The sequence below is a fragment of the Argopecten irradians genome, chromosome 9 (assembly GCF_041381155.1).
Source record: "Argopecten irradians isolate NY chromosome 9, Ai_NY, whole genome shotgun sequence".
Taxonomy (NCBI): domain Eukaryota; kingdom Metazoa; phylum Mollusca; class Bivalvia; order Pectinida; family Pectinidae; genus Argopecten; species Argopecten irradians.
Window position 1 is genome coordinate 20,781,048 of NC_091142.1, and position 240,821 is coordinate 21,021,868.

Consider the following 240,821-nt stretch of genomic DNA (forward strand, 5'->3'; position numbering starts at 1 on the left):
TGTTCCTGTCTGTCTTCATCGTTACAAGAGTTAGTCGGTTAGTTACAGCAAAACGGAAGTTGAAATGTCAAACCGCTGTGTAAACAGTGCGTTATAAGTAAGGAGCCGGGTCGCCGGACTCCGGAATATTTGTGACGTCACAGAAGGGACGGTCTACTTGGAACTTGGACCTCGAAGCGGTCCATGAAACAAATATCGATACACTACTCAACTTTATCCTTCGATAGAACCACCAGAAAGAGACTTTAATCCTTATATTTACAGTCTTAACTATTATTTTCATAGCTCAAAATTTACCCTTTATAGTGTTTATGGCATTTATAAGACTAAAATTGAATTATATCGTTTGGTTCCGACAGGCATTTGGAACAGCCACTCGAAGTGACGGAAATTCCCCGCCAATTTATCAATGAACATACAAATAAAATGAGTTACGTCTGATGAAGCATATATCTGGGGTTTTACCGGTATGAAACTATAAATCGTTTTATTTATCTGTTGTTAAAAACACCATGGTGCAAAGCACTTAGGTTTAATCTTTTACTTCGTATGATTACACACGCTTACACAATTCATAACGTGGCAGGATATTTAACGTAGTTGTGACGCGGCTTCCGATTCAAACCGCCTGTGTCAAGGAGGTGTGACAAACAGAGAGTTTGTTCAATTTTTGTGATCACTTGAGTTCTACTGAATCAGTTCACGTTTGAATTACTTGAATATACGAGTGTTTTACACAGTTCCATGTCATTATTTCCGGAATTTGGAGGATTTTAAAATGTATCGGACATCGTTTCGAGGAACATGTACAAACACAGGTAGGCCCACTAAGTACTGTACTGTAAACGTTTACCGCTCTCAAAATGTTAGCTTATATTTATATTGTTGTTTCAAACACTTCAATAAATATTAGAGATATCTATTACAAGTATTGTAAAGCTACAATTGTAGGATTCCGTTTCATTGATATTTCGAAACACCCAAACGTACATTGTGTATGTAAGGCCTACTCTCGCCGATTCACAGTAGATAACGTACAGGCGAACAAAAATGCATTATCGTGCTAGGTCGTTTTGGTTAAACTTATGCAACTCAAAGACTGATGTTGTCCTGACATATCTTCTCCATTTGCGTACAACCAAAGATGATAAAAATACAAATAGAATGTAGATCTACATGTTGTAGCGAACAACAGACTCACCGACACCACAATATGTAAACATTGCGACGTCATTGGAATGTGCAAATTTATCGTACGCACGGAAGCATTGCATAAAGAGGTACGGTAGTAACATAAACAATGTAGCTTTTCTACATTTTGTATTTACACACGTACATGTATATATGTGTTCAAACCTATTTTGATACATGTACATGTTCATCGAACGTACGTTCGGTACTGAAAACACCAAAAGTTTCTGAATTGGACCATCATAAATTCATCCGCGCGGCTCCAAATTGCGCGTGATATACTCAATTTATCGAGAAATAAAGTTGAGTAGCCTTTGGTTGAAATCAACGGGTTTATACTATCAATTCACCACTGACTGTAAATATTGTAGTATAAATACAGGATTTACCCAGGTCTTTTAAAAAGACAACATATACCTTCATACCTGTATTTTTATCTGTGGTATTTCAACTGTATACTTACCGACTGCAAAATATATTTAAAATATTGACTACGATCTCCTAAGAGATAATATATTTCAAAATTTATTTATTTTTCCGGTTTGTTTTAAAAGCATTCAACAAAATGACGTAGAGACCCGATAACCAAATTTATTTATATACACATATTATTGCGCACAAAGGGCTGCAATTAGGACAAAAACAGGACCATTGGTCTTTTCCCCTCATTTTGGACATTATAAATTGAAATAATTATTACATTACAATAATATAAAATAGTGTTGGTTTTGGTGTTTGGTTTGTTTTTAAAGATCTTCTTTTTATTTGGAAGAAAATTTATTATATTCCGGTATTATCAAAACGGTTGACTTGTAAATAAATAGCGCTAATAATGATGTGAAGAAATAAAAACTACTAAAATAATGATTATTGTTAAATAAAAAAAAAATATATAAAAACATACTTCAATTTTTGTCAGAGGTCAAATTGTCAGACATTTAAACACCATTTCGAGGTCACAATCCTTTGAATATTTTATAAAAAATACATCCGTATTAAGGTATCTGATAGTGCCTTGTTACTTAACTACGGTAGTATAAATAAATAACATACATTAACGAATACGAGATCGATAGCTGGACCAGATCAAAACGAATTTACCGTAGATTAGACCACACATTATTCGATTATTTTGACGTTAAAAAACATCAAGAGATGACATCACAATCACCGGAAGGAGGGATTTAAAATAAGATTGCCATGGAATGTTCCATATAAGCACCACTGAGATGGCAGCCACCTTTCAAAAGTCGTGCAGCGAGCACGTCAATCTCACTTGCCTAGTGGACCCGTATTACGCACTGATATGTAATGTAAGATGGGTTTTTTAGTCTGCGGGATCGCACTCTCACCTCCATCCTACTGCTGAAGGGTTCGTTTCCAGGGGCTTCAAATCCTAATATAGATTGCATGATGGAATGTTCCAGTATGGTCACCATCGAGATGGCAAGTTACCTCAAAAGTCGTGCACGAAGCATGTTCTTCCCACTCGCCAGAGGGAACCGTATACGGCTTTGATAAATGTATGGAAAGACCGGGGGTATAATTGAAACAGGAACCGTACCAGGTTTCCGACGACTGGATGTTACAGGGCTCGTTTTCCCTAGTTAGTATTATGCTTCAACGATGAACTATATTAAGTGTCAAATTCTATATTTGTTTACTTCTTAAATGGTTTCACAAGATAGAAAATGGTAAAACATAAATGTGAGAGCGCAAATTGAAAGATTCGGTATCAGTAAAATGAATTAGTATCGACAGTATAAAACCTCCTCAGAAGAGATAATGCTACAGATCCCAGAGAGTCTGAGCTTATAAAACATATTTACTTGTAAAAACTCTGGAACAAATTGTAGATTATCCCGAATAATATCAACAAGACAGTAATACATTTAATTAATTCTTCCTGATGCATCCGTCCGAAAACCAGGTGACAACTTGAAATAACGAATAAACCTGTCTTCATTTTACTTCTTTTTTTAATACCCGGCCAAGAATAAAGTTAACATGTTTTTCGTTTATTCGTTTTAGGCAAAACAACGAAATCGTAACTATCTCATCTTAACTTTAGCATATTGACTGTGTGCTCTGACAGTATTTAAATTCCGGTTTGACTACACTCTTCTTTCTTCACGTGAATTTTGAGTTCTTCAAAAGGTGATACGTGTCAAATTGTTACCAGCTCTGGAGGGCCAGAACCGATGCTTGATGTAATAAAAAAGAAAGAAGTACTGAAAGCAAAAAAACAATTGGATTACTCCAAATGATATGGTATCCCATGTGATCTAACCAAGAGTTATTTTCGAAAAAAGAAACCCAATTAGCAACGAAGTTTCTTATAGATTTAGACATCGACATCAGAAATGACCGTTTGCTTTTATCAGGTTTTAATTCGAACGGATGTGTAACAACAGCTATGGCTAATATCATCTTTTAATCTAGTACTACTGGCCTCGATTTTTCTCAAATTAAGCGTAAACCGGACATCGATCTCTCTTACCCACCTGCATTGTAAGTCCCGAGGATATCAACATGTACCAATTAGTATACCATACTACATTTTCTCCTTCGCCAAGTTCACATTTCTATGTAACCTCTACCAAGCGAGCAGTTAGCATTGATTATAACAATGAACTTCCGCAGCGAGCTTATTTGACGTCCATTATCATGAGTGACGTCTCATATCACAATTGTACTCGCCAGCGATCACAGAAGACGGCTGTTCAAAATGGCTGTTCCCTTCAGACATAACGAATAATTCTTTCATTATGGGGATGCAAACATCCTTGGGATTTTATTTAATCATACAATTGCAACAAAATGTAAAAACATTAGCGCATTCGAACGCACTTTACAGTTGGCATTCTATTAGCCGCGCGTATGAATGCAACGAGTGCACAGGGTAAACTCCAACATCGAATGACGCTAGCCATCTTTCTCCAGTTATATGGGCATTTCATATGGCTATGAATGTCAACTGAAAGTGAAGTTACAAATGCTTATAAGATTGCTGCGCATATGTAAAAAAACTATCATGAGGGAAAAAAAACTGAAAAAATGGAATGTACAAGTATGTAAAAAGGGGTTTCTCTGAATGAAGAGCCCATACCTACCGAGGATGAAATATACATGAAACAAATCATTAAATGAATACTTATTTTTTCCTAAAAAAGCGATAACAACACATCTGTTGCAAATAGGTCCAAGTGCGCTTACCCCCTTCTCAATCAACGAGTACATATTTGTATTATAAACTATAAACTAAAAAAGTAGTATACTTGAATGATGAAATTTTCAGTACATCTAAGTCTGCGTGACATGTTTCTAGATTGATATGATACGTTTTGCGTGACGGAAAACCAATATAAAATAAATTGATGATCTAGCGATGCTACCTCCTGACTCCAAAATACGTCTACGTTGGTAATCCTTATCTTTGTCATCACACCTGTTATATACTTAAATCATCTTTTGTATCAAGCTGTATGAGATTACCGATCCTTTTCCTCTATTTGAATATATACAGCACTAATCTTTTGTGTCCATAAACACAAATTTACCGTGTGTAGTGACATTTAAGTACGTGCAAATTGCGTCCACAGATTACTATTAACTTATCAAATAAGAATTCGAAACAAAAAATAATATACAGCAACGGTTTCTGATGATATGCCACTATTGTGTTTGTTACACCCATCACTGGGAATGACTAGGTCTGCTGTCGACGTTACAGAAGGTAATCTAACATCAATGCGCCTCGGATAGCTTGTTCTTCGCGACTAAACACTCTCTACTTTCTGTAATAGGTTGGTAACAATTTCGCGGCTGTTGATAGTTTATCCCGCGACCTACGTTCAGGAACTTTAATTTTCGAGGTTTTTAGTGCGTAGCAAATTAAAAACTGCAATTTAACTGTGATGCATTTTTGCGCTGGTGAGTTATGCAACGACTTTCGAAAAAAAACAATCAAATCTAACGCAATCAGGTATTTAAATTTCCTTTCCTCTCGACGTTTGGTTTTATAAATTCACGAGGACAATTACAGCGTGAAATGCAAAATTAAAATTTTACAATACAGTATTGTTTCTACTGCGCCCCCTACAGACAGTAGGTCGGCAAAAGCACATTTACGTGTATTATGCAATCTATTGGAGCTTCTCGGTATGCGTGTTGATACATTGTTCGAGCCTTTTCGTGGTGCCAAAGTTAACACGTGGATATCTTTTAAGGTCCGTTCCCAGGTCGCAATATAAAAACAAGATTTGTTAAGGGAAGTAATGTTTCCCTGTCGAATTTGAAGTAGTTAGTTTATCAATATTTTAGTCAGTCTTTAGTAAGTCCGCGAAGTTTATTTGGAAGGATTAGAAAATCTCCACTGAGTCTAGGGTAACAATATACTTTTATAATATGTAGCCAGCAGATGTGTCCACTATTTAGTGTATATTCACTTCCCTGTTAAAATCCATACCCTGCTTGATCAATCATCTACATTACCCTATAAAAAAGATGCTGATGGCGATAGATTCCTCGTTGAATGTGAATAATAAGAAATTGAACAAGATTGATAAAGCTGACGTACGCCTTCTGTATAGTATAAGAAGGCCATGCTATGTGCTACATCATTCTTCTTTTAATAATATTTTAATCTGTGTTTTTAAAGGTTTTTTTTTTAAGTCCTGTGGTCTGTAGAGTTGCTATTCGTGGAATTGCTTGTAATGTGGTGATGAATGATTGACTGGACGATTATATATATCAGCATATGTGCAATTACTTTAAACAAAATTTTATAACATGACCTTGCTATACTACATTCGTCTTTTACTCGTATATGATTTCAAATTATACTAAGTGTTTATGAATAATGTGTGTATAAGCGTAAAAAAGCAAGACATTTAATATTTCAAGAACTTACATATGAATAATGATATGATAACAGCATAACCATGAACAAGCCCCAGAGTGTATCAAATCTTAGCAATACATTGTTACATTGCTCTAAGAAAATGTGTACATGTACTATTAATAAAGTAGAAATAAATATTCTATAATTAATCATAGGTTGAGTTTGATATTTAAAAGTATTAAGTCAGCATGTTTTAATGGCGACGTTTCATGTCATGTTCAGATTTAACAAATATAAAATACGGTCATAAGATGCATACACTCAAATAAAACTATAATGAATAAATACTGATGTATAGACAACGATGCCATTAACCAGAAACATATGCCAATAACATTTATTCATACATTAAATTGTTGAAAGAAGTAAATGTTTACCAAAAGCAATTGTTTGATATAAAAATAGTTAATGCTTATAACGTGTTGACTGCAAAAGTTTTAGGTTTATAATGCATAAAAGCCATACTCGAAACATCAATAGTCTACTTTACCTTATTGTATAAATCAATTCAGGATCCGACCCGTTATTAAGTTTTCACAAGGTCACACCTGAAGCAGTGGATAAAATACTGGCAAATCATTAGACCTTTAGATATATTCCAGTTGAAATTAATACAGTAGTTTTAATCAAGATAGAATATATAAAACATTAATTATAATTGCCGTCCCCGAAAACAAAAATGAAAACGGAACTATAGTCTCTACTATGGGGATGAAATGTCACTGATTAGGCGCATGCAACCAAGACGAGCAAATCGATTCGATCCACAATATATTTAATGTAGATTAATGTAGCACAAAATATATACACACGATTAAATAACCAAGTTATGTGTTCAAATTGGAGAATCATCGTTTTATGCTCTGTCGTGCAGGTGGAGCATACTTTAATGAAATTGTAATATTAAATTTTTGTGTGGTCTGCAAGAGATGATAATGATCATTATCGCAAAAAAGCCTTAGGCGTTTTTCAGCAGTGACTTTGCATGCATGCAGGTAACCACTTCAATAAGAGGTATTATAGTTGATTTGGTTTTTTCACAGATATAACCGTGCATGATATATATGGGTACTGAAGATAGTCTATGAATAATAAAGATTAATTGCCCAACAATATCGTGTGAGTTCGAACAGCGAGACTGTGTCATCAAGCTCTGTTGTCTCATCTTCAACAAGAGATAGATCCATGGTCCTCTGACTGTGACTAAGACCAATGCTTAGCAGCATCAATATTCCTGTAATTGCATAATTGCACAACTTATCGGGCCTTGCGGGTATGGTATTGATTGTGGACGTCATCGCGTTTGCGAGCGTAACGTTTAAAACACAATATAGGCTTGGAAAATACAATATTACATCATGAGATTTTGTACATGATTATTTGACAATAGATTGTATCAGGTAAAATGCCTGTTGATTCAGAGCTGGAATGATGTATTGGGCTTAATAGGTAAATAGCTTAATGTCCTATATGAAGGGTCTGGATACAAATAACCAAATGCAATAGTCATTGCATATTATAAGTAATTTGATTAGTTGTCAGAGACTAATGCTAGACATCATATCATCAGCCAGGCTTTGACCCAATTGAATGCTAAAGGATAGTCAAAGATCTGGTCCAAACCTCTGTATAACAAGAAGCTTTGCAGCGATCCATTGTCAGTAGTATGTATTATCGATACGGTCACGGAGACAGACACTACTCATATTTCGGACCCATTGAAACTCTAAGAATGTTCCATTTAAATTCGTAGTGGACTAACGGCTTTTCATGTGTCAACTCTGATACAATAACAGAAATATAGACGTTTATACCGTCTAAGCAATTAACTGTAGTCCAACTTGATGTATCATTACATGTATCATACTGAATTTCCATGTTTGCTTAAACTTATGTTTCTGGATCTATTTTAAAAGGAATCAAATTTGTACCTGGAGTTTGATTTTTTGTATGACCGCTATCAATAAGGCAAAACGAAGTATTCGAAAACGTCATACTTTTTCGTGAGAAAACGACTAAAATTGCGCTCATATCAAAGATGGGGGACCGACGTCCACAATGATTACCTACCTTAAGGAGAGCTTACTACTCAGTTATATGCAAAGAAGGAAATTATATATTTTTTTGAAACATAAAACTACAACCTTAATATTTAACTTGCAATAAAGAGCTAGGTTCCTATTATTAAAAAAAACTGCGTTGCAGTAGGAACTCCAACTCAGTGGGCCTATTGTAATATTGTAGTGGCTGAACAGGATGCCATGACTAATAAGATATTTAATCAACAAACGATATACATTCAGATATGTGTTAGGATATAATTTACTTATTAACTGGTTAGAAGCAGGAAAACAACTTATATTGAAACGAATTTAATTATAATCAGTTCATTTTAGAGTCGTCTTCACTAAGTGTGTACTTTGACTTTGCCTCGAACTGGATCAGATTGTAAATTAAATGATTAAATGATTAATTAAAAGATATTAACCAGCGAAACATGGCGCTAACATCAAACTAATACATGGTTTAATACATACACAAAGGACATGGCGTGGTCCTTTTAGAAGACAAGTCTAAATATAAGAAGTCATCGTAAACAGCCTGGTGAACATATAGGTTAGTGCTAGTAATGTGTATGGAATGAGGAAGGAAATAAGTTACAAGACACACCCCGTTAATATATTTACGTCTTTTAGGCTTTTATAATCCATAACCTGGTAATGTGAAATAATGGAATTAATCACAAACGGAAGAGAGATTCCAGGTAATAGACAACGTTAACATAAAATTAGTCTCCATCACTGATAAAGATTACAATCTATTAGGTAAGTACGCGCTTTCAATATACATATATAAACCATTTATCAAACAGTCTTTTCCAAGCCAATATTCATTTATTTTATTTCTTGCCGTAACATATTTTACTTTCTCAGTTCGTCTTTCATTAATACTAAATGTTCTGTTTACTACAAAGACTAGATGAAGCAGTGTTTACTCACACTAACCAACCCTGTCGGTAATTATAAATTAATCATGTTACTTACCTTCCATCATCTACACACATATGACATTCCAATGACCAGGACTTGGATTAATGGAGGCAAATATCAATTAAAATCTGTAGGCACTTACATCGAAAATATTATTAGATATTAACTATCCAGCTACGTGAGGTGGTGTTTTAACATTAGACATTAAACTATACAGTTATGTGAGGTGGTGTTTTAACATTAGACATTAAACTATACAGTTATGTGAGGTGGTGTTTTAACATTAGACATTAAACTATACAGTTATGTGAGGTGGTGTTTTAACATTAGACATTAAACTATACAGTTATGTGAGGTGGTGTTTTAACATTAGACATTAAACTATACAGTTATGTGAGGTGGTGTTTTAACATTAGACATTAAACTATACAGTGATGTGAGGTGGTGTTTTAACATTAGACATTAAACTATACAGTGATGTGAGGTGGTGTTTTAACATTAGACATTAAACTATACAGTGTTGTGAGGTGGTGTTTTAACATTAGACATTAAACTATACAGTTATGTGAGGTGGTGTTTTAACATTAGACATTAAACTATACAGTGATGTGAGGTGGTGTTTTAACATTAGACATTAAACTATCCAGTTATGTGAGGTGGTGTTTTAACATTAGACATTAAACTATACAGTGTTGTGAGGTGGTGTTTTAACATTAGACATTAAACTATACAGTGATGTGAGGTGGTGTTTTAACATTAGACATTAAACTATACAGTGATGTGAGGTGGTGTTTTAACATTAGACATTAAACTATACAGTGTTGTGAGGTGGTGTTTTAACATTAGACATTAAACTATCCAGTTATGTGAGGTGGTGTTTTAACATTAGACATTAAACTATACAGTGATGTGAGGTGGTGTTTTAACATTAGACATTAAACTATACAGTTATGTGAGGTGGTGTTTTAACATTAGACATTAAACTATACAGTGTTGTGAGGTGGTGTTTTAACATTAGACATTAAACTATCCAGTTATGCGAGGTGGTGTTTTAACATAAGACCATTACACTAAATATACAGTGATGTAAGTTGGTGTTTTAACTTTAGACATTAAACTATACAGTTATGTGAGGTGGTATTTTAACATTAGACATTAAGAATGTAGTCTCGTGTGTAAGGGGAGATAGATCATTATTTTTTCATACAGACGCTTGAGTTTATGACAGTGCCCCAAGCTCTTTCAAGCATTTTGAATGACCTGACGATTTGATTAATAGGTGCCCCCTTTTCTGAGTTTGAATTTATGAATAAACTATTTTATTAGTTTAAAAAATAACAACAAAAATAATCCTATCAATCTTAAATTTAGCTTATTTTCTGGTAAATATAATATTAATTAAAATTGTTAATGATTTTAAAACTAAAAAGTATTGACATCTAGGCTATATTAGTAACAGAAAAATTCTGCAGTGATTGATAGAATATTAAAATTATACATTTAGGGGAGATAACTCTATTGTGAATGGTCTTTTTGTGTTTTAAAAAATTAACTGAAGGTTTTTTGGGTGCTTTTAAAATGTCTATCTTGAATTGTGGTTATTTGAATTTTCTTGAAACATTGACTATAAAGTGTTGTGAGGTGGTAGTCTGTTATTACATTAAAATTGAACATCAAATTATTTATTTTCAGTTTGGTGAGGTGGTGTTTTTACTTGCGTTTTTTACATTTCCTCCAAAAAATTGATACAAATATTTTATGACGAGAAGTGGTTTTTTCAAAAAAGGTATTTATAAATTATTAAACTATACATATGTTGTGAGAACATGTGTTTGTTTATTTTAGACATTAAACTATACAGTGACCTAGTGAGATTTTTTACACTAATGAATAAACTAAGTGCATGTCATGTGGCAGAATCTACTCAAAAATGGCAAATTTGAATATAATTTATTTAGAAAAAATGGATGGTTTCAATTTCTTCGAAACTTTGACAGAAGATGCATAAACAACATAGGTGGTGTTTTACTTCATAAAAACAATATGAAAAATATTTAACTATACAGTGAAAATTTTGGGGAATGGTGAGACTACAACCTTAAACTATACAGTTATGTGAGGTGGTGTTTTAACATAAGACATTAAACTATACAGTGATGATTGTGAGGTGCTGTTTTTTAACATTAGAAATTAACTATACATTTAAATGAGTGGTATTTTAAAATTAGACATTAAACTATACAGTTGTGTGAGGTGGTGTTTTAACATTAGACATTAAACTATACAGTGTATGTGAGGTGGTGTTTTTTAACATTAGACATTAAACTATACAGTGATGTGAGGTGGTGTTTTAACATTAGACATTAAAAATATATGTGAGGTGGTGTTTTAAACACATTGGTGTTTTTAACATTATACATTAAGTGTGTGTGAGGTGTTTTTTAACATTAGACATTAAACTATATACAGTTTGAAGTTTTAACATTAGACATTAAACTATATTGAGGTGGTTTTAACATTATTACATTAAACTATACAGTTTTAACTTTTTTACATTAGACATTTAAAACTATGCATATGTATGTGAGGTGGTGTTTTAAAAAACATAGACATTAAACTATACAATTTGTGAGGTGGTGTTTTTTTTAACATTATATTAAACTATAACAGTTATTTGAGTGGTGTTTTTAAACTTTATGTAGACATTAAAGATTGTTATAGTGTGGTGTTGTTTAACATTAGACATTAACTATACAGTTTGTGAGGTGTGAGGTTTAAACTATGTTTGAGGTGGTACAACATTAGACATTAAACTATAATAACAGGTGGTGAACATTAGACATACGCAATATTTTTAAAAACAACTATACAGTGATGTGGGTCTTTTAACATTATGTAGACATTAAACTATGAATTTTTAAACTATACAGTGATGTGAGGTGGTGTTTTAACATTAGACATTAAACTATTATATAAATAACAGTTATTGTTAGATATGTACAGTGGTGTGTGAGACATGTTATTCTGAACGACATTAAACTATACAGGTGGTGTTTTAAATGATACGCATGAGTGATGTGAGGTTTTTTAATACTAGACAGTTTCAGGATACATTTAAGTGAGGTGGTGTTTTAAATTAACATTAAACATGGTGTTTTAACATAAAATATACATGTCTGCTTTACTCTATGAAACAGTGGTGTAAAATATAACATTAGACATTAAACTATACAGTGATGTGAGGTGGTGTTTTAATATATTAGACATTAAACTATACAGTGATGTGAGGTGGTGTTGTTTTATAAATTAGACATTGAAACTAACAGTGATTTCAAGAGTTGTTTTTAAAGTCAAAATAAAGGTGGTGTTTTAAACTATAGGATTAAGTGATGTGAGGTGGTTTTTAACATTAGACATTAAACTATACAGTGTATGAGGTGGTGTTTTAACATTAACATGTAGACATTAACATTAAACTATGAGTTGTGAGGTGGTGTTTTAAACCATTAAACATTAAATACAGTTATGTGAGGTGGTGTTTTAAACATTAGACATTATATTACATTGTCAGTGTTGAGGTGGTGTTTTTTTAACATTGTGAGGTGGTGTTTTAACATTAGACATTAAATTTATAATGTTTGATGTAGGTGGTGTTTTAAACATTAGACATTAAACTATACAGTGATTGTGAGGTGGTGTTTTAACATTATGATTCACAAAATGTACAGTGTGTGAGGTGGTGTTTTAACATTGATTCACAAAATGTACAGTGATTGTGAGGTGGTGTTTTTAACATTATGACATTATTAGACATTAAACTATACAGTGATGTGAGGTGGTGTTTTTTAGACATTAAAACTATACAGTTAGTGATGTCACAATGTTAACGTAAATTAAATCCTAAAAATGAAGCCTTCTCTCTATGAACCTGTATCATTTTGCAAATTTCCAACCATCCGTTTCAAAGTAAAAATAAAAATAAAATAAAATAGCAATTAACCAAACACTATATGAAAAGCACAAAGAGTAAAACAATAGACGTAAGTAAATTTCAATTCTAATAATAGTATTCGTGGTATTTAACAATTTCACGGAGTGGACGTGCTGATGTTACTTAGTCACACCTTATAATGAATTGTGCCCTTCTGACACCACTGTGCTCACGTTTCAAAATACGTGTAAGTAACTTTGTGATTGACGATGTAAATATTGAAAACTTGCACCATGCACGGCTTGATTTTTAGATGTATTTATACACCATTGTTAAAGCCAAATCCAGCCACGCCTTAAAAAGATCGTATACGTCTACCTTAAATAAATTCGTAATGAACACATGTGTAGACGCCATGACGTAAATACTTGCATACAATTGATACCACATGCACTCAATATTAGTTAACTAAATGGTAAAACCTTTTACTAAACTAGATATCGTTTGGATGCCTATTCGTGTATGTCACTTCTTGGCCACCGTACTTTACAGGTGACTTTGGTAACACTTTAACATAACTGATTTGACAGAAATAATGTAGGCATATCATTAGGTTGTACTGGGATTTAGTGATTTGTTGTGTAACTTGTAAAGGCTGACAAAATATGCAAAAATTCTACGCTTCAGATATAAATATATAATCCAGCAGATAATACACATATTTCCGTGGTCAAATTACCACCATATAATCACGGAAATAATGTTGAAGAAATAACACCAACGTTTGATTAAGGCATGGCCATACAATTGAAAACCGCGCTAATTCGCACGGTACTGTAGGACATTCCACTGGGAATGTTTTTTTTCAACAAGTGAAAACTGTCTACATATACATTAATGTATATCAAATATCTAAAATTATTAGATAAGTTAATAAACTAAAGCAATAAAGTGAAAATAAGATGATATCTCTGATATGCAATTTCTACTATTTTTTCTTGTTTTATTTAGGAATTTTGTGCAATAAAAATATTCATTAAAGTCTTCAGGCAAAATAATTTGCAGGTAAGATAAGAATTACTTACCACAATTATCAAAATAGGGCATGTGAAAAATTGTCATTTTTATAATACAATTAATATCATAAAACGAAGCGAATAGAAAAACTATTTTTATATAACCATGCTACGATATAGATATATTCTTTGGGATCAGATTGATCTATTTAGGGGTATTTGCTTTTTTGGAGGGTTTCTTAACATCTCAATTTTGTTTGATGACCCTGCTATATTTTTATTTGTTTACAGAAACCTAAAAGTGATTTCATATAAATATGAAAGCATGTTTCATTTGAATATATTCTTCGTTTATACTTTTGTAATGGTAAGAACATATCACAGGTGGTATTTGATAGTATGTAGTAAAGTTAGCATGATAAACGTAGTCGCAATATCTCGTATTATTTTCGAAATTTTATGAATTCTTGTCCAATCATTTACCTTTACAACGTGTATAATTTAAAACACTTATAAGTTATTGTACATTTACTACATTTACATGTATATAAGTATTTAATATCAATTACGATCTATTCTGTTCAAATTACATGTTGAGTATTATACCAGGGGATTAAACAAACACATACAGTTATTTCATGAAAGCCATCCATTGCAACCAATTAGGATTAGAGTATAAAGGGAAATGAACGAAGTAAGGCAAGGATCAGAGTCAGTATTAATTAGAATATGTTTTAGCTCATTGCACATTCACGTTGATTTTCAGGTAAATATTGAATAACTGCAATCAAGAAGCTGCTGAGTGGTATTTAACATACACATTTATTATTCATCACCACCCGTGTTAGATACACTAAACTGAACATAACGATATTTTTTCTTACTATTGTCACGATGTACTTTAAAACTATCCCAAACATAATATAAGCCACAAAATACCGACTTATTACATGACGTTTGTCGTATTTAACACATGCAATTTTTTTTATTTTTTTTTATTTTTCAGGTAAATAGAGAAGTTGCTGTTGTATAGTGAGAGTGACGTGCCTAGGAGATTATGGAGCATCTGCGCAGGCGTGCACACTCTAGAAATGCGCACTCTAAGAATGAGGTAGGAATCAATTGTGGTTTATAAGAATAGTAAGAGAAAAGACATTTTAACATATCGGTTTGGTTGCTGTTTTGAATTGCATTGTTTGCACCGTTAAATAGTGTGTATGATTTTGAATACCGTCCCGATGAAAGGAACAAATTTAATAAAGGTGAACACATTTAATACAGGTAAACACATTTGATACAGGTAAACACATTTAATACAGGTGAACACATTTAATACAGGTAAACACATTTAATACAGGTGAACACATTTAATACAGGTGAACACATTTAATACAGGTGAACACATCTAATACAGGTGAACACGTCTAATACAGATGAACACACTTAATACAGGTGAACACATTTAATTCAGGTGAACACATTTAATACAGGTGAACACACTTAATACAGGTGAACACACTTAATACAGGTGAACACACTTAATACAGGTGAACACATTTAATACAGGTGAACACATTTAATACAGGTGAACACATTTAATACAGGTGAACACATTTAATACAGGTGAACACATTTAATACAGGTGAACACATCTAGTACAGGTGAACACATTTTATACAGGTGAACACATTAGATACAGGTGAGCACACTTAATACAGGTGAACACACTTAATACAGGTGAACACATTTAATACAGGTGAACACATTTAATACAGGTGAACACATTTAATACAGGTGAACATACTTAATACAGGTGAACACATTTAATACAGGTGAACACACTTAATACAGGTGAACACATCTAATACAGGTGAACACATTTAATAAAGGTGAACACATTTAATACAGGTGAACACGTCTAATACAGGTGAACACATTTAATACGGATGAGCACATTTAATACAGGTAAACACATATAATACAGGTGAACACATTTAATACAGGTGAACACACTTAATACAGGTGAACACATTTACGTGTATTGCAATCTATTGGAGCTTCTCGGGTGCGTTGGTACATTGCGAGCCTTTTCGTGGTGCCACGTGGATATGCTAAGGTCGTTCCAGGTCGCAATAAAAACAAGATTTGTTAAGGGAAGTAATGTTTCCTGTCGAATTTGGTAGTTAGTTTTCAATATTTTAGTCAGGTTAGTAAGTCCGCGAAGTTTATTTGGAAGGATAAGAAAATCCACTGTCAAGGTAATATACTTTTTAATATGTAGCAGAATGTTCTACTATAGTGTATGTTTCCCTGTTAAAATCCTTACCTGCTGATCAATCATTACATTACCCTATAAAAGATGTGATGGCGATAGATTCCTCGTTGAATGTGAATAATAAGAACTTGAACAAGATTGATAAAGCTGACGTCGCCTTCTGTAGTATAAGAAGTCCATGCTATGTTTCATTCTTCTTTTGATAATATTTTCATGTGTTTTAAAGGTTTGTTGGTTTTTTGAAGTCCTGTGGTCTGTAGAGTTGCTATTCGTGGAATGATTTGTAATGTGGTGATGAATGATGACTGACGATTATATATATCAGCATATGTGCAATTACTTTAAACAAAATTTTATAACATGACCTTGCTATACTACATTCGTCTTTTACTCGTATATGATTTCAAATTATACTAGGTGTTTATGAATAATGTGTGTATAAGCGTAAAAAATAGAGCAAGCTATTTAATATTTCAAGAACTTACATATGAATAATGATATAATAACAGCATAACCATGAACAAGCCCCAGAGTGTATCAAATCTTAGCAATACATTGTTACATTTGCTCTAAGAAAATGTGTAAATATACTATTAATAAAGTAGAAATAAATATTCTATAATTAATCATATGCATATATACGGTAGTGTGTAGATACAATATAACATAATACTTGTCAATTTTCAGTTATAATTGTATATGACGCAATATAATCAACTGGGTAATTTGACCTTGGGTATAGTTTTTAACATCTACATAGCAATGACCAATATACTTTAAGGCAAACGGTAGTTGATAAACCATGTAGAAAACTTGACCAATTATAAAGAAATTGATTAGTGCACGATTGCAAATGCATTATGAATGATATTTAAAAATAAACCAATCAGTAAAATATTTGAAAACTATAAAAAAATAGTAATAGTACATGTGCTCAGAGTTAAAGGAATATGTAATGCCGATAGTTGTTTAATCATCTTTCAAATATCCAATAGAGTTATTGTTCAAAATGTTTACATATCTTGATTTTGCCAAATAACGGATGATAATCGTAAGCATAGAAATTCAAGTAATTATTACATATATAACGATGAAGAAAACAAGAATGTCCCAAGGGATCAAATGCTGCTTAGAATAATGTAGAACAATGTTATTTTAACCAATTTTCAAACTCAACTAATAAAAGGTTTGATTATTTGTTTAAAATTGTGATATATCCTATTTCTACCAGTACATCAACATAGGTATTTTGAGTTTGATATTTAAAAGTGTCAAGTCAGCATGTTTTAATGGCGACGTTCATATCATGTCAAATTTAACAAAATATAAATTATGGTCCTGTGGTCTATAGAGTTGCTATTCTTGGAATGATTTGTAATCTGGTGATGAATGATGACTGACGATTATAAGTATCAGCATATGTGCAATTAATCTAAATAAAATTTTATAACATTACCTTGCTATACTACATTCGCCATTTACTCGTATATGATTTCAAATTATACTAAGTGTTTATGAATAATGTGTGTATAAGCGTAAAAAAGCAAGATATTTAATATTTCAAGAACTTACATATGAATAATGATATAATAACAGCATAACCATGAACAAGCCCCAGAGTGTATCAAATCTTAGCAATACATTGTTACATTGCTCTAAGAAAATGTGTACATGTACTATTAATAAAGTAGAAATAAATATTCTATAATTAATCATAGGTTGAGTTTCATATTTAAAAGTATTAAGTCAGCATGTTTTAATGGCGACGTTCATATCATGTCAGATTTAACAAAATATAAAATACGGTCATAAGATGCATACACTCAATAAAACTATATGTTAAATACTGATATAGACAACTGCCATTAACCAGAAACATATCAATAACATTTATTCATACATTAAATTGTTGAAAGAAGTAAATGTTACCAAAGCTTGGTTGATATAAAAAAGTTATGCTTATACGTGTTGACCAAAATGTTTGGTTATATGCATAAAAGCCATACTCGAAACATCATAGGCTACTTTCTTTATTGTTATATTCATCCCCGGTCTATTTCAAGGTCAACCTGAAGCTGTGGATAAAATACTGGCAAATCATAGACCTTTAGATATTTCCTTTGAAAAAATACAGTATTTTAATTCAAGATAAATATATAAAAATTATTTAATTGCGTCCCGAAAACAAAAATGAAAACGGAACTATATCCTATATGGGATGAAGCACTGATTGCGCATGCACCAAAAGTAAAATCGATCATCTCATATTTTTTGTGTTAATTAGACAAATATATACACGATTAAATACCAGTTATTGTTCAAATGGAGAATATCGTTTATGCTCTGTCGGCGGTGGAGCATCTTTAATGAAATGTAATATTAAATTTTTGTGTGGCTGCAAGAGATGATAATGATCATTATCGCAAAAACTTAGCGTTTTTCAGTGCTTTGCATGCAGGTAACACTTCAATAAGAGGTATTAGTTGATGTGTTTTTCACAGAATAACCTGCATGATATATATGGTCTGAAATAGTCTAGAATATAAAGATTAATTGCCAACAATATCGGTGAGTTCGAACAGCGACTGTGTCATCAGCTCTTTGTCTCTCTTCAAAAAGAGATATCCATTCCCTGACTGTGACTAAGACAATGCTTAGCAGCATCAATATTCTGTAATTGCATATTGCACAATTATCTGCCCTTGCGGGTAGGTATTGATTGTGACGTCATGCGTTTGCGAGCGTAACGTTTAACACAATATACTTGGATAATAAATATTACATCATAATATTGTACATGTGTATTTGTAATAAATGTATCGGGTAAAATACCTTTGTATCAGCTGGAATGTGTATTGGGCTTAATAGGCATAAGCTTAATGTCCTAATGGAAGGGTCTGGATACAATAACTAAATCAAAGTCATTGCTATTATAAGTATTTGATAGTTGTCAGAGACTTAAGCTAGACATCATATCATCAGCCAGGCTTTGACCAATGAATGCTAAGGGTAGTCAAAGATTTGGCCAAACCTCGGTATAAAAAGAGGTGCATAATCTGTTATCAGTAGTAGTAGAAGCGATATGGTCACGGGCAGACACTACTCATATTCGACCATTGAAACCTAAAATGTTTAATTTTATTTCGAGTGACTAACGCTTTCGTGTCAACACTGATACATAAAGAAATATGATGTTTACGCTATGAATAAACTGTAGTCCAACTTGATGTACATACATGTATAACTGATTTCCATGTTGCTTAATTATGTTTGTATATATTTAAAGAGGAATCGAATTTGAACCTGGGTTGGATTTTTATATAACGCATAAATAAGGCATACGAAGTGTCACAAACGTCATACTTATTCGTAGAAAACGACATAAATTGCGCTCTCAAAATGACGACGTCACAATGGATACCTACCTGCAAGGGAGCTTACTCTGTTATATGCAAAGAAGGAATATATATATTTTTTGAAACATAAAAACACACCTTAATATTTACTGCAATAGAGAGCTAGGTTCCTATTATTACAAAACTGTGTGCAGTAGACTCTCACTCAGTGGCCCTATTGTATACTGTATGGCTGACAATCCATGTCTATAAGATTTAATCAATAAACGTATACACAAGATTGTTTGGGATATAATTACTTATTAACTGGTTATAACAGGAATACAACTTATATTGAAAACCATTTTTTTAATCAGTTCATTTAAGCGGTCTTCACAGTGTTCTTGGACTTTCCCGAACATATCAGATTGTAAATTAAATGTAAGATATTTACCAGCGAAACATGGCGCTAACGATCAAACTATACATGGTTTAATTCACAAAGGTGTGTCCTTTAGACGACAAGTCTAAATATAGAAGTCATCGTAAACTGTCTGGTGAATATATAGGTTAGTGCTAGTAATGTGTATGGAATGAGGAAGGAAATTAAGTTACAAGACACCCGTTAATATATTTACGTCTTTTAGGCTTTCATGTTCCATAACCTGGTAATGTGAAATAATGGAATTAATCACAAACGGAAGAGAGATTCCAGGTAATAGACAACGTTAACATAAAGTAGTCTCCTCACTGATAAAGATTACAATCTATTAGGTAAGTACGCGCTTTCAATATACATATCTAAGTCATTTATCAAACAGTCTTTTCCAAGTCAACCTTCATGTTTTATATCTTGCCGTAACATATTTTACTTTCTCAATTCGTCTTTCATTAATACTAAATGTTCTGTTTACTACAAAGACTAGATAAAGCAGTGTTTACTCACACTAACAACCCTGGCGATAATTATACATTAATTATATTACTTACCTTCCAACATCTACACACATATGACATTCCAATGACCAGGCCTTGGATTAATGGAGGCAAATATCAATTAAAATCTGTAGACACTTACATAGAAAATATTATTAGATATTAACTGTCCAGCTATGTGAGGTGGTGTTTTAACATTAGACATTAAACTATACAGTGTTGTGAGGTGGTGTTTTAACATTAGACATTAAACTATACAGTTATGTGAGGTGGTGTTTTAACATTAGACATTAAACTATACAGTTTTGTGAGGTGGTGTTTTAACATTCAACATTAAACTATACAGTTATGTGAGGTGGTGTTTTAACATTAGACATTAAACTATACAGTGTTGTGAGGTGGTGTTTTAACATTCAACATTAAACTTTACAGTTAAGTGAGGTGGTGTTTTAACATTAGACATTAAACTATACAGTTATGTGAGGTGGTATTTTAACATTAAACAATTAAACTATACAGTTATGTGAGGTGGTGTTTTAAAATTATACATTAAACTATACAGTTATGTGAGGTGGTGTTTTAACATTAGACATCAAACTATACAGTTATGTGAGGTGGTGTTTTAACATTAGACATTAAACCATACAGTGTTGTGAGGTGGTGCTTTAACATGATACATTGCACTATACAGTTATGCGAGGTGGTGTTTTAACATTAGACATTAAACTATAGAGTGATGTGAGGTGGTGTTTTAACATTATACATTACACTATACAGTTATGCGAGGTGGTGTTTTAACATTAGACATTAAACTATACAGTGATGTGAGGTGGTGTTTTAACATTAGACATTGAACTATACAGTGATGTGAGGTGGTGTTTTAACAATATACATTACACTATACAGTGATGTGAGGTGGTATTTTAACATGATACATTAAACTATACAGTGTTGTGAGGTGGTGTTTTAACATTAGACAGTAAACTACACAGTGTTGTAAGGTGATGCTTTAACATTAGACATTAAACTATAAGCGTTGTGAGGTGGTGTTTTAACAGTATACATTACACTATACAATGATGTGAGGTGGTGTTTTAACATTAGACATTAAACTATACAGTTATGTGATGTGTTGTTTTAACATGATACATTAAACTATACAGTGTTGTGAGACGGTTTTAACATAACATTAACTATACAGTGATGTGAGGTGGTGTTTTAACAACATAACTATACAGTTGTGAGTGTGTTTTAACATATACATTAAACTATAAGTGTGAGGAGGTTATGTTTTAACATTAGACATTAAACTATACAGTGATGTGAGGTGGTGTTTTAACATTAGACATTAAACTATACAGTGTTGTGAGGTGGTGTTTTAACATTAGACATTAAACTATACAGTGTTGTGAGGTGGTGTTTTAACATTATACATTAAACTATACAGTGATGTGAGGTGGTGTTTTAACATTAGACATTAAACTATACAGTGATGTGAGGTGGTGTTTTAACATTAGACATTAAACTATACAGTGTTGTGAGGTGGTGTTTTAACATTAGACATTAAACTATACAGTTATGTGAGGTGGTGTTTTAACATTAGACATTAAACTATACAGTGTTGTGAGGTGGTGTTTTAACATTAGACATTAAACTATACAGTGTTGTGAGGTGGTGTTTTAACATTAGACATTAAACTATACAGTGATGTGAGGTGGTGTTTTAACATTAGACATTAAACTATACAGTGTTGTGAGGTGGTGTTTTAACATTAGACATTAAACTATACAGTGTTGTGAGGTGGTGTTTTAACATTAAACATTAAACTATACAGTGTTGTGAGGTGGTGTTTTAACATTAGACATTAAACTATACAGTGTTGTGAGGTGGTGTTTTAACATTAGACATTAAACTATACAGTGATGTGAGGTGGTGTTTTAACATTAGACATTAAACTATACAGTTTTGTGAGGTGGTGTTTTAACATTAGACATCAAACTTTACAGTGATGTGAGGTGGTGTTTTTTAACATTAGACATTATAAACTATACAGTTTTGTGAGGTGGTGTTTTAACATTAAATTTAAACTATACAGTGTTGTGAGGTGGTGTTTTAACATTAGACATTAAACTATACAGTGTTGTGAGGTGGTGTTTTAACATTAGACATTAAACTATACAGTGTTGTGAGGTGGTGTTTTAACATTAGACATTAAACTATACAGTGTTGTGAGGTGGTGTTTTAACATTAGACATTAAAACTATACAGTGTTGTGAGGTGGTGTTTTAACATTAGACATTAAACTATACAGTGTTGTGAGGTGGTGTTTTAACATTAAACATTAAACTATACAGTGTTGTGAGGTTGTGTTTTATCATTAGACATTGAATTATACAGTGTTGTGAGATGGTGTTTTAACATTATACATTAAACAAAACAATGATGTGAGGTGGTGTTTTAACAATAAACATTACACTATACAGTTTTGTGAGGTTGTGTTTTAACATTAGACATTGAATCATACAGTGTTGTGAGATGGTGTTTTAACATTATACATTAAACTACACAGTGATGTGAGGTGGTGTTTTAACATAAGACATTAAAGTATACAGTCTTGTGAGGTGGTGTTTCAACATTAGGCATTAATTTATACCGTGATGTGATGTGGTGTTTTAACATTAAACATTAAACCATACAGTGTTGTGAGGTGGTGTTTCAACATTAAACATTAAACTATACAGTGTTGTGAGGTTGTGTTTTAACATTAGACATTAAACTATACAGTGTTGTGAGGTTGTGTTTTAACATTAGACATTAAACTATACAGTGTTGTGAGGTTGTGTTTTAACATTAGACATTGAATTATACAGTGTTGTGAGGTGGTGTTTTAACATTATACATTAAACTATACAGTGTTGTGAGGCGGTGTTTTAACATCATACATTGAATTATACAGTATTGTGAGGTGGTGTTTTTAACATTAGACATTAAACGATACAGTGATGTGAGGTGGTGTTTTAACATTAGACGTTAAAGTATACAGTGTTGTGTGAGGGTGTTTTAATATTAGGCATTGATTTATACAGTGATGTGAGGTGGTGTTTTAACATGATACATTAAACTATACAATGTTGTGAAGCGGTATTTTACATTAGACATTAAATTATACAGTTATGTGAGGTGGTGTTTTAACATTAGACATTAAACTATACAATGATGTGAGATGGTGTTTTAACATTATACATTAAACTAAACAGTGATGTGAGGTGGTGTTTTAACATTAGACATTAAACTATACAGTGTTGTGAGGTTGTGTTTTAACATTAGACATTAAACTATACAGTTGTGTGAGGTGGTGTTTTAACATTTTACATTAAACTAAACAGTGATGTGAGGTTGTGTTTTAACATTAGACATTAAAGTATACAGCGTTGTGTGAGGGTGTTTTAATATTAGGCATTGATTTATACAGTGATGTGAGGTGGTGTTTTAACATGATACATTAAACTATACAATGTTGTGAAGCGGTATTTTACATTAGACATTAAACTATAGAGTGTTTTGAGGTGGTGTTTTTCCATTAGACATTAATTTATACAGTGTTTTGAGGCGGTGTTTTACATTAAACATTAAATAATACAGTTATGTGAGATGGTGTTTTAACATTATACATTAAACTATACAGTGTTTTGAGGTGTGTTTTTACATTAGACATTAAACTATACAGTGTTGTGAGGTTGTGTTTTAACATTAGACAATAAACTATACAGTGTTGTGAGGTTGTGTTTTAACATTAAACATTGAATTATACAGTGTTGTGAGATGGTGTTTTAACATTAAACATTAAACTATACAGTGTTGTGAGGTGGTGTTTAAACATTAAACATTAAACTATACAGTGTTGTGAGGTTGTGTTTTAACATTATACATTGAATTATACAGTATTGTGAGGTTGTGTTTTAACATTATACATTAAACTAAACAGTGATGTGAGCTGGTGTTTTAACATTAGACATTAAACTATACAGTGTTGTTAACATTATACATTACACTATACAGTGATGTGAGGTGGTGTTTTAACATTAGACATTAAACTATACCGTGTTTTGAGGTGGTATTTTTACATTAGACATTAAACTATAAGTGATGTGAGGTGGTGTTTTAACATTAGACATTAAACTATACAGTGTTGTGAGGCGGTGTTTTAACATTAGATATTAAACTATACAGTGTTGTGAGAGGGCGTTTTACTATTAGGCATTCATTTATACAGTGATGTGAGGTGGTGTTTTAACATAACACATCAAACTACACAGTTATGTGAGAGGGTGCTTTAACATTAGACATTAAACTACACAGTGATGTTGGTGGTGTCTTAACATGAGATATTAAGCTATAGGGTGTTGTGAGGTGGTGTTTTAGCATTAGACATTAAACTATCAAGTAATGTGAGTTGGTGTTTTAACATAAGACATTAATTAAACTGTTTTGTGAGGTGGTGTTTTAATATTTGGCATTAAACTAAATTGTGATATTAATGTGTTTTTTGATTTGTAATAAATAATCAATACTGATATTGGGACAAATTCGTGTAAATGTCCGGTAAAACCATTACCATATACATATATTGTGTCAGATTTTTTGTGTTAATATCGTTTTGACCTACATTTAATACACATTGCCGTCAGTTTAACTATGCAATGGTAAATCGTTTGCCACTTACGATAGATATCATCACGGTCCAGTGGTATTTACTGCATGTGTATTTTAAAAAGAAACCTAGACAGAATAATATGCATACATCGACACACTGGGTTGTAGTATTCATCGAACATGTTCAGTTTACTATGATCAAAACAGAGAATAAAATTGATTTAGCCTTTGTCTTCACAATTATGATTCACAAAATGTCAACAACAATGTTAACGTAAATTAAATCCTAAAAATGAAGCCTTCTCTCTATGAACCTGTATCATTTTGCAAATTCCAACCATCCGTTGCAAAGTAAAAATAATAAAAAAATAAAATAGCAATTAACCAAACACTATATGAAAAGCACAAAGAGTAAAACAATAGACGTAAGTAAATTTCAATTCCAATAATAGTATCCGTTGTATTTAACACTTTCACGGAGTTGGACGTGCTGATGTTACTTAGTCACACCTTATAATGAATTGTGCCCTTCTGACACCACTGTGCTCACATTTCAAAATACGTGTAAGTAACTTTGTGATTGACGATGTAAATATTGAAAACTTGCACCATGCACGGCTTGATTTTTAGATGTATTTATACACCATTGTTAAAGCCAAATCCAGCCACGCCTTAAAAAGATCGTATACGTCTACCTTAAATAAATTCGTAATGAACACATGTGTAGACGCCATGACGTAAATACTTGCATACAATTGATACCACATGCACTCAATATTAGTTAACTAAACGGTAAAACCTTTTACTAAACTAGATATCGTTTGGATGCCTATTCGTGTATGTCACTTCTTGGCCACCGTACTTTACAGGTGACTTTGGTAACACTTTAACATAACTGATTTGACAGAAATAATGTAGGCATATCATTAGGTTGTACTGGGATTTAGTGATTTGTTGTGTAACTTGTAAAGGCTGACAAAATATGCAAAAATTCTACGCTTCAGATATAAATATATAATCCAGCAGATAATACACATATTTCCGTGGTCAAATTACCACCATATAATCACGGAAATAATGTTGAAGAAATAACACCAACGTTTGATTAAGGCATGGCCATACAATTGAAAACCGCGCTAATTCGCACGGTACTGTAGGACATTCCACTGGGAATGTTTTTTTCAACAAGTGAAAACTGTCTACATATACATTAATGTATATCAAATATCTAAAATTATTAGATAAGTTAATAAACTAAAGCAATAAAGTGAAAATAAGATGATATCTCTGATATGCAATTTCTACTATTTTTCTTGTTTTATTTAGGAATTTTGTGCAATAAAAATATTCATTAAAGTCTTCAGGCAAAATAATTTGCAGGTAAGATAAGAATTACTTACCACAATTATCAAAATAGGGCATGTGAAAAATTGTCATTTTTATAATACAATTAATATCATAAAACGAAGCGAATAGAAAAACTATTTTATATAACCATGCTACGATATAGATATATTCTTTGGGATCAGATTGATCTATTTAGGGGTATTTGCTTTTTTGGAGGGTTTCTTAACATCTCAATTTTGTTTGATGACCCTGCTATATTTTTATTTGTTTACAGAAACCTAAAAGTGATTTTATATAATTATGAAAGCATGTTTCATTTGAATATATCCTTCGTTTATACTTGTGTAATGGTAAGAACATATCACAGGTGGTATTTGATAGTATGTAGTAAAGTTAGCATGATAAACGTAGTCGCAATATCTCGTATTATTTTCGAAATTTTATGAATTCTTGTCCAATCATTTACCTTTACAACGTGTATAATTTAAAACACTTATAAGTTATTGTACATTTACTACATTTACATGTATATAAGTATTTATTATCAATTACGATCTATTCTGTTCAAATTACATGTTGAGTATTATACCAGGGGATTAAACAAACACATACAGTTATTTCATGAAAGCCATCCATTGCAACCAATTAGGATTAGAGTATAAAGGGAAATGAACGAAGTAAGGCAAGGATCAGAGTCAGTATTAATTAGAATATGTTTTAGCTCATTGCACATTCACGTTGATTTTCAGGTAAATATTGAATAACTGCAATCAAGAAGCTGCTGAGTGGTATTTAACATACACATTTATTATTCATCACCACCCGTGTTAGATACACTAAACTGAACATAACGATATTTCTTTTCTTACTATTGTCACGATTTACTTTAAAACTCTCCCTATAACAATATAAGGCACAACCTACCAACCTATTACATAACGTTTGTCGTATTCAATACGTGAAATTGTTTTTTTATTTTGCAGGTAAATAGAGGAGTTGCTGTTGTATACTGAGAGTGACATGCCTAGGAGATTATGGAGCATCTGCGCAGGCGTGCACACTCTAGAAATGCGCACTCTAAGAATGAGGTAGAAATCAATTGTGGTTTATAAGAATAGTAAGAGAAAAGACGTTTATCATTTTAACATATCGGTTTGGTTGCTGTTTTGAATTGCATTGTTTGACCGGTAAGAAGTGTGTATGATTTTGAATACCGTCCCGATGAAAGGAACACATTTAATACAGGTGAACACATTTAATACAGGTGAACACATTTAATACAGGTGAACACATTTAATACAGGTGAACACATTTAATACAGGTGAACACATTTAATACAGGTGAACACATTTAATACAGGTGAACACATTTAATACAGGTGAACACATTTAATACAGGTGTACACATTTAATACAGGTGAACACATTTATTACAGGTGAACACATTTATTACAGTTGAACACATTTAATACAGGTGAACACATTTAGTACAGGTGAATACATTTAGTACAGGTGAGCACATTTAATACAGGTGAACACATTTAATACAGGTGAACACATTTAATACAGGTGAACACATTTAATACAGGTGAACACATTTAATACAGGTGAACACACTTAATACAGGTGAACACATCTAATACAGGTGAACACATTTAATAAGAAGACATATGCCTCCTTGACGTAAACATGCATGCATTTAGTTCAATAACGAGTAATTGATTGTTCGTTTCAAAAAGACGCTCATTATATAGGAATACATGGGATAGTCATTCATAATTTAACTGGTTTGGTATTAATATATGTTTTATGTACTTCAGATTTTTGAATATCAATGAGTAGATATTTGCGTAATATGAACATGTCACTACCCCTTTTTGCGAATATTGACAAATAATACTGATCTTGCTTTCTTGAATATGATTTAATTGTTGTAGAAACAAGTCAAACAACTCGAGGTTATTGGATATTGAATTTATTTAAAACTCGTACTTACTGTGTTTTTAAAGTTATACAAAACACAACACGCGCTAAAGATCGTGCCTTTTGTAACGTTTAAAGAATAACGCACTCATGTGAAATTTCATATCTGATGTATTTATTTGTTACAGGTCTCAAACAAATGATCAGAAGTTTTGCTGTTCGTCTTTGTGAAATAGACAAACGATGGAACAGTACAAAGTAAGTTGGATTTTATATCTTTCTAATTCTAAAATTTGGATTACTGCCTTATTTGTGTATATGTATTTATTTACCAATGGAATACCTGTCTGCAATGTAATTGAATTTTACCGCTGGTGATATGATGAATAGCATCGTAAAGGCAATAATTGCCCAGACGTCATAAAATGATACAACATTGTATGTGGATAAAGTTTTCAGAAGAAAAAAAACTGAGGTCAGTTAAACCATAGTCTGTATTTGGTGTAGCCTAAACGATAAATTGTATATATCAATTTATTTCAAATATTTATAAGAATGATTATTATATAATTTTAAGCATGTGATATTTCAGAAAATTGTGTTTTAAAGTTAAAGTTTAAAAGGGGATATGCTAATTATTGTATTGTATATTCCTTTGATTGTACCTATTTTCACTCAGAATTGGATATTAGTCTTTTGACATCTTGGTATTTGTTTATGTATAATATCAATTATACAAAAATAATTAAGTGTACGTGTAACACTTGCCAATACTAGTGAGAATTTCTCTTTACCTCGATCGGTTGAACATCAGACTAGTAATCCCGACGTTCCAATCCCTTCAAACCTTCAATCTGTTACAAATTAGCGCCCATGCAGGGACTCAGGAATGAGACTATATGGTAAAGGTAAATGAATTGTTGTGACCCCTTGGAAGCAATGGTGATGAGTCTATTCCGGGGAAGGGTGTATGTTACCCTGGTTAATACTAACCGCGATATATCTTTGACTAGAGGGAAAAACTCCATTGGTTGAGCGTCAGACTTACTAATCCAAGAGTCCCGATCACAACTGCGATCCCTGGCGGATGCAGTGATTAAATCAGTATACAAAACCCTGCACCCTGTTATACATATTTATCCCATAACATTGTTGCCCTACAACATTGGAAAATCATAGCTGTTGAGCATCGTTTATGTTTTCACACACCTATTTTTAAAAAAAACAACGGCGACTCTTATTGGTCAGATTCAACATTCTTGATTCCGACTAGCGTTCAACTTAGCTCTTATCTTCAAACCGAATTTAATTTAATTTGCAATGATAACAGGCAGTTGTGTATTAACAACATAATATTGAAAAAATATGACAAAACGAGTTTGAGAAACATGATTAACAACTACAGCACCTGTTGAGTAACTTCTAATTAAATGTCATATATTGGTTGATATATATATATATATTTTTTCTTCGAAGAGACAAGGGAGAAATCCTTATTTAATAATTATATCCTCCTTAAATATAAATAAAGGCCAATATAAATTATACCTTTCAAAAAGAGGTAATAAAAACTTTAAAAACATCAAGTAAAATGTTGGCAAAATTAGACGTGGCACATCGGCTGATCTGAATATCTGTCTATCGACTATAGATGGTACCTATCAAATACATTGTTGACAAGTATTAGCTAGTTCCGCCTTGTTTACACTTATTCAATATCTTTGGTTTGAAGATTAATGGCAAACTTGCGAATGCTGCAGAAAGAGGCGACAAAGAGGAAGTTATCGCTTGTTTACGGGACGGAGCAGACCCTAACGAGGTATGAGTTAAAAAACGATATATATATATATTAATATGCCGGGAACGTACACACCACTGATCCATGGAAAATAGAGATAAACAGATTTTAATATTTGCATGAGAGGTTTTTTTTCGTTCATATGTCATGAAATCATATATTTCTATTCAATATTTAATTTTACGTTGGAAATATATTTTGCTTCAAAGGTTATTTAAGTTCAGTCGATTTTACTGAAATTATATCAAACGGATGTATTTAGGTTTTTATCTCCGTTGCTTTGCCACTTAAAACTATCTAAGCTCAATGCGAATGCAGTTTTGATATCAATTATTTGTGTATGGGCCTGCGGCATAATCCCAAATAAGTACCATTTATCCAAACATTATAGACGCTTTAAAAAGGAACCAATAATGTACAAAAATGTTGATTGCGGTGGAAAAGTAAAATTAAATTAAATATGTCTTGTTATAAAGCTTTCAGATTTTTAAATTTACATAGGATTGTTTTTCGTTCACATGTCATGAAATCATATATTTCTTCGATTCGACATTCCATTTCACGTGGAGATATATTTTGCATGAGAAGTTATTTAAGTCCAGTATATTTTACTGATATTATATCAAACAAATGTATTCAGTTCTATATTTCCATTGCATGGTCATTGGAAAATATCTAAGCTTAATGCAAATATGTTTTGATATCAATCATTTGCGAATAGGTGTGGCTTAATCCCAAAACAAGAACCATGTATCCAAAGGTTATCGACGCTTTGGAAAAATAACCAATAATGAAGGAATAAACAAAAAACAAATGTTGGTATGGAAATGTATATTACAGATGTCTTGCTGAATGTTATATAGGGGGTGGTTTCTTTATTTAATGCCACTTCAATAGGCCCAGTGGTTCACTTACATAATTGATACCAAATCCATTTAGTTAAAATAAACTAGCATCTAGCATATAAATATCGCAAAAAATTAACAAAATATATTATGTAAAGAGCAACATAAGATGTGCACATGCATACAGTCGAATCTGTACTAACGGCCATCTGAATTAAGCGACCCTCTGCTATAAACGACCACTTTAATTCCTCTCAAGCGTTTTCACTATATATTCTAACTCTATTAAACGACCATCTCTCTGTATAAGAATGAGGCAACGGCACAAATAACATACATTTACATATTTAAGCTAGTCTGCACAGAGCATATTCAGTTCATTTCTGATTTTAAAAGTTCAAATGGACTATTTGAAAAACACTGCCACCACTATGGTTAAAATGTGCCTATTCTCTATTTGAAATACCACACTTCCGTATTAATGGCATGCAATGCTTTATAATTTAGAAGTTTTGGTTTGTTTAGGCCATAATTAAGATGTCCCTCTGGGTTGATGGTGTATATAAACTATAAGCGCACCGAGTCGCTCCAGGAGTTATCCAGGAATTTCATCCAGGCGGGTAGTGACACGGGATGTAAACATACTGCTTAGGACTCTTTCGCCTTGATAAAATTCATTTTCTTGTCAAACTACTTCTGCCGCATTGCCCAATAAGTGTTTCAGAGATTCCATCGATGTGATTGGCCTCTTCTTTGGATGACATATAAGCAGATGCTACTGTGGTCTTCATCGTTGATGGGATTCGATTTTCTGTCTTAATACTTCTGTCGCAATTCTCCAGCAATTTCATCGACGGAGGTTTTTGGTCATTTCTGTATATGGCATATAACCATTGATCTACATATGCATGGACATGTAGGCCTAATTACTTGTATAAGCTCTTAGACGTACAAATGTAGCTATGACAGGGGTTTAGTAACTCTCATATTGAATTAAGGCATCGTAATATCTGCAGCATTTATTTTAATCTCTTTTAGAGTACCTTATGATATCTCAATAACATATATAACAATGTTTTATGTATGATAAATAGAGGATCTTAATCAGACTTACATTTTTTATTAGGATTTATTAGGACAATTGATGGATGCAGGCTGGAAGCCTCTATATCTATATCAACAATATACATGTACATTCATAAAATAAGTACATAAATAAATTCCAGTATATCAATGGCTATGATCCTACAAGATAGACGATCGACTATTGGATTTTAAAACAAATATTTTTCCAGTGTGTATCTAACATTACTTCAAAGTTGTATACAGTATCTGCATCTATACAAATGTAATATGTTGCGGCAAATTATTCCATATGTCTACTATTCTGTTACTGAAGAAGAAATTCTTTCTTAATTCTAAATTGCAAACGTTTCTTGAAAATTTTCTCAGAGTGAACTCTCGTTCTGCCTTGTAATGTCCATTTGGGAAAAAAAGTTCTCAGTTACTCTATGATCCACTATATGTTTTTTAAAAATATTTTAAAAACATTTATAATGTCCCCTCTAGTTCTCCGATGTTGTAAAGTTGGAAAAGATTAGTCTTTCTAAGCGTTCCTCGTATGTTAGGTTTTTTGAGTCCCAGGAATAATGTTTTGATGCCCTTTCTCTGGACATGAGTGTAACTATGAACAACTCGATGCGACAAGTGGCCCATATCCAAAGAGGTTAAAGGAGATTTAATATTATTTAATTTTAACAAGCCCATGAGTTGTATTAAGATTCAGATTTTATCAGATCAGTTACAAAGTCTGTTTATGGAAATCTAGATAGAACTTATCAACTTTCCCATTTTTCAAAGAGAGTGGGTTGGAGAAAATCAAGCTTGGATATGACATCTTTTCTTTAAAAACAGAGGTCACATGATGTGACATCATTTTTTGATTTATGACGTAATTTATTTTAGTTCCTTTGATTGGTTGGTACTCTATAGTGACTACCTTTTATAATTTAACCAGGTGTCGTTTGTGGATTATTTTTTGGGCATTGCGGAACGGGCCAGGTGGGTAGTTTATGTGAATTAAATATACATTTGTGCCTAGTATATTATTAACATGATCAAACTACTGTATAATATATTATAAGAAATCGAGCAAAATGCCAATGTCTACATCCTTATCCTTCTGTGATTTCTAGCTAGTGGTTGTCATTTTAAATTGTTCCATTTACAATTTATATTGAATAAATATACTTTCTAGTGCTATTGTTACTTAGACATGACAAATTGCCCAAGCTAGAAGAATCCAGAGTACATGTTGAAAAGACAATGTGACATCTCAAATACTTTCACATTTTGAAGGAGCTGTACCCTTTTAAAGTAAGCCAATTTTGGACCAAACTAATTGTAAATTGCGGTGCAATACGTTTGTGCAATCATGAGACAAGCAATTCATGGAAAAAATAAAAAAAAAAAAATCACTCAATTGTAATAAATTTGTCATTTTATTCACTTATTTTGTATAAAAAGTAGTGTGCTTTATTGCTTATTTGTAACAGCATACACTAAATGTTTAAATAAATGCTATTGAAAAAGGTAATGATCTATCAAATCCAATGAGTATATCCCTGTTTGGGTGTATTATAAATATCATGGTCATATGACGGTAATATTCAGATTTCTCAGAAATAATTGATTTATTGTTAACTTATTAATGCGATTTTATGATGCAATGAAACCTCTTTTGAATGCATACGTTTCAATGAGTGTGGACATTTTATCTCAATCACTTTCTTTCTGTGTCATTTACATGAGGAAATCCCATATACACTGTAACCAATATATGGAAAGTTCACATCAGATATAGACCCTTTTCCTCTATATGCACTATTTTTAATAGACCTACATGATTTTATATACAGGTCCTGAAGAACTAGATACTTTTTTCCTTCTTTCCCATTGAAATGCAGAGACACCTGTTTCATACTTTGCTATGATAGATTCCAGCAATGATTGAGGACAGTGATGACAATCTATTGCTTCACAAATCTTGTGGAAGTTAAAAGCTGTCAGTCGGCCATATTGCATCATCTTTCAGACTTAATTTCCAGACTTCCCACAGGGGCTGGTCTCGATATCCTCAACAATTTTTGGTGCATAATTTCCAAGATTCTCTATCAATTGTTCTAAGGTTGAATTAAAATCTCACTCATGTTCTTAATCTGATTGTCAATTGAATAGGCAAGACATGAAGTGGTCTAATTCCTCTGTGACTGTTCAAATGATTCATCCATATTCTCATACAATATATCCATTTTCTGAGTGTCTGGATGCAGCTGAAATATGAATAAAATAACTTGATTTTAGGCTGTCCTTCTAGATCTGTACATTCACTACTTAACACATTTTCATACAAACATTTTTTGTAGGAACAACACTTACTGCAATACAGTAAGGAATAGCTAGTTTTACATTACATATATAAATTATCTATAAGAGCACTTTAATTTCCATGAAACAACATGTTAGTAGATTTATAGATTTGATCATGTGATTCCTTCACAGTTGGGTTTTATTAGTTTGACACCCTATTACCGGGGGTAATAACCAAGGTCATGTAACGACATGTCAGGTTTATTTGTGGAGGAAAGCCACTGATAAGTGGTCAGTTCCTACCAATTGCTCCACATGGGATTCTAGCTTGCAAACCAGAGGTAGAGGGCTTGTAGTAGTATGTCGAGACATAAACCACTCGACCACTGCACCCAACCCCCCTCCTCCCCATTGATAATGAAAAGATTTCATATAAGGTTACCAAATCTTTTGGTTTGATTGATTAATCCAAACCTTAGTAAAACAAATATTGAAAAATTAGCAACTTCTTTCTTAGCATTTACTATTAGCATAAAAAAATACAATTTGAGATCCTGCATATACCGCCATTGTACCTGTTTCAATTTCGCAGTGAAGTTTTTATGTCCAAAGATTCTCTGTCACAGGCAAGACATGGATCGTAGGTGTCCAAAGTATTCTTTCTCACCCCATGATGATCAGATCATTCAATACAGCTAGAATACCTGTAAAGTATGATAAATATAAGTTCAGCACATACCTTATGCATACATTTTCTACAGGTTTATGGTTTTTTTTAGTTCCAAATGCATCTGTTATGCATTTTCTTATATTGAAAAAAACAAGAAAATTTATAGTACATGTACTAGTTAGTACAGTAGTAATGCAATGTAATCCATTTCAGCTACATGTATATACTTGTTGTAAATTTGTATGTGTACTTTCAACCTATGACCTATATAAAAAAATCTTGTGAAAATGAAGTTTGGTTACTAAAGATGCTTCATCGCCGACAGAGCATAAATAATTATTACCATTTGGACAAAAATTTCAGATTAAATGTGTATTTATATTACATCTAACTAACACAAAAATAAATATATACCAATAATTTATTTTGCTATTGTTGTCTGCACAATCAATACCTAATTCCATATGACTATACCACCACACCTCCCAACTGGGAAAAGTTATACAACAAAAGGGGCTGCAATAGAGGCTCCAGCCTGGTTTCAAAAGTCATCCTGAGGAAATTATTATGTTTGAGGAGCTTTTCTCCAAGCTGATAATTTAATAAACATATATTTTGACTTTGCAAATGATTTCTTAAACATATACTTTATTAATGTTTATAAAACGACATGATTGTTTTTATCAGATAATCGAAATATTTTTTTATTTTGGTCTACATTTTTACTAACCTGTCAATAAAAATGCAGTTGGCTGACATGACCTCTCCCGTGGATTTCTTTATGGAAAACCATAAATGGCAATACTGGCCAGTTCATGAAGATCTGATATCGCCTTAGCCAGAAACATTATACAAATGTTGCCAGTATATGTTGAAGATCAAATTTTTAGCATGCCGGCCGTCAACAAATAATCGGCAGACCTCACAACTCCTATATGCTCCGAGTCTCATTTTAAACGGTAAGCTTAGTCAAGATCGAGATGTAAAATCTAGATCTAGCCTAATGTCATAATACATCGGGTGATTTCACTGCCTCACACAGTTCAATAAGCTCAACTTTTTAAAAATTGAACGTAGAGATCCCTAACTGAAAGGTACATTGTTGTAAAGCTTAAATATATTAAGTCATTGCTCGCTGCCATTTGTAAACAAAGTAATTCCGGAAGTGTCTGGTGTCTGGTGTTGGCGATTATAAAGGCGAAAACCAAACCGGAGAGTCCGATTCCGTCATGACGGAAAATGGACTATTGTAAAGTGATTTCTGCCGGTATGTTTCCAATGTAAACATATTTAAGGCATAAAAACAACAATTTTACAGTACAAAATTTCTGTGTTATAACTAACGTTTATAAGTCATCTGAAGCCATTTGAATGATTTTTTACAGCTTTATTCATCAAACCTTATGGTTTTTAATAAATTAATGATGAAAAAATAGCATGTCAAAAATTATCGCCCAGTTACGGCACATATAACTTTAACTGTAAGATATCATTAAAAACTTTCTGTCAATTTCCTTATTACCCAACTTGCGGTTATAAGCGTGTTGGTAGGTTATTAAAATCGTCGTGGTTAACATTCGTTCTGAAGGAACGATAACTCTGTTATCGCACCTTACGTCTCTCATTTCATACGATAAGAAATAGGCCCTAACTACTGTTTTATTAGATGGTGCATGAATATATTTCCCGTTTTGAGGAAAATACATGGAAGTCTCTGATTCAGTTGATCAAATACTATCTTACGAAAAAGCACATGTAAGCTAGTGTCAACAAGAGCAATACATCTGTGATATAAAAACTAAACATGTAGATGTAGGCATAGACTAATTATTTTTCATGTCTACAGTAATCAGCTGAACGTAGATCGAGGGATTCAGAATAAGAGATTTTTTTCTTAGGCGTACACTTGCCGTACATGTTAAATTGAGGATCCAAAAATCTGTTTTAGTTTTGTTAGGATAATAATATATATCTACATATATTAGATATATGCAGATATCTCCTCATAAACATAGAAAGGACATACAGTTGTGTATGATGACATCGATTTTTATCGACATTGTTGTGATCAAGTTGAAGTTTTCAACTTCGATCGTACGTATACGCTTTTCGTCGTTACAATTTTGGCGCCAAATTCAATTTTCTGCTTGAATATCTGCCTCAAACGACTATTGAAGCTAAGACATCTTGACGATGGAAGATAGATTTTGATAAAATATTTTTTCCGCTAAAACAATATAAAATCATGGTTTGTCTAAAGAGTAATTGAAGTGGAATCTTTACATTTTTCAGATACTATATCCAGGCAAAATAGTGGCTTATTTGTGCCATTTCTTAGCTTTGTATACAGTAGCATCAAATCGGTAACATCGTCACATAAAATTAACAGGTTATAACAATTTATATTATCAGACTATTAAACTTTATAATATTGAATATATAAGATGTTCTTTATAATAATATTACCGCTCGATTTCGGTCTATTAATATAATTGTGAAAAAACTCCATTTTTTAGGGGGTAGGGGTATAGAAAGGCTATTTTACTCAAAAATTCCGCGGCCTATTTTTTTATATTCTTTCATCATAATCCAAACAACTGTCTAATTATGTGGACAAAAAATAAAAAAAATTAAACGACACAATTTTTTTTTGAAAATTAGGTATTTAAGTTGAAATTCAAAATGCAAAAATTGGCCCTTTTTAGGCCTCACTTACACGCACTCGTGTGAAAAAATCACAATTAATGTATTTTTAAGAGTAAAACCAACATTGAGGTCATTGATAGCTATATAAACTTACATATTAAAGATAAAAAAAATATTGTTGTTTGTAATATTTAGTCAATTACCAAGCTTTGAAAATATGTTTGTAAAATTGTATTTTGAGAAAAAACAGACGGTAGAGTAGGGTTATTGAGAGAACAATATTTCCAAAACCACACGGTCAAATTTCAAATAAAGGCCTTTATAAACAGTTTATCAACCAATCTTTCAGTGAGCAAATTTTAAAGAAAATTTTTAGGCCTAACTGTATCAAACCACCTTAATACATGTAACTTCGCTACGCGATGCTTTAACCTGGTGACTAAACTTATAACACGATGACACAATAGTATAACCGGGTCACTCAATGCAATAACATGGTTACACAATGCTATAACCTGTTGACACGATGCTATAACATGGTGACGTGATATTAAAATGGTGACACGATGTTATAATATGGTGACATGATGTGATAACATGGTGACACGATGCTACATGTATGATATGGTGATATTATTAATGTAATTTAAGGATGTATTCTTCTGAGGTTTCAGTCCCGTTGAGGTCTCGTTTCGACAAAGATCAAAGAAGTTATGAGATTTTCAAATATAATTTATCAATATCTGTAGTAAGTTGTCAGATGCAAATTTTGTCAAAAAATTACATTTTTTATTTTCAGTAGATTTTTTTTATACAGGGATTTTAAGAAATGGCCCATTTGGCGGCCATTTTGAAATTGTGTCTTTTTCCTCTTTGAGTAGAGCCATTTATATTACATAGTTTAACCATTTTTTACTGAAATTGTTTTTACTTAAATCATCACTGCACCAGCATTTTTTAGCTGTATCGAGCTAATTTTTGCTGTTAATCTTTACTAGGTTCGTGGTTATTAAAATATTGAGCATTATTGCGTGAAGTGATACGCTTTGGCACTTTTTACATTTAATGGTAATTTGAGCACTTTTATTTTTTCTCTAAAATACTGAAAAAAATAACACATATTCAAATGGGGCAAGAAAGTAAGGCACACTGACCCCCCATTTTCTGCCTAATTTAGAAAGAACAACCTATTTCCTATTGATATGCAAAATATTAACGAAAGTTTAATACCACAACTGTTTCTATAAAGGGTTAAATTTGGCAAAAATGGCTGAAAATGGTGTATTTTGTAGCTCAAAATTAAGGGGTAGGGGTAGCATATGTTGTTATTCTGAGAAAAAATATGAGTCTTAAAAACTTGTATATTTTTAAAGAAGACTACAGGAAAATAATTCTTCAAACATCCATACCTATCAAGCATCTCATTAAGAAATTACGGCTTTAAACTCTTGTGTATATGGTCAAAATGGCAAAAATCCAAAAAAATCTAAGATTTTGTTAACTTGGTATCTATGAGTGACAATAGCTCAAAAACAAGCACACCGACATATGTTTTTTTCTTCCATTTTCTTGTATGGTATGAACTCCTATTTCCAAAAATCTATATGAGAAAAAAAGTTTAATACTAGAAAATTTTGACTTCTCAGAGGTGTACATCCTTAATATGATTTAATAGTAACAAAAATCTTAAACAGTCAAACTGACCATGTTTAAGGGTATTTTGAAAAAGGCTGGAGGAAATGGAAGCCTTTATTTAATAATATATATATCATTTTTTTGATATTATACATTTACCCTAACTTTACACTTAATATATTATTACAGTAACTTAGATTTTCTCTTATTTTCGTTCTTGTTGTATATCATACCACTGACTGTTGTATAAATATTGTTATGTAGTTGATTTGCGAATTTATGATTAAGTGTGTGTGTATTGCAATATGTGACTTTCAAAATCAAATTAGCTTCATAGTGTTTTAAAATGAATCAATATGATTATACTCACATAACTAATTCATGCATTCTTTTAATCGTTCATAGGCGCTTCAGTCAACACAAAAAAGCAGTTTTCAACATCACCTGAAATTAGTAAGTACACATTTTGTTACGATAAAGGATGGATTTGCATATTGGTGTTGTTTGTATTGATATGTACATTTTTAGAAATCGTAGTTAAAAAGCAATAATTAAAGATGGATGGAAATCAATGCATTTATGAGAACGCTTGGCACAAGATGATAAAATATAGGAAACTTTATTCCAAAATTCCGAATTCCGTTTGCTATTATAATGGTAACGTTATCACTGCAAACAAATTGGAAAAGAGTGATCTGAAGTTCTAAATGCATACGGGTTGATGATGTAAGATGTCTGTGAAACAAAATTTCGGAATTCAGGTTCACTAAATACGCTTGTGAGTTAAATAGTTATAGTATGAAAGGTCGTAATTCATTCATATGTTGATAGATTTGAATTAATAAGTTTTACTGTGCTATAACTATAAGGAAATAAATATTTTATCATGTTAACTTAAAACGCTTTAAAGTTGACAACCAATCAGAAACGTTGTAATATAGGCACATAGGAAACCGGTGCTTTTGCCATTCCCACATCGTCGGAAACTCACAACCACCTGATATCAATATCTTGAAGTGGCTGATGTGTTACCGACGATGCGTCATTCCGGCATTATTTTTGTGCACCCAAAAAAGAAAAAAAAACTGTATGAGAAGGGAAGAAATTGGCTACACTAAAGTCACCTTTTAATTTTGGCAATTTGCAACAATGTGTATGTGGTTAGAATTGTGTTCTAGATATTTTTGGTTTTGTTTTTCGAATTCTTATAATATATTGGCATCATCATTCTTTAGATACTAACAAAACCATTATGGGATTCTTCAGAAACAATGAATTGATGACATGGGTATAAGGTTACAGTCATTGAGAATAGTGAAACAAGTACATTTGTAGTTTAAAGCCTATCAGTTATTTCGGAATGCCACGGAATGCTTGTTTGATTTCTTTGAGTCAATTTAGACCAACCAGGATAATCTCCGTATCTGAATGGGTGAAAATGGTTGCGAATTATAATGGAATGCATGTCGATAGTGTGATTTTATATCAATTATTGTCTAGGACTATCGTTATTAAAGAGATATTATTTGATATTCAACCAGGGTGTGGCGATATTACGTCATATGGGCCTCGGCAAAGGCCCTTTTTGTTACCTTTTATTTTTAAATAAGATATGATAACTATTTCAAAGTTTGCTCTGTGGTAAAAAATAATAGAAATGCATGGATAATGGCTAGACTATATCTTTCAGAAGAACTCAATGTCGGGTTATTGTGACGTGACAATTGCAAAAGAAAAATTAAGCGCCAATCAATGTATGGAATATCGTCCTCGACTTGAGAATGAAAATAGTTGAAAAGCAGAATATAGACCCTATATAAGCTGTTGATAAGAGTTTCACAGCCGAGTTCTCCATTAGATTTTCCGTCATTTCGGACTCTTTATTTTTCCAAATATCTTCCACCTAAAAGAAAAAAAATGTTTTCTTCTTTCTAAAACCGACATGATAAATGTAGATCAATAAGTTGAATTTGGCAGTATCGCAATTATTTATTCGTTTTCCTTTGTCTTACCAAAATAAAAGATTGCTTCGAAATACTGTAGAAAATAAGAATAAAAAGTCAACAAGTTATTATTTCATATGATCACTCTTAATAAGAACAAAACTTCGCGCATGAAATCGAAGCTTTGTTCCGGAAACATGTACTTAAGCAAAAGTACATATTGTGATTAATGAACTGCATGCATGGATGGCTATTTTTTCGTATTTCCTGTTTAACCTGTTCCGGTTTGTGCGTTACTCCGGTACTCTTCTCCGCAGTAAATACTTTTAACTAATGCAAATGCATTAACAGGAGTGATCAAACTTTTCTTTTAAAAAATGATACTTCTGAAAAGTAAAAGCTATGGAGGGCAGTCAAAATACCCACCTAGCGAAAAATAAGCACAAGGAATCATGACGTCACATCACGTCAATAAATTTCGCGAAATCATAGGATTCGCATACGAAGCGCTAAGGCCTGGCCATGGACACATAAATCAACATTAAAATCCTAATCTTTGCTATCTATTTAAATTATCAGTTGTATTATGCAAGACAATTATTATATCATAAACTACTATAGGTCTACTTAAAAGTTTAAATTTTATTTGTAAATTATGTATTGAAAAAGAAAAGATATGAAACAAGTAGAGCTTTGCTTTTTATATGCCTGCTCATATTGTTTTCCTATAATTTTGTAAAGTTGAAGTAAACAACACAAATATTAAATTAGTATCGGTACTCGGACTGATGATACATTTAAAATAAAAAATGTGAAAATTCGGTTTTCCATCAAGCACAAGGAATACGGATTCGAAATGGAATGTAGGAAAAAAATAGTCTTATCTACGATGAGAAAAGATTAAATTAAAACTACAACTGAAATGTTTTCTTTTCTGACAGGTTTTACTTTACGACACAATATTAAACAATATTGGTAAGTATATTTACTTTATTTTGGTTGTTAGTGTTTTCCTGTTTTATTATGCCTCTTAAATGATAATGGTCATTTAATGACCGCTTTATGAATGTACTGGGGGATACTAGATTCACATTGTCTGTGTATCTGTCTGGTTTAAGGTTGTAATTCATTTACTGTATGTATAGTTTATACTTTTTGAGCCACTTCTTCAAATAATAAAATTGACGATTTCGTTGAAAAATAGTTGACAATCACTATCAGCATGGCATTGCAAGGGGAACGTCACAAATGACTTTCAACGTGCCCAAGTAAATAAACATATAGTTCTGAAATCTAGATTTTAGATTAGATTGCAGTTATATGTATGTGCCCGCAAACGTTTGAGATACAGATATGCGAAATGCTTTAAATAATAGAAAAGTAATAATATTGAAGAAGGAAGATAAAGATAGAAAGAGAAAATGTGAAAAAAAACAATTTCGAAAAAGACGTTAGTTCTACGCGCCGGTGCCTCTTATAACCCGTGCACGTTGACAGTTAGGCAACTTCCGGTGAACGTTGTGCTTGTTTTCCAGTACATCTCGTTTTTTTCCCTTGATCACTGTTTACTGCCATGGGAATAACAACAATTCGAATTTTAGATTCAAAGTATTATTATTTGTTGTCTTTATTTTACATAACTAAAAAATGAAAATAAAAAATATCTAAAAAAGCATAAACCCCCAGTCTCTGATGGCATTTTTCCTAAAACTGTGAAGAAGCTAAGTTCTTCTCTTAAATTACCTCTGATGTTGTTTTTTTAATAGACATTGTAATCTGGTAAAATACCTATACGCTGGGAACAAAGAAATGTGAATGCTATTTGCAAAGAAAATGGCTCAACTAATATCAAATTATAGACCAATGCCAATCACATCTTGTTTCAGTAAAATCATAGAAAAAAAACTAATTTGTTTTTTAAATAATTATACAACATTTAAATTGAAAACAATGTTATTACTAAACACCAGTCTGGATTTACACCGAATATTTCTTATGTTTTTTCTCTATATCAATGTTATCATCAATAATATATCCACTAATACACTGTACTAAGCTTTTCGCTGATGACACTTCTGTATACGTAATTATTTATAATAAATCTGCACAGGCTGCACAATCCCTCAACTCTGATCTTAATAACATAAATGGGCAACTACTTGGGACATAAAATTCAACCCAAATAAAATAAAATTTATCATATTCTGTAGAAAACAAAACACACATCATCCCTTGTTAATCCTTTCAAAATAGCCAAATCACAGACACATCTCCACATCAACACTTAGGACTTAATATTCAAGACGACATGGAAACAACACATACAGAACAATAATTAATAAAGCTTACAATAAACAAAATATCCTACGCCATATCAAATCTAAAATAAACAGAAAATAATTAGACAAAGTCTAAGAAGGTTATATATTCCAATATTAAAATATGCAGATATTATTTGTGATAATTGTTCACAACAGGCAAACGATCGTCTTGAATTCTGTGCAATTAGGGCAGCTAGGGTAATAACAGGTCTTCGTTCTGGGGTATCAAATGACAAACTATACAACGCATTAGGATGGGAAACACTAATGTTAAAAAGACACAAACACAAACAGATCATGATGTACAACATTATTCATGGAAAAACACCTGAATACTTACGACATACCTTAAATCCTCTGAATAATAATCAAAATTTCAAGTTTTACCCACTGTTAGACAAACAAGAATTTTGATAGTTTTTTCTGAAATGTGTCGCAACATTAACACTTCTAATTCCTAACTAATGTTAAAACCTTTAAAAACAATTAAGTACAGATTTTGTCTCTGATAGTGAATCATTATCAATTTTCAAATCAGAAGGTTTCAGAAGAGCAAATATTATTTTATGTCAACTTCGAAACTCCTGTAGTAACTTAAACATGGATTTTTACCATGATCATCTTACTAACAGACCAGCTTGTACTTGCTCTGCTGAAAATGAAACAGTATTTCATTACCTCCTGGAATGCACCATGTAGTTCTTTATGGTGTAGCTCACATTAACGCACATAATTGCTTTCACATTATTCGTGTATTTCATTATTACCCCTTGTTGGCCACTGTATAAAGCATAACAACACCGACGACATTTGCTAAGAATACGAACATTTGATAAAAACACTGCTATATTTGGACGAATAAATCACATATTTCATGTACAAATTTTAACATATTTAACTCTATATTAAAATTAACATTTTCATTAATTTCTTGCAGCTTAGGCCGTATTACAAATATTGTTTTTCATTTTATCTTAACCGATATAAAAGGTGTCGGATATCTTTTGAATATAGTATGCAATGCCAAACAGGTGACATATATTGAGAAAAAACAAAAATGTGAAAATGAAAAACTATTTTTTTAATAGTGTATTCAAAAACAGCGAAGTGCACATATTTCCAACTTGCTATAAAATTGACATGCTATGAAAATCATAAAACACTGTGAATCATTATTAAAACGAGACCTGATATATTTGAACACAGAATTTATAAATAATCATCCAGACTAGTCAGGACTATCAATGAGTAGATATATATATTATTTTCGTTTCGAAATACTGCCATCGATTTATGTCATCAGTACAAGTAACCATTCTCAAACTGAATAATTTTTTCGATAAACAAATGATAAAAATAATAAAAAAAATTCCATTAAGGTAGTTCCATACTTTTGGCATTGTTCATGCAGATTTTAAATCTGTAAAGAAAAATATGTGTTCTTGAACCATTTCCAATTTTTGAGATATTTGATATATGGGATATATCATCCGTGCAAATCTGCTCACCGAATATAGAAAAAATCATAAAATTATGTTTTCTGTAATATTAAGGTAAATGTAGTTTCAGTCCTGTTGTTTTTGTCCTAAATTTCGAGCGATAAAACAAAATAAAACAAGAGGCCCATGGGCCTTAACGGTCATCTAACTATTGGCACAATACAACATAGTCGTTTAAAGATTTTAAGACATTTTGACACCTGTGATCTTGAATAAGGATCAATGTCATTTTTTTAAACAAATATGGTAGCCCTTCATCCCAGCATGTCACAGGCCCAATATCAGGTCTCTAGGCCTCTTATTTATTCACAAACAGTTATTTCAAGATTTCAGCCTATTTGACCCTGTGAACTTGGATGAAGGTCAAGGTTATTCAATTGAACACACTTGGTAGCTCTTCATCCCAGCATGTCCCAGGCCCAATATCAGGACTCGTATGCATAAAAAATCTAAGAATTTTCTTAAATTTGTACTTAAGTAAATTTTCAATACACTTAGTTAAGCAAGATGCTTAATTTCTGTTGCATAAATATTCTAAGCATTATGCTTAGCTGTTTTTTGCTAAGCATATTGCAAAAATCTTAGATGGCTCGTTGTCAATGGCGAGACATCATGTTTCCCGTACTTTTTGTTTACAAACAATACCACGCGGACAAAACACGTGCGCGATCGTCGTCTGCTTGTCTAGCTTCTCTGAAAAAATGGCAACGAATAGTGTTGAGACACCAAGCAAAAAGCGGAAACCAAACTGGACGGCAGACAAATGCTTGCAGCTAACAAAACTTGTTGAAGAGAAGAAGAATGTTATCAGGGCCAAGTTTGGTGCGGGGGTTACGACCCAGAGGAAAAGGGAAGCATGGCAGCGCATAACAGATGCCATCAACGCCAGTTCTACTGTCAGACGAAGCGTAGAGGAGGTAGAAAAAAAATGGCACAACCTCCATATGAAGGGGAAGGCAGAGTTGTCTGACCACCGCAGACAGGCAGTGATGACAGGTAATTACTCGTAGTTCGATCATGATCATTACAGTTGTAGGCATAAGCATCATTACGTTGAATTACGTTGAATTAGGCCCCTATAGCAGACGACTCGCCTTGATCTGTGATCTGTTGTGCGACAGTCATGACTGGTTAATGCAGTTTAATAACAATTTCATTTCTACTTACTTTACTTTGAGTGTAAAATCACAACAGATCGTCAAAATCTCTGTAAGCCTAGTTCTCAACATCTCGATGGCCGGTGCAATGTTTGCTGTGTCGGGTTGTCGTTCTTTGAATTGGAATGCTCGATTTACTTTGTCATCTCTATTACGGTACTATTGCAATATATAAGTTTCCGACAACTGAATCGAAGTTCCAAATGAATACTACATAACCTGATCATGATTTATAGTAATATTTCAACTATAGACAGTAGTTTGCACTTGTTTTGTATTATGTTTTGGCGAGAAACGATGACATACAGACGTAATTTATATATTGCAAACAGATCGGAAACAGTAAATCGAATACGCCTAACATCCATAAATAGTATTAGTACCGCCCAATTATGAATATTGATAAGTTAAGACCAACCCTCCTACCAATACTGTCCAATAGTATCTTCAACAGTCAATTATATATAAACACAACGACCACTCTTATTTGTAATCAAAAACAGAGTTTCCCATATTTGATTACAGACATCTTCATTTATTGTCATTATACATGTAGATATTTAGATCTATACATGAACAATACAGATTATGATAAGCTGTTTTCAAAATCATCTGTACATAACATTATTTTCATTAAGGCTAAGCTTACATCTATTTACTATTGTTAATACAGATTGAGATATACAAGCTTACATGCATTGTCTTATAATTACAAATACATGTATCTGTAGTTTTAAGATAAATATTTGTGTTGTTTAAGGAATTAAGATATTTGTATTTTGAAAATGTTGATAAATTAATTTCATTAATTAAATTGCAGATCTATACATGTATCTGTAATTTAATTTTAATATCTATAATTTCATTCAGGTATATACTTTTTTTTTAAATTCAGACATATGTAAATGAGATACCTATACATATGAGATACACAGTGATACATATACATATGAGATACAGATAGATACAGATACATATGAGATACAGATATATGTGAGATACAGACATATGTTAATACAGAAACTGGATATAAAAATTCCAACTGGCTTTTTATAATATGTCTTATTTTCTATAAATCTATTTATTTTCTTCTTGCAGTAAACCTGTTTTTTCCCAATGGATTATTGCCTGATTATGTCACACTTATAAAATGCCTTGCATATACACAATTGTGTACTTTCTTGATAAAAAATGAAATACAGCTATATAGTAAAACAAAAAGGCCACAGATTCTTTTTCATGTAAATATATTATACAATTACATTTTCTGTACTTACATTCTGATTTCAGTCAAAATTAATATTGATAAATGGAATTATAAATGGTAAATAAACAACCTTAATTAAATGCATACATGTACTCAATTTCAGGTGGTGGTCAATCTTCTATGCCCCAGATCAGTCCAATTGCTGAGGCTGTGGGCAATGTAATTGGCCTGGATAATGTGTCCATTTGTGGCATTGATGGGGCAGTGGACACATCAATGATGATGCTTCTAAACACTGACCCAGTCTTTCCATCAATCTCAAGGTATTTTATGACAGATTATAGGGCTAGTTGAAAATGTACATGCAAATTACTAGTTCATATCAAGTACAAAATATTTGGATCTATCTTTCCAACTCACATATTTGTAAAGGAATTATGGTATTCATTCTGCAAAAGGAAGCTTCAAATATAGCCAAAAATTGAGTTTTGGTGCATTTATTGTAACTTCAAAAGTAAAAAAAATATCAATGTACATGTATATGTCTATGTACATGTTTCAATGAACATGTATGTATGAAATTTCAAATTTCATGTTTTTTTATTTATTTTTTATCATTAATATTTGTTATCATCTATGAATTTATGGCATATATTATCATGAAATGATGTACTACATGTATTGTCAGTTAGCTTTAATCCTTTAAATTGTCTTTATAACAGACCCCCATGCAGCACCATAACACCAGAGATCATGCCTTCATGTGCAGCTACCATATTGCCATCATGCACAGTAGCTTCACCCTAGAATCAGATGACACCACTGCAGGGATCCAGCAACTCAGGAAGCAGAAGCTGCAGATGGAGATAGAAAATTTGAAATTACAAAACAAACTTCTCACTTGAAAATCAAAAGGATAAATGATAATGAATGTTAATTAAAACTCAAATAATAAATTAATGAAATCTATTGCTTGAATGTTTTTTTTTATTTTAATGCTTGTACATTATGTACACAACTCTACAAATATCATCAGCTGATTTTAAAAAAAAATATTAAGTACCCGGTAGATAAAAAAAAAAAACCTGGTCAGTTGAAAAAAATAAATAAGTAAAAATCAAATAATATTGAGCTTACATCAGAAGTGATTACAGACAATATGGGTTCTGTAGGCTCTGCCATCAACAGGGTCCTCTTGGATACTTTTAGCATCACCCTCACAGTTACCATCATCTCCATCTTCATCATCACCATTATCAAGCTGTGGCATGTTCAACAATTTAGCAATGTTATGTAGAATGCCACAAGCTGTGATTAATTTGCAAACTCTCTCTGGTCTCAATCTTATCTCTCCATGCAGCACGTGGAACCTTCTCTTCCATTGCCCAATATCTCTTTCCACAATACACCTGGTAGTTTTGTGTGCACTACAAATGTGAACCATTTGTTTTGATTAAATGTTTTTATTGTAAAATAAATCCTGAATTAAAGCTTGAATTGATTTGCAAAGTCATGTCAGTTTAATGTATACACTGTATACAGTGTGCACTTTATAGATATGTAGCAATATAGGTAAATATATCAATAAAATTCAATATTATAGTTCAATTCTGCTAAAATGTGCATCAGAACCACCAACTCTCAATTCATTTCATATCATTTAAATATAAGGTTGAAATTTCTATTTTACCAAATTATTGAATTATGATTATAAGTCAGTTGACATCTGATCATTTAAGGATACATGTTGTGTATAATATATCTTAAAAGCATAAAAACAAATAAAAATGTCAGCTACAAGTACATGTACAGTGTATACACATTCACAATGTACATGTATACAACTATATGTGCATATTTATATCAAAATTAATCTGAAACTATTTCAAACCTTTGCTTGATTTCTTAGATAACATGGTATGAGGTAGGCTAAAGACACCTACAAAATGATAATGTTTATTAATAATGTGACTTGATTTTTTTTACTGGAAAAAGACTGTTAATTTTAATCTGCCCACTCATAAATCAATTAAATTTATTATGAAACATATTAGATAAATGTACTAACAGATATTCTTTTTGAAATGATCAAGCACAACATTAAATTTCATGATCAAATTAATTAACAAAATGTGCAATAATTATATACAAAATGTATATATATGCAATATTAAAAATATGGTAATCTAAATTAAACATGTATTGTGATGTGGTGAAACACACCCTATACATGCATATGGTGTCTGTTATTTTTATAAAAACTTGAAATATTTAGACATGATGAAGTTCTCTATTTTCTATTGGGTTTTTTTCAACTATGATGTTCAAATATTAGATTATCCCATTCTGAACCCCTCATATTATACAACTAGAGTTAGTTCCCTTTTCGAAAACTCTCCAATGCAATAATAACAGTAGCGCGAGTGACCGGAGAAGATTGTCAATAAAGGTAGACACAATTTTAGGAACATTTACCTGTTGTACCGAGTCTGTTGTCCGGGTAGTGGGTTGAGGTAGGGTGTCAAGAGCCAGTTTTTACAAGGATACCCGCTATCGCCAAGTAAGTGACATTTTACCGGCACCATTCTCGCCTCAAATATCCTTGCGAGACCACTTTCACGAAGGATTCTCGCGTCGTGTGCTGACCCTGGCCATCTCGCAACTAGGTCTAAAATACGGGAATTTGCATCTACCACAATCTGTACATTGATGGAATGGAAGTTTTTTCTGTTTACAAATTCTGGCTCGTTGATACTGGGGCTTAAAATACGTATATGTGTACCGTCAATTGCTCAAATAACCCCCGGAAACCTCGCAACTGCATAAAAATCTGCTTGATGTTTCCTCACAGCCTCAGCAGAAATAGGGAATGAAATGAACTTGGAAACGACTTCCTGGCGGTTTAAAGCATTTGTCACTCTCTGGATAACCCGGGATACGGTTGACTGGTCAACATTGAAATTATCGCCACTGCAGAGTTGCATTTTCCCTGTAGCATAGAATCTCAGTGCTATTAACACCTGCAAATGTGAGGGTAGGCTGTGATTCCGTCCTGTGGCGGGGGCAATATAATCTTTGACAATATCGTTAATAAAAAGGATCCCCTCCCTGTCAAACCTGAACCTTTGATAAAGTTCAAACCCGTCATAGTTTTGAAGTGGATCCAACCTGTCTCTGAAAATTCTTTCTCTTCTCAATGCCCTTACAAACTGTTGAGGTGGATTATTCTGTCCATTAGCAGCGGCCATTTTGGAAAGATAAGCATCTTGCTTAACGATTTGAGACAGGTAAGGTGGTAAATGGTTAATGTTAAGAATATTCTTAAGTGTTAAGAAAAATCATGCAAGCCACTTAACAAGATAAGCAATATACTTAGCACAAAAATCAATATGCTTAGCGGAATTTTTAACTTAAGCATATTCTTAACCATTTAAGATTTTTTATGCATACGAGTCCAGGTCTCTAGGGCTCCTAGTTATTGTCAAGAAGTCGTTTAAAGATTTTGACCTATTTGACCCCTGTGACATTGAATGACAGTCAAGGTCATTAAATTGAACAAACTTAATAGCCCTTCATTTTAGCATGTTGCAGGCCCAATATGAGTATCCTGGGCCTTTCAGTTCTTGAGAAGAAATCATTAAAATATTTTAGCCTATTTGACCCCTGTGACCTTAAGTGAAGGTCAAGCTCATTCATTTGAGCAAACTTTGTAGCCTTTCATCTCAGCATGTCACGAGCCCAAAATCAGGTCTTTAGGCCTCTTATTTATTCATAAGAAGTTGTTTAAAAGATTTTAGCCTATTTGACCCCTTTTTCAATGGAGGTCAAGGTCATTCATTTGAACAAACTTCGTAGCCCTTCATCTCAGCATGTCACATGCCCAATATCGGTACCCTAGGCCTTCTGCTTCTTGAGAAGAAGTCGTTTAAAGATTTTAGCCTAATTGACCCCTGTGACCTTAAATGAAGGTCAAACTCATTGATTTGAACAAACTTATTAGCCCGTCATCCCGTCATGCCACAGGCCCAATATCAGTACCCTGGGCCTATTAGTTATTCACAAGAAGTTGTTTAAAGGATTTTAGCCTATTTGACCCCTGTGACCTTAAATGAAGGTCACGGTCATTCATTTGAAGAAACTTGGTAGCCCTTCATCCCAGCATGCCACAGGCCCAATATCAGTACCCTGGGCCTTTTTGTTCTTGAGAAGAAGTTGTTTAAAGATTTTAGCCTATTTGACCCCTGTGACCTTGAATTGAAGGTCAAGGTCATTCATTTGAACAGACTGGGTAGCCCTTCATCCCAGGAACCTACAGGCCAAATATTTGTACCCTGGACCTTTCGGTATGAACCCTGGACCTTTAGGTTATTGAAAGTCGTTTGAATGAAAAATATACGGACGGCGCACGGCGGACGCGCACGGCGACGGATGCTGCATGATGACAATAGGTCATCCTGACCCTTTGGGTCAGATGACCTAAAAAACTGTTGCATATTTACAAATGCTAACTAGCTTCCTTTATTTCCCATGACCCATGAGTAATTTTCATGTTTTGCCATATTTCCCCCCCCCTAAAAAATCAATGAATAGGCAAAAAAAAAAAAAATGGAAAACATTGTCAATTTCAAAATATTTATATATGATATACACAAGGTAATATTTCCTCTTTCAAATTTTCACAATTGTGTACCCTTGTAGTTTGTAACTTACAACGCTACCCCCATTTCATCCAGTGCTACGATGATATTTGACTAATTTCTGAAAACCATGTCGCAAAACAATTTCACATCAATTCATATGTTTTTGTGATATAATATCTGGTTTATGTCCGTATGCGATTTTTTTAAGAATTCGGTTCAGATGGGTCGCCTCTTATCATTTATTGCGACGAACTTTACTTCCGGTGTTTGAAAATCCATTCCCATTTACGACAGAGACCGCACTATCTTTGTGCACCCAAAAAAGAAAAAAAAACTGTATGAGAAGGGAAGAAATTGGCTACACTAAAGTCACCTTTTAATTTTGGCAATTTGCAACAATGTGTATGTGGTTAGAATTGTGTTCTAGATATTTTTGGTTTTGTTTTTCGAATTCTTATAATATATTGGCATCATCATTCTTTAGATACTAACAAAACCATTATGGGATTCTTCAGAAACAATGAATTGATGACATGGGTATAAGGTTACAGTCATTGAGAATAGTGAAACAAGTACATTTGTAGTTTAAAGCCTATCAGTTATTTCGGAATGCCACGGAATGCTTGTTTGATTTCTTTGAGTCAATTTAGACCAACCAGGATAATCTCCGTATCTGAATGGGTGAAAATGGTTGCGAATAATAATGGAATGCATGTCGATAGTGTGATTTTTATATCAATTATTGTCTTGGACTATCGTTATTAAAGAGATATTATTTGATATTCAACCAGGGTGTGGCGATATTACGTCATATGGGCCTCGGCAAAGGCCCTTTTTGTTACCTTTTATTTTTAAATAAGATATGATAACTATTTCAAAGTTTGCTCTGTGGTAAAAAATAATAGAAATGCATGGATAATGGCTAGACTATATCTTTCAGAAGAACTCAATGTCGGGTTATTGTGACGTGACAATTGCAAATGAAAAATTAAGCGCCAATCAATGTATGGAATATCGTCCTCGACTTGAGAATGAAAATAGTTGAAAAGGAGAATAGTTGAAAAAGCAGAGTATAGAGCCTATATAAACTGTTGATAAGAGTTTCACAGCCGAGTTCTTCATTAGATTTTCCGTCATCCCGGACAGGAATATTTTTTAACAATTTTGCAATTGTAAGATTTTTTTACCATTTATTTTCATTGTTTACTTTGGAAAATTCAATAAAGATCAGCACTCTTTATTTTTCCAAAGGTCTTACACTTAAAAGAAAAAAACGTGTTCTTATTTCTAAAACCGACATGATAAATGTAGATCAATAAGTTGAATTTGGCAGTATCGCAATTATTTATTCGTTTTCCTTTGTCTTACCAAAATAAAAGATTGCTTCGAAATACCATAGAAAATAAAAATAAAAAAGCCAACAAGTTATTATTTCATCTGATCAATCTTAATAAGAACAAAACCTCGCTTACTAAAATCCGTTTTGTTCCGGAAACATGTACTTAAGCAAAAGTACATACTGAGATCAATGAACTGCATGCATGGATGGCTATTTTTTCGTATTTCCGGTTTAACCTGTTCCGGTTTGTGCGTTACTCCGGTACTGTTCTCCGCTTAGTAAATACTTTTAACTAATGCAAATGCATTAACAGGAGTGATCAAACTTTTCTTTTAAATAATAATACTTCTGAAAAGTAAAAGCTATGGAGAGCAGTCAAAATACCCACCAAGCGAACATGAGCACGAGGAATCATGACGTCACATCACGTCAATCAATTTCACGAAATCATAGGATTCGCATACGAAGCACCCAAGGCCTGGCCATGGACACATAAAGCAACGTCCGAATCCTAATCTTTGCTATCTATTTTAAATATCAAGTTGTATTATGCAAGACAATTATTATATCATATACTACTATAGGTCTACTTAAAAGTTTAAATTTTATTTGTAAATTATGTATTAAAAAAGAAAAGATATGAAACAAGTAGAGCTTTGCTTTTTATATGCCTGCTCATATTGTTTTCCTATAATTTTGTAAAGTTGAAGTAAACAACACAAATATTAAATTAGTATCGGTACTCGGACTGATGATACATTTAAAATAAAAAATGTGAAAATTCGGTTTTCCATCAAGCACAAGGAATACGGATTCGAAATGGAATGTAGGAAAAAAATAGTCTTATCTACGATGAGAAAAGATTAAATTAAAACTACAACTGAAATGTTTTCTTTTCTGACAGGTTTTCTTTACAACCAATATAAACAATATTGGTAAGTATATTTACTTTATTTTGGTTGTTAGTGTTTTCCTGTTTTATTATGCCCTTAAATGATAATGGTCATTTAATGACCGCTTTATGAATGTACTGGGGGATACTAGATTCACATTGTCTGTGTATCTGTCTGGTTTAAGGTTGTAATTCATTTACTGTATGTATAGTTTATACTTTTTGAGCCACTTCTTCAAATAATAAAATTGACGATTTCGTTGAAAAATAGTTGACAATCACTATACAGCATGGCATTGCAAGGGGAACGTCACAAATGACTTTCAACGTGCCCAAGTAAATAAACATATAGTTCTGAAATCTAGATTTTAGATTAGATTGCAGTTATATGTATGTGCCCGCAAACGTTTGAGATACAGATATGCGAAATGCTTTAAATAATAGAAAAGTAATAATATTGAAGAAGGAAGATCAAGATAGAAAGAGAAAATGTGAAAAAAAACAATTTCGAAAAAGACGTTAGTTCTACGCGCCGGTGCCTCTTATAACCCGTGCACGTTGACAGTTAGGCAACTTCCGGTGAACGTTGTGCTTGTTTTCCAGTACATCTCGTTTTTTTTCCCTTGATCACTGTTTACTGCCATGGGAATAACAACAATTCGAATTTTAGATTCAAAGTATTATTATTTGTTGTCTTTATTTTACATAACTAAAAAATGAAAATAAAAAATATCTAAAAAAGCATAAACCCCCAGTCTCTGATGCATTTTTCCTAAAACTGTGAAGAAGCTAAGTTCTTCTCTTAAATTACCTCTGATTAGACATTGTAATCTGGTAAAATACCTATAAGCTGGGAACAAAGAAATGTTAATGCTATTTGCAAAGAAAATGGCTCAACAAATATCAAATTATAGACCAATGCCAATCACATCTTGTTTCAGTAAAATCATAGAAAAAAAACTAATTGTTTTTAAATAATTATACAACATTTAAATTGAAAACAATATTATTACTAAACACCAGTCTGGATTTACACCCGAATAATTCTTCTGTTTTTTCTCTATATCAATGTTATCATCAATAATATATCCACTAATACACTGTACTAAGCTTTTCGCTGATGACACTTCTGTATACGTAATTATTTATAATAAATCTGCACAGGCTGCACAATCCCTCAACTCTGATCTTAATAACGTGAATGGGCAACTACTTGGGACATAAAATTCAACCCAAATAAAATAAAATTTATCATATTCTGTAGAAAACAAAACACACATCATCCCTTGTTATCCTTTCAAAATAGCCAAATCACAGACACATCTCCACATCAACACTTAGGACTTATTATTCAAGACGACATGGAAACAACACATACAGAACAATAATTAATAAAGCTTACAATAAACAAAATATCCTACGCCATATCCAATCTAAAATAAACAGAAAATCATTAGTCAAATATAAGAAGGTTATATATTCCAATATTAAAATATGCAGATATTATTTGTGATAATTGTTCACAACAGGCAAACGATCGTCTTGAATCTGTGCAATTAGGGCAGCTAGGGTAATAACAGGTCTTCGTTCTGGGGTATCAAATGACAAACTATACAACGCATTAGGATGGGAAACACTAATGTTAAAAAGACACAAACACAAACAGATCATGATGTACAACATTATGCATGGAAAAACACCTGAATACTTACGACATATCTTAAATCCTCTGATTAATAATCAAAATTTCAAGTTTTACCCCTTAGACAAACAAGAATTTTGATAGTTTTTTCCTGAAATGTGTCGCAACATTAACACTTCTAATTCCTAACTAATGTTAAAACCTTTAAAAACAATTAAATACAGATTTTGTCTCTGATAGTGAATCATTATCAATTTTCAAATCAGAAGGTTTCAGAAGAGCAAATATTATTTTATGTCAACTTCGAAACTCCTGTAGTAACTTAAACATGGATTTTTACCATGATCATCTTACTAACAGTCCAGCTTGTACTTGCTCTGCTGAAAATGAAACAGTATTTCATTACCTCCTGGAATGCACCATGTAGTTCTTTATGGTGTAGCTCACATTACGCACATAATTGCTTTCACATTATTCGTGTATTTCATTATTACCCCTTGTTGGCCACTGTATAAAGCATAAGCATAACACCGACGACATTTGCTAAAGAATACGAACATTTGATAAAAACACTGCTATATTTGGACGAATAAATCACATATTTCATGTACAAATTTTAACATATTTAACTCTATATTAAAATTAACATTTTCATTAATTTCTTGCAGCTTAGGCCGTATTACAAATTATTGTTTTTCATTTTATCTTAACCGATATAAAAGGGTGTCGGATATCTTTTGAATATAGTATGCAATGCCAACAGGTGACATATATTGAGAAAAAACAAAAATGTGAAAATGAAAAAACTATTTTTTTAATAATGTATTCAAAAACAGCGAAGTGCACATATTTCCAACTTGCTATAAAATTGACATGCTATGAAAATCATAAAACACTGTGAATCATTATTAAAACGAGACCTGATATATTTGAACACAGAATTTATAAATAATCATCCAGACTAGTCAGGACTATCAATGAGTAGATATATATATTATTTTCGTTTCGAAATACTGCCATCGATTTATGTCATCAGTACAAGTAACCATTCTCAAACTGAATAATTTTTTCGATAAACAAATGATAAAAATAAAAAAAAAAATCCATTAACTTAAGGTAGTTCCATACTTTTGGCATTGTTCATGCAGATTTTAAATCTGTAAAGAAAAATATGTGTTCTTGAACCATTTCAAATTTTTGAGATATTTGATATATGGGATATATCATCCGTGCAAATCTGCTCACCGAATATAGAAAAAATCATAAAATTATGTTTTCTGTAATATTAAGGTAAATTTAGTTTCAGTCCTGTTGTTTTTGTCCTAAATTTCGAGCGATAAAACAAAAAAAAAAAAAAAACAAGAGGCCCATGGGCCTTAACGGTCATCTGACTATTGGCACAATACAACATAGTCGTTTAAAGATTTTAAGACATTTTGACACCTGTGATCTTGAATAAGGATCAATGTCATTTTTTTAAACAAATATGGTAGCCCTTCATCCCAGCATGTCACAGGCCCAATATCAGGTCTCTAGGGCTCTTATTTATTCACAAAAAAATATTTCAAGATTTTAGCCTATTTGACCCCTGTGATCTTGGATGAAGGTCAAGGTCATTCATTTGAACAAACTTGGTAGCTCTTCATCCCAGCATGTCCCAGGCCCAATATCAGGACTCGTATGCATAAAAAATCTAAGAATTTTCTTAAGTTTGTACTTAAGTAAATTTTCAATACACTTAGTTAAGCAAGATGCTTAATTTCTGTTGCATAAATATTCTAAGCATTATGCTTAGCTGTTTTTTGCTAAGCATATTGCAAAAATCTTAGATGGCTCGTTGTCAATGGCGAGACATCATGTTTCCCGTACTTTTTGTTTACAAATAATATCACGCGGACAAACACGTGCGCGATCGTCGCCTGCTTGACTAGCTTCTCTGAAAAAAATGGCAACGAATAGTGTTGAGACACCAAGCAAAAAGCGGAAACCAAACTGGACGGCAGACGAATGCTTGCAGCTAACAAAACTTGTTGAAGAGAAGAAGGATGTTATCAGGGCCAAGTTTGGTGCGGGGGTTACGACCCAGAGGAAAAGGGAAGCATGGCAGCGCATAACAGATGCCATCAACGCCAGTTCTACTGTCAGACGAAGCGTAGAGGAGGTAGAAAAAAAATGGCACAACCTCCATATGAAGGGGAAGGCAGAGTTGTCTGACCACCGCAGACAGGCAGTGATGACAGGTAATTACTCGTAGTTCGATCATGATCATTACAGTTGTAGGCATAAGCATCATTACGTTGAATTAGGCCCCTATATAGCAGACGACTCGCCTTGATCTGTGATCTGTTGTGCGACAGTCATGACTGGTTAATGCAGTTTAATAACAATTTCATTTCTACTTACTTTACTTTGAGTGTAAAATCACAACAGATCGTCAAATCTCTGTTAGCCTAATTCTCAACATCTCGATGGGCGGTGCAATGTTTGCTGTGTCGGGTTGTCGTTCTTTGAATTGGAATGCTCGATTTACTTTGTCATCTCTATTACGGTACTATTGCAATATATAAGTTTCCGACAACTGAATGAAGTTCCATATGAATACTACATAACCTGATCATGATTTATAGTAATAATTCAACTATAGACAGTAGCTAAGTTTGCACTTGTTTTGTATTATGTTTTGGCGAGAAACGATGACATACAGACGTAATTTATATATTGCAAACAGGTCGGAAACAGTAAATCGAATACGCCTAACATCCATAAATAGTATTAGTACCGCCCAATTATGAATATTGATAAGTTAAGACCAACCCTCCTACCAATACTGTCCAATAGTATCTTCAACAGTCAATTATATATAAACACAACGACCACTCTTATTTATAATCAAAAACAGAGTTTCCCATATTTGATTACAGACATCTTCATTTATTGTCATTATACATGTAGATATTTAGATCTATAAATGAACAATACAGATTATGATAAGCTGTTTTTAAAATCATCTGTACTACATAACATTATTTTCATTAAGGCTTAGCTTACATCTATTTACTATTGTTAATACAGATTGAGATATACAAGCTTACATGCATTGTCTTATAATTACAAATACATGTATCTGTAGTTTTAAGATAAATATTTTTGTTGTTTAAGGAATTAAGATATTTGTATTTTGAAAATGTTGATAAATTAATTTCATTAATTAAATTGCAGATCTATACAATCATGTATCTGTAATTTAATTTTGATATCTATAATTTCATTCAGGTATATACTTTTTTTTTAAATGCAGACATATGTAAATGAGATACCTATACATATGAGATACACAGTGATACATATACATATGAGATACAGATAGATACAGATACATATGAGATACAGATATATGTGAGATACAGACATATGTTAATACAGAAACTGAATATAAAAACTCCAACTGGCTTTTCATAATATGTCTTATTTTCTGTAAATCTATTTATTTTCTTCTTGCAATAAACCTGTTTTTTTCCCAATGGATTATTGCCTGATTATGTCACACTAATAAAATGCCTTGCATATACACAATTGTGTACTTTGTTGATAAAAAATGAAATACAGCTGTATAGTAAAAGAAAAAAAGGCCACAGATTCTTTTTCATGTAAATATATTATACAATTACATTTTCTGTACTTATATTCTGATTTCAGTCAAAATTAATATTGATAAATGGAATTATAAATGGTAAATAAACAACCTTAAATGCATACATGTACTCAATTTCAGGTGGTGGTCCATCTTCTATGCCCCAGATCAGTCCAATTGCTGAGGCTGTGGGCAATGTAATTGGCCTGGATAATGTGTCCATTTGTGGCATTGATGGGGCAGTGGACACATCAATGATGATGCTTCTAAACACTGACCCAGTCTTTCCATCAATCTCAAGGTATTTTATGACAGATTATAGGGCTAGTTGAAAATGTACATGCAAATTACTAGTTCATATCAAGTACAAAATATTTGGATCTATCTTTCCAACTCACATATTTGTAAAGGAATTATGGTATTCATTCTGCAAAAGGAAGCTTCAAATATAGCCAAAAATTAAGTTTTGGTGCATTTATTGTAACTTCAAAAGTAAAAAAAATATCAATGTACATGTATATGTCTATGTACATGTTTCAATGAACATGTATGTATGAAATTTCAAATTTCATGTTTTTTATTATTTTTATCATTAATATTTGTTATCATTTATGAATTTATGGCATATATTATCATGAAATGATGTACTACATGTATTGTCAGTTAGCTTTAATCCTTTAAATTGTCTTTATAACAGACCCCCATGCAGCACCATAACAACAGAGATCATGCCTTCATGTGCAGCTACCATCTTGCCATCATGCACAGTAGCTTCACCCCTACAATCAGATGACAGCACTGCAGGGATCCAGCAACTCAGGAAGCAGAAGCTGCAGCTGGAGATAGAAAATTTGAAATTACAAAACAAACTTCTCACTTTGAAAATCAAAAGGATAAATGATAATGAATGTTAATTAAAACTCAAATAATAAATTAATGAAATCTATTGCTTGAGTGTTATTTTGATATAATGCTTGTACATTATGTACATAACTCTGCAAATATCATCAGCTGATTTTTAAAAAATAATGATAAAGTACCCGGTAGATTAAAAAAACCCTGGTCAGTTGAAAAAAATAAATAAGTAAAAATCAAATAATATTGAGCTTACATCAAAAGTGATTACAGACAATATGGGTTCTGTAGGCTCTGCCATCAACAGGGTCCTCTTGGATACTATTAGCATCACCCTCACAGTTACCATCATCTCCATCTTCATCATCACCATTATCAAGCTGTGGCATGTTCAACAATTTAGCAATGTTATGTAGAATGCCACAAGCTGTGATTAATTTGCAGACTCTCTCTGGTCTCAATCTTATCTCTCCATGCAGCACGTGGAACCTTCTCTTCCATTGCCCAATAGCTCTTTCCACAATACACCTGGTAGTTTTGTGTGCACTACAAAAGTGAACCATTTGTTTTGATTAAATGTTTTTATTGTAAAATAAATCCTCAATTAAAGCTTGAATTGATTTGCAAAGTCATGTCAGTTTAATACACTGTATACAGTGTGCACTTCATAGATATATAGCAATTTAGGTAAATATATCAATAAAATTCAATATTATAGTTCAATTCTGCTAAAATGTGCATCAGAACCACCAATTCTCAATTCATTTCATATCATTTAAATATAAGGTTGAAATTTCTATTTTACCAAATTATTGAATTATGATTATAAGTCAGTTGACATCTGATCATTTAAGGATACATGTTGTGTATAATATATCTTAAAAGCATAAAAACAAATAAAAATGTCAGCTACATGTACATGTACAGTGTATACACATTCACAATGTACATGTATACAACTATATGTGCATATTTATATCAAAATTAATCTGAAACTATTTTAAACCTTTGCTTGATTTCTTAGATAACATGGTATGAGGTAGGCTAAAGACACCTACAAAATGATAATGTTTATTAATAATGTGACTTGATTTTTTTTACTGGAAAAAGACTGTTAATTTTAATCTGCCCACTCATAAATCAATTAAATTTATTATGAAACATATTAGATCAATGTACTAACAGATATTCTTTTTGAAATGATCAAGCACAACATTAAATTTCATGATCAAATTAATTAACAAAATGTGCAATAATTATATACAAAATGTATATATATATGCAATATTAAAAATATGGTAATCTAAATTAAACATGTATTGTGATGTGGTGAAACACACCCTATACATGCATATGGTGTCTGTTATTTTTATAAATACTTGAAATATTTAGACATGATGAAGTTCTCTATTTTCTATTGTTTTTTTCAACTATGATGTTCAAATATTGGGATTATCCCATTCTGAAACCCCTCATATTTACAACTAGAGTTAGTTCCCTTTTCGAAAACTCTCCAATGCAAATAATAACAGTAGCGCGAGTGACCGCGAAGATTGTCAATAAAGGGTAACACAATTTTAGGAACATATACCTGTTGTACCGAGTCCACTGTTGTCCGTTAGTGGGTTTTGAGGTAGGGTGTCAAGAGCCAGTTTTTTACAAGGATTACCCAGCGCTATCGCCGCCAAGTAAGTGACATTTTACCGGCTCCATTCTCGCCTCAAATAATGCGAGACCACTTTTACGAAGGATTTCTCGCGTCGTGTGGTGACCCTGGCCATCTCGCAACTGGGTCTAAAATACGGGAATTTGCATCTACACAAATCTGTACATTGATGGAATGGAAGTTTTTTCTGTTTACAAATCTGGCTTGTTGATACTGGGGCGTAAAATAATACGTATATGTGTGCCGTCAATTGCTCCAATAACCCCCGGGAACCTCGCAACTGCGATAACAATCTGCTTTGATGTTTTCCTCACAGCCTCAGCAGAAAAATAGGGGAATGAAATGAACTTGGAAACGACTTCCTGGCGGTTTAAAGCATTTGTCTCACTCTCTGGATAATCGGGATAAACGGTTGACTGGTCAACATTGAAATTATCGCCACTGCAGAGTTGCATTTTTCCCTGTAGCATAGAATCTCAGTGCTATTAACACCTGAAATAATGTGAATGGTAGGCTGTGTGATTCCGTCCTGTGGCGGGGGCATATAATCTTTGACAATATCGTTAATAAAAAGGATCCCCTCCCTGTCAATCCTGAATCTTTGATAAAGTTCAAACCCGTCCATAGTTTTGAAGTGGATCCAACCATGTCCCTGAACATTCTTTCTCTTCTCAATGTCCTTACAAACTGTTGTAGGTGGATTATTCTGTCCATTAGCAGCGGTCATTTTGGAAAGATAAGCATCTTGCTTAACGATTTGAGACAGGTAAGGGGTGGTTGTTTAATGTTAAGAATATTCTTAAGTGTTAAGAAAAATCATGCAAGCCACTTAACAAGATAAGCAATATAAAAATATCAATATGCTTAGCGGAATTTTGTAACTTAAGCATATTCTTAACCATTTAAGATTTTTTATGCATACGAGTCCAGGTCTCTAGGGCTCCTAGTTAGGGTCAAGAAGTCGTTTAAAGATTTTGACCTATTTGACCCCTGTGACATTGAATGACAGTCAAGGTCATTAAATTGAACAAACTTATTATAGCCCTTCATTTTAGCATGTTGCTGGCCCAATATGAGTATCCTGGGCCTTTCAGTTCTTGAGAAGAAATCATTAAAATATTTTAGCCTATTTGACCCCTGTGACCTTAAGTGTGAAGGACTCAAGCTCATTCATTTCAGCAAACTTTGTAGCCTTTCATCTCAGCATGTCACGAGCCCAAAATCAGGTTTTTAGGCCTCTTATTTATTCATAAGAAGTTGTTTAAAAAGATTTTAGCCTATTTGACCCCTTTGACCTTCAATGGAGGTCAAGGTCATTCATTTGAACAAACCTAGTAGCCCTTCATCTCAGCATGTCACATGCCCAATATCGGTTCCCTAGGCCTTCTGCTTCTTGAGAAGAAGTCGTTTAAAGATTTTAGCCTAATTGACCCCTGTGACCTTAAATGAAGGTCAAACTCATTCATTTGAACAAACTTATTAGCCCGTCATCCTGTCATGCCACAGGCCCAATATCAGTACCCATGGGCCTCTTAGTTATTCACAATAAGTTGTTTAAAAGGATTTTAGGCCTATTTGACCCTGTGACCTTAAATGAAGGTCACGGTCATTCATTTGAAGAAACTTGGTAGCCCTTCATTCCCAGAATGCCACAGGCCCAATATCAGTACCCTGGGCCTTTTTTGTTCTTGAGAAGAAGGTTGTTTAAAGATTTTAGCCTATTTGACCCCTGTGACCTTGAATTAAGGTCTAGGTCATTCATTTGAAGAAGCTTGATAGCCCTTCATCCCCGCATTCCACAGGCCCAATATTTGTACCCTGGACCTTTTCGGTTATTGAGAAGAAATTGTTTAAAGATTTTAGCCTATTTGACCCTTGTGACCTTGAATGAAGGTCAAGGTCATTGATTTGAACAAACTGGGTAGCCCCTTCATCCCAGGAACCTACAGGCCAAATATTAGTACCCTGGACCTTTCGGTTATTGAGAAGTCGTTTGAATGAAAAATATACGTACGGCGCACGGGCGACAGATGGTGCATGATGACAATAGGTCATCCTGACCCTTTGGGTCAGATGACCTAAAAACTGTTGCATATTTACAAATGCTAAAACTAGCTTCCTTTATTTCCCATGACCCATGAGTAATTTTCATGTATTGCCATATTTTTCCCCCTAAAAAATCAATGAATAGGCAAAAAAAAAAAAAGAAAAAATGGGAAAACATTGTCAATTTCAAAATATTTATATATAATATACCCAAGGTAATATTTCCTCTTTCAAATGTTCACAATTGTGTAACGCTTGTAGTTTGTAACTTACAACGCTACCCCCCCATTTCATCCAGTGCTAAGATGATATTTGACTAATTTCTGAAAACCATGTCGCAAAAAAATTTCACATCAATTTATATGTTTTTGTGATATAATATCTGGTTTATGTCCCGTATGCGATTTTTTTAGAATTCGGTTCAGCTGGGTCGCCTCTTTATCATTTATTGCGACGAACTTTACTTCCGGTGTTTGAAAATCCATTCCTATTTACGACAGAGGACCGCACTATATTTGTGCACTCAAAACAACTGTATGAGAAAGGAAGAAATTGGCTACACTAAAGTCACCTTTTGATTTTGGCAATTTGCAACAACATGTATGTGGTTAGAAATTGTGTTCTATATATTTTTGGTTTTGTTTTTTTCGAATTCTTATAATATATTGGCATCATCATTCTTTAAATACTAACTAAACCATTATTGGATTCTTCAGAAACAATGAATAGATGACATGGATATAAGGTTACAGTCATTGAGAATAGTGAAACAAGTAGTTTAAAGCCCATCAGTTATTTCGGAATGCCTTGGAATGCTTTGTTTGATTTCTTTGAGTAAATATAGACCAACCAGGATAATCTCCGTATTTGAATGGGTGAAAAGGGTTGCGAATGATAATTAGAATGCATGTAGATAGTGTGATTTTTTATGTCAATTATTGTCTTGGACTATCGTTATTAAAGAGATATCATTTGATATTCAACCAGGGCGTGGCGATATTGCGTGATATGGGCCTCGGCAAAGGCCCTTTTTGTTACCTTTTATTTTTAAATTAAATGCTCTATGGTAAATAATAATAGAAATGCATGGATAATGGCTAGACTATATCTTTCAAGAAGAACTCAATGTCGGGTTATTGTGACGAGACAATTGCAAAATAAACATTAAGCGCCAATCAATGTATGGAATATCGTTCTCGACTTCACAGTGTATTAGCCAATGAGAATAGTTTGAAAAAAGCAATATAGAGCCTATATAAACTGTTGATATAGAGTTTCACAGCCGAGTTCTTCATTAGATTTTCTGTCATCCCCGGACAGGAATATTTTTTAACAATTTTGCAATTGTAAGATTTTTTTACCATTTATTTTCATTGTTTACTTTGAAAATTCAATAAAGATCAGCACTATTTATTTTTCCAAAGGTCTTACACTTAAAAGAAAAAACGTTTTCTTATTTCTAAAACCGACATGATAAATGTAGATCAATAAGTTTGAATATAGCAGTATTGCAATTATTTATTCGTTTTTCCTTTGTCTTACCAAAATAAAAGATTGCTTCGAAATACCATAGAAAATAAAAATAAAAAAAGCCAACAAGTTATTATTTCATCTGATCAATCTTAATAAGAACAAAACCTCGCTTACTAAAATCCGTTTTGTTCCGGAAACATGTACTTAAGCAAAAGTACATTACTGAGATCAATGAACTGCATGCATGGATGGCTATTTTTGTCGTATTTCCGGTTTAACCTGTTTCGGTTTGTGCGTTACTCCGGTACTGTTCTTCTCGCAGTAAATACTTTTTAACTAATGCAAATGCATTAACAGGAGTTGATCAAACTTTTCTTTTAAATAATAATACTTCTGAAAAGTAAACGCTATGGAGGGGCAGTCAAAATACCCACCAAGCGAAAATAAGCACAAGGAATCATGACGTCAAATCACGTCAATAAATTTCGCGAAATCATAGAATTCGCATACGAAGCGCCTAAGGCCTGGCCATGGACACATAAATCAACATTCAAATCCTAATCTTTGCTATCTATTTAAATTATCAGTTGTATTATGCAAGACAATTATTATATCATATACTATCTATAGGTCTACTTAAAAGTTTAAATTTTATTTGTAAATTATGTATTGAAAAAAGAAAATATATGAAACAAGTAGAGCTTTGCTTTTTATATGCCTGCTCATATTGTTTTCCTATAATTTTGTAAAGTTGAAGTAAATAAACACAAATACTAAATTAGTATCGGTACTCGGACTGATGATACATTTAAAATAAAAAATGTGAAAATTCAGTTTTTCCATCAAGCACAAGGAATACGGATTCGAAATGGAATGTAGGAAAAAAATAGTCTTATCTACGATGAGAAAAGATTAAATTAAAACTACAACTGAAATGTTTTTCTTTTCTGACAGGTTTACTTTACGACACAATATTAAACAATATTGGTAAGTATATTTACTTTATTTTGGTTGTTAGTGTTTTCCTGTTTTATTATGCCTCTTAAATGATAATGGTCATTTAATGACCGCTTTATGAATGTACTGGGGGATACTAGATTCACATTGTCTGTGTATCTGTCTGGTTTAAGGTTGTAATTCATTTACTGTATGTATAGTTTATATACTTTTTTGAGCCACTTCTTCAAATAATAAAATTGACGATTTCGTTGAAAAATAGTTGACAATCACTATTCAGCATGGCATTGCAAGGGGAACGTCACAAATGACTTTCAACGTGCCCAAAGTAAATAAACATATAGTTCTGAAATCTAGATTTTAGATTAGATTGCAGTTATATGTATGTGCCCGCAAACGTTTGAGATACAGATATGCGAAAATGCTTTAAATAATAGATAAGTAATAATATTGAAGAAGGAAGATAAAGATAGAAAGAGAAAATGTGAAAAAAAAAACAATTTCGAAAAAGACGTTAGTTCTACGCGCCGGTGCCTCTTATAACCCGTGCACGTTGACAGTTAGGCAACTTCCGGTGAACGTTGTGCTTGTTTTCCAGTACATTCTCGTTTTTTTTCCCTTGATCACTGTTTACTGCCATGGGAATAACAACAATTCGAATTTTAGATTCAAAGTATTATTATTGTTGTCTTTATTTTACATAACTAAAAAATGAAAATAAAAAATATCTAAAAAAGCATAAACCCCCAGTCTCTGATGGCATTTTTCCTAAAACTGTGAAGAAGCTAAGTTCTTCTCTTAAATTACCTCTGATGTTGTTTTTTTAATACGACATTGTAATCTGGTAAAATACCTATACGCTGGGAACAAAGAAATGTGAATGCTATTTGCAAAGAAAATGGCTCAACTAATATCAAATTATAGACCAATGCCAATCACATCTTGTTTCAGTAAAAATCATAAAAAAAAACTAATTATTTTTAAATAATTATACAACATTTAAATTGAAAACAATGTTATTACTAAACACCAGTCTGGATTTACACCGAATATTTCTTATGTTTTTTTTTCTCTATATCAATGTTATCATCAATAATATATCCACTAATACACTGTACTAAGCTTTTCGCTGATGACACTTCTGTATACGTAATTATTTATAATAAATCTGCACAGGCTGCACAATCCCTCAACTCTGATCTTAATAACATAAATGGGCAACTACTTGGGACATAAAAATTCAACCCAAATAAAATAAAATTTATCATATTCTGTAGAAAACAAAACACACATCATCCCTTGTTATACCTTTCAAAATAGCCAAATCACAGACACATCTCCACATCAACACTTAGGACTTAATATTCAAGACGACATGGAAACAACACATACAGAACAATAATTAATAAAGCTTACAATAAACAAAATATCCTACGCCATATCAAATCTAAAATAAACAGAAAATCATTAGACAAAGTCTAAGAAGGTTATATATTCCAATATTAAAATATGCAGATATTATTTGTGATAATTGTTCACAACAGGCAAACGATCGTCTTGAATCTGTGCAATTAGAAGCAGCTAGGGTAATAACAGGTCTTCGTTCTGGGGTATCAAATGACAAACTATACAACGCATTAGGATGGGAAACACGAATGTTAAAAAGACACAAACACAAACAGATCATGATGTACAACATTATGCATGGAAAAAACACCTGAAATACTTACGACATACCTTAAATCCTCTGAATAATAATCAAAATTTCAAGTTTTAACCCTGTTAGACAAACAAGAATTTTGATAGTTTATTCATGAAATGTGTCGCAACATTAACACTTCTAATTCCTAACTAATGTTAAAACCTTTAAAAAACAATTAAGTACAGATTTTGTCTCTGATAGTGAATCATTATCAATTTTCAAATTCAGAAGGTTTCAGAAGAGCAAATATTATTTTATGTCAACTTCGAAACTCCTGTAGTAACTTAAACATGGATTTTTTACCATGATCATCTTACTAACAGACCAGCTTGTACTTGCTCTGCTGAAAATGAAACAGTATTTCATTACCTCCTGGAATGCACCATGTAGTTCTTTATGGTGTAGCTCACATAACGCACATAATTGCTTTCACATTATTCGTGTATTTCATTATTGTCCCTTGTTGGCCACTGTATAAAGCATAACAACACCGACGACATTTGAAAAGAATACGAACATTTGATAAAAACACTGCTATATTTGGACGAATAAATCACATATTTCGTGTACAAATTTTAACATATTTTAACTCTATATTAAAATTAACATTTTCATTAATTTCTTGCAGTTTAGGCCGTATTACAAAATATTGTTTTTCATTTTTATCTTAACCGATATAAAAGGGGTCGGATATCTTTTGAATATAGTATGCAATGCAAACAGGTGACATATATTGAGAAAAAACAAAAATGTGAAAATGAAAAACTATTTTTTTCATAGTGTATTCAAAAACAGCGAAGTGCACATATTTCCAACTTGCTATAAAATTGACATGCTATGAAAATCATAAAACACTGTGAATCATTATTAAAACGAGACCTGATATATTTGAACACAGAATTTATTAAATAATCATCCAGACTAGTCAGGACTATCAATGAGTAGATATATATATTATTTTCGTTTCGAAATACTGCCATCGATTTATGTCATCAGTACAAGTAACCATTCTCAAACTGAATAATTTTTTTCGATAAACAAATGATAAAAATAGATAAAAAAAAATCCATTAAGGTAGTTCCATACTTTTGGCATTGTTCATGCAGATTTTAAATCTGTAAAGAAAAATATGTGTTCTTGAACCATTTCAAATTTTTGAGATATTTGATATATGGGATATATCATCCGTGCAAATCTGCTCACCGAATATAGAAAAAATCATAAAATTATGTTTTCTGTATTATTAAGGTAAATTTAGTTTCAGTCCTGTTGTTTTTGTCCTAAATTTCGAGCGATAAAACAAAATAAAACAAGAGGTCCATTGGGCCTTAACGGTCATCTGACTATTGGCACAATACAACATAGTCGTTTAAAGATTTTAAGACATTTTGACACCTGTGATCTTGAATAATGATCAATGTCATTTTTTTAAAAACAAATACGGTATAGCCCTTCATCCCAGCATGTCACAAGGCCCAATATCAGGTCTCTAGGCCTCTTATTTATTCACAAAAAAATATTTCAAGATTTTAGCCTATTTGACCCATGTGATCTTGGATGAAGGTCAAGGTCATTCATTTGAACAAACTTGGTAAGCTCTTCACTCCCAGCATGTCCCAGGCCCCAATATCAGGACTCGTATGCATAAAAAATCTAAGAATTTTCTTAAGTTTGTACTTAAGTAAATTTTCAATACACTTAGTTAAGCAAGATGCTTAATTTCTGTTGCATAAATATTCTAAGCATTATGCTTAGCTGTTTTTTGCTAAGCATATTGCAAAAATCTTAGATGGCTCGTTGTCAATGGCGAGACATCATGTTTCCTGTACTTTTTGTTTACAAACAATACCACGCGGACAAAACACAGTGCGCGATCGTCGTCTGCTTGTCTAGCTTCTCTGAAAAAAATGGCAACGAACAGGGTTGAGACACCAAGCAAAAAGCGGAAACCAAACTGGACGGCAGACGAATGCTTGCAGCTAACAAAACTTGTTGAAGAGAAGAAGGATGTTATCAGGGCCAAGTTTGGTGCGGGGGTTACGACCCAGAGGAAAAGGGAAGCATGGCAGCGCATAACAGATGCCATCAACGCCAGTTCTACTGTCAGACGAAGCGTAGAGGAGGTAGAAAAAAAAAATGGCACAACCTCCATATGAAGGGGAAGGCAGAGTTGTCTGACCACCGCAGACAGGCAGTGATAACAGGTATTACTCGTAGTTCGATCATGATCATTACAGTTGTAGGCATAAGCATCATTACGTTGAATTAGGCCCCTATATAGCAGACGACTCGCCTTGATCTGTGAGCTGTTGTGCGACAGTCATGACTGGTTAATACAGTTTAATAACAATTTCATTTCCACTTACTTTACTTTGAGTGTAAAATCACAACAGATCGTCAAAATCTCTGTTAGCCTAATTCTCAACATCTCGATGGCCGGTGCAATGTTTGCTGTGTCGGGTTGTCGTTCTTTGAATTGGAATGCTCGATTTACTTTGTCATCTCTATTACGGTACTATTGCATTGTATAAGTTTCCGACAACAACTGAATCAAAGTTTCATATGAATACTACATAACCTGATCATGATTTATAGTAATATTTCAACTATAGACAGTAGCTAACTTTGCACTTGTTTTGTATTATGTTTTGGTGAGAAAACGATGACATACAGACGTAATTTATATATTGCAAACAGGTCGGAAACAATAAATCGAATACGCCTAACATCCATAAATAGTATTAGTACCGCCCAATTATGAATATATGATAAGTTAAGACCAACCCTCCTACCAATACTGTCCAATAGTATCTTCAACAGTCAATTATATATAAACACAACGACCACTCTTATTTATAATCAAAAACAGAGTTGAGTCCCCATTAATTTGATTACAGACATCTTCATTTATAGTCAAATATACATGTAGATATTTAGAATCTATAAATGAACTATACAGATTATGATAAGACTGTCATCAAAATCATCTATACATAATATTATTTTCATTAAGGCTAAGAAGCTTACATCTATTTACTGTTGTTAATACAGATTGAGATATACAAGCTTACATGCATTGTCTCTATATTTACAAATAACATGTATCTGTAGTTTTAAGATAAATATTTGTGTTGTTTAAGGAATAAAGATATTTGTATTTTGAAACAATGTTGATAAAATTAATTTCATATATCTAAATTGCAGATCTAATACATGTTATCTGTAATTTAATTTTGATATCTAGTAATTTTCATTCAGGTATATACTTTTTTGTTGTTAAATGCATGACATATGTAAATGAGATACCTATATATATGAGATACACAGTCGATACATATACATATGAGATACAGATATATATGAGATACAGATATATGTGAGAAACAGACATATGCTAATACAGAAACTGGATATAAAAATTTCAACTGGCTTTTTTATAATATATCTTATTTTCTATAAATCTATTTATTTTCTTCTTGCAGTAAACCTGTTTTTTTCCCAATGGATTATTGCCTAATTATGTCGCACTAATAAAATGCATTGCATATACACAATTGTGTACTTTCTTGATAAAAAATGAAATACAGCTGTATAGTAAAACAAAAAGGCCACAGATTCTTTTTCATGTAAATATATTATACAATTACATTTTCTGTACTTATATTCTGATTTCAGTCAAAATTAATATTGATGAATGGAATTATAAATGGTAAATAAACAACCTTAAATGCATACTTGTACTCAATTTCAGGTGGTGGGCCATCTTCTATGCCCCAGATCAGTCCAATTGCTGAGGCTGTGGGCAATGCAATTGGCCTGGATAATGTGTCCATTTGTGGCATTGATGGGGCAGTGGACACATCAATGATGATGCTTCTAAACACTGACCCAGTCTTTCCATCAATCTCAAGGTATTTTATGACAGATTATAGGGCTAGTTGAAAATGTACATGCAAATTACTAGTTCATATCAAGTACAAAATATTTGGATCTATCTTTCCAACTCACATATTTGTAAAGGAATTATTGTATTCATTCTGCAAAAGGAAGCTTCAAATATAGCCAAAAATTAAGTTTTGGTGCATCTATTGTAACTTCAAAAGTGAAAAAAAATATCAATGTACATGTATATGTCTATGTACATGTTTCAATTAACATGTATGTATGGAATTTCAAATTTCATGTTTTTTATTATTTTTATCATTAGTATTTGATATCATCTATGAATTTATGGCATATATTATCATGAAATTGTCAGTTAGCTTTAATCATTTGAATTTGTCTTTATAACAGACCCCAATGCAGCACCATAACACCAGAGATCATGCCTTCATGTACAGCTACCATCTTGCCATCATGCACAGTAGCTTCACCCCTAGACTCAGATGACAGCACTGCAGGGATCCAGCAACTCAGGAAGCAGAAGCTGCAGATGGGGATAGAAAATTTGTAATTACAAAACAAACTTCTCACTTTGAAAATCAAAAGGATAAATGATAATGAATGTTAATTAAAACTCAAATAATAAATTATGAAATATATTGCTTGAATGTTTTTTTTTATTTCAATGCTTGTACATTATGTACATAACTCTACAAATATCATCAGCTGATTTAAAAAAAATGATAAAGTACCCGGTAGATAAAAAAAAAAACCTGGTCAGTTGAAAAAAATAAATAAGTAAAAATCAAATAATATTGAGCTTACATCAGAAATGATTACAGACAATATGGGTTCTGTAGGCTCTGCCATCAACAGGGTCCTCTTGGATACTATTAGCATCACCCTCACATTTACCATCATCTCCATCTTCATCATCATTATCAAGCTGTGGCATGTTTCAACAATTTAGCAATGTTATGTAGAATGCCACAAGCTGTGATTAATTTGCAGATTCTCTCTGGTCTCAATCTTATCTCTCCATGCAGCACGTGGAACCTTCTCTTCCATTGCCCAATAGCTCTTTCCACAATACACCTGGTAGTTTTGTGTGCACTACAAAAGTGAACCATTTGTTTTGATTAAATGTTTTTATTGTAAAATAAATCCTCAATTAAAGCTTGAATTGATTTGCAAAGTCATGTCAGTTTAATGTATACACTGTATACAGTGTGCACTTCATAGATATATAGCAATATAGGTAAATATATCAATAAAATTCAATATTATAGTTCAATTTCTGCTAAAATGTGCTTCAGAACCACCAATTCTCAATTCATTTCATATCATTTAAATATAAGGTTGAAATTTCTATTTTACCAAATTATTGAATTATGAGTATAAGTCAGTTGACATCTGATCATTTAAGGATACATGTTGTGTATAATATATCCTAAAAGCATAAAAACAAATAAAAATGTCAGCTACGTGTACATGTACAGTATATACACATTCACAATGTACATGTATACAACTATATGTGCATATTTATATCAAAATTAATCTGAAACTATTTTAAACCTTTGCTTGATTTCTTAGATAACATGGTATGAGGTAGGCTAAAGACACCTACAAAATGATAATGTTTATTAAAAATGTGACTTGATTTTTTTTACTGGAAAAAGACTGTTAATTTTAATCTGCCCACTCATGAATCAATTAAATTCATTATCAAACATATTAGATAAATGTATTAACAGATATTCTTTTTTGAAATGATCGAGCACAACATTAAAATTCATTATCAAATTAATTAACAAAATGTGCAATAATTATATACTAAATGTGTATATATGTAATATTGAAAATATGGTAATCTAATTAAACATGTACTGTGACGTGGTGAAACACACCCTATTCATGCATCTGGTGTCTGTTATTTTTATAAAAAACTTGAAAATATTTAGACATGATGAAGTTCTCTATTTTCTATTGTTTTTTTTTCAACTATGATGTTCAAATATTGGATTATCCCATTCTGAACCCCTCATATTATACAACTAGAGTTAGTTCCCTTTTCGACAACTCTCCAATGCAATAATAACAGTAGCGCGAGTGACCGGAGAAGATTGTCAATAAAGGTGGACACAATTTTAGGAACATTTACTTGTTGTACCGAGTCTGTTGTCCGGTTAGTGGGTTGAGGTAGGGTGTCAAGAGCCAGTTTTTACAAGGATACCCGCTATCGCCAAGTAAGTGACATTTTACCTGCACCATTCTCGCCTCAAATATCCTTGCGAGACCACTTTCACGAAGGATTCTCGCGTCGTGTGCTGACCCTGGCCATCTCGCAACTAGGTCTAAAATACGGGAATTTGCATCTACCACAATCTGTACATTGATGGAATGGAAGTTTTATCTGTTTACAAGTTCTGGCTCGTTTATACTCGGGCGTAAAATACGTATATGTGTGCCGTCAATTGCTCCAATAACCCCCGGAAACCTCGCAACTGCATAAAAAACTGCTTGATGTTTCCTCACAGCCTAAGCAGAAATAGGGAATGAAATGAACTTGGAAGCGACTTCCTGACGGTTTAAAGCATTTGTCACTCTCTGCATAACTCGGGATACTGTTGACTGGTCAATATTGAAATTATCGTCACTGCAGAGTTGCATTTTCCCTGTAGCATAGAATCTCAGTGCTATTTACACCTGCAAATGTGAGGGTAGGCTGTGATTCCGTCCTGTGGCGGGGGCAATATAATCTTTGACAATATCGTTAATAAAAAGGATCCCCTCCCTGTCAAACCTGAATCTTTGATAAAGTTCAAACCCGTCATAGTTTTGAAGTGGATCCAACCTGTCCCTGAAAATTCTTACTCTTCTCAATGCCCTTACAAACTGTTGAGGTGGATTATTCTGTCCATTAGCAGCGGTCATTTTGGTAAGATAAGCATCTTGCTTAACGATTTGAGACAGTAAGGTGGTTGTTTAATGTTAAGAATATTCTTAAGTGTTAAGAAAAATCATGCAAGCCACTTAACAAGATAAGCAATATACTTAGCACAAAAAAACAATATGCTTAGCGGAATTTTTAACTTAAGCATATTCTTAACCATTTAAGATTTTTTATGCATACGAGTCCAGGTCTCTAGGGCTCCTAGATATTGTCAAGATGTCGTTTAAAGATTTTGACCTATTTGACCCCTGTGACATTGAATGACAGTCAAGGTCATTAAATTGAACAAACTTAATAGCCCTTCATTTCAGCATGTTGCAGGCCCCAATATGAGTATCCCGGGCCTTTCAGTTCTTGAGAAGAAACCATTAAAATATTTTAGCCTATTTGACCTCTGTGACCTTGAATGAAGGTCAAAGTCATTCATTTGAACAAACTTGGTAGCCCTTCATTCCGGTATGCTACATGTCAAATATCAATACCCTGGGCATCTTGGTTCTTGAGAAGACGCTTAAAGATTTCAGCCTATTTGACCCTGTGACGTTAAGTGAAGGTCAAGCTCATTCATTTGAGCAAACTTTGTAGCCTTTCATCTCAGCATGTCACGAGCCCAAAATCAGGTCTCTAGGCCTCTTATTTATTCATAAGAAGTCGTTTAAAGATTTTAGCCTAATTGACCCCTGTGACCTTAAATGAAGGTCAAACTCATTCATTTGAACAAACTTATTAGCCCGTCATCCCATCATGCCACAGGCCCAATATCAGTACCCTGGGCCTCTTAATTATTCACAAGAAGTTGTTTAAAGGATTTTAGCCTATTTAACCCCTGTGACCTTAAATGAAGGTCACGGTCATTCATTTGAAGAAACATGGTAGCCCTTCATCCCAGCATGCCACATGCCCAATATCAGTACCCTGGGCCTTTTTGTTCTTGAGAAGAAGTTGTTTAAAGATTTCAGCCTATTTGACCCCTGTGACCTTGAATGAAGGTCAAGGTAATTGATTTGAACAAACTGGGTAGCCCTTCATCCCAGGAACCTACAGGCCAAATATTAGTACCCTGGACCTTTCGGTTATTGATAAGTCCTTTGAATGAAAAATATACGGACGGCGCACGGCGGACGGCGCACGGCGACGGATGGTGCATGATGACAATAGGTCATCCTGACCCTTTGGGTCAGATGACCTAAAAACTGTTGCATATTTACAAATCCAACTATCTTCCTTTATTTCCCATGACCCATGAGTAATTCTCATGTTTTGCCATATTTTGCCCCTAAAAATCAATGAATAGGCAAAAAGAAAAAATGGAAAACATTGTCAATTTCAAAATATTATATATATAATATACCCAAGGTAATGTATTTCTCTTTCAAATTTTCACAATTGTGTACGCTTGTAGTTTGTAACTTACAACGCTACCCCCATTTCATCCAGTGCTAAGATGATATTTGACTAATTTCTGAAAACCATGTCACAAAAAAATTCACATCAATTCATATGTTTTTGTGATATAATATCTAGTTCATGTCCGTATGCGGTCTTTTTTAGAATTCGGTTCAGATGGGTCGCCTCTTATCATTTTTTGCGACGAACTTTACTTCCGGTGTTTGAAAATCCTTTCCCATTTACGACAGAGACCGCGAAAACCTTAGAGATATCATCTAATTTCATTTATTACTTTTATTTGATTAATTCAATGTTTTTAAACATTCGATATATATTTAAACAATTATCATCTATTGAGAAATATCCAAGTGAAATGTCGTAGCGTATTGGAAACCATTGTGAAAACATGTGAGTATATTTTATAGCATTCCCTGTAAATGGTGATGACGTGTTCTTAAATTTGATAGGTCCAACTAATACAAGTGATACAGAACGAGATTTTAAGCACACACTAAAAATGAAGCATGTACTCACAGTTACGCATTGAGAAGTATTGTTTAAACGGGGCCAAGTATACAATGTAAATCACACTCTGCAGTGTTTTGAATATTATAGCATATATTTGTAAAAAATATCGAAATGAATGCGCACGTACGGTTGTGCTTTTTCTAGTTTTGTTTTTGACTTTTGTAACAACGTGTTTTTCAGAAAAATCCAATCAATTCTTCGATCGCTTCATGTTTTATGTTCAGATGCAACAAAGGCAACAAGGTAATGATTTTGTCCTTTTTTGCCATTTTATGAATTCAACACACACACACACACACCGTATTGTTTCACCATATTTTGTATATCAACGATTTTTTCGTCAAAGTAGCGGCATGATTACAAAGCTGATGTAATTGTATTTGTTTGTGTCATTATAACAGTATATATATATTAGAAGAACTAATTGAAGGTAATTAGACACTACACAAGAAATACAATGTGATCACATTCTTGTCTTTAAATTTGTGGTATTATAAACGTCATTACGTAAAACTGGTGCGATATGTTTGACACCATACGATACTTAATGACAGAACGTATATTCAAACGAAATGCATTAAGTCTTTCACTTTTTTGCATGTTATGTAATCGTATCTTAATTACACTCCAACATTTGTATGAAAATGTGGATAAAATAAACAAGATATTTGTTAAAAATATCAAAATAGAGATGTAGTGTCAGCCCTTTTCGTATTATTCTTGAGACTAGTAATAACAAGATTTATATTTCGGTGAACTAAATGAATGTAATCAAACATGGTAAACGATATATTTTAATATTTAGTCCTTTTGCCTTTTCCTTAGATGTGTTTTACACGTCACTTTGTAAGCTCGTGCATGTATTGTAATACTAACAACAGTTTAACCGTTACAGAAGTTTTGACTTCATACATCATTTAGTTACTTTTGAATATGAAACTTAATTTAGTTAAAATTTGTTATCAGAATCTCCATATGAAGTGTGACAAGTCCTCTACATTTTATGTTTTATTCAATAGTATGTTCAACATCAATAATATTTTCAAGTCCAAAGTTTTGTGAAAGTCTCGAAATAATTGCAGTATATGTTGCAATAGTCTTTAGCATCGTTTTTCGTTTATGATAATTTGATATGATATACATTGTAGTGGAACTACGGGAACGTTGCCAAAATCTGGAAACGAAACTAGGTACGTCTTTCATCTTTTTTTCTATTTTGAACTGGTACATATAGCGCCAGTACGCAAACCTTTGGAAATACATGAATAGTGCTAATATCTTAAGCTTTTACAAGAGTTTTAACATTACACCTTAGTTTGTGATGGAATGTCATTATAAATTGCAAACAAAATACAAGAGTCTTCCACTTTTTCCCCAAGGTCGTATTGTTTTATAATAGCAGGTTATCTTTGTAGTGTGTTTTGGCATCGTACATAGTTTTTGATAATTTGATATGATATGCATTGCAGATAGACTACAGGAATATTGTCAGAATCTACAAACAGAACGAGGTACCTTTTTCCTATTTTGTGTCTCTTGGTTAATCAACAAAAACCTCACATCGTCGTATCCCCGGCATATTTGGTATATGATGTATATACAATAGTTGCAAAATCGATACAGTGGACAATATTTCAGCTCTTTCAAGAACAATTTCTTTAAGTATCCAAGGAAACGCGTACATATATTTTTTTTTGTCGTAAACGAGTTGTAAACATATCGTATGTACAGTATATAGAGTATATCGTAGGGTTCGGGGTTATTTTCGCTAACTCGTATCCGCGAATTCATAACATCAACGGATTATTTTGAATTTCTTAACTGTTATGCAAAAATGCTAACATAGTATATTAAACCCCCGTAAATATGTTCTGTTAAAGAACTGCAAAATATCCACCCAATACTTTGGGTTGGCAATTTTTTGATAAGTTGTTGTATATTCGAGAAGAATTAAATGGAGGTAATCTACACACACACAAAATACTATACACTACACTACACACAAAATACTACACACTACACACACATAAAATACTACACACTTCACTACACACAAAATGCGATAAATGTTTCCTATTTTTATCTTTTATTAATTGTTTATTAAACGCCTGTACGTAAAGTAGTGGAAAATTTGAACGGGGATATATGTAGCATTTCAACGGTTACAATGCGTTTTACGTCAATCATTATTTTATGTAGGGACGTCATCATAATTGCAAACAAAATACGATTTGTCTTCTGCATTTTGCGTTTTCTTGATATACATATGATATACATTGAAGATGGACTACATAAACTTTATCAAATTTCGATTTTTTTTAGTTAAATATTGTATATCAGTAATACAATTGTTGAAATATTGATATATCGACAATATTTCAACTCTTTCAACAATGATTACTACATGCATACGTATTTAACAAAATGCATGCATACTATTTCTTATCACAATTTGTATGCCAACGAATGATTTGTTGAATTTTCGGAATAGCTGCAAAACTTCAGCAGTTCTCGCATATAATGTAAACACATTTAATAGCGCGCAATGAAATGTACACGTAAATGGGAACAAGAGGCCCAGAGGGCCTGTATCCTTCACCTGTTTTTTAATGCCAAATGATGTTATGAAAATAAGATCATTGTTTCTTTTCTGAAGGAAAAAAAATATAAATCTCTTTCCCCTATTTGACCTCCTCTTTCTACTGCAGGGGTCGAGATGTATAAATATTCTGTTCCCCTTCCCCCAAAGATGTTTCCGGTCAGATTTGAAGGTTGCAATTCGTGTGTGACTCTATTACAAGTAGCGATTTAAAATATTTACCTCTATTTCCTATATTGGGCCCCGCCCCACCTGCCCGGGAGGATCAAACCAAACTATTTTAAAACTCTGTTTCTGTTCCACAAGGATGTGTCTGGCCAACTTTGGTTACGATCCATGCAGAACTCTATGAGTAGAATTGAATTAAATTATTTACTTCTATTTTATTATTACCAGCCTTTCCTTGTCCTTGGTTGGTGAAAGGGCTGGTGTTTGGTTGTCAGAGTCTAATCTATACAAAATCTGATCCCCTTCTTCGGCGATGTTTCATGCCATATTTGGTTGTAATCTAGAACTCAATGACTAGCAGCGATATACAATATTTACCTCTATTTACTCCTATTAGCCCCCCCCCCCTCCTTTCCCAGAGGGATCAAAGCCGAAATATATACAAACTCTGTTTTAAAATCTCGGTTTTATTCGTTCCAATCCCAACTGAGAAGCCCAATATTGTCATAATATATTAAGCGAGAATGCTTAGTGAGGCTTGTGACGCGTCCGTGACTTAATCAAAGGTAGAGGCACTGTTGCATGACGAGTTAAAACAATCAAATGTAAAGGTTATTTCCGTGGAACGTAAACCTAGTTACCAAAACAAACCTGGCATCATCTTGTCCACTATCAGTAGTGAATATGAAAGACAATTTGTCCTCGATGCAAAGGCTATGCTTGGTTAATCAGTGTGATTCAGTGACGTATTTATTGAAAAAAAATAACCTGAGCGTATAACTAAAGCCAATGCATGTATTCTACTTCGCGAAACCAGTACCCTACATGGCATCGATTTGACAGAAGCGTGAGTTCAGAAATTACGCTACAACGTTTACAGCCCGAAATAATCATCGTTCACTAAGTAACGTAAACAACTCCAAACAAGATCATAGTAAATACCGCGGTTCAAGGTCAACTGACTACGACAACCATTCAGCTTATGAATACAGCACGTCATCTGAAACTCGTTGTTCCATTGGACATAATGACCGACCGTGTGATAATACTAGCCGTAGTGATAGGTCAGAATATCGAGGCTGTTGCACCAATGGCTACACACATCACGAACAGCATGTGTACGACAAACACTCGCATCACAACAAACACGGGCAAATGCGCAAACAGGACAGGTACGAGTTGGCGATAGCCGGCGGGGAGTACCGAGGCACACACAATAGGATTCACTCCGAGTTTGTTATTGGAATATCGGCGGATGGTCCCCACGAGATAATTGACAATAAAACGTTTTGTGAATCTGTCCTTTAGTATGTATTCATCTTAGAATTCAGACCCGTTGAAGTCTCGTTTCGACATAGATCAAAGAAATTATGATATTTTCAAATAAAAATATATTTTTTGTTAAAAAATAAACATTTTTAATTCCGAGTGTATTTCTTTTATATGAGAATTTAAAGAAATAGCCCATTTGGCTGCCATTTTGAAAATGTGCCTTTTTTCGCTTTGAGTAGAGCCAAAGTTTGTTCTCTTTCACCCAAGAGCATATCTAGTTGTTCTAGTTTTTTTGTGCCGCTAGGGAAAATGCAAGAATAAAAAAATAACAAATTTTAGAGTATGTACGTTGCTTTACAAAACTATATCACTTATTGCTGTGTTATTAGGGTACCTATGGTCAGTTTTGAATTTAAAGTCAACTAGGGCAAATGTCAACTTTTTAGAAAAATCTTATTGGCTACATTAGAGACTTTGAAAAGCTCCCTTGACACATATTATTATAATGATATATAATTGCAGCCCCTTTGTGCCTTTTCAAAAAGGACAATATAGATAAAAATGTCATTTAAAATTAGTATGCAGCTTGACTTTTAACACTGGTAAAGCTAAAAGAAATCTGAGCGTGGGCGGATTTTGGAACCCCACCTTAGCACAGTAAAATTTTAGCGGATACGCGAAAAGCTATAAAGTTATGATTGATTAGCGCGGATATAGATTAGCGTAATGCGGTTGTTCAATACCGGAAATACCCTTTTACACGATAATTGTATTTTTTTTATTTTGTCTTTTTTTAATTGTGTTTGAAACGCTAGTGCATTATGTACGTAAAACTTCACAAGAGTTTTGATATCATGATCACCTAGTTCATGAACGGACATGATCGGAATTACAAACGGAATACTTTCGCTATTGTTTTGCTTTGGGTTTTTTTGTTTTGTTTTTCGTTTTCTTTTTTTGTAATAGCAGTATGTAGTTCAAATATTTTTACATCATATTTGATTGGTGCTAATTTGATATGATATCATTGTGGATAAGTTCAATGTAAGGGACGTTGTCGTAATTACTCTTTTTGTCTTTTTAGCAATTGTCATTTCAAACGCCTGTTAGTTAATCTAATAGCACCAAATATTCAACGGAATACGATTAATTTTCCATGTTTGCGTTTTGCTGTATCGTATTTTATGATAGCAGTGTGTTTGTTTGTTTGATAAATTAACGTCTTATTAACAGCTATGGTCATGTAAGGACGGCCTCCCATGTATGCAGTGCGCTGTGTGTACATTGTATGTAGTGCGAGGTGCTTGTTTTGGGAGACTGCGATATGTTCGTGTTGTGTCTTCTTGTACAGTGGAATTGTTGCCCTTTTTATAGTGCTATATCACTGAAGCATGCTGAAGAAGACACCAAGCAACACACACCTCCCGGTAACATTATACTGACAACGGGTGAACCAGTCGTCCCACTCCCTGTATGCTGAACGCTAAGCAGGAGTAGAAACTACCACATTTATAAACTTTGGTGTGTCTCAGCCAGGGGACTGAGTCCAGATCCTACCTCACAGTGGCGAGCGCTCGACTGAAGGTCAAAAGTGAGGTGGTGTCAAGGGAGACGTTAGGACGAATTGAGTCAGTTAAAAAGAAAAGAAAAGATAAGATACTAAATTTAGTCGCCTTTTACGATCGTGCAATAGCGGCAGCAGGCACAACTCTAACGCTCTCTTGTTTATTCAACATTATACCTTTTACTGCGTATTGTGTATATGAAATTTAAGATAGACTTATTGCAATATCGATATAATGGTCATATATCTGGAAGTGTGTTGGCATAAGTATTTGACTTCTGAATATTGTACTGTTTTAGAGGAACAACAGGAACGTCATCAAATACTACAAAAGAAATATGGTAAGTTTGCATTCATGTTTAATCCTATTTTAACGCCTCTTATGTCTCATTGCGAACAGAACACATATCTGTGAAAATATCAAAAATAATAGTATGTAGTACGTCTTACAAGGGAAATGGATATTTAATTTGATATAAATTGCATATAAGGTACATGAACGTTGTGTAATTGTACAAACGGAACGAGGTAAGTGTATACGTGTTTTATCTTTTCGCTGTTTATTTAAAGGTATTTTGTGAATATTGAAATAGTGAAAAAATGTTCAATATACTTTATGATTGACTACTTGACATGATATACATTGTAGATAAGCTAGAGGAACGCTATCAAAATCTGCGAACGGAACGAGGTATTTGTTTGTTCAACGGCAATACAATACCTTTTCCTGTCGCATTTTGTATATGAGGATAGACTTGTTGCGATATCGAAATAAAGGTCATATATCTGCAAGATTGTTGGTATTAGTGTTTGACTTCTGAATATTTTACTGTTTTAGATGAAGAACATGAACGCCGTCAAAAACTACAAAAGAAATATGGTAAGTTTGTATTAATGTTAAATCCTTTTTAGCGCCTCATATGTCGCATTGCGAACAGAACACATATCAGTGAAAATATCAAAAATAATAGTATGTAGTACGTCTTACAAGGGAAAATGGATATTTAATTTGATATAAATTGCATATAAGGCACATGACGTTGTGTAATTGTACAAACGGAACGAGGTAAGTGTATACGTGTTTTATCGTTTCGCTGTTTATTTAAAGGTATTTTGTGAATATTGAAATAGTGAAAAAATGTTCAATATACTTTATGATTGACTATACTTGACATGATATACATTGTAGATAAGCTAGAGGAACGCTATCAAAATCTGCGAACGGAACGAGGTATTTGTTTGTTCAACGGCAATACAATACCTTTTCCTGTCGCATTTTGTATATGAAAGATAGACTTGTTGCGATATGGAAATAAAGGCCATATATCTGCAAGAGTGTTGGCATTAGTGTTTGACTTCTGAAATTTTTACTGTTTTAGATGAAGAACATGAACGCCGTCAAGAACTACAAAAGAAATATGGTAAGTTTGTATTAATGTTAAGTCCTTTTTAACGCCTCATATGTCGCATTGCGAACAGAACACATATCTGTGAAAATATCAAAAATAATAGTATGTAGTACGTCTTACAAGGGAAAATGGATATTTAATTTGATATAAATTGCATATAAAGGCAAATGGACGTTGTGTAATTGTACAAACGGAACGAGGTAAGTGTATACGTGTTTTATCGTTTCGCTGTTTATTTATAGGTATTTTGTGAATATTGAAATAGTGAAAATATGTTCAATATGCTTTATGATTGACTATTTGACATGATATACATTGTAGATAAGCTAGATGAACGCTATCAAAATCTGCGAACGGAACGAGGTATTTGTTTGTTCAACGGCAATATAATACCTTTTCCTGTCGCATTTTGTATATGAAAGATAGACTTGTTGCGATATGGAAATAAAGGCCATATATCTGCAAGAGTGTTGGCATTAGTGTTTGACTTCTGAATATTTTACTGTTTAAGATGAAGAACATGAAAGCCGTCAAGAACTACAAAAGAAATATGGTAAGTTTGTATTAATGTTAAGTCCTTTTTTAACGCCTCATATGTCGCATTGCGAACAGAACACATATCTGTGAAAATATCAAAAATAATAGTATGTAGTACGTCTAACAAGGGAAAATGGATATTTAATTTGATATAAATTGCATATAAGACACATGAACGTTGTGTAATTGTACAAACGGAACGAGGTAAGTGTATACGTGTTTTATCGTTTCGCTGTTTATTTATAGGTATTTTGTGAATATTGAAATAGTGAAAATATGTTCAATATGCTTTATGATTGACTATTTGACATGATATACATTGTAGATATGCTAGAGGAACGCTATCAAAATCTGCGAACGGAACGAGGTATTTGTTTGTTCAACGGCAACACAATACCTTTTCCTGTCGCATTTTGTATATGAAAGATAGACTTGTTGCGATATCGAAATAAAGGTCATATATCTGCAAGTGTTGGCATTAGTGTTTGACTTCTGAATATTTTACTGTTTAAGATGAAGAACATGAACGCCGTCAAGAACTACAAAAGAAATATGGTAAGTTTGTATTAATGTTAAGTCCTTTTTTAACGCCTCATATGTCGCATTGCGAACAGAACACATATCAGTGAAAATATCAAAAATAATAGTATGTAGTACGTCTAACAAGGGAAAATGGATATTTAATTTGATATAAATTGCATATAAGACACATGAACGTTGTGTAATTGTACAAACGGAACGAGGTAAGTGTATACGTGTTTTATCGTTTCGCTGTTTATTTATAGGTATTTTGTGAATATTGAAATAGTGAAAATATGTTCAATATGCTTTATGATTGACTATTTGACATGATATACATTGTAGATAAGCTAGAGGAACGCTATCAAAATCTGCGAACGGAACGAAGTATTTGTTTGTTCAACGGCAATACAATACCTTTTCCTGTCGCATTTTGTATATGAAAGATAGACTTGTTGCGATATGGAAATAAAGGCCATATATCTGCAAGAGTGTTGGCATTAGTGTTTGACTTCTGAATATTTTACTGTTTAAGATTAAGAACATGAACGCCGTCAAGAACTACAAAAGAAATATGGTAAGTTTGTATTAATGTTAAGTCCTTTTTAACGCCTCATATGTCGCATTGCGAACAGAACACATATCTGTGAAAATATCAAAAATAATAGTATGTAGTACGTCTTACAAGGGAAAATGGATATTTATTTTGATATAAATTGCATATAAAGGCACATGGACGTTGTGTAATTGTACAAACGGAATTAGGTAAGTGTATACGTGTTTTATCGTTTCGCTGTTTATTTATAGGTATTTTGTGAATATTGAAATAGTGAAAATATGTTCAATATGCTTTATGATTGACTATTTGACATGATATACATTGTAGATAAGCTAGAGGAACGTTGTCAAAATCTGCAAAGGGAACGAGGTATGTGTCTCTTGTTTGTTCAACGGCAATACAATACCTTTTCCTGTCGCATTTTGTATATGAGGATAGACTTGTTGCGATATCGAAATAAAGGTCATATATCTGCAAGATTGTTGGTATTAGTGTTTGACTTCTGAATATTTTACTGTTTTAGATGAAGAACATGAACGCCGTCAAAAACTACAAAAGAAATATGGTAAGTTTGTATTAATGTTAAATCCTTTTTAGCGCCTCATATGTCGCATTGCGAACAGAACACATATCAGTGAAAATATCAAAAATAATAGTATGTAGTACGTCTAACAAGGGAAAATGGATATTTAATTTGATATAAATTGCATATAAGACACATGAACGTTGTGTAATTGTACAAACGGAACGAGGTAAGTGTATACGTGTTTTATCTTTTCGCTGTTTATTTATAGGTATTTTGTGAATATTGAAATAGTGAAAATATGTTCAATATGCTTTATGATTGACTATTTGACATGATATACATTGTAGATATGCTAGAGGAACGCTATCAAAATCTGCGAACGGAACGAGGTATTTGTTTGTTCAACGGCAACACAATACCTTTTCCTGTCGCATTTTGTATATGAAAGATAGACTTGTTGCGATATGGAAATAAAGGTCATATATCTGCAAGATTGTTGGCATTAGTGTTTGACTTCTGAATATTTTACTGTTTTAGATGAAGAACATGAACGCCGTCAAAAACTACAAAAGAAATATGGTAAGTTTGTATTAATGTTAAATCCTTTTTAACGCCTCTTATGTCGCATTGCGAACAGAACACATATCTGTGAAAATATCAAAAATAATAGTATGTAGTACGTCTTACAAGGGAAATGGATATTTAATTTGATATAAATTGCATATAAGGTACATGAACGTTGTGTAATTGTACAAACGGAACGAGGTAAGTGTATACGTGTTTTATCTTTTCGCTGTTTATTTATAGGTATTTTGTGAATATTGCAATAGTGAAAATAATTTCAATATGCTTTATTAATGACTGTTTGACATGAAATACATTGTAGATAAGCTAGAGGAACGTTGTCAAAATCTGCGAACGGAACGAGGTATGTATCTCTTGTTTGTTCAACGGCAATACAATACCTTTTCCTGTCGCATTTTGTATATGAAAGATAGACTTGTTGCGATATCGAAATAATGGTCATATATCTGCAAGAGTGTTGGCATTAGTGTTTGACTTCTGAATATTTTACTGTTTTAGATGAAGAACAGGAACGCCGTCAAAAACTGCAAAAGAAATATGGTAAGTTTGTATTAATGTTAAATCCTTTTTAACGCCTTTTATGTCACATTTCGAAAACAGAACAAAAAATTTTATGAATATTTATGCGTATTAGATGTTCAAGAAACTAATTATAATACATATTACAATTGTAAAGAGTGTAATATTCTGTTTTGGTTTTAGATATTCTAAAAAGAAAATTACAAAACACCGGGGAAATAAAAGGTATGTTTTTCTCTAGAGTTGCATCATTACATGTGTTGTTGTCGAACTAAATATAACTCTTCTCATCATTCATCTAACATGAAATATTTTAATTATTACCAACATCTTTCACCATAATGAGTACATTAAATAAAGTGTTCGTCCGTATCTTAGCCATTCTGTATTTCTGTCTTGCATTCGTTACTGTAAATGTCGACCACGTACAAATGTATAGACATATCATAGGTTCTTGAGACCTTCGTTGCTTCCAGGTGTCATCCGTGCAACTTACATTTATTGGAATATTCAGATTAGATTGTTGTATTCGTGTTCACCACTGAAATTTGGATTTTCAATCATTATTGGGCAACAATCACGTTCGGAAATGTGTTAAGGATTGCAGGTAACACACATTTTCTCTCTATCGTAACAAAAGCAGATTATCTCAGAACATATTCCAGACTAAAGCAACCTATTAAAAACAGGTACACATTTTTTAATATTTTTGTGAGTACCGTAAACGCGTTTATTTACTACTCCTATGACTAGAGTTTTACTCATGTTATTTGTTTTTTTTTTTATATTTGTATATCAAATATTCCACCTAATATTTAGTAACGTTACCCGTGTAATACATTTTAATATGCCACTAGTGTAATATTCGTTGTCTGCACTGGCTTGGAATTCCTATGTAAGAACGTATGAACTGTAATCCTACATAAAACCTGGGCTGAATGACACTAGGGAATATCTACAAATTTTCATATGAGGTATTTCAAAGTAATAATGACACAGCTAAGTTTCATCTTTTAAGAATTTCCCCTGGGAAACTTATGGCAATACATGTATAAAATATAATTATACATTTAGATATACTATAAATATATATATATATTCGCTTACTGATAACATACCAATGATTAGCATTATGGCATACATATTCATTAGATAACTGGACCGAACATTCATTGCTTATCGAATTATTTAACTCGTTTAATAAATGCCATATTACTGTATAGCTTTGCTATAACGTATCCGATGGAACCAAGGGAAATATTTCGTCAGCTCTGATAATTAATTAAAGTCATAAGCTTAATAAACACCGAATCAATGTACTAACTAATTAAGCTTACTCGCTAATTCCAAAATTGTAATTGGCAGATTTTCCATTACTGACAATTCATTATATCCTTTTTTCTTGTATTCGATTTTCTATCAATCGATTCGCCCCTTTTTTACCCAAAATCTCCTTTTTGTGCTATATCTAGCACCTTCAGAAGAAAGAAAGAAAAACGGAAAATATGTTATTGAATAAGTATTGACTTGACGGGACAAAGAAATCACCCCCCCCCCCATAAAAAATATTTCGCTATGAGGAACATGTGTTATACGTTTTAAATTTACTTTGTGATAAGCAGAAATTCGTACCACGCAGGTTCGTTTTAAGAAAGTTTTACTGACACTGTACATATTCACTCGTGTAAGATAAAACAAAGGTGTACGATCTCTTTTGCTTAGAAGAGAGAGGAGGTCAAAACAATGAAGAATCAACAGATGAAGACACCAGGAGTGATCCAGGTATGGACCATCTTGATATATCCTCTTTTTTACATAATGAAAATATTTTCTGGGGGGACATTTGTATCATTATCAACTCGATATATTACATTATATAGAAAAAACGCTAGTACAGTAACCATAAAATACATGCAATGAAATGGAAAATGATCATTATAATGAAATGAAATATAAACAATTTTTCGTGTTATCGAAGACTTTTGTATCATGAGAATTTCCTCTAAAAACAAGGAAACTTGCGCTAAAATATTGACATTATTGTAATATTATGTGATATTAATATTGCGTTCTTAGAATGTATCCAAATTATATTAAGAAACGATAAGTTGAATTGTCCAAGCATATCCCTGTAACTAATGGCAGTGGCGTTTAGTGTGTAATAGGTTTTAAACAAGATGTAGTCATCAATTTGGAATACTTTGTATTTATCCGGTTTGATGTACACTAGCATGCCAACTGATCCATACCATTTTTGGTTTCTTAGCATCTACGCAGTTTTGTATCAAAATTATATTTAGCATGCTGATGTAATTTACTGAAATTAAAACCAAAATTCAAATACCTTCTGTAGCAATGTTCGTGTTGTACATGTGAATGTCTGTTATTTTGGCAGAATTTCATAAAAAAATGTCTTATTAAACCCCCTCCTATTTCATATTCTAAACAATATACTTTAAATAGAAGTCACAATGTATATTCCGAACACGTATTTTCTCCCATACTTCACAGGAATATCCCGTGGTTGCTAGGGAAAGATATCTCTATTTTACACATGGGGCGTAAGACAGCTCATACGCACTAGATAATAACATGATAATAACATGCATGCGACGTGACTGCGGCGCGCATTGTATATGACGTCATCAATTTTGACGTTCCTTCGATAATGGCGATATGATAAAGCTGGAAACCAAGTGAAATTTCAATATTTTTCTACTAAGTATGGGAGAAAAAGAATCAAACATGATATAGTGAAAAAATTTGAAATAGTGAAAGATTTTGGCCGTCAACCCTCGGCAAACCTCGGGTTGACCGGCCATAATCTTTCACTCGGGTTGAGTTATCCCTGTACACTTCACAGGCCCATGTAAGATTCTATTAATCTTTATTTCAAATAATCCACACCTTATAAATATAATATTTACAAGTTTACTCCAGTAAGTATCTAGTAGATAGAAAACGGGAAAAACGTATTTAGTTGTTGACAAATACGATTTTGTATACTTTTTACTTCTCGTTACAAATTTGTTTGCAGAAAGACAAAAAAAAAGAAAAAAATCACGTAAATTATTATTCTACTGGATACATAATTTATGTTTATCAATCAACAATTGACTGATTTATTTTATTAGATGGATCTGATATCAACACAGAAACAAACTACGACGAAACACCAACAAAGGACGTTATTATCACTTCGTCTGATCACACGACGAAAGTTTCCAGTAGGTTTTAATAATTCACATGCATATTACATTGTAAATAAATACTATGTCATATATTAATAATTTGATTTGGTCAATACGATGCTATACTGACTGTATTTCATACAGAAGAGCTGTGGCGTTCGCTTTAACACCATATTAACAGCGTATTGTAAAATTGTATGCTATTCAGAAGATCTCATGGGTTTGTAAATTTCAGTTCCGAAAATTGATGAAATATTAAACAAGCAGGTGAAAGTGACCTAGTTAAGCAATTGTGCTATTTTAGTATAAAAACTTTGATAATTTTGCTGAATACTTCGATTTTTATACCAATATCAGTAACTATAAAGCCATGATATTGCATCAGAATTAAATGTCACAACGATAGATTAAGTAGATTAGATTTAAATAGAATACCAGCTATGTGGTTAAGAGCATCTGAAAGTTGTATCACATAGATAAAATTCAGAAATATGGATAAATGTGCAATAATCGTCATTCTCACGAACGAAGATGAGTTTTTAAGATGTTACCATTAAACAGAATTTACCAGCGTTTTGAGAATCGCAATATTTACAATGCACTAGTTTTAACGTTTCATATACAAATAAGAGCTCAAAAATGTTTTTAAATATGCATAAGGCATGGAAACAAAAACTTTAACACTGCGTAAAATATCATGTTTATAATGCACCATACACGCTTGTCTGTTCATTTTAATGTTTTCTACAACTTAATTAATCAAAATTTTCAATTGATTGACGATGAAAACGTAACATGTCAGACGTCTTTTCATGATATACCAATACATCTTAAACATTTATTTTTGAAATTTCCGGCATATTTTGAACAGTATGCAAATGTGAAACAAAGTTATCGTTCATTCGTAGTAATCACGTGGCGTCATATATGACTGTGATTTTCGTTATCGTAAACGAATTGCATTTCCATTTGCTTCGTGTTTGTTAAACAAAAATAAGTGAAAATTTGAATTTGGATTTTGATGCAGGAAAAAAGTCAAGGTATAAAAAAGGTAAAAAACGTAAGTATATATTAGTTAAGATAATATAAACAGTCGAGATGTTTTATGTTATGAAATCTGTCTAGTTAAAATTAAAACATCCAATATTTAAATTCAACCACATATTATATGGAAATAACCTCAGGAAACCCACATTTTCAACTTCAATTAAGCATAGCAGTCAATCTTTGTTGATGCAATCAATAAGGATCTTATTATAATGTTGAAATGCAAAGCATATTTTTCTGGTTATGACAGCGATATCTTCATTTGTTGGGTTATATTTGTTTAGAAAGTTAAAGCGTATGCATATCTTAAATTCGAATTATTTCAAAACTTTGAAATGCATTTGTATTAGTGTTGCCTGTTATAGAATTATACGACTTGCCTGAATTCATACATGTATGTCTGCTTTCCTTTAAAGATGCTCCACCGCTGACAAATGGTATTTTTTCACTATAAAAAACAGGAGCAGACGATTGAGTATTTTTGTTCAGTTACAAAAGTTACGTACTTTACACCATTAACACATTTGAAAAGTTTGAGCTTCTAATTTTACTTCAAGGTAAAGATATGAAAAATAATTAATTGCATCCCGAAAAAATTCCGTGGCATTATATCTTATATGGAATGAAGTACTGATTGCGCATGCACCAAAGGCAAAATAAATTATTTTATATTAGTTTTTGTGTTAATTAGACAGATATATACACGATTACACACCAATTATTGTTCAAATGATGAATATCATTTATGCTCTGTCGGCGATGGAGCATCTTTAAGGTCACTGGGATATAATATCATAAACTATATTTACATTTCCTCAAGTACTTAATACTAAGTGTTATATTGTGTCTGTAGAATGCGTAAACAGAGATGTATTAAATAGTCTAAGGATATTGAACGTCACACAACTGTCAATATACTAAACATTTAGAAACGTGCGTTTTCAGACAAAACGGAATATAGTTTTCACATAATATTATGTTCCTTCCGACTCCATATAGGCAAGGGCGACGGAACTAAAAGGTGGAATCGAAATAGATACTTTAAATTTATGTTAAGAACCAATATGGTTTTCGATATAAAATCTAGCTTTGTTGTCTGGCTTATTTGTTGTATTTTGTTCGTTTAAAGGTAGACAACAACGAAATGAGAATAATGCACAGCAAGGAGGCTATCCAGGTAGGGAATTTATGAATTATAAAACGCGTACATATATTAGTGCTTGAGGTTATTAGAAAAGAAAATATCATGATACAAGTCCGTTAAGATAATATTTCCGGACTGAAAAGGATGCTGAAAATAATGAAAATTGTAATAAGCCAGTATTATGAAGATTTGTTAAAGCTCCATCGATCTAACTCGAAACATAAAATAAAGAAATAAATATTCTGTTTCATTCCAAATAAAAATTGATGCCAAAGCATAGGGCAAGAGAAACAGAACATAATATAGCACGCACTTTAAAAGCAATGACACCTCAATTTTCAATTGAAGGAAGACAACATCGACATCAGAATGCTAAAGATCGAAGAGGCTATCCAGGTAGGAAACAATTAATTAATCATAAACTGTCGATAGATATAAAATGCATATATCAAAATGAACGCTACCCTTTCTTAACTGATTTTTAACATTGTGACATATCACTGACCCCTGAATTTATGTACACACATAAGTAATAACGAACGATTTGTTCTACTGAACAGGAGCTTGAAGAAATGACTAAAGTAGGAGAATATCAGAGTAATCATATCGACTTACTAACTAGCGCGATTAAGGTTCATTATAAAGACAATATCAGTGGTTATAAAATAAGGTGCAGAATGGAAAATTATGAGGATAATAGAAACCTCTTCTAAGTATTTTTTTGAATTCGAAAACAAACTAACTTAAGGCAAAAGAAAAGTTGCGGCACAGAATAAAACAAACGACAGTAATTATAAAGAAGGAATGTCTGCTATATTAGATGAGCAAACATAATTTTATAAAAAGTTATTTTCTTCTGAGGGTTGGGAAAGAGATGCAGCAAAATCTCTTCTAGAAAACGTCAATGCTAGAATAACAAATTTCCATGCGAAGATGGTATTATATCATAATTTTATCAACATTACTGGTACCTAATAAAAGGGGAATTCTTCGAAGTTTTAACAGAAGTATTTGCTTCAAATACTTTATCTGAATCTCAGTCTAAAAGTATGCTTACTTTATTAAATAAAAAAAAGAGAATGACAACGTATTCAAAATTGGAGACCACTAATTGTACTTAACGTCGATTATAAAATTATTGCAAAGGGTCTGGCTAATAGAATAAAACCTTATTGAAAAATATTATTCATTCGGATATAAAAAGGTTTCGTTCCTGGTCGAAACATTTCAGATGTTAACAGACGTATCCAAGACGTTTTTGAAAATATGGATTTCAGAAGGAGCCATTATTTTCATACATCAATCTAAAGCTTTTGATAGAGTAGAATGGCCATTGGTTAACAGATGCCTAGAACACTTTGGCGCAAATATAAAAATAGGATAACAAAGCTTTTAAAAGATTCAAAGACATGCAGTAAAACGAACGGGTATGTAAGTAAATATTTACCGATATCAAAATCAGAAAGGCAAGATTGTCCAATTGCTCCGATTTTATACATCCTACAATCTGAGCTTGCTCTATAAGACAACACGAAAATATTGAAGGTATGAAATTTCCGAATAAAAAAGAAGCTACTAGTAACACGCTTGGAGACGACACTTAATTCTTCGTAAGTGACAAACATTTGATTGTAGAAATATCAAATATCTTAGATAAAACAACAATTATAAATTCAGGTAGATGGAAGCATAAAGATCCATTATATACAAATATATCCTGGTAGAAAATTTGTGTGAAAACACTAGGATTCCATCATGGATACATCATCGATGAAAATTTGCTATGGAAAAAAAATAAAAAATTTGGTTATGCTTGAGGTTTGGAAAAGTAGAATTTTAATAATATATGGTAAGAGTTTGGTAATCAAGTCTTTAGTAATATCACTTCTAGGTTATGGAATAAAAGCACGTGATATCCTAGAAGGTTATATTAAAGATATCGATTCATTAATATGGGAATGTGTATGGAATGGAAAAAAGGATTTAGTCAATAGGAAGATGTCATAAAAACTTGGGGAATGGAAATTGTTAGAGAATTCATCTTCAGTAGGCAAATACAAAAACTGTATACAATTTTGCAAAGTGATATCGACATATGGAATGAAATTAATAATTACGGGTTAAGCTATATTGATGAAAAATGTAGAGTTAACTATTTTCTATGTAAATTATCAGACATACGCCCTATTGACACATCGAAAATTTCACTTTTCTACAGAAATCTTATTGAAGCATGGGCAAATTAAAAAAAAACCCACACAACTCTCAACAAAAACAAATTACTATAACAGCCATTTTTTTGGAAATATTTCATCCAATATAATAACGCAGCCACATACTTTCCTTCTTTTTTTAAAAACAATATTTTAACAATACAAGATTTACGGGATGAACGCAGGAATAATTTAAAAGATGATTATGAAATATATAACATGATAACTGATTAAAGAAACTGTATCATTGAAATAGCAAAGTTTAAGATCGCATTTCCGTTACAATGGTTGAATATTCTTAAATAAATTGATGCGATAGATTTTGTTTACCGTTGTATAGACGCCAATCTTAATATTAAAGGGAAAGATAACAAACTGATATGAAACAAAAGTCTGAAACTAAAAATAATAACGAGTAAAAGAAATTCTGATGCAGATCCATTCTGTAAATTAAAATGGGAATTTCAAAAAAAATATAATTGGGAATTAATATGTAAAAATATAAAAAAATGCCGTTACAACAAATCAAATATAACCACAGAAAAAAGAAAATTGTATCAATTAATCATGTTTTGATCATTTTAGGTAAACTCAGATAAAGGATTTAAGCATTAAGGAATGAGCTACAGAACGCGAGGATGAATTCAGAATGAAAGAGATTTTATAAATGAGTATGAATGATTCACAGAATGAATATATCAATGAACAATATCAAGAATGAAAAAAAAATAAGTGAACGAGGTTAAAGAGAAAATTAATGTTGAATGAGAGCCCTCTTGCAAGAGGACAATTATGATGGAATGCTAAATCAAGGTTCCTAGCCCTGGCAGTCATCTATGCTTATCATGTCTGGAGAATTTTTTCGTTTAAAAAAAACCCGATTTGTTCTACTGATAGACATTCAGTTAACTATCCGATTATTCCGTTATACATTATGGAGTTATCTGCCTTGCAATGGGACGTTATCGACTGTGGCATTTTTGTCAATAAAATTCAAGTCGTTGTCTGAAATTTTGTGAATGACAGATATTTATGTAATGTGGAAAGGCGGAAATCATTGTTTTTCCTGTAGATTACGACAATAAAAGGTGGTGTTCAAGCTAATGTTAAAAATCCCATAGAAACTGCCCACCGCCCAACTTCCATTAAACTTTGCATATCGAAAGTACTACTAGTTGCCCCTTTAAAATAAGACTACTTTTTCCTTTTGTGAATTTAAAAAGGCCGAACTGGTCTGAAATGTTTGTGTTCATTTTAAATAAAACTACCTTCACACATATGTCAAAATAGGTCATCTTTTGTTACATATTCTACATTTCTATTCATAAATAATTTGAGTAGATTAAAGACTTTAAATCTCCGTCATTTTTGAACGAAAAAAAATGTTTTGATAATTATTTTAACAAAAAATAAAAACTTTTGGGAAAACTGGAAAACGAAATATTGCTCTTCGTCATCTCGTTTCACCCCATTAAAGGAGGTGTCCACAATTTTGCCTTGCATTAAAAATACTCTAACGACATTCTCTGTCTATGTGTAAATAAGTTTTAAAATTAGAAAATTAAACAACATTTTTATTGGATTTAATTATAGCGAGTGCAGGTAGCAGCAGAGCTCTGTTTTGTTAACATACATAGCAAAACATTTCCAGTTTAAGATTCCAGAGTCCAATTTAAGTGAACATTAGTGTATAGTAATACTTTTGGATGTAAGATATAATGGTACCAGTTTCGAAAGTATTGGTTGCCATGGTAACAAAATGGAAGCCTCTGATTGACTGAAATTTAAATAATGTCAGATTGGAGTGATAATTGATACAAAGGGGCTTTGGGTTATGCTGAATATTATGGTATCACTTTCAAAAAGATTGGTTGCCATGGCAACAAAATGGAGGCCCCTGATTTGTTGAAATTTAGTTATTGTCAGATTAAGGTGAAAAATTGTATATAGGGATTTTTAAGTATGCTGAATAAGACAGGAATACTTTTGATTTCAAGTAACAAAATGAGCGACTCAGGTTTACAAGTTTACATATTTTAGATATAAGTGAAAATTGATACATATAGGTTATGAGGTATGCCGAATACGATAGTAACAGTTTTGAAATACTTTGTTGTCATGGTAACAAAATAAAGGACCCTGATTGGTAAAGATTTAGATTGTAGCCTTTTTGATGTTTGTATTCTTTTTAGTTGAAACTTATTTTATTTCAAATGTAATTCGGTTTAAAAAAGAAACCATTTGTTTCACTCAAAGCATATCTTTATATTTAAGTAATTCTATCACTATTTGCTATTGTATTATGGTAACTATGTTCAATTATAAAACAGTCACCTAGGACAAATGTGCTTTTTTCAGAAAATCTTCTCTTCCTGCATTTCAGCCTTTGAAGTTACATATTCCCGGATTTCAATATTTTTGAAAACGAATCTGCTATAAGATTATACATATGGCAAGTTTTTAAAATGATTTAAAAGTGTGGATGTCACAAAATTGATAACATGCGAGATATCTGGTGCAAACTCAATACCCTTAATTTTTATTCTGTCAAAAAATTGATATATTATGCTTGAAAACTCCGTAAATATTAGTAAATATCATTATAATTGGTACGAAAGAAAGAATGAAGTATCTTTGATTAACAAAAATAGTAGAAAACACAATTGTTCAAAAGTTGGCCACAAGGGCTTCCCTTGACACATACATAGAGTATTGTTAGAAAACATCATTTCAGGCCCTTTATGCCTTTTCTAAAAAGGCAAAATAGACAAAACATACATGCAGAATTAAAAAAAATGGGACATGTTTTGCAACCCCACCTTTGTGTGTGATCAGAAAGACGCAATGACTAACTGTGGCGTAATTATCTTCTACAGATGGCATTTTTTAATCTGTAGACAATGAAAAGTACATCATTATTTCTTAACATCATCTGGAAACAGATCAAATTTTTCACAAAGGTGAGCGGTATTCCAAAAGGCCGTAATACGTCGAGTTATTCCTCTCACAGGCCATTGTATAAATTTACTGCATACTTCCAACCTATTGCAAAGGAAAAGTGTGGCCAATAAATTTATTGCTACCACAGTTGGGTCCACACATGATCCCCTTTCATGGCCAATCAGAATTATTACGTGACCATGAAAGGGGCTGGACATGCAGTGTGTGCAGTCAACCATGGTACAGTAACAAATGCTGTAAGAGGGGAGATATTCATTACTCGATCACCTTATTCTAGGTGATTAGGTCAATCAATAAACCAAGTAACCAATGCTGACAAGATTTTAAAAAAAGACAACACAATAAAGATATCACATTTATTTAAATAAATATAATAAGCTTCAAATAAGTAATATTTCTATTAATGATTATCAGACAATAGCTGAATAGCAACTTCAAAGTATTTCCCCATTTGATACTTCTTTTTCTTCGAATCGTTGAATAAAGCTTGTTAATAATCAAATGGTTTCATACTGTACATATCCTTTAAAAATATTTGGTGCAAGTTTTTATTTCTCCATATAGCAAATTCATTGTGCTCCTTCCGATGGATAATGACAAACTGATGTATTAACATTGACCCGAAATCCCTAGTACCGAAAAGTACTCAAAAGCATTATTAAAAGGTACAGGTAAATTAAACAGAGAAAAATAGGAGAGTCACAGGTATAGGATTGGACGGATGAATAGTTTCAATCAACCTGTCTTTTTCTCCGGATTACGAAGCATGCAGTAAGTCAGTTATTGCATGATTTCTCGCTTCGCTCGAGTGTAATAAATCCCTTATTACTTGAAAGCCATGCAATAACATTTACTGGGTGTTGGATAAACTTATTGATATTACACTAGTGGAATAACACCTTTCGGTCTTTTGACTGGTTGAAATTTTAATTTTTGGCCGAACTACTTTCTTCTTATTGTCATGCGCAATTTGTTAACGTCATCGATCATGAAACGACGTCATGTTATTGCACTCCGATCGCAGCTTGCAGAACAAACCGCTCTTGTAACGGCTTTGTGATGACGTCCTAATCTTTCATGTTTTCCCATTCGAACTATAAACTATCGCGTCAAAATCCATAATGGTCTCTTGTTTAGCAGTATACCTTGTTCTACGGGGACCGTGTGGGTAATAACGGTATAATTAAAGCATCAAGACTGGACTAACTTGGTTACAATTGGATGATTATTTTGGCGGGAAGTAGATATAACTTTACCGTGAAGATGTCGGGATGTAGTTCGACAACGATTAGAATCTAGATTCAATTAAAAAGACGTGAAGAAGGTATACATGGAACAGTTGTTCATAATCACAATGATTTGATATTAAAGGCCTAATACCTTGCCGAAACGGTATTTAATTTTTAAAATGAGAATGTAAAACGAGATCGATAATTTTATAGAGTCGCAAAAGTTATCACCATACCATTATCATCACCTTCAGAACAATTCAAATTAAACATTGATTTTCATATCGCGGGTCATCTTATGGTTCCCCCGTTGTCCCAAATACCGCGCGGTAGTTGATTATCGCCGCACAAGAAGGCAAAACAGCGAAACTTAACCAAACTATTATCATATATTACGCAGGATATCTTATAACCTCATTTTAAGCCATCGATATATATCGTCGTATGTTATTGATGATTTTTAGAAACCTTTAAATTTGGTCCGGAAAGGTATTGGACCTTTAATACATTCTCTGAACAATTAAGATTTTTGAATATTAATGAGTTCATATTTGCTTATGATGATATCACTACAGCTTATTTGCATATGTCTGCAAATAACGTTATCTTATTTTGGCCTTCTTGTAGATGATTTCACTGTGGTAGAAATATGTCATCCAACTCAGGGTTATTGGATATGGAATTTATTTTGCAGGTGTTACAAAATACTTTAGCAAGTGTATTTTGTAACTTTTAAAGAAAAAAACTCATTCGTTTAAAATAGATTCAATAATCAACAACTACTCGTTGTGTAACCTCTGTATTTACAACTTTAAATAAAAAAAAAAAAAAAAACAAAAAAAAAAAGATATTTTCAGTTTTAAACTTTTTCGTACCCGGGGCCGTCTTTCAAACATCTCACTATTAGACATAACGCCGACTTAAGTCGGCGAGACAAAGCCTAGTGAAGACAATGTTGGCGATTAACTAATAACTAACCTATCATTGAGAATATTCGACATATGGTCATATTTTTATTCTTAAATAACAAAATCACAAAACGAAGACGATTCATGTGTGTACTAGACGTAAACCACATTTGGACCGTAAAACCTACTTCAGCTGCTCCAAATGATCAATTTCAACACAAAAATCACCTCATTGATAAGCCTCTTGTTGCTATTAAGATCATTGTTAATTTCCCTTGGTCCCGTTTTGATAATCAGGTTTCACTGTGTTTCATGATGAATACCTATAAAATTGCCTCATTACTACAGATGGATCTGCAAGCGACAAAGAAACAAAACCTGAAGAAGATGTATCATTTAAGGCCGGAGATATCCCTCCACCCAATTATATTAGTAAGTATGTGTTTATGTATGGCTATGTTTATATAAAAAAGTCGCGAGATATTTGCTACAAGGCAATCTAGGCTAGGGGTTGTTTTTCCATCTCTACGTTACCCGGGAAAAGTGCAGCATTAACCGAATATTCTTGAACATACAGAACAGGGTATGAAGAATAATTAAACCAATAATTAAATTAAGTCGATAAAATCCCCTCTGTGGAATATTCTCATATGCCATATTTGTGGTCCTCGGTAAAGTTTTTTATGGTGGAGGACTTAATAAAAAAATTACAATGGAAAGACTAGGTTGATAATAAAACAATTAAAAAATGTCGTGCAAATTGACAAAGGGTGATTTTTTCATGCATGCAGATGTAGCCCTTGGCCTCGATGGCACACCTCTTTCCGCGTCATGGGCCCCGATGGTCCTTATTATGCTGCAGCTTGTTCCATGCAATACTATGACCCTGCTGGAAAAAAAAACTATTTTGTAGTATATTACTGCAGTTCATTCCGCAAGGTCTTCAGAGCCAGTCAGACAGTTCTTGCATATTGAGAAGCAAGCGACATCAAGTTTCATGTGTTTAACGGCCTGGCAATAAAGATTATGTTCTAATGTTATAATCCGTTCGCCTTTCGGTGAAATACATGTCTGGTCACGCATGGTTATTGTTTGCAATATTATAAACTGTCATTAGCTCTGCTTTTTGTATTCATATTTAATACAACAAATAGTCATCTTTATATTTTTTTGTTAATTTATAGGGAAACAACCCGGAAAGTTGAAAGATAAAACGCAAAGAAGCTTTCCTTGTAAGACAATTAACACCAATTTGAGTATTGTTGACCTGTTCATTAACAATATTATTTTATTTTCAAAAGTGAGTTTATATCAAATTTTGGTTATCTCATGGCTTAAAACCTTCTCATTTTCAACATGTGAGTTAGCTTTCAATAATTTTATCGAACATCCTATAGTGGGGGAGGAGAAAAAGGTTCCTATGTACCCCTCTGGCATTTTTTTCGAGACATGTTGTTTAGGACCGGTATGGTATCTAGTTTCATTTATGCTTGTTGCCATTGACAGTTAATGTCCCATGGGGTCATCCATATGACAGGCGTCTTGGATTTCAGTTATCAAAGATGGCCGAAATCACACATTTGCATACACTCGCAAATATTTAATAAATTATTCAGCTTTCTTAACTGAAAGAAGTAAATGATTTAATTTTTATCACAAGAAAAACAAATTGATTGACTGTTACAGTCATTACAAATTGAACTAACCCTTGTGTAAACATATGTGTTCAATTCAAAGATAGATCGCATGAGTCATGTAAGAAAAAAAAGATAGGAACACCACCGTCCTCCGCAAAAAGAATATGTAAACAAAAAATGAATACTTTAATACTCCATATATTCTGACGAAATTGCAACTAGACTGTGATTAGTTAAAACAACTGGAAAACATAGATTTATCATAAATGTACGGTTCGTGCCAAAACGGGAAGTACAATTTATTCTCCTTGGATTTTCGGAAATATCTCCCGTGAAAATAGGTGTGTCATTATGATGCCTGATCACATACAGTTAAATAACAAATAAATATAATGTCTACTGAGGAGGAAGTCACAGACTGAACCGCAACAACCGTACCCAAAGCAAACGGTCAATCAGAATAGGAGGCAGGCACCGGAGGCAAAAGTCAGTGAAAATAGGCTGACCACACCAAAAGGCAGCAGACATGACGTCCTGGAACGAGAACCAATGAGGAAGAGCCAAAAAAGTCGCATAGGTTCTAACCTCATGAGTCCTCACCTTGCATTTCGCCCGCAATTGATCATTAGACTGCTCATAATCATTCCTGATCACATAACCAACTAGACTTGGACTGAGAGGAGAAGTTCTGTTGGCCCTATTTAATAAACAAGACTAGTCGAGATCGAGTATTTATCGGCCTCCCCCTAGTTTTTATCAAGTTAAACCCTAAATACCCGATAGGGACAAAGCAACCTATTATTCTTCTCAGACTCAATAGAGAGTGTCAACGTAGGAATCCTATAGGGAACGGGCGAATAACAAAAATACAGAATCAATGGGTATAGCAACTGGCCCAACGTAGGCACGAAATGTGAACAAATGAATATCACTACTCCCACGGCCTTAGACAAGAACAATAAGAAAGACAGTATTAAATGCTAAAAAGTTAACGGAGTCCGACCCAAAAGGCTCATAAGCCCTCTCTGTGATCCTGACGCACGCACTGGATTCCACTGTGGAGCTAACTACCGTACCGTAGGCCTGTCAAGACCAACCCTTTAATCAAAGGTAGACAAAGAGGTTGGAGAACATACCTCTGGTTTTCACTGAAAAGACAGTACACTGACAGTAGCTGTGTGATAGCCGCCTGCAATAGCACCATCAGCAAGATTCTGTTTCATTAACAAATAGAGACGGAATTCCGCAATCAGCTGCACAGAGGCCTTGAACAGAACAATCTTACCGTCAATACACCAATCACAGAAGATATTCCAGCGTGACTTAAAGACGACAGAAGATGAAGACCTGATTGATCGGAGGCGATGTGAGCTGACAAGTCTGAAATCTGTCTGAGCGAGGCCTCCTGAGATAGCTTTCGCGCGTGCAGGTGAATGATCGCGGTACGTGAATGCACCGAGGCTGGTGCAGGAGATTGGTTCTGGATGGGATAACCACTGTCGCGCTTTACAAAGGAGGGAACAATGATGATCCCGAAACTTCTGTAGAACCCTGACTACCAGGTTGAATGGAGGGAATGTATAAGCGTGCATCTCCTCCCTCTGGAAGGTGCTTTACTAAGATAGTAAACTGCGTTTCTTAACAAAGAAGGAAAATACGGGTGACTAGGGCACAAAGGACGTGAAACCTTGTCCCCACTGTCTCTCTAGATACTGTAGAGTTGTCTGTATTTACCTTGGAATGCAGAATCTTCTGAAAAGCCTGCAGAGCCAACAGAACAGTCCTCATCTACACCATGCTAATGTGCTCGGATACCAATCTCCCGACTGGCAATGGTGTCGAGGTAAGCCCTCAAGCTGTCATCCGGTCATGGTCATGGTTGGAGCTGGCTTGCACAACGGAAACCCTGGAGATCATTGCCTTTTACAGTCCACTACCGTGCAAAGTCATTAACTGAATGGTTGAGAGGAAGCCACGCCTCCCATTCCCTGCTGGCAGGGACCCAGTTTGCGAGGAGGGACATCTAACAAGGTCTGATGTGAAGTCTCCCACGGGAAGGGGGGGGGCAAATCTGCCAGGAAGTTGAGATAAAGATATTTGAGTAAACCCAATGACAACTTGCAGCAGATTGACAAAAACTTAGAGAGCAGTAGTGAGCCCGAAAGGATTTAGTTTGTGGTAATGATCTGTGCAAAGCTATCATGTCTTCATGAGAAAACATTCAAAGAGAATATTTTTAAATTGGTGGTTCTTTTCGTTCTGGCACGAGCCGATCATTTATGAAAAATATCCTATTTTTTTAGTTGTTAACTGAAAGGAATCACGTTCTAGTTGTAACTCTGAACTGTCTGAATCACATATTAAGCATGTGAACTCGCCTTCGAATGTTTACTGGATATTATAATAATCATTGAAAATTTATCCTTTTATAATTTTATAATGTTAAGACAAGAGTCAGTTCAATTCAGAATAACTGTTACAATGTGTTTTGCCAGAGTATACGGAGCTTTAATTAATTAAATAATCTATTTATTTTTTTGCATTTTCTTTTTTTTCGGTGGGATATTTCCTTTTCCCACCCATTCATGCGATCTATCTTTTCGTAGTACACATATGTTTACACAAGGGTTGTTTCAATTCGAAATGACTGTTAGAAGATGTTTTGTCATCCATTTTTTTTCTTGTGATGAAAATTATGACATTTATTGATCTTTTCAGTGAAAAAAGTTAAACATTTCATAATTGTCCCGCAAATGAACAACATGTGTTTAGTTTTAAAAACTGAAATCCAAGATGGTCGCCATATGGCCCCATGCGGAATTAGCTGTCAATGGCAACAAGCATAAAAGGAAACTATAAATCATTCCGGTCCTGAAAAACATATTTAAAAAGAACTGTCAGAGGGGTACATGGTTTCCTATTTTTCCTCCCCCACTATTAAGTGTTTAAACAAACTCATGATATATCGTCATTTTAAAAATTATTTATCGCCGTAGCAGATCGCTCGTATATTTCGAATGGGAATAATTTGCGTATCATATGCTACCCGATAACATTTGTTTCTTTTGGTGATGAAATGACGTCAAACGATGTCGTCATTTCAGCGAGAAGATTACATTGCATCACCACTAGAGATACTAGTCCCGCATAATTGTTATCGGGTATTACATGGTACGTGAATCATCTGCTACCAACGAAGTATTACATACTATGTAAAGACTTGTCGACCTGTTCAAATACTACAATGAAATTATGTTTAATCCATGAAATAATACTTTTTACTGCCTATATAAGCGCATTTATATATTGGAACGAATACTAAATGTAATAGTTCATGATCCCATAAGAATTACAAATTTCCGAATATTGATCAACATTATTGCAGATATGAATATACTAAATGTATTAAGAGAAATCTAGAAATCTTTGCATACGTCTATAATCAATTTACCAGTTATTAGTGTAAGATGATATTAGAGTAGAAAACAAACATATGATAAGAACAGTATTCAATATATACTACCCAACGATAAAAAGTTTTCTAATATTCTATAACGAATTCATTTTTCACCTCCACATTACTTTGTTTCTACATCTGATGTTACCATGTAGAAATTGCGAAAAAAGACAAAAAACTAGTAGTAAAAATTCGTTTACATAAGCTAGTTATGAGCAGTCAGTGATTACGATATCATTCTCCAGTATCTATCACTGGAAGACCATAAAGGCCTATTCTTTTCAAAAATTGCCCTAATTTTCAAAATAGGCCTAATATTGATAGAAAATCATCTAATAATCAGAATAAGTCTAATTCTGAGCAAACTGGTCTAAATATAACCACCATGATACTAGTTTCCATAACCCCGGTCTAATATTACAACAGCGGTCTAATTTTCAGTGACCGGGTTTAGTATTCAGTGATGGGTCTAATTTTCAGTGACCGGTCTAATGTTGGTGACCACAGTCTAATATTCCAGCGGTGGTCTAATTTTAAATGACCTTGTCTAATTTTCAGTGATTGGTCTTATTTTCAGTGACCGGTCTAATTTTGGTGACCACAGTCTAATATTGCAGCGGTGGTCTATTTTTCAGTGGCGGGTCTAATTTTGATGACCCAAGCCTAATTTTATAGTTGTGGTCTAATTTTCATTTACGAGTCTAATTTTCAGCGACTGGGTCAAATTGTGATGACCTCAGTCTAATATTACAGCAATAATCAAATTTAAGCGACTGGGTCGCATTTTGATGACCTCAGTCTAATTCTATAGTGGTGGTCAAATATTCAGCGATCGGGACTAATGTTGGTGACATCAGTCAAATATTATAGAGACGGTCTATCTAGCCGAGTCAAATATTGAAAGACCACGTACTAGATCTGTCTAATTATTCAAAGGAAGTCACTAAAATTTTCATATCTTGTGTCTTAAAGTTTCTCTACTAGTTTGAATTTTGACACCAATTTCTCAAAAAAAATCGCTGATTATCTATGTCTTAAATATAATTGATGGCCGAATTACAACGACCTTATCTAAACTTACCGTCACTAGCTACATTTTTAGCATTATTACATCGTGCACATGTCTTGCAAATTATAACCAATTCCAAATAAGATAGTTTGTGGTCGATAACTAAATTGTTATGACTTACGTATTCATAAGACCGGTCTTGTGTACATATAGTGTATCGTCTCTAATGTAGCTTACGATCGCTTTATAGCTATACCTATATACTTCCAAGAATTCATGTTTACAAGAAGAACTTAATCGGTTTCTCAACATGCGTTTCATACTCATTGTGTAATGAAGATGACCTTTATTTTAAGCTAAATGTATGCAAGCCTCATCCGCTGACAACACTATTCAGCCTCCCGCTGTGATAGATAGATTTACCTGTGTCCGGCCGGATAACTGGTCATTGGAAGCAAGGACGAATAAATCCTTGCCGAACGATTATCCAAAAGCCGTCAGTAAGATCTGTATCTGGCGTTTAAGGTATACGTAATGTTGTTCATTAATACAATTCTTGCAATATTCCGGACGAATTTACGTTGCCACGTGCCAAAAATTGTCCAAATATAATCACTATACAGCTTAACACGTATGTGTTGTCATAGCTTTGGATTATCACTCGAAGCAAGATTTCTAATTTTGAAAATCATGCCTGTTCTGTTTTACACAAAATTGTTTAATATCAATACTAAGGACGCTACTAAAATCATGTCATCACTCAGTACATGGTAGGCATATGGTCAAGGAAATAAAAATCTCCTGAATCCGTCAATGAAACTAGGTCTAAATCAAAGTCTTCAAATTGTTAACTTCTGCACTTAGTCAAATGTATTACGCCTTGTACGTATACTAGACTCGTGAAAAGAATATCGCGGACTACACACAAGTGCAAAAGTTGACACACGTGAAGATCGGTGCTATTTTTAGACGGCAGACGTACAATGTACATGCAAACAGTTGAAGATCAGGATCAAGGACGTATATATACTTATAAATCCTTGTCAGGATTTTAAAAACAAGTGTTGCTGCGTCAAGCCGTCAACTACGGCTAATATAATCGTACAATCAAGCATTTACACAATACACGTTGTTTTAAAATTTAATCCATGCAGTGTTGCATAGCCTAACGCTTGATTCAGTCGACCTGTCTTGATCAGATTCGGTAGGCAGTAAGCTTAACAGGCATACGAAAAACAATCATAATAAGCAACAGCAACCTCAAATATTAGATAGCTTTCAGCATCAGTCCGAACGGTTCAAACTGGATACACAAGAGACACAACTTTACCATGCACATTCTTTCTACCAGATGGCGCTAAACGTATAGCATTCCTTTGTGCGGTTAAACGCCCCAAACAGCACCCATTTCCACAATACACGCAATCCCAAACAAATATTTGGATATCATTGCAAGACGTTTTATAAATTTAAGTAATTATATAATAAAATGAACAGAATTTTCATAAATACGATCAATTATTTGTGAATGGTCCACTCGTCGATCCAATCGGTCAGAATAGCTTTGAAGGCGGCCCACTATTCCCGAAATCTAGTAGTTATAAAAATTATGCCAAAAGATCGATCACGCCACGATATATCAGCATGCAAAATTTCAGCAAATCCGTACCTACCGTTTCCTTATTACCCAAATCGCGGTTATAAGCGTGTTGGTAGGTTAAATTAACCGTGTAAACATTTCGTTCATGAACGATAAGAACGATAACTCCGTTATCGTTCTTTTCTCTTCATTCAATACAAACGAAACGAGAAATGTGCTTCCTCTTTTTAGCTGTTTATTAATTGGTATTATAAAAGCTCTTAACAGAATAATTACTTTATGTATTCAATGAAACGCTTACACTAACAAGGTACTTTCGTCGCATTTTGTATATTTGTAAACATATCGATCCTTCTTGCATCATACTGTAGATAGGGTACATTTTTGCTGTATTAACGAATCCAAAACACCAACTGATTATTTTGAATTTCTGTTAACGATGCTCCACCGCTAACAAATTGTTTCACTATCAAAAACAGGAGCAGACGATTTAGTATTTTTCTTAAGTTACAAAACTTTCTTACTTAACACAGTTACCACCATTAAAAATTTGTGCTTCTAAATTTACTTCAAGATCAAAAAATATTTGACAATTAATTGCGTGTCAAAATAGTTATGTGGCCGAACGTACTATATGGAACGTAGTACTGATTGCGCATGTACCAAAAAAACAATTAATGTTTTCTGTCTAAATTAGACATATATAGACGATTAAACACCAATTATTATTCGTTTATGATCTGTTATGTCGGCAGTGGATAATCTTAAAGGAAACCACGAAATATGCCCCCCCCCCCCCCCCGTGAATCTATTTTAACACTGTTGTCAGTATTTTGTAATTTAATCGGGGTAAGAAAACAAATGTTTGCAAAGTGTTTAAATTCCCGTAGAGAATTCTTACGAAATTCGGCAAACAATATAGTTATCATATCCATGTAAAAAGTGACATGAATGCTTCTAATTATTTTTTAGACTATTTGATTTTCTTTCGCATTTTACATTTTCTTGTTTCATACTTTATAACAGGAGAATATTTATCGAGTGTTTTGGCATCATAAATCAGGTTGATAAATAATCATGTGATATGATATACATTGTAGATGGACTAGAGGAAAGTTGTAATAAGCTACGAACGGAACGAGGTATGTATCTATTTTTTTAATTTTTTTTTGTCTTTTGATTGTTCAACGAAAATCTCAAATCTTCTTTTTCCGTTTTGTGACGTATTTTATATGAGTGATACAATTGTTGAAATATCGATATAGCGACAATAGTTCAACTCTTTCAACAATGATAACTATGCGAATTCAACAAAATACATACACACTCTTTCTTCGTCATATGTTTATGTCAACGAATCATTTGTTGAAATATCGAAATAGTGGCATAATTTCAGCCATTCTCGCATGTACTGTATGTGTACTCATTTACGCGCAGTTACATTTTAGCGCAAATGCGAAAAACCAATTAATGATTTGTCGATAATCCGCCATGCTGTTTTAGTTTCTACTTCCCACGCACGCGCACATTACTGATTACGGACGGTAACTAATGTACTTTGGGTGAGACCTGAAAGAATAGTTCTGAAGTTTTTCATATATTAATTCAATTTCTTTTAAAATTTGCAATTGAGAAAAAGTATTATTATATGTAATAAGTTGCATAACGCTTGACTTCTGTTGTCAACGGTGATATCTTATGTTATAGACCCTTTAAAGAATAGAAACATGAATTTTACATTACAGAAGGTCTTTGGTTAAACTAACGTTTAAAAGGCATCAAATGTGTTTGTCTGATCATTTGAATGATTCTTACAACTCAATTAATCAAACTTTGTTTTTTAAGATATAATAACTGATTAAGAACAATTAACAGTTATGGTACTGATAAGAGGAAACACGATCGTGTTTTTCTCTTTTTGTCTTCTTGGAATTCTGTTTTACTCGTCAGTACGTAAATATATGATAATGTTGTAGAAATGAAGATATCCTTAACCTACACAAGAGTTTTGACATTTTACCTTCATTGAGTGTATGAACGAATGTGATCAGAAATTGCAAACAGTTTTTTGTGTAATCTTGTCGAGCGCCACATTCGCTTCATGATGACTTGATTTTTTATACATCGTAGATGAGCTATATGAACGTTGTCTAGATATAAAAAAAAATGAAGGAAGGTACGTGCTTACTCTTTTTGCCGTTTATTAATTGATATTTTAAACGCCAGTGCGTAAAAGTCTTGAAATATTGAAAGATTGACAATATTTTAAGCCTGTACAAGAGTTTAAACATCAGACCTTAGTTTGTTATGAAATGTCAAAATAAATTGCAAACGGAATGCGATAAGTCTTCCACTTTTTGTTGTTTCGTGTTTCACAATAGCAGTAAACCTTTAAAGCGTTTTTTTAAACCATTGTTTGTTTGTTATTATGTTGTATGATATACATTACAAATGGACTACAAAAACATTGTCAAAATCTAAAAACGGAACGAGGTATATGTTTTTTTCTCTTTGATTATCTCTTGTTTGTTCAACGGAAATCTCTAAGCTTCCGATTCCCGTCACATTTTATTTACACATGTTTCAGTGATACAAATGTTAAAATATCGATTTAGTGGCAATATTCCAGCGCTTCCAACACTGATTACTTAACAAAACGCATACACACTATTTCGTTGCTGTATTTGTATATCAATGAATCCTTTCTTAAATTATCGAAATAGTGGCATTATATCAGCAATTCACGGATATACTGGTAAACGTACTAATTTAAGTGCATAACACTTTTGAATTATTGTTTTAAACGCCAGTACTTTAGAATATTGTTATTTTTTTAATCTTGAAGTAAATCTGGAAATATTGAAATGGTGACAATATTTGAAACCTTCAGAGTTTTGACACAATACCTTAGTTTTCTGCAGGGACTTGATCTTTTTCGTATTTTTTTCATATGTTATGATAGCAGCATATCGTTTAAGCGTTTATGGTTGACAGATATTTGATTTCATATACATTGTAGATGGACAACAGGAAAGTTGTAAAAATCTCCAAACGGAACGAGGTTCATGTCTCTTGATTTTTCAACGACAATATCTTACTTTTTCCTGTCACATTTTGTATATAAGCAACATTTGTTGCAATATCGAAATAATGGTAATATTTATGCAAGAGTATTGGCATTAGTGTTTGACGTCTGAAGATTTTATTGTTGTATTGGACACTGCGATCAGAACATAGCTCTGTGAAAATATAAAAAAATAATGGCATGTTCCTGTAACATTAAAATAACACCATATTTCATTACCTTATAATTCATTCATTGTTGTAATGAACATTTGTCCCGAATCTCTACTTTTCGTAGTGATCTTCCCATTCAAGAGAATAAACAAATGACGTCAGCGTGTATATTTGGCTGACACACCGGCTGTAAAGATTCATAGAAAGTCTGAAACCAAATCTGGAAAAAAGACATATTGTCTATAGTTGATAGAAAATAACTAGTTAGCATCATTAACTAGATTACACCCGTGCTATTTCATGAATGAAGACATCTACCTTAATTCAGGGTGTTTCAAAACAGTTATTTTGCCCTATGTCCTATATGGAATATAGTACTGTTTGCGCATGTACCAAAATAGAAATAACAGTTTTGTAATATTTTCTGTCTAAATTAGACATATATACACGATTAAACACCAATTATCATTCGTTTATAATATGTTATGTCGGCAGTGGAGAATCTTAAAGGAAACCGCGAAATATGCGCCCCGTGAATTTATTTAAACACTGATGTCAGTATTTTGTATTTTTTTCGGGGTATGAAAACAATTGTTTGCAAAGTGTTTGAATTCCCGTAGAGAATTCTTACGAAATTCGGCAACTAATATAGTTATCATATCCATGTAAAAAGTGACATCAATGCTTCTTATTATTTTTTAGACTATTTGATTTTCCTCCGCATTTTACATTTTCTTGTTTCATACTTTATAACAGGAGAATATTTATTGAGTGTTTTGGCATCATGAATCAGGTTGATAAATGATCATGTGATATGATATACATTGTAGATGGACTAGAGGAAAGTTGTAATAAGCTACGAACGGAACGAGGTATGTATCAATTTTTTTTTTTTTTTTTTTTTTTTGTGTTTTGATTGTTCAACGAAAATCTTAAATCTTCTAATTCCGTTTTGTGACGTATTTTATATGAGTGATACAATTGTTGAAATATCGATATAGCGACAATAGTTTAACTCTTTTAACAACGATTACTATGCGCATTCAACAAAATACATACACACTCTTTCTTCGTCATATGTTTATGTCAACGAATCATTTGTTGAAATATCGAAATAGTGGCATAATTTCAGCCATTCTCGCATGCATTGTAGGTGTACTCATTTACGCGCAGTTACATTTTAGCGAAAATGCGAAAAAAACTAAATAATGATTTGTCGATAATCCGCCATGTTGTTTTAGTTTCTACTTCCCACGCACGCGCACATTACTGATTACGGACGGTAATTAATGTACTCTAGGAGAGACCTGAAAGATTAGTTCTGAAGTTTTTCATATATTATTTCAATTTCTTTTAAAATTTGCAATTGAGAGAAAGTTGTATTATATATAATAAGTTGCATAACGCTAGACTTCTGTTTTCAACGGTGATATCTTATGTTATAGACCCTCTAAGGAATAGAAACATGAATTTTACATTACAGAAGTTCTTTGGTTAAATTAACGTTTAAAATGCATCAAATCTGTTTGTTTGATCATTTGAATGATTCTTACAACTCAATTCATCAAACTTTGTTTTTTAAGATAGAATAACTGATTAAGAACAATTAACAGTTATGGTACTGATAAGAGGAAACACGATCGTGTTTTTCTCTTTTTGTCTTCTTGGAATTCTGTTTTAATCGTCAGTACGTAAATATATGATAATGTTGTAGAAATGAAGATATTCTTAACCTACACAAGAGTTTTGACATTATACCTTCAATGAGTGTATGAACGGATGTGATCAGAAATTGCAAACAGTTTTTGTGTTATCTTGTCGAGTGTTTTGGCATCACATTCGCTTTATGATGACTTGATTTTTATACATCGTAGATGAGCTATATGAACGTTGTGTAGACATAAAAAATGAAGGAAGGTACGTGCCTACTCTGTTTGCCGTTTATTAATTGATATTTTAAACGCCAGTTCGTAAAAGTCTTGAAATATTGAAAGATTGACAATATTTTAAGTCTGTACAAGAGTTTAAACATCAGATCTTAGTTTGTGATGAAATGTCAAAATAAATTGCAAACGGAATGCGATAAGTCTTCCACTTTTTGTTGTTTCGTGTTTCACAATAGCAGTATACCTTTAAAGCGTTTTTTTAAACCATTGTTTGTTTGTTATTATGTTGTATGATATACATTACAAATGGACTACAAAAACATTGTCAAAATCTAAAAAACGGAACGAGGTATATGTTTTTTCTCTTTAAATTGATTATCTCTTGTTTGTTCAACGGAAATCTCTAAGCTTCCGATTCCCGTCACATTTTATATACACATGTTTCAGTGATACAATTGTTAAAATATCGATTTAGTGGCAATATTCCAGCGCTTCCAACACTGATTACATAACAAAACGCATACACACTATTTCGTTTGCTGTATTTGTATATCAATGAATCCTTTCTTAAATTATCGAAATAGTGGCATTATATCAGCAATTCACGGATATACTGGTAAACGTACTAATTTAAGTGCATAACACTTTTGAATTATTGTTTTAAACGCCCGCCAGTACTTTAGAATATTGTTATTTTTTTAATCTTGAAGTAAATCTGGAAATATTGAAATGGTGACAATATTTGAAACCTTCAGAGTTTTGACACAATACCTTAGTTTTTTGCAGGGACTTGATCTTTTTCGTATTTTTTTCATATGTTATGATAGCAGCATATCGTTTAAGCGTTTACGGTTGACAGATATTTGATTTCATATACATTGTAGATGGACAACAGGAAAGTTGTAAAAATCTCAAAACGGAACGAGGTTCATGTCTCTTGATTTTTCAACGACAATATCTTACTTTTTCCTGTCACATTTTGTATATAAGCAACATTTGTTGCAATATCGAAATAATGGTAATATTTATGCAAGAGTATTGGCATTAGTGTTTGACGTCTGAAGATTTTATTGTTGTATTGGACACTGCGATCAGAACATAGCTCTGTGAAAATAGAGAAAATAAAAAAATAATGGCATGTTCCTGTAACATTTAAATAACACCATATTTCATTACCTTATAATTCATTCATTGTTGTAATGAACATTTGTCCCGAATCTCTACTTTTCGTAGTGATCTTCCCATTCAAGAGAATAAACAAATGACGTCAGCGTGTATATTTGGCTGACACACCGGCTGTAAAGATTCATAGAAAGTCTGAAACCAAATCTGGAAAAAAGATATATAGTAATAGTGGATAGAAAATAACTAGTTAGCATCATTAACTAGATTACACCCGTGCGTCTTGTCAATATTTTAAAAGATTATTATAATACTCAGAAATATAAAGCTTACAGCCAAGGAGAAAGAGCAAAAATTAAATTTGAGAAAGACTGGAAAAAATGGGAAAAAATAGCTAAACTTTAATCTTTTATACGTACACCTCACCTTGAAATATTCGAAATATGATTATCATAGATGTATACAACTTTTTTTTTTTTTTTTTTTTTTTTTTTTTTTTCTGATATATTTAGATTTTTTTTGTTCTTTGTTTCTAATTTTTTTTTTTCCATTATTATCATTTTTTGCCGATATAACTTTTTATTTCTTCGATCTTCACTTACTGTACGTGCCACTCTAAAATACCATCTCTCTGTCTATCCCTCCCCTTTATCTATCTTTTTTTCTCTATCTCACTATCTTTCTTTCCTTTCTCTTTGTTTCTCTTTTATGTTGTTTTTTTTGTTTTTCGTCTCACTGTGTGTAAATTTGATAGTATAAGGTGTATGTGTGTGTATGCGATGAATGAAAGTGTCCTCGTTTGTCATGTCAAATGTGTTACAAAATTTGAAAAAAAAATAAAAAAATTACAAAAAAAATAGATTACACCCGTGCTATTTTATGAATGAAGACATATAACTAAATTCAGGGTGTTCCAAAACAGTTATTTTGTCCTATGTCCTATATGGAATATAGTACTGTTTGTGCATGTACCAAAATAGAAATAACAGTTTTGTAATATTTTCTGTCTAAATTAGACATATATATACACGATTAAACACCAATTATCATTCGTTTATAATATGTTATGTCGGCAGTGGAGAATCTTAAAGGAAACCGCGAAATATGCGCCCCGTGAAATTTATTTAAACACTGATGTCAGTATTTTGTATTTTTTTCGGGGTATGAAAACAATTGTTTGCAAAGTGTTTGAATTCCCGTAGAGAATTCTTACGAAAATTCGGCAACTAATATAGTTATCATATCCATGTAAAAAGTGACATCAATGCTTCTTATTATTTTTTAGACTATTTGATTTTCCTCCGCATTTTACATGTTCTTGTTTTATACTTTATAACAGGAGAATATTTATTGAGTGTTTTGGCATCATGAATCAGGTTGATAAATGATCATATGATATGATATACATTGTAGATGGACTAGAGGAAAGTTGTAATAAGCTACGAACGGAACGAGGTATGTATCAATTTGTTTCTATTTTTTTTTTTGTGTTTTGATTGTTCAACGAAAATCTTAAATCTTCTAATTCCGTTTTGTGACGTATTTTATATGAGTGATACAATTGTTGAAATATCGATATAGCGACAATAGTTTAACTCTTTTAACAACGATTACTATGCGCATTCAACAAAATACATACACACTCTTTCTTCGTCATATGTTTATGTCAACGAATCATTTGTTGAAATATCGAAATAGTGGCATAATTTCAGCCATTCTCGCATGTACTGTATGTGTACTCATTTACGCGCAGTTACATTTTATCGCAAATGCGAAAAACCAATTAATGATTTGTCGATAATCCGCCATGTTGTTTTAGTTTCTACTTCCCACGCACGCGCACATTACTGATTACGGACGGTAATTAATGTACTCTAGGAGAGACCTGAAAGATTAGTTCTGAAGTTTTTCATATATTATTTCAATTTCTTTTAAAATTTGCAATTGAGAGAAAGTTGTATTATATATAATAAGTTGCATAACGCTTGACTTCTGTTTTCAACGGTGATATCTTATGTTATAGACCCTCTAAGGAATAGAAACATGAATTTTACATTACAGAAGTTCTTTGTTTAAATTAATGTTTAAAATGCATCAAATCTGTTTGTTTGATCATTTGAATGATTTCTTACAACTCAATTCATCAAACTTTGTTTTTTTTAAGATATAATAACTGATTAAGAACAATTAACAGTTATGGTACTGATAAGAGGAAACACGATCGTGTTTTTCTCTTTTTGTCTTCTTGGAATTCTGTTTTAATCGTCAGTACGTAAATATATGATAATGTTGTAGAAATGAAGATATTCTTAACCTACACAAGAGTTTTGACATTATACCTTCAATGAGTGTATGAACGGATGTGATCAGAAATTGCAAACAGTTTTTGTGTTATCTTGTCGAGTGTTTTGGCATCATATTCGCTTCAAGATGACTTGATTTGTTATACATCGTAGATGAGCTATATGAGCGTTGTGTAGATATTAAAAATGGAGGAAGGTACGTGCCTACTCTTTTTGCCGTTTTTTAATTGATATTTTAAACGCCAGTGCGTAAAAGTCTTGAAATATTGAAAGATTGACAATATTTTAAGTCTGTACAAGAGTTTTAAACATCAGATCTTAGTTTGTGATGAAATGTCAAAATAAATTGCAAACGGAATGCGATAAGTCTTCCACTTTTTGCTGTTTCGTGTTTCACAATAGCAGTATACCTTTAAAGCGTTTTTTTAAACCATTGTTTGTTTGTTATTATGTTGTATGATATACATTACAAATGGACTACAAAAACATTGTCAAAATCTAAAAACGGAACGGAATTATCTCTTGTTTGTTCAACGGAAATCTCTGAGCTTCCGATTCCCGTTACAATTTATATACACATGTTTCAGTGATACAAATGTTAAAATATCGATTTAGTGGCAATATTCCAGCGCTTCCAACACTGATTACTTAACAAAACGCATACACACTATTTCGTTACTGTATTTGGATATCAATGAATCCTTTCTTAAATTATCGAAATAGTGGCATTATATCAGCAATTCACGGATATACTGGTAAACGTACTAATTTAAGTGCATAACACTTTTGAATTATTGTTTTAAACGCCAGTACTTTAGAATATTCTTATTTTTTTTAATCTTGAAGTAAATCTGGAAATATTGAAATGGTGACAATATTTAAAAACCTTCAGAGTTTTGACACAATACCTTAGTTTTCTGCAGGGACTTGATCTTTTTTGTATTTCTTTTCATATGCTATGATGGCAGCATATCGTTTAAGCGTTTATGGTTGACAGATATTTGATTTCATATACATTGTAGATGGACTACAGGAAAGTTGTCAAAATCCACAAGCGGAACGAGGTTCATGTCTCTTGATTTTTCAACGACAATATCTTACTTTTTCATATCACATTTTGTATATAAGCAACATTTGTTGCAATATCGAAATAATGGTAATATTTATGCAAGAGTAATTGGCATTAGTGTTTGACTTCTGAAGAATTTTATTGTTGTATTGGACACTGCGATCAGAACATAGCTCTGTGAAAATATAAAAAAATAATGGCATGATCCTGTAACATTACAATAACACCGTATCTCATTACCTTATAATTCATTCATTGTTGTAATGAACATTTGTCCCGAATCTCTACTTTTCGTAGTGATCTTCCCATTCAAGAGAATAAACAAATGAAGTCAGCGTGCATATTTGGCTGACACACCGGCTGTAAAGATTCATAGAAAGTCTGAAACCAAGTCTGGAAAAAAGATCTATTTCTATAGTTCATAGATAATAACTAGTTAGCATCATTAACTAGATTACACCCGTGCTATTTTATGAATGAAGACATATAACTAAATTCAGGGTGTTCCACAACAGTTATTTTGCCCTATGTACTATATGGAATATAGTACTGTTTGCGCATGTAACAAAATAGAAATAACAGTTTTGTAATATATTCTGTCTTAATTAGACATATATACACGATTAAACACCAATTATTATTCGTTTATAATATGTTATGTCGGCAGTTTTTCGGGGTATGAAAACAATTGTTTGCAAAGTGTTTGAATTCCCGTAAAGAATTCTTACGAAATTCGGCAACTAATATAGTTATTATATCCATGTAAAAAGTGACATCAATGCTTCTTATTAATTTTTAGACTATTTGATTTTCTTTCGCATTTTACATTTTCTTGTTTCATACTTTATAACAGGAGACTATTTATTGAGTGTTTTGGCATCATGAATCAGGTTGATAAATGATCATGTGATATGATATACATTGTAGATGGACTAGAGGAAAGTTGTAATAAGCTACGAATGGAACGAGGTATGTATCTATTTTTTTTATATTTTTTTTTGTCTTTTGATTGTTCAACGAAAATCTCAAATCTTCTTTTTTCGTTTTGTGACGTATTTTATATGAGTGAAACAATTGTTGAAATATCGATATAGCGAAAATAGTTCAACTCGTTTAACAATGATTACTATGCGAATTTAACAAAATACATACACAATCTTTCTTTGTCATATGTTTATGTCAACGAATCATTTGTTGAAATATCGAAATAGTGGCATAATTTCAGCCATTGTCGCATGTACCGTATGTGTACTCATTTACGCGCAGTTACATTTTAGCGCAAATGCGAAAAAAATGAAATAATGATTTGTCGATAATCCGCCATGTTGTTTTAGTTTCTACTTCCACGCACGCACGCGCACATTACTGTTTAAAGACGGTAATTGATGTAATTTGGGTGAGACCTAAAAGTTTGTTCTGAAGTTTTTCATATATTATTTCAATTTCTCTTAAAATTTGCAATCGAGAGAAAGTTGTATTATATGTAATAAGTTGCATAACGCTTGACTTCTGTTTTCAACGGTGATATCTTATGTTAAATTGTATAGACCCTTTAAGGAATAGAAACATGATTTTTACATTACAGAAGTTCTTTGGTTAAACTAACGTTTAAAAGGCATCAAATCTGTTTGATCATTTGAATGATTCTTACAACTCAATTCATCAAACTTTGTTTTTGAGATATAATAACTGATTAAGAAGAATTAACAGTTATGGTACTGATAAGAGGAAACACGATAATATACATTGTAGATGGACTAGAGGAAAGTTGTAATAAGCTACGAACGGAAAGAGGTATGTATCTTTTTTTTTCATATAATAACAAAACAAAAACACCCGTCCTATTTGATGAATGAAGACATATAACTAAATTCAGGATGTACTGTTTATTGGAATTACAAAGCAAAATCCCTAAATTAAAAAAAAATAATGCTGAAGTCAATCTTAAATAGTTTAATTTGTACATTAGACAGACTACATGAAAGGCATTAGATATTACGGAAGGAATACGGTGTGTTTGCTTGATTAAATCAACGACAGGGTAATGTAAGGACGGCATCCCATGTATGCGGTGTGCTACGTATGAAGTACGAGGTGCATATTTGTGAGAATGCGGTATTGGAATTGCATCAATACATGTGTCTTGTCGAACTAAATTTATATTTTCATTACCACTCTTCTAACATGAAATCTTTTACGTATGATCAACATCTTTCACCAAAACGAGTATAGGAACTAAAGTGTATGTGCCTGTCCGTCTGTCCGTCAGTATATGAGTCTTGCAGTCGTTACCGTTAATGTTGACTAAAACATGACATACTTGAGACCAACGTTACTTCCAGGTGTCAAATTACTTTGATTTGAATCTTCAGATTCCATTGTTCTATTGGTGTTCTTTCTCTAAAATCTGTAATTTCAATGCTAATTGGTCAAAGGATATATCATGAGATCAATTGATTATAATTTACGTTTGGAAAGTGTTTATTAATATCATAATAAGTTTTGGGAAACATGTTTCAATGTTTTAATTTTTGCTCATCAAGGATCATAAAAATTGTTAAGACTTGTTTCATAAGATATATTATGACATGAACCGTCGATTAAGATCATGTATATCATACATACATATATCAGCAGGCTGATAACATACCAACGACTAGAATTATGACATAATATTTATTATATAAGTGGCCCGAAGGTTAAGGGCATTTAAGCAATAAACTGTGACCAGATCGGACATACAGTTGATATGAAGCCCATCCAGAAGGAAGATGAATCGAATGACTTTCCATCCTTTTTTGTTACAGTTTTCATTTTAAAGCATGGCTACATCTTACACATTCAAAAAGAAAAAACAACTATCCATGAAACCTGTTATGGAGTAAATATTATCTTGACGGCATCGTATTAAAAGATGATTCTCTATAAGGGAGTTCGATATACGTTTTGAATTTACTTCGTAATAAGCAGAAATTCGTACACCGCAGGTTCGTCTTAGAAAAAAAGTTTACTGTACATATTTACTCATGTAAGACAAAACAAAGGTATATGATCTCTTTTGTTTATCAGAGAGAGGAGCTCAACACAATGAAGATTCAACAGAAACAGACGCCAGGAGTGATCCAGGTATGGATAATCTTAGTTTATCTTTATTCCGAAATGAAAATAATATCTTCTGAAAGGAAGTTTGTATCAATTTCAACTCCATATATTACTGTAGCATTATATGAAAAAATACAAAGCTATTATAACTATAAAAATGATAAAATGAAAAATGACACAACAATAATGAAATACAATATAAACATATTATCTTGATATCCAATACTAGCTTATCATGAGAATTTCCTTTTAAAACAAGGAAACATACGCTTAAATATTGACATTATTGTAATATAACATGATATTTATGTTTCGTTCTTCGAAAATGTCCAAGTATATTAAGAAATAAAAAGTTGAAATGTCCAATTATATCCCTGTAACTAATGGCAGTGGCGTTTATTGATGCAAAAGGGTGAAAATTCACTTTGAAAGAAAATTTCGGATTTTCGGGAATTCTGCTATAAATTCTTGGGTGTTAATGAGTTAAACAAGATGTAGTTATCACTTTGGAATCCTTTGTATTTATCCGGGTTGATGTACACAAGCATACCACCTGATTCCTCCCGTTTATGGTTTCTTAGCATCTATGCGGTTTTGTATCAGAATGATATTTAGCATGGATGCTGATATAATGTACTGAAAATAAAACCAAACCTTCATTATCTGATGTAGCAATGTCAATGTTGTAGATTGTCTGCTATTTAGGCAGAATTATCTTATGCTTGTCTCCATAACCCGCCTCCGATTCTACAGTTTAAACAATATACAACCAAGGTTGCAAAATTTATTCAGAACACTTTTGATCTTTATTTTTTAAAATTCAAACTTTTTTAATATATTTACAAGTTCAATCAAGTAAGAAAAATGTTTTAGAAAACGAACTTAACGCATTTTGTCGTTGACAATTACGGTTTTATATAAATCATACGTAGTTTCTCATTAAAAAGTTGCTTGCAGAACGAAGGAAAATAATTATATGATAAGACTGATATAGAATATTCTACAGCGGGAATCAATATCCTACTTGATATGTAATTTATAAATATCATTTAACAGTTGTCCGACTTATTTTACCAGATGGATCTGATATCGATAAAATAACAAGCTATGAAGAAACATTAACAAAGATTGCTCGTATTCCTTCGTCTGATCACACGACGGAAGTTCGGGGTAAGTTTAATGATATCACTGAATAATTGACATGCATAATATATTTTATATAAATATTACATTCATTAAAGGATGGCAGTGCCCAGTGTCACCCCGTGGATACCACCGCGGCAAAGCCGATGAAGACATTGATATTCTGAGGGGTGAAACTAGGCACTATCACCCTCTTATGCAGGTAGTGTTTATTTTACCTCGAGGGATAATTCTGCCTTCTGATTGGTCGAGAGATATTTGGCATTTCACAGTATCACACGGCAGTTAGCATTAGAATAATAGGAGACGATAGACACATCCGTATCAACCGACTAACAAAGGGTAATGTGTATATTTGACAGTACAAAATATTAACCGTCCGAAAAAGATGCGCACTTGTTTCTGTTTTTCGACGCCATGTTTGTTTTTTGAAGAGACGCTTCAAAATGTATCCCAAGCTATTAATAAATAGTTTTGACAAATTAGGCTGTTTATCAATATATATATATATATTTTAATTAAGTACGGAGCTTTCCGTTTACACCTTTTCGCTTAACGTCCAAGCGTTATATGTAGGTTTTTATGAATCCCGTCGGTGATTAGGTGCACGGAAGACATGCGATCACAAGCGTCTTCGTGACGCTACTAATGTTGTAAACAGACGACGTGACGATACCAAAATTAATTGAGATTTGCAAAAACGTCAAGATGTTAACAAACATAGGCGACAAGACAACAAAAATATGTCACTGAATGCTTTTTGTGAGTATTCGTTTTACAACGTAATGGTAATAAGCTAATATGGTACATTTTATTTTACTGCCGACGGTGAGTTTTTACTAAAATAAATGATACCTTTCAACAAGTTTGGAAAACTAGTCTAAACTTTTAGTAATAATGAAATAAATACTACGTGCATTAGAGGGTGAAAATGCCTAGTGTCACCCTTCGGAATTAATCTTAAAGGTATATGTAAATCTCTATAAACTTTGGTTTCGTCCGGTCGGCTGTTTCCGACGGTATAACAAAAACCAACATACAGCGTTTGGATGGTAAACGAAAAGGTGTTAACGGAAACCTTCGGATTTAATTTGAAAAAAAAATAATGATAAACAGACTAATTTGGCAAAACTATTAATAAAAAGCTTCAGACAAGATTCCGAAACGTTGCTTAAAAACAAAGATGGCGTCGAAAAAGAAAACAGTGCGCATCACCGGTTGCTAGTGGGTTGCTACGAACGTGTCTATTGCCTTCTATTGTTTTAATTAAAACTGCCGTGTTACAGTGTGAAATGCCAAATATCTCTTCACCAATTAGAATGCAGGATTTCACTTGGGGTATAATAAAACCAAATGCTATGGCTTATATCAAACTTTTATTATGTTAATATGGTACTTTACTGGCCAGGTAATATCTACGATAAAGCTATGTCGTAACACCATATTAATCTCAACAACGACTTATAATAGTTCCGGCAAAATAGAAATTGAGGGATAATGATTTCAGATATCTTACTGAAATATTGATGTTATCTTTCCCCATTTAAATAACATAAAACTGCGTAGAATCTTATTTCGTTAGAACAATGAGAAAAATGAGATCAAACTAGGAGTCAACATAATGATTATTATATTAGATGGACTACTACAAAATGTAAAATTCACAAACCGAGATCATTTAAGATTTGTCAGTATCGAGTTGATACCCAAAAGAGGGTATCACTTTGGGCCTTGTTACGGCCACTTATTGATAAGCAAACTATTTGAAGATACTTTAAGGTCAACTGCACATCGTATGCTATTCTGAACTTTTCATTTCTGGGCTCATACTAAAAGCAGAAAAGGGCAGAAGGGTAAATGCTGTGTAATTAAAGGAGTTGTTATTTTCTATACAAAAGCCCGGATAGGCGACCCTACTTTAGCTCCCGTTATATGTGTAAGTATAAGACCCATATATTGTTTTAGTATACAGTAGAGTCCAGTCATTACAAATTCACTCCGGATAACGTTAGAGACGTGTATCACAAAAGGTTCGATCTCTAGGATATAGCGGACGTACATATACTAATCAAATAACTCAACGAGATAAATAATGGTGCAAAGAACTATTTATCATTTGATTTCCGTGTTTTCCAATTCAATGAAGCCATTGTATAAATGTTATTTATTACACACATATAATATACTTTATTGTGACTGGTTGTTTCTGATGAATGGTATCTTTTTCTACGCGAGGAAATAACCTTATTTGTTTTTACTACAAATGAACTAAGAAACTTTGGATCGAGCGACGACAATACACTTATCTGTAGATTCATAACGGTGTATAAAATCAGTATTAATTATGGAGTCAATTTTGAACATAACAGCTCGAAATCTGAGACGTCCCGGAAAAGTCACAATATAAAATGTCGCTTGTGTAGTCATTTATGCCTTACAAAATTGATAGATTTCATCATTTTCCATTGCATTAAATTCCCCGTTTTATTAAGTAATCATTTAAATGTAAAAGTTTGATAATGGAATGCATGATTGAATGGTTAATATTTTTATATATGCTTGATATCGCGTTATTACAGCGCATTGGAACTTGACTCACTTCTGATGTTTAGTTATACGGCCGATTCGAAACTGGTCGATTTATTATTTGTTAAACTCCAAACGGTAAGGAACAAAGACAAATATCAGTCATATTATAAGCAGAATATATCATTCGTTTCCCTTCATATGAGGTTGATGACACTCGTTTCGAATTTTTCATTTTTGTTCGTATAAAGCTCCTCGGGACAGCCCTTTTTATACCGTCCATCATTCTTGCATTCCAAAATGGCCATCGATTGGTCGGAGTATGGACTTAATACCACATTTATGTGATATCGTTGCTGCAACAACCAACCTACATATGTATACACTAAATTGAACTTTTACATCCGGACTGACAAGGCTCTTTCGTCACGGTATTCCTACGAAATTAGGTTAAAGATAAATAAATCGGTCAAATACCATAACAAATTAAACTGATAGAAATCCATTTTATCACTGCTGTATCGCATAAATATTTTTTTAAATGTGCATATCTATATGAAAGAAATACTTTATCAAATTGATAATATATCAATACATCTATAACATTAATTTGCCATCCTGGCATGTTAGGAACAGTCATCAAATGTAAAACAAAAGTATCGTTTATTCGTGGTAGTCACGTGTGATCATATATGACCGTGTTGCTTTTCTTTATTGTAAGCGAATAACATTTACGTTTGTTTTCTTCGTGTTAGTAAGAAAAACGTAGCAATATGTATCATTTATGGATTTTGTTGTAGGAAAAAGGCCAAGGTATGAAAAAGGTAAAAATGATAAATGATATTTACGTATAATATCTTCATAATTAATTATAATCAGTAGTTCTGTTTCATGGTTTGCTTTCTGTCTAGTTGTCTTACAATTCAATGACACGCATGGTAATGACCTCAGAAGACCCACATTATGAATGTAAACATTAATCAAAAGTGCCTGATATAAATGCACATATATATATGTTGTGTTATGTATATGTATCACCTCTGTATGCAAACAAATCTCATTAAAGGAATCTCGAATGTTAAACAGCGAAGATGCTATCCTGGTAGGAAACATTTAATAACTGTCCATGAATAACTGATGTATATATTGTTATGAACTCTAACCTTTTTTAACTGAGTTTTAACATTACAATATATCACTGACCCTGACTATATGTACACAGCTAATAACGAACGATTTGTTCTACTGATAGACATTCAGTTAACTATCCCATTGTTAGTTTATACATTATGGAGTTATCTCCCTTGCGATGGGATTTTTATCGACTGTGACATCATTTTTGTGAATAACATTCAAGTCGTTGTCTGAAATTTTGTGACATTACACTTACTTTAAACATCAAAGCTAATACCTATCTGCAATGACAGATATTTATCTAATATGGAATGACGGAAATCATCGTTATTCCTTAGATAACGACAGAGACAATGAAATTAAACATGATTCACAGTAAGGAAATTCGTTGTATGTTTTGAATTAATTTTGTAATAAGCAGAAATCACACAGGTTCGTCTTAAGAAGAAAGTTTCCTGTACATATCCTCTCATGTACGATAAATAAAAGGTGTATGATCTCTTTTGTTTATAAGGAAGAGGAGGTCAATACAATGAAGAATCAACAGACAAGGTCAACAGGTGTGATCCAGGTATGAGTAATCTTAAGTTATCCTCTTTATATCCGAAATTAAAATAATATTTTCTGAAGGGAAGTTTGTGTCAATATTAACTCGATATATTGCATTAATATATAGAAAAAATGCAACGCTAGTACAATAACCATAAAATAATAAAATGGAAACAGAGACTTACAATGAAATAAAATATCACATTTTTTTCTTGATATCCAATATTTTGTATCGTAAGAATTTCCTCAAAAAACACGGAAACATAAGCTAAAATATTCACATTATTTCAAAATAATGTGCTTTTTTTTAATGTGTTTTTAGAATTTATCCAAGTATATTAAGAAATAAAAAGTTGAAATGTCCAATGATATCTCTGTAACTAATGGCAGTGGCGTTTAGTGTGTAATAGGTTTTAAACAAGGTGTAGTTATCACTTTGGACTCCTTTGTATTTATCCGATTTGATGTACACTAGCATGCCAACTGATCCATGCCGTTTTTGGTTTCTTAGCATATATGCAATTTTTTATCAAAATTATATTTAGCATGCTGATGTAATTTACTGAAAATAAAGCCAAAATTCAAATACCTTCTGTACAGCAATGTTCATGTTGTACATGTTAATGTCTGTTATTTTGGCAGAATTCAATTGTCTTTATTAAACCGCCTCCTATTTTATATTCTAAACAATATACTTCAAATAGAAGTCACAATGTATATTCCGAACACGTATTTAATAACGTGACGTCATCAATACATGCGTCGTAACTGCGACGCGCATTGTAGATGACGTCATCAATTGTTACGTTCCATCGGTAATGGTGAGATGAAAAAAACTGGAAACCAAGTGGAATTTCATTATTTGTTCTACTTAGTAATGGGAGAAAAAAATCAAACATAATGTAACAGGGTGCAGGATTTACAATAAATTGAATACCTGCCTCTGCCAGGGATCGAACTCGGTACCTCTGGATTACTAGTCTGACGCTCAACCGATCGAGCTAAAGAGAAGTTCTCTTTAGCCGAGCGATATATTGCGTCCAGTATTGACCAGGGTTACATACTACCCTTCCAGGAATCAACTCGTCCTCGAGTTTCCAGGGGTCACAACGATTCCTTCGCAGGTATCGTAAAGTATCATTCCCGAGTCCCTACATGGGCGCCAATGTAAAAGGGTACAGGATTTACAATAAATTTAATACCTGCCTCTGCCAGGGATCGAACTCGGTACCTCTGGATTACTTGTCTGACGCTCAACCGATCGAGCTAAAGAGAAGTTCTCTCTAGTGAAAAAATTTGAAATCATGAAAGATTTTTACCGTCAACCCTCGGCAAGCCTTGGGTTGACCGGCCATAATCTTTCACTCGGGTTGAGATATCCCTATATACTCCACACACCCATGTATGATTCTATTAATCTTTATTTCAAATAACCCAAGCCTTATAAATATAAATATTTACAAGATTACTCAGTAAGAAAATTAGGATAGAAAACCGGAAAAAACGCATTTAGTTGTTGAAAATTATGGTTTTGTATACTTCATTCTTCTCGTTACAAAGTTGTTTGCAGAAAGAAAAAAAAATGGGAAACAACGGGAATCATTAGCCTACTTGATACATAATTTATGTTTATCAATCAATAGTTGACTGATTTATTTTATCAGATGGATCTGATATCAACACAGAAACAAACTACGAAGAAACACCAAATGACGTTATTATAAGTTCGTCTGATCACACGACGAAAGCTTGCGGTAGGTTTTAATAATTCACATGCATATTATATTACACAATAAATACTATGTCATATATTAATACTTTGATTTTGGTCAATATGATGCTATACTGACTGTTATTCATACAGAAGGGCTATGTCGTGGATTTGTGAATTTCAGTTCCGACAATTGATGAAATATTAAATCACATAGATGAAATTCATAAATATGGATATATGTGCCATAATTCTTCATTCTCACGAACGAACATTAGCTTTTAAGATATTACCATCAAACAAAAGTTACCAGCGTTTTGAGATTTGCAATATTTACAATGCACTAGTTTTAATGTTTCATATACAAATAAGAACTCAACAAAGTTTTTAAAACATGCATAAGGCATGAAAACAAAAACTTAAACAGTGCGTAAAATATCATATTTATAATGCACCATACACGCTTGTCTGTTCATTTGATTGTTTTCTACAACTTAATTAATCAAAACTTATAAATTTTCAATTGATTAACGATGAAAACATAACATGTCAAAAGTCTTTTCATACATGTAATATACCAATACATCTTAAACATTTATTTTTGAAATTTCCGGCATGTTTGGAAAAGTATGCAAATGTAAAGCAAAGTTATCGTTCATTCGTAGTAATCACGTGGCGTCATATATGAAATTGATTTTCGTTATCGTAAACGAATTGCATTTCCATTTGCTTCGTGTTTGTAAACAAAAATAAGTAAAAATTTTAATTTTGATTTTGATGCAGGAAAAAAGCCAAGGTATACAAAATGTAAAAAACGTAAGTAGTATATACTTAATATATATTAGTTAAAATAATTTAAACAGTCGAGATGTTTTATGTTATGTAGTCTGTCTAGTTAAAATTAACACATCCACTATTTAAATTCATCCACATATTATATGGAAATAACCTTAGAAAATCCACATTTTGAATGTAAACTTCAATTAAGCATGGCAGTTCATTTTTGTTGACACAATCAAAAGGATCTTAATATAATAATTAAATGCATAGTATTTTTCTTTCTTTCTGGTTATTACATCGATATCTTCATGTGTTGGGTTCTATTTGTTTAGAAAGTTAATGCGTATGCATATCTTAAATTCGAATTATTTGCACGAATTCAAACTACATTTGTATGTCTGCTTTTCTTTAAGGTCACTGGGATATAATATCATAAACTGTATTTACAATTTCTTAAGTACTAAATACTGAGTAATATATTGTGTCTGTAGAATGCGTAAACGGAGATGTATCAAATAGTCTAAGGACATTGAACGTCACACAACTGTCAATATCCTTAACATTTAGAAACGTGCGTTTCAAGGCAACACGGAATATAGTTTTCACATAATTATTAGGTTCCTTCTGACTCCATATAGGCAAGGGCGACAGAACTAAAAGTTGGAATCGAAACAGATACTTTAAATTCATGTTAAGAACCAATATGGTTTTCGATATGACATCTAGCTTTGTTGAATGACGTATTTTTGCATTTTAATCGTTTAAAGGTAGACAACAACGAAATGTGAATAATGCACAGCAAGGAGGCTATCCAGGTAGGGAATTTATGAATTATAAAACGCATTCATGTATTAGTGCTTGAGGTTATTAGAAAAGAAAATATCATGATTACAAGTCCGTTAAGATAATATTTCAGGACTTAAAAGAATGCTGATTTAAATATAATGAAAATTGTAAGAAATCAGTGTTATGAGGATTTGTTGTCGATCTAACTCGAAACAACATGTAATAAAGATATAAATATTCTGTTTCATTCCAAATAAAAATTGATACAAAAGCATATAGGCAAGAGAAACAGAAACACAATATAGCAAAGAGATACACGCACACTTTAAAAGCTATGACACCTCAAAAAATTGTCCTTTTCTTTTCGTTTTAATTAAAGAAAGACAACATCGACATCAGACGTCGATTATAAAATTATTGCAAAGGGTCTGGTTAATTGAATAAAACCTTATTTAAAAATATTATTCATTCGGATAAAAAAGGTTTCGTTCCTGGTCGAAATATTTCATATGTTAACAGACTTATCCAAGTCGTTTTTGAAAATATGGATTTTAGAAGGAGCCATTATTTTCATAGATCTATCTAAAGCTTTCGATAGAGTAGAATGGTCATTGGTTAACATATGCCTAGAACAATTTAATTTTGGCGCAAAATATAAAAATTGGATAACAATGCTTTTAAAAGATTCAAAGACATGCATTAAAACGAACGGGTATGTAAGTAAATATTCACCGATATCAAAATCAGCAAGGCAAGATTGTCCAATTGCTCCGATTTTATACATCCTAAAAGCTGAGCTTGCTTTATAAGACGAAACGAAAATATTAAAGATATGGCACTTCCGAATAAAACAGAAGCTACTAGTAACATGCTTGCAGACGACACACAATTCTTCGTAAGGGACAAACATTTGATTGTAGAAATATTAAATATCTTAGATAAAACAACAATTATAAATTTAGGTAGATGGAAGCATTGATACGTCATCGATGAAAATTTGATATGAAAAGAAAAAATAACAAAAAAAATTCGTCATGCTTGGAGGTTCGGAAAAGTATGTGGTGAGAGTTTGGTAATAAAGTCTTTAGTAATGTCACTTATAGGTTATGAAATAGAAGCACGTGATATCCTACAAGGTTCTATTAAAGAAATCGATTCATTAATATGTGAATGTGTAATGGAATGGAAAAAAGGATTAAGTCAATAGGAAGAAGTCATCAAAACAGTTCGATGATTTGGGAATGGAAATTGTTAGAGAATTCATCTTCAGTAGGCAAAGACAAATACAGTGGAACTCGGTTATTACGAACTCGAAGGGACCGAGATAAAACTTTGAGTTATCCGAGTGTTCGAATTAAACGAGTTATCATGTCTACTGACGATATATTTACTTGGTATATCTATACTAGTTCCATTTCTTTAAATGATGTGAAAAAGAGAGATGTCAAAATCGCCGATGGTAGTTGCAAAATTAAAACAATAAAACCGAGATATGTATTTTGAAATAATGTTCTACAGCAGATTTATGAAAAAGAAAATCGGCATTTTCGGCGAACTCCGTGTCCAAAAAATCTCATTTCGAGTTATAAGAACATTTTATGTACGATTTTTGTCATTCGGACCCAAAATTTACTTCGTATTATCCGATTTCTTCGAGTTTTCCGAATTAGAGTTATCCTAGTTCTTTAAACAAACATAAAGAGGGATTCGGCCGGGACCGGCAAAGTATTTCGTATTAAGCCGAGTTGTCGAATTATCCGAGTTCGTATCAACCATGTTTCACTGTACTGTACAAAAGTTTGCAAAGTGATATTGACACATGGAATCCAATCAATAAATACTGGTTAAGCTATATGGATGGAAAATGTAGAGTTAACTATTTTCTATGTAAAAAATATCAGACATACGCCCTATTGACACATAAAAAATTCCACTTTTCTACAGAAATCTTATTGAAGCATGGGCAAATTTCCTAAAACAAGCCACATAACTCGCAACAAAAACAAAATACTACAACAGCCAAATTTTGGAATTATTTTCAACCAATACAATAAAGCAGCCATATACTTTTTTATTCTTTTCTCAAAAACAATATTTATACAATACGAGATTTATGGGATGAACGCAGAAATAATTTTAAAGATGATTTTGAAATATTTAATATGATAATTGATAAAAGATGAAATATTGATAAAATTGTATCATTGAAATAGCAAAGTTTAAGATTGCATTTCCGATACAATGGTTGAATATTCTAAAAGAAATTGATGCGATAGATTTTGTTTACCTTAGTGTAGACGTCAATCTTAACATTATAGGGAAAGATAACAAACCGATAGCATACAAAAGGCTGAAACTAAAGATAATAACGTGTAAAAGAAATTCTGATGCAGATCCATTCTGTAAATTAAAATTGGAATTTCAAAAAAGTATAATTGGGAATTAGTATGGAAAAAATATACAAAATGCCATTACAATAAATCAAATAAAAACACAGAAAAAGAAAATTGTATCAATAAATTATGTTCAGAATATTTTAGGTAAACTCAGATAAAGGATTTAAGCATTGAGGAATGAGCTACAGAACGCGAGGATGAATTCAGAATGAAATGAATTTAATAAATGAGTATGAATGAATCACAAAATGAATATATCAATGAACAATATCAAGAATGAGAAAAAATAAGTGAACGATTGGAAGGTTAGAGAGAAAATTAATGTTGAATGAGAGCCATCTTGCAAGAGGACAATTATGATGGAATGCTGAATCAAGGTTCCTAACCCTGGCAGTCATCTACGCTTATCATGTCTGGAGAATTTTTGTGTTTAAAAAAACACGATTTGTTCTACTGATAGACATTCAGTTAACTATCCGATTATTCCGTTATACATTATGGAGTTATCTTCCTTACAGTGGGACGTTACCGACTGTGGCATTTTTTTGTCAATAAAATTCAAGTCGTTGTCTGAAATTTTGTAACATTACACTTACAGTAAACTTCAAATATAATGACAGACATTTAATATGTACATGTAATATTATTGTAATGTGGAAAGCCGGAAATCATTGTTATTCCTTTAGATTACGACAATAAAAGGTGGTGTTTCAATAATGTTAAAAATCCTTTAGAAACTGCCCACCATCCAATTTCCATTGCATATCGAAAGTACTACTAGTTGCCCCTTTAAAATAAGACTACTTTTTGCTTTTATGATTTTAAAAAGGCGCAAATGGCCTGAAAGGTTTGTGTTCATTTTAAATAAAACTACCGTCACAAATATGTCCAAATAGGTCATCCTTTGTTAAATATTCTACATTTTTTATTCAAAAATCATTTGAGTAGATTATAGACTTTACATCTCAGTCATTTCTGAACGGAAAATTTTATTTTAATAAATATTTTAACAACAAAAATAAAGGAAAACGAAATATTGCTCTTCGTCATCTCATTTCACCATATTAAAGAAGGTGTCCACAATTTCGCCCTGCATTAAACATACTCTCACGACATTCTCTGTCTATGTGTCAATAAGTTTCAAAATTAAAATAAAAAAAAGAAAATATTGGATTTAATTATAGCGTGTGCAGGGAGCAACAGAGCTCTGTTTTGTTAACATACCTAGCTAATCATTTCCAGTTTAAGATTCCAGAGTCCAATTTAAGTGAAAATTAGTGTATACAAATGTAGTAATACTTTTGGATGTTAAATGCAATGGTACCAGTTTCGAAAGTATTGGTTGCCATGGTAACAAAATGGAGTCCTCTGATTGACTGAAATTTAGATAATGTCAGATAGAAGTGATAATTGATATAAAGGGGCTTTGAGGTATGCTGAATATTATGGTATCACTTTCAAAAAGATTGGTTGCCATGGTAACAAAATGGAGGCCCCTGATTTGTTGAAATTTAGATAATGTCAGATAGAAGTGATAATTGATATAAAGGGGCTTTGAGGTATGCTGAATATTATTGTATCACTTTCAAAAAGATTGGTTGCCATGGTAACAAAATGGAGGCCCCTGATTTGTTGAAATTTAGATATTGTCAGATTAAAGTGAAAATTTGTATATAGGGATTATCAAGTATGCTGAATAACAAAGGAATTCTTTCGAAATGTTTGATTTTCAGGGTAACAAAATGAGCGACTCTGGTTGAAGTTTGCATATTTTAGATATAAGTGAAAATTGGTACATATAAATTATGAGGTATGCCGAATACGGTAGTAACAGTTTTGAAATACTTTGTTGTCATGGTAACAAAATAATGGACCCTGATTGGTAAAAATTGAGATTGTAGCTTTTGTGGTGTTGATATTTTTTTAGTTGAAAATCAAATGTAATTCTTTAATCTACATAAATTAAATTTCAAATCATTTTTATCTACCTAAGATGAAAGGATAATCTTATTTTTTTCTTTTGAAATTGATTTACTAACGAAAATGCATTTCCTTCCGATTATTATTTGATTTCTGATATCAAAAAAGAAACCATTTGTTTCACTCAAAGCATATCTTTATATTTACGTAGTTCTATCACTATTTGCTGTTGTATTATGGTAACTATGGTCAATTATAAATTAACAGTCACCTAGGACACATTTGCTTTTTTTTAGAAAATCCTCTCTCCCTACATTTCAGCTTTTGAAGTCCTTTTCCCGGATTTCAAATTTTTTGAAAAATAATCTGCTATAAGATTATACATATGGCATGTTTCTTTTTAAAAATGATTTAAAAGTGTGCACAAAATTGATAACATGCGAGATATTTGGTGCAAACTTAATACCCTTAATTTTTATTCTGTCAAGAATTTGACATATTTCGCTATATATAAAGCACGATTTGTAGTGAAAATAATTAGTAAATATCATTATAATTGGTAGAAAATAAAGAATGAAGTATCTTTGATTACCAAAAATAAGAAAGAAAATTGTTCAAAAGGTGGCCACTAGGGGTTCCCTTGACACATACATGGAGTATTTTTGACAACATTTTTTCAAGCCCTTTCAAGCAAAATAAAAAAGTACATATAAAGTAGTAATGTACCTAGACCTAAAACACTGCAAAATTTGAAAAATGGGACATGTTTTGCAACCCCACGTTGTGTGTGATAAGTTCCCTTTTTAGAAAGACGCGACGATTATCTGTGGCGTCATTATCTTCTACAGATGGTATGTTTTAATCTGTAGACAATGAAAAGTACATAATAATTTCTTAACATAATCTGTCTGGGAACAGAACATTTTTTTCACAAAGGTGGGCGGTATTCCAAAAGGCCGTAATACGTCGAGTTATTCCACTATCAGGCCATTGATTGTGTAAGTGTACTGGGTGTTGGATAAATTTATTGATATTACACTAGTAGAATAACACCTTTTGGTCTTTTGACTGTTTGAAATTTTAATTTTTACCCCAACTACTCTCTTCTTATTGTCATGCGCAATTTGTTAAAGTTATCGATCATGGAACAAACCGCTCTTGAAGCGACTGTTTGATGACGTCCTAATCTCTCTTATTTTCCCATTCATGGCGGGAAGTAGATATCACTTTGCCGTGAAGATGTCGGGATGTAGTTCGACAATGATTAGAATCTAGATTCAATTAAAAAGACGTTCGGTGGGTGAGTAGGCATACATGTAACAGTTGTTTATAATCAAAATAATTTGATATTAAAGGCCAAATACCTCGCCGAAACGGTATTTAATTTTAAAAATGGGAATGTAAAACGAGATCGATAATTTTATAGAGAATCGCAAAAGTTATCACCATACCATTATCGTCACCTTAATTTTCATATCGCGAGTCATCTAATAGTTCCCCCGTTGTCCCAATTACCGCGCGGTAGTTGATTATCACCGCACCAGAAGGCAAAACAGCGAAATTAAACCCAACTGTTATCATATATTACGCAGGATAGCTTGCATAAGTTTCAAGTTATAACCTCATCTTAAGCCATCGATATATATCTTCTTATGTTATTAATCATTTTAATTTTTGATATTAATGGATTGTAATGGAACCTTTAATACACTCTCTGAGCAATTAAGATTTTTGAATATTAATAACTCCTATTTGCTTATAATGATATCACTACACCTTATTTGCATATGTCGGCAAATAACGTAATCTTTTAATTAGTTTGTCCGTCAAGTAGATGATTTCACTGGGGTAGAAATATGTCACCCAACTCAGGGTTATTGGATATAAAATTTATTTTACAGGAGTGAGTTATTTTTTTTTAAAGTTACAAAAGACACGAGCTTCAGCAAGTGTCTTTTGTAACTTTTAAAGAAAAAACTCATTCGTTTAAAATAGATTCAATAATCAACAACTACTCGATGTGTAACCTCTATATCTACAACGGTGTGAAATACGGCGTTAAGTGAAAGAACTTTAAGTAAAAAAAAAAAATACCTTACTAAAGATATTTTCAGTTTTAAAAGTTTTCGTACCCGGGACCGTCTTTCAAACATCTCACTAAAAGACATAACGCCGACTAAGTCGGCGAGACAAAGCCTAGTAAAAGTAATGTTGGCGATTAACTTGTAACTAACATATCATAGATAATACACGACATATGGTGTTTTATATGACTGAGAGTTTTGCCGTTTTCTGATTGGTCTTGACCGCTCCGACAGGTCTTGACAAAATGCATTGCCAACCTAAGACTGATGAACACCTGTTCAGAGGTTAACATTGTAAATCCGGTAACCTGGCTATAAATAGACACAGGAAATTCCCTGTCTCTTCCACATTTTTGACCAATTAAAATAGAGCATTGCCGATCATCGGGCAATAGCCAAATCCAACATGGCAGATAACTGTTAGGAAGGGTTAGAAAAGATCTTTTAACACATTTAAATGTTACTATATTGTTCGAAAGTTTATATTGTGAAGAAGTACAGCAGAAGAATTAAAAGTACCTAATGAGGATACTTGGAGGAAGATTTTCATGACATTTTGTTTGATTTGAGTAGTCATTGCGCTGTCCTCGTTTCAAAATTGTTCAAAGTAGAAAAAAACTTGTATCATTGTATCGTTTCATATAACAAAACTATTATTGATTTTGTAGGTTAACACCTTTGTTAAACCTTTGAAAGGTGATATTTCCCTCGTCCTTCGGCCTCGGGGAATATCACCTTTCTCAAGTTTAACAATTCATCGTATTAACATACAAAAAGTCAATATTTGTATAATATTATCTCTTAAATAACAAAATCACAAAACGAAGACGATTCATGTGTGTACTAGACGTAAACCTCATTTGGACAGTAAAACCTACTTCAGCTGCTCCAAATGATCAATGTCATCACAAAAATCACCTCATTGATAAGCCTATTAAGATCATTGTTAATTGTCCCTTAGTCGCGTTTTTTGATAATCAGGTTTCACTGTGTTTCATGATGAATACCTATCAAATTGCCCCATTACTACAGATGGATCTGAAAGCGACAAAGAAACAAAATCTGAAGAAGATGTATCATTTAAGGCCGGAGATAGTACCCCTCCACCCAATAATATTAGTAAGTATGTTTTATGTATGCCTTTGCCTATATAAAAAAAGGTGGCGAGATATTTGCTACAATGCAATCCAGGCTAGGGGATTGTATCTCCATTTCTACTTTAAATGACAAAAGTGCAGCATAAACGAAATATTCTTGAACATACAGAACAGGGTATGATGATGAATAATTAAACCAAAGTCGATAAAACCCCTATTTGGAATATTCTCATATGCCGTATTTGTGGTCTTCGGTAAAGCTTTTTACGGTGAAGGACTTAATAAAAATTAAAATGGAAAGACTGGGTTGATAATAAAACCATTAATAAATGTCGGGCAAGTTGACAAAGGGTGAATTAGTTGATACATGCAGATGTAGCTCTTGGCCTTGATGGCACACCTCCTTTCTGCGTCATTGGTTCCGAATTTTCCTTATTATGCTGCAGCTTGTTCCATGCAATGCTATGACCCTGCTGGAAAAAAAACCTAGTTTGTAGAATATTACTGCAGTTCATTCCGCAAGGTCTTTCAGAACCAACAAGAGATTCTCACAGACAGTTACGTAGCGTACCTTGAGAAGCAAGCGACATCAATTTTCCATGTGCTTAGCTCTCTGGCAATAAACAGATTATGCTCTGAGTTATAATCTGTTCGCCTTTCGGTGCAAATACATGTAGGGTCATACTAATGTCTGTGTTTGGCAATATTATACACCGTCATCCGCTCTGCATTTGTAATCGGATTTTAAGATAACAAAATGATCATATTAATTTTATATTTTTTTGTTAAATTATAGGGAAACAACCCGAAAATTGAAAAAGATAAAACGCAAAGAAGCATTCCTGGTAAGACAATTAACACCAATTTGAGTATTATTGACCTGTTCATAAACAATGTTATTCTATATTCAAAAAAAAAGTGAGTTTATATCAAACTTTGTTTATCTCATGGCTTAATACCTACTCAGCTTTTTTAACTGAAAAAAATAAATGTTATATTTTATCACAAGAAAAACAAATTGATTGTAAATATATGTGTACTATTGCAAAGATAGATCGCATTAGTCAGGTAAGAAAAAAAAAGAGAGGAACATCACCGTCATCCGCAAAAAAGTGTAAAAAAAACATCACAAAATACTGCAAAAATGAATACTTTAATACTCCATATATTCTGACGAAACTGCAACTAGATTGTGGTTGTAAAAATAACTGGAAAACAGATTTTATAATGATTTTATAAAATGAACGGCACGTGCCAAAACGGATAGTACGATTTATTCTCTTTGGATTTTCGGATATATCTCCCCGTGAAAAGAGGTGTGTCATTATGATTCCTGATCGCATACAGTTAAATAACAAATAAAAATATAATGTCTACTGAGGAGCAAGTCACAGACTGAGCCGCCACAACCTGAACCCAAACGAAACGGTCAAATCAGAATATGTCATGCAGTGGCACCGGAGGTAAAAAGTCAGTGAAAACAATAGACTGACCCACACCAAAAGGCAACAGACATGTTCATTGTCTTGGAACGAGAACCGATTCATCAGAAGAGCCAAAAAAACCTCGCAAAGGTTCTAACCTCATGTGCCCTCCACCTTGCAATATCGCCCGTGAATATGCATCCATTAGACAGCTCAAAAGCAAATTCCTGAATCACCTGAAAGATCAATCTGGACTTGGACTGTGAGAGGGAGAAGTCCTGATTGACCCTAATCTATAAATGAGACAATAATAGATCGAGATACGATAAACCTATAGCAGCCTTCACTTATCACTCAGAAAGCAAGATTCTGTTCCGTTAACACATAGATGAGCGGATATTGCCAGCAATCAGCTTTGCACAGAAGGCCTTGAACAGAACTAACTCACTGTCATACACGTCAATACACCAATCACAGAAGAAATTCCAGCGTGACTATGGGGGGGGGAAGACGACAGAAGAGGAAGATCCTTAATTGATCGAGGAGACCGATGCGAGCGTTTTGGACCACGTCTGAAGAAAAAGTCCTGTCCCGAGACGAGGCCTCCTGAGATAGTTTTACCACGGTCGTGCAGGTGAATGATCTACGGTACGTGAGTGCATTCGTCACGGGACAGAGGCTTGGTGTCAGGAGATAGGTTCTGGGATGGGATCAACCACAGTCCGCGCTTTAAAGACAAGGAGGTCGATAATGATGATTCTCCGAAACTTCTGTAGAACACCTGACTACAAGGTTGAATGGAGGGAATGGTAATAAGCTTGCACAAAGAACAATAATACGGATGGTGAGGGCACAACGTGACGAGGAGAACTTGTGTCCCCACTAATCACTCCCAGATCACTTATAACGATTTGGTCCGAATTCACCTTGAAATTGCGCATGAATCTTCTGAAAAGCCTGTTGAGCCAACAGAACATTCCTCTCATCGACACAACACTCAGACAGTGTACTCGAGAAGACCAATGCCCCCTACATAGTCGATATGGTCGATCCGAGGTAAGCCAACAATCTAGTATACGAGCCGCGGTCACGGTCATGGTTGGGCAAAGCTGGCAACTTGAGCACAACGGAAATCCCACTACCCATGTCCTGCTGGCCGGGACCCTTCTTTGCCGAGGAAGAATCAACAAAAAGAGGTCAAATGTTGCTGAGTCTCCCCAGGGTGTACCATATGATCGATATATCATAACGTTTGAGTGTTCAATGGTAACGTTAATTAACCGTCAAACGAATGTCGTCATTACTAGCGAGGAAGAATTACTATATGCATCCATCACTGATGATACTAGTCCCCAATCAAACGATATCGGGGTACTTACGAGGTACATGAATTAATTCCCCTTTACATCAATCTCATATCCACGAAGTAATCATATAATATGTAAAAGACTTGTCGACCAAATATGAAATTATGTTTAATCTATGAAATAATAGTTTTTACTGCCTAATAAAAGCGCATTTATATATTGTAACAGTACATGATCCCATAAGAATTACAAAGGACTAGATATGATAATGGCTCTTTTTGGCCCCTAAATCTACCAAATTTCAAATTAAGTATTTAGAAACTAAGTTGCCGCGTTTGAAATATTTGAATACACTCCCTGATAGAAACTTAATGATGTTTTTGTTTGACAGAAAGTATGTTTTTGCTATATAGCCATGGTAACTTTGCATAAATGATGCAAATTTGAAAATTTTGTCAATTTTGGCATATATTTTGCAAATAGTTTTTCTTTTAAAAGCAATAGAGCGCATTCTAGAACATCACGTTATATATTTATAAGAGAATTAGCAGACTCCGAAGAAATATCATCATTTGTCGAGAAATTATAAAGTTTGTACCTAAGAATGCGTCTCTATGTTAACTAGATGAACAAAACTTGCATACAAAAAGTGTGCCCCAATTTTTGGATGAATTTATTTGCACATTTTGCATAATTATATTCACTAATAAAAATGGTTGCCATGGCAACAGGAACTGCTATAGGGTGGAATTATCCTTATATGCGTACTATCAACTCAGTGTCAGGTAATGTAGTTTAATATTTGAAATGCAAAGCTTCACATCTTAAAATAACAGACATTTGCAAAATATCGGATTTGTGGGCCTATATAGACCTTTTTTGGGGTGGCCATTGTTTTTTTTAAATGGACTCCTTTAACCATACCTATGTCCTTTCCGAACTATTGATCAAAATTATTGCAGATATGAATATACTATATGTATTAAGAGGAATCTAGAAATCTTTGCAGACGTCTATATTCCATTTACCAGTTATTACTAAAAAGTTGATATTAAAGTAGAAAACAAACATAAAATAAGATCAGTATTCCTCGAATTCGATATATACTGCCCAACGATAAAACGTTTTCTAATATTCTGTTATGAATTCATAGTAAAGATTCGTTTACATGAGTGATAACAATATTATTCTGCAGTATATATTTAGTTTATCTTGCCTCCATATTTTAGCTAATGAGAGAAACTTTCGGTGGTACTGGAAAAACCGACGTCTTGGAAAATGGGAGGAATTTGATCAAGAAAACAGAAACAAACTCAACAACAAATATTTGAAAAGGAAAACGTTTGCACATGTTTTGGTAGACGATGTATGGTAAGTAGCGAAATAGTTCATATATAAGTTCACGCTCTGCGTTATTTCAAGTTCTCCAGTGTTAAAGATAGATGTGCAAAGTGCTTTATGGGTGTGTGCGTACTTGTATCTCATTTTCCTTCACAAAATATGTAAAGAGTCAGAAACTATATGTTCTAACAATACTCTGGATATGTGGAAATTGGACCCCTTTTGTCCGCTGTTTGAACATATTTTTATTGATACTTTTTTGTGAAAATTGATATTTTAAGTAAAAAAAATGACTGGATAAAATTGAAGTTTGAGGTGTGCTCTAAATATTTGGCATGTTATCAGGTATATCCACAATTTATATAGGTATAATCGTTTAGCATATATTCAAAATTAATAAATTCTGGAAAATAAGTTTCCAAATGCTGAAAATGTAGCCGTGAAAATGTAGCCGTCAACATTTCTCCTAGGTGATATTAACTTCAAACTTGACCCAAAGACACTAAATAAAACAGCAATCATCGATAGAACTTATATCTATAGTGTAATCTTGGTGCATTTATATTCTTACAATTCATTAAAGCTGTACAAATATGACTCCGGGTGAAGCAATTTCTTTTTTAAATACCAGTATTAAAATAATAAATACGAAAAAACCCTTTTATCTACAATGTAGATAAACATTATTTGAATTATAAAACACTATAGAACGAAATATGATTAGATTTGATTTTCAAATAAATTTGTTTAAACTTTACAGACCCACAGAGGCTACAATCTTTATTGTAACCAATCAAGGGATTAAGTACGTTACTGTTTTTTGACAATGTGTTCTTCGAAACTTTGCAACAGGCACCAGATAACGTTTCAAGACAAGACAATGCAGAAGATCAACACCAGCAGCATAACCGTGGTTGAACGCGCAAGTATGTGATGGTGATCATTGTAATCTTTAAAGAGTCGATAGATTCGTTCATTGAGTCATTCCAAATTGGAATATACCTATAGTAGTATCTGCCTATTGTTTGTGATCAAGTTCATGCTATTGCAACTTTGTTGTGTGTTTGAAATGCAGAATGCTGTAAAACAGAAGTCAAGTTATTTACCCATGTCGCACCATCTTTGTCCCGTTTAGATACCAGTATATGAGTATATTGTGTTTCAAAAAGACTCTATTGCTGAACAAATGTATAGTAATTTCATTTGATGCTATAATTAAAGTATTTTAAACTAATCAATGCATATTCATCTAACCTTGATTCCCTCAATAAGATGGCGTGTTCAGTCCGCAGGTTGATGATATACATGTTTGAGTTCTGTGCTCTTATATATCTCGACTGGAAGGAATTGTATTTTTGGCTTTAAGCTTAAACAATTGGACTTAAAATCTCATTAATTGATAAGGTGAAAAAACAAAGTGCATTTAATTTTGTCGACATACCAAGAAAGTATGAATGACATGATAGACGTTGAACAGGGAGAGTTGTATTAGATATATGTTTATGTGTATCGCTAAATAAGTACATGTGGCTCAATGAAAACATTATACATGTGTTTAAAGTTACACATGTATATCTGCTGTAATTTCCATACTGTCGAATCAATAAGTACTTTTGATAATTATTTCATTCAAAACCCAAATAAGAACTGAATACGAATTATGGCAGTACTGTCAAATATCATGATATTTACATTAATAGTGTGCTAAAATGAGTACAAATGGTCAGATTATGGAGCCAAGTTGTGGTCTACAATTTCATTTCACATTATCACAGTGTTACTAGTAGTTTGAAACTGATTTCTGCATGATATTGTATTTTCTTTCCCAAACATACATGAGGAATAAAATACAACAATTATAGCGTGCATAAAGTATGTGTTATACATAATGTTTATAAGGCATCCTACATGATTGTTTGTCCATTTAATGATTTCTAAACCTTAATTCACCAAAAAAACCTTATGGTTTTCAATAGATTACTGCATAAAAATAACGCGTCGAAAAGTTTTATTGATTTCTCTTAATTAATTAATTAATATAGTATCGGTATTGGAAGCATGTTTATATACCTTGATTAATTATAAATCTTGCATGTCCTTCAAATCGACGACATGCTATACTCTACCTTCAAATCGATTTCAATAATCTTTTGTTCCATTTGACACATCCACCTGCAACTCGAATGCATCACAGCACGGAAACCGGAGTTCAAAGAGGGTATGTATGTTATAGTTAAAGATATGTAGCACAAACTTAACAGTGAACAGAATACGAATCACTAAAAGTTGGTGAAATTTTAGTAAATGGTTTGGAGTGAAAAAGAAATATGATTTTATGTAAATTATTAGAAAAAATACGTATATTTGTATTTATAGAAGGAACCGATATCGACTTTGCTGACAACGACTCGAACAAAATATCTCATTGCCAAGGTTGTAGATGCAGGAGGAACACGTCTTCCGGGAATAAGATACAAGGTATTCCAGTGGTCTGGACATGATTTGAGGACCACTTCACGTATTAGCGTGGTGTATTTTTTTTTCTTTTTCTTAATATTCACTTAATGAATATTTCATATTTATCGATTATGATCGTGGACTATTCAAATCGCCTCTCCTCCGTGTTCTGTCAGACGTTAGGGAAAAGAAGTCTTGTTACCGTTATCTTTCGGAGGAAATCTGTTTCAAAATGTCAAAATATGTAAATTATTATAGTACCCTTTTTATACATATTGCCTTCGGGGCCAAACAAACAATAATTTGTCTTTGATAATATAAGGTTTTTTACAGCCATTTATCAGTTAATGTGCAATAGATCTGTCTCAAATTTACATGTTGGCTTGCCTTGGACCATAGTTAATGTACGCACACAATTCAGGAGAAAGTTAAAACCAGATGAAATATGATAGACAGTGGCTAATATTCAATTGATAAAAGCTGTTGCACACGTTATGTAAAGTTTTAGCAAGTGTACATGAACATGTATGTCACCGGGGCGTAGCAAATAAAACCATAGACAAGGTTCAGTTGATTTCCTTTTATTACCGGGTGGTAAGAAAAAGCCTACAAAGACAAAACAAACAGTCACTCACCATGTCTTTCATATCGAACACACCCAAACGATACCGAACGCAAATTCGTGCAGTCTCAACTTACCAGGCTTCTGTTAATGGCGACTCTATGGAAAAATCTGTCTCGCAACAGTAAATCCTGTTGACTATATTTTGCTTGACCGCTTGCGCCGACGTCCAGCAATAGAATGCCAGAATGGTGAAGATAGAAGCCAGAAGTGAGATGATGTAGACAGGTGTGAGAACGCAACAAGCATACAAAGCAGGTGCGAGTGTTAATTGCTGAGTTGTGTTCCTGCTGATGTCCATGTCACGTCGGACTGGTCCGGCCACTTTGTCCAAATATCTCACATTCCACAGAACATGTACATTGACAGGGTCATACGTAAACAACACGTCACATACACAGGGACTTGGCGCACACATACATTATTGGTATATAACACCTAGGTTACATACTCCCCCCTTAGGGAAAATGTGTCCCACATTTAGATAAATCACACCATTAAAATATATTTATCACTAAATGACTTGTAGCTGAAGACCAGTCACGGTATAGTCTACCTGCAACATAACAAACATCTGCGCCTATATTAGCCTGGAAATGAAATAAAACAGTTAGACGTGTCTGTGCAGATACAAATCTGAAAATGAAATAAAACAGTTAGAAATGTTGTGCTGCAAAAGAATGTAAATATTCAAATGAGGATATAAAGAAAATAAAATAAAAAGATATTCTTCTTACAGTTGACTATTCCATTTTTTCATAATGGCTGTAAAATTTTCCATAGTGGCTGTAAAATTTTCCATAATGGCTGTAAAAGTACCTGTGTAATCTCTCTTTTTCGATTGAAGCTACCTTTTCTGTTCATAGGACGGTTCATGTTATGCTTAAGCTAATCTAAAAGTCAATGTAAATTTTGAAAATCAACTGTGTTTTAAATTCACATCATTTCACTTCTCGGCCTGCAGGTATAGTGGTTAAGAAGAGGTGTACGTGCTGTTCATGTGACACGTTCGTAAAAGGCAACTAATTCTAAGATATTATCGTATCTTTACATCTTAACGTTTCCCATCATACATTTCTGGCCTTCTCATTAGCACATGCCCTTTTGAGAAAGACTGTGGGTTTTGTGTGCTTGTTTGTTGATTTAAACAACCAAGGTCATATAAGGGCAACCCCCACGTATGCGTTGTTTTGCGTGTATGTAATGTGCGATGCGTGTTTTGGGAGACGGCGGTAGATTCATGTTATGTCTTCTTGTATAGTGGAACGTTTGCCCTTTTTATAGTGCCATTCCACTGAAGCATGCCACCAAAAACACTAAGCAGCACACACCAACCGGTCATGCTACGGAATTCAGTCAGTGAAATAGCATGATAAGGAGACACAAAATGAACCTTCCGTAGCCTGCCAAAATATACAGATATTCACACACTCCAACACTGGAGGCCGTCTTTAAATGACTAGTAATGGGACGTTAAGCTTATAATTCAAACCAAATTAGTGTCACACTAGTGTATACTTGCAATATTCTCGATAATTCTATCTATTTATTATGTCTAGCATATCACATTTAAAGTTCTTTACAGTACAATGTTACAGCTCGGGCTTATATTGGCTAACAAAGGGCCTTAGCAACACTTTAAATCCGTTTAAGTAAAAAAACACATAAACATTGTTTTGATAGTGTTGGGATGAAAAGGAACAAAAAATTGCTTTTTTAACACAGCACTTCAGCAAATATATGTTTACTAAAATTGGGAAGTTTCATTATTCGCATTTTCTTAATGTTTTGTAATCATCTTTTTTTAAGAAATCAACGCCGAACGATATAAGATGAATAAAATTGAAATCGCCAGGACTGACGCAGGTATTTATTGAGAATAACAAAAACGTACAGGAATGACATTGGTTCAAAATGACACACAATAAATTAAATTCTCTTTAGTACAGTTAACTGGTTAACAATTTTTTATCTATTTTTATTTATCTCTTTATAATAAACGTAAGTAAGTGCTAGTGTCAACTTGGGGTCTTTGGTGGCTATAGCCAATAAGAATTATTTTCTGTTTACATGTACCGGAGGTTACAAAATCATGATATGACATATGATTAAGGTCAGATCGGAATTTTCTGTTTTGTTGGAACAAAGTGATATCTTTGAATATTTTTCATTAATTATATTGGATTTTTATGTTGAAAACAAAACAATTTAGAAAATATAACTTCAGTGTCAAAAATATGTCACATTGAGATAGTTTTGTGAAATGTCATTTATTCAAGAATAAAGTTAACCTGGTGCCATAATAAACCAGAAAATATATTATATAATATTAAATTGCAGGGAGCAATATGTTTGCATTTTTTATAATGTTTGACAAATTTATGGGTGAGATAAGATTGGGAACAGAGCACGGTGAGGGCCGTGAAGGGAGTTTTATTTCTTAAACTTTTAAATATCAATTAATGTTTTTGCTTATACTCCGATTTGACTTTAATCATAAGTCTAATAATGATGTCCAAACCCACGGGTTTCTGTATACAAACAATAATGCTTGGCCTATGGCAACCAGTGGCCGCAAATTGACACTCCTCTTTTAATATGTACTTTTCTGTACGGACGGATCTGATGAAGGCGATGAAAACAAATCACTTAGACAACCAACGTCGAAAACCAAAAGCGAAAATTCCTCAAATCAGAAACGGTACACTGTGGGCGTGTGCGGAACGGCAGTGAGAGGTATTTGATAAAACATGTTGTTTTTCTTGCTATATACGTATGTTCTGCTGTTTCGTCATTAAAAGTAGTTGATATTTATAGTTACTTTAATAGTTTTACTATTACTACTACTGTACTACCCAATTTGAAATTTACACGGATAAATTTGGAACTTGACAGATGACGATCATTTTCCTTCTGATGGTGATGACGATGATGACGATAACAATGATGATGATGATGATGATAGGAAAACACGAGGAGACAGCAATAATAAAAACCCACGGCAGAAGTGGAGTACGGAAAAACAACGTAAAGGTAGCTTTGGTATATTGTATCAATGTGCTGGTATGTTAATTTGATCATTTAAGCACGTTGATTTGTAGGTAGGGTGAATAACATATCTATGCATATTCCGGATAATTTGACCAGATCTCAATCCGCAATTTAGACATACTCACATTGTATTTTATGTAATGCACATGTTCCTAGTCACAGTCAATAAACAACAATTGTTGTTGATACACACGTTTTTGGCTGTCTATGATGTCGATGTCTCTCTACTGCTTGATAATCGTAGAATAATGAAGTGCATGCATGAAACATGGTGTCATAACGAGACACAAACACACTGACAGGTTTGTCAATGAACTTAATTAGCGCGAACTTATAGTTTTACTTTAGACCGCGTGGGCCGGTCTTAGTATAAACAACTACGCTGTTACACAATGTGGCGCCCCAGCGCAAAACCACGCACTGTGGCACTCACTCGAACATCCTAGTAAACTAGACCTGATAAAATTGAAAGAGGAGTATACATTATTCTCCGAACTTGCTTTAAAATATGCGGCAGTGGCGGAAGTCGGAAAAGTTCAACAAGTTTATATACCTCATTGGTGCAGAAACGCAGGCAATATACAAAACGGTGAGATTAGACGTTAGTACTGTAAACCAAACAGACCGCAACAGTGGAACGTTTCAAATTCAACGTGTCCGTGAAATGAAAACGTATAGTTTTGATGAACTCCTATTTATCAAAACATCTTGTACGGAATCCGTGGCACCTTTTGTGTTTGTTTGTTTAATTAAATTAACGTGTCATATAAGGACGGCCTCCCATGTGTGCCATGTATTGTGTGTATGAAGTGCGCGGTGCGTGTTATGGGAGACTGCAATGTTTATGTGTTATGTCTTCTTGTATAATGGAACTGTTGCCCTCTTTAAAGTGCTATATCACTGAATCAATCCAAGCCAGTCACATTATACTGACAACGGACGAACCTGTCGCCCAACTCTCGGTATGTTAAATGCTAAGCATGAGCAGAAACTACCACTTTTATAAAATACGGTGTGTCTCGACCAGGTGACAGTACAGAACACGCGGGGGGAGCACTCAACTAAAAGCTAAACGTAAAAGTGAGATGGTATTAAGGGAGACGTTAGGAAGAACAAATTTCGTTAGTAAAAAGAGAAAAGACAATATCATATAAAAATATAAATTTTGTTGGTCACATGATAACAGCTAATGGGTTACAGCAACCCTTACTGATATATCTCCAGAAATAAAATCGCCTCTCGTCCGTCTTCTGTCAGACGTTAGGACAAAAGATGTCTTATTATCGCTACATTTAAAAGGAATCTGCTTCAAAACGACACAATAGATAAATTCATATTATACCCTTGTTATGCATATTGCCTTCGGGGCCGAACAGACAATAAAATGTCTTTGATTGTATACGGTTTGTTACCGCCATTTGTCAGTAAATGTTCAAGGGATCTGTCTCAAATTTACATGATGGCTTGAATTGGACCATAGCTAATATACGCACACAATTTCGAAGAGAGTTAAACCCCGAAAAATATTATAGACATTGGCTATATTTAATATGCAATTAATATATGCTGGTGTAGACTTTATTTGAAGTTCCCTATGTGTAGAGTACATGTATTCAAAAGATCTGAATAAGTAGCAAAAAGAAAAGAAAAGAGAAAACATTCTTCTTTTCATTGACTGACATAGATTATTCCATAATGACCGCAAATAAACCTATGTAATCTCTTTCTTTCCATTGAAGCTACCTTTATTGTTTATGTGATGGTTTATGTTATGCTTAAACCAATATTTAAGTCAATATAAAATTTGAGAATCAACTGTGATATTATTGTACATCCTTTCATTGGTCGGCCCTGCGGGTAAAGTGGTTATGAAGAGGTGTACGTGCTGTTCATATGACACATTCGTAAAAGGCAACTAATTCTAAGATATTATCGTATCTCTAAATCGTAACGTTTCCAATGGCCTACTCTTGAGCACATGCCCTTTTGAGAAAGGCTCTGGGTTTTGTTTGTTTGTTTGAATAAATTAACTTACTATTAACAACCATTGTCATATATGGACGGCTTCCCATGGATGCCGTGTGTAGCGTATAAGTAGTATGCGGTGCGTGTTTTGGGAGACTGTGGTCTATTCATGTTTTGTCTTCTTGTATAGTGAAACGTTTGCCCTTTTTATAGTAGTAGTCCGGCTCATGTTTAGTACTCAGCCTAAAGGGAGTGTCACGTAGTCCGGCTCATGTTTAGTACTCAGCCTAAAGGGAGTGTCACGACTAGTTTGCCGTTGTCACTATAATGTGACCAGATTTGAGGTGTTTGTTTGGTGTCATCGGCTGTATGCTTCAGTCAGCGAGATAGTATGACAAGGAGCCACAAAATGAATATAACAGAGCTTGCCAAAATATACAGACATTCACACACCGCAACACTGGTGGCCGTCATTAAATGACACTGACTGGTTATGTTACGTTAAATCTTATAATCCAAACCAAGCTAGTGTCACTCTTCTATATACTTGCAATATTCCCGATAATTCTATATAATTATTACGACTAGCATATCAAAAGTTCGTTATACATACAATATTACAACTAAGGCTTATATTTCACGAACGAAGGATATTTACGAACCAATCGATTTTATTAAAGGCGAAATCACAATCACAATTCTAATACGTTTAAAATACGTTTATAATGCCACATTAACATTGTTTTGATTTCGTTTGGAGCAAGAAATGGGGGAATCAGTACAAAATTTTGATACGTGTAACTTCTATTGTAAATAAAGGTGTGAAAAGTGTCATATTTCGCATTCTCTTAATGATTTAAAAATTTTTTTTTCAGAAATCAATGCCCAAAGAGATTCGATGAATATAAATGAAATCGCCAGGACTGATGCAGGTATTTGTTAAGTGTAGCAGAAAAGTAAAGACATCACATTTACACAAAATGCTATAGTATGACTCGTTGATTATTATATGGATCATCAGAATAAGATGTTTAATACAATGCTTAAAACGACTACGAGTATAAGCAAAATGTCCAGCCACACTGTTATCACAAATGATAACATATAATGGTTCAGTGATATATCAAGGAAATGATACGGCTAATAAACAAACTATCTTTAAAAGAGTATAGATTATTAAACTATTGGCATAACGGTTATTTAGGGCATACCACCTAATATTCTCTCATGTATAGTTAACTGACAAATTTAATAGATATGTTTAGCATATTATGTACTGTTCTGTTACAGACGGATCTGATGAAGGCGATGAAAACGTATCGCTTAAACAGCCTACATCGAAAAACAAAGGCGTAAATTCCTCAAATCAGAGAAGGAACATTGCGGGTATTTGCGGAACTGCAGTGAGAGGTATTTTATAAAAAAAATTTTTTTCTTGCAATGCGGGTATGTTCTCTTTCGTCATTACAAGAAGTTGATATTAATAGTTATTTTAATATTTAAACCACTGAACCAATTTGAAATTTACACGGATAAATTTGGATCTTGATAGATGGTGATCATTTTCCTTCTGATGATGAAAACGATGATAAAGATGATGATGATGATGATAATATGAAAACAGGAGAAAACAAACAAAATAGAAGACCATGGAAGAGGTGGAGTAGGGAAAAACAACGTAAAGGTAGCGTTGGTATATTGTATAAATGTGCTGGTATGTTAATTTGATCATTTAATTACAATTTGTAGAGTTTTGCTCTAAGAAAAAGTGGTATGTTTCTCAGTAAGGATCTCTATTAATAAAATTAAGGAATATATTCTGTGCTTTGGTTGGGGTTAAGAAAGTACATAGTGGTGTTTTCATTTTTGAATTTTGTTTGCAAACTTTTGTGAGATTCACACAGTTTGCAAACAAAATTTCTTTCATACCCCGATGAAATTAAAAAATAGTGACTTCAATGCTTAAATAAAAATACGTTTGAAGACAATCAAATAGTTGTTCGAGTCATGTTACTGAACATGTTATCGTGATTTTGTTTTAACCGGAAATAAATAAAAAAAAATTGTTTGATGGAATAATTCAAATTTGCTATTAATATAACTGTAAATGTTTGAATTACTAGTTAAAGTTATTTGAAACTACGAAATATGTGGTTTTTTTTTAATAATTTTTAAAAGCTTTGGATTCCTTACAGGGAAATTATCTAAAAAAGTTAAGGTGACTTTATTTGAATTATGAACCATATGAAATGTGTGCAATTATAAATGTTAGGCCGCGATAGTACTTTTTGGTATAGTTGAGAAAATATATCAAGTTTATTTTGGAAAGGGGCTAAAAAGAAAAAAAGTGAATCGCTTTTCCATATATACAAGTCATATTTTAAGGCATTCTTCTTTACAAATAATAGTGCATGTAATGTAGAAATTTTGAATAAAAAGGTATAAATAAACCCGATTATTCATTTTGGATATTTTTTTTTATTAAATAGTACATACATATAAAAAACAAGACTCTTTAGCCTGCAACAAGAACACCATAGTTTGGTTAAAATATATATCAAAAGTGTTTAATGTCAAACAATGTTTTGCGAAAGTAGGTCTGTTGAATCAGAGTGCGTGCTTAGATTATGCTTATGCAAGTGCTGCATTCAGCAAAAATATGTGTGGTGGATGTATTTCGACCATGTCAATGCTAGTTACATGATAGAATTGTAGAATTCAACACTATCCTGGGTATTAGCCTTGAAGATTATCTGCGTCGGTAATTAATTAATCGGGCCTTTTCCAATCAATGCTTTATTCATAGGAGGCGATTTTCATTCTTCTGATTTTAAACACGGGACAGAAGGGAGAAAACATGAGGAATATCCAGATACAAAGACGCCCAGCACAAAACAACAAGATGTTCGATCGACAAGCGGAGATGAACAAAAGGTTTATTATTTATTTTTGTAAACGCATATTACTCAAATATTAAGATGAAAAAACAAACCATTTCCCTCATCTGTGACCCGTAGCTTTGTTAACGCATTTTATATTCAAATGTACCTAGAATAAAGTTGAATATCGTTACTTTGCTTTTGACTCTAAGTTCCCTCTCATATGCTTTTTTAAATAACATATTTGTTAAAATACAAATAATCAAGTTAGTTTTGCAAATCGTTGATATGTTTCATATTGTGATATCATGGAAAATATGTATGAATACATCCGGGTAATTGATGGCTTCCTTTTCAGAAATATATTTTCAGTGGCGAATCTGCTGTACATTATGAAGCGTACCATGGCGGTATCCAGTTTCTTTCTACTTTCGCCGAGTCAAATTCGGATGTAAAACCACTACATCTTGCTGCACAACTAGATTTGAAAAGGAATGTTTCCTATTTGATGGAAGCTGGATGGGATTTAGACGAAGAAGATCAATGTGGAAAAACTCCTGTTCAAATAACAAATCCAGTCCTAGCAGAATATATGAGATGTTGCAAATACCCACAGGAAGACATGCGTGATTTGCAACCACAAGGTATGATCATGTTTTGAGTGTGCGATCAACCAACTCTATCTGTATCTGGAAATATGAAATAGTTAACACACTATAGAAAACGTTTGTGGTATCTGGGAGATGGGGTATATCGACGTTGCTTGACAGAAAATGCGAATCTAGAAAGTGACTTCCGATAGATAATAGTTTAGATAGTTTTCGAGACAAGAGAAATATATATTGAACGTTTAAATTTAATAATTCCACCCTTTTTGCATTTTTCGCTGATTCTCCTTTTTTTCGATAACGCTGATAGATGAAGAAAAATATTCTGCGATTTATTCAAGCTAAGCCCCATAGTTTAGTGAATAGAGTTTATGTTCTTTGTTTAAGATATCAGTGTCTCGGAGAGAAAGGCCAATATTTGATTTAGTCCTTTCAATATATCATTATTGGCAAGATGTATAATTCACACGCCTTACATACAGGGCTATAATGTACGGTAATGATTGTGTTTATTATCAGTATGGATATTATATTTCAATATATTGTAGTATATGTAGGTAAGGCGTAAGAATTGTAAGAGCTGCACCATTGCATGATTAATGCGACTGTATTTTGGCACAGCTTCGCTTTTGATGAGGATATGAGTTTTCTCCCCTGGCTGCTACACACCATTGTCTTCAGTAGCCTGATATGTCTGAATACGAGATGCCCTGGCTCGATACCAAACGGTGTCGGCAAATTCCAAGTTTTCATATAGCAGTGCTCTCTGGCCCTTTACCAGACATAAATATGTCATAATATTTAAGTGTGGTGTCAGGGTAAGAGTATCTCAGGAAAACACAAGTGGTAGTTTCTGCTTCTGCTTAGTGCTCAGAATAAAGTAAATGGAAATTGGCGACTAGTACGCCCGTTGTCAGTGTGATTGTTTCGTTTCTATATACGTCAGTGAAATAGCACTATAAAAGGGGTAAGGGTTCGGTTTAACTAAACAATATGAATATAACACAATCTCGCAATACATACAGACATTCACCATACACACACTGCAACGCATTGCACACACGAGGAAACAATTCTTAATTGTGTCTGAATGTCAACTATCAATAAAAATGCGTCATTTCTACGAAAGTTACACCTTACATGTACTTTGCTAAAAGTGCAATTCAATAGATGGGATTAATTTACAAATAATCATGTACGTATTCTTTCAGGTGGCGGGATACCAGGTCCGGATGGTGTTTTGCCTATCGACATGGAAAAGGTCGATTTACTGGATATGACTGTCTATACACCTTGCTTTCAGGTAAAACACTTACTATTAAAGGCCCACTACCTTCCCGGAGCAAAATAGAAAGGTTTTTTAAAAATATTAATGCCATCAGAAAATATACACCGATGACCTAAGATGAGGTTACAACACCAAATATATCCAATATTTCCAGCGTAATATATGGTAACAGTGGACACTCATTTCGCTATTTTGCCGTCTGGCGCAGTGATTGGCAACTACCGCGCGGTATTTATGACGACGGCGGGAAACATAAGACTATGAAAATTAACATTTTATTTATATTAATCAAATTGTTCAGAAATTGATGATACGTGTAGAATTTATGGTAAATTAATAACTTTCGCGACCCTACAAAATTATCGATCTCGCTTAACATTCCCATTTTGAAAAATAAAAACCGTTTCGGAATGGTAGTGGACCTTTCATTTATCCAAACGTTGACAAAAAGCGTGTCTGAAATAAAAATCAACTGGTGTGAAGTGTCCATTGTGATATAGGTTATTATGTTTCTGAAAAAATGAAGCCTCTTTAGGTCACTTTAGACGAAGTTAGTTAAACTACTTAAGTAGATATGTTTAACTACTTAAGTAGAAGTTGCTTAAACTAATTAAGTAGATATGTTAAATTACTTAAGAAGGAGTTGGTTAAACTACTTAAGTAGATATGTTAAACTACTTAAGTAGATATTATTATTTTATCGGGTTATGAAAAAAAAATTGTTTGCAAACTTTTGTGAGAATCCGCTACGCGGATTCACGCAGTTTGCAAACAATTTTTTTTTCATACCCCGATAAAATAAAAAAATAGTGACATCAATGCTTAATAGGCTTGTTATATATTCCAGTCAGAGATTACAAAATAACGACATATAGCACAGTTCACAACATGGCCATTAGCTATATCACAACATCAATCCAATATAATAATAGTTCACATAATCCACGGTTCGAACATTTCAGTCATTGATAAGAAAATAGTTCACGGCATTGCGAAAAACTACAAAACTGAACGTCAACAATATCATTTAGTTACAACATTAATGAAGACAAAGTCCACGACCTCGCGTCATCGATAAGTTTGTACAAGGCCATCTCAATAAATTAACAGGTCCCAGCAGCAGTACTTCGAACCCAGTGCCATTTTGAACCAATAAATTAAGTGTTCAATCTCCACTTATTCCATTCAAAAAAAAAATGACCAGGGTTTCACAGATACCTCTGGTCCCTCGGACACTCTCCTGCTGATACTTTCCGCTTCCTGCCACAGTAATGGGGAATATATATCTATTCCCAGAGCGTAAGCCTCGCTCTCCGTATTCCAAACGGCATCACACTGGAGATCCCATTCCGGCTCCTCAATACATCAATGACATAAGTAACAGGAACTGTCCTTTCCTTCTGAAGGTTTCCACGACTCCATCATGCACACTGATGAATACAATCAACAATGACTAATAAATGATTTTTTCTACCGAATACAATGTCAACAGTATTTACGAGATAGTGCTGCCCTCACACCCCCAGCGAAGCCCCCAGCGAAGTCCGTACATATCATCATGTTGATTCCATGAGGTCGGAGTGCTGTCCAACAATTCAATCTTAGTACAAAACAATATTTAGCAACATATCCAAATGTTCCATTCCTCGGTTACCCGTTCTTATCCTGGTCACAAAATAAATACCCTATGTAACACAACACATACACATGGTATTTAGTTAAAAAATGTATTTAGTACTTCCGTTGTGTTTTACAGATCCATGTTACCTTGTCCTCCTTTTACGCCCGCTCCCTAACACCACCTCGGAGCCCCGTTCTGGTGATGTTTCCTTGTGGCCTACATCTTGGAGTTTCTCTCTCCTCTCTCCACTCCCTACAAACCCAGTATATCTATCAACCTAACACCTACTGCTCCACGCCCCTTTGTGTATATATTAAAAAGGCACGTGCGTCCCAAAATCTCTAATCCCCATCTAACCTAAACCTTACGCTTTGCTGCGTTATCATGTTGGCTGTACCGCTGACCGCTTTGATAAACTACAAGCCTGTTTCCGCCCTGCTCATCTTGGATATCATCTCCCATGACAGACTATGTGATACAACGCAAGGCAACACTGCTGCTCCTGACTATCACATATCTATACCTATCAATCTATTGTTTGTTTTACTTTCCCATGTGTACTATATCAAATGTACTCTTAAACTTGCATACTAAATATCAACCCATTTTGTTACACACGTTAAAACATTTCATCCTATTTGACCCCTGTGATACTGAATGAAGGTCAATGTCATTCATATGAACAAACTTTAAAAAACTTTGATCCCAGCATGCAGGTACATACATGTATAATATAATATTAGGTATATATGCCTTCTACTGAAGGTAAGTGCATCACCCCAAAAAAAAAAGTAAATAAAAAAAAGAAAATGGTGTAAATATTTGCCTAGGGTACCCTCTGAACATACAAGCGGTTAAAATATATCACACCCTTCTATTTTGAAAGTTATAAATCCTTTTAAAAATTTGAAATATCTATGCAGGGTGAATTATTTTTTTACAATGCATTATCAAACAGTTTTGTACAAATATCAACCGTTCTTTTCTAAAAATAGGTCCTTCACTGAAAATTTCAAACCAAAAAAAGGGGGTAACTCAAACACCTTTTGTAAATATTGTAATAGGGAAAAGCAGTGTGCCGCCAGCCGGAATCCGTGGCCTCGGACTTATGGTCTGTCGCTCTACCGACTGAGCCAAAGGGAAATTTTCCTTGACGCGATGGTAGAAGGCAACTGTATCACTATTTACAATTAAAACCTACCATAATATACATATTCAGTGACTCGAGGTTGATTAAAGGTAAATGTTTTATACCGTATTCGACCCAATAACCGTCCATGTCCCTATAAAACTAGTGCTGCAACTTGTCTCACGATACGATACGTATCACGATATGTATAAAAATAATTATCAGTCAAAAAGTGAATACTTTCTACTCTCACTGTTGATTTTACCCCTTTTTTCAATAATACGGAATCCAAAATGCTCCCAAATGTGTGATTTTAAAGTTGCATATTCTTTTAATTCCATAGTGGCTTTGGTTGTAAGCGCCATCACGTTTGTTTGTAGGGAGTTACTAATAACCGCTAGAAATTCAGGATTTCGCCTGATCCGGAAATCAGTTGGACGTACTGTACGTGATATAGGGAAAAATATCGTAAACCGAACCATTTAGTTTATACCTTGATATATCGTCCCACGGGTTATCGTTGCAACACTCATGTAAGCGTTTTCACCCGTTTTATGGCCTCGATTTCAATTGCCCAGGCATAAATAAACTACACGAAACTGTAAATTTGCAATAATTTGTCTTATCGGCTTCTTTTCATTTTGTTTGTTTTTTCAAATTTTTAACGCCCTGTGCGCTTATTGGGTCGAAAGCGGTATACTTGAGCAAAGTTGGTAACCCTTCACCTCAGCATGTCACATACCGAAGGTAAATGTTCTACGCCTCTTTGTAATATACAAGAAATTGCTTAATGGATTGCACCTATTTGACCCCTTTGACCTCAAAGGGAGGTCAAGGTAACCGATTTCAACAGACTTGGTCGCTCATTATTCATGCATGCTACAATTACAATGTGAGTAGAGCTTTCCTAGGAAATTTGGTTATTGAGAAGATGTCGTTTGAATGAAAAGTATACGAACATAATCACATTAATTTCAAGTTAATGATGGATTTTCTTTTTCAATCCTTTCATTAGTGTTGGTCACTTAATAGAACACACTGGTTTAAATTATTTAGAAGGTTAAAAAGATGGAGGAAATAGCTTGTTGGGGCTGTGGTTGAGATGTATCGACATATTTACCACAGGCCCTCTACCTTTGTGTTACGAGTTTGGATCCCATGTGAAGTAGATGTCAGCTACTGACTGCTGGCCAGTAGTTTTTCTCCGAGTATTCCGGCTTTCCTCCACCAAGTTGACCACAAACCTCACATCCTTACACGATGCCACACACAATCGGTCAGAATAGCTTTAAAGGAAGGCGCCCCAAGTCCCGAAATACGTGTCTGCCGTGGAAATTTGCTACCAACTTGCGAAATACGACCCATTTCCAGACCGTCTTGTGGTCGTTGTGTATAATATTTCCAACAAGAAACCGTTTTGTGCAGAATAACAGCAACTTTTAATTTGTAGACTCTCCGTTTGTCATTTTTGATGAATTAGATGAATTACAAAGAAATTATTGATGAAAATGTCGATTTCTGCCTGTTTCACCAAAATGTCTCCCTCTAAATGAAATTTTGCACAGTCCACTACCATCTCAGTCGATAGATCACGCTAGGATTTTCTCAAATATATAATATCATTAAAAGTCTATTTCCTTATTACTAAACTTGCGGTTATAAGCGTGTTGTCGTGTTAACATTTGTTCGGAAGGAACAATTTGTTCGGAAGGAATCGCGCCCTATGTCTCTCTCTTCATATGGATGGAAAGGTCTTTAGGTGTTTCATAAAAATTGTGAATTATATGACCCCTTGGGAGTGGGTCAAGTTTACTTTTATTAGTTTATATAGGAAAACACATTTATGATTTTTTTTGCTAAATTTTCATAGGAAATGAGTCAAACTTGATTAGAATTATCAGCCTGATATATAGCAATTTAACATCCATATCGGCCTGCTGACCCCTTGAAGACCAGAGTGACGGGGCAAAATAGGATCAAACAATCTTCTCCTGAGTTCACAGGTTTGATGGAAGCAAATCCTCTCCATCGATTAAAAAGTCAAATTTATAATATCACTGACCGACTTCAAGGGGCCATTATATACATGTAGTGTTTATATGTCTTTGTTTCATCGATTCTATAAATCCGAACTCAGGTGACCGTGAAGGCCCTATAGTCATCAGGTTGTCCGTCTGTCCATTTGTCAATTTTTCTTGTTACCACTATTTCTCAGAAATTAATCATAGGATCTGTCCCACATTAATGTGTAGGTTTCCTTAGGGCCCTCGTTGTGCATTTGGCATTTTGGGTCTGATTGGTCAACAAGATGACCAACAGGCAGCCATCTTGGATTTTGATATCTAAAGTTTAAAAAGCATAGAAAAGATACCCTTTTACATTGTCAGAAATAAACATTCTTTGTTCTAGTTGTCAAAACGGAATTAAATTTTAATAATGGAAATGGCTCTTCAGGTCATTTTTGCTTTCGTATGCAATAACTCAATAACGAACAGCAGGGCGAAATGTTTATTTATTTATACATGTACCAAGTCATATTGTTGTTTTAAATGTCATATCATTACCCATGTTGCACCGTAATTTAAGAAGATTAATGAGATTAATGCATGTACTACGTGATACCCAATAACATTTGTGCTGGACTAGTATCTTTCGTGGTGATGGAACGTAAAACTTTGCAATGTAGCGGGATTGGACTGGGTCGATCCTTGGTGACCAGATACAGTAGCTCTGCGGTAAAGCCTTCGGCTAATGTTCAGAGGTCCATAGTCGTAGTGATTTTTCTCCTCTCTTCTCTCCTGTTACAAAACCGGCACCCAACTAAAATGCCAACGGTGGTGGTTTAAGAGTTTAGTATGTCTTCGAGAGTGACGACTTTGCAAAAGGAGGGAGGAGTGTAACGGAATTGGACTTGGTCAATCTTCGGTGACTATATAGGTAGTTCAGCGGTAAAGCATACGGCTAGTGTTCGGAGGTCCCAGGTTCGAATTCCAGTCTGGCCGGTACAAACTTCTCCTCTTACAAAATAATACTGAATAATACTGCTGAAATAACGATGTCATCCTTTTAAGGCCATTCCACAATACTTTCGCAAAAGCCTTATCATGTACTACGTTATACGTGATATAGTCCCATAAATTGTCACTGTTTTTGTGTATCGAACCTGTCTTGCCATGCGAGGCGATACCGGAAATATATCATTTCAGACCCTTCTTGGTTAATATCAATGTTAGTTATCCAAATGATTTTTTTTCGAATTTAGAAGGACAAAAACACGAAAATTAAGAGAAACAACGAAATACAAGCTTCGTATCACTTGTCTAGTGCTGACAAGGATGATCCGAACATTTTGTATCAATTATGCATTGGTTATCATATTTTTCACATATATTGGTGTGAAACATACATTGGGTGTTTAAGCATAGCATATAATGCGCGGTAGCGTACTATGATATATATGCTAAGACACTCCATATCTGTTATATACCAATGCATGTCAAAAATATGGCAACCACTGCTATATTTGTATTTAACTTGTAAAAATAACATAGGCAAAGAATAAAGGATTGAAATAAAACTTTTAGTTTACATAGAGATAGAACAGCGGATGTTTTTGTAGGAAATTCTAGTATTTCCGGTCGGTTTTTTGTGTCGAAGGACAACCGGCTAAATTAAGCTACTGCGTAGTGCTAATGTAAATATTACATTATGACATGCATATAATGCATATACTAACAATGAAATAATTTTAAAGCATTAACATTAATATGTATACAATTCTTTTATATAAACGATCTAAAAGACACAGGAGCGAATAGCAATGTTTATTTAATTGTTTAAAGTCTTAGATATGTTACCAATTAAATATATTTTAGAAGTATAATTTGATATCCATAGGTTCGGAAGACTTTCCAAAGGAAACAACAAAAGCTGTTATTCGCGTCACGTTATTTTACAACCTACTATAATGTGTGTCAGCAACAGGCGTTTGGGATTCTGTGGACACTCAGCAGGTACGGCAAAGACATACTTCACTGTCTGGATGACATCTACTTTACGGATTTTACTATCCAATCATTCCATGATGTTGGGACAGGAAAACTCGATATCTCAGCCTGGATTCTAAACAACGAGCGGGAACAACCACAAGAGCAGCGCAACCAACAAGCACAAGCAGGTAATGATTCGGTTCAATTATAATATTAAACTTTGTAATGCTTACTCTTCGCAGATAATAACAACAATGACTTGATATGGTTTATCGATTTAAGTCATATTTAACAAGAGTCATTCGGAGACCCATGTGTGCAATGCCTTTTATTAAGTGCATGTCTGTAAGATAGAGTTCATGCCCTTTCATGTATTAGTCAAACTCGGAGAAAAATTTAAAACAAATATGTATTACAGTGTCTTTGTTAGCACTACTTCAGATAGAACTACACAAAGGGCAAGAAATTCACTATTACAAGAGGACACAACACGGATATACAGCAGCCATTTAAGACATACAGCCATTCACACACCGCAACACTTTGCACACATGTGTTGCCGTCCATACAGGACTCTGGCTGTTCTTTATCGTCTTTCCTGTGTAACAGAAGCAGATTTTTAGGTCGCCTTACCATGTGTCATGGTGACCTATTGCTGTAGTCCTTTGTCCCGTTGTCGTCGTCGTCGTTTGTCGTCCGTTAACACGGTAACTTGAGTACACTGTACTGTAAATATGCACCGAGTTTAATGAGACTTTGTATGTAGACTAATATTGGAAAGATTTCAGACATTTTAAAGCTTGATTCGGCTGTAACTTACAGAGTTTTTGCCCTTTGCACTTATACTTATTATGGGAGCTTGTGAACATGATAACTTAAGTAAATATCCACCGAGCTTAATGAACTTTTGTATTTAGACTAACGTTGGAACGACTTCGGGTGAGTTTGACAGACGGCTTGATTCGACTGTATAGAGTCATTTCCTCTTGCAATGATAATTATTATTAAAACTTGTGAACAAGTTACTTGAGTAAATATTTACCGAACTTAATATTGTACGCAGACTAAAATACGAAAGATCTTCGTTTGAAAATGGCTTGATTTGAAAATATTGCCCTTTGCAATTATAAAACATCCAGGATAAATTGAAGAATTTATTGTTATTTGATATTTCTGCATTACTATAAGTTATGTAAATATTTTCGTGTTGACAATTATTGTTTTCTATTTCGTGATATTTTTTTGTCAAAATGAACAAAAAACATCAGTTTGCTAAAATGACATAACTTATTTATATCTAATGTCATGTGAGTTGACCGTTAAGACCCATGGGCCTCTTCTTTTATATGAAATGGTAAATTTGCTTGCTTGTTTGTTTGTTTAATTAAATTAAACATCACATTGAAATGACAACGGGCGAACCTGTCGTCCCACTCCCTTAATGCCCAGCGCTAAGCAGGCCCTACCTGTGGGGCAAAAAGCGAAAGTACACATTTCATATATATTTATTTTATATTGTTTAACCAAACTATGCTTTCAGCACTATGCTATGTTGTCTAAACTAGTCGGAGTCTTACTAATCAACCTCTTGTAGGATAGAAAATATATCACCTGAAAGTTTATCAGATTAAAGTAAAACATCAACATATCGTTTTGATATATTTGTTATTGGAATATATACCTCTTTCAAACCTACAAGTATCTTTCATTGGACTCATGTCGCCTGAGGCTGTATTACATGGCTAACCATGCAATATAGTCCCGTGACGTCACAGCGTCAACAAAGTTACTACTTTCTTTATATAATTTTATTATATGTTTTCAGAAACGATGCTGTGTTACGTTAAAAGATGCAAGCACCGGAATTTGCGTTGTAAACATAATTTTCATGTATGGATAATTGACTAGCAGTCAAATAAAACATCGAGGTATAAAAGAAAAATACTCGATATGAAGGACAGAGATATTCTACCTTCGGGATAATATGATGTTTGGCAATCCGAGATTTGTACAACATTTTGACACCCTCTTGAAGAATGTCCCTATCATTCATATCCACATAGTTAATAGTCATATAGTATTTTATATATGTATGTATACCGTCATTTAATCAGATTTTGGTCCATCGGCAACCTGGATCCAACATATTTTGAAACAAGATGTGCAAAACTTTCAAGAAGAACTCCAAAACGGGATAGAACTTCTTGAGGATGGCTGGACTCCACTGCATTACGCTATTTTGACGCGCCAGCATAACATTGTCACATCGCTCTTGGGAAATCAATTTGGGTACTTGGAGACAAGAACAAAAACGCTTCTACCCCAATTCGTTTTGGAGGAACTAAAACTTTGTTGTAAATTCGAGTACAACTACGTGTTTAAACATATGGCAGGCTTCACACCTCTCTTGCTTTCAACATTCATTGGAAATACGGATGCAATTAACATTATCGGAAAGCACGTCTCTGTGAACCGTGATCTAGGCGATTGCCTTCAGCTGGCTTATTGTGAAGACGTCGAGAAGTGTTTGTTGGATGTCATGTGTAGCTTAGGTGAAAGACACATACGAGATAAATACAGTTTGAATGTAAAGCTTCATTCTGTCTACGAAAAGTGGTGTCCAAATAGAAGAATTCTCATCTGCTCATCCAATGACATATATCGTAGAATCGAGGAGGACTTTCCTCCTGTTAGGCTTGTTCTTGATAACAATAGCATCATCAGGGAGTCGTTTAAACCAGCGAATCACAATATGTCAAAGGAAGACGAAGAAGTATTGAGTCGCGTAATAAACGATAATTCAGATGAACTGTGGACAAGACATAGCAATCTCAATGCTATTGTACCAGGATTATCGAATGATGATAAAAGGGATGTCATGGTGATATTACACTGCAGTCACAAAGGATTTATTCACACTGGTGAACTTCCTTTCAAACGATATCTTTGCAGTCAGGGCAGACATATACGCGTGCTTGCAATACAGGGTCATTTCAGACTATGTCCAAATGTTCCTGAAAATGACCCATCGTCTGTCGCACACCCTTTGAAGGTATGTTTAAAAGTAGGATACCAGGTGACATACAAAAATTATAATTTGATGGCTACGCTAGGTGTGATGGTCGAAGATGACGAGGGGAATACCGGAATCCTTACATGTGCTCATACATTCATCAAAAAAGATGATTACGCCAATTTACTCGACGAGAAGTTTTATTCTACGAGACCGTATGCTGTCTATGTTCATTTAAAACAACCAGAACTCTTGGTTTCACATCACGAAGATAAAAGGTAAGTATCCACATCAATTCATGTACGCTTTTTTAGATTTCTTATGATGAAATTAATTAATAAAAGAACAATATCATGAAATCAATAAATCAGAAATGATTAAAATTGCATACTCTTAAATCAAGGGAAACTTTTAAATTGTATTCACCACAAAATTTTACAAATATTTTGAGAATTACAATACTTGCAATGTATAGGATTATTTACATATACTGTGCAGTAAAATGGAACTGAGTTTATTTCTTTTCTTAAATTAACGTCCTATTAACATACAAGGTCATGTAAGGACGGCCTCTCATTTGTGCGGTGTGTAGTGTGTATGAAGTGTACTGTTCGTGGCTTGGGACACTGCGTTATATCCGTGTTGTGTTTACCTGCGTAGTGGAACTCGTGTTCTTTTTATAGTATTATATCGCTAAAGCATGCCGTTGAATCGAATTTGTGGTTAACAATTTCATTTCACAATGTTACAGTGTTATTAGTATTCTGTGGTTGAAAATGGAATAAAAACAACACGGTGGCGTGCTTTATTTTAGAGCTATTGTGATAATCAAATATAACTTTTACCAGAATTTCACCATTTCGATCATATACGACAAACTTACCAATAATTTTGCATGTCTGAATAAGTATGAATATTTGGACAATTAAAATTAACCCAATGTACTTTAAGAAATACTAATATCACGCACTCAGCCTCTTCGTTATGCTCAAAGTAATTGCAGTAAATATTACCCCTAAATTTTGAAGATAAAATATTTCTCTTTTACACTATTTATCAAATTCAACCCTTCAAAGTCAACGTTACCAGAGCAGACCTCTAAGAACAATTAAGATATAGTATAGTATTGTTTTAGCACATATATAAAGAATATAGTGCCTTGAAATTATTTCTCTCGGAGCTTTAGGGTGTGTAACATAAACTGAAAATTATATTAGACTAATGTCAAAAGTTAGGGTTGCAGTGTTAAAGGTCTAGGTACATAACTACTTTTTATGGGCTTTTTATTTATTTTGTATGTTTTAAAAATGCATAAAGGGCCTGAAATGATGTTTTCTAAAATTACTTTGGGTATGTGGTAAGGGGACCCCTTGTGTCCATCTTTTGAACATATTTTTTTTATTTTTTAATTATTTTTGTTGATAAAAGATAGTTCATTCTTTATTTTATATCCATTTATAAGGACATCAACGACTTATTTTTACGACAAATTGATTTTGAAGCAAAAAAAAAAACCTCAAATTTTTGTCAGGATATTAAAGTTATATGTGCCGTATTTTTCATACTCACGAATCAAGATGAGCTTTTGATAGGTTTTTTATTACCAAAAGTTACCAACATTTTGAGAATTACAGTATTTTCAATGCTTACGTTTTAATTTTACGAGTACATATAAGAGCTGAAAATGATTTTTGGCAGTACTGCCAAAAATCATTACATGTACATCTATAGTGAAGTGAAATGAGTACAAACAGTCGGACCATGAAGCCAAATCGTGGTCTACAATTTCATTTAGCATTTTTTATACTGTTATTAGTCATTGTAACGTGATTTATGCAGGTATGTTTCCATATAAACATACATAAGGCATACAAACCAACAATTTTACAGTACTTAAATTCTGTGTTGCAACTAACGTTTGTCAGACATCTGGAACCATTTGAATAGTTTTCACGGCTTTATTCATCAAACCTTACAGCTTTCAATAGATTAATGAAGAAAAAATAACATGTCAAAATTTTCGTCCAGTTACGGCACATATAACTTTAATTGAGGATATTGGGTTTGCTCGAAATATTTGCCATGTTATCGATATTGTACACACTTTTAAACCATTTTAAAAGCATGCTATAGGTATAATCTTATAACAGATACTTTTTCAAAAAAAAAAAAAAATGAAATCCGGAAAAATAGCATTTCATAGGCTGAAAATGTATGTTGCCCTAGTTGACCGTAAATTTAAAACTGATCGTAAACATCATAATACAACAACAGTTACATGTAGTGATAGAATTTTTTTTGTTAGCTAACATATGTACTCTAAAATTATTACATTTTTATTTATGTATTTAAAAAAGTTATAAAAGTACAAAAAACCTAACAATTAGATATGCGTTTGGGTGAAACAAATAGTTTCTTTTTTTCATATCAGAAACCAAATCATTATTGGAAAGTATATTTTCGTCAGCAACCCAAAAGGTACATATTAAGATTATCAATGTCTCCTGTGTAGATAAAAACTAGTTTGAATTGAATTAAAAATGATCAAAGAGGGAAACAGGGTTACATTTTGTTTTGAAATAAAATATTTATAATTTAGAAATATTACCAGCACCTCAAAGGCTACAGTGTTAATTTTGACCAATTAAAGGGCTTTTATTTCGAAACAATGGTAGCAATACATTTAAAGCTGTTACTATCTCATTCGGCATACATGTACCCCACAACCCATATGTACCAATTTTCACCAATATCTAATAATATCTAAATTTCAACCAATCAAGGACCTCCATTTTGTTTCCATGGCAACCAATGTTTTGAAAAGTTATTCCATGTTATTCAGCATATTTCATAACCCCTATATTCCAATTTTCACTTAAATCTGACAATATCTAAATTTCAACCAATCAAAGGCATCCATTTTGTTTCCATGACAACCAATCTTTTTGAAAGTGATACCATGCTATTCAGCATACCTCGTAACCTCTATACACCAATTTTTATTTTATTCTGAGATCATTTAAATTTCAGCCAATCAGAAGCCTCCGTTTTGCTACCATGGCAACCAATATTTCAAAAGGTGTTGCCATGATATTTAGCATCTAAAAGTATTACTATACATTGATTTTCACTTACATTGGACTCTGGAATCATAAACTGGAAATGTATTACTAGGTATACTAACAAAGAATTGGTCCGTTGCTACCTTCACTCTCTATTTTAAGTCACTCGAAAGCTGTTTTCTCGGATTTTAATTTTCAAACTAATTCACACAAAGACAGAAAATGTCATGGGATTATTTTCAATCAGGGGTAAAATTGTAGACAAAACCAGTAACAGGGTGAAATGAGACTACAAAGTGCAATGTTTCGTTTTCGATTTTTCCAAAAAGTGTTAATTTTTCATAAAAAATATTATTTCAAACAAAATTTTTTCGCTACAAATCTAAAAGAAATGACTTACATATAAAGTGTACGATCTACTCAAATAATTTATGGATAAAAATGTAGAAAATTTAACAAAGGCTAACTCTTTTTTGACATGGTTGTGCAGGTAGATTGAATGAAAATGATTACAAAGAATTCAGGCCCTTTGGGCCTTTTTAAAATCACAAAAGGAAAAAGAAGTGTCATTTTAAAGGGAAAACTAGTAGTGGTTTCAATATGCAAAGTTTCAAGAAAATTGGGCTGTGGGTAGTTTCTATTGGATTTTTAACATTAGCTTGAACACCACCTTTCCTTAGATTGGCCAAGATGATACGCAATTGGTAACTTCACCGAAATATTAACAATATTTTTACTGTAAATAACTATTTTTTGTGATGTTTTTAACTGCTGTACAGTTATTTTTGTATGTATCCACTACGTAATAATTTGAAGAAATTAACCATATAAACAAGATTTGACCTTGAAGTGGCAAACTCTCCGGATTACGATACTTCCAAAATGTTCACTATTATACAACATGTAACTGTCACTTAATATTTAGTGTAAACATGCTAATATATATATGCTAATATGTTATAAATAAATGATTATGTTCTCCTTATTAATAATAAATTATGAGCAAAGCTTACGTTTCTAAAAATACACATTCCAACAGTTTTATCTTTAGATAACAACTTCACTGCTTTCAGATTTTTTCTTAAATTTTCTTCCGGAAATCAATATATTTCCTTCTAAAATGCACTGAAATGAGTACATACGGTAAAGCAATGAAGCCAAGTTGTGTTTTGCAATTTTATTTCATATTTTTACAGTGTTAGTAGTAATTGTAAAGTATTTTGTGAAGGTAGGTTTCCATCTAAACGTATATCAGGCGTAAAAAATCAAAATAGTGCATACCTTCTGTGTTGTTTACAAGACATATTAATGTTTGTCTGTCCATATGAAAAATTTTCACTACTTAATTCATCACACCTGATGGTTTAAAATAGATTAATGAAGAAATTGTAACATATCAAAATGTTCGCCCAGTTATGGCACATATAATTTTAAGATACAATCGTCATTGTAACGCATTTTTTATTTGTTTACACTTTTTATCAATAGGATGGATACCGACGAAGCAGAGTTACCATCAGCAAGTTACACTAGGTAGGTTTTGGTCAATTGTTAATTATGATCAATAATAATTTATAATATGTCGCAAACATCGTCAGAATATAACTTCTTAAAATGTATTATTACGTGATGAATGACTGTAAATTTCGACCCTAATTCCCTTTTGTAGTAATGAATGGTTATATCTTGGCAATATGTTTAGGTTTTTTTGTTTAGGGCGTTCATGAAGCGATCATTTATTTGTTTTATATTTAGGAGAATTTTAACATGCAAATGATACCTTATCCTGATAATGTTGTGGAATGTAACTGAATGTTTATTTCCGTCTGGCAATTATTTGTAGCCGACATGTAAAAGTTTATTAACTAAACTTGTTCTCAAATCCACCCCTGTGTCATTTGGTGTCCATGGTATGCAATGAAGTCCGATAACCGTGCTTCCGGGGCTCAAAACGTGTAAAAATGTGGGATTTAGTCGCAGATCACTGGAAGACGTCGGTGTTAATCTTGAAATGTGATAACTTTTCTGTCAACTGAAGTTTTGAGATTAAAATTTGTATAAAGTAAGTAGAAAAACATTGATTTGAAATGTTGGCGGTTTCTAACGACCCTCCAATGCCGTGAATTTTGACACTCGAAGAATCATTTTGCGAGGCTTAATGTCACTGAAATCAGCCTGTTTTCTATTTGAGTGTATATTTATGGAATCTATTGTTAAGCTTACATGTATGTCACCGTTTCACATATATTGTACATATTATCGTAACTATGTTCGTTCGATTATGCCTTCTTGCGATGAGTGGTGAACCTCACTGCTTCGGTAGCCTATGCTCAGCATTTTTCCGGGGCTTGAGTCTAGGTCATCGTTTCATCAAAATACGTATAAAGTATTTGTATGATATGTACATTACTGACAATTTCTAATATCACTTCATCAAGCAGTTATGTCTGTGCTTCTAAATGTACAACGATAGGCCACATCGCACAAAGTTCATTCAAAACTGAAGCGGCGTAATACTAGGTATTAATGTAAACATTGTCAAAATGTATTATCATGACGGTCAGAGTTCATCGCGTGACCAAGCATCTTCATTGGGAAATGAAGTGATCGGAGTTTACTAATTTCATTGAGGCGGAGCGAAGTGAAAATGTAAATATTAGTAATTGTAAAGTATTTTTAAGGTAGGTTTCCATCTAGACGTATATAAGGCGTAAAAAATAGTGCATAAGTTCTGTGTTGTTTACAAGACATAATAATGTTTGTCTGTCCATATGAAAGATTTTCACTACTTTATTAATCAAACTTGATAGTTTTCAATAGATTAAAGAAGAAAATGTAACATAACAAAAAGTTCGCCCGGTTATGGCTCATATAATTTTAAGATACACTCGTCATTGTAACACTTTTCATTTGTTTACACTTTTTTATCAATAGGATGGATACCGACGAAGCAGAGTTACCGTCAGCAAGTTACACTAGGTAGGTTTTTGTCAATTGTTAATTATGATCAATAATAATTTATAATATGTAGCAGACATCGTCTGAATAAAACTTTTTTAAATGTTTGATCACGTGATGAATGACTGTACATTTCGACCCTAATTCCCTTTTGTAGTAATAAATGGTTATATCTTGACAAAATGTTTAGGTTTTTTTGTTTAGGGTGTTCATGAAGCGATCCTTTATATGTTTTATATTTAGGAGAATTTTAACATGCAAATGATACCTTATCCTGATAATGTAGTCAGTCATTTGATTAGCAGTTCATATCAAGGTTGAAAATAAAATAAATACAACACGGTGGTGTGCTTTATTTTGAGCAATTGTGAATCAAATATCACCGTTTAGACCATATACGACAAACTTACCAATAATTTGCATGTCTGATAAGTATGAATATTTGGACAACTAAAATAACCCAATGTTTACTTTAAGAAAATACTAATATCACGCACTCCGCCACTTCGTTATGCTCAAAGTAATTGCAGTAAATATTACCCCTAAATTTTGAAGATAAAATATTTCTCTTTTACACTATTTAACCAATTCAGCCCTTCAAAGTCAATGTTACCAGAGCAGATTTCTAAGAACAATTAAGATATAGTATAGTATTGTGTTAGCACATATATAAAGAATACAGTGCCTTGAAATTATTTCTCTCGGAGCGTTAGGTATGTAACATAAACTGAAAATTATATTAGACTAATGTCAAATTTCCTTAGATTGGCCAAGATGATACGTAATTGGTAACTTCACCTAAATATTAACAATGTTTTCTACCGTAAATAACTATTTTTGTGAGGTTTTTAACTGTTGTACAGGTAACACATCCACTTCCATGGAATTTTTGTATGTATTACTAAGTAATAATTTGAAGAAATGAACCACATAAACAAGATTTTACCTTGAAATGGCAAACTCTACGGTTTCCGATATTTCCAATTGTTTCCCTATCATATTGGTCACTTAGTATTTAGTGTAGTTTGTAAATCCAAAATTTGTAGGTGTACAATTACCGGAAGTGGGAAGCCATTGGAATAAATATTCGAAAAAATATCAATCCCCCATAGAATAGTTTTATCAATGCACCAAAACGCTGTTATATCACTATGTCTATCCATACAAATTGTTTTGAACATTAGATGGAACTTCATCATGTAATCATAACTATAGGCTAATATGTTTGAAAATAAATAATAATGTTCTTCTAATTAATGCTAAATTATGAGCAAAGCCTACGTTCTTAAAAATACACTTTTCAACAGTTTTATCTTTGGATAACAACTTCACTGTTTTCATATTGTTCTTAAATTTTCTTCCGGAAATCAATATATTTCCATCTAAAATGCACTGAAATGAGTACATACGGTAAAGCCATGAAGTCAAGTTGTGTTTTATAATTTTATTTCACATTTGTACAGTGTTATTTAATGATTGATTGTCAATTTGGTTGTTTGCATAGACTGATGAAGAAAGTTAATCCGTGCAAATGAAGTGAACTGCGAAGCAATTCATGTAGCATTTGCACGAGATTAACTTTCTTCATCGGTCAATACAAGCAACAAAATTGATAATCAATCCTTATATTTACGTTAACCAATTTAAAAGTCCCGCTGTTGAAAAAAGTCAATTTTTATGTATTCGGTAAAAGATTGTTGTACAAATTTGCAACATTGTACCAGTTATCGTACATTTATGTACAGATACGGAACAGCCGCCAGCCAGTTCTTCTCGCCACCAAGGCAACACAAAATATAGTTCCGAAAATAGCTTTTTTCTTTGTGCGTTATTACGATTAAAAACGACGATTTTGAAATATTGTTTTGATGTACAAGAATACATGGCTTGAAATTTATCAAAAAAACATCATTATGATGGTTCAAATACAAAAATTGTTGCGCAGTACTAGCAGTGCAGTCAATGTGTAATCCGGTTGCTCGATTTCGCAGGGGTCGAACCTTTTTAAACTCAATTGAAATTGTTGTGGAATGTAACTGAATGTTTTATTTCCGTCTGGTAATTATTTGTAGCCGACATTTAAAAGTTTATAAACTAAACCTGTTCTCAAATCCAACCCCTGTGTCATTTGGTGTCCATGGTATGCAATGCAGTCCGATAACCATGCTTCCAGGGCTCAAAACGTGTTAAAATGTGGGATTTAGTCGCAGATCACTGGAAGACGTCTGTGTAATTCCTAAAATAACTTTTCTTTCAACTGGAGTTTTGAGATTAAAATTCTGTATAAAGTAAGTAGAGAGACATCGATTTGAAATGTTGGAGGTTTCCAACGACCCTCCAATGCCGTGGGTTTTGACACTCACAGAATCATTTCGCGAGGCTTAATATCACGGAAATCAGCCTGTTTGCTATCTGAGTGTATTTTTATGGAATCTATCGTTAAAAGTTCATGTATGTCACCTTTCACATATATTGAACATATTATCGTAACTATTTGCGTTCGATTATACCTTCGGTAGCCTATGCTCAGCATTTTTCCAGGGCTTGAGCCTAGGTCAGCGTTTCATCAAAATACGTATAAGTTTTGTCTGTGTTTCTAAATGTAGTACGATAGGCCACATCGCACAAAGTTCATTCAAAACTGAAGCGGCGTAAAACTAGGTCATAATGTAAACATTGTCAAAATGTATTATCACGACGGTCAGAGTTCATCGCGTGACCAAGCATCTTAATTGGGAAATGAAGTGAACGGAGTTTACTAATTTCATTGAGGCGGAGCTAAGTGAAAATGTAAATATTAGTAATTGTAAAGTATTTTGTGAAGGTAGGTTTCCATCTAAACGTAAATAAGGCTAAAAAAAATCAAAATATTGCATAAGTTCTGTGTTGTTTACGAGACATATTAATGTTTGTCTGTCCATATGATAGATTTTCACTACTTAATTCATCACACCTGATGGTTTTCAATAGATAAATGAAGAAAATGTAGCATATCAAAATGTTCGCCCAGTTATGGCTCATATAATTTTAAGATACACTCGTTATTGTAACACAATTTCATTTGTTTACACTTTTTTATCAATAGGATGGATACCGACGAAGCAGAGTTACCCTCAGCAAGTTACACTAGGTAGGTTTTGTCGATTGTTAATTATGATCAATAATAATTTATAATATGTAGCAGACATCGTCTGAATAAAACTTTTTAAAATGTTTGATCACGTGATGAATGACTGTACATTTCGACCCTAATTCCCTTTTGTAGTAATAAATGGTTATATCTTGACAAAATGTTTATTTTTTTTGTTAAGGTCATTCATGAAGCGATTCTTTATTTGTTTTATATTTAGGAGAATTTCCACATGCAAATGATACCGTATAATGATAATGTTGTGGGATGTAACTGAATGTTTATTTCCGTCTGGTAATTATTAGTAGCCGACATTTAAAAGTTTATAAACTAAACCTGTTCTCAAATCCAACCCCTGTGTCATTTGGTGTCCATGGTATGCAATGAAGTCCGATAACCATGCTTCCGGGGCTCAAAACGTGTCAAAATGTGGGATTTAGTCGCAGATCACTGGAAGACGTCGGTGTTAATCTTGACATGTGATAACTTCAGTGTCAACTGGAGTTTTGAGATTAAAATTCTGCATAAAGTAAGTAGAGAAACATCGATTTGAAATGTTGGCGGTTTCCAACGACCCTCCAATGCCGTGGGTTTTGCCACTCACAGAATCATTTCGCAAGGCTTAATATCACTGAAATCAGTCTGTTTGCTCTTTGATTGTATTTTTTATGGAATCTATCGTTAAACTTACATGTATGTCACCGTTTCACATATATTTTACATATTATCGTAACTATTTGCGTTCGATTATGCCTTCGATAGCCTATGCTGAGCATTTTCCCAGGGCTTGAGCCTAGGTCAGCGTTTCATCAAAATACGTATAAAATATTTGTATAATCTATACATTACTGACAATTTCTAATATCACTTTATCAAGCAGTTCTGTCTGTGTTTCTAAATGTAGTACGATAGGCCACATCGCACAAAGTTCATTCAAAACTGAAGCGGCGTAAAACTAGGTCATAATGTAAACATTGTCAAAATGTATTATCACGACGGTCAGAGTTCATCGCGTGACCAAGCATCTTAATTGGGAAATGAAGTGATCGGAGTTTACTAATTTCATTGAGGCGGAGCTAAGTGAAAATGTAAATATTAGTAATTGTAAAGTATTTTGTGAAGGTAGGTTTCCATCTAAACGTAAATAAGGCTAAAAAATCAAAATATTGCATAAGTTCTGTGTTGTTTACGAGACATATTAATGTTTGTCTGTCCATATGATAGATTTTCACTACTTAATTCATCACACCTGATGGTTTTCAATAGATAAATGAAGAAAATGTAGCATATCAAAATGTTCGCCCAGTTATGGCATATATAATTTTAAGATACACTCGTCTTTGTAACACTTTTCATTTGTTTACACTTTTTATCAATAGGATGGATACCGACGAAGCAAAGTTACCGTCAGCAAGTTACATAAGGTAGGTTTTTGTCGATTGTTAATTATGATCAATAATAATTTATAAGATATAGCAGACATCGTTTGAACAAAACTTTTTTAAAATGTTTGATCACGTGATGAATGGCTGTAAATTTCGACCCTAATTCCCTTTTGTAGTAATAAATGGTTATATCTTGACAAAATGTTTATTTTTTTTTGTTAAGGTCATTCATGAAGCGATACTTTATTTGTTTTATATTTAGGAGAATTTCCACATGCAAATGATACCGTATAATGATAATGTTGTTTGAATGTAACTGAATGTTTATTTCCGTCTGGTTTATTATTAGTAGCCGATATTTAAAAGTTTGTTAACTAAACCTGTTCTCAAATCCACCCCTGTGTCATTTGGGTGTCCATGGTATGCAATGAAGTCCGATAACCATGCTTCCGGGGCTCAAAACGTGTTAAAAATGTTGGGATTTAGTCGCAGATCACTGGAAGACGTCGGTGTGTTAATCTTGACATGTGATAACTTCACTGTCAACTGAGTTTTGAGATTAAAATTCTGCATAAAGTAAGTAGAGAAACATCGATTTGAAATGTTGGCGGTTTCCAACGACCCTCCAATGCCGTGGGTTTTTGCCACTCACAGAATCATTTCGCGAGGCTTAATATCACTGAAATCAGTCTGTTTGCTCTTTGAGTGTATTTTTATGGAATCTATCGTTAAACTTACATGTATGTCACCGTTTCACATATATTTTACATATTATCGTAACTATTTGCGTTCGATTATGCCTTCGATAGCCTATGCTGAGCATTTTCCCAGGGCTTGAGCCTAGGTCAGCGTTTCATCAAAATACGTATAAAATATTTGTATAATCTATACATTACTGACAATTTCTAATATCACTTTATCAAGCAGTTCTGTCTGTGTTTCTAAATGTACAACGATAGGCCACATCGCAGAAAGTTCATTCAAAACTGAAGCGGCGTAAAACTAGGTATTAATGTAAACATTGTCAAAATGTATTATCACGCCGGTCAGAGTTCATCGCGTGACCAAGCATCTTAATTGGGAAATGAAGTGATCCTAGTTTACTAATTTCATTGAGGCGGAGCTAAGTGAAAATGTAAATATTAGTAATTGTAAAGTATTTTGTGAAGGTAGGTTTCCATCTAAACGTAAATAAGGCTAAAAAATCAAAATATTGCATAAGTTCTGTGTTGTTTACAAGACATATTAATGTTGGTCTGTCCATATGAAAGATTTTCACTTCTTAATTAATCAAACCTGATGGTTTTCAATAGATGAATGAAGAAAATGTAACATATCAAAATGTTCGCCCAGTTATGGCACATATAAATTTAGGATACACTCGTCATTGTAACACTTTTCATTTATTTACATTTTTTATCAATAGGATGGATACCGACGAAGCAAAGTTACCGTCAGCAAGTTACATAAGGTAGGTTTTTGTCGATTGTTAATAATGATCAATAATAATTTATAATATGTAGCAGACATCGTCTGAATAAAACTTTTGTTATTTGTTTGATCACGTGATGAATGAATGTAAATTTCTACCCTAATTCTCTTTTGTAGTAATAAATGGTCATATCTTGACAAAATGTTTAGGTTTTTTTTTCAGGGCGTTCATGAAGCGACCATTTATTTGTTTTATATTTAGGAGAATTTGAGCTTGCAAATGATACCTTATACTGATAATGTAGTCAGTCTTTTGACTAGCAGTTCATATCAAGGTTGACAATGAAATAAAAACAACACGGTGGTGTGCTTCATTTTGAGCAATTTTTAATCAAATATCACCGTTTAGACCATATACGACAAACTTACTAATAATTTGCATATCTGATAAGTATGAATATTTGAAAAAAACTAAAATAACCCAATGTTTACTTTAAGGAAATACTAATATCACGCACTCAGCCAATTCTTTATGCTCAAAGTAATTGCAGTAAATATTACCCCTTAATTTTGAGGATAAAATATTTCTCTTTTTCACTATTTAACCAATTCAACCCTTCAAAGTCAAAGTTACCAGAGCAGATCTCTAAGAACATTTAAGATATTGTGTTGTGTTAGCACATATATGTGACGGCGACTGACAAAATGGGCCCAGATGCGGCGATTATGACGTCGGAATAAATGACGTTATAAAGTTACGCACACTTTTTGCCGACGTCACCACGTGTATTTGCGGAAACTCTCAATAAACTACGTTTCATAAAGCCCGCATTTTATGTATAAATTTAACTACCTGTACAGTATCAATACATAATATGAAGGGTAGACTGGTGAGTATCAGGTGATAAGTATATACATGTAAGTACTTTCTAACGAAAATATAAATAAATGAATAAATATAGCTGCGAACAGCACATTAGAAAAAAAATATTGAGATTGTTTTTCTCTTCGTTAGTAGAGATAGCAATTAATATATTCATGGAAATCAATCAAAGATAAGAGTGAAACAAATCCTGATTGATCTCAATCAGTTGTTTAATGCAGTTATTCTACTGAAATTCCAATATGCCACATGTCAGGGGATCCGGACAAAAATATTTATAGATAAATTTAATCCAGTTAAACATTTTTTAATCTTGTCTAGCAATATTGTTTCTCCACGGATATTCTGAAAATTCCACAGGCTTTGCTCTTTCACAAGTTAATATTATTTTGCAATATGTCGTAACATATTTGAAATAAAATATCGAAAATCAAAGTCGTAAAAGTCTCTAAATTATACCAAAATACATTGATATACATGTAACAAACATATAACGAGTGCGGAAACTTAAATGCAAACCACAGGTGTTTGACTCTGTATACATATGTAATTCTAGAGAGAGAGAGAGAGAATATGTATAGAGCCAAACACCTATGGATGACCTTTGATTTTGTATGAAAATTTAAAGTTAAGTTTCTGATCAGTGCACAAGATGCCTATTTTCTTGTGATACTATGCGACGATGATAACAATGAATGCGGTATTTATGGTGGACGTCCGTATAGTTCAGTACTTATGCTTTGGTCACAATCCCTTCCGATTATGATGTACTCCCTGCATGAATTTTTAGCCATTTTGCCTGGTTTCCGGTCGGACAACAGACATCGCCGGCCGGTGTCCGGGGCTCTTAGACAGCATCGGGGGACGTCCCTCAAGAATTTTAATTCGAAGTTAAAATATCTCCGGTGTCCCGTAGAATTTCATAATCGGCAACATATACTTCACATATCGTTTCAACATCGTCCGATGTCCGGCCGGGAACATCCTCGATACTCCAGGGGTTCCGATTACTTACAATCTCTACACATCCTCGATACTCCAGGGGTTCCGATCACTTACGATCTCTTCATCCCTGGACTATTTCATAGTGAAATTGATGGCAGCTCAGCGAAAAACATTTGACCAATCACACGCCAGCAAAGATTTCCTTTGAAGACTACAGAGAGGGCGACGCCTAACATAAAAGCCACATAGTCGACCACAGTGTATCATTATGCTGCTCTTTTGATGTACATCAAATGACTAAATTACCTGTTATGTTCTGTTGCCTCCAGTTTTACTATGAGATAGCTAGTCCAGGGGTGTAGAGATCGTATGTGATCGGAACCCCTGGAGTATCGAGGATGGGCCGGGAATCGAGCGGCAATCACATCGTATTTGGCCGGCCTTTTATGTCCAGTTGTCCGAATTCGTACGATGTCCAGTGAATAGGCCGTTATCGCCCGGACATCATATGATAATCGGCCGATTAGCATTAGATATGTTAGGTCGATATTCACTGCCTCACCGGCACCCAAAAAATCTCTTAGGAAACAGACGCCGTACGATTACCACACGGCCTCATTTTTATGTATACAAAATGTATTATGTCCGACATATTTTTGACCGGTGTGTTGTCCGATGTCGGAAAAATGGCCCAAATTTCCGATTACCCCCGGATACCGACCGATCATTGTGACCAAAGCATTAATTTTGATGATATTATGCAGTACGTGGTGCAGGGAGTTGTCAAGGGACGAAGATGATTTATACACATTTGTACAGTTTTGTGAGAATCCCGCACTTCAACCCCACCCGGTCTAGTAAAATCACTAATCAAGGCTGGAATCTTAGTGTGAAACATTATTTTTCAGTTTATCTACACCATCTAGAAAGAGCTTTATGTAGAAAAACTATTTTAGAAACCACAGGGTCTGAGAATTAGTTACAATTTATATCAATTTGTTTGCTACAAAAAGTGTATACATATTGGTTTTAGAGTTTTAATTTTCAGAACCGTTTTTTTATCCGAAATATCTATAAAGTCGAACCCTAACAATTAGGTTCAGTTCTTGGGTTGTCTAGCAGATATATTGAAAGGAAAGAGTCTGAAATGTAAATGCGATCAATCGTTTCTTAAATTCGATCACTCCATTCACAGGTTTTTTGTTTTATGTGCCATATTGGGTCAGTATACTAAATTTAGTAGTATATCTACATGATATAAAATAAAAAATGTGCGTATCGGAGAACTACGAGCACTTCCTGATTCACAATTTAAGAAATGTAAATATTCACACATTTAACAGGAAAAAAAAGTAAAAGACATACATCGTGTTAGTATTTTAAATGTTGATTTGATAAAGAAACACAACAGTTTTTAACCTGAATTGCCTTTGTTTACCATAACAACCTCCTTTCCCTCCACCATTTCCCGAGTGCTATATATTGTGATCTTTTTGCTCGATCCGAGTGCAACTATGAACTGTCCACATCATATCGTCTAAAACATTAAACAAACCAGCACACTACAATCAAAATAAGAATCACTGATAAAAAAACAAGATGGATCTTGAATGTAAAGATATAACAAAAATATATATAGACACGTATAATTGTATGCCGTATTGTGGATGAGATAGAACAACATTATTCCGGTCATAAGGAAAGAAACATAGGGAATTGAAAATATATATTACTGGTTACCCATGTAATCAGCCTACACGACGGGTGTTTAGACATGTACACGGTGGTGCCCGAGGGTGATCGCAAAGAGATCAGAGGGTTCCATTCTCATCCATCAGAGTTACTTCCCTTAAGCTTCCTTTCACTCTGTCAGTACGTTGTTATTAGCGATAGCTTGACAGCCGATGGGGGCCGAGAATGGAGGGTTCGGGCTCAATTCACTAGTATACTTTGAAAACCTTATCTGACCCGAATACGATATCCCATGCATTAGTCTTTTTTATTTGGTCTTTTGATCTACATTCAATTTAGTTTTGACGGTTTTTGTTTACATCATCTATTCGGTTTTCGTCAAGTCTTCTTAGCACATGATCATGAGCACATACGCATGCATGTTAATGTAGCTTAACTCTGTCCATGCATACATGTAATATTATTTGACTTCTTCGTTACGTATCTCATCGGTCGCCCCATTAATGCTATTCGTATGCCAACATTCTAGCTAAAAGAATCTTGAAGCATATACACTTAAATGTTTTCGTGAAATTTTGAATACGAACATAAAAATTAATGTCATTGCATGATTTTTTTCTCGAGAAGTTCTTCTATTGGCGGTTGCTGTGGAACCATGAATATATATATGAACATATTTGATGTATTAATGGTCTCATTGGCGAACCATAAATACAGTATCTCTACCCACGAAAAGATTTTAAAATTCCAAACCACGAAATTAAATTACACGCGAATATTTTTGTTACACACAGTACGAAGTGTTTCACCCCGTCACATCGTAGAATTAGATTGTTACATGTAGATCTACATGTACGTGTCACAGATTATCTTGTATTTTGATAGAACGGACAATGATGTAGTTTCATGTAACACTGATCGAGCTAAACTTTTTTTTAAATAAATTACAGGTGTTAAAGACCAGTCCAAAGCATAGTCATATACACCTGTATGTTTTATGTAACGTCATTGGCAGCCTTGTGAAATGACGTCAATGTTCATGACGTGATGATTTGACGTCGCTAATTTTGTCATTAATGAATCTACATGTTGCCTCATTCAAAGTCGCATATCTCTTAAATGCTTTATCCTACGGCTTTAATATTTTGTAAAAGTGATCTACACACCATGAAGTAAATAAAAATGTGAAAGAATGAAAATGTGATTTTTCCTCATCTGGGCCCATTTTGTCAGTCGCCGTCACATATAAAGAATAGAGTGCCTTGAAATTATTTCTTTCGGGGCTTTAGGTATGTAACATAAACTGAAAATTTTTAGCCTAAGTAATAATTTGAAGAAATTAACCACATAGAAGTGAAGATTGACCTTAAAATTGCAAACTCACCGGTTTCCGATATTACCAATGTGTTTCCCTATTATATTGGTCACTTACTATTTATAGTAGTTTGTAAATACAAAATTTGTAGGTGTACAATTATCGGAAGTGGGAAGCCATTGGAATACATTTTCGAAAAAGTAAAAAATCCTCCATAGATATGATCGTCCAGGTATGGCACCTATAATTTAAGATACTCTCGTTATTATAACAATTCTCATTTGTTTACAATGTTTTAGCAATAAGATGGATACCGCCGAACCACAAACACAATCAGTACCAACAAGGTAAGTTTTTGCCAATTGTTACTTTTTATCAATACTAATTTATAATATATAGCAGATATCGCCCGAATAAAATTTTTAAAAATGTATAACGTGTAAATCATACCTTATCGGAATACTGTAGAATTTGTTTGACATTTTAGACCCTTTTTTATTCCATTTTTAAAGTGTGTTCCGGAACGTAAGTTGGCCTTTAAAGATATTCTTTGTTGAAAAGAAATCATATTGACTATATTTGTCTAAATACTGGTTTTTAGAAATAGGAGTTCATTTCTAGGTTGAAAATGAAATAAAAATAATACGGTGGTATGCTTTTTTTATCTGACCTTGAAATGACACCCGATGTTTCTAAAGTTTTGACTATCATGGTCACTTACTATCGTGTAGTTTGCAAATACAAAAATGGGTAAATGTGAAATAACTGAAAGTGGGGAAGCCATACTAATAAACATTCGAAAAAGTAAAAAAAAAATCTCCCATATAATTCCCTTACTTTTTCTTATTGAGACACCCAAAAGCTGCAATTTCACAGATAAATCAATAAAAATGTTTTTGAACATAAGATGAAACTTAAGTGATGTTATTATGAATATGTTTGAAAATTAATGATATTGTTTTTCTGATTAATTATAAATTGCTAGCAAAGAGTAGGTAGGGTAAGGACCATATTTTGGCCCCAATATTTAGGGAAAAAATAAACTATTAAAATGCTACTATCAGTGCTTACATCATTTTAATATAACAGATCCCTTTGGTGAAGCATTTTTTTTTAAATAAAAAGATATTTTAAAATGTTAATATTAGTTTTTGAATGCGCCAATTATCAATAAAATCATTGTTTTTAGCACTTTTTGACGTTTGTTCTCCGAGAAAAACTACCAGCGCAGTCATACAAGTAACGCGTTTTTATAGTATTTATAACATGTCAAAAGATTGGACATGTTCTCCCTTGCGCTCATATGTAACAACACAAAAAAACAGTTGTCAAAAACGGCCTTTTTAAAAGAATTTGACGTGTTTGACAATAAATAATAAATTTTAAAAAAATCAAAGATGCTCACAAATATTTTTATCAATAAAAACAGGAGCAGACGAACTAGTATTTTTCTTCAATTACAAAAGTTACTTTACATTATTACCACCATTGAAAAGTTTGAGCCTTTATTCGTTCTTCGGTGGCCGAGTGGTTCAGATGTACCGACATATTACCACATGCCTTCCACCTCTGGATCGCGAGTTCGAATCCCATGTGGGGCAGTTGCCAGGTACTGGCCGCTGGTCGGTGGTTTTTCTCCGGGTGCTCAAGCTTTCATCCACCAACAAACCTGGCATGTCCTTAAATGACCCTGGTTGTTATAGGCCGGGATCTAGGGGGGGGGGGGGTCTACGTGCACCCCCCCCCCCCCCACAACTTAACGAACCAATGTTTTTCTGAAGCCTTATGACCCACTGATAACGAAATCGAGAGGTAAACATTGTATAAACTGGGATGAACTTCCGGTTATGACGTCATCAAGATGGCCGCCATCTCGAATTTCACTAAAGATTGAAAAATAGCCATAACATTGACATTTTTCAACCGAAAAAGACAAATGAGGCATCAAAATGACCACAATAGAACAACAAATACATATCAGGACCATATAAGTCAATATATGTAGTTATTACTACGCAGGAAATGAAAAAAATCGGATTTTTAAGCTCAAACATGGTAATTTTTTTAGCAAATTTTTCATATTTGGCTTGACGCAGCAAAAATGTTTGCCAACAGCAAACTATTATTTCTAATCAGTTATTTGACCTCTTATCAATCAGTAAAAACAACACCAACAAAAAAACGATGTTAACATTGTATAAGCTCCGGTTATGACGTCATCAAGATGGCCGCCATCTCGAATTTCACTAACAATTGAAAAATAGTCATAACATTGACATTTTTCAACCGAAGTAGACAAATGAGGTATCAAAATGATCATAAATAGAACATCAAATTCATATCGGTACCACATAATTCAATATATGTAGTGATTTCTAGGTAGGAAATGAAAAATCGGATTTTAAGCTCAAAAATGATAATTGTTTAGCAAAATTTTCATATTTGGCTTGACGCACCAAAAATGTTTACCAACAGCAAACTATTATTCGTAAACAGTTATTTGACCTCTAATCACTCAGTAAAACAATAAAATATATAGAGATACAAAAAAGAATTATTGTTATACCATCATTAAGTTTACAAAACATCACCGGGTGGGTATACTGGGTATATGCTATTTTTCTAACTCCAAACCGCTGACACTACAGTTTCCTGGTGTATTACAAGTTCCTTAAATAAGTTTGACTATTGGCAATTTATAAGTAGGAAACATGAATGTAAAGTTGACAGAATATCTAGCCTCGGGTAGGACAAGTCACAGTTTCGTTTATTTCCTATGCATATTATTAGCAAAATGTCAGATAGTTACCACAATGTCACATATTTCTTTCACTGGTTCTCAATTATAACCATTATCATTGTGCATGCTTTCGCCACCTCACTGCACTATCCTCTGACATGACTCGGCATGTCTGGTAGCTGGTACATGCTGTCCAAATCAGAGTAATCGAGATATCAGTATCCAATTCGTCGAAGCAGAGATGATGTGACACTACAATTACCAGTGGTGTTCTAGCCTGTCATCTTTCATGGCCCATCCATGGCCAGAGTTTATATCAGGAACAACAGGTTCAGGGATGTGGGATCTCCTTCAGATTCTAACACATCGTATATGCTGTTTCAGACTTCTCAGGAAATTACACCAGATCCAGATTCTTCGAATAATGGAATGATTCAAGCACCATTCATCAACCTTGTGGACACTCGTGCGACTATAGATGGCACAGGTGATATCCTAGAGGTCTTTAATGAGGTCATAAATGTTAAATGTTTTTTCATTGGTCAGACTTTCCCATGTCCCTTGAAGGTACTGATTGTGTCCGCATCTTGGTGTAAGCTAGTGCATACACAATTGAAGAATCTCCTGAAAAAATGTTTTCTAACAGTGCACACCAGATCACTTGGCAAATAGAGGGTTACAGTGCAACTACACATGTAGACCGCATTTTTATGACATCACAAATAATCACAACTGTTTCCATCTCAGGGTCCACTGAGGGTCTCAACATAAATGATGGAATTGTGCTTCATACACGAAACTATAGGTGAGATGCTACACCAACCTTTCGCATGATTGGTGGATCCTAGGTGTCCTTTATCCATCCTTCCGGAGTGGTTCCTGGCAAACTTACAAATTCGATTTGTAAATTCACATTGGTTGAAAAACCAGGAAGAGCTCACCACAGTCCTGCGAACACGAATGTTCATGATTGTGTACCTAGCCCCTGGCCATGTGGACGTGTTGACAAGGTTGTTGTAACCACGATGGTATAAACCAGGTATTATAATAATGTCAAATCAGGCTCATAAGGCTCATCGAAATCTCTGGCGAGAGGAAAGCTCCGTCATCTTAAGATGTATTGGCTTCTTCTTTATTGGAATAACTATGATCAAAGATATATGTGATACCTGCAGTAACCATCTGGTCATTTTCCTCTACGTTATAAACAGATATAACTGATGGGTTAACAGTGGGCATGCGATTTTTACTATATAAGACAAACAAATTTCTGGACAAAAATGTTTCATGGGTTATTTTACGGTAACAAAAAAATGCTCTTTCTTCAGTGTTTGGATTTTTTAATACACCTTTTAGTTGGCGTGCTGTGCAGTAAAAATTCATTTGAGGACGCTACTAGTCTACAAACTTTCGAACATGAATAATGATTATTTTTGTCAAGGTCCCATTTAGATATTAAGCCAACTGTATTAATTCAAATGTGTTTAGATATATAGATCGGTCAATTGCCAATGTTATCTTCAGGAAGTTCTAAGACATCCGGAAACTGTAAGTGCCAGCGGTTTGAAAAAAAAAAATCCAATTCTTATACCCTGTATACGCACCCGGGTGATGTTTTGTAAACCAAATGATGGTATTACAATAAATTCTCTATTGCATTTTCTATACATACATTTTTGGTGTTGTTGTTTTTAACTAATTGATAAGAGGTCAAATAACTGATTACGAATAATAGTTTCTTGTTGGGAAACAATTATAGCTGTGTAAAGCCAAAAATATGAAAAATTTTGCTAAAAAATTATCATTTTTGAGCTTTTTAAAATCCGATTTTTTTCATTTCCTGCGTAGAAACCACTAGATATATTGGATTATATGGTCCCGATATGAATATTTTGTTATATTATGATCACTTTGATACCTCATTTGTCTACTTCGTTTGAAAAATGTTAATTGCTACATGTATGACTATTTTTCAATTGGTTAGCTGAAATTCGAGATGGCGGCCATCTTGATGACTCGTCATAACTACGAGCTTACTACAATCGTTAACATCGTTTTTTTGTTGGTGTTGTTTTTACTGATTGTTAAGAGGTCAAATAAGCGTGATTAGAAATAATAGTTTGCTGTTGGCAATACATTTTTGCTGCGTCAAGCCAAATATGAAAAAAATTGCTAAAAATTACCATTTTGAGCTTAAAATCCGAATTTTTTCATTTCCTGAGTAGAAAATAACTACATATATTGGATTATATGGTCCTGATATGTAATTTGTTGTTCTATTGTGGTCATTTTGGTGCCTCATTTTTCGTTATTCGGTCTGAAAAAATGTCAATTTTATGACTATTTTTTCAATCTTTAGTGAAATTCGAGATGGCAGCCATCTTGATGACGTCATAACCGGAAGTTCATCCCAGTTTATACAATGTTACCTTTCGATTTCGTTATCAGTGGGTCATAAGGCTTCAGAAAAAACATTGGTTCGTTAAGTTCGTGGGGGGGGGGGGGGTGCACCGTAGACCCCCCCCCCTAGATCCCGGCCTATTAATAGCGTTAAACTAATCAAACCAAAGTATCCTATTCAAGAGAACATGTGTCGGATGGAGGTGAATACGAGCTACTAGTGTGTTAAGAAGGCAAAGGCATTGTAAAAGTCACAATCCAAAGCAGGCATTGTAACAGTGTTTGTGCATTCATATTTGGATTAAATACGATGTTCACTTTTACCATTCTTGGATGGTACTGTACGTGTAAGGTCGGAGCCAGGGCAGTTGGTTGTTTTGCCCAGATTGCAAGTGTTTTGTGGTACTTGGGTATTAGACGCCACCAAGACACACTTACACCTCCTACCCAAGTAAAGTCGGTATTAGACACTGCAGATATCCATGTGACCGATAATTCTGACAATTGAAATGAAAATGCATCAGATCCTTAAGAGTAATGCTTGCCTGGAGATAAAAGACTAGTTATGACATTATATTGATCATAGTCTGTGCAAAGCTATGACATTATATTGATCATAGTCTGTGCAAAGCTATAAGCATATCTAAATGTTGTCAAAAGGTGGGACTATGAGACTATGTCATTGAATTATATATAAAGAACATAATGCATGTATGTAAAAAAAAAAAAAAAAACTTTGCACTCCAAATTATTGATTGTTTAATAATTCTTGAAAAAGAAGCTATTGATGTTATGGAAAATATCACGTTGCAACACGATAAATTGATGAACTGAACTTTAAGTAAGTTTATCACCGGAATAGAATGATGATAATGAATATCAATGCATACGTGTATTTTCTATAGAAAACAATCTCCTTATATATGTAATATTTTGTGAATGTAAGTGGATTGTTCTGCCGTTATATAAATATAGCATGCAGACGTGTTAAGTGTTGTTAGTTTATTAATGGAATTTCTACTCAAAAGAAAATATTATTGTCTACAAGATTACCATCAAATTATACGATAGTATATTCGTTATATTGTGTCTAACAATGAATGTATACTATCGAATAAATGATATATGTAAACAAAATAGCAACTTTATCATATAAACTTATTAAATAAAAAGAATCATATCTATTAATGAAACTTGATTAGTTATGAGTTTTCTTACAATTTTTTGAACGTACCGGGGTACATTTGTATATATTTACATTTTCACTGCAGTCCCACTATGTAATCTAACTAAGCGCAGTTGGCAGTCATATATAATATGAACTTCAATCGCTTCTTAAGACGTCATTATCATTGTGACATCACAATTGTCGCGCCAGCGATCACGAAAAACGGCTGTTCAAATGGCTGTGCCATCTTTGCCGATAACGAATGATTAATTCATTATAGATGCAAAATCCCTTGTGACTTCATCATAAAATTGTTTCCAATGTAAACATAAGCTTTGAACGTCTTTCAGTTGGAATTCATGGCCCATATGAATATTAACTGTACAGAGGCAAATCCAACATGATGCCTCTGTCCAGTTGGCATTAATATTTGCTATGAACGCCAACTGAAAGACGTTCGATGCTTAAATAGATGGCATATTTGATATATGTAATTTTTCATATACATGTGCCACAGTGAAATATTCAATGAACCTGTAGAGCTTTCATAATCTGTTAGAAAATAATATAAGTAATATATATATATATATATTATCAATGTCCATCAATCTTGATGAATTTTACACTGTTCAAAATGGCGCCCGGACATGGTTACCATGGCAACGCAACACTTAAAATTAAATGGTATATTAATCAGTAGCATTATATGTTTGAATACATATACGACTCTTTGATAATTTCTGTTGGGGTAAAATATGGTCCTTACCCTACCTACTCCTTTGTAGTATTTGCTTGAAGATTCTAAAAATGGAACTTTCTACAGTTTTATCTTTAGATGACAACTTTACCGGTTTAAGTATTTTTTTAATTCTCATAATCATTTTTTGACATTATCGTCCAAATAAATACAAAATATTTTTTTGTGTACAAGAACCGGAGGTGGGTGTACCACTTCGCCGAAAAAATTGATATTGCTAAAAATAGGCCCCCCCACATTTTTGGGATTAAAGACTCTGTAAAAACAATATTTTAGTTTTTTTAACTACGCATTTTTAGTCGGAATTTATATATATACTCATGAGAATCGTTTAATGAAATTGAACATTGATTTGATATGGTTTTGAACCAAAAAGGAACCCTGGTGTGGACCTTTGGCAACAGTAAATCATCCTGAGCACAGCACCTGGGGCATTTTTGAATTTTTTAAATGTATCTAACAGGTTCTCTGTGATAGAACTACAATATGCACCTGGGTTTTGTTAAATTGGTTTGTGGACAAAATGCAATGGTAGCTGTAGCAGGTCCTTTACCGCTGTCCAGTTGGCATTAATATGTAACGTGCACCGGGTCTGGTTCGTCCCTATGGTCTCTCGGAATCTAAGTGTGGTGTTTCCTTTGGTAGAAAAACATTTGTTGCAGCGCGCAGTTGCTATTACAACATGTAGATTTTGCTGGCTCGCTAAACATCGAAATACTTATCAAGCCTTGTACGTCGATTGTTTATCTGTCCCACGAGCCAATCATCACAGCAACAATCCTGATAATGACAGGAGCACCTCTATTCATACCTAATGACTGTGTCTTTATTTTGCTTCACGGGTGATAACAATGCTTATTTACAATTTCTACTGGTTTCACTTACTTAAATAAAACACACAAACCCAACACTTTTTAAAGAATTAAAACGACAATGTTACACACGTGCACTAGACATATGAATTCAACATCTAAGCTTTAACATAGGAATACCGGCAGAACCAAATGACTTCCCATCGGAAAAGTTATGCTAAATTACGTTAACCACTGTTCCAGGTTTTAAATTGACACTTTCAAATACTGGTCCATCCATGTAACTAATTTTCTAAGTAATGGCATCTCGCATAAATGTTGAATGTCAGAGGTTACAAGAACTCTCAGCAGCTACAGCTACAGAGAACACGGACTCGTACCGGTGTTGAACCTTACCAGTCTCTCACAAAAACGCGGGTTCAAACCAGGAGTACGCGCATGTATTTACACAGAGAGATCATTACAAGAAGGAAACCTCTCGACATATAAAAGTAAGGAAACACTTCCCGTTTTCATCACACATCTCCTATAATTGTCGACTGAATTCAGTTACAAGTTCATATTAAACGTTCGATAACAATTTCACATGAATAAAATCTCGAGAGAATTTGACCAATAATGAAACAAGGATTTCCTGATGGATTGTTGCCCATCAATTATCTTATGTCTGACAATTGGGAAGAGTTTTTTTCCAAACTTCAACTATTCAAAGATGGTTTTGCCCGTCGGCAGCTTAAGGCTATATGCACAAATAAGACCTATGTGGAGTCTATACATACCAAATTTGAGACCAGTAATTGAGTAATTTCAATCGATTGGTCTTAAACAGCCATATATAACTGCGGCCAAAGGGAAACCTATGTTACAACCTACTTTGAAAAAAATAACCAACTTTGAAACTTAATTATTTCAAATTAACTTGCACCATACTTAACACACTTTGAAATCATTTTTCAAAGTTTGTTAAAAAGGTACATTGAAAACTGCGTCTTTAGGTCATCTGACCCGAAGGCCTTGCGTAAACTTTTCATTCAAACAACTTCTTCTCAATAACCAGAAGGCCCAATGTCCTGATATTGGGGCCTGTAGCATGCTGTGATAAAGGGCTACCAAGTTTGTTCAAAGGAATGACCTTGACCATCATTCAAGGTCATGGGGGTAAAATAGGCTCAAATCCTTTAAAACAACTTCTTGTGAATAACAAAGAGGCCTAGAGACCCGATCTATTGGGACCTTTGACATGCTAGAATGAAGGGCTGCCAATGTTTTGCAAATGAATGACCTTGACCTTCATTCAAGGTCACATAGGTCATTTAGGGCTAAAATCCTTTAAACGACTTCTTCTCAAGAATCAGTAAGATACCAGGATACTAATGTTAGGTCTGCAGCATGCTGGAATGAAGGGCTAACATGTCTATTCAAAAGAATGACCTCAGGCCTTCATTTCAAGGTCACAGGGGGTCAAATAGGCTAAAATGTTTTAATGCCTTCTTCTCAAGAACCGAAAGGCTCAGCGGCACTGTAATTGCCTGTAGCATGCTGGGATATAAAGGGATACCAAAGGTTGTTCTACTTGAATGACCTTGACCTTCATTTAAGGTCACATGTTTCAAATTAGGCCTAAATTCCTTTTAATTGATTATTGTTTAAACGCAATGATTCAAAGAAAGAAGGTAATATCGTAATTCCATTTAAAACATACCCTGTTGTTTGATTATATTAGAATTTGGCATGGTTGATTTGGCGTCTGGACCATGGGATACAAGATATCTGGAATTTAATGATATATTTATAGTAAGCATTACACCCGTAAATCTACCAAAGATGTCTTGAATCGCACTGAACATGAAAGCAGCATTTTGATCTCAAAATAACTAACAAAAATGTTAATGTGAAACACTTTTTAATAACTGTGTTATATTGTGCCAATAAGTCAAGATGGGAATTTAAAGCCCATGATCCCTCTTGGTTTTGATAGTAGCATTTACTTATCCTTTTTTAAAAATGTATATTGCTATGTAGTTGTTTGTAATTTCTGAATTAATCTATTATTAAAAAAGATGTTTATATAGTTCAGAACAGAGGTAGAGCACTACAGTTCTATAAAACCATTTGTGACTCGTACTCTTTTAGTCGCTTTTGTCATATAACAGTGATGAGTAATATTATAAAAGTTATTATTTCAAAATTTAACATATTTCGTCAATTTAGCCGAAATGAAATTGCGACGCCCATAAGTCAGTCCCTGTCAAGAAGTCATTTTTTATTATTTATTTCAAACTAAGAAATGTTTTGTAATATACATAATAATTATACTTGAAAATAAATATTTTATATGAAATTATTGTCCACGCTGTGCGAGGTCTCTTTTGGCGCACGACGACCATACATGGTTTGATATTTGCATTTTAGACGCTGTGGATATATCCGAAGATTGATTTTTCAGCATGGTAAATTCAAGGATGTGGCAATGGATGTGGCACTAATAATGCTTGATAAAGATGCCATTGAATGTAACTCGATGATTCATTTCGCGAGCAACGACGAAGATGATGAAAGAATGATGTTGAACGATGTTGACGAACGTAAGTTGCTAAATTTCATTTAGAAAACAATATTTCAGCAGTGTAATTAATTCTTATTATTAGAGAACTCAGAACCAAATAAATTCCACAGACGAAAATGAAAAGTTTGAAACACGCACCACACACTACAAACTCCATACATGGGATGGGAGGCCGTCCTAACATAATCCTGGCTGTCAATAGGGCGTTAATTAATAAAAAAAATAGATCAGGTTAAACAAATTCATTTCAAAGAAGGTCATATCGTAATTCCATATACATCATGCCCTGTCTAATTATATTTAGCATATGGCTTATTGATGGTTCTGGAACGGACCGGATATCTGGAAGTTTTTAATGTAATTACTATTAGCATTACATCCTTTCACCAAGATGTTTGAATCGCTGAACTGAAAGCAGCATATTGATAAAAATAACTAATGAAATATTAATGTCAACCTGTCTTAAATTTGACATACACAGATAAGAGATATCTTCATGAACTTTACGAATAGTTTGCGTTTCAACTGAGTAGAAAACTTTTCGTCAACTTATGTTAATAATTCAACATTGTTCAATGGGCTTCTTAACGACTGTACTAGTTCTTCCTGATCGGATATGTCTGGTTGTAGAACTGGTGCAGGTTCATATTTCACACTATCATCGAAAGCGAACGCTCGTGCCTGATCCAGCCTATTTACACTCAATCACTGATTCTAGAATATAATTCATAATTTCATCATGATCATCAACGTTGACCTTTGGAATCAACTTCAGATGTTTACGCTTTTAACGCATCAAGTATGAACTTGAACTGACTTCGAGAACAACTGTAGGGCTATCTCTCCAAAGACTGCGGCTCTTGAACTCTAGCCTGGTCACCTCGCGCAAGGTTTGCATGATTGCGATTATAGAGAAGAAGAACTGTTGATGCTCATTTGCTCTTTAAGCCAAGTTCTGACCTCTGTGACCTTTCTATCCTCATTTCAGACCTTGTCTGATTTCGGTTGGCCCTGCGGATAAGGCGTTAGAATTGTACCTCCAACCCCTATTGCATGATCGCAAAAGACGACTAAATTTAAGATATTACCTTTTCCTTCTTCCTAACTTACTTTCTTCGTCCTAACATCTCCCACATGTTTGGCCAATGGTTGAGCACTCGGCCCTTGAGAAAGGCGCTTGGTTCTGTCCCGCCGAGACAAACCATAGCCATATACAAAGTAGTCGTTTTTACTCCTGCTTCGACACAAAAACAAATATGTCTGTTTAGGGTTACAGTGGCAAAAAATAGGGGTCGGTCGGGTCGGAAGGATTTTCTTTTTCTTTTTGTAGTGTTTTTCACTCTAAAAATGATTGCCGGAACATGAGTCTGAGATCGAAAAACCGACTTTTTATTAATTTTTTTCGTAGAAAAGTGGAAAAAAATTATGGTCGGAGTTAAAAAATTAGGGTCGGTCTGGTAACCCTATACAACACAGTTTTTTTTTGCCTTAACGATCAGGTAGTGGAAGGACAGGCTCGCACGTTGTCAGAATAATGTTTCCTGGTTGAGTGTGTTGCCTGGTGTCAGCGGTATGCTTTCGTCATAAAGCACAATAAAAAGACACGGGTTCAACTATACACAGACACAACACGAATATACCGCAGTCTCCCAAAACATGCACCACGCGCTTCATACACGCAACACACCGCATATATGAGAGGCCGTCCTAACATGACCCTGGCTGTTAATAGGAAGTTAATTTAATCAAACAATAAAACAAATCGATTGCGGTAAGTCTGACTCAAGGCGTCGACCTATCAGTAGCTTTGCTGGTGAACATCCATTACCGAGTGGTGTTGTCCTATATACTTACAATACCATATGAATGTTCTGTTGACTCTCTCTTTTCATAATTTTCTTCACTGTTTGGACAGTTTTCTCCGCGAGTCTGTTTGACTGAGCTTACTGAGCGGACTCCTGGTAACATATTTGATGTCTCGATTTCCTATAAAGAAAACTTCCCTGCAACTCTAACAAGGACTGTTTTTACTGTTGAGTACCTGTGGTTTTCCGTGGCGCCAAAATATACTTTTCAAATCATTGATGACTTTGCTGTCTTGGTCGGAAATAGCAAAACCTCTGGGAAGTCAAAGTAGTTATCACAAGTAAAGATATAGTCTTTTCCATTCAATGGGAATATATACATTGATACATGCTTCCAAGCTTTGTTACTAATTCAATAGTTAATCTTGTTGTTTAATAGCATATTTCTGACATACCTATTTACAACTATTAACCATGTTGTTTAATTCATCGTTCATGTTTTGCAAAAATAAAATACATATTACAGTAGGACGTGGACCTTTGAACATAAGTATATTGATCACCGCAAGCTAATCACGAACGAAATTATATCAGATGTGCAGTCACGTCCGTCATCCAGCCAACCTTCAACAATGACAATGACTGTTCAGTGTTCCCTATTGTGTGGCTGCGCGTATATAATTTATTATTATACCTCACTGATGAGTCACAGTCACTGATTGGTCGAGAGATGTCACGTTTGAGGGCGACAAAACATCGGCAAATCCCGACAAACGCTACGTTCAAAAATCCTGCTTCCGCAATGCGGAGTCCCCCATAAGAGTTCATGTAACAGAACTCTCCGAGGTATTCCGATAACAAAACAAAATGGATAGCAGACGACGCTTCCGTTTGTCTTTGACCGAAAAATTGGTAATATTATTATGATAAAAGATACAGATAACATAATTACACTCGTTGTAATGTTTATATGATTTAACATGCTAAAGAGAGTTGATTTGGACTGAAAGATATGGTAGGTATAGCTTATGATTTAACAATAACTGTAATGTTACCTCAACAGTGCTTTAAGTCTAGCCATTACGTTAGACTTGTATTCTGGTGTGAGAAAAAGAATACTTTTTTCCTGTATAATAAACAATTTATTGCCCCAGACAGTAGGGACTTATATACCCGCGGCAAGTCATATTTCCCTCGGTAAACAAAGCGTCATGTCTCCCTACCGCCAGGGCAATAAATGTATAGTATTGTTTCAGTCACTGGTAATGACTTCTTAACACGGATTACACCATTTCCACATCCTCATTCAGAGCTCGTGTTGATTTATCACAACATCCCTTCACTGTTGCTTTTGAAAGTGTGTCGGCTTTGTACATGTATTTACTAGGCTTATAGAATGGTCGAAAATCATACACTTCTGTAGTCTCCACTTTATACGCTGGATCCTTGTTGGACAATCATTAGACAACAAATATTGCAACCAATGTTTTGTGGTCTGTAGTACCATAAGTATACTGCTGAAAGAGCTCACACGCGAATGTTAATGCAAGAGACTTGCGTTCTATTGGTGCGCATCGATTTTCAAACTCTGTAACTGACCTTGACGCGTAAGCGACAGGTAGTCATTCATTGTCATGACTATGAAGTAGAATTACCCCTGGTCCTGTCTGACACGCGTCTGCTGACACTCTAATATCTTTAGTAGAATTTGAGCACAGGTTCATGTTCATCGGAAACTAGAGTTTTTAGTAAATTTTCATATTTCATTGATTGGGTATTCAAGGTGCATTTGTTTCAAATATCTAATATGTGGGTAATATATGTAGATGTATAATATGTCAAGAAGTTTTATTAAAATTCAGGAAATGAAGTATCTTATTAAAATTTTGGTCAATTTGTGGTGCGGAATTCAACACAAGATGTCAACCCCGTCTTAAAGTTCAACAAGATGGAAAATTAAAAAAAGCATATTTACAGATATGTGAAATGACCTTCAAAATATATAATGGATGACCAGACTTAAAACTTCATTCATCATGGACAGTGGCAAACGTCAGCATTATCGTCTATGGGAAATCAAATGGTTCTGTGGTTTCTATAGTGCTGAATTAAATAAATGCAAACAAATACGATACTCGGTTTTTTCTAGCATAATCATGTACATTACCAAATATCCGTAGTTCGTATATTATTATCATTTAGAAAAGCATAAAGGCATCTTATTTCAAATTATGACCTCATCATTGCTCTTCTAAAACTTCTCATTTTCTTCAAAAACAAAATGTAATATGAATTATACCTTCGCCTTATACAGAGATATCCCAATTTTTTTTTATAGGTATTTGCTAATGAATAGTGGCGTTTGATCGCCTTCTCAGTTTTTTTGGTAAACTAGTATCTGTTGGGTGAAAACTCCATTAACCCATATCGCGTAAGCGAGATTGTTGTTATTAGGGTGGAAAGAGGATGTAAAACGGCAATCGCTTCCTTGGATACTACAGGTTGAGTCTATATTCATAAAACCATTTTGTTTATCACAAATGCGTGTTAATCTGATGTAGTTGTTGTTACAATAATGGTTGTTGGTTGTATTTTTCAGATTTCAGAAGAGAATATTTGAAATTCACAAATGGAAAAATATTCAAACAAGAGGATAAAAAAGTTTGAACCTAGGATATAAGGTGATTAAATGTGGAATAAAAACTCGACTGAGCATAGGCACGTTAGCATTTGAAGGAACAAATCCGAGGGCACAAGTTAAAGTTACTGGCGAAGATTGCCCAGTAAACACAAATGATTCGTCCAAGATAATATTCAAAGGCCAAATTCTAGTTGATGATACACAATCGGGCCCCTTTTTTCAACGGGGCGATTCCGGGTCGGCTGTGTTTGTGAAAATTAAAAACTCCTTTCAGTGTGTAGGTATAGCTATTGGGAAAATGACCTCCTCTCCACAGACTCTAGTCACTCCCATGAAGGATATTATCGGTGCGCTGACAGAACAGCCGGCGGGGGCCTGTCGACCAACAAAGTACAAACTTAAGTCATTTGACTGAAAAATTATGTAGCCCTGCGTGATGATATTCCATTTAGGGTTGGTGGAAGACCTTTGTTTTAATCGCTATCATATAAACCATTATATCATTTTTTGAGAACTGCAAATACATATGAAAGAATGAAAAGATGCCCTGCATAAGATATTACGGTTTGATATTGACAGGCGCGAATATCCATCCCTCGAAATAGAATCAAAGTGGAGACCGCCCTACGAAATTAACCACCAATTATACATAATAACCTGGTTATAAGTTTCCACGTATTGATCAACTCAACAAATAATATATCAGAGAGACATAATGCCAAAGATACTCCTCAATACTACGACATCTAATGGATGGATGGCGATTGACTTGTTCTGTAAGCAAAATTGAAGTCGGCTTTCAAATTATTCCTACATCACTGTTTAAAGTGACAAGCATCATCGCTACTGTACATATTGTATATCTTATATTTGTCTTGACCATGTGTAAGACGAACTGTTCAGCTCAAAATGTAATCAAATATTCTTGATATTATCGTTAACGTACATGCTTTAGTTTCTGCGTGTTAGCGCTAATCACGTTAGCGATTTCCACTTACATATTTTGATAATAATATTTTTTTTCGTTTACACGATGGAAATATTTTTTGGAAAATTAGTCAACAGACTTGTTTTTCAAACTTTGATATATATTTTATTTTCTAGAGGGTACTCTTACAATATCGTACATAGCATATATAAGCATATATATTTTATGAAATATTTACATGTACGTATAATATAGTTATTAATTTGTTCTGTATGCTTAGATATGGTTTTCAGATGTTTATTTTTTTATTTGATGTTTTATTGGGTAATTTTTATATACAATGGGATTGGGCACAAGTTTTCCAACTTATATGAAGCCCCTCCCTACAGAATTATAATTTATTATACATGTATAACAAAGAACACAAAAATGGTAAAATATACATATTTACATATTTACAAGATTTTAGAAAGAGAGAGAGAGAGAGAGAGAGAGAGAGAGTTTATTTTGATAAATGTATATAATTACTTAATTTATTGAAGTGTATGTATTTGTGATCACTCCCGATGCTGACGACTGAAGTTGTACTGATCGCTGTTCTTGTCTCGCTGCTTTACTTAAAGTTCATCACATCCCGTGCCTTGGTATTTTTCTCCTGTCAATCTGTTGCTTTCTTAATTACGTTTCTCTTCGTTCGCAAGCATCGGAAGGCTATTAAGTAACATTTTTTTATTACATGTAGTTCATATTATAAATATGAAACGTAAAGGAGGAGGGAGGGGGTTAAAACCTATTACATTCAGTTATATACTGTTGAGTGCTCTGACATATTGTAATGTTATCTTCAATAGATAAATCTGGACTTCCATGTAGTAATAGGTGCAGGTCTAAAGGAATGAAGTTGTTTAATGTTCGAAATAATTGAATTCTCTGGTCAGCGTAATTATTACATGTAAAGAAGAAGTGATGGACATCCTCAATGGGATGCCCACATTGGCATTGCTGGTAATCTATCAAATTTGAGCGGAATAAATCATTGTTAAGGGTACTACATCTATTTCTTAATCTGGCATGCAATATATTTGCTTTTCTATTTCCAATAGAATAATAAATAGGTACTTTTTTAAGATTATTCAGAGACTTTTTAAAAATGTTATTTGAAACACTATTTCTAATATTTATATCTAGCTGGTTCCAAAGTCGAATAGTGGATGGAAAATATGATGCATTTGAGAGCTGGAGACGGGAATTAGGTAAAGTAGTTAGCATTTCGAAGATTATAGGAAGAATTTTCTGAGACTAGTGGGGGTAATAATGAATAGAGGTAGTTGGGTGTAATTTTGTTATTTATTTTGTAAAATAGTTGTAGTTTTCTACGGGAACGACGGGAAGTAAGTGGTTCTAGACCGCTTTCCAAATACAGTGAATTTCTGCTAGCGTAAGACGGTAGTCCAGTAATTATTCTAGCAGATTCAAGCTGAAGTTTTTCTAATTTTTCTGCGTCACTAAGAGAGCACCCATCCCAAACCTCACAACAATATTCAAACAGTGGCCGAATGTATGACTTGTAAATTTTTGTTAAAGTTTGTTTATTAAGAGTATATTTAAGTTTTCGAAGAACACTTACCTGTTTTGATACATGTTTACATATATTATCAATGTGGATATTCCATTTACAATTAGCTTCCAAAGTTACTCCTAAGTGCTTATGATTATCTACAAAATCTACACTTACATTATTGAATTTGATATCGATTAGGTGATTATGTTCCGTATTAGAAATAAGTAAAGCTTCCTTCTTTTTGGGGTTAAAAGTTACTAACCATTTATTTGCCTAATTTTGAATTTTACTAAGGTCTTCGTTAATTTTAGTTTCTATTTCTAAAATTGATGGCCCAGAGCATAGCAAAGAAGTATCATCAGCAAATAATTTAGAAAAACTTTCGAGGTTGTCAGAAATATCATTAATATACAATATAAAAAGGAACGGACCTAATACTGAGCCTTGGGGAACACCAGAATTTGTAGATTTGACGGAAGATCTACTATTTCCTACAAAAACTTGCTGTTTCCGATTACTGATGTAATTTTTTAACCAATTTAGCAATTTTCCGCCTTTACCATAATTTGCTAGTTTAACATTCAGTCCCTTGTGCCACACACGATCGAATGCTTTCGAAATATCACAGAAAACTAAACATGTTGATTGCATTTTTTCAATATTTTCACATAGTGAATGGTAGATTTCAATAAGTTGGTGAGATGAAGAATGTCCAGGTTGAAAACCTGACTGATAACTATATATGAGCGAATTATCAAGTAAGTAATTGTTTAGATATTTGACTACCAATCTTTCAAAAACTTTTCCTATGGTACTTAAGAGAGATATAGGTCTATAGTTAGTAGAATTATGCTTATCTCCCTTTTTAAAGGATGGCATGACTAAAGATAATTTCCACTGTTTTGGGAAGATACCAGTATCCAAGGAAGATCTGGATATTAGAAATAAGGGTAATGCAATAGAAGATGCTGTGTGTTTTAGCATGTTATGGCTGATTCCGTCGTGTCCGATGTTTATTGAATATTTTATTACAATGATTGGTTATCTAAAACAACAGGAAAACGTGGGGAATACCTACCTCAAAAAAGATACAAAATAGACCGTCATATTTTATATTTGGAACACAAAACGAAAGCTGGCCGAAAGCGAGGTTATACTGAACAACAAACTTGCTGACATGACAAGGAATATTAGTTTTCCACATTTTAAGATTATTTTCTAATTTACGATGGTTGAAAAATGAAGTTTAAGCCATATGTTATAAAATTATTTGTATTTATAGCGTAAGAATGATAAGTCAAAAGTCAAACGAGACTTTTCATTCGACAGGGCACCGCGAAGGGAGGACTTATTGCACATATGTACATCACGCAAGTATAAAGTAGGGAGTCGCTCCCGTCTCTTGCATTTCAGTGATCCATTTATATTTACCTACTTTCCCAATCGCGCACGTTACTAACTCTTGACGTACACTGTTTCCTATCAGAATTCGTTTGTGTTTGCTTCTCCCACGTTTTTGACCCACCATTTTGTTTACATATGTGCAGTGCATTGTGGGAGGTCACTAAAGTTCAACACTACTATACTAACGTTACAAAATTCGACCGGGCCGGTTCAAAATACAGAAAGATGGAATTTTCATTATAATTATTTTATTTGAAACATTTGCACAATAACTGATATCTATTACTTAGTAAGGTATCTGACACGTCGTAAATATGTATTTTACTCAAATTTACATGGTTTATTTAGGTTCATGTCCCTTTAATACATGGCAGTATCACCCAATACAGCGTCACCTTTATGAATGTGTGATGAAATGGTTTTAGTATTATTTTATGTCCCTGTTAAACCCAGTGCTATTAGTTTTATCGTGATATATTTTGTGTTCGCTATGTTATAACTCAGCAAAAATATACTGGTTGTTGTTAAAGCTGATATCATTTTTACTGGCTGCTGCCGAAGCTCCGTTGTTTACAGATGTGATATACATTGTAGAATGACATATATAACAGAAACCATAATTGAGAATGATTGTCAATTTATTATTTGACTTGCAATCCAGAACAACTGCATAACTTAGCAATTAACACAAACTTGTGTTACAAAACATTACATAATATAAACTCAATTATGAACATAAAAAATAGCATATATAAATAAGTTGGCGAACCAAAAAAGGCCACAAAAACACAAAAGATATTTTTATGACCGGCATGTACGTGCTAAGCGTAAATCAATATAGTCATTTAGGCTATTATGAGATCCAATTAGGACAACTATATGATGAAAGAACATATACAGAGTCAGCTATAATAATATGGTTATTAGGTGAATATTGGTATTTAATACAAATTTGTTTCAATTGTTTCCAATGGTTTCCAATGGTTTCTCAATATTTACTCGTAACTAAACAAATGGCACATCAACAGTAACAAACTATGGATTGCCTTGAATCATGATTTCATACTTCGAATAACAGTTCCGTTAATTCCATGCAACTATATCACTGAGAATATAAAAAGGACAAAGGATTGTTAAATTGGAAAATAATGTTCCGTACTTTGATTTTTTCCTGTACTTGCTACCGCATGTAGACTCGCATTAAAAAGCAAATTGCATGTGTATCGTTATGCAATGATTTGATTTAGACATACAGATCGCGTTTGGTGAGAAATAATTTTATCTGTTTTTATAATGTTGCATTTTCAGCTTCATGCGATGTTTATTCTAGTACAATTTTAATCATAGGCATATTTTTGACATAGCCACTAAATTGCTGATCGATCTATTTGTTTATTTAGCTACGGCAATGCTATTTTGGTACTCTTTTGGTATTATTTAAAACGATTGTGTAAACATTTGTCATGTTCAGAGAAATTATAATTAAGGACATCAATATACGAATTTTGTCACGTGAGGGACTGAAAGAGGTACATTTGACATTTCAGATGATATTATTGTCATCCAATTAACTGTTGCCAATGTTTTTCTTTGTTTTGTTTTGTTTTTCGTTTTTTTCGAGACTACTTCGTTTCACATATTCAAATATTCTATTACAAATTTATACTAAAGCTTTTTCACTTTTAATAATTTCAGTGACGTACAAATTATTTAATGTTATTTTCTTTATTATAATTTAACTTTTAAACAATTATTAAGTAGTTTTAAGGATTCAATAAGCGCGTATCAAGTAAGAAAAATCTAGATAGCATAAAATCGATAATAACAACAAGTCACATAATAGTGCTTGATTGATAGAGCAGAAATTGTACCTAGTTCTTAAATCACAGTTTTTGTAACAAATTTCGGTGTTTTGAAACTATCAATTACCTTTTCCCATTTTGTTTGATTTTTATGTACAAGGACAGATTATCTTTAAGTAATGCTCTTATAATTTGAAATGCTGATGTAGAAAAAGTTGATTTATTTTGATATTTTTTATATTCCTTATCTTCCATATAACCAATTTAATTGTGATTATGACTGTGTTGGAGATTACATTTTTCCAGAAATCATCTGTGCAGTCACCGAGAATCATTTTCTCTTCATCAATATTCCATGTTATATTTACGGTGTCAAAACTTTCAATATTGTAAACATTAACATGTATTATGTTGCCAAGATAAGAATGCATGAAATCATTTATATGCATTTTATGCAAAGCTTTTTATTATAATGTATCAATGTACATATAATAAACGTTTTCTTCTTCTTCCATTTCTTTAGATAATGCAGCTGCAATTTTTTGTATTTTGAACAAATGTCATATCAATGTACACCAGCATATCGTTTTAAACTGGGTAATTCTAGCGATTTTATAATCTTAAAGTTATATGTGCCGTAACTGGCCGAAAATTTTGTCATGTTATTTTTTCTTCAATTATCCATTTAAAACCATATTTTTTAATGAATAAAGCTGTGAAAATGATTCAAATGGACAAACATATATGATGTCTTATAAACGTTAGTCAGAACACATAGGTAATGCACTGTGAAATTCTTGCATTTTAAGCCTTATACATGTTTTGATGAAAACATATCTTCAGAAATCACTTTACAATTACTAATAATACTGTACAAATGTGAAATGAAATTGTAGACAACAATATGGCTTCATGGTCTAACCGTGGTCTCATTCACTACACTGAAAATGTTAATATAATGATTTTTGTCAGTACTGCCAAAAATCATTTTCAGCTCTTATTTGTACATGTAAATTAAAATCTGTGGATTGAAAGTATTGTAATTCTCAAAATGTTGCCAACTTTTGGTGTTGAATAACATATTAAAAGCTCTTCTTGATTCGTGAGTATGAAAAATACGGCACATATAACTTTAATAGTTTGTTCTTTTAATGGATCATTTGATCATGTTAAATCCTAGATAATTAATTTTATTTGTTTTCGTACTAAATTCAACTTTCTGACTGACCAATTATTTTTCTTCATACTTCATTGACGAAAACAATCCGAGAATTACGTGTAAATCCGACGTGATCATGATTTGCGAATTGATTTGGAAAAATAATCCATCGTTGTAAAATCAATGTACGTTTAAATATAGTTAATATTATGAAGTAGTCTGAAAAATTAATTATAAGCCTTGATGCTACTATTTGTTTTAATATCATAGGATTATGAAAGAAATTTTGTTTGCAATCTTTCGTGATAATCCGCAACGAGTATTGTGTTTTTATGATGTATTTATATTTACATGTAACAGTTTCGAGGTACTACAGCGACGTGGACACACGTGCAAAATACAATTAATCGGCAACAACAAGTCCCGCCTTCCGATTATGTCATTTGTATCGACGGAAACTTAAACCACGTCGTTCTGGTATCTCGAAATCAACGAAATGTATATATGCACGATAATTTATTATTGTATGAATTTCGTAAATTGACCTTAAGGCCTGTTTAATTATCAATCAATGGTACAAACATATAAATCTTGTTTATTTGTTCTGTGTCATTTAATGCTTTGCATTACCATGGTCTGTATCCATATGAAGCTGAAAGATATGGCATTATTGGATAACACGGAACCCTTTATTGACCCTTTATCGACATCAATGTGTGATAGATATTTTATAAATTATACAACTTAGGGGAATAAAAGAATGTGTTTTTGAAAATTAAATTTAAGTTTGTTTTTATTATATCTTAATCTAAGATAAAGGCAAAGGAAATAATCCAAACCGTGTAGACAAAATATACCAAAATCTCAAGGCAGTCTGCCACTTCATGAATTCACACATGAAACAAACACGGTCATAGGATACAGAATAAACAATAGAAAGTTCCATAAGACAAGGAGACAGGTATCAAAATAACATTAAACGCGATAAATCCTTCGTTGAGGTTTGGTCAAGATGTTCAAAAGAACGCTACGATAGAAACCGTTAAAATGGCAGAGATGGTTTAATAGAGGATAGTGGGTAAAAACATAACAAAAAGTCGATCTGTCCAAGTTTTTAGCGAAATGGATAATTGAAAAATGAATAGAAGAATTCATGATAATGATATCAAGGAATAAAAGATAGCAACTGTAGGCAATATCCCATTGATGTTGATACGGTGATGGTTGTTTATAATTACTAAAGTTTTAAGAACTTACGAAATTTAAAGAAAATTATGATACATTAGAATATCATCGTATAACTACTCTTGAAAAAAAATGTCTGAATAAATAAACAGTCACCGACATTCGGCGACATGTCATGGCCGAAAACTTTGTGAGACGATGGGGATGATGATTCCTTGCTTCCATTGATCTTGGACGACTCCGTAATTAAAATAGTGATTGATTAGGGAAAATATGATATCCACGCAAGCGTCATTTTTCAATACTTCCGCTGGATTGCGATCGTTACCTGCCGCTTTTCCTATTTTTGCGCGATGTATTGCGTCAAACACTTCCTGACGTTGGATTGGCAAATTAAGATCCGATATGTCATAACGATGATTTAAAGCACTGTATTGCTGTTAATACGCTCTGGTACCAATTTAAGGTGCTCGTCATCATACTTTGTTGACTAGACGTCGTTAGTCACATACAAACTAGCGTAGTCCGACCACCAATGCTCGGGGACATGGTTACTGTCGTTAATAATATTACCGGTGCTATTTTGGACTTGGAGAGTGATTTGCGTTTGCTTATCGTTTGCAATTCCTATTTTACCGATGTCCTTCCAGAATTAACTGGAGTTTGGTGTTTCTAACTTATTATGTAAATCGTTCACTTGTTGAGCTTGGAACTGTCGTTTGACCTTCCTGTGTAACTTCATAAACTCTTTACGCTTTACACAAAATGAATGTTTCAACTGACGTTATTGAGACTACATATATGTATTTGCTGTCCGTTACATCGTTACCGAGAGCGCTTCTTTGTGACTACCGAGTTCCACTTACGCTTCTGCTCATCGTTCCAATAGGAGATGATTTTACAGATGACCGTACGTTGACTTTCGCGTTAATTTTCATACATGCAGTATCCATATTATGGGGCTGCAGAGGGTCTACAAAATCCTCATACGCGGCATTCACATCCAATCTGTTGTGTAGATGGTTATGTAGTCGTTCAATAGTTGCATTGTTGATTTGTGAATGATGAGGTTGATGGCGAAAATCATTTGGGACTTTTTTAGCGTTAAAGTGAATGTTAGATTCGATGTCATCAATACATTCCTTCCCGATGTCATTGTTATAAAATTTCAGGTATGATTAGGGTATGACATTGGTACAAGATCGTTGATATTTTCAATGATAGACGACATTGTCGTAACTTTAAAATCCTGAATAAATCGTAGCTGATCATGTGGCATTATCATGTAGTCGTCTATTGACCAGTCCCACGTAGACACACACGTAAAGTTATTGTCATCATCACTATAACGGCTATTAAGTATACATAAGTTAGAATCAATACAAAAGTCTATCAGGCGGTCTCCGTAAGTGTTTACCACGATATAAATGACACTACGTTGAAAAAAATATCAACTCCGATCCTCAATTAAATCTGACAAATTGCCTGTACGTGCGTAAAAGTCGGCCTTCATTTTGGTATTGATGTATTCGATGTAGAAGCTCAGAATATGCAATGTACAGATCATATAAGTGACTCGAGTTTTCTGGTGGAAAATGAAAAAAAACAGAGACATATTGTGAGATCGTTTTATTTAGACTTTATTTTTATCCAATTAACGCCATCTTTCACATTATCTAGAACTGACATAAAAAAAGAGGTTTTAAGAAGGGATCCTTCATCACCCGAACCTCGCTTACCGCGAGTATGTATATTCGATATATTGTTTAAAAAAGGCGATATGTGTCAACAGCTATCTGTTCAGTGTTCCTCAAAAACTTCACATACAGCAAGAACGTCAAAATCACAATGTCATGTAACTTTATTTCTAAACTTTGAGTTGCCATTACCATGCCTGAACCTACCGTTCATGCTCCAGCACCTAGTGGAAGACTGGGCCCGGTTTCATGAACGTTCCTTAACTTTAAGGAGCTCCTTAAATCTCGATTTTCCTTAAATTTAAGGAAGTTCCTTAACTTAAATAAAAATGCGTTTCACAAAGCTTCCTTAACTTAAATTCGTCCTTAACTTTAAGAGATTCCTTAAATATTTAAGGCCTTAGTTCCCCCTTCCTTAAATTGTTAAGGAGCTTCTTACCTAGGAAGCAGACGACATGTTGCTTCATGTTAGAAGAGCGCAGAGGCGACGTTTACGTAGAAGAAAACAAAGAACATTTAGAAGAAGAGAGGAGAATCATGATGATGATGAACTCTTCGCTCGGTATAGGTTTTGTGCAGCAACCCTCGCATTTTTAGTTGAATTATTGAGTCCTGTATTGGAAAAAGGCACAAGGAGGTCGATGGCACTGACAGCAAAGATTCAATTATTAGTTGCTCTTCGTTTTTTCGCTTCTGGATCTTTTTATCGAGTTGTGGGAGATACGTTTGGGGTTTCTGTTGCAACCGTCTCCCGATGCGTGTCCAACGTATCCATTGCCTTGTGTCGGATTGCCCACCGGTTTATCACTGTCCCGGTAGGGAATGCTGCATCCGAGACAAAACGTGGTTTTTTTGATATTGCTGGTAAGTTCAAAACGAAACTTTCGACACCTTTTCCATCCATCCGGAACTCCTCGGGGAATAGATATTACATAATTTCTCGAGATAATACCCGATGAGTTCAGGATGCTTTTCCATTCATATGTAGGGTAATACTAAATTCAGGATAAAAATAACGAGACGTACTAAATTTAGGAAAAAATAACGGGGCATACTAAATACAGAATAAAATAATGGGTCATACACAGGAAAAAATGCATACACGTTTTACGTACGTTATAAAACGCATGTAAAACGCATGTTGAGGACCACGCATGTAAAACGTACGTACGAAACGTATGTACATGTGTTAAACATGCGTAATACGCATGGTAAACAGACGTAAAACGTAAACGCATGTGAAACGGACGTATCAAAACATGTGTTAACGTTATACATACGTTTGATCCTATTACAAAATCCACTTTTTTTGTTTTTATGTACATTTACATTGTCTTTGAAGTTCCACCATATATTTGTCATTTTCAAAAGTAAAGTTTAATTCCATTTTATTTGTATTTTCGGTTCCTGTCCAATGACTGATATTTTTTCATACATAGTACATGTATGTTGTTTGCTTGTTTGTTTGATTAATTAACGTCCTATCAACAGCTATGGTCATGTAAGGACGGTCTCCCATGTATGCGGTGTGTTGCGTGTATGTTGTGCGAGGTGCGTGTTTTGGGAGACTGCGGTATATTCATGTTGTGTCTTCTTGTATAGTGGAACTGTTGCCCTTTTTATAGTGCTATATCACTGAAGCATGCCGCCGAAGACACCAAGCAACACACCCCACCCGGTCACATTATACTGACAACGGGCGAAGCAGTCGTCCCACTCCCTGTTTGCTGAGCGCTAAGCAGGAGCAGAAACTACCACTTTTATAGACTTTGGTGTGTCTCGGCCAGGGGACAGAACCCAGAGCCTTCCTCACAGGGGCGAACGCTCAACCCAAGGCCAAAAGTGAGGCGGTGCCAAGGGAGGCATTAGGAAAGATAAAGTTAGTTAGGAAGAAGAGAAAAGATAAGATCCTAAATTTAGTCGCCTTTTACGATCATATCAATAGGGGCAGCAGGTACAATTCTAACGCCCTACCTGCAGGGCATGTATGTTGTATTTACAAACGAGTGACTACATTGATAAATTTCATAATCTTAAGATGATTTTATTTTTCCTACATCAATTTGTCCTTAACGTCACTTTATCACTTACATTTTAAAGGCAAAAATCTTTACTGAAGTCGTTTGAAATAAAGCGCTGGTCAGCTGATATTGATCATATGTATTCAGAGCATTAGTCTTCAAAACTGTTAAAATTTAAACTTAAAAATACGGAATCCACATTAGCGGTTTTGTTTCTGTTGACAATCAGTAGATGTACATGTAATTGTAGACCTACATGTATCTATTCTATCATGAGGCTAATATGAGGTTCACTACACAATGTAAGTTGGTAGAAGACATATATAGATAAAATGAAACCAAACCATAGAGGCTATCAAACATGTATTTGCATATTGGAGTATCATTAAAAAAAAAAAAAAAAAAAAAAAAAAAAAAACATTGCAGGTCTTCAATAACATTGATAAAACTAATGTTTTACGTGTAACTAGTAGGGTTATTTTAACAGACGTCCGTTTTACATGTGGTGGAAAACAAACGTACGTAAAACATATGTTAAACATACGTTTAACGCATGTTTTGTTCAAACGTACGTTTTACGCATGGTGGCCAAAACATACGTAAAACGCATGTTTAAACATACCGTTTTAACGCATGTTTTTTCAAACCTGAACGTATGTAAAACATGCGTTGCACTTCATGCTGTGTACTATAATACTGAAAGCATAATACACTAATTAACGTTAGTTCTATATCAATTAGTGAATTTTGAGATTACATTTTATACATTTTATCTATTATCAAATTTAAAAAAAATACACTCAACTAACCTTGTTTCAATAGGGATAAGTTATCTCACGTGATATGAAATTCTGATAAGATATCTCGTCCAAAACAGTAGACATATTACTATATATACTAATTACAGTAAGTGCATCAGGCGATACACTTCACAATAATACTAGACATATTGAAATATACATGATAATAGTAGCATACTGCTAGGGATAGATGATGCATACATTTACCAAAGATGCTGATATATGTAAAAAGTATATACATGTACTATATTCTCTAATATCTTGCATGGCATTTCACGCGCGCAGATTAATTTGTGTTAGAATGGAGCTCGGGACAACTGTACAATGTGCATAGATGTACCATATTCGCCGTAATTTGTGCCAAATTTAATAAAATTCAATCCCGCTCCATGCATACATGTATAATTCAATTTTGCCTGTTACGAGCATTTTCATTGGCTTCAAAATTTACTTTATCAACCAATAAAGGAAAAAATGACGTCGCCGTTTGTGACGTTGCTTCTGATTGGCTGAGATGACGGCGTAATGATTTCATAGACAAAATAGTCCCAAAATGAATTTGAGTATTGAAAAGATTATCTTTAGTAAATTGAATTATAAGGATTAATTTGAATAGATTGTTTACGTTATGGAGATATACATGTAACACAAAAATCTGAGAGTACTCTCATCATAAACCGCTCCGCTTCGCGATTTATTTAGAGTACACTCAGATTTTTGTGTTACATGTATATCTCCATAACATAAACAATCTATTCAAGTTAATCCTTAAATATATACTGTACTTGTATATATCATAGATTTCATAAAAATATATCGTTCACTCTGAGATAATTTAACAATTTAAATATGAACTTGATTTACATTGGAAGAAAAGCTGACTTTTATATGATTATAAATCCTGCCTATGTTTCATGTATGTTTTCAGAATAAATCTATGTATCTATAGGTAGCTCAGTTGGTAGAGCATTCGACTAGAATTCGGAGGGTCCGGGTTCGAATCCTTGGCTACATTTTCTCCTCTCCTGACCAATATATATAACGTCACACACTAATGCATGTTGATGAATATACATGCATGGCATTCAATGATTTAATCATAAGCTTTTAACAACAACAATTCTTTCTTTCTATAGATATATTTTTAATCAATTTGGTAACCAGCAAATACAATTTTTACAATACCATTCATCATTCTCATCTTATTTCATTCTCTCATAATTATGTCATTATATATATATTTTGTAATTCTAATACATTTAGCTATAGCCTACATATCGCCCTTTCTTATCACATTTAGATAGCAGGCTAATTTAAGCATGGACAAATTTTCAACACAATTAAAATTTTACCATTCAGCATTCCATTATCCTTTCATTCCATAAGTGATTCTCTATCTTACCACATACATGTACCATGGGTATATAAAGAATTTACATTCAACATTCTTGAATTTCTTTCATTTTATACCGGTATTTCATTATCATTCATATGCAAAGTTTCTTATTTGTCATACATGTATTTACATAATTATTTTTCATTGTCACAGTAAAATATATTTTAGATGCAAGTGAACAGTTTAAGATCCCACTTCAACTACTTACCTGAACAGCAAAGATGATTGTGATAAAAATACAGTCCCTGAAAATGACAGACCTATAGCTATAGCCTGATACAACTTTTTGTTTCTTTATAAATTACCTCCCCTTGTTTTTTTTTTTTTTAATTTTGTTAAATTAATCAAAATGTATATTTCGAGGAAATTGTTAGTACTGGGTAACTCACGAAATGCACCATGCAGCTGCAAAGCGTGGCATTATCCCCCGCACTCCACAGTTGGAATAAAACCCACATACATCAAGGTTAAAGTAACAATGATTCAAGTATAACTCTAAATGTATGTGAATATTGCAAAACTTAAAAAAAATAACAGCAGTTAACAGCAAGAGATCACAGAGGGATCTTGGCGCCCAACAAAGAATGATCTATGTCTGACAATGGAAAGATGGATCTTTTCTCTGCTTTTCAAACTTCTACTAACAACTACACATAAAATTTGAGAGAGATCCTTTCATTACTTTCGGAGATATATCGCAGTAACAAACTTCAATTATCAAAATCCAAGATGGCTATGTGTCTGCCATCTTGTTCATCGATTGGTCCCAAAATGCAATATGCATAACTAGAGCCCTAGAGAAACATGCATATCAAATTTGAAAAAGATCCCTTTCTTACTTTCTGAGAAATGTTAACGGACGGAAGGAAGGACAGACATACCATGGACGAAAGGCGATTTGAATAGATAATCTGATGATGGTGGGCTAAAAAGAAACTGTAATTTGGTATTTTTGACTGAGTTTCCATGGTAACATTAACAAGAGGCCCATAACCTCTCCTTATTTTTTTAATTACTTTAAACTGTGGTATTATTTCCTAACCTGATGAAATCTCTCCAAGAATTATGTCCCCTTCACAAGTGTCTTCATTTTTAGAACAATGAATTGAAAGAGATGTACCCGTATCTTTTTTCACAGGATTTCCTAACGTGATTGGAGCAGTGGACGGAACTTTCATTCGGATTATAGCTCCTAAGACAAATGAAAATGACTTTGTTAACAGGAAAGGCTTTCACAGCCTTAATGTACAAGTAGGTACTAAAAAGTATAATTTATCGCCCTTGAAAAGTACATTTATTTTTAGGTTGCTATGGACATACATGTATAAAGCAGTACAAGTGTACGATTAGGAATTCATGTGTCTGATCTTTGTGAATATTTTAATGATTCACTATTAACAGGTATTTCACAGCACCATGCTTTTGTAATTATTTGAATTACATATATTTTATAGATGATGTGTGATCATCGCCTCCGTATTACCAACTGCTATGCTGATTGGCCAGGTTCAGCACATGACCAACGCATTTTCAAGAACAGTCACTTAGGAAGAAACCTTGAGAATGGTAATAGAAATCAACAAATGTAAAACCAAACTAGAATTTGCATTGAATAATTTAACTGTTTTTTCACAAACACAGAATTTTGGTCATGGTCATTCATATAAACAAACTGGGTACCCCTTTATCTCAACGTGCTGCAGGTCTATTTCAGTCTGTAGGCCTTTCAATAGTTGACAAGCCTTTTGAAATTTTTAGGATTGTTGGCCCTTGTGACTTTGAATGAAGGTCAAGGTGATTCATATCAACAAACTTTAAAGCTATTTATGTCAGAATATTTACATTTACTTGTAACTTCTAACCAAGGCAAATTGAAGGATATGACGGTATAACCGACGCCCAAAACGTGACCTTTATGACGTCACTAATGTTGACGTGATGACGTCAACTGATCACCGTCAAAATAGCTGTTCCATTTTGTGGATTAAATCGTCGTTGATGGTCTAGCTTAAACAACGTAAATGCAGAGATCCTAAAATGAGTTGATAATGTAAATATAAGCATTAACCTATCTTCCTAAGGCATCTATAGTTTATATAGATGCCAGAGCTATGGAGACAATCATCTCATAATGCGCTAGCACGCATTATGAAGATTGTCTGCAAAGCTCTGGCATCTATATAGACCATAGATGCCATAGGAAGTTAGTTTAATGCTTAAATACTTAAGACTTAATATGTATGTATAATTTACCAATGAACTAAACTTCTTGTCATATGCATTAAATTTGGATTGTATGTTTTTAAAAACTTGTCTGTTTCAGGACAATATGATGGCATCATATTAGGGGATTCGGCATATCAGTGCACGACACACGTGATCTCACCATACATGGTAGCTGACACTGCATCCAAACTAAGATTAAATAATGCTCTGTGTAAAACAAGGGTTTTGATTGAACAGACGTATGGTGTTCTAAAAAGGCGATTTGCCTGTTTGGGATCATGTTTACGTGTTGCTCCAAAGAAGGCAGCACAGATTGTATTAGCATGTGCTGTGTTGCATAATATTGGTATAGAGCGAGGAGATATTGTCCACTTTGATGTAGATGGAATCGGGGAAGAAGGGGATTTTGATTTTGAAACTAATGAAGGAGAAGGTGGAAGGAGAGAATTCATACGGCGGACATACTTCCCATAAACTTGATAGCATGATTTTCAAATATGTCTATCTCAACTTTAACATTCAGGGCCCTGCATGTAGTTCAAAGAATAATTAGTTTAATCACATTATTAGTGAAATTTTCAATTCCCATTCACTGCAAAATTTGTTATCATATCTTCACTAAAATCTGCAAGAAAGTAAAGAAAAGCTTTTGAAGATTTCAATTCTAAATTATGTGATGTGTAAGAAGAGGAAACTATGGCTGAAGATTTTGGCACTCTTTAGTTGCCTATTGGAAAAAGAGATTGTTTAGTTTTCATTCTCAGCTGTCAGCAAAGCTGTTCTCTTTTTCCAATAGGCAACCTCAGCAGCTGTCTTGCTCTTTATGGCCTCAATTTCAGCCTGAAGTTTCCTCCTCTCCCACACCCTCTGCATATTGTATAATCTAGCTTCAGATTCAGCCCTTCTTTTTTCCGCTTCTTCTAATTCCTCATAACTGTTACTCCTTCTTTTTCTTTTACCGCTGGAAGATTTTGTCACTGGCTTGGTTGGCTGGTGTGTGGTTGGCTGGTGAGTACTACATGATGAGTCTGCAATTAGAATAACCGAAAGTAGCATTAATATGAAAAAAAAAATCAGTGACAATCACAAAAAATATCATCAATACATTAAAAAATCAAAGTACTCAAAGTACCATATTTCCATTGTACTTTCAGTCTTCCCACGACGATTTGCAGTTAATGCAGTAATTAAAAAGTCACCATCTGATTGGTCCAGAGGAATATTATTCAATGAATAGGAAATTTATGAATGGAAGTTTATGGTTCAAGAGGTCACCACTAGATGTCATTACAGGGCAAGTCTTACACTTATAGTATACCAGATAACTACATGTATAATGCAAGCGCTACGCGTTGTATTAAAAATCAACTAGCTATATAGCCCAATAAGCCTTAATATGTGATTATTAGCCAACATGTATTTTTAAATGTCTTCAACTCTTTCCCGCCAAATTATTGGCTGCTCCATCAAATACCATTTTTTTTCACTATACAAACGTATAACTTTTATGTTCATTCTTCATTTTTCACACTTTATCCTCTAATAATGGGAATGCCTATATAAATGTTAATATACATGTATCGCACACCATTGGCTATGCTAAAACAACCAACAATGTATGTTACGCACCAATGCATGTCAAAAATATGACAACCAATGCTTAAATGAACACAAAGTTGTATATTCAATAATATTCATAAACACTCAAAACCCTACCATCAAACATGGCTGAAATAGCTGTATTGAAATTTTCGGACACTTCCGGCAACTCGAGAACTGTGCTCAGGGCCACAGATGTCTCAACTACTTCAGACAGATCTGGGTCTACAAAAAATTTGATTTATTAAGACATTACATATTTATGTGTAAGCAATACAGTCAGATGTTGGTATTGCTGACAAATTTTGAAATGATTTCGGTACATGTGAGCTAAAATTTTGGAAATACTATTGGGTATTAATTATAAGTGTTGATTTTTTAAACAAAACATGTTGCTTATGTACAGTAAACATGTCATTTTGTATATCATTAAATAGTTCTTATCGATATACATGATAATTTTAAGTATATAAAGTCACTATATATAAATAAACCATGACAGGCTTTTGATTATCTTACTTGATGTATCAAGACCGGACCCAATTCCCTCCATCCCTGGTCGCCCTTTCCAATGGTCCAGCAACAGCTGCTGGGATGTGGTTGGTGGAGCTGGACCCTCTCCCCCTCCTGTGACAGGTCTTTTTCTTGCATCCAAGTACTTCTTAACTAATAAATATAAAATACATGGTACGAGTTGGAGAAAACTGTGAAAATATTATATGTACATGTCTGGTACATGTAATCTGACATGGATTACTTATGTACATGTCTGGTACATGTAATCTGACATGGATTACTTATGTACATCTCTGGTACATGTAATCTGACATGGATTACTTATGTACATCTCTGGTACATGTAATCTGACATGGATTACTTATGTACATCTCTGGTACATGTAATCTGACATGGATTACTTATGTACATCTCTGGTACATGTAATCTGACATGGATTACTTATGTACATCTCTGGTACATGTAATCTGACATGGATTACTTATGTACATCTCTGGTACATGTAATCTGACATGGATTACTTATGTACATCTCTGGTACATGTAGTCTGACATGGATTACTGATGTACATGTCTGGTACATGTAATCTGACATGGATTACTTATGTACATGTCTGGTACATGTAGTCTGACATGGATTACTTATGTACATCTCTGGTACATGTAATCTGACATGGATTTCTTATGTACATCTCTGGTACATGTAATCTGACATGGATTACTTATGTACATCTCTGGTACATGTAATCTGACATGGATTACTTATGTACATATCTGGTACATGTAATCTGACATGAATTACTTATGTACATCTCTGGTACATTTAATCTGACATGGATTACTGATGATCTCTGGTACATGGATTACTGATGTCTGGTACATGTAATCTGACATGGATTACTTATGTACATCTGTGGTACATGTAATCTGACATGGATTACTTATGTACATCTCTGGTACATGTAATCTGACATGGATTACTTATGTACATCTCTGGTACATGTAATCTGACATGGATTACTTATGTACATCTCTGGTACATGTAATCTGACATGGATTACTTATGTACATCTCTGGTACATGTAATCTGACATGGATTACTGATGTACATCTCTGGTACATGTAATCTGACATGGATTACTTATGTACATCTGTGGTACATGTAATCTGACATGGATTACTTATGTACATCTCTGGTACATGTAATCTGACATGGATTACTTATGTACATCTGTGGTACATGTAATCTGAAATGCATGACATGCATTTGTATGTATATGTCTGGTACATCTGGCATGTTTTAATTATTTATATCTGTTAGTGTTACATATATATTATTTGCTGAATATATACCTTGTTGTTTAACATTATCAAATAATTTCTTGACCTGTGGGACATCCCTCTTGCTGTTGGATTCTCTGTAAATAAACATCAAATCAGTGTATTATTGATCTGCTATAGTCGATCTTTATTTACACATGGAAAAGTTTTCTTATATCTTTTAAAAAGATGGTCATATTTACAGCATCTGTAGATAAATGCTTCAACATAATAAACATATCTGTGATATTTAGTAATGGATATGTGTTAGTCTGCTTTTTTTATCTCACAACAAATTTGTTAAAATATTAATTCAGGGCAAGAAACTTATTTTGAAAACCACTTGCCCGAATTTAATATTTCAGTCTTATTTTTTCCAAAAACAGGGTACACCGGGCAAGTTTACACCAATTTTCACTTGCCCGGGAGCATATTTAACTGGTCTCGGTCCATCGGAACTGGAATATTTCTTGCCCTTAAATATGTATGGTTTCTACTTACTTGATGAATTTTGATGATGATGAGGAGGAGGAGGAGGAGAAGGATGATGATGCTTAGACAGTGGTGATGATGACGATATGACCCAAATGATAAAGAAGAGTATGAAAAACCAACTCAAAACAATACTATTTTGCATGCATTGAAACTGAAAGCAAGGTGTGTTTCTTACTTACATGGAATGTATAACGATGACCATGACTACTGATGATTATGATGATGATGACTGTTTCCCATTGATGATAATATGATGATGAGTATAAAAACAATGAGGTAACAACTAATACAATATTCTAATAGATTACAGCACAGGGGCCCGTAACTACTGTATATAATATATATTTTCAGTCACTGGTTGCGTTATAAATATCCCAATACTGTATTGTTACGGGCACAGGGACCTGGCACGATTTTTTTTAACTAACAGTATACATATATATATATTATAGTATCAAGGGTATGAACTCGGCGGTAGAGAAAAATGAACCTATCTTCTTAAAACCGTGATTATTTTAATAAATGGGTTCTATACAACATTGAAGGATATCTTACCTTAAAGAGAAATAATTTATCTTTCCATTGAGTGCTTGATGAACAAAATTGGCCAAGTATTGACGAAGTTATGGCTTGATGAATCGGGAAATTTACTAAAAATATGCTAGGTAGACATTTCCCTGTCCGGTCGAAATGTCGTCTCGGCTCTAATGGGTACCTCAAAAACCAAGCCAAAATCACAAAATCTACGCTTGTGGTGGTAAACAGTACCCATAACTGTGTTCATCCACAGTCTCCTTTGGAGGTGTCATGACCCGTACTTTGTAGAAACTCCATTTAAACATCGTGTAGCTCACTTACTTTAACCGTCACCGCCATGTTCATTTTTCTCTCGGAACGCATCTCAACTTTACATATCGTGACTACATTATGCAAATTATGTAATGTTGTGCTTGTGTGTAAACTCGAGAAGCGTTCCGAAAAACAAATGAACATGGCGGTGACGGTTAAAGTAAGTGAGCTACACGATGTTTAAATGGAGTTTCTACAAAGTACGGGTCATGACACCTCCAAAGGAGACTGTGGATGAACACAGTTATGGGTACTCTTTACCACCACAAGCGTAGATTTTGTGATTTTGGCTTGGTTTTTGAGGTACCCATTAGAGCCGAGACGACATTTCGACCGGACAGGGAAATGTCTACCTAGCATATTTTTAGCAAATTTCCCGATTCATCAAGCCATAACTTCGTCAATACTTGGCCAATTTTGTTCATCAAGCACTCAATGGAAAGATAAATTATTTCTCTTTAAGGTAAGATATCCTTCAATGTTGTATAGAACCCATTTATTAAAATAATCACGGTTTTAAGAAGATAGGTTCGTTTTTCTCGACCGCCGAGTTCATACCCTTGATACTATAATATATATATGTATACTATATTGGTTAAATTTTTTCGTGCCAGGTCCCTGTGGTTACGGGCCCGTGTGATCACAGTAGCCATTCAGCAAAAACTGTTCATGTGCAACCCATATATTGCTAACAAATCTACGCTTTCCTTTTGATATCAAAGTTTGAAATATTCAATGACAGCGGGGGATATCTTGAAATAATGACTTACTTGCATAGATATCTATTACCCAGAAATATGGTAATCCTCAGATTTCATGACATGTTTGACAAGCGTTTTCAAAAATCATCGTCTGCATCAAAGTAGGTCAAAGTATGCAAAATCATGGACAGTATACGGCAAGTTACTGATTGGGTATGGATGGACAGGATCGTAATAGAAAAAATAGTTTTCACCTGCTGCATACATCATATTTTATCACTTTTTGAACTAAATAAGTTTACGTATAGTTATCGAATTTCTGTAAGTTTTAGGTCGTCTGTATAGTGTACCTTTGTCTATTTTACCCCTGTCCATAGCCGAATCCTGTTTTCAGTGATACCCCCGGTCATTATTTTCGATAGGTGCGATGCTTCGGTCACAGGAACCCAAACTAACCATGCATTGATAAAAAATAGATTTTGGTCGCTTTATCACAACTCTTTTGTACTAAGTTTTGGTTGAATTGGCTTGTTTTGCATTTCCTTTACATTTCAATTGTTCATTAATTACACTTACCGTTTTCTTTTATTGTCATACTAGATAATAATTCAATGCAGAAAAGATTTTTACATGACATTAATACATAAGCTTAATAATCTAGATATGTAGTTCAAAGCTTATCCTTTCTGTTGAATGTTCAGTCCTCCTAACTTACGCATTCAATGTATTTGTAATTTCGGCCCACACCGCTTCTCTGTCTTTGGCTGTTGTTTTCGCCCCCTTAAAATTCCCAAACAATTCCCCCTCCCTCTCCAATACGTTGGTGACAACGATAATCCGTTCAACCTCCGTCCAATTGGAGCCCCTGTCTCTCTTCTTCATTGAACAACTCATTTTGCAGATAAATATGGAGCGCGAAAGAGCAGACGACAAAATAGGTAAATACGTACCTCAGCGACGAAAGAGTTCCATTGTGACCGCTTATGGCATTGAAAATATCCGATTTTCGAAACGACGTCGCCGATTTTGCACCTAGCTCCTGACCGTGAACGTACTTAGCTAAGGAGCTCCTTAGTTAAGTTAAGGAATGTTCATGAAACGCATTTTATCGAAAATCTTAGTTAAGGAATTCCTTAAGAGATTTAAGTTAAGGAAGCATTTAAGTTAAGGAATGTTCATGAAACCGGGCCCTGGCCTAGCAACGTTCAAAGTTGCCGTGGGAAGAACGTTGTGTATCCCCTTCTCGCTTGGACATGTCATTATCGATATATATATGTTAAAGTAATCGCGAGACTGCTCTAATGTGTTCTTTTTCACAATTTCACTAAGTGTTTGAGTCAGTCTATATGGTAGCAATTACTACTCCTGGTTTGTCATCCCCACGATGCTTATAGTCTGCTTGTAAATTGTTTATATGTGGTAGCCGGAGGCCATCTCTGATCATAGTATTCACTTTTCTGTTTTGTGAATTCCTCCCCCCCCCCCAATCACCTTTTTGTTTAATTTTTTGCAGATTTCTAATTACAATATTGTTCTTTCGATATCGGTTGCTGATTTGATATTAGCAATTGTTTCGCGAACCTCAATTTAAAAATCAACCAATGTTTTGGCGATGTTCCGTATGACCTAGTTTATCTCGGTGTTCGCGTACGATGTCAAATTCTTTTCTGTTGTTTCGAGTTATTTTTGTCTATTTTGCCATCGATAATTCTTTTATTTTTTTTCAGTTAAATCGAATTCTAGTGCTGTCATTTTGGCATTCAGGCTACTATGAACAGTGTCCAAAGTTCTTTTATGATGCCCCTGAGCTCGTCCATATCGCTGACATACAATGCCGCGGCTTGATTGTTCAAAAGGTCAAAAGAAATGTTCTGTCGATCCATTTTGCACCCAATTGTTAGAGGCAAAGGTACCACAATGATAAATACATAACGATAGATCGTTCAGGTTGATATAATGTCTCACATGTCTCACAAAACTCACCAGAGTAACAATGATTTGCTCCGAATTCAAAGCACAGCTATTCAGCAGCAAGGGCAATAACCCCTCCCAATGAAGAATAAAGGTTTAATAGCCAGGTAGTGACACGAGGTAATTATAGAGATGACGGCTTTAGCATTCAACCATGCCCCGGATGTAGCGGGTCTCTAGGTTTCTCAAAATCTGCCTTTCGAGCAACGCTTCGTTTCTGTCCAGGTAGGACAGTGCTCAGTTACAATTACCTGTATGTCTTTTCAACTATACATAGTGAATAATATACAATCTAACACGGTTCTAGTCGAGAGGGATAATTTAAGTGTAAGCTTAAGTGACCAATATATTTTTCAGGAAAGGATACGAAGAAAATGTGTAGGCCTATGAATGAAACATTTCGATAATTGTCGGTTTTGCATGGCGACTGTTTCAAGATGGCAGATATGTTTACAAGATTATATTTTACCGTCCGATATCAAAGTCTATATACACGGACAAAATCGCTAATTTGGCGTCCAAAATATAGATATCATTAAACCACACTCCAATGGAAAAAACTGGAACAGGGTGACTATGAATTCTTCTTATAGAAATATATTAACCTGTTTCTCATTTACATTATCTTTAACACAATATGGTTTCTAGTTAATCACATAATTACATATAAAATCAAGATGGCAGATTATATAAAAACTCCATGATAACATTAGCATTAGATTATACGTGATATTACGAACCAGGTTGTTCCATCTTGTGGATTAAATTGTTGTTGATAAACAGTTTTCCTTGTCTAACTTTATGGTTTTCAATAGATTACCGAAGCAATAATAGCATATCAAAATTTTCGCCCAGTTACGGCACACATAACTTTAATTAATTTATTTTCAGTTCATTTCCAGGCAAATTTGAAGCACTAATTGTATAACGCTAAAATTGCGCTAAATGAATATTCTGTGCTTATAAGTCATATTTTATAATTTTACACAATTGTGGTAAAATAAGTACGTTTACAATATATATAAATTGCTACATCATTAAATTTGTTCTATTACATTTAAAACTGTGGTTCACCATTGCTGTGACGGATGATATCGTAAAATCTATCAAACAAATATTTCTAAAGGTTTATGATTTTAAATATTGCTGAAAAAATATGGTATACATAGCGGTTCCTAATACACCACTACTGTTTGTTATGTTTATCAAACTCGAGTTAGTTCAATTTCAAATTTTGATCAACTAACGAGAGTTTACATAGAATGATAAATTATAGTCACGCGTTGTGGAACTTGTTTTCTCTTAACCTTACACTATGGTGATAAGTTGTTTCTCGTCTGCCGTTGAGGAAGCTACTGGCCACATATCGCGTCATAGTATCTTGAATTTATAGTGCCTAAAGAGAAAACTAGAATTCTGTTGTTGACACATTAAGTAACAAACGATTTTGTTTTGTTACACACATGCCATCGCCGAAACGCACGAGTCATAATTCTTTGCCACAAACGTAGAGCGGTGACTCGTATGTTTCCGACGATGCACACATGCATTTAGGGAGCATATTTTGTGTAACGATCTATTATCTTTGAAGGACATTGTACCCTGTGCATCTATGTACATAGAGATATCATTTGTAAATATGTTATGTATAGATAAACACACATTGCCTACCCCTTTAGACCAGAAGTGAAATTAATAAGCTATAGGAATTGAGGGAAAAAACGGTATACAGTGTTGATTGTGTTTCATTAACACATGATCTGGTAAGTAATGTTTTGCCGATTTCAAGCGTCTACTTGTCTAGCTTTAAGATTGATATCTAGGGAATCCTTATAAAACTCACTGATATTCAATGTTATCAATATAAAACGAGTACAAATCGACCGAGTATGAAATTGTAGTTCGTTAGAACAGCCGTATGATAGATAGAATCCTGTAAAATGACCTATCAAACAATGTTTACGCTGTTTGTTATTAATGACCAACTATTTCATTGTTAGAAATCAGAAGCAAGACTATTTCATATTCTTCATTTAAAAAGAAAGCCAATAAGTAATTTAGAAATGAAGTTGATAGAAGAAATTCAAAAACTAGAAACTGGGACAATTGTAAGTGATACTGAGTTCAATAGAATTGATTCTAAAAGTCAAGAACTGGAAGAATTAAGAAAACATAAGTTAAAAGGTAATATGATTAGGTCTCGAGCTAAATGGATAAGTGAAGGTGAAAAACCAACAAGATGCTTTTGTGGACTGGAATCTCGAAATTTTACTAGTAAAATTATTCCTATAATAGATAAGGAGGATGAAACAGTTATATCAGAGCAGTCAAACATTTTGAAAGAAACTGAACTTTTTTATAAAAAAAATACACAAAAGAAATGATGACATCCTTTATGTTGATTTAGAAGAGTTATTAGGTCCTTATAATGTACCCAAATTATCTCCCCTTGAATCTCTATCTTTAGAAGGACCAATTACCATAGCTGAGATGGGGAAAACATTAAAAAAATGAAAGAAAATAAAAGTCCTGGTTCTGACGGAATCTCATCTGAATTTTTAAAAGTATTTTGGAAGCAACTTGTTCATTTCATAGTCAGGTCAATCAATTATGGTTACTCTATATCTGAATTGTCTGTTACTCAAAAACAAGGAATTATAACGTGTATTCCTAAAGGAGATAAGCCACGTAATTAGTTCAAAAATTGGCGCCCTATTACATTGCTTAATACTATTTACAAACTGGCATCTGGCACACTAGCGGAAAGATTTAAAACTGTTATTACCAAATTAATTAGTAATAACCAAACTGGATTTATCCCAGGTAGATACATTGGCGAAAATACACGATTGATTTATGATTTAATGCATTATACTGATGAACATAATATACCTGGTCTTCTTTTGTTAATTGACTTTGAAAAAGCTTTTGACTCTGTTTCTTGGAAATTTATTTCAAAAATTTCATTTTTTTTCAATTTTGGATAATCAATTATTAATTGGATTAAACTTAAAAAAAAAAAACATTCACTCTGCTATCAATATTGGAGGTAACCTAACATTTTTTTCGATATTGTGCGCGGTTACCGGCAGGGGGATCCGGTCTCTTCAATTCTTTTTATATTATGTGCGGAGATTTTATCAATATTATTAAGAATTTATTCAGACATATTGTATTGTAGTTGATAACCATGAATTACTGCTCTTTCAATTTGCAGACGATACTTCTCTAATTCTTGATGTCTCAGAAAAATCTTAAAACATTAATTTACTACAGTTTAATTATTATGCCAGAGTTTTTTTGTGGTACCAGTAACTTGTTAAAATGATAATTGACACATATAAAAAACAAATTCTCTCTGTGGTACACCCTTGGAAATGTCAACAACGCACCTGTTACATTTCTGTCAATTTGATCATGAGCTTAAATGTTTTGCTGAATGTTGGGAAATATGGCATGTGATTGTTTGCTTAACATATGCATGGCAAACATATACTTATAAGTCAATTGTCATGTTACATTATGTCTTGCCATTTAAATCATTTAGACCAAAAAACATAATTTGTAAAAAATTTAAAACCGAAAGTACGTAAACCGGAAATGGCTGTACAATATGTCATCGCAAAAATAAGATAATGTATTAACGATAAACTCATATTGGGTTGACATTTGACGCTAAAATAATATTAGTATAATTAAATTAAACACGGCAAATAAACATGTTGCTGTGATTAGTCGTTTCACTGGATATTTCACTTGGAAGACTCCGCCGTGGCTTAGTATTTCAATGACATAAACGGCAAGATGGCCAGAAGAAAGTGAAAGTAAAAAGCATGCCGACGACAGACACGTAATTGTGGATGCCGTCATGTGTTGATTGCAAGGTATTTACGTTATTTGTTTTCGGGAAAATGTCATCCTTTGCTATGACAAAGGATTTGGTCGAGATTGGCATAGTTTCTGTTGTATTAGGTTTTTACTTCCAGCCACGTGTTCCGTCCAACATTGCTTGTGTGTACGGCAAATGTGTCCGATAGTCGAACTAGCGTGTAGCTCGCACAGGCGAAAATGTAAACAAAACTCGGTAAATATATGTAACCACAATAACATTGAACATGTAAGGAAGTGTTTTTGTTTACAAATATGCATTATTATGATGAATTTCAAACAGTTCTTAACACCGACAAAAGTTAGATTTTTGTTGTTACAAAGTGTTTTTTTTTCATAAATGTCGAGTTTCAACGTTTATGTATGTATTTTAAACGAAGTGAGGAAAATATTAGAGCATTCTGTGCAGTTGATTTGACAAATTATGCTTCACAACCTCCAAAATGGCGATAGTGTCGTCTAATAGCCCTTAAGCTCAACTTGTAATCACAGTTTAATACAGTCTATTATTATAATTGTTATTATTTATTTATTATTAATTAATAACATTCATGTAAATAATAATTATATAGCATCTTTATTGTACGCGATTATAAGTCAGGAAAGTTCTTCGTATATGAAATTTGAGTTTTTGTCACACTTACTGAAATACATGTAATAAAGTGTGCGACTCAGGCCCTCTTGGTCTCTTGTTTTCATACTGGTTTATACTGTATAACATATTTACGTTTTAGTATATTTCAAGTGATAACGCTCTCTGTATTCATTTAAGGTGTACCATGGAACTGGCAATCTTCTTGATGACGAAGGACGTGACATGGAAAAACTTATATTAATATAAGTATTATACAAGAGGTTCAGAGGCTTTGACTGAGAAAAGCCATTCTAATTGCAATGCATACATGTACAATTATAGTAAGTAAGGAAATTATTCCTTAGTGATCACCTCGGTATGGAGTTGACCATTTTTGGCTCTGACTCTCAGGACCCTGGACATAATCAGAGCTGATCTGTTAAGTATGACTTATTTTCTATAGGAATTGAATAAATCATGTGTACAAATGTGGTTTCCCTACATAACCTATAGTAGATCTGACACTCTCCTCGGGGAAAATTTGAGACCCCAGGGCAACGAAATTAACAATTTTTGTAAAGGATCAACAGAACATTACATCTATTTAGACTACTAATATTTTATTCTTCCTTTTCTGGGAATCACGAAGATTTTTTTGTGATTTTGGCCCTTTTTAGCCCTGCTCCGCAGATCCCGCAAGGGGGTTGGAGGCATATAATATAGACTTTTCACCAACTGTTAAAAGACTTATTGGGCAATAGGTTAGGTGAGGCACCCTCGTCAGCCAATATATACATTGTCTGGAATCTAACTGAAGTTGAGAGGTAAAATTGTGTGTTCATGTGTTTGTTCATATTAATATTCTACACAACTACTGTACAAACAAACATACCGGTATTCATGTGCTTCTTAAAACAGGGTTCAAGTAGTCAAGAAAAGGCAATTTAAGTCAGGATATTTCATATTTATACAAACCTTTTTGAATGATAGTTAGTTCCAGTATAGTCCAAAAATTAACATGTGTTTACCATGAACTCTATCTCAGACCATCTGAAACTTTACAGCTTAAAATGCCTCAATTATAAATAGGCCTGAGATTACAAATGCAGTATTATGAAGTTTCAAGTTTTCTTGCTTTTACTTATTTTTTCTTCTGCTTGAACCCTGCAATTTTACAACGTGCCTTTTGAATTTAAATAAGTATGAAAGTTGCGAGTTGAATGGATCCAAACTTATTGTATCATTTCCGTCTTATAAGTAATAAAAATCTTGTTTTCCTAAAAAACAAAATGACTTATTGGTTTTGTTAAGTATCGTATTCTTTGTTGAGCAGTCTCTGCCTATTAATTTGTAAATGTAAGGTTTAACGTAGTTTTAGAATGTTGTCAGGCAGAGACACTTTTCTGTAATGCGGCAAGTTCAAAGTTCACAGTTCAGGTATAGTTTTTCGATAAAAATCATTCAAAAATCAAGAAGACCTAGAAGACCTAGATACCTTTTTTGGGCTTATAGCATGCTGAGATAAATGACTACCAAGTTTTTAAATATGAGTGACACTGTCCTAAGGTCAAACCTAAAATCTTCAACGCACTTCTTGTGAAGTTCTAGAGGGCCTAGCGACCTAATAATAGGCATGTAGCATGACGACATAAATCGCAACAAAGCTTCTGAAGGATGTACTCCTCTGAGAAGTCAAACTTTTCTTGTATTAAACTTTTTTTCTCATATAGATTTTTGGAAATAGGAGTTCATACCATAAAAGAAAATGGAAGAAATAACATATGTTCGTGTGCTCGTTTTTGCCCCATTTGAATATTGGTTATTTTTCAGTACTTTAGAGTAAAAAATAAAAATGCTCAAATTACCATTAAATGTTAAAATAAAGTGACAAACGTGTATCATTTCACACATTAATGGTCAATATTTTGATTACCACGAACTCAGTAAAGATTTACAGCAAACATTAGCTCGATACAGCTAAAAATATTGGCGCAGTGATGATTTAAATAAAAACAATTTCAGAAAAAAATGGTAAAATTGTGGCTCTACTCAAAGCGAAAAAAGACACAATTTCAAAATGGCCGCCAAATGGGCCATTTCTTAAAATCCCCGTATAAAAAAATCTGCTGAAAATAGAAATGTAATTTTTTGACAAAATTTGCAACTGGCAACTTGCTACATATATTGATAGATTTTTTTTGAAAATCTCATAACTTCTTTGATCTATGTCGAAACGAGACTTCAACGGGACTGAAACCTCAGAAGAATACAACCTTTATATGAATGATTTTGACTCGAGGTCACAGGGGCCAAAATCTTTAAATCTTCAGACGACTTTTTATGAAGTTCTGGAAGGCATGGGGATATGCTATTGTGTCTGTACAATGCTGACATGAATGGCTACAAATTTTGTAAATATGAACGACCTTGATTTCAAGGTCACATCGCCTAAAATCCCTGAAATATTTAAACTACTTCCTGTCAAGGTCTGCAAGAGACCTGACATTGTACCTGAAACATGTTGATATAAATGACTTCCAATTTTGTTTAAAACATGAATGACCTTGTCAGTAATTCCTTGTTAGTAAAAAGTCTACCATATCGTTCAATGGCAATTCCTAGTTTACAATTTTAATAAATCTATGGTTATAAAAGATTTGTGCAATTTTTTAATGAATTTGATTTAATGGTTTTGGAGAAGAAGTAGTAAAATTGTTTACGGACGGAGAGATGGACGACGGCGAACAAAGGCAATTAAAATAGGTCATTTTAGTTCACCATGTAATATTAATGAATGGCCATAACTAAATCGCTCACCAGTTTTGGTTTTCTTCATCGAAAATATCAGCGATACTTACATCTACCTAAACGCTAATGTGCAAGACTTTTATAAATTTGAAAACAAATTACATTGTGTAAAAACTATATGAATTAAACTATTGAGTATATATTTTGTGTATGAAACTGATAGAATGATATACTCTAGTTGCGCTATGAAGGGGTAGAACAAAAAATATGAATAAATTAGAAACATACATGAATATACCTGATTTATTTTGCTACCTAATTTAAGAGGGATATATCAAAATAATAAAATGCATTCCTTATATAGAACATGGACGTTACTATCACGCTTTTCATATCCACACCTAGACTCTTTCAAGACAAAACTGAAGGTTCTTTGATAACAATTTAACCTAGCATGTAGATTGGTCCTTTGATGTACGTCAAAAGAATCGAATAACGATACAATCTGCTGACTGTGTTACATCAAAGAGAATCCTTACAGGCTTTTGATTGGTCAGTAAAAGGCTGAGCTGCCTAAAGTTTTACTTTGAAATAGTCTATGGGTGATATAGACAGTGGAAGTTACTCCTGGAGCAGCTCATTAGATGCTTTGGTCTTATTATCTAAGAATATCTTTTATATATGTGCCACCATTGCAGAACAAGAGGTCCATATTCAGTCTTTACTTTTTATGCACTGATCCAACACTTGAAGTCGTCAGGACTTATGTAAGCACAGAGTTTAACATTATGCCAGAAATGACCCTAAATCGACAAAATATCCACATCTTTGCAAGAAGGACGTTTGAACTGTCCCTGCTGCCCATATTGCATAATATCGTAAAAGGCGCCTGAATCTCGAATTTCGCCATTTCCCTCCTACATGTACCTTACTGACTTTCTTCTATCTAACGTCTGGTCGAGATACACCTTAGTCTACAAGATGTATTAGTTTCTGCTCGTTTATAGCGCTTTGCATATCATGAGAGTTTCCACTATTATAAAGAAACTAAACACGAACAAACTTATCCTCGGAGAATATACATGAATACATGTACAGCTGACGAAAGTGAGGCTAAACAACTTCGTGTATTGTTGCAGTATATAGGTATGTAGTTCTGCACAGCAAAAACACGCAGTATAGAACTTGATTTTATTATACGTTTTTGACATAATCAAATTTATTACAACAGATATTAGATATTTTATGCAACGCAGTTTAGGGTTTTCTTTGATATTTCCATCAGATTGACATCGCCGACATATGCCAACATCAGAAAGAAGGTCCTTAGATGGAATATTATCTCCGTTATTAAGTTATGTAATCACAAAGTATATCGTCTGTATTATTGTGCTATTATAATAATTATGTATGTGTATAAATGTACGAAAAATAAACAACATTTTTTTTTCGTAACATTAATAGGTGATGGGTTGAATTTTGATGAAACTGCCATGATATAATTCCTCCCGGAGGAAACAGGCACGGTACAGAATACAAAATGGCTTTGTTTGGATAAGTCTATATCGCTAATCTCTAATGTCTGTAATAATTGTTCTTGGGTTGTTTATGAGCACATACAAATAAGAAGTTTGTTTTCAATATTGACGAAGCCAGAGTGGTAGTTTACCACAAGACTCTTTGTTGCATTATAGCTGTGAATGAGTTTTAGGTTACCTGAGACGAAGTCTCAATTGACCATTTCTAATTGCCTTTTTCGACTTACATGACTAACCGTGGCTTCCTCACAGTACGTTAGAGCCCAATATCAGGCTTCGCTTGCACATGTTCGTTCTCAGTACTTAACTTTGTGTGTATGCTTAACTTTGCGCATATGCTTAAAATTGCCTTTCACAAACATTCGTTATTCTCAAATTCAACTTGAAAATAGGCCGATATTTGAGAACGCTTATGGCCATTCTTACTTTGTAATCTTGTTCTTGCAGGCGTACAGGCATAACGCCTACATCGACTCCATTAGATACGGACCTGTTGAAATGTTGATATATGGGTCTTATCATTTAAGTTGTCTCCATTCAAGGAAATAACTCTTTGGCAACAACGACCGAATACTAGCCTAACTTATCTAGTTTCAAGTTACTCTGTACCTACGAATGATGCGAATGCTTACAGTAGGCATGCATTCTCCGTCAGTTTACAGTGCCTAATGTAACTTACGATCTATCACTTGGTATATGGTGTGTTCTTCCGGTATCGAACCATTGTTGCCAAATGCCTTCTCCTCAAATTAAACACTCAAAGCTGTTTCGAAATAAAATCTGATGAAATATTTTAATTCATACAGTTACGTCTTAGCAACTTTTTTTTTTATTTATTTCTTATTCATTTTTTTTTTCAAAAAATATACACAACACAACATGTACAGAAGATACATGAAAGACAAGTACAATAGAAGTTACATTTGAAGAATTATTTCAAATTGCATATTTCAACGTATGTACATGTATTTACAAGTATCTTATTCACATAACAAAATACACACATATATTACCACTCACATAAAAGATCTATCAAGAGTTATTTCCCTTCCTACTAGTACAGATGTATAGTGACAAAGTGACAAAAAAGGGGGGGGGGGGGGGTGAGTTAACCTAGGTCACAGATCTTTCAAGAATTTTTAAAATGTTACTGTTAATACATTTAACCAATTTTGGAATTCTGCAAATGTTTGTGTTTTCCGCTTTAAATTACTGTTGGATCTTATAATTCTGTGAGCTTTTAGTTCAAATTTAATATGAATTGTTAGACTGTTCAAATTGAGTTCCTTTTCTAGACATTTGCAGTTGTAAATGTATTGTTTTACTAGAAGCAATATCCTTTTTTTCAATATGAAAATTAGTATTTGTGCTATCTTGTTTGCCGTAAATAAAATCCTGTTTTTCAAATCTAAGACTTAAATTATAAGTATTTATAGAAATTCTTAATTCTTCAATCAAATTTGATATATTTTCACAGTTTCAATCTGAATAGAAATGTTTTTGTAATTAGTATTCTGTGATTTATTCGGAATTGTAACTATTTATTCTTGGAGCTAGTAGTATCATTAAAAGGGTATTTATAGATATTTCCCCATCCATCTCGATCAATTTCAAAATTTTGATTTCATATATATTGAGCAGTAAGTATAACTTCATTTTTAATTAAAACAGTATATACATTTTGAACACTTTTTTTACAACTTAAAATTAATTTGAGGTTTATTGGTACAATGTTTGTTGGGAAGAGTTATATTTTTTTCAGAGTCAAAACTTTGTTGATTGTTTCTTATGACATGATAAATGGCGTTTTTTTTATACCCTGATTATTATACTATATTATACTTTTCACGAAATTCTTCTAGACCATAGATGAATTTGTCTGTTTTCAAAATGTTATAGATAAATAGAACACACTTTTCATACCATAACTTCTTAAAAAATAACTTTATGATTTATTTTGATTTCACTATTAAACCAAATAGGGTTTTCTTAAATATTTGTTTTGTAAATATTACTTGAACTTAAGGTCGTTCACCAAGCTTCTAGAACATCTCACCAAAATAATGTTTTGCAATTTTTAGATTGTTTTTTAAGTGTTTAATTCCAGTATTCGCTATTTTTTGTTTGTCAAATAGAGATCTTAGAATAATATCCCAGTTTCCTTCTTTACAATAAATTCTTCTTATCCAAGATGCTTTTAGAGCAGTTATGAAATATTTTAGATGAATCATTTTAAGCCCCCCTTCCTGATATTTTTTAATAATTACATCACTTTTTATTTGATCCGGTTTACCATCCCATAAAAAATCAAAGCACAGACAATTAATTTGTTTAATATACAAGTTATCAGGATTTGGAAGCGATATAAATAAATGGTTGAACTGGGATATTAGTTAAGTATTTATTACAGCTATTTTGCCAATTTGTGTAAGAATTATTTTGTTCAAAATTGTAATTTTGCTTAGATCTACCTCATATTCAATACCTAATAGATTAAAGCGTGTGGTTCCTCATTTAAAGTTAATATTATAGTTAAATGTATTATTACTGTATTTCATACTGCCAATTCAAATTACCTGAAATTCATTTTTAAACAAGATATATTGGCATAGAAATTTAGTGATTTTAAAGTTTGATCTAAAGATTTTTTAGAGCCATCTAGAATAACAGACGCGTCATCAGCAAATTTAGATAATAAAATTTCATCTTCATGTAATAGTATACCTTTAATATTTTCATTATTTCTTAGTAGTATGGATACAATTTCTGCATATAAAATAAAAATATATGAAGTCACCTTGACAACAGCCTCGCTCTAAATGGAAAAAGTTGGACAAATTTCCCCCAATATTTACTGCAGACTGTATATTATTTTTATCCATTTGATTATTGTAGGACCAAAATTAAAGTATTTCAGAGTTTTATCAATAAAGTTTCAGGATACAGAGTCGAATGCTTTTTCAAAGTAAAAGTCCTGGTATATTATTTTCCTCTGTATATTGCATAACATCATGTATTAACCTTGTATTTTCGCCAATATAACTTTCAGAGATAGATCCAGTTTGATTATTGCTAATTAATTTACTGATTACCTTTTTGAAATCGTTCTGCTACTGCATCTGATGCTTATTTGAATATATTATGTAAAAGTGTTATCGGCCTCCAATTACTTAATTTATCGCTTGGTTATTGCCTTTTGGAATGCATGTAATTATTCCTTGTTTTTGAGTTGTTGAAAGTTCTGATGTGCTAAAACCATAATTAAGTGATCTTAAAACAAATGGTCCATATTGCTTCCAGATTATTTTCAAAAATTCCACTGTAAAACCGTCAAAGCCAGGTCTTTTTTTCGTTTTTAGCAATGCGTTGTTAAATTCATTTATTGTAAGGGGTCCTTCAATATTGAAAAATTCTTGCTCTGACAATATAGGAACAGTATAAGATTATGGAAGTTGCTCAAGATTGACATTACTTAGTGTGGTGTTTTCTTTATATAAGTTATTATAGTAATTTCAGATTCATTGGGATTTCCTTTTTTTATCAGATATTACCGTTCCATCTCCTTTAGTTATGTATGGAATACTTTTACTAGTGTAGTTGCGAGACTATGTTACAATAATATTTAGTTGGTTTTTCCCCTTCCCTTATTCATTTCGCTCTAGATCTTATCATGCTTCCATTTATTTTTGGCTTTCTTATTTCTTCTAATTCCTTCTTTTTATCTTCTAACTCATTTACTGATTATAGTACATGATAACACACATGGCATTAATCAGAGCCTTTTAAATAGCTGGCCGGGGTTCGATCTCTCAATTGAAAAGGTCAGGGGTCACTTACCCTATCACGTAGGTTTTTTCCAGGCACTCCCGCTTCCTCCTATTCTAATCCCCCCTCACGCGCTTTCATCCGGGCCTTCGAAAGTGAATTATATTAAGTTGTACAATTTTTTCGTAATTGTTGTAAAACTTATATTTATATTTGTACATTCTATCAATGTTTTGTTTACTGTTGATTAGAGTAGGCCTTATGTTCAAATTATTTCTATATAAACCTCAAGAGATAGACTATAGGTATGGGCGCATGTCTGGCGCATGTCTGACGTTCGATCATCTCTTGACCGTTATGGTTCATCGAACCTTTGTTTACTAACCTCTGTAATGCTTTTTCTTTAAGACTTCTTTCAATCGAACAATATTAAACATAAATAATACGCATCTTTATGTACAAATTTAAAGAATGAACTGCCGCGTCTGTGTATATGATATATAGAAAATTGGGACGATATCTTTTAGAAAAGTAAAGCTAAGAACGTTAGTTTTTTGGAAGAACTTTCTATAAAATGATGATGATTTAAACAATGCCCTATATAGACTTATGGCGAGTTTAAATGGTTATTGAAAAATACGATTTATATGGTTAGATCAATCACGTGCAATATATTTCTAATAATACTAGATTCACATATATATATATATAAAAACCATATGAATTCAAGTTTTTTTTTCAAACATGAAGATGGACAACGTCTACGTGAGGCTTTCATACAAAAATGGTTTCAGACATAGAATCTTCGTCTAAAGGTCGTTTTTTCGATATTTAAAAATAAATTCTCTTAATTAATTCATTTAAGTTGTCGTAACAAAACAGAATTTCTATTATGAAATTGCATTAAATTGATACATTTATATGTTTATACCTTGTACATTGTGTATCCATATTTCTTGGTATACCATATACCATATATGCATATGTCACGTGTATGAATTAATCAATAAAAGTATTAAAAAATCCTCATCCGCGAAAGGAATTGTTTGAATATGGACCGACTTTCCTAAAAGTGCAAATGAACTGCATACGACAATGCCTTATTCCATCTATGATTCCGTAAATATATGCAATGTAAAAACAACTGAACACTCTGAATGACAATGTAAGTAAATGATAAGTTTAATATGATTTTTCTCGTTAGAGTACTGTTTAAAATGATACACTTGTAAACGTGAGTTCATCAGAAGGAATTCAATATTAAAGACATATTGTAAACCGTCGTCCGTTCTCGAAAGCAACACTTTCGTGATCGTTATTGCTTACAATTCCTTTCAAGTTTCAAAAATCCAATCTTTGGAGTAGACTGTCATCTAGATGTATTCATAGTATTTCAATGTGAAGGTCGTTTAAAAGTTTAAGCGATTATTACGTATACGAGACTATGACCTGTTGTGTACACGTCGATATCATACTTATTGTATGGTTTAGGCCATTTGGCTCCAAAATCATTCAAGAAATTATGTTGTTGTATTTGAACTATACTATCTAATGCATTTAGTACATCCTTGAATCAATTGCAATGGAAGTATGATATCTGCAGCCGTAGTTGACAAGGTAACCATCTAAAATATGCATGAATTAAGCGGATTTGTCATCATTGCATGTCATTGTTATGTAAGAAACAGTGCAAGAAGAGTGCAATAAAGAAAAAACAATGTTCTATATGTTGAAAAGCTTTGTCAAAAAAACAAATATCTATGACTGTCTATGATACATAATGTTGACATATTATTCATCATGTTTTCAACTTCAATCTATTTGAATTCAAATGATGTCGATTCCTACAACTCGTTTGTATTGTTACCATTGTCTGTTGTGAAAACAAATTAGAGCAAGGAATAACTACATACTCTTAAAACAACCTTTTATTGCACTGTGATAGCAACACTTTGCCCATGAACATTAATTTTCTTTATTATTTTAATATGTACATTTTAATTTCATACTTTATTTCGTATTTGAGGTATCAAAAGAAAGTCATTAAAATTAGTTGTAATACTATTGATATATGCGAAGAAAACGTGATCAAAAAAGCACAAATTGAGTAATATTAACAGTGAATACATGTACATGTATATCTGAAATAAAGATGGGTGAATACTGATAGTTCTCGCATGACAATGTGTCATGCGAAGAGCACCTCCGTGAAGTTGATTCCTAGTTCCCAGTTCCTTATTCCATTACTTATTCGATTCCCTGATTACTTATTCGATTCCCTGATTACTTATTCGATTTCTTGCTACAATTACCATCTGAAATGGTTCAAAATGCATTATTATGCATCACAATGATCTCGTTGATCTTTTAATTACTCCTTACGGGCCCATTACTTATTCGATTCCCTGATTACTTATTCGATTCCCTGATTACTTATTCAATTTCTAGCTACTAATTATCATCAGAAATGGTTCAAAATGCATTATTATGCATCACAATGATCTAGTTGACCTTTTAATCACACATTAAGGGCCAATTACTTATTCGATTCCCTGATTACTTATTCGATTCCCTGATTACTTATTCAATTTCTAGCTACTAATTACCATCAAAAATTGTTCAAAATACATTATTATGCATCACAATGATCTAGTTGATCTTTTAATTACTCATTAAGGGCCCATTACTTATTCGATTCCCTGATTACTTATTCAATTTCTAGATACTAATTACCATAAGAAATGGTTCAAAATGCATTATTATGCATCACAATGATCTAATTGACCTTTTGATCACTCATTAAGGGCCCATTACTCATTCGATTCCCTGATTACTTATTCGATTCCCTGACTACTTATTCGATTCCCTGACTACTTATTCAATTTCTAGCTACTAATTAACATCAAAAATGGTTCAAAATGCATTATCATGCATCACTATGATCTATTTGACCTTTTAATTACTCAATAACGGCCCATTACTTATTGAATTCCTTGATTACTTATTCGATTCCCTGATTACTTATTCGATTCCCTGATCACTAATTAACGTTAGAAATGGTTCAAAATGCATTGATATGCATCACAATGATCTATTTGACACTTTTATTACACATTAAGGGCCCATTACTTATTCGATTCCCTGATTACTTATTCGATTCCCTGATTACTTATTCGATTTCTAGCTACAATTACCATCAGGAAATGGTTCAAAATGCATTATTATGCATCACAATGATCTAGTTGATCTTTAAATTGCTCATTAAGGGCCCATTACTTATTCGATTCCCTGATTACTTATTCAATTTCTAGCTACAATTACCATCAGAAATGGTTCAGAATGCATTAGTATGCATCACTGTGATCTAGTTGACCTTTTAATTACTCATTAAGGGCCCATTACTTATTCGATTCCCTGATTACTTATTCGATAGCCTGATTACTTATTCGATTTCTAGCTACTAACTAACGTTAGAAATAGTTAGAAATTCATTATTATGCATCACAATGATCTAATTTACCTTTTAATAACTCGTTAAGGATCAGAAATGGTCATAAATGCATTTTAAAGACATTATTTTATGTAAATAAGCAACCGACACCCATCGTTGTAGCCAAAACAAACATAAAATTTGATAATCTCGTCTCCCAATCGTACCTTATCTCGTTCGCGGCGAGAGTAACATAGAGTGGCCCCCCTTCCTCATTATAGAGCCACAATGGCAAAATGGCTTAGGAGGAAAGGGAGGAAACATAAAGTTATGGTAAATACTGGGTGTCGCATATGTCATGTTACACATTGAAATGACATACATGGTCAAAAAACATGTATATGAATCCATTTACTCCAAAGTGTTGTATGAATAATACATGTATAAAGGAATTATTTGATTCTGCTAAAAAGCATTGACGTCATAATGACGTCACACATTTGGGACACAGTGGCATGTCAAGAGGACAATATACAGGTAATGAGACATGTTCCATCCTTCGGAAGACGTAGTGATTTTGGTTCTTTAATGTCCCATTTCTCAACAAATTAAATCATTTCTAAGTGAGTATTACCAGAATTACAGAACGTAATCACCAACACCAGAAAACGTCCATATATATATATATATATATTAGGTATTAGAACAACTCTTCGATACCAGTGTTCTTAAGATACTCAAATGTCAGTGGTAATGTCGTTTTGACTGCATTTTCTGCTTTCTATTTAAGATTCCATGTATAATTTTGTTTTTTATGAAGAAAAAGAAAATTTTAATTTCAGGCAGTTTACAAATGGAATCTTTTCGTGCTTTATGTTCTGTATCAAAAAAACTAGAACACTTTGAAAGTGTATCATAGTTTTTGGGACACCCTGTATCACATAATAAAAATTGGTTTTACCGTGGGCCTTGACGGTCATCTGACATTACCGGAGAAACAAAGGTTGGTACCTGGGTGTTCAGGGAAGTAGCGAAAAGATCTGTTTGAGGCCCCTGCCACTCTTGACAAATGCCCTCGAAGATCGAGGAATTTAGCAGCCATTGTGTCAGAACCGTCTGGCGGCGCCTAGAGAGAGTATTCGGCAGAACATTAAACTGCAGAGATGCCCGTAGCATCACAAACCACTTGGGAATGCAGAATCTTTCGAAAAGCCTGCAGAGCCAACAGAACAGCCCTCATCTCCACCCGCCGTAGTGCCCGGAAAGCTGTTTCCCAGATTGGCAATGGCCACCGAGATAAGCCCTCCACCCTATCAATCACGCATTCGTGAACAAGGTCATCTGGGAGCTGGTTTGAACAACTGAAACCTCCCCACGGAGAACATTGTCTTTCATATTCCACCAACGAGCAATCTCTTTCACAAAATGATTGATAGGAAGCCAAGACTCCCATTTCCTGATGGTAGGGACCCAGTTTGCGAGGAGGAACATCTGGAAATGTCTGATGTAATGTCTCCCCAGAGAGACCACATCTACCAGAGTGTTGAGGTAACTCAGAAAACTGAGAAACCAACGAATCTGGACGTAGGACCAGTTATGAGCAACAAGAGCAGAAAGATCTTTGGCCTTATCGAACTTCTCCAACGATGGAAAAGCCATACTCTGAATCGTGTTGAAATGTTTTCCCCAGGAAGACAAAGCCCTGAGAAGGGCAAAATGGGTGTTCTGCTCACACTAGGTGGAGCATGAGAGAATCGTCGAAACAAACTTTCCCTGGAGTGCGGAAACCTCACGACAACCAGCAGCAGCTTGGTGAAAACCAAAGAAGTCGGCATGGCCCGGAAGTGGAAAACATTCCTGTTGCAAGTAGAACGGAATTTATGTGACGACTTCTTCATGTTTCAAAATATTTTATTAAATCAAAAGATTTAAGTTTGATCGGGCAGCAGGCAAGGCCTATATACGTCCTCTCCACACGATTGCATGCATGTATGTAGAAGCATAATTTCAAAAGCGTATTTGAAAAACACTTTGTACTGGATTGATTATATAAAATAGCATTTAATCATTTTAGAATTGACACAAATCGTGCATGTTACTGAAAAACACACTAATAGATGATGATGCAAATATATTATATAAGAAATTACCTATAGCGACAAATAGCATGCATAACTTTCTGTTGTAACACTAAATGATAACGGTATTAATTGATCAGTATTCAATATTCGCTTAATTTGATTTAAGTTAAACTGCATTTTGACTCTGAACTTAATCCCTCGATGTCACTCTCACTCCCGACATTCATTGTAACCAGGCAGCACTAAAATGTCCATGGTGTTTTACTATTAAGTGCCTACCCGACCATAAATATACAGATCATGAGCAACAATGTGGGAGTAAACTATTATATATATAAATACATGTATATTCATAAAGGAAAAGAAATTAATATTTGTTTGTTCTTTACCTTCATAATTTCGCCAGTCTCTTGGTCAAGCCCCATCATAATATATGATACAGCAAAGGGGAAAGTAGGAATAGATAAAGTAAATATGCTGTTGCATTAAAAACTATATTAATTTTACTTAAAAGTTTCTAAAAGCTTAATTCTACCTGTTGATTCAATGTATTTCTGGATGCATGAACACATTGCAGAATTTAGATCATAACTATGTATGACTATACAAGTATCTAAAAGCATACGAACATACTTTCTCAGCATAACTACGTATGGCATGACGGCTTGTTGTGCCAACCCTTTGATGATAATCTGGAAGTAGGCTTCTACTGAAGTGACCCACATTGAAGCTATGATGACCGGTGGAGTCTCGATTTTGAAGTTAGGAGAATTAACGTGCCTGTTGAAATCAGACAGACAGACGACCTCCTACAGGCAGATCGGGAGGAGGAAGATCGAAACCTTCCCAGGTTGGAGAATCCTTTCCTATCATGAAGCCTATTCTTGCGGCAGAAGGACCAGAATTTGAGACTGAAGGAGCGTAGTCCTCCAGAACAGACCCTTTGTCTGGAATGACCAAGGAAGGGGAGTCAGAAAACTCTTCTTTCTTATCTCCAAGAGGGCTTTGATCATTCCCATTGTTGTCCTTGAAGTAAGGCTTCCACTTCTTCTGCACAGGGGACTGGGGAGCTAAAATTTTAGCCTTCTTCTTGGGTCGCGCTGATACCTGCGAGGTACTTGCCTTCACGATCTGCATTCATTTCAAAGAACGACAGAAGCGACCAAGTCCTCCTTCAAACCTTTATGAACCGAAGAAAGAGTCCTCCCAAAAAGAGTGGACTCAGAAAAGATGAATTCAACAAACAGGAACGGCAAGGTTCAGCGATTGCGCGGGTTTTTAAAACAGAAAAACGCCTAGCCAACAATATATTGGCGAGCGATTACACCTAAGGCGTGCACGGGATGGCGACCGCTCCCTTAAGCGTATGTACGACAAGAAATATGTCATCCTGAACGGCAGCAAGTGCTTGGACGCGCATCCGATATGGTGTCTCACGTCACTTGTTCTGGCACTAATATTAGAATAAATATGTAATTAAAAATTCCATAAACAGGGAGTGTTTGGAGTGGAAGTAGGGGTTGAATGAAAGCTCACGTTTTTAATAAGTGCAACATGTCTCTCTTAATCTTTTAATTTTTGATATCTAATTGGATTTACGTGCGAACAGCTAGTTGGATAGGCTCGCGCCTTTATGTCCGTTCAGAAGCGAGCCTCCGCTAACGTTCGCGAACGCTCGTCATTCTGAAGACGTCACTGTAATGAAGCCAGCGCTCGCAATGCCCTGTTCAGGGAAGAGATAACTCTGTCCTGAATGTCGGCTTATTCTGGCTCGGATATCCAACCCTCACCCACCCTATAGACAAACTGTCAGAAATTCTATATAAGACACAATCTGAATGAGGAGACGGAGCAACATCGTCCTCTTGTGATGTTCCTTGCAGTTGAAAACCATCTTATCCACTTAGTATTAAATCAAAATATCAAATAGTTCATTATGATACCAACTAATACATTTTGTACCACTTTCGATATGATAAAGTAATTGTGAATCTAATAAGAAATCGTGATATCGAATAAGTAATCAGGAAATCGAATAAGTAAGAGGCATTTAATGGGCAATTAAAAGGTCAAATACATCATTATAATGCATACCATTTTATTTTAAATAATTTTTGATGTTAATTAGTAGCTAGAATTCGAATAAGAAATTAGGGAATCGAATAAGTAATCAGGAAATCGAATAAGTAATCAGGAATTCGAATAAGTAATGGGCCCTCAATGAACATTTAAAATGTCAAATACATCATTGTGATGCATAATAATGAATTTTGAACCATTTCTCACGTTAATTAGTAGTTAGAAATCGAATAAGTAATCAGGGAATCGAATAAGTAATGGGCCCTTAATGAGCAATTAAAAGGTCAACTAGATCATTGTGATGCATAATAATGCATTTTGAACCATTTCTGATGGTAATTAGTAGCTAGAAATTGAATAAGTAATCAGGGAATCGAATAAGCAATGTGTCCTTAATGAGCAATTAAAAGGTCAATTAGATCATTGTGATGCATAATAATGCATTTTGAACAATTTCTGATGGTAATTAGTAGCTAGAAATTGAATAAGTAATCAGGGAATCGCATAAGTAATCAGGGAATCGAATAAGTAATGGGCCCTTAATGAGCAATTAAAAGGTCAACTAGATCATTGTGATGCATAATAATGCATTTTGAACCATGTCTGATGGTAATTAGTAGCTAGAAATTGAATAAGTAATCAGGGAATCGAATAAGTAATCAGGGAATCGAATAAGTAAACAGGAATCGAATAAGTAATGAGCCCTGAATGAGATAATTAAAAGGTCAACTAGTTCAGTGTGATGCATAATAATGCATCTTGAACCATTTCTGATGGTAATTAGTAGCTATGAAATTGAATAAGTAATCAGGGAATCGAATAAGTAATGGTCCTTAATGAGCAATTAAAAAGGTCAATTAGATCATTGTGATGCATAATAATGCATTTTGAACAATTTCTGATGGTGATTAGTAGCTAGAAATTGAATAAGTAATCAGGGAATCGAATAAGTAATGGAATAAGGAACTGGGAACTAGGAATCAACTTCACGGAGGTGCGAAGAGCTACAGTTCGCCATTAAAACAAGTGTGCTTTTGTCGCATTTTTTTCAATATTAGATGAAAGTTAATCTTAAACTGTGTGCTAAGTGGATACAGACAAGTCAAGTCCCGTTTACGAGCATGACTGACAGGCATCGGATTGATGAGCCAAAACTTAACACTCGCCCTGAGATATACATCTACACTTGACATACACATGTGTAGACAGGTGAAGCATACCAGTACGTCATGTATGCATGTGTGTGCTCTGTGAGTGGGTATTCGTAAGTCGTCGCGCATGAGGTCACACCTGTCATGTACAGGTGTTGATATGTGTGTATGTACATGTAGGTGTTTGAGTGACAGTTGACGGACGGACCTGACTTACCACGTGCATTTCCCATCATCCCATCGTTCACTTTCTCTTACTTTAGTAAAAGATTCCCGCGAATATTCATTCTCACTCCGGCCTCCCACAAGTCCGGTTGTGCTGTATACATCTAAAGCGTGTCCGCGTCCGCAAGGACATTGGTTACTGTATACTGTCTATGGGACGCCTGGTAAGTGTATACAAGTGTGAAAGGTTTGTACTTTCGTTTTGTGAATAGTCCGTTTCATATTTGTCTACGTGGTGTTATATGGTGTGTTTGTCTTTGTTGTAGGTTTTTTGTATATTTCGATCAATAAAGTGTAGACTAGAAGACCCACGTTGTTGTTAATTACACACCCCGTCTACAAATGGCGCCCAACGTAGTTTGTGGTCTAATGATGAAACCAGGTTCCCGAGGGAAGGATTGGCCAATCCGTTAGCGACGCACATGATCCATGGTACTAGACCGACATATCTGGAACTGACTATAGTTCACACATGTGTGGGATCCTATGTGGAAATGTGTCTCCGCGCAATTGCAAGGCAGATGGCGGGATATTTATCTTCGTGACGGGACTAGGAACGATGGACATTTGTTTTCTCTGTGTTTAGACAATGACATTTTTCGTAAAAACTGTATATATGTAATTTTTTATATGTCGTATTGAGA

The 240,821-nt window shown here is 33.5% G+C and overlaps 4 protein-coding genes, 3 long non-coding RNA genes and 6 pseudogenes across 7 annotated transcripts; 8 read left to right on the top strand and 5 right to left on the bottom strand.

Moving 5' to 3' along the window:
• Positions 1-33,664: 33,664 nt before the first annotated feature.
• Positions 33,665-36,422, bottom strand: LOC138331751 (uncharacterized). Its single transcript, XR_011209720.1, has 3 exons — positions 35,912-36,422; positions 35,087-35,215; positions 33,665-34,474 (listed from the first exon to the last, which is right to left on the bottom strand). It is a non-coding gene; the product is annotated as an uncharacterized lncRNA (long non-coding RNA).
• An 11,799-nt stretch (positions 36,423-48,221) lies between these two features.
• On the bottom strand, positions 48,222-50,837 carry LOC138330868 (putative nuclease HARBI1; annotated as a pseudogene).
• A 7,027-nt stretch (positions 50,838-57,864) lies between these two features.
• Positions 57,865-60,647, top strand: LOC138330617 (nuclear apoptosis-inducing factor 1-like; annotated as a pseudogene).
• A 198-nt stretch (positions 60,648-60,845) lies between these two features.
• Positions 60,846-62,981, bottom strand: LOC138330618 (putative nuclease HARBI1; annotated as a pseudogene).
• Positions 62,982-70,221: 7,240 nt separating this feature from the next.
• LOC138330620 (nuclear apoptosis-inducing factor 1-like) lies at positions 70,222-72,885 on the top strand (annotated as a pseudogene).
• LOC138330870 (putative nuclease HARBI1) lies at positions 72,765-75,251 on the bottom strand (annotated as a pseudogene).
• Positions 75,252-84,168: 8,917 nt separating this feature from the next.
• On the top strand, positions 84,169-86,374 carry LOC138330871 (uncharacterized). The gene is made up of 4 exons (XR_011209607.1): positions 84,169-84,211; positions 84,711-84,752; positions 85,250-85,291; positions 86,338-86,374. It is a non-coding gene; the product is annotated as an uncharacterized lncRNA (long non-coding RNA).
• Positions 86,375-89,170: 2,796 nt separating this feature from the next.
• LOC138331752 (uncharacterized) lies at positions 89,171-140,775 on the top strand. Its single transcript, XM_069279515.1, has 8 exons — positions 89,171-89,226; positions 90,579-90,671; positions 91,663-91,695; positions 92,812-92,859; positions 93,175-93,222; positions 100,486-100,569; positions 101,322-101,369; positions 140,646-140,775. Exons 1-7 carry the CDS (start codon positions 89,188-89,190, stop codon positions 101,340-101,342), a joined length of 366 nt encoding a protein of 121 aa, XP_069135616.1. The 5' UTR covers positions 89,171-89,187; the 3' UTR covers positions 101,343-101,369; positions 140,646-140,775.
• Positions 115,497-121,730, top strand: LOC138330872 (uncharacterized). Its single transcript, XR_011209608.1, has 5 exons — positions 115,497-115,540; positions 118,385-118,426; positions 119,210-119,251; positions 120,527-120,583; positions 121,637-121,730. It is a non-coding gene; the product is annotated as an uncharacterized lncRNA (long non-coding RNA).
• LOC138330621 (uncharacterized) lies at positions 140,129-163,661 on the top strand. The gene is made up of 16 exons (XM_069278174.1): positions 140,129-140,201; positions 140,646-140,787; positions 141,610-141,683; positions 142,952-142,975; positions 143,134-143,235; positions 145,646-145,701; positions 146,452-146,572; positions 146,732-146,869; positions 149,728-149,784; positions 150,143-150,262; positions 150,405-150,536; positions 151,659-151,786; positions 152,090-152,375; positions 153,551-153,642; positions 160,275-160,554; positions 162,481-163,661. The coding sequence occupies exons 1-16, from the start codon at positions 140,129-140,131 to the stop codon at positions 163,659-163,661; spliced, it is 3,006 nt and encodes a 1,001-aa protein (XP_069134275.1).
• Positions 163,662-167,933: 4,272 nt separating this feature from the next.
• LOC138330873 (uncharacterized) lies at positions 167,934-196,196 on the top strand (annotated as a pseudogene).
• A 9,250-nt stretch (positions 196,197-205,446) lies between these two features.
• On the top strand, positions 205,447-210,611 carry LOC138330622 (putative nuclease HARBI1). The gene is made up of 3 exons (XM_069278175.1): positions 205,447-205,669; positions 210,161-210,273; positions 210,477-210,611. Exons 1-3 carry the CDS (start codon positions 205,447-205,449, stop codon positions 210,609-210,611), a joined length of 471 nt encoding a protein of 156 aa, XP_069134276.1.
• LOC138331753 (uncharacterized) lies at positions 208,756-214,868 on the bottom strand. Its single transcript, XM_069279516.1, has 4 exons — positions 214,716-214,868; positions 213,367-213,513; positions 212,965-213,072; positions 208,756-212,276 (listed from the first exon to the last, which is right to left on the bottom strand). The coding sequence occupies exons 1-4, from the start codon at positions 214,792-214,794 to the stop codon at positions 211,996-211,998; spliced, it is 615 nt and encodes a 204-aa protein (XP_069135617.1). The 5' UTR covers positions 214,795-214,868; the 3' UTR covers positions 208,756-211,995.
• Between the last annotated feature and the right edge of the window lie 25,953 nt (positions 214,869-240,821).

Coding starts and splice junctions, on each gene's coding strand:
- LOC138331753 (XM_069279516.1), bottom strand. CDS start 214,794: ATGTTTATTTACAGAGAATCCAACAGCAAGAGGGATGTCCCACAGGTC. Junction 213,073..213,366: donor GTCCGGTCTTGATACATCAA/GTAAGATAATCA, acceptor AATTTTTTGTAG/ACCCAGATCTGTCTGAAGTA. Junction 212,277..212,964: donor TATTTCAGCCATGTTTGATG/GTAGGGTTTTGA, acceptor TTCTAATTGCAG/ACTCATCATGTAGTACTCAC.
- LOC138330621 (XM_069278174.1), top strand. CDS start 140,129: ATGGTTGCCATGGCAACAGGAACTGCTATAGGGTGGAATTATCCTTAT. Junction 145,702..146,451: donor AAATCGCCAGGACTGACGCA/GGTATTTATTGA, acceptor CTTTTCTGTACG/GACGGATCTGATGAAGGCGA. Junction 150,263..150,404: donor TTGCGGAACTGCAGTGAGAG/GTATTTTATAAA, acceptor GGATCTTGATAG/ATGGTGATCATTTTCCTTCT.
- LOC138330622 (XM_069278175.1), top strand. CDS start 205,447: ATGGCACTGACAGCAAAGATTCAATTATTAGTTGCTCTTCGTTTTTTC. Junction 205,670..210,160: donor TGGTTTTTTTGATATTGCTG/GTAAGTTCAAAA, acceptor CTTTTTTCACAG/GATTTCCTAACGTGATTGGA. Junction 210,274..210,476: donor TTCACAGCCTTAATGTACAA/GTAGGTACTAAA, acceptor TATATTTTATAG/ATGATGTGTGATCATCGCCT.
- LOC138331752 (XM_069279515.1), top strand. CDS start 89,188: ATGAAGAATCAACAGATGAAGACACCAGGAGTGATCCAG. Junction 92,860..93,174: donor ACAGCAAGGAGGCTATCCAG/GTAGGGAATTTA, acceptor TTTCAATTGAAG/GAAGACAACATCGACATCAG. Junction 100,570..101,321: donor CCCTCCACCCAATTATATTA/GTAAGTATGTGT, acceptor GTTAATTTATAG/GGAAACAACCCGGAAAGTTG.